Source organism: Colius striatus, chromosome 27 (assembly GCF_028858725.1).
Source record: "Colius striatus isolate bColStr4 chromosome 27, bColStr4.1.hap1, whole genome shotgun sequence".
Classification (NCBI taxonomy): Eukaryota; Metazoa; Chordata; class Aves; order Coliiformes; family Coliidae; genus Colius; species Colius striatus.
In genome coordinates, this window is record NC_084785.1 from 1 (window position 1) to 288,358 (window position 288,358).

General features: G+C 40.2%; 1 protein-coding gene across 1 annotated transcript; it reads right to left on the reverse strand.

Moving 5' to 3' along the window:
- Positions 1 to 11,587: 11,587 nt before the first annotated feature.
- LRRTM4 (leucine rich repeat transmembrane neuronal 4) lies at positions 11,588 to 189,558 on the reverse strand. Its single transcript, XM_010207281.2, has 3 exons — positions 189,534 to 189,558; positions 185,899 to 187,445; positions 11,588 to 11,809 (listed from the first exon to the last, which is right to left on the reverse strand). The coding sequence occupies exons 1-3, from the start codon at positions 189,556 to 189,558 to the stop codon at positions 11,588 to 11,590; spliced, it is 1,794 nt and encodes a 597-aa protein (XP_010205583.2).
- Positions 189,559 to 288,358: the final 98,800 nt, after the last annotated feature.

The following is a 288,358-nucleotide window of genomic DNA, read 5'->3' on the forward strand; positions in this document are numbered from 1 at the left end:
CATTGTAACCTGGTGTCAGAGAAAGAAATAGTCACATCTTCATATGCTCCATCACATTGCACCCTAAAATCCTACTGATTGTCTAATCAAGCTGATCTAGGTTTGTACAAACAAGTTGAAACCTATTACTTAACTTTTTGGCCACCTTTGGGTAGGCTGGCATGAAGTTAGAGAATCACAAGCTACACATATGACCTGCACTGTCCACACACACACAACATTGCCAAGGCAAAGTGTCTACTCTTAGCTCACTTCAGCAGTCAAAGGAAAGGAGCACTGGTGTTCTGCAATAGAAATCAGAAGCCAAATGGAGGAAATGCTGTATTAGCACTTCCATACATTCTTCCTAGGCACCAGGGCAGCACCTGGAACAAGCCCCTGGCACACACATTTATAGGAAACAAGGATCCCTTGTTCGAATAAACACAGTGTAAGGGAACAGTTGAGATTTTGCTCCCTGTTGCATCAAGAGGGCAGCACATCTCATCACCCATCACTTGGCTGCCACTTCTGAGAAATCTGAAGGATAACACATGGGAATTTAGGCTCCTCCAAGGAAGTTCAGCATAAAGCTTACCACAAAGTAAAAGCCAATACTGCAAAATCGTTTCAAGAGAGAGCCAAACCCATTTGATGGGCACAACAGAAATAACGCAGAAAATAAGCGTTGACATTTCCTTGGGATTCTTACAGAGCCAAACTTGCAACAGCTATTGATTTTTTTGTTTTCTTCACAAGTATATATACATTATTTAATCCAACTGAACAGTTTGTAAACCAGCTTTCTTCTGCTTTTGAAATATTGATGCCTTTCAGAAGGTTGAAACCTTCTACTGAAGACCTGAATTCCACCTACAGAGCCTCAAATACTTATTCCACACAAAAGCAACAACTAAATACGTTTCTTAATTGACAAGGTGCTCTTTATGGCTTTTAAAAGCTGATGTTCATTGTGCTGCCTTTCTCCCTACAAGCAAAACCAACCCAAACTACTTTTTCTTTTCCTTGTTTGGAAAGGACTCATTCTCTTGTCCAAAACGTCATTTCTTGCAAGTTGAAAACTTGTCACACGTAGCCAGCAGCCTTTTTAATTTAGAAACATCATTTCAACTATGGCCAAAAAAAGGAACTCAATTACTACAGAGAATTTTGTGTAAACAAGTTCCAAATAATCTTCACAGATAAGGAGTTGGTTTACCCTGTGCAGTCTAAAAGGCTTTTATAATATTTACATATGTTAACAGGAATAGAGATGTTTTTGTTGGGAAGAAGTCAGCTGCACTGTTATTTACACTGAAGTAACCACTAATATTTCAACATCAATATTCAAAGCCAGTGTGCCAGTCTCCCCAACCCTCCCAGCCACATATCAAATCATTATACCATTGAGATTCACAAGAGATAAGACAAATATAGATCAGAGAGCCAGGGTGAGGAGCTTCCAAGGTCTCCTGGGGGTTCCCTATGCCATCAAAGAAGCGTGGGACATCCCACACTCACTCGTGAGCCCAAACTACTCATGAGTTCCGTGACACTTGGGAGCCCCTGAACAGCAGGCTCAGGATATGAAATAACGTATTTGAATCTGAAGACAGTCTCCACCCACTGTTATTACCAATCAGCACTTCTTAAAGGCTGTAGTTCTGTTCAGTACTCAGAGGAAAAAGCAGTTACAAACTTGACGGATTCAGTCTGGAGAAGAGAAAGGGGGAGGATAAGATGAAACCGTTTACCTAAGAGCATGGATCACAATTGCTTTCTACCTTTTCACATTACATAATCCATCACATCTGTTAAGAAGAAAGTGTGTTTTATCCAGTGGTAAAGACTGATAGGATGAAGTTTCAAGACCCACTTGCTCACTGCCTTGTTACCTGTGGGATCATACACACCTGTGAAGGTTAATATGAAACCCCTGATCTCTGTTAGCAGGATTTTACCCACTTGGCAAGTAAAATAACTGCTGAAATTATGACTTTGCATTTAAACAGACATACTCCCACATACCTCCAAGGCCTGTTACTGCTCTGCCTTGCCTGCTACTGAGAATCAACTTTGTACATACAGGAGGGGCAGAAGCACCACATAATGTTCCCACTCGGGTGAAATTTCACATCCTTCAACTTCAGTCCCAAAGTATAACCTGTGTATAGGTCCCCTCAACATGGAGCCACTAGGAGGTTTGTTTTACAGCACTAGCAGAGCAGTGCTGTCAGCCTTCTCCCAGCTTTCATCTCCCTAACAGATGTAATGAGTTGAAGCACACCACATCTGTGGCCTGTGCATGTATTTTCATGTACTTATTAAGCTACATGGAGTGGACACAGATAGACATTGACTGTGTGTTGCAGATCTGAATGCAGGTCTGTAGAACTGCACACCTGAAACCTTAACAAGAAGTTCCCACAAGCTGCATTCTGCACAGCTTTAACAAGCATCCCTCCTTCTCATGTGCATTGGTTAATTTAACTCTGAACTTTCAGATGCCACAGCACAGACTTCTACTAGTTGATCTACATCTCTATCGACCTGTCTTAACCCTTTGGCATTTACATTATTTATCAAAGCCTGATAGCATGCACAGAACTCCACCAAAAATGTATACTAAAGCAGCCAGGTCTTGTCCAGACAAGCTTATCATCTGAAAGATACAAGACAAGACATGAGAGGAAAGCCAGGTGTGTCAAAAGAACGTTGCCAAAAGATACTCAACAAGACAAATTCACTGCCTTTCAATCAATAAGACTACATGTATCATACTAATAATCCTGAACTGAGGAGAGGGGCAGGATACTAACAAGGAAGGGATGGCTCCCTGCAGTGCTTCCTGAAGCTTTACCCTCTTACCACATCCAGATTTCAAACTCATTTTCCTTGCCTGAAATACCTGACATTTCCTGGGTGTGCTATCCAGGGCTATCACTCAACATTTTCTTTTGATGGCTATTGTCAGCAGGAGCCTGATAATACACACCCATCACACCAGTCTCACATCTTGCCATCCTCACTTCATTCAATTGCCTACAGGTTGTTCCTAGTAGTAATGTAGCTGAGGAAGTGCAAGCACAACAAGCCATAATGCATTTAGATAGCCCCATTTAGCTCAAACACAGTTTTACCTCTGCAGAGCCATTCTCTAGAAGTCTGTTTACAAAGGGAAAGGCAGAAAAAAACCCAGCTACACAAATGCTACCTAAAATTTCCCCAGAGACTGCAATTAGGCTGCTTTTACTCAAAGCCATGCCAGTGGGCTGCAATTATTCACCAAAAACTTTATGGAATGTGAATAAAACATCAATTAACTGCCATCAAGAGAAAAAGGTATCAGTGCTGAGGTGTGGAGCTGCATACTCCAGTATCTTCTTGTTGGCAGCTGTTAATATGTTCTATTCTATTTATCTCTCTTCACCAGGGCACTAAGACACCTGAGTATTTCCACCACCTCAGAGAGATCACCCAGCAACAAAAGGAAACTCCACACTTAGATAAGAATAACTTCTTATACCTTAGGAAGGCTGCTTTACCTATGTAAACAAGCACATAAGCAGACAGGGATGTACACTTTACAAACACTCTACAAACACAAGTTATTTTTCTTTCTGCAGTTCTAAAACCAACTCCATTTTCACCCTCAGTGAGTTTGAACAAAAAAATACTGGACTGGAATAATTTTCAAGCAGTAGTTCAATGTTAATTGCACAGGTGAACATAAACTAGCAAACATTTGTATCTCAACCAGTGACATTTCAGTTCCTTAAAGACTAATGTCTCCTTTTGGGCATATTTTAAGAATTAGGTGGTTTAGGTACTTCTAGGTGTGTGGAAGGAAGCTCCTTGCTGAAATCTGCTGTTACAAAGCTCCAGATACTAACTGAAAGAGAGCACGTTAATCAAAGCCCCCTGAGCAGAGCAAGGAACATCCATTTAAACATAAGGAAAAACTATGTCAGTGCTGAGGTGAGGGAGCCCTGGCCCAGGCTGCCCAGGGAGGATGTGGAGGCTCCTTCTCAGGAGGTTTCCAAACCCACTTGGACACATTCCTGTGTGACTTGATCCAAGTTGACCTGCTTAAGCAGGGGGGTGGGACTAGATGATTTCTAAAGATCCCTTCCAACCCCCACCATTCTGTGATTCTGTGACTACCTTCAGGTGAAGGTACTAAAATTAATCACTAAAATCAACCTATCCCTCCTCTAAGCTGTGTCTTACCTTCCAGCTGCTCTAAGTGTGGGGTTACTGCCCTTTGCTGTGGGTTCCCTGCTACGATGAGCTTTCAATGCAGATGTACAGAACTGGGACAGATTCAGTTCTAGACTCAACTATGAATGTGAGCAAGCAGCAGGTCTAGCACATAACCTGAGCCAGGCTGCAAGCTCTTTGTGACTTGGACTAGTGAGAAAGTGAACTGTAAATCATCCCCAAAGCGCTTGCAGATCGTCAGGAAACTAATTAGTATCAGAATTATTGATGCACAGCAAATATTTTGCAAAGAATTTATCTGATATTCTGTCACCACTTTATACTTCACAGTATTGATTCACAAATCATTGGACAAACAGTGGCATGTCCAATAAATACTTTATGAACATTTGCCAACAATTTATCTTACGTAACATGATATAAATACATTGCAAATAGTGCAATGTTTGTGCTGCTTCTAAATGACAACCTGTCTACCAACTACAGTTTGTAGAAACATTAATTCCTTTGCCCAATACAAGGACTTTTAAAAGGAATCTGTCCCTGTGCTTGGGGTGCAGCACTAGGAAAAACAAGCCTTGCCTCTGATTCTTCACAGATGTCAGTCTCTACCATACCTCTAATACTATCAGCCAAGTGTCTTCCATTGTGACATTCCTGAAGCTTTGGAGTTCTCCATAAACAAGTACTACCTATAGGCTTCTCCACCTGAGTTTAAGAGGTAAAATTGCTTAGAGTGCTTCAGGGTTGGCACTGTTTTCTTTATAACCAACTACTAACTACCAAACATTTCTATTTCCATCACTTCTTACAGCCAATACTTTGTTCATGTGCTCTTTTGTATGTCTGCATCCATCTGCTTTCCCTTGAATGGTCCTCAGACAAAAAGTCCTTTGGGTAAAGATTACCTATTTCTTGCATCCTCTATAGCAGTTGGGACTATGGACTCTGGATCCAGGACTGGGATCATGTGTGGGGTAAACACAAACAGTAACTCAAACAAAGCTTATTACATCTCTTAAACACCCAGTGCTCCAACTTGTCCAGTTTCAGAGAATACATGAGAAACATGCCTGCCATAACCTCAAAAATGTGCTACAGATACACATCTATCTAGGGGAAGTCACAAATAGTAAGGTTTAAGATCAGAAAAATGTGCTCAGCTTGTCGAAGCTCCTGCACAAGGCTGGAGAGCAAAGCTCACCCAACCCCTGATCCTGTGGTCACAGAAACCACAGGATTCCTCACACAAGGTGCCAGGCAGCCAGAAAAGGCAGTTTGTGAGCAACCTGACTTAACTCTGAAGTTAACTCAGTGTTCAGCAGGAAGCTGATGTAGGTGACCTCCAGAGGACCTTTCCAGACCTCGTTTTCCTACTATCCCATGATTTAATTCGGCCGCTCCTCCTGCCTTTAATGAATGAAATGTCCAAATGCAGTTCAGTTCAACCTTTCTCCAAACATTCAGTCTGAATAAACAAGCAAGTCACAAGGTGATATGATATCTGCTTTTGTGACCTCTTCAGCAGAACACTAACATCACTCTATATGCCAGCCTGCTCTTTTTCAACTCTAAATCCCAGGAGGACTTTGGAGGAAAAAGCTTTCTTTTTCCTCCTTCATCAGCCTATCAAGATCCCTGAATTCCTGCTGTTCTCAGAACACACTTTTAGCAAATAAGAGTGCTTCAGATCACTGGGGAGTCCAAAGCACTGATTGAAAGTCACGAGCTACCATAGTTTTTGCGTTATCAAATTGATTTTGCTTGCAATTTTAACACACAAAATATCACTGGGGGGTGACAGGGAAGATACAGAGGGCTTGTTTGACTTTATTATCCATTTCTGTTTCACTTGCACCAAAAGTTATCACTGAGGCCAAGGTTGCACTGATGCAAAATGCTGGGCATAAGCTCCAGGCTCTGTCCTGAAGAGCTCACAATTGAAGTGAGACACGCTGACAGCTTGGGAGGAATGTAAAAAGTCAAGTTGTATTCCCAAGGTCAGACAAAGAAAGGTCAGATAAAGCAACAGCAGCGTCAGAAACACCTGATTCCACACAGTTGAGACAGCAAGTCACTCTGGAGCTCCTGCAAACACTAATGAGATGTACTACCTGGCCAGGTGGCAGCTGATCATCTGCATCTCGCCTCTGTGAGAGGCAGTAACTCCTGAGTTACTCAAGTCTGCCTTGCAGATGCACAAGGTTTAAGCTGCTACTGGGTTTGGAATGACTTTCTTCTGTTTCTGCCCGATTCTGGGGACTTCCTGGAGGACAAAAAAAAGAGCAAACATTACTAAAAGAAACAGGAATGCATTCAGCAGCTTGTTTGTAGCTATTTAGAAAACTTGTCTTACCTGTAGTCCGATCATACAACAAAATTAAACAAGAAATGAGATATATCTATATATTTCTCACTTAATTTTTCAAGCCACTAAAATGATTGCCCAGGGTGATGCATCTTCAAGCCACTGAAGCTCATCATGTCTTTGCAGCTCGCAGATAATGTTCACATCCATCTCTGCAGTTCATTGAGGACCTCAGGAGTGCTGAGCTAGCGCTGGAGGGCTGCTTGGCAGCGACTTTGTGGGAGACAGCTCTGTGATCTGCCTGCCTCAAATGTGGTTTCATTTTTGCCATACTAGAATATATCTTAGCATGGGTGTAATGTATCCCTTGACTCCAGTAAGGACTGATATAATTCTCTTCTGCAGACTGTTTTACTTTTAACCTGCCAGCATGTTATTAAAATGCCAGTCACCAGGGCATGGAGGCAAATAATGGGCATTAAGTGCTGGTGAAATAACTGCACGAGGAACAAGGGCAAGAATATTTGGTATTGCTACTCAAAATTAGGACCCAAAACTGCCATGTATTTGGACCTTGTTCTGCATTTGACCTGCTTTTAACTCTTTTATCAGTATGGAGTTAGGTTGTCTGTGTTTCTAAGGGAAGGGCTGGTTTATCCTTATTTGTCACTGATAATTACACTTGCAAAAATCATCTCATCTTTGCAGTGATGAGCAGGACTCTGCAGCAAACAGGAATAACATTTTCTACTCTCTCAGGGCACTGGGGATCACATGTTGTGTAGCCCTGAAATCTGTCTTTCCCAGTTTCCTGGGGAGCAAGGACAGAACTTCATTTTTGCCATCTAACAAGCCCAAACTCAGCAAAGTCTGTCAGAGGCTTCTTTATTGCCCTTGATGTTATGAAGGCATTCCAATGCTTGAGCATGGCCAGCGATATCAGACTGGTTAACTTCCTTTTCTTAATTTAAGGCAAGGTTCCAGCTTTGTGGACTTAGAGCCTCAACAACTCTCCCTTCCTTTATATGTGTTTAAAAAGTGACTAGTGACATTTAAAGCAGCCAAATTGCAAGAGCCACCTAAAAATTAATAACCTTCAGTACATAGCACATTGGAGCCTTAAATCTTCACACAGCTTAAAAATATCTATGAAAGCATTAGATTTCTCATGCACAAGGTGCCAAATTCCTTCAGGGACTTTTTCCAATGGGGAGACAAGAAAAAGATCGTGTTTATCAATCTTCAGGACGCTTTCCATCCATTACAGAAAAGGGCAGCTTATTCCATAAGATTTCTAAATCTCAGAGCAAACTGCTGTCAGCCCTGGAAATAATTCCAAGCAGCAGAGTGCTTTTACACTTTTTCTTTGGTTGCAGATCCATCCCACAGCATTATCAGGACAGTATAATTTCAGTGCCCTATTGACATCTGCAAGACAATTATTATCTAGAGAGACAGGCAGCAGTCAATTTCTTTTCCCAAAGTCTTCCAGAACTTGTTATTTGGTCACATCACTTGTTGTCTTTTGCACAGCACAAAGTTCAACAGCTTCAGTCTGAAGGTCAGCCTGAGTTTTTCTTTCTTTCTTGTCTGGGTATCACACAAGTGTGAGCTCTCACAGCAAGGCAGCAGCTTTCCCTGGGAGCCCTGTGGCACCAGGGCGCTGTGCAATGACCATAAAGATGCCATCACAAGCAAACGTTCGGTAATGAGTTCTCTTCAGTAACGCCCTATTTGCTGTTTGCTAGGAGAGGAATCATTAGGGACACACTGCACTAAGTTTCTATTTCTTGGGCCTTACCTGGACATTTGGTTGAGTTACTCCATCCTCCCTTTCAGAGCAGTTACTTCCCTCACAAGAACCACATGAAGAGGAGCAGAAAGACTTTCCCTAAGAAGAGTTTGGATATATTTTTAAGCTGAAGTTGTAACAGAACCATGAGATCCCAGGAAGTGTCAACTTTAAAGACAAGACACAAATACAAAACTCACAACAAAAGGCTAGAGATAAAGGTCCTACAGTCTTCAGTTTTTGCACTACAGTTGAAGAGCAAGGTTTTAATCAAATTTCCTTAGCTTTAAACGCAGCCATGGTAGTTCCAGTTCCAATTTCTGTTGCATCTAGAGTCCCAGGTAGGATTGTAGAGAGCCCTTTCAGTATGATCACCACAACCACCTAATATTAGCTCAGGTAGCTCAGTACATGCTGCAATAACTTCTGCTTTGATCTAAAGCAATCTATGACACAATTATTGAGCTCTTTATGACCTTTTGCACTTAAGTAAGGTATAACTTCATGGCTTCAAAACACTCTTGGAACATTACCTCAAAAGTACAAAGAAATGCTACAGGGTTTTTGCCCAAACTGGCATCAGTGTATAAACAGCAGAAACTCAGCATCATTTCAGGCAGCAAAGCATGAATTCAGGCAGGATACTGTGCACACAGTAGTATATTTTGTTCTCCTTGGGCAGCACAGTTCCCAGTAACTGCAAAGAAAATCTGTAATCAGGGTCTAATGCCAACTCCAAACATCCCCCAAACCAATGCTAAAATTAAGTTATTTTGAAGTGAGGAAATGGAAAAAGGGAGCTTGTTCCATTTTACCTTCCCTGTCAGTAGTTACAAAATTGCTTTTCTCAGAATGTGTGGGGGGAAGTTGGATTAATAAAAATTAGAAATGGAATTCTCCAATAGTCACATGGTCCCAGCAGAAGTGGGGGTTAAAGAAAACAAACCTTATAAACCCACAATAAGTATCCCTGCTTGAGATTTCCTTCTCTGGTTTTGCTAGCATCAGGTTGGCAGAAACATTGCTCCTCCCTTAAAAAGTAACCTGTGATGTAACTGTCTTCAACGAACCTTGTATCAAAACCATCATCATTCTCATCCCTTAGGAGCATGGGAGATGCTATTAAAATGTATTCTGCTGCTGATCTGGAACCCGCAGGAATGAATGGAAGTTCTCCCATTTTCAGCTCTATAGGCTGTGGGTCAACGTTTTAAACCCAATTGGAAGGAAACTGGTGTTTCAGGCAGCTTTCTCCCTCTGTTGAGGCTGACAGATAGCAGAGCTGGTTGTAAACTCATTGCCCAGCCTTTTACTCCTTTTTGTTTTCATTCCCTGTCTAACCCTTAATTCTAAACACGTTACCTTCCATGCATCACATGTTGCCTTCGTACGCTCATGTTTCCCTGCAGGCTGCCTACCACACAGAGTGTGCACATCCACACATATTCCTCCTTTCCTTTCAGAGAAAAACATGTTTGTCAGGTAGGAAACACAGAAGACAACATCATACTGCACATGTGATACAAGACTCAGCCCTTCCAGAAATCCATTAAAGCCTTTAGCTTGTGGGCAAGTGTGTTTCTCACAAACATAGCCAATATAAATACTGGAAACAATTACAAAATTCATCAAGTTCCTTATGATTTGTCAATATTCCTTATGTTTTAATCTCAATTAGTTCAGCTTCAGCTCAGGGCTGGGCTTAGAATCATAGAATGGAAGGGTTGGAAGGGACCTTTAGAGATCATCTAGTCCAACCCCCCTGCAGAAGGAGGCTTCTGACAGAAGAAACAAAAACCCCCTATCTTTAGCAAAAAAAGGTGCTTTTCCCTCTTCCCCTCCCCCAGGCCCACACAGGTGTTATGATAAAATCACCTCTTAAACCTTTTCTTAGACAAGCCAAACAAGTTGATCTTCCACATGGCTTTTTTTTTTAACCTCAAAAACAATCCCTTGAGCTCCTCCTGAGAGGTGAGGTAGGGGTGAAAGAGGCCAAAGCGTTGTTCAGCGAGTCACCGTGTCACACGTCCAAGAGAAACCATTCAAACAGTAGTTTGGCTGTGGTGTCCCAACCACAAAATAATATGTTTATTTCTTTTTCCACCACTTTTGTTGTTGTTGTTGTTGTCATTTTATTGATAAAAACTACACAAAAACTAACTGATCATAATAATTAATTAAAAAAACAAAAAACCCAACGTTACACATTCTCCTGTGTTTTAGAAATTGTGTCAGCCAGTGAGTTTCACCAAATGCTCTTGCTTTAAAAGCTTTTCCTTCTGATCCATTTCAAGCACAAACACTTCCATTTTGGTTCCCAAACGTCCATGAATTGTTTTGCTTAACAAGCACCACTGGACTGTAAATATGAAGAGTCGTTACTCCGTTGCATGTTTTTCCCCCCTCCTTTTTTTTAGAGCCCCAAAAGTAATTATAGTGTCAACAATGAAGCACGATGAAGATAGTAAAAAATCAAAAGCACCCTCCATAGTGTACAGCCTGTGTCTTAAATGTACATGCACCCAAGTTTTCTTTGTTTCTGCTGCATCAATTGCCAATGTCCTTTTGGTTCAACATAAGCTTTAATGCCCATGTCTGAAGTTTGAAATAGTAGCGTTTGACCACTAAAAAAATAACCCAAACCAAACCCAAATGAAAACAAAACAACCAGAAAAAAAAAAAGAACCCTCAAAAGAAACAACAAAAAAAGAAGAAAATAGATCTCTTTTGTTTAAAAAGAAGAAAAACAATCTTAAAATCTTTGAAGAGTAATAAACACTCAATAAGGAAACATGGCTGACCCACCCCACCCAAACCCTCGCCCTCCCCATCCCCTTTGTTGTTTTACCTGTGGTTCTCCTTCCCTGGAACCGTGCAATGTAGAAAAATCAAATATACAAACAAAACTCTTAATCCATCCCTTTATGTAGCTAGAGTGAAATCTATTTTTTTCTTTTTTTTTTTAATAAGAACTCCACAATCTCTCTTTTGTTTTTAATATTTACATTGAGGAATTTGTTTGTTTGTTTTGTTTTTGTCTTTCTTTTGAAAGTTTTAAAGCAAAGAAAATCCTGAAGTTCTCAGTGTGTACTGCAGGGACAGCCTTTGCCACAGTCTGAGGAGTTTCATTGATCCCCTTTCCCTTGGTCTGTGTTGGAACGTTGTTGTGACTGGAATGGTAAGGTTATTTTTTTGTTTCCATTTCTTGCCCTGGTCTCTTCTGAAGATGAAAAGTCTCTCAAAAGAACTCCCCCCACTCTGCCCCCTGGAGAAGGTGTCTCCCATCGTTAGTTTGGTATTCTCTCAATGTAAATGGCTGGAGCAGCCGAGCGTGCGATTGTAGCTATGAAGCTGTGGTCTCGACTGAGTTCCAGGTTGGTTGTCTCAGCCTGCTCCCGGGACATGGTATCGTACCCCTTGTTTACGTGGAGAGGCTTATGAGCTTGGCAGTATCCGATCACCGGTTGGTCGTAACTGTAGTAGGGTAAAGTCTTCATGTGGTGAGGAACCTGCATCAAAGATCAAAAGGGAGACAGATGTAAATGGTGAGCTCAGTCACACGTTCCCACAGCACCTACTGCAAACCCACTGGCTGCTCGGCACATCTGTGTCATCGCACCAGAGACTCAGATGAACCTCTGAGGTTCTAGGTTGTCTGTAGCAGATCCCTCTTGTTCAGGATAGCCAGTAGGTCCCCACTTGCCTATGGAACCACATACAATCATTTAGGCTGGAATAGACCTTTAAGCTCATGGAGTGCAGCCTCTGTCCCAGCCCTATCACCCACCAGCCAATTTCCCTCAGTGCAACACCCACCAGCTCTGAAACCTCTCCAGGGACGGTGACTCCAACACCTCCCTGGGTAGCTGTTCCAATGCCTGACAGCCCTGGCAGCAAAGGCATAATGTCCCTCCTCACATCCAGCCTGAACCTCCCCTGGTGCAACTTGAGGCCGTTTCCTCTTGTTCTATTGCTTGTTACCAGGGAGAACAGACTGACACTCGCCTCACTACAGCTTCCTTTCAGGAAGACCTGTTCTTGCCCTCTGCAGCGTGCTGAAGTCAGGTTAGAGAAGGTTGCTCTCCATTTCGGTGACTATGGCTGTTGGCAAATTTTCAGTGGTCTTGCATGCCCAGTTCTCAGCTCTTTCAAACAATCTGGCTTTTCAGGGTAAACTGGAAGCTGCTGGTAACATGAACCTTCCAAAAACTGACCCTTCTTCCAGTGCATTGAACGGGGCTGAGAGTTTCTACAAAACTCAGACCAGCCTGAGCATGTCAAAGGACTGGAAAACCTGTCTGCCAGCATGTGTAGCTTTCAGCACAGCTGGAACACGTGCTTATTTCTTCTATGACAAAGCTGCTTGGCCAAGGTCAAGATTTCCTGGGTTCTTTACCTTACAGCCTCACTGAGAGAAACACAATCGAAGCGGCTCAACTGACGCCCGCTCGCGATGAGCAGATCCACACCTTGTAAAAATGGCCATTGATTTGATAAGCCTGCAGGATCTATCCTGAATTCCATCTCTCTTCTTTATGTAAATACTCAGAAACTGTCAGGCCCCCCCACCTTCTTTTTCCCATAAGTGTTCTATGCTTGCAAATGTTATATATACAACTAAATATGATTTATGGCACAACATCAGATACAAATCTTTACAGATAATTTTATCATCTGCAAGAGATGAGCTGATCAAGTAGAAAGAAATATGTTCCTAGGGAAGAAAACACACGCTGCAGGAGACACAGGCAAAGAGTTTATTCCAACACTGCTAGAAAACCTGAGCTCATTATAGCTGGAGATATCCCACACCTAATTCAATCTTGTAACAAACCCCTTTTTATTTTCCATGCCCAACTGTAACTGAGGACTACAGAGCTAATTTATCACAAATTTTCCTTGCATGCCGTGTCTCACTCAGGAAAGTACGAAAAAGCAAAAGCATTAAGACTAATTATAAGTTTTGCAGGGTTACAGTTCCTCTTGCATTTGGATCTCCTCAGCACTTACGATTCCTCCCCCTGCTTCCCTGCAGAATGCTGGAGAGATTCCAAAACTCTTCCACTAGATAGAATTCAGTTGAAAAAACGTCATTTTACGTGACAGCTGAATGGCAAGAATGCAGAAGACAAGCTGCTCGGTAGAATTTGATGGGACAACTGTGTTCACTTGTGGATCAAATTCAGGCACAGCGCAAGAAACTGTAACTCCCTTTGGATACAGTAATATCTGTGCCACTTCATATCAGGGCCTGAATTTGTCCTCAGCCTTTAAGGCAGCTCTTTATGATTCTATAAAAGCCAAGGACTGTTTGTGTTCTGGAGAGCTGAGAGATTGAGGTCCTGGCTTTACAGCAATAATCCACAGTACATTAACCACCTGAGTCCTGTGTGCAGCACTGCTGGCTTGTTTTCTCTCCTTCTCCAAACAGGAGTCAAAAGGATCAGGATCTCAACAACATTCCTCAACGGCAGATAAACACACTTCTTCTCCAACTAGTTCTCAGTGGTTGTAGAGACTCTCTCGCCTGTTTTCACTCACAAGTCAGGTTTGCACGTGTCTGAAGTCGTATGATTAAGGGTCGCTGTGCTATGTGTGTGGAGGGAAGGTGGATCTTTATCAGCACACAAAATACAATAAGATATGTGTGTCAGGCAACCCATGAGATTAAGGTGTTGCAGGTTAATTTGCTGGAAGCATTTCCAGGATAATGAAGCCCAACAATGGACTTGCACCCCCCTGTTCTCAAGTGTGGCCCTTGTACTACTACTTCTTCTCCCTCTTTTGGCTGCTAGATCCCAACATAGGAATAAAAACCAGATTAAAATATCATGTCAAATGACTGTAAGAAGCAGCATCCACGAGGTACTGCCACCGAGACTGAATGAAGAAATACCAACAGTCCTCTGTGTCTCTCTCCCCAAGTTAATTCCTGTGATGTCTCTGGAATCTAAACACAGGAACAATCCAAAAAAGAACCTTCCTGATCCAAGTGAAAACCTACAGAGGACTGTTTAGTCTCAAAATAAAAACAGATACTGTCTTATTTTCTGATTCAGAAATCAACAAAACATATTGAAGAACATGTATATTTTTTTAGATTAATGTTATTAGTATTTTTGCTCTGGGTCCTGAAGCAACTTCTTTTTTGTTTCATTACTGCTATAGAACTAATGCCTGAGATAGTGAGAGAGGTGACCTTGGACAAGTCATTTTATGAGCTGGAAAATGAGAAGATTAAGTCCTGCCCTTGCTTGCCCTTGGAGGCAGAGCTCTTCGAGGCAAGGGCTGTTTGTGCAGGGACTAAAACAACACAACTGTAACCTAAACTGGGGCTTTTCAGCTGCTGTGGCTTTAAAGAGACAAAAAAGCAGATGACTGGAGTGAAACAAATCCAAACGAGTCACTAAATATCTCAGCAAATAAATAGAGCCTCTGGGATTCTGTCATCTCTATCTCAAGGCCTTTTCCACACAAGACACCTTTTTTTACTATCTAGAAAGTGGGAGTAAGGCTGAGAATTTACCTGCCAGCAAATCAAAGACTGAGCCAAGAACTGAACTGGGATCCCTCTTGCACAGTGTCCTTTGCTGTCTCCTGCAATGCCACTCTGCTGCCACTAACCACGACCATTCCTGCTGCAGAACTCTTTACATCCAGTTTTGGAAGAAGCTCAATTGTAAATGGAGATAAAGAGTAGCTCACATGAAACACAACAGATACAAACCAAAACTCTTTTCTTTTGTATCATCTGTCATAACATCTGATGCTGTGCTTGGCTTCCTGTGCTCACTCTGGGTTGTGCTCCGTGGCAGCACGATCTGGTGCAGCTACTGGAGCTCAGAGGTGGGACACAGAATGGCAGCGTGTTTAACAGCAGATGATGCCTGTGTCTGTTCACAGCATTTTCTGAGTAATTCCAATTTTCATCTTTAAAAATGACACTGCTTAATACTTCCCTGATAGATTAAAACTGTTTGCAGCAGGAAAAACATAAACCAACAAGAGAAGGAACTGCAAGGTCAGTGATGTGCATGCGATGGACGTTTTGGTTTTAGCCCCTGTATGGCACCAAGTAGGATTGTCATGTGCTCTAATGTCCTACAATAAGTGACCACAGTGCCTGTCCTGTGTTGCAGATAATTAAGTCAACAACTGAATCTGTGCTCTGAAGAAATCCTTGACTCCATTATGCCATGAGCTTACTGCCTCAGAAGTACTTTAAGTGTTCAGTGAGGGTTTTGGGGCTAATGGGCTGGATTAGTTAGCTTGAGCTGACTTCCAAAGTCCACACCTCTGCACGTCTTAACTCTAAATGTAATAAACATTGCATCTTAACAGCCACACACTTCAAACAAAGGTTCTATTACAAGCAAAATTTACATAAATCCCCAGTTACAGGAAGAAGACAAAATATTTAGTTAGAATGCAAATCTCCCCTTTGCAGTCAAATTGACACTGGAGAGGTGAACAGCTCAACTGCCTTGCTGCAGAGTAACAACTCCCTTCAAAACAAGCTGGATTAACTGGAGTCTACCTGAAATGCAACAAAATTCTGGCCTGCATTAAAAGGTATTTCTCAACATGTCCTGTCCACTTTTTCCTTTGACATTCAACAGTGCTGTTCAGTTAAACCCTCAGTCATTCCAACAGGTAAATGAACTTATGTGCATTCTGATTGAGGCATTAGAGACTGCACTGAATTTTATCAGTAGTTTTACTTACTTATGTCAGAAATATTGGGAGGTAAATTAGCTAATTTATTGCACAGATTTCTGATGATAATTAAACATGAACGTTCTAAACCAATAAATGATAAGAATTCGGCTTGGACTTCTGCTTCTCACGGGTGCAGCCATGGAAACCTAGATTCTTACTAAAACATCCATAAACCCACTTATTCTGGAACTTGAGAAGTCTATCAGTAAAGATTAAATCTTACCATAGAGCCACTGAACCTGGTGAGATTTAAAGAACATTGGATTCAGGGGTAAGAGCATCTCAAGTGACCTTATTTCTGAAGCACGTTCTCTCCCTGCCGCTTCTCATGGTACGTTCAACACTCTCAGGCACTCCTAATTGTGCTGCCTCCTAACAGGACACTTCAGACGACTTGAAACTTGGTCCTGATATGAAGTCTAAAGGATGAGACCTCTATATCAAGTAATGCCAGGAGAGTTTAACACAATAACAGGTTCTTCAACTGATTGCAACTCCTGCTTTAGCATTTCCTTCTGTGCTCACAGCAACAGACTTCTTGCAAGGAAGACTAGTTCATCTCACTCATAATCACTTCAGCAAGATCTAATCACCAGCAGTCCCAGGTTGAAATGATTTCCTGGCAAACTGTTAAAGAGTTTTGTAACAGATCTAGTTCAGGTTGGAAATGTAATTATGAGTTTTTTCTTTATGCTCAAGTTTGAAGAAAGATCTCCCACCATTCATTATCATGCAGAGAAGGAAATTCCTTCTTGAGAAACACGAATGGCCAGGCAAATCTGCGTGACTCACTGCCAGAATTACTGACAAGTGGACAGAAATGTAATACAAGGAATGTCTAACAATCCCAGCCCAGTTTCTGGGAAGAAGTCCATGGTGGGATGGAGTGCACTTTGGGTTTTTTTTTTCCCTGAAAGGAGAATGGTCTAAAGGCACAAACTGCCACAGAATCCTCAGACAAGTAAATGCTTTGTCAACATCCTGGAAGTTGAAGCCTGGAAATAGAAGTGATGTACTTTCTGAGGACCAGACTTTCAGCTATTTCAGTCTGGGTACCTTGGCCTTTTCCTTTCACTGTTTAGACACTGCAGTTTATGTGTCTTCAATTTTGTCGCTTCTCTTTTCAAGGAAAAGGAAAACGAAAGACATGTTCCATTCATCCTGAGGGAAAATGCAACAGGACAACCACTGTCTTGCCATAGGCACACGTTCCTTCTAAAAGCCAAAATCGAAGCATGAATGTTCTCAGGCAGCTGAACATTATCTGGTTTCATATTTGCTGGTGCTTTATAATCCAGGTAAACTGATTTATGTGTAAATGCTTGCCAAGTTAATGATTACATGATTAAATTACATGCAACTTTAGAAGTTGTCCATATGTAGTGGAAACTCGGAGTTACAAAATATGGAAGCTATGTTTTCTCATTAGTGCTAATATTTAGTCTCCAAACAGCATGACTTCACTACTGAATTAGCATCAGAGCTGTTGATAAATCAAATTCAGAGCTCATTTTAAACCCTCTCATAATTTAGAGCAAAAATAAGCAAGATATACTCTCATAGCTTGACGATTAGTGAAGCACACGGCGTCACCTTAGAGATAGATTGATTAGGCACATTAGGCAGATATAGCTGGTAAAAACAATTTCAGTGGGTTTCATGCTGCTGAAAAAAAACCATCACAGTTAACAACCCTGGAACATCTCTTTGGAGTCAGTTCAGAAAAACATTCCTACTTGGGAAAATGCACAATCATATAGTTCCTATTAAACTCATTCAAAGGGAGAAACACAGACACTGAAGCTAGGTCTGAAATACAAATGGGTGCCTGTTTTGTTCTGTTTCCAGTTAGAACAAACACAAAAGTGCCTGGCTTGTGGCTTTTCTTTCCAAATAGGCCTTTTGTTCTGAAATGCACATTTCCTAAGGTAATTCTCATATTGACAAAACTTCAAAACCTCGTTTATTAAAACATTGAGGACTGGGATGTCTGAGTGCAGGTGGCACGAGGGTTTTACCAGTACTGTTTTCACTGAGGTTGCCTGTGTGACATCTCAGGATTTCAGGAAAGCTGTCAGCTTGGTTTTTATGTGAAGGCCTTCAAAACCTTTAATTAGCCCAGGTTTTCCAGAAGTTACAGATCCCACTAAGAGCTTTGCCTGTGGTTTTTATGCCTACAGAAGGCACGAAGCGTTGAGCGAGAGTCTTTCTGTAGCTTGAACTGTAGGTGCAATTCCCACAATCAATTTCCTGCAATTTCACGTTCAATTTCCATCCTCCTACAGACAGAAACCACTTCTTTCCCTCCTCTATCTGTTTCTTATGAAATCAGATTAATGGGCTCTGTGGGAACCCCTGGGAGATGAGAGACAAGAAGGAAGCTCAGTCTGTAGCTTAAGGTCCCATGCTACTGAGCCAACCACCCAAGGAATGGAGGACATACTGCTAACCACCCATGGAAGGCTGGTGTTCCATGGGGATTGGGAATACTGTCAACTTCTAATCTCTTGCACACACACACATATTCTTGCATATGGGGAGAATGGGATCCCAAAATTGATGCAGATTGTCAGAAGAGAGGTCTTAATATGAAAAAATGTTGACACACAGCAGAGAGGAGACACAGGGCAGAAGATCCTGCAGCCATCAGCTACTTTTGCATGCCCTCTTAAATATCTGTTTTCATAAAAAGTTAACTGACAATAACTCCAGGAGTTAAACATCATTCTATTATCTATTATTATAATCATATTCACCTAATAAATTATATGTCATGTTAATAAGCAGCCTATAGCTATACAGAGCTATAACACTACAAAGTTGGTTGGTTTCATATAAACCAAAGCTAATTAAAATGTATCTATTAATTTCTTATGTGGCATTAAAATATTCATCAACTTTTCAGACCACCCAAAGACAGAATTTTGTGATTGATTCAATTAACCTTGCAGAGGGGAGTTCATGTTTTAAACCCCTTTATAACATCACCCTCTCAGCTGCTCTGACACTGTGAACTGGATTTTAAGCTTTTCTTTCCTTCCCTGCAGATAACTTCCTAATCCTTCTATCCAATCAGACAAATGCCTTCCCCTTTAAACCCCAAACCTCTCCCTGGACTGTTGAACTAAGTGTGCTTTTCTAGAGATGAGGAGGAAAAAAAAAATCATGCACACCCCACTGCTCCCTCTATGGGCAGATTTGATCTTTCAATCAGTAAATGAAAAGGTCTCCCTAAAGGAAACTCCCAGGAAGAAGAAAGTCTTCTCTAAGCCTTGTTATTGTTCCTTGGGCAAAATATTTCTTTTAAATTGCTTTGTCTTTTTCTTTCTTTTCATTTTATGGAGTGTCTGGCTCCTGACAAAAAGGCCCACTGAAGAAAAACTGAAAGTGAGATTCACAATGCCCTTCGATTTTCCGCCGTGAAGGGCCGATAAAATAAACAAACTATCTGGATATTCTAATTGGAAAGCCATTAATATTGCTTTCAGTGCTATTAGGATAATTTCCTATAGAACTGAATAGGAACAGAAGCCTGATAGTTCACAAAAAAAGCTTTGGCATTGCTTAGGGACAGAAGATCAGTTTTTCCAAAGCGATGCGGTATGTTGGAGTCGGTACCCATCCAGATGTAAAAGAATCCCTTTGGGTCTCTCTAACTGTCATTAGGTGCTTGAATACACACACCTGCAGAAGTCTCTTTTAAGACATCTCAGCTTTCATGTAGATACTTAAAAAAGCTGTACTCCCACCAGAAATTTCTGCTCCCTGGGCATTGCATGAGAAGCTGCAAAGTGTAGATCATTTGTACTTAACCTATCAGGACAAGCCGAAGGTCTGTCTAGCCAAGACTCCATGGGATCAAGAAAAAATAGCAGAGCACAGGTCAAAAATCTGGTAATAACATCCCCAGAGCATTGTCCCGACCTCCAACACCTCCAGCTTCAGTTAGCTTCCTATGTTGCTGGCATTTCAGGCCTGAAATGCTACGGAGCTGGGTCTTCCAGTGTCTGTAAGAGCCTGGGTGCAGTACAGTGTTTGGGAAACAGAGCACATTGCTGTCTGTTGAAAAAGGATGATGACAATAAGGACAATCCATGCAATGATCATAAAGATGGCAACCTGCTCCATCCATTACTCACAATAAGTACAGTATATAAGATGAACATCTGATAATGTTGCTGCCACCGCGACAAATGAAAGCACCTGAGAATGAGTGAAATAAGTCTTTGTCTCATGTTAAAGCCTTTATGATTAGATCTGCCCAGAATCTAGTGTGCAAAACAGCTACCCAGAAACTGATGGCTTCCTAAAAGATCTTCACATACTATTTAGAGTGGTACATGGATTCCATACATCAAGAGACCAGGAATGTACTTCTCAAAGCTGGAGAAACAAGACTCCAAATTGCACTATATTTTGTCCTTAAGACACGAGCAGGTACAAACGAGGCAATGTGATGGCTTGTGACTAAAATCTTCAACAGGACTAGAAGAAAGGGGCAGCAGGTGCCTTATGGGAGTTTTTCCTTATCTGTTACTTAGTTCTACTATACCCAAAAGGTTTTGGCTGGAGTTGGATGACAATCTCAATCCATTTCTGATGAAAAAAAATCTGCTTACAGACACATTTAAAATGTGGCACTAATTCCAAGAGGGAAATGGGTGCCAAAGAAAACAATAACTGGCAGGAAAAAAAACCCATGAAGAAAAAAGATGCTGATGCTGCTGCTGTTTCACCTGATCTGGGGATTAGAAGGTTTACATCTGATCATCAACAATCAGAGCTGTTGATCAGGAACAGCTTAAACTGAAAGAAGGAAAGGAAGCAAAGCATCATGACTGTAAGCTGAGCACGAGTTCAAGGAATTATTAATTTCTCCTGAGAAAACAGTGAGATAAATTCACTCCAATGGGAGGGAAGAGAGAAACCACTGGCACTACAGACCTTCTCGGACACGGGAGGGAGCTCCTATTATACTGAATGTCTCAGCAGGATTCTATTCATGAGAAATTACAAGGTTTTAATTGCCTCCACTGTCTCCTAGCAGGGGAATCGGTACATACGGTGGCACAAACACACTGGCAAGAACATTAATCCAGTAGCAGAAGGGACAGCTTCTCCTCCTGATGTGTGTATGTCACTTCCATTAGCACTGATGGGAGCAGCGTGCCCACGCTGAGAGGAAACTGCAACCCCCCAGTTTCCAAAAGGTACTGATATATGACTCATATTGGGGTGAGGATTTATGTAACCACCATCTTTGCTGAAAGGTTAAGGAACAGTTTTTCTGCATCTTGCAGCACCATAAGTTAAGGTAGAGTAGAGCAGAGCTAGAGGAAATGACTATTTTAGGTTGAGGGAGAGAAAATTTAGGGATGAGGATGAAGAATTGGCAGGAGGGTGCCTTGGTGTGGGTTGGTGCAAAGGCTGGAGGACCTGTGTCAGGGCTTCTTGAAGGCACTGGCATTAAGTCAGTAGAGAAGGTGGAGGGGGTGGAGTGTGCCCTGACCCTGGGAGACAGCCTGGCTTAGCAGTGAAAGGGAAGAAACACTCGGCTCTTTTCCCAGTCCCTTCTGGCAAACCCACCAAACATGTGGTGTGACAGAAGAGCAAGGTCAATTCCTTAACTGGGGTGCTAAGGGGTGACGCTGTTGAGCCCATCAGCTCCAAGGAAAATCCATCTCCTTGAAGCTCAGTGGCTACCAGTCTGCCTAGCTATAAATATATCACTAGTAGGTGCAGTTATGGAGCTCACCCCCAACCCACCTGTGTCAACGCAAGACACTCCAAAATAACATGGAGACTTGAATTAAAGGTCATTAAAAGCCTTGAGATCCTTGGATATAAACTGCTAAAGCCACTCACTGCATCCCTAAAGCCTCTCTTTACTGTGCCAGGGCAAGCATGTTCTGCCATTGCTCATCTATGAGCGTGTGACAGGCAGAGGAGAGATGCAACAGCAGCATCGTTACTGCTTCCTGAACAGAGTCCTGACGTGGCCAACAGGAAGAAAAGAAAATGCAGAGTCGAGTCTCACACAGTACACAGCATGAGAAAATTAATAACAAGCATGGGTTCATGCTTCAGTCACGTTCTAAAGAATCTTTGTATATCAGAGATCAAGCAAGCAGAAAATTAATGCAAGACTGTCCAGCATTGCAGGCAAGGACATTGCACAATGATAGCATTATTTTTTAATACACTATAGAAAACAAATGACTTTTTCATTCCTCTGGGCAAGCTTTATAATATGCAGGGAAATCATGAGTAAAGACATACTCAGAATCCCAGAGAAAACTGAAAGGAAGATGGGTTAGAAAATATCCTTGGCTTAGCAATCCTTGCTGCTCCAAAACCAAGGGGATCAATTCAATTACTGCATGAAAGCAAAACCAATGCAAGTAATTATGGAGCAACAGTAGTTTAGTGACACTTTTAAAACAAAAAGGAATGTCTGGATCCCACTGAAGAAAAAAAATCACCCCACAAAGGAAAGAAACTCCATTCTAAATCCTCAAAATAGCAGCTGGATGAGAGGAGAGTGCAATAACTGTGGTGAAATAAACCCTGAAACACCAGGTTTGGAGGTCAAGTCACTGAGGACTGGGACAAACTACATGGTCAAGATGGTTAAGAAGCAGACAAAGGACAGATGCTTTGAGATATCTTTTCTCCTAGAGATGGAAATCAGCAAGTCTCCTCAGTTTTGTCCCATTTCTAAGTAGCAGCAGAGAGCTTCTCCAGACATAGGTTTAGGATGGCACAGCTTTGGGGCTGGTCTGTGGCAAAATCACCACTCTCCCCTTTAAAACAGCAGTCAGCTGGCAAGAGCCAAAGCTGTAATCACTGGCAAACAGCTCGTGATGTGTGAATCTGACCGTAAGCCCGAGACTAGCTCTGGAACAAGCAGAAAGTGCGCAGATACATTCGGGCAAACAGAAATGATGCGGCTCGTCCATACAGCCTCGCACTATCCCATCTAGCCAGGAGAGGGCTGTAGAGTACACAGACTTCGGTGCCCGATAGCTAGTTCCACCGTGCAGGCTCTGGCATTTCAGGAAAGCCAAACAAAGCTGTCTCGTTCCTATTCTGACGCAACGAACGTTAATAAGCAAAAAAACCAGTCGTTGCCCACTTGGAGCTTTTGCGTGTTTGAGCACAGCGGTGGCGAGGGGGTGTAAATGAGCAGAACTGGGTTCAAAGAATCAAATCTGCCCTGAGAGCTGGGTTCTGGAAACCAAAGGAGCTGCTGTTAGGAGTATCTGCAGCTCCACATCAACACGAAGCAGCGTGCTTTAACAGCCTCTCAGCCAGCCAAGCACGAGCCAAATGCTTTCCAGCTACTCTGATACTTTTTAAGCTTGTTCTGTTTGGGAAAGGTAACTCGAGTGTGTCAGAAAGGATCAGCAGAGAGGGAAGGAATTCAACTTTCTGGCAGTGCAGCATTACTTTGGTGCATTAGTGGCATGGTGGAACACTGGGCTGTAACTGTTAACAACCTTCTGCAGAGGATCTCATCCTTTGACAGGTCTATCCAGCTGCAGCCACCTAGAACAAATACCCGATGCCTAGTGCATCTGTAAAGACTCGGGTGATATCACGACCTGATCCCTAACTACACAAAGGTGAAACAGACTGGGAGAAGAAATATAGAGAGATAAATAAGCCTCTCATCATCCAAAAGCTGTTGTTTATTTGCAGTGCTTAGAGGCCTCGACAAAAAGTGAAACGGCAGTGCTCCTGTGTTTAGTAAGAGCCCTTGCCCTGCAGAGCTTGTGCTCCAGACAGGCATGACAGATGAAGGGTGGGAGAAAGTAAAATAGCAAACAAGAAGAAGATCTCTAAACTGATGCACAGATTGAGGGACAGATTTTTCCACGAGCTAAATACATGAATACAGATCTTTTATCCCTAAATGACTTCCCTCATCATGTGGCCACTCTGTGTATGTATTTGTAGCGACACAGCCCGGTATGAGCAGATCTGCAGAGCCCCAGAGTTGCTGTTGAGTACATGGTGTCCCCAACATACACATTTCAGAGGGTTTACACCAAACTAGCTCCAGTCTGGTCCTGTAAACTCCCAGAGTAGATCCAGTTTAGCTTGATCTCAAAACAATTTGGTCTCTGTTCTCCATGACTAGATCAGAGGTCCCTCCCAACACCTACAATTCTAAAGCTGCTCTGAGATGGTAACTGAAGCACATTGAGTGAACAATCTCAAACCTATGTCAAAAATGATCCTGATGTGAACTAAAATACCAAAGTAAATACATCCTTTAGAGGCTAGGGAAGTGATTCTGCTCTCTAGTGTCCCAAGACAATACAACAGAAGTAAAACCTCTTGGTCTAAAGGGGTTTTTGAAACTGTAGTTTGAAGTGATCCATACAAGAGATTTATCTACTGTTACTTTGGAGAGGCCTCTTTACTTTCACACAGTTACTTTAAGATCAACAAAGCCCTCACAGAACTAAGCACTTGCAAAGAAGGATGCTTAAGCATCCAGGTCATGCTGAGCTTCCTTCTAGAAGCAGCACACAGCGATCTCATTGCATCTCAAGAGCATGAGGAGACCAGATTTTTGCCAGAGCTCCTCTGAATTGGAGTTGCAGCCCAGAAAAACTGGCTAGGTCTGAAGATAATCTGTGCAAACCAGAGTCTTGCATGCATCTCCAGCAACCTTGAGGGCTGTTCAGACCCCTCTGCTCCTTTCCTATCTCTTTACTCCAAACTGAAAAGAGAACAATGGTGACACTGTGACTCCAGGCCACAGCCTGTGCACTTCTCTGGTAAAGAGACAGAAAGAGGAAGGCTGATAAAAATGATCCCACAGTAATTGCAGCGGGAAACAGATAAAAGAGTGTGGAAAAGCCATCAGATTTCTATTGCACTAAGGTTTCTCTCTCAAGAGCACAGAGCACACTCTCGAGAACACATTCTACATCAAGGGTTTTCACTGCCAACAGTGAGCAGTGTGAAAACCTTGAATAAGCAGAAGGGGTCAGATCAAATGTGTACTGCCCACAGGGTTTCTGGAAAGCAAAGCAGTTGAAAATGTCTCTGTGACTGTTTTGGTTCTCACCAGAGAGACTGGACAAGCTTCCTGAAATACAGAGTACACTTTATCTTTTGTCTGCCCCGAAACAAGGATGGAGCCGATGAGGGATCACGATAGGTGTATGAAGATGAATGTGGAATACAAGAAAGGCAATTGATCTCAATGCTCTAAGCTTTGCAAAAATAAGAGCACAAAGCAACGGTCATTTCTTCATATTTTTTAACATGATACATAATAGTGCTTTTCAGGCACTGACAGAATGGGTTCATCAGAGCATTGGGTATTTCAGGAGCCAAATGGTCACCCATCCTCTTCAGACCGGTGGCATGGTTTGTGTTTGATGATCAGAAATCATTCAGACTTGCATGATACAAGATCTGCTTCATACTTCTCTTCCAGCAGGTAAAATGTGGATCATAAAACAGCCAAACCACGATTCACAGCAAGTGTACTGCAGCCCTGCCAGTGCTCACCCATCGGGTCTCTGCAAAGTTTTGTGCATATCGTGTTTACAGCCCCCCACATTCAGAAGTCAAATGACAGCTGCAACAAGAGCAAACATCAGTTGTTTGCCCTTGTGCTGCACTTTTCATCCAAAGGCTCTGCAGTCATTATTCAGATAAGTCTGGTGATGCTGCTCTGAGATGAACGGATATCATTACCCTCACTTGATAGATAAATAAACAGAGGTCAAAGAACTCCCCCAAGGTAATTCAGAGAGTTAAATACCTTCATCAAAGGGTTTCACAAAGACTGATATCACTGTTCCTACCAAAAAGACAAGTAAACAGAGACAAGAGTTGAAGCTGTTAGCCCAACATCAGATAACTGGCTCTGGATCTTTGGTGTCTAAGATAACCCCACCTGAGAGCTGGCTCCCAATTTAACAACTAGTATCAGATCTAACTAGAAACAATGGTAATAACTAATCACACCTCCATGCACCCCTGTGCTTGCCTACTGCTGTATTCCCCAAACAAAGCAAGTGATGGGCTCTCCATGTTAAATAAATGCTTAGATGTGAGTTTCTGCTCATTGTTTCTCACTGTTTTCTGGCGCTGTTTGCCTGGTGCTTCACTGCTGCAGGTGTACTTCTACCAGCCTCTTTCTGCTGTGGTTCATTTTGCCTGAGAAGGGATGCCTTTGTGACAGTGTGACTTGTGTGACCCAAACTGTGGGTGAGCTTCGACCCCTGGCTGTTTTCTCAGCTGCTTTTGCCAGTTGACAGGACCTGGCAGCAGGAGGCCCAGCCTTGCTGCTCACCCAGCACATTTGATAGAGATGTTACAAAGTTCCTGAATAATTCTTTCATACATTTGGTATTTGTGTATTTCCCTAATCCTTCAGTTTTCTACTGGACATTTGGCCAGGGCTAAATGCTAATTGAATGCTTAGATAGGTGACTCTGCTGTGTGGTATGGCCCACATACAGTCAATGAGAAGGATCACATTGACAGGACTCTGATGGAGGCACACTAAAAGGGGCTTTAGGAGTCTCAGAATCTTAAAACCTTTCCCCAGTGTTGCAGATGGAGGACCATTAAATCAATTGGACATGGTCTTCCAATTCAGCAAAGTGAAACTGTGATACTGTTTCTGCACACCAATATACAGCCTTTTAATTCACCTCCATCAAATTCAGCTGGTTTTACCCTTTATCAAATCAATAGGACTTTCCTATAAGGCTTTAAATGTTCTGGTGATTGACTCTTCCTTAACTACAGGCACACACAGTGCCTAGCAGAGCAGGGCTGTGATCACAGTAAGGCTTACAGCATCTGCTATAATTCACTAATAATCACAATACTTAACAGAAGGGACACAAACAATGAGGTCCTTGGGAAAAATTGAGTCCTCTGGGTGCCACCTCAGCTTAAATAATAAATACAGTCTTTTCTTTGGCCTGTGTGTTCTCCCACTCATATAAACAAAAACAGGGGAAGCTTATTTAAGTACCCATTAGTTCCCCAGTAATTACGTTGTTCCCCTCCCAATTTGTTACTCTGGCATGGACTTGCATCAAAACACAACAGCAATCAGGAAGACCAACATATACAGCAATTATAACCAGCTATTCACTGACTTAACACAATACTCACTGCTCCAAGGAACAGCCTCAGAGCCCTTGTCTCCTTGTTATAAACAAGCTACCAAGGGAAGACGAGGAATGGTGAATGATAGTAGGGCAAGGTACTGGTTGCTGGCTGGACAATGGTTGACATGGTTACCCTTTTCCTTTTTGTACTACAGGTATGTAGTAAGTTCAGCTTCAAAACCTTACTACAATATAACACAATGCAATGCAGTCTCTTCTTATTACCATGGAAGAAAAGAATGTGCCATTGACAGACTTCTGTGCCCTTTTAAAGCAGAACAGCTCTGACATCAAAGCTCACAGCACACCTCTGCAATAGTTATTCACTGTGTCTTTGTGGTCAGGAACTAAAACATTTTTATGAAGTTCTAAGGGGAAAAAATTATCTCCTGAAAATGAGTCTCTTGTAGTAAGTGCTGCAAATAATGAACAGCTGCACTGTTTCCTTTGGAAGGTGAAACCAAGGAAATGCAGGCTTAATGTGCATTTAAAGCAGGAATGGGTCAGTCTCTGAGATGTTTATTGGGCATAATGGAAACATTCAGTTGTCAAAGGAAACATTAAAAAGAATTGACAGAGTTAGGTAGGGTGCATTATTTAAACACATATTTATCTATCTGAAAGAAAACAGCTGCAGATTAGAGGGGAGTGTGATCAACCATGGCTCAATTGTAGCCTCCACCATATGGTTTTTGTCTGACAAATCAGGGATTATCTTTTCCCCCCCTCCCTGCTATTGTAAGTGGGGCCTGGGTATAAATCAAACCAAAGGAAAACAATAAAGTACATGTAACTTCACAGAATGTCCTTTCATCGAGGGCTCTGCTGCCACTCGCTGACATGAAGGACAGTTGTCTCAGCATACCTGATGCAGTGTGAATCTGTACACTAATGCTGTGATGATAGTCCTTGTGCTCAGACTCTGCTGAAAGACTGACACTCAGTCCCTTCAGTCTTGTTATCCTTCAGTCTTCTTCTAGAGGGAGTGCTTTTCATCCTTCCCCTTCACTAATAAGCTAGTGGATATTTCATCCCAAACCCCTTGGTTTCCAGGTCATTTCTACAGACTTCTGCAATAGCACATTCCCACTGGCCTGCTCTCTCTATATCAACACTCCAACATTTTTTTTCTCTACATGTGTCACCCAAGAGAGTCTGGGAAAAACCCCAAACACTCAAACCCTACTGCAACCCAAAATAACTGTCTTTAAAAAATGTAATACGAATGATTTCTGTTCCCTTTGCGACACATGAAGTTGCTAAAACTGTCTGAATTTTAGGGAGAAAAGCTTACAACATGATAAAGTAATAAACCTTCCAAGGTTACAGAAGTTTAGGATAGCAGAGAAGTGATGGACCTGCACAAAAATAACTGGATTGGTCTTCTAAGCCTTCTCAGACACACTGTACTACAGCAGGCTAAATACTACCACAAACCTTCTAATATACAAGTGCATTAAGGAAAAACTACAGGAAGACAAATATAAGGGAAGGTGTGTTTGATTCTTTTTTTGGACAGTTAACCATTAGCCACTACTTACTCATGGTTATCTATGGAATTGCACTGTTTCCATCCTGCTGGATGATGGTGCCCACAGCACAGAGGCTGCTACACTGGAGTCCTGCTCCTGACTTGAGACCTTCAGGAGCTCAGGTAACACAAAACAATTAATTCTGGTCCTGTTGAAGTCTAATAGGACCTTTGCAATCGATGTGGCTGGCTGCAGAGGATGCCCTCTGAGGCAAGAAAGAAGAACAAATTACTTCCCCCTTTCTTTTCTTACAGAAATCAGACCTTTCAAGTAGTGGTAAACACAATTATCAAGCCACAGGGTCTTTTCTATTCTGACAAGTTGTACTATACCCAAGCCTGATGTTAGCAAGGTTTTGCAACACTGCAACCTTCATGTTTTCCTGAACATGAATATTCATTTGTTAAACAACCTTAATGATGGGACACAACAGAAACTCCTCTTCCCCCCACCCATGCACTTGCTCTCAGAAGCAAGTATTAGTTGTAAATACACTTTGTATAAAAACAACAGCCACAAAAAAACCTTCAGGGAAAACCTTGTCCCATTCCACGCTCACTGGGAAAACAAATCACTGCAAATCTCTCCTGTCCCTGACTCTCCCTTTGTATCTGTGTTTACCCAAGCCTGAGAGTGCAGATATGCTAATATAATTAGCACACTTATGGAATCATTATTCTGTTGTCTAGCAAACTAACTCCATGGCAATTTCAGCCTGTGCTGGATTATTTTGGCTAAATGCATCTCTAGCTCTAAGCTGTGTGTAGAGACCACAGCAAGACTATGAATCCATTTTCTTAAACCCTAAAGAAAACATTCTTCTGTCCCTAAAGAGCTGACATGCTAAAAAGGTACCAAAAGCTTCTTTTGATGTTTAGGGACCAATGGAACTGTAACCAGTTGAAACTATGGTATGTTGTTCACTTCCCATCTCTCTCTACATAAGCCTTTTCATACCTCTGATCTTCTTATTGCTTTTATCTCTTTGTTTTCCAGTTCTACTAAATCTTCTTCAAGATGGAGTGACCAGAATCAAATTCTCACATGCTGTGAGGACAGGATGGAATAGTGCTGTTTTCTGCTTTATTCTCAACACTTTACTGAGTATTTCTAACCACTGATTTGCTCTTGGGATCATCACTGAGCTGCTTTTCAGACAACCTGCACATTTCAACATCTCCTTGAGCAGCAGCTCTGACTTCTATGTAGTTTTTAAGAGTCATATTAAAAATTAATCAATCTTATAACTTTCATTATTCAGTGGATACAAACAACAAACACCTCCCAGCTGTTAGGTTACCAAGTTCATATTACAGCAGTCCTTAGAAGCCTGGGGTGAACACCATCTAGCTGCAGAAATTTGTTGCCTTTCACATTTTGGATGTGTTTTAAATCCCCTGTTACTGATGCACCAGCCCCCAGTGCAGAACAACTGAGATTTCATCCTGCAAAGTTCCTCGAGGCAATTGAGGATTCTGGCTGGCCCTTTCCATCAAACATCATGACTGATTTCCAGCTTGGACTGGATACAGTAATTCCTTTAGACATGTTTAATCCCACTTGAAGCCAGGTAATTTGTTTATCTTTATTTAAAGGGAAGTAACATCACTAAAGTAAATTGAGAATCACTTCTTGAAGCACACAGACCTATTTCCACACGTAAAATTAACATGTGTTACTAATTAACACAAAACAAGCTTTGACAGCACAACCTTTTGTGATGCTGACAAACTGTGGACATAATCCAATCCACATAAGAGCAGCAGCTTCTTGGCACAGGGTAAGGAAGGGCTTTGGTGTCCTAAACACTTGGCCTACTGAGATAAGGGAAATAAGAGCTTTTTGCACTCTGGGGTGAATTAATTCCCTTCCCTTGTTGTCACAGGGAAGCTGTGGCTAGTGCTAACTCCAAAGCTCAGAGCTGGTAAAAGAAGGTAAGAGCAGTTCCCAATTTAAAAAAGCCTTGTTGTTGTTTCATCTCAAACTGTTACTTATTTGTTCCCCTTGAGGAAAATCCATTACTTGAAATTCATCCCTCAAAGTAATACTGGCTTTACATTCTTTTGGGGCCAAAGGTAAATTTCTTTTTATTTCTTCTGTCTCACTTCCATATTCTCAAACCACACAGAAGGCTTGCAAAGCTCACACTTATTTTCACAGAGTCACAGAATCTTAAGGGTTGGAAGGGACCTCAAAGGATCATCCAGTCCAGCCTCCACGACCTGTCCTTTTATGTATTTCTTCAGGCCTTGGGAACTGTAAATGTCAGTATCAAGGTTCCTGCCCACCACTTGCATCAGGAAGAGAAATTCCATGTATGTTTGATAGAAAACTAAGAACAGTTTTAAACAAATAATGACAAAAGTTTTCATGACAGCACTTTTATGCAACACAGGGTTAGCCTGAGACAAGTGCCAGGTTACATGAACTTTCAGTCCTCTATAGAAGAGCAATCTTGGGTTTAGCCCATCCTGATAGATCTTCTAACACCCCACTTCTTTTGAAATTATTATCTTTTTCCCCTTTTAATTTAGTAGTTCAGTGTAAAGCAGTGATGAATTTTAGGAAGCTTTCTTCTTTGTTGATTATCTGGTTGGGTGGTTGGTTGGTTTTAAACTATTTATTTGTATCAAAGAACTTTCAAGGAATGAGAGAGTAAAAAGACCTCCTTGCATTTACAGGTTTGGGTCCCTTATATAAAATACTTCCAGTTCCAAGTTTTTCAAACTTACTGTTTCAGGTAGAAAACATTTGAAAAGGGCTTTACAGGTCTGCAGATGACAGACTCTACTGGCAAAAGCACTGCCAAGAAATAACATTGGGGTTATCTGCTACTTCAGGCTCTGGTTCCAGAGGCTGATTGTTTTTACTTTTACTGAACTTTTTAAAACTCACAAGTAAAACACAAAGAACCAAGTTATTGAGCTGTCTAAAGATGGACACTGATTCACCTGGTGATTTTCTGTCTGTTTCTGATATGAAAATTGTTGAGAATTAAGGAAGTTGGTGTTACCCTTTCTGAGAGACATAAGCCCCATAAATCACTTACCCAATGTCTTTAAGCTACCTGAAAGCCTTTGAAATGTTACATGTGCTTAAAGCAGGGAGGTTAATTTTTTAGCAACTTAGTGGAGATGAGGTTCTGCCTTGGTGTCCTTCAAATCTGTAGCACAGGGTCCACTGCAGAAGGTGAAGCTGGACCCCCTCTAGATTACCAAGATGTTTCTAGTGCTTCTGATAAAACCAGCTGAGAAACTCAACACAATGGGAAGAGGCTTCTTCACAAGAGAGGACACACCAACAACCACCTAGTGTAAATACCCTCAAACCAGGAAGGTGAGCCCTGCTTTTGTAGACAGAAACTCCATGACTGCAGCTGTATTCCAAGCCCTGCTCAAACATCAGTATGAAACTAACTACAACTCTTCGATGTTTCCCCAGAGGTGTTTTGCTTAACAGGAATTTCTTTGAAGGCAAAGCACCTTTAATGATTCTATCAAATCCATGTTAACAGCTTGGGGGTGTACAGCCATTTACTCCAGCATCACAAATACCTGGTTTAGAGCTTCAGCACAAACACGTCTGGTTTTTAAATTCTCAGGGAGTTTTCCTCAAACCCCTCTCTGAGCAAAGTCACTGGCTGGGATTAGATCATTTGTGATTGTGCTCTTGAAAAAAAGAGTGATGTGGAGTCTCCCCTCAATACCCTGCTACAAATACTCTGTAGTTCATAAACAGTTGGGTAGAGACAAACACTGTTCTCTTCAACTGTTCTGCACCTTTGCTTTTTTTTCATTAATGAGTCCTACTATGGACTCATCAGACTTCTGATGCCTGTTTAACAACTGTCGTACCAATGATGTTCCAAAGGCACTAAATGTACAAAATACCACTTCTCTCCAGCCCAGCTCCCAAGTAAAGTGTTTCTGCACTCAACTTTATGCTGATGGGAGCAAACAACACACTTACAGAGACGCAGCAAAGACTTGTACGGGAAGAACAAAACCCAAGTACAATTAAAGAAAGCAGCATGAGACCTGAGCTTATGGAAAGCATTGCTAAGTGAAACAGCAGCAGCCAGAGAGGAACACAGCACAGAGTACAGCAAGAAGTATCGGACAATCTGTTAGCAAGCTAATTTCATTCTGTTCACAGGAAGGCAAAATGACACCGAGCACACAAGACTCCTGCCCTGTGAGGCGTGTGCGGGTGCCTCCAGGGAGATATAAATCCATTCTACTCCCAGGCACTGTAGGAGCTAATGAAGTCAAATGGAGACCGTGGGGACAAGCTTTCTCTTGCTGTTGCAGGCTGCTGCCACTCTCTGCTCCACCAACGCAGTGCAATTGGCTCTGCAGTCTTCTGTTGGTAACGCTGCAGCGTGTGGAAGCAATAGGACTTTTCCCAGCGGACTTGAGCTCCATCTGTGTCAGTCCATCAGTGCTTGCTACTGCTGCATCAAACTAAATGGCACTTAAATGAACTAATCCACAGCTCTTTTATTATAAAGTGAACCCTCTTAAACTCATCTGCTCCCAGTTTTTTATCTCCAAGTGCTTTCACAAACTCAGCAAAAGATAGAGAAAATGAAAGAGCAATGGAGACAAAAACCAACATCCTCTATAGGGACTGTGGGTGTCCAACTTGAGACTTTCAAAAAGGGGACTAACTTCCAGACAATTAATATTCAGTCACGTTTCTGTTGTGTAGTTGGTAACTGAACACCTCAAATTCTCTACTCACAGCCAAAAAAGTTGAACTGATCAACTTATTTTCTACTGGTAAGGGAGTTTCTTAGCAGTGTAGCACAGACTGGGAAAGAAAATAATTTCTAGGATGAAAACAATCTAGACAGTTTAAAAAGGAGCACTGATCTTAAGAGTTTCTTATTTAAAAACCACTCTTTTCAAATATGGAATAATAAATAATAATAAGTACATTTTAAGGTTTCTATTTGCAATTCTCTGCCTTGAAGCAACAGTTTCTAATGGCACTTGCTAGAAATCATGACTGGGACACAGAAGATCTGCCTTGTTTCTCAGGCTTGTTCAGTATCTTTGGACAGATCAGTTCTTTCACTGCTTCTTCAGTTCTGAGATTTTCAAAACAGCACAAATTTTACTGAGTGTTTGGGATATGCTGGTGAAAAGAGCCAGATATTGTAACCATTCTCAGTCACTCTGAAAACAGCAACATCAAATACACTCATTGGTTATCTCTGTGCTGTTTCAGACACTCCACAGCTTTCTTCAGTTCGTATTTCAGATCTGCCAATATCAGCAGACACTGTCTAGGGCAGCCTGTTTGTGATTGTCTCAGTATCAGACCATGATCATCCTGGTATCAGAGAGAGTGGAGCCTCAAAGCAGCTAGTCTGGAATACAGGAGAGAAGTGCACATGAGAACCCTTGGAGAGGCAGGGACATCACTGAACTGGGGAGATCAGCTCCCTGTGTTGTGTGTCACACGTGCAGCTATGAAGTAACTCAGTTATATATTCCATGCTCCACTTCATTCCCTTTGTTTCATTGATTCCAACAGCAGCACTTAATAATGGTTTTATTTTTCAAATGAACAACAGGTATTGCTGAGCTCAAAGACACTGAAGCAGTGAACTGGACCCTCCCAAATCCATCACACTGGCCTGGGAAAACTACCACTTCTAAACCCAGTTATTTTCATTCTTCTTATTCCCTTCCTATTGGTGGGGTAGGGGAGAGGGATGGAGGGGACAGTGGGACATAAATACTTTATTCATATCATCATTCAGGTTTCTTCTGCAGTGCTAACAGGAGCATTGGCAATACACTGTATTTATATGCATTTACAGAACACCATTTCTCCTTTAAGAAGTACACTGGCTACTAAAGGAAGCAAGACTTTTGTTGCAGTGCCTATCTGTAACTCTAGGAATATCGTGGTCACTGGCATCACACTCTAGCTAACCATGAGGGCAAATCACAAATAAATGCTTTTGGAAGATGTGTAATCTAAGTGTGCACTGGTATGTATGAACTAGAACAACTAAACTGCTCCTGAAGAGTCTCAGCTAGCAGCAATGGCTTCCTGGAGACTGATATTCATGCAATGGGCATATCCTTCTCTACAACAATGGCTTTTCAATGAACAGTCTACCAACAACAACCACTTTGAGTATAATTAAGTAATTAATTATATTTTCTAATCTATTAAGCCTTGATTGCTTATCAAAGCATTCAGCTGGATCATTTTCCTCTTGTCATTTCCAATTAATTTAGTCTTTATTTTTTTTTTTAAGCAAAGGAAAAAGTCTCTCAAACTTCACAGGGAATCAGGGCTTCAGTGGAGCAGAAACATTGGTTGCTTTTTTTTTTGTGTGTGTGTGTGTGTGTTTTTAAAACCAAACTGTAGCTTCCCAACAGATGATGATCTATCCATGATTCCAGATAGGTAGAGTACCTGATTGCTAAAAAAGTATGAGGTGCTTATCTTTGGCATTAGTGAAAAACTCATAAAGCCAGTAATGCTTTTATGACTCTAATAATCCCTGAAGCTATGCAGTTGCATTCTCCACAGTGCGGGATTAAACACAGCAGCATGGGGTAATTAGTGCAATCAGGAATTAAACTCATCTGGCATCACATCTGCAAATCGATATAGACTGATATGCAATGTGCCCAAGTGCTAACTAACAAAAATAAAATGTACCAAGACATTCTCAGATGGCTGAAACTTGCCCAGCTCATGCACAGTTCATGGGGCTCCTCTGCTTCAGGTGAAAGGTTCCCATTACACAGGCGTCATTGTTAAAGATGGGTGTCTACAGCTCCATCGCAAAACAACCTTTCTTTCTTTGCCACTTATTTGTCCTGAGACCTTTAAGCAAGAACAGAAAACAACTGAATATCCAATAAAGGAAGAAAAACCTGGTTGTTTCAGATCCCTCTGGTATTAGGGAAGGAATTATTTGGGTGAAAACGCATATGAACCTGTGTGCCTCTGTTGGGAAAGTATTGCTTCAACTTCTAAACCCCTGTGTTAGTGTCATAGGGCATTTAATAAGATGGAGTTTATTTGGTCTAACAATACACCCTGCTCTGTTATATTTGATCTCACTGAGGGGGGAAAAGAATTAAAATCAATATCAACAGAGAGGTCACTGTTCTTCATGCTACAGGTAACTGAAACACCTCAAATTTCACAACCACAAAAACCAAGAGGAGGAAAGATTTTCCTGGGATAACTCCAGCTGCTCAAAAACATTACTGTGGATGCAGCAGCTTGGATCACAACACTGACCTTTCTGGACAAAACTGAGAGACCTGCTAAGGACTAGAACTTAACCTCTGGGAACAAGAAGTGGGTCTCTTGGGAATGGTCTCAAGCACAGCTTCAGATTCTTTTACATCCTCTCCATTTGCATTAGCAGCAAATTACAAGCCTCTTTGCACGAGTCATCTGTCAAACTAATAAAAGGTAAATAAACCAGCTTTTCTTCTCCTCGCTCTCTGTCCAGCTGGACCAGGAATGCTTTCACATGACAGACAATCCATGCAGGCAGATGATTGATTACAGTCCCTCACAGTCATATAATACAGAAGTAATGAATAGCATGGCCACAAATGAAGTGCTCTGGTTAACATAAGGTATACACAATGTACTAGATATAAACCTCATAGCACAGATGATACAGAAAGCACAATATAAAGAAGACATATAAACTCAGAGCGCAAGGAAGTGATGCCTATACAAGATAAACTGTAAAACAGAGCAATGAGAGGGGAAGTTCTCTCTGAAGAAAGAGGATAATCTCACATACACTGGTATGGATCCAAAGTTGCACTGCTGACTGTGCTGTGAAAGCAAAACATGTGGTTTGTCTGTTATTTTTTCCTCATGAGTGACGCCAGGATTTCTTGGGTGTGTGTAGGAGTAGGGATGATGCCACATTTCCCTCCAGCCATGAAGCTCTGACAGTTGGTTCTTTTTATGCAGTTTGTGGAATTCTATGTTCCCAGTTCAGCTCTGGGATTTTTTTTTTCCTCAGGACACTGCAATCTGGCACCCTTTCTTGCATTTATAAAGCCTCAGCAAATCTAACATGGTGTGTTAGAATTAGCACGTAAGAATTCTTTACTGGGCAACGTGTTTGAAGTGATCCTGAAGCTGCAAGAACAGGAGTGGAAAATTATCCAGCTGGGTATGGATAGATCCCACATAAAGTACAGTCAAATGGAATAAACCAGGCAAAATTAACTGTCTTCACTTCTGAGGATAATGACTGGAAAAGATGCTTCATAAAGTAAAATGTAATGCTAATTATGCTTTCAGAGAACATGACTATTTAGTCTTACCAGCTATGGGGAGTAGACCATCAAAGCTAATATTCATTGAAGGCACAAGCTGTATTCCAAACCAGTGCTTTTCAAACTGTTTCGGATTGGCTGCACCATGGTGCAATACTTACAACATCTCAGCTCAGTTTGTAAACTTTACCATCTATATGATTCCATCAATTGTTTAGAAGGACTGTCTTGGTAACTGCAAGTTTTCCATTCATTCAGACTGACCATTTTTTCTATATGGTCACAGATATAAAATGATAATACTTGTATACATTAATATTTATCACAGCACTGTAAGATCTAAACCCTTTCAATTAAGACTTAAGCCAAGTTGTACTCTCCCCACTCCACTGTGGGCCTGGAATGGACTAGGCAGGTGAAACATATGGATAAACTAACTCCAGGACACTGCTTTGCCAAGATATCTAATCACCTGCAAGAGAGAAAGGAAAGAAGGGGCTGACCCCAGTTTGCATGAGAGTATTTTCTCATTTCAAATCTCTGATAAGTCTAACAGATACAACTGCAGACACAATGGTGAAGCAGGATGAAAGTTGGGTCAGTGTGCCTGCAAGGAGAGCAGCACAGAACAAGCCTGTGCTGGTAAAGAGAAGGGCTCTCTACTCCCCTTACCTGGTCAGAAAGACATTTGCTAACTATCTGCCTCCTCCTTTCCTTTCCCACAAAACGGATTTCCTTTTAGGAGCCTCAGATCTTGCACATGGGAACAATCTTCCCCCTTAAGTGACAGTTATATTTTGGCTATTAATGACACAGAGAGTGGCCCCATGCCATTCTCATCCTAAGGAAAGAGGTATAGAATATATAATTCTTTTAAATTGCTTCTCCTAGGATCAACAGTGGAAACTTTACAATCACTACAGAAAAGTTCTATAAGAAAAATAATCAAATCTACGTCTGAGATTCAGCTTGGTGGAGAAATTCATTTCCCTGTCAATACCAGAACAAACAGGGTTTCTCATCCTGCTCCTCGGGTATTGAAAGTCACTCATTTAAAAATAGATATATAGATATATTGCCATTTTTGACTGCTGAAACAATGCACTAGAAAGACAGTTAACTGCCTCTGGATAGTAAATAAATTTTCTGCCTTATTGAGTGAAGGGAATACAAAGAGATGAAGCACTAAATCCTGCCCATGGCGGGCCATCTCTATCTTATGTTGTCATGCCAGCAAAAATTACATCTAAGTTGGTCCGAGTAAATTCTACCTCAGAAACATTCTTATTAAAATAGGCTGGGCAGACTCATCTGGCAGTTAAATCTGCAGACTCTTAAGCAGGGGTCTGTATCCAGAGTTTAAAACAGTGGCAACACTATTTTAGAGAGAAGAACTTATCTGATGTCCTGAGTAGCTTTCAACAAGCACTTTAGCATCGGAGAGGGAGAATCTGCATGAGCAATTTGTGCTACATGACTCAAACTCTCCTAGGTCACTCTACAACAGAAAGCAGTTTAAAAAGTGTGGTTTCAGTTTAAATAAACCATAAATAATAATACCTGGAATGTCTCTCTACAGATTCAGTCCACTAGTCCCTTCCATTCTCAACATCTACAATCCTAATGTGTTTACTGTAGCACTGGTGTGCTGCCAAGCACACCTCAGACTCACAGCTACCTTGGACTATACCTACAAAGTAAAGCCAGAAAACAGCAATAAACTGACAGAGCAGTTGTGGTGTTTTAGGCAGCTGCAAAACAGAACTGGTCCATATCCAAGCACATCTAATTGTTGTAACCAAACACTTTCCTTCCCTCCTCACCATAGCCTCTTCCCTGTACTGTTCCAGCACAGCATTAGAAGGTGCAACCTGACTTTTATGGTCTGGAGGGTTAAGAGGGTTTTTTTTGTTAGTTGTTTTTTACCAGACAGGCTACTAACTGTCTATATCTCATCTGAAAAGGGATCTTTCTATTCCTGAAATCTTGGAAATATTACATTAGAAGAGAACTTCTAACAGCTCAAGAGAAAAATGCAGGACATTCAAACAACTGCTTGCATTACACCTGAGGTTAACTGTTTTTCCTTAGGTGTTTCTGTAGTACCTGGCACAGCGAGTCCTGATGCTAATTGGGGTCTCTGGGTCTACCAGTGAGGACTCAATGGTTATGTGACCCATTCAGAATTGCAGTAAACCAGAGGCAGTTTCCTCAAACCTGCTTTCTCAACGTCCCGTCTTCTAACCGTCAGTTTGACAGTTGCCTCTGGCTGAATGACATTTTGGGTGTAGGGAGTTAAGACGAAGTTATCCACAGCCATCTAAAGCAGTGACTCACGGTAACAGCTATAAAAATAATACTTCCACTACTACAGGCTCACGTTGCTCCAAGTGAAAGCTTCTCCCTCCTCGCCTTCCCTGACACTGTGTTAGGTGGTTTGCAGCAGGGCAGCACATTGCCAGACTGCAAGGGGATGGAAACTTGTAGCAGCACCTGCTACAAGTTAATTAGTTCTTCCTGGCTCCAGAACAGCTGCCGATTTTGGTGTAGGTTTTATCTTCATTTCATTTTGTAACTGTGTGTTCAATGGAGCAGGAGACTGGGGAAGCCCTGAGCGCTTGGTGCCAGTTGCCAGGTCAGTTATTAAACCCTGTTCTCAGCTACAGAAAATGTTCCCAAGCAGGACCACGTGTGAGCAATAAACAATGAGAAGAGAAACAGTAAGCTCAGGCTGGTTACTATGGAGAAGATATAACCTGATTTTATACTGAGTGTGTCTGTAGTTCTCTGTTTTGTTTTGTTTGAGTGTTTCTGTAAAGCACTGATCCTTCTCTTCAACTCCCATCCAACCTCACCTTCATAAACCTGTTTGTCCAGACAAAGATGAAAGTCACTGTTGGTTGGGCTACACCTACAGAGCCTCCAACAGAGAAAAGGGGCGAGTTTATACAGACATCAGGTGAGTGCCTTTTTGCTTGAAGCTCCGTTGAGGCCAACAAATTGGATCACTAAATGGAAATAACACACGTGTACAGAGGACTGGACTCACACATCCATCCTCACACCTACCAAATGGAGCCTGACTCCAAAAAAAATTGGTATCAAATACTCAACTGGAAGAATTTTGAGTCAGATTGATAGCAGGCTCTGTCCAGGCCAGGTGAGCCCTTAATCTGTACAACTAGATCCTCCTATTAGGAGTATGGGTTGTCTCAGGTACCTGTAAGTTATCCCACACAGTTGACTACAATTGTCCAGTTACAAAATGAACTGTGACAGAGTCTTATGAACGAGCTCAGCACAACCATAGTTTCATCTGATCGAGTTCCTCTAATGCACTAAAATCAGTGCAAGCATCTGAAAGGAAATGCATGCTCAGAAGAGTGGCTGAATTCAAACAATCTGATGATTTTAGCTGTCTTGGCAACCTAATTATACATAGAGACTAATAGAGTCATGTGTTGTCTCCAAGATGAACTGAAAGATGAAACTGGTAATGAGTACATGACCATCTACAATTTAAAAAGAGGGAGCTTATGGAAACAGCAAACCAATCAGCAGATGGCAAACAGATGGAGACAAGATTCAGAGATGTGTACATACAAAACATAATTGAAATTAACATTATTATTCATTGCAATAAATTCAGCTTGGGTGGAGGAAAGGCAACATCCTTAAGTAAGTAAGGGGGGAAAATGGTTTTAAATAATTAAGGCTCTATTTATGAATGTCTCCTGAAGTATTCATGAGAATCTCTTCATAGGGATAATAAGGAATGTATTGCTTCCACATGACAAGTGAAGGTGTTCTCTGAGCTGTAACCCTCACAGGTGAAAGGAGTATGCTCCAGTTGTAAGGACAGGTAAGAATGTCCGGCTCATGCACTGGGGTAGCAAATTTGTACACCTTCATTTAAACCTTGATGTGGCTCAGGCAACCTACAGTTCAACCATCAAGGGTTAGAATCAAGATCTTTCACACTCCCTGTTCATTTGCTCTGCCATGCTTTTAAAAAAGGTTACATCATACATATTTCTAACTGTCATGCTAATAACTCTTTGCAAATGTTAATTAACAGTAAACAAAGAATTATTCCTTGCTTGTAAGAGAGTGCTGGTTCAGTTAATTGTAGCATTGCTCTACATTTTCTTTATCCAAGTACTGACAAGCCCAAAGAGCTCAAAACCTGCTCCCAGGAAGCCAATAGTGCTGCATCACACCTTGTAATGACACACAAACCACTGCCTGATAGGAGGATGAGCAAAATTTCCCGAATTCTTCTCTTATTCCAACAAAATCAGTGGGATTCTAGCAAATCACACAACACTCTCCAGCATTGGGATTACAGGCTTCAGAAGGTCTGCCTTCGAGGATCTTTAAGACCTGCAAACCCTGTGGGATTTCAGTGCAGCCTTCAGCTGCTTAGCCCTGAGGGACAGCCTGTCCTTGGGACAATCCCAGTGCAGCTGCAGAAGCAAGCAATGAAGCCTGGCAATGAACAGCAGAAAGAGCACGAAAAAGCATTCAAAATCCTGTCACTCGTATGTATTATAATATAGCAAGAAGACAGAAGGATTTATTGTATTTCCCTCTTTCCAGGGCAGCAGCATCAACAACCAACACGTTCTTCAGGGAGAGAGAGAAATGAACTATTCAGTTCAGTACCTTGACACAACCTCAGTGCAGTTCCTTCAAGTCAGCACACGGTATCTGATCAAGGGCTGATGATGGGATGCAATAGCAGGGGTAAACACCACCATGGTACAACAGGTAGCAAAGGTTTACCCTATTTGCAAGCTCTGCCACTCCTGTATAAGGTGTTTCTCCTGCTCTGCCAGCCTTTCTTTCCCCTGTGCAGAAAGGGCTGGATTTGCTGTTAGTTTGGTTCTGCTCTCAGTCTGAAAGGTGGTTTTCTTTTTGCAGAGAAGGGGAGCTAGCCCCTGCACATGTATCTGTCCCACCACAAAGCCCTCATCTCAGACAGACAACACTTTAACTCTGCCTCTAGCAACTGAAGCCACAAAATAAGATTTTCTTTTCCAATTGAAACTGCAAGCAGAGGAGAGGGAGTTGGAGTATTATTACCTGGGTTGGAATATGCCTAAAAGCAGTTCCCTCCCTTTTCTTTAAAGGAAGGAAAGACAAAACAAGAGCTCATTTCTGAGATGCATATAATGGAGCAGAACTAAATTAGAAAGAACTTGAATACAATGTTCATCTCCTGAATCTTTAGAAGGCTACAACAGGTCTCAAATTGCACACAGGCAGCTATATCCCCTACTGCAGGTGGCTGTTGTTGTTTAAATGAGGGAACTGCATTCAGTCTGCTTCCTAGATGCTGTCTAATTTTAATGAATTGATACCAAAAATTCATTTGCTTGAAGCACAATTCAGCTCTCAAATAAACAAGCCCAAGTTCAGGCTGGGAAAAAAGTTGCTGTTGTGTTAAGTCAAACCTAGAACCTCCAGAACTACCTGTGGAAGATGCTCCAGGACAGAGCAACACCACAGGGCCTGGAGACCTCAGGGAGAGGCCACGTCAGCCCCAAGCTCTCAACAGACACCCTTGCAGCCGCAGCTGGAACTGTGAGCTGACTTTGGCACTGCTACCATTTGGCCCACAGGCACAGAGCTACTGCAGACACCATCTGCCCTTCCCTAGTGGCACATTTTCTTGTGCTGCACCTGCTTCTGCTGGCAAACGGACTCTGAGCTTACGGTGAGATAAGTCAAGTCTTCCCTATAGATGAGGACTCCAGAGAGTGAGACACTGGCCTGGCTTGACATGCAAGAAATTTTAGGTTTTAATGGACCAATGACTTTCAGAAATGAGCAAATTCATTTGCAGAAACACACAGAGACAACATTTATTTGTTTAACTCCAGCACGCCCTGTCTAGCCCATGCTCTGCAGCGTGCACTCCCCAGGTAGCAGAGCTGCACACCGAATCCTTTCCCGTGTCACTGCTGCCGAACAAACAGTGCTCAGCCACTTGGGTAAACATCCTGCCACTCGTAGCCTGGCAGTTATGGCAGCTTTCTCTCTTTCTCTTCCTCTCTCTGTTTCTATAATTAAGAAAATGGACAACCTCCATGCAGGCTACTGAGCGTGCCTGCCATCCACAAACCCAATTTCACACAATGACAGCCTAATTAATCTTCTTCTTTTGTTTCACCAGCATACGGTCTCCGCTCAACTGTGGAATATGGTGGAATCTTGCTGAGAACACATCTGTCAGGACTGCAGTGTGAATAAAGGCATACAGCAGGCTTTGGCATGATTATATCTGTATTTATATTGCTATGTACCTATCCAGTGCTCCGTGCACACGTAGGATAGAACAATCTATATAGTAATGTCCTGAATTTCGAGAAACACCTGTGATCCCAGACACTTCCACATCAAAATGCAGCAGGAAAGCTGTCTTTTTGCCCAGGGAGACATCATTACTCCCACACACAGCACTCAGGTAAAGAAAGATTACATGACTTGTCCAAGGTCACACAGGGAAAAAAAAAGCTGTGACAGAGCTGGGAACAGAGCCAACGTCTCAGATCACGAACTTAACTCCTAAGACACCCTTCGCCCTTGTTTTCCAGTGACTGCCTTCCCTCTTTCCTTCCAGGGTTGTAATTATAACAGCTACTGGCCCATCATTATCATTTCTGTACAGTTGTGAAAATGGAAGCCCTTCTGAAAAACTCCTGCTGAGAGCAAAGAGGCAAATGAGGTAACTACTACACAACAAAGTTCCACTCACCTGCACAAAACCAAAACCAGTCTTTTTGTTTGGTCTTTGCTCATGCATTAAGAACCTCTTTGGCCTTTGGATGCCCAGGTCCTGTGTCAGCTGTGCACCTTTGAAGCAGCAGCACCTTGGGCTGTCTGTGACGTGAAAAAGTTGACACAAAGGTAACTAAAAACATCTGTAGTTGGTCATATCTGTGAGCAGTGACATCCCAACCTGTGTCAAGCCTTGGCCTGCTTGCAGTGCTGAAGATTCTTAGGGTTAGATTGCATCTCATAGCATCTGTTTATGTTCTTAATACCTCAGCTTCTGATACCGTGAAATTACGAGATTACCACAATTTTTGCTGGAAAAAAGGGTTTCGAGACCTTTCACCTAAAACATGACCATGAAGCAAACCCTCAAGAGCTCTAAAGAAATTAAGGACTCAAAAGAAATAGTGTGTCATGGTCTTTTGATTGGGGTTGGAGGCTGGTGTTTGAATGTCTAGGGCTGTCAGGGCTGTGTTTAAATTACTTCACCACAAAATAATGAAAGGTCACAGGATTTCAATCAAGATACTCAGCCAGTATAAATCTTGTCCCTCTGTGGAAGCACTTGGTGCTGTATAGACTTAGACCTGCTAAAGTCAGGCTCAATTTATAGTTTCAACATCAATCAATAAAATTTGGTGTCTTGGTTTTAAATATGAGAGCTAAATTTGTCTCTGCCTCAAGGTAATGCAGCTACATTGCATTCAGGGCAGTTTCTTACCTTTACACCAACAGAGAACCTGATCTGCACCTGTGAATTTTCTAAAGGCAAAAGCTCTGCACCACAGTGGTTTTTTTTCCCTAAATTGGCTGCCTAAATTTCTGATAATTGCTCAAGAAATTATTTGGCTAATAAGCAGTGATAGCAACCATTTTTATTGGGAGCTACAGTGATAATTAGGAAGACAAAGAAGGGGGAGGGGAGGAGGAAGAACCTTCAGGTTCTTTTGGATAATTATAATTTGTGTCAAATAAGACAAATATTTCAATTTTGGGCAACATGTACCTTCAGAATAAATGTGGGCTGTTTTAGTCACAACATGTCACGGGAAAGAGTCTGATCCAATATTTGCAGTCATACAATTAAACCTGGCATGTAATAATTAGGAAGGCAGGTGTACTTGATACATACTACAACGTTTCTTACTAGCTGTTGTCTTACATTAGCCCATCCTTGGTTAAGTGATCATGGAGATGGAATGTAACTGCTTACAAATACCCCAAAGGACACAAAGTAGAGGTTGGAGAAAAATTATTTATAGTGGGTATGATTAAGAGCAATATGAAGTGACTGAGAGGAAATGGAAATGAGTAAGGGAGGGAAATCTCCCTGCCAAAAGATTACAAGACAGTAGCACACTCTGCCTGTGGAGAAGAGCAGGAAAACTAACCCTTGTGAGACAGCTTCATGGGAGCTTATGGAGGAGCTTTCTGAAATGTAATATGGAATTATCCCATCCAAGGTAGTTTTCAATTTCAATTAAACACGCTGAAAGTGGTGAAGAATCTACAGAAAAGTTACTGATCCATGTGCTTTGTGTTCTAATTAATTTCCAAAATGTCACTGTGTCTCCCAGGTTTGTTTTGCAGAGGGGAAAGTTGAGGTTTTGTGAATCTTTCTGACTCTGGATAGAAAATCCCAAATACTAGGGCCACATCCACCACCACAGAAGTCTCCTGAAACCCTGATGCCCATCGATCCTTACAAAGACATCAGTCAAAGGACAGTTATTACTAGCAGTAATAAACATTCAGTGCTGCCATTTATTCCTTTGTTAAACAAGTCCCCTACCAGTGAAAGCTGCTGCTAATGAGAAGTGTAGTTCACATGTCAGCAAACAGTGAAACAATTAGGAGCTTTGTCCTACTTCATAAATACCCATATTGATGAAGTGGTAGAACCTAAAACACCATTAGACATTTTTATGGTTACTAAGAACTTCCTGAATTATATTAAGTGGGCTAAGGAGTTAAAAAGGAGTCTAAACTCCCAAGCTTCAAGCTGACAGTGAAGTGCTTAGAGTCAGGAAGGAAATGCCACCTCTGGAGCAGGTCATTATATAATTGTCTATAATAGGATTTTTTAAAATCATCTTATTCTAAAGTATCTAACACTAACAAAGCACATACACAATTCAACTAATTCTAAATGGTTATTTTTATGCCTCCCACTAAAAGAGCAGATTTTTCCAAGCTACCCAGGACATTTAGATGCTAAATTCTCATAAAAATTAATGGCAATTGAGCTTCCTAATTCCCTAAGCACCTCTGAAAAATCTCAGGCCAAATATACACAAGTTCCACTCATTCTGAAGGCTCCTAATGCACTTTATCAGCATTCCTGGTTCTATACAGAATACATCTCATTGAAATGTAGCTACCTCTGTGATGAGACATGGCACAGGAACACTACATAAAAGTTTAAAGACTGGAGGTGAAGAATACCCAGGGGTAACTGGGTGAAACTTAATGGTCTGTGATATACAGAAGTTCAGAGTAGATGATCTAATGGTCCCTTCTGGCCTCAGATGCTATGAAATAAAAGTGACAACACAGCCAATTGAAAGTTCGGGAAGACCTGGGAAGGTGAGGTAGGTGCTTGAAGGAGACAGACAGCTCCAATTTCAGTCTTTCACAGAAATACATGCAGGGAAGTGCTAGTGCAGCGAAGGAGGGTGCCAGCTGCCTCCACCTCCTCTTAGTAAATCTGACTTGGTACCAAGCTGGAACTGCCAGAACATCAGAATTAACTATATGGGTTCGTAAAAGTGCTTGAGTGATGTATAAAGGCTCCAGAGTGGTCTGGAGCTCAGCTTTTATATTTCATTTAACATAGTCCTTGACTGGGAGATTGACTGGTAACACTACAGGGCAGGTGGTGGCCTTAGGAATACACTTGTGCATGGTCTCCAGTGAAACAATTGCCCCAGTCACCACCTGCAACTCTGCAACTCTTAGCTGTGCTCATAAATCGAAGGATCTTTATGCATAATTGAAAAGCACATACAAAATCACAACATGCTTCAGGACAGCAAATGACTGTTTCCTCTGAACAGCAAGAAAACAAGTGTCCTCTTTACACCCATGTCATTTCTCCATGTTTCTCGTGCAAAGCTCTCGGTGCCTTTCACGAACAGGATCACTTGTTTGCTGCAGATACTGACACAAAGGGAAATACGTACTGCAGGGGAGAGTCTGAATATGTGCAGTCGTGGCTGAATATATTGCTTGGAGCTGACTTAAAGGGATTATCATTTCATGATATGGAAAATTAGAAGATCCCTACAGTTTTTTGTACTTACTTATTTTCACCCTATTGTGGATCTTTTTTGGAAGAGTAAAACTGGTGCTAGAAGCCTTGACAGCAAAGGACAAATGCCTTGACAGGACATAACACTTCTCTAAGAATAATTAAATCACAGTATGGTGTAAATCCCAAGTGTGCCTCTCCATTGGTAGTATTTCTATCAAGAATCTTCAAAACCTTAAATCCAATGTTTAAAATTTATGGGTTTCACCTATGGTTTGAAGGTGAGAGGAAGCTGCAGCAATGCTTTGGCCCTCCAGTCTATCTTGTCTTTTCTTTAGTTCAGCAAAGAGAAAGAGTAGAACAAACCTCTGACCTGCATGCTGTGGCACACATGATTCCTATCTGAATAACCACAGGTGGAAGAGGTGACAAATAAAGAAATCCCCATAATGCTGATGGATAAACTTAAATACAGTATGAACATAATTGTTTATAATGCAACCTAAATGTTTTATAAATAGGGGTCTCAGGCAGGGTCAGGAACATGAATTAGGTGCCGTCACAAACAGACAGGTAGAACAGAACTCTCATTATCACCTAAAAATAGGCAACTGATGCACAGAAAGGTTCAGTAAATTGTCTCAAATTACCCAAGTTTCTGTCAGAGAACTAGCAAGTACTGTGACTAAACACTCTCCATTCAAATTCAAATGAAATAGAATTGAGATGAATAAGAGACAAAGAGACAAACTTATTTATCCTCCCAGCTACATGACATGCTAGAAAAGGGCATTCCTATCTGCAGCAAAACCAGCTTGTTTTCATGGAGAATCTTATCAGATTCCTTCAGCCATCCTGATAGCCACTGTAGAACTCTTTATTCAACAAAGTAGGACTGTGGATGTGACAGTATTTGATCAGAAGAGTGTTTGGTTTATTCCAAAGTCCATCACAAAGATACCAATCTTCAAAACTCAGGTTCAAACCTGAAGTGTTGGGATGACATCAAGCATCTGGACACTTTGCCGGAGGTTTCTGAACCACTTTGGGTTCAGCTGTTAATAGCATTGAGAAGAAATCTTGTACAGGAGCTTTGGGTTAAAATGCTGAATCCAAGAAACATGAAGGATTGTTTTTCTTCACTCCCAGTCATTGCTAACAAAGGCATTACTCTATTAACCTCTCCCACTTGGATTTCCCTTAATCTGTACATGCAACTTGAAGCCCTTTAAAACGGTTCTCTGTCCCTCCTGTGGTTTTAAAAGCTCAAGTTGTACTATGATCTTTGCTTAAGAGAAGTTACTGAAGCGATGGATTCTAAATGTTATAATCCAAATGGTCATGGCTGGATGGAAATCCAGTTTATTCAGTAATGCTACCAGCCCTGCACGCAATCCTATTCATTTATGAAACCGTTGCTGCCTGATGGGTTGAATAATGAAACTGCAGTACTGCAGTAACATCAGCTTTAAAGATGAAGAACACTGGGGCACAAGTTTTGCTAGTTTTAGTAAAATAGCTGTAATATCATTTAGATAGAAAAACAGATCCTTTAAGGCAGGCCAGACCGACACACTGAACTTGATTTTGACCTTCAAAGATCAACCCCAGTAGTGTGCCAAGACAGTAATTGGTTTTAGGCCTTGTCTTTGTTGGGATTTTGTCTCCCAACTGATGGCCAGCTCCCAAAACAAAGCCCTAAGGCCAGCTGCTCAGCTGGCACGAGTGAACCGCTTCCACTTCAAGCGAGGAAGGCAGCTATGCCAGCTTACATTATCTGAGCATTCAGCCCCAGCTGTGGGCCAGGGAAGTAGCAACATGCAATACAGGTGACAGTTCTCTGGGTACCACTCAAAGCCCTGGTCCTCCAGGTAAAGATCCTTCCTATTTGCCTGTGTGCAAGAACATGGTCTGTAAACTGGAACAGTCTTTTTTGCTTGCTGGAGCAGTCCAGAGAGACTTGGAGAACTTCATTCTTTGGTGTGAGATGGCCACCTCATTCCAGTGAGCTTTTACTGGTAATCCAGGGCATCAAAACCAGCGAAGCCTAAGCTGAACCAGTGATCTATTATATCAGTTAGTCAGTATCCATAAGGAAAAGATTTGATTAGAAAGACAAGGTAACATTCTGATTTAATCTATACTGACACACGACATGAGCTCTCTGCCATTCTCCAGCTACCTAGGGATTGCAGCTGAGCTGAAAGACTATTATTTTAAACCTCACAGAAGTTGACAGAGAAAATGCAGGAGCAGAAATAAAGCAAATATCATAGGGAGGGGAAAAAAGTCTTACTCTTCTCCACAAAAGCTTCTAGACCAGCTTTGCTGGGGCTCTGTCCTTCCAGCCTTGTCGATGCAGAAGTACCTTGCAGTGCAAGCTCTGTGGGTGCTTTGCACTCAATGCAGAGTGCAGTACCGAGTATATGAGGCACTGCAGTCAGAAGCAAAGCACCTTGGTTGAAATACCCAGGGAAAGGTTGTATGTTAGCAACTGAAGTAAAGGAAATCCTAGGAAACGCTGAACAAGCCGAAAGTAATGAATGAGGTTTCATATTTGTAACTACTTAGCAGACATACTAAGACAATTATAGTGATGAAAACTACCCAGGCAGTGCTGTACATCAGACATATTTTGCAGAAGTCCATAAATAAGTAATTTGACTTGGTAAAGCACCCTGGGATAGCTTGTGGTTTGGAAAAAAAGAATCTACATGTATACACATCGCTTGTTATACTGCAGCACAAGCAATTTCATACCTTCTTCAATGTATTTGCATTGCAATGCACTAAGAAGGAGGCTATAAATGAATGGTTGATGCCCCCTACCACTTACTTCTTGAGTAGAGAATACTGCTACTGTCTAAGCAAAAAGATCTGTGTTCAGATGGAGCTGTGTTCACAGATACCCTGAGAGCTGCAGGCTTAGCTCTGAAACCACTTTAAAAGGTCGTGTGGAGGGAGAGAAGCCGACTGCCAGACAACATAATATATAACGCTTAGAATGCCAATTCTAGAGTAAACTTCCAAAAGTCTTTCCACAGGGGAAGATGAAGAAGGAAGATGAAAGGAGGAACTGACATGTAATGGAATAGAAAATCAGGTGCAAGTGATGTTAAAAGTATCTGCTTAAAAGATTACAAAAATACATTCAAATACTCATCATGTGAGAACTGAAGGGATCTGTAAAACATCTAAACAGCATCAGAAGAAGCTTATAAAAAAATTTTAAGGGACATGCAGTTTTTGAGAGTGTGTTAAGAAAGGATCTCTGCTATAAACTGGATGTATGGATAAAACATCAATCCAGCTCAAAAAACTGACTTGTAATTTCTTGAAAGCATCTAATGATCACTGACTAATCTTTTATAACCTATCAACAGATGACCTCTTAATAAGAGCATACAGTCCAAAAACCCAGGTAAGACATACCTTGAGGATGCTGATGCAACACTGTTTCACAGTTCTCTGCTGCTATTCATTTCCCACATCCAAAGTATTATACAAAAGTAGAGGTTTGATGTAGAGTTCACTGAGGAAATCAAGGGGTGGTTTTTTATTCTCTTTGGTGCCAAGAGGGTTGAAGGAAAGACTGATAGAGCACATTATCATGCTCAGAGATGAAAAAGACATTATACTCCTCAGATCTCTGTTTTTCAAGGACAGAGATAACCCTGTGATAAGGAACTTATCATATGTTCAACTGCTGCTGCACTTGAACAAAGTCAAAAGGCTAATATATGAAGGAGGATGTCTCAAGTGGGGCTATCCCCAGGTGACCTCATCAAGAGAGGCATAACAACACCATTTAGAGGGCTTTGACTGCATGCAACAGAATTGATAAACTATTCATACCAGAGCTAGAAGAACAGTTTTTAAAGACAGTGTACTCTCTCTTACCTATGCATTGCCTTGTACCCACTGTTACATCACCCCAGGGAGAGGAGATTGTAGGCAGAAACAGAGAAAAAAGCTGTCCTATCTGCCCCCTCTGACACACAAGTGATACCCCTGCCCTTCCATACCCCGGGATGCTCAAACACAACTCACCCTGTCAACAAGATCAGCTCCGACAGCCAAATGCCTGAGTTAACACTTTAACCTTCACTTGCTGTGCTGCACCACAGGCTCTCCTGCCCTGCCAAAGCACAACATAAAGAGGGACCCTTCCAAGACCCCACATATCCAAATGACCTACGACAAAGCTCTCAAGTACACCGGTGCTGTCCTGTTAACATTAGCGTGCAACAAACACTCTCCCCGAGACTCCAGCCCATATCTTCACTTCTTTGACAATTAGAATTTCATTTCTAGCTTTAGCCTAATTAATTTGTTATACATCATTAATTTTCCCTGTAAACTTTTTCATCACCCCCCTTCCCAAGATATTTTAAAGTCCAGCAATTAACTTCTCTCATCTCCCTTAGCATACTGCCAACTCTGCCATGTGCTCAGAGCTTTGTTATTTAGCTTTGTTAAATTGCATTCGTTAGTTACTGATGGGAAGTGTCACTGTGTGGATGATGGTCTCTCATTAATTAATATTTTTACACTATGAAAAAAAAGAATATGAGCATCTAGAGGGAAAACTAGGACTAAAAATACAGCTTTGACTGCCTAACTGTCAATGTATGGTATAATGATGTATTGCTTTTAGTAGACAGTTAATTGAAAGTGTGAGTTTAGAATGAAAGAAATTATCAGCTGCTTTGTACTGTCACAGAAATCAAACCCAAGTTGTCCTGTGTCATATATTCAGAGCATCATCGGTTCATGTAAGTATATACATTTATCTGTTCATGGCTGTACCTCACTGCAGTAGGAATGAGAGTCACAGAATCTTAAGGGTTGGAAGAGACCTTGAGAGATCATCTAGTCCAACCCCCCTGCCAGAGCAGGACCACCTAGAGTAGGTCATACAGGAACTCATCCAGAGGAAGCTGGGGGAAGGAAGAAGCTGAGAAAAACACTGGTTGCTCAGAAAACAGCTCACAGCAGCAGTAATATCAACAACCACAAACTGAATTCAGTTTTGAACAAGAAAATTCCAGGGCTGCTAAAAAACTGTCAGGGAATTGCCTGGTTCCTGCACTCAGTCTTGGTATTATTGAGACTAACAGAATACTGCACCCTGTTGATGAGGCTAAATGAGAAGACTAAGTGGTACCTCTGGCCTCAACATCTCTAAACCTATGACAATGAGACAGAGCCGTTTTCCTGTGATCCTGGCAGATAAAGAACATTATCATAAAACACCTTTATCAGTTTGCTTCAGTTTCATTTCGAAACAAAAGGAATTGTTACCAGGTACCAAGTACCAAACTGTCCACTAGAGGCTTGAGATAAACAAAGATATCAGTAGATTAAGTAATGTATGTGAAACCTCATCCACACAGAGATGTAATGAGCCTGTGGCTTGGGCAATGCAGCAATGCCTTGTTTCATGCAAGGACCTGGTTGCCCAGCCACACAGGAGATGAGGAGCAGCCCAGATTCTGTGTTGTGGGAGTCACGAAAGCAGCTCACATTTAGTGTGCTTCCTACCTCCAGCCAGGATTGCAGCTCTGCCTTTAAAAAAAGATGTTGTCACAATACTGAGGCTTTCTTAAGCAGCTGTAGTACAAACATTGTAACTGCATTTATACAAATTCATGGAGTTAGTGCTTAATGCACAGACCAAAGCTACCCAAACCTGCACTGACTTAACAGATGCTCACAGTTCCTTTGGAGGAACCATTGAGTCATCCAGTAATCCATGGATTAAGATTTACTAATGTTCCATTTTGGGAGCACAGACTATATCTAAAAGCATGACTCTACATATGTCAGTTAGAAAGCAAGTTCAAAGTTATGTTGGAGAAAAATTAATTAACAAAAGCTACATTGAGATAAAAATGAGATGCTGTATTTAACCACAGTTTACAAGGACATAAAATGATAAATTAACCAAGTTTGAAATGGAAATTGCACATAGTAATTACATGATTTATATTACATAAATAATGAATTAATATGAACTAATTCCAGAGATCTGGATCCTATTTTCAGTTAAGACAGCACAGTTCCTATGCAAAAAAAGACCTTCATGATTCCATACCAGTCTGTTACCAGAAAAGCACCTTTTCTTAGTACTCTTCTTGTCTTAACTATCCAGATTGCAAACTCTTAGGGACAAAGAATTTTTGTTGTTTTTTTTTTAAATGTAAATTCTCTAGAAAGAAGCTTGAGACAATCCCAACAGAGTAGCTGCTGCAATTATCCAAACTCAGGAGGTTTTCAAAACTGTACCATTACTATTCTTCTTTAAATAGAAAAACAAAAGCATTAAAGAGGGAAACAACCCACATAGGAACATTAGTCCAGTGCTTCCCACTGGATCTTATTATGTCCTTGATGGCTGTATCTTCCTGTGGATCCCTGTTAATGGGTTGCCCGTTTGATTAAGACAAGTGTGCAAGCAAATGGTCATGGATGTGACAGCACCGTCGTTTGATGTTCAATCAAGACTCCTATTCAGTATGACACTTCCCTGGGATTCTGACCCCAGTATGGCACTCTGAATGCCACATACCAGCACAACCAGCCAGGCAGAGCAAAAAGCATCTCACACAGCATGCTACAGACATTGCTTTCCTGGTTGCAGAAGAAGAGTAAATGCCTTAGTTCATCAACAAGCACATTTTGCTGCATAACGGTGCAGTCATTGATCCTGCAAGGTACAGGCTGAAATGCAGAGCACCCCATCATAAGGAAAATGTGAAAGATGTGATGTTTTCTTAGTTACCACTCTCTCTTTGCTAGAAAATTAAGTCTAGCCTAATATATTTGTATTAGTGGACAACACTTGCTCAGTGCACAGGGAAATATCATGCCACCACATCATGCTTAGTTTCAGCTGACTGGATATAAACCTGTAGGAGAAAGGTAATACCAGGTAGAAAAAGAAGAGAGAAGAACAGGTCAACAGAGAAACTTGTTCTATCAAATGCATGGTGCATCTGGGACCAGGTGACAGTGATTTATAAGGCAGTATTCAAGTGTCATAGTGTAACTGTCAGTGTTTTGTGAGCTAAACCACGTTAGCTGCAGACACAGCCCTGACTGCAGAACAGTGTGATGAAGAAATGTAATGGGATCTGACACTTTTTGTTCCTCTCCAAATTAGCACAACTCTGAAATGAAATTTTCCATGACACTGCCACTGTAGTTCTGATGAACATTTTGTCAGGAGTGTATGTAGAACAGTTGGGTTTCAAGCTTTACATAAGAAGTCAGTATGGAGAGGAGAATGGGGGTGAGGTACATGTAAAAGCCTCAGCAACACACTGGCTGTTTGCACAAAAAGAACTCCACCAGTCAGCCCAGTTTGCTTTCACAGTCACTACAGCAGGAACAAAATCAGAGAGTCTAGTGAATTTGTGTGGCCACCTCAATTGCTTCTTGGGAGTCTCTTCTTATGAGTCATGGTGGAAAACATCGAGGAGGAGTTTAATTGTGGCATCAGAGCTTCCATCACGCTGCATTACACTGCACTGACTGCCAAACTCCACTCATCCACTCAGCCACGTTGAACATGTTGGACTGCTACATGGTGTCTTTCTCCACCCCAGCTGGACCTGGGGCCAGAGAGGGCAAGCAATCGCCCTGCTTGCTCACCCATGAAATGATATATTGCAGCCTTGCTTCCAAAGCTCACCTTGACACTACTTTTTGTATGCAAAGAATTGATTACCTTGAGAGGAAATTTTAGGGCCAATGGTTTCAACAACTCCTAATGAATTTTGGACTGCATTTTTAGTCACAAAGATATGTTAGAAAATAACAACTTGGATTTAGGTTATTCTTCAAAGGCATGAATATAAGCACACTACACAAAGAACTATTCCAAATGTATAATCAACAAAGGATTAGACATCAGTTTTGCAAGTGAATACACAAGTGATTTACCTGAGATTAAACACCCAACAACAGTATGTTCCTCAACAGGTCTTGGGAGGTTCTGACTCCAATCCCCAGTTCTTGGGAAGCTCACACACAGAGTTTCTCTGTAGAGAATCTCCACATTAGAAGCCTAATGCCCACGTTTTCGAATGATTAGAGTATTTTAGTAAAGACTACAAAAGAATATTTGCATGTACTGTGGACCTCAAATTTATGGCACTTCAGCCGAGGAAGATTAGGCCCATTCCATTTCAAATGGTTAATAAAACAGATGAAAAACCCTTAAATGCAATAATCTTTGTGTCTGAGAAACTTTAAAAACCCAAAGTAACCACTGTAAAGTTAATTTTCTCATTAAAAAGCTATAATTTCAAGTGTCTTTTTCTCCACTGGTAGGATTTACATTGATATAGTTATGCAGTCCTGGATATCCAAGGGATGGCTTCAGTGGAAAAAAAGATCCTGTAACTCATGGGAGATTTATTTTGCTAAGGAAGAATGTAAAACTGGCAGGGAGATGCAGAAGCAGGATGATGTTGATAGCTGTCTTAAAAAAAATTACTGGTGGAAACTTAATGTCAGTGCTGGAAGCAGATAGCAGCAACGAGTCAAATAACTGCAAACACAACTTCCCATTAGAAATAGCTCCACGGGGTAGTTTTCAACCCAGCTGAGAGACACCTACATATGCATGCATACATTCAAGAAGCAAGTATGTTGAGACAAATAACAAGCAGGAAATGAAATCCAAACCTGTATTACATACACATCAGCACATATTAATAAACACACACCAGCTCGGTCAATATTTTGCTCCTTTTAAGGACTTCTGGGAAAGGTATTTTAGACATCTATTGTCATTGAAGGAAGGGAAAAGTTATTTTCTATCACATACTTAATTTTGTGAAGAACTATCTGTCCTTAAAAATCAAACATAGGTAGCTTTTCATGTGTCCTAATATCCCTGCCCATGTAAGACTGGTTGGGTTGGTTTAACTCTGATTTATGCAGTCATAAATGTACATCTGCTGACACCTTACTATTTTAAGTAAGACAACATTCAAATCATGTACCACAAGCCATGGCATCTCCAGTAACTTTCCAAAAAGAGAAATCCAGTGCATCTAGAGAGCAGGTTACAATGTTGAGCTGCAGGAAAATAGACCTATGGCAGACTTCTTTCAACCCAACAAAGTTTCATGGGCAATCAAGCCTCCTACAACATTTCTCTAATATTCATGTTATTTACCTCACTATATTAATTATGACATATGACTAAATGACACGAGACTAAGGCAAAAGAGAGAGAAGAATATTTTCTGAGCTCTTTACTAATACTTTGACTATCACTTTCTTTCTTCTTACAACTGTTTGGTCCACTCCACAACTTAACTCCCTCTAACCAACACATATATACACAGAAGGCACCTTTCTCTTCTGACCACAATGCTCCTCTGGGAAAGGGAAGAAAAAGATGTTTGTATTTTATGTTCTGAAGTTATTTAACAGATGGTTTTTTGAGTCAAGGTCTTATGCTTTTGTGAGTAAAGAGACAAAATTTAGATGTGGGGGTTTTTTTTCTCTATTGCTTCAAGTTTGAATGCCTTCATCTGATATTACAGAAAGCAAAGAAAGTAAATCCATCATTGAGAAGGGTAGCGTGAAGCAAGATATAATACATATGCCACACATGATTTAGAGGATTCTGGCATAAGGACTAAACAGTAAGGCTCTGCATGCAGATTCATCGATAACACAGTAAGTTATGTGACAATATTCAAGGGGAAAAAAAATCAAATAAAGGAGGAATACACAAATATAAATTTTCTTCAACACAGCCTAAATTTAATAAAGCAATCTAGCAACTGCCAGTGAGCACCAAAACTCCAGAGTGGTTAAAGAAGTAGAAGCGTAAATTATGCAACACAGTTAATCAATGTGCATGCAATTTGGAGGAGCTCTTCTGGCCAGCCATGCAATGTTCAAAAAGGAAAGCACCCTCTGCATTGGGAAGGCTCTACAGCACCCACTCAGCAGCATCCCATGTGCACACACACTGAGCATCCTTCCCTTGGGTCAGTGTTTCAATCTTATCTCGCAGGAGGGGTTTTTCCCTTTGCAATGCTATCCAAGGCTGGGGACAGGCTTGTGCAGTGGTGCTGCAGGGAGCAGCTGAGTGTAGCAGGATTTCTCTATTGCATTTATTTTAACATACAAAAAGGATTTCCTTCCCCCACAATCCTCCTCGTTTTGAAAGATTAAGGCTAATCTGAACAGTGCCCCAGTGGAAATCTAGGATTTATTTTCCATACTCACATTTTCCACTTAAAAGCACTAGCTTGAATTCCCAACACATTTGTCACTGTGTTTAGCATCACTGGCTAGCTCTATTAATAGCTTCCCCAATTTCTAATGTTAACATAAGTTTCTTCACATACATGCAGGCACACATTTTTTCCCTTTGCCTTTTTCAAGGTATAAATTTATGCTGGCAATTTCAAACGCATTTAAACGGTGTTAAAAAGGCATTTGAGTGAGACAAGTGGCTCAGTCATTCCTTCACCTACCTAAGATGCCAGAGAGCAAGGTTGGTTTCAGTGCCTGTCCAAAGCTTGGATTCAGAGAGCTCACACAGACCCTTATGTTCACAGGTATTTCCATGTTACTCCCTTGTCAAAGTGTCAAGACTTATATAACTCTAATCCTTCAAACATCTGAGCCCAGAACTTACTTTTCCTCTCTACCTTACTTCCATCTTCTTCAAAATTCACGTTAGCTAGTCCCAAATTCATCATGATAATGAGGGACGTGCATGCTAGAAATCACGAGGTGTGAGGATAATTTTAATCTAGCTGAGACTGACAACTGTCAGGCTCCTTTGAAAAACCACAGGTTTAAAAATAAAGTCTGTATTATTAACTATTCTGGGTGTAAAGGAATCAGAACATTGAAAACAAAGACTCGGTTATCTATGAATTGATTCTGTGCCAGTGCCATTCACATGAACAGGATTTCAATAGGTTTTATACAAAACTAGTAGAAATTTCTAAGTCCTCAATTCACAGATTATAGGAGTTGTTCTCCTTTTTTTAATTCAGCCCAAAATCTCTCTGCTGAAATGGTGAACTGTTCTCTACATCAAAATAGGAATTCAGTCTTCTGATCCATTTCAGCTCTCGGTCTCAGTGTGAGAGCTGCAGAGACAGGTTCATGTTAAATAAATGGCACCACTCCACAGATTGTCTTTCTTTCTTGCTACTGAGATGATGCCAAGACTTTCCACTTGAACAGACACACAAAAAAATATCTTTCCTTATTTCAATGAGATCAGAAAATGGATTTTCTTTGGTGGCTAGTTGGAGTAAAATACAATATATTTATGTCCTGAAAGGGCTGATACAGATTTCATTGCACAAAGAGTCGAGCCAGAAAGAAGACAGTGAACTGACAGGATTCAACTGGCAGCTGATACATGCACAAGGTGAAGGAATCAAGGTAACAACAGCACACCTTGAGATACAGATGCAGGTAGACCAAGTGCTTTAAAGCACTTAGCACTTGTAGACAGATATCAAAACCCCATGAGAAAAATATGACCGTTTCACACACATACACTTTACAGGCTAGACACAGATTTTAGATAGCTTATCTTCTCTCCTTTGATAAGCCAGAGGTTGCAACAGAGCCCAGTGAAACAGCCTACAGCTTTTGATATCACTGATCTTTATACCAAGCAGCAGGTCATGCTAAGCAGAAATCTGGACAAAAAGACCTGTAAAGCTGTACTTCACGAACTACTAACGGTGGTGGTTATAACACACGGTGCTTAACTAGAGCAAATGGTGAGAAGTTTCTTCTCATCTTCACTTTGTTTAGGCCCTCCAAAGAGATGCATTTTGCCAAACTCAATGCTCACCATTCAGCTAAGCTATGCCACCACTTCTCTTCTGGTTTACTTATTCATGAAGGTGAAAAGGTAAAGCCATGGTTTTCTTTCCTTATAGTTTCAGACAATTTATCGCTATCAAGTAACTGCAGTTAGTGATACCATTGTGCTACTGGGCATCTCATTAAGAATTGAGAGTCAGGCAGTATCCATCACTTTCATAAAGTTTAATCTAAAGAGAATGTGGAAAGAGAATAGAAGACTGAGTTGCTCTCTGGTGCTCTGAAGGTGAAAAGGGGATCTGGACACTGAACAACACTAGAAATCTATTAATTTTCTCTCTTCAGTTTGACAAACTTTGAAACAAGCCAAGATGTCCCTAATTTGAAGGTGACATTAGAGATGTCACTTTGCAGTTATCCATCTATTTTGCTTTTTGAAGTTGACTGAATTCACTGTGACAGCACATGCTCTGGAATGATACCCTTGCAGCTTTCTATCAAGTTGCAAGAACATCTGAAAACTATCTGAGAGGATTTTTTAAATTCATTTTCCTTATTTATCTGGCACAAATTTCTCTGTACAGTGACCTCACATGGAACACTGTTGCTCAAGATGCCTGAAGGCAATGCATGTCTGCCTTGGCTACTTAAAAGCCTCCTCTCATCTTTATTATTTCACCTGTAAAAGCTTAAAGTCTGACAATTTATTCTTCAACTTCTGCTGCATGATGAAAGCCTAGCTCAGCCTTGGGATAGGTTTGTGGAAGTCAAGAGTCTAAAATAACCTAAGACTGGTCCACAATAACATGTCTATTCATTTCTGCCACAGAAGCAATTCTAACATGAGGTACTGTTAGAAAATGTGGATTAAACTTAGCTTAAGACTCCTAGGATAAAGCTTGAAGTTCAACCCATTTAAAGGGTTCAGTTTAACCCTTTTTCTCTTTAGAAATTTTTGAAGTGACAGAAATAAGGGAGCTTAAAAATCCCAGACATTTGACAGCATGCAAGGAATTTGTAGCTTTCTGTCTCCTGCTTCAGTCTGTATCTGCAGTTCATGGAGGATAACATTTCTTCCTCTCATCCAGTTGCTACCTGCAGTATGCAGATCATAAGCTGTTTAACACAGGGATTTGTTTTCAAAGGGCCATATACAGTACCTCAGTACAACATACACATTTTGTGTGCTATTCTAATTGAAATGATTAATAATTTATCTTAAAACTAAATCAGCAACAACCAAACAACACCCCTTTGTCATTAGCTCAGTATTTTCCACAACTTTAGCAAAGAAACACCAGTGTATAAAGCCTGGGCTCCTCTTCTGCTAGTGGGGCAATTAAAGTGATACCAAAAAGGTGTGAAATGCAGACTTGATTTAGCACTGTTATATCAGAAATCATCTCATCTTTCTGTAGGTATTGGAAAAAGAGTCCCCTGCAGTTCTGGCTGAGCCCCTAGTTTAAGAATTTCCAGTCTTCCTGTTGTGACTTATTAATTATGCAGCATGCACAAACAAACAAACCTGGTTTACACACAGGATTGCTTTTTAAATAGTCACACATTACCTTCAAAAACAACCAGACACACACTGGAATTTATCTATGTGACCTTGAGCGATAATTAATCAGAACTGCTCTGAATCATGACTGATTTATTTCAGGTGACCTTCCAAGACTGTGCTAAGTTGTTTCACAGGCAAGTGATTAACAACAGGCCCAAAGCTTGAGAGATCTGACATATGCCTTGTAGTGGTGACTGACCCACTGCCTCTGTCCCAGTACCTCCCAGGAGTGGGCAGCTGATTTGTGGCTGCTCTTGGAGGACCTAGCTAAGGCAAGCAATGTGCCATCAACACATCCTTGCAGTGCAGAAGGCCAGCAGCACTCAGGGCTGCATTTAGCAGAGAGTTCTCCCTCTGGTGAGACTGTGTGGATCTGTATGAAATAGTCCTATGTCCAGCTTTTGCCTCTCTGGGACAGGACAGAAATGTACACACTGGAGTGAGTGCAGTGTACAGTCATAACGAGGATTAAAGGACTGGGGAGTCTGAGGTATCAGAGACTGATAGAGCTGGGACTGTTCAGCCTGGAGAAGAAATGTATACTTATCTCATGGGGTGGGAGATAAAGTCTAGAGCTAGACACTGTGGCATGCAGTGAAAGGACAAGAGGCAATGAGCATAAACTAAAACAGAGAAAATTTCACTTGAATGCCAGAAAAAGCTTCCTTACACTGAGGATGCTCAAGCACTGGTACAGGCTTCCCAGAGAGGCTTTTGAGTCTCTATCCTTGAAGATATTCAAAACTCAATCCTAGGTGACCCTGCTCTGAGCTGACTATCTCAACGGGTCTCTCCTAGCCTCAATGACCATGATTTTGCAAGGTTCTTTTAGAGATAACAGTAAACACTGTTCTGTGCAAAATGATGACTGCAGAGCATATAGCAGGACACAAACTGAGCTATAATTTACTGCTTACATAGATTTCTTACTGTAAGGCCTTCATCTGTTTCTCTGTGCTTGAACTTCGGAAGAGTTGAAGCCTCTCTTTTGCCTTTACCCTTCACTACTCAAATTCAGATCCATGTGATAATCATAGCTTTATTTCGTTCTATCACTCTTGCTCAGAGTCACAGAAAGATGTGTCTAACTCCTGCAGGCAATTTCTATACACTTCGCAAAGCAATCTTCCTAATCATGATCTGAAGCAAAATCCAATTACAGGCCCACTCTTCTGTCCATTAGATTACTATTAGCAAAGATAAAAGCTATTGCTTGTAGCACTGCCCTCCCTCTCAGCTATCCTAAAACCTCCCACTCAGACAGCTCTAGAAATAATAGCAACACACACTGCTATGGAAGGATCCATCAAGAGGAATATCTTCCTTTGCAGTTAGCAGAAATGAAGGGACCAGCTGCTTTTGTAACCAATGGCGTATGTGAATCATGCTCATTACAGTTCAGATTTGAGAAGAGCTCAATACCTGATCACTGCCTCCTTTAGGCACCTATGGGGGTAGTCAGCTTTTCAAAACTGCTCTGAACTCCACACTTCCCACAGGAGTCTTCTGGGGTTTTTGATGCTTGATACTGAGTGCTTTTGATTAAAAAAAAAACCCCAAATCCTGCCCACAACCACAGCTGTTAGAAACTCTGACCAAGCATTAACAAGTAGATACAAGAACACTTTTTCTTGCTGCACCTTGCTGACCTTGATTGCTGTAAGGAGTGGCTGCCATGGATTCACTGTGCAAAGACCAAAGGGACTGCGTGAAGAATAGCGAGGGAGCGCAGCTACACGTCTACATGAAGTAGCCAGCATAAATGTTAGAAAGGAAAGGCAAGGTGACAGCAGAGGGAAAGCAGATGCATAAAAGAGATAAATGTAGACAAACCAGTCCCTGGCAAGCAAGGGAGCACATTTACAGGTGTATTGTGGTGACTGCTCATGTGTCTCTTCTCCCTCCATAACCGTAAGTTAACTTTGCTCCCTGTCAGCCATGCTCCAGCACACAGGAACAGATATAAGCTTGCTGACAAGGGGACAGGCTAATTAAAATGCTAAACCTGAATTTGCCACTTGTTTCTTGTGAGATCTATCATTTTACTGGTCTGTACCATTCCCCTCTTTATCTGGCTCATCTGTTCAGAGCAGGGGCTGCTTAAGCACCTGTACATCACTAAGCACAACAGGGCCCTAATCTCAGCACACCTCATCATTCCTCTAATAGAAATAATAAGATCCTTAATTATATATGTTAATAGAGTAAAAAGAGCAGGTAAATAGATTTTACATAACCCTAGCAGTGAATCTGCTGTTCTGAGAGCTCAGTGCATAATTTGATCCTTTATAAACAAACTCCCTTTGAAGTTTTCTGATCCCTTCCCATTGATTCCTGTTCGTGACACTTGTTTCTGAATTACATCCCAGCACTAAGTGGAGCAGCACAAGTTGTTTCAGATAATTTTCCATCTATTTAATTGTAACCTCCACATCTCAGATATATCTCACCAGAAGGTCTTCTTATTTTTCACCCTTGTAAATACATATTACAAAGATAACTGTCGCCGTGTCCAAAGTACATCAGAGATCTCATTCCTGAGGAACAGTTACACTTGCTGAGATGATCCTTGCTTAAGGTTCTTAACCATCTTTCCTTGACAAAGATGTCTAAAGTGATATTCGTCCCCAATGGGCATGTGAGAAGTCCATTCCATAACAGAGAGGTTTGAAGTAGCCCGTTGTATTCCTTAGGATCACCCACACATTAAAACAGCTGCTTGTCGAGGTTGAAAAAGAAATGAAAGAAAAGGCAAGGGGGAAAAAAATTACAAAGGATTCACAAGGAAAGCTAGAGGCTTAATTTAACAGATCTGTTTCCTGTGTTTAATCAAGCTTTAGGTTTTTGTGTTTATCTTTGATGTTTCTCCAGAAACTTCAAACTACCAGAGGTACGAGTCCAATGAAATCCACAAGCAGTTATTGGATTTTAAAGTTGCTCACAGATATGCCATGCAAATACAGGCTCATTTGGGTTTAGATATTTATCATCTTTAGCACAATGAAATGTGACATTGCTTCTCGTTGCTAAGTCACAGTTGTTTTTTAAGCTTTGGAACTAAATGCTGGATCTTCAGCTTCTGGAAATCCCAATATCACTCTCTGGAGTTGTGCTCAATGGCTCTTGTTAGGAAATACTTGGCTAATTTCTTTCCATTTACCTACAGCACTTTTACTGTACCTAGTCCTAAGTATCCAAGGAAATTTGTACAGGGGTTGGATTGGAGAATTCCTTCCTGTACAGGCTCAGGCAAAAACCAGCTTCCAAATTGGCTCTTTTCATAGCACTCCAGTGTTTTGCATCGCTCCACAATTCTCCTTGTTGTATTCTCATGTAAATGTTCATATGCTTTGACAGAATGTGGACTGATAATCTTTTTCAGCAAAACAAATCTTTAATGAATATATCTGTATCTATATATAGTACTATTTAATACACATGGAAACTTTGTAATAGGGAGGAAATTGCAAAGAGTTTTCAGCATGCTGTAGGAATTATTCAGGGCTTTAGAATCCTGTCTTACAATAACTCAGCTGAGCAGCTCATTTCATTCAGTGGGGATGGTAGAGATATTTTCAGTTAAAAAGAAGGCTAATTTGTTCAAACAAACATTTCTTTACACAAAGAGAACACTTTAAGGATTTCTCATTTCAAAACAGTGTGCAAAGTTCAGACTAATAGGAATTCATTTCAAGGGTGGGATTAACTTCATCCAATTTTGTAACATATACATATGTAGATGCACATTTGCAGGTATGTTTGTCTAAGTGTCCAAAACCAGCCTTTGTAAATATTGACTACAATAGTTTTGCAAGACCAAATCAGAATTCTCTCACTGATGGACTGTGGGCTTTGCTTATCTTTTTCCCCTGCTTGCTAAATCCTCTGCCCAATAAATAATAACAGCAAGATTAAACTTTATGATCATCTTCTGACGTCCAGGAACGAGATATGAAAGTCAAGGGGGGCTGGGAGGTTTTTTTGTGTTTGTCTGGTTTTGACTTCTTTTTTTACTCTAAATGCATTCTAAACAGTAGGTTGCTCTTTTATGCTAACTATGTCTGAGAGAGAATGGAAATACTTGCTGAGAGAAAGGCATAAATAGCTTTGATATCAAAGGCATTGAAAAGCTTTATTTACATTCACTCTGTGTGAATACCAGCTTCCATATGGTCAAACCATGGATTACAGCTCTGTGGGGGAAGGTGAATAGGTTATCTAGAGCTTCTTGTATAAATTGTAGTCTTCCAGCAAATAACATAGTTCTCAGCTTCTTCTGTTTTAATAGGGCTATATGAACGACTTCATCATTAAAATCTGGTGCGAGCTGAAGTAATGTGGAGTTGCTCTAAACAAAGTGAATAAAATCAACAAAAAAAGAGAGCAGAAGAGATTGTGTTGCTCTTCAAGATCGTTGTTAACAAGTGTGTTTTCCCTCCAGTGGGCATTAATGGAGGGGACAATTAGAAACAGAAGCAACAAGTAGCAGAAAACCACTTCACAGTTCTCTCCCACAACCTTTTTCTCTGCTGCTGTAACAGAGTGAGATAGCTATGTGTGAGATAGCACAATGCTAAAGACTGAGAGCTATGAAGCAGAAACTTTTGCCACTGTTTCAGTTGAAGAACAGCTGCTTCAGCAGAGATACAACAACTTGTGTATGGTAAAACAGCTTTTTGGCTAGACTTTTAACAGTACTAAACACACTGAGAAAATCCCCTCATCTATGTATGACACAACACTCCAAAGATCTATCCTGGAGCAACAATGCTAAAGCAGATCTTTAAGCAAGCTGCTAATTAAAGGGAGGGGGGAACAGAGGATGATACAATAGAGAGATGATGAATTAATTTGCATCAAAATCTTCCAAATCTGGCCCAGACAGTACACTCAAAGTCATCAGGCAGAGCTGGACTTCTCTCATCCACTGAGTACATGGCAGCTGAGAAAAGACTATTTAGATGGGGGAGAGAGGCTCAATCCTCTAGTTACAGTAAAAGTTAACAGAAGATAGAGACAGACTTGTTTCAGGGATATACAATGAGAAGAAAAAGAAGTAATGGTCCCAAGTTGCCAGGAATGAAATTACTGATTGTAATGTATCTAAAAAATTACAGAGAGCTCCTTAAGACTGAAAAATGGCCCAGAAAAGTTGGCAACTCCTTGTAGACTTTCAGACCTGACTTAAACAAGGTCCTGCACAATCTGATCTAGCGTGAAATCAGCCCTGATGAACAAGAGAGTGGACTAGATCACCTCCAGAGGCCACTTCCAAAAGAAATCTTTCTTCAATTCTATGACTAAGTTCTTCCATCTTGTTAAATCCTAACGTTGCCATGAAAAAATGCCCCCAAAACGTCATGTCCTATGGCAATACAAACAGGTTAGCACAGTACTAAGCTAGGAGAATTAACAGGGTTTCAAACAATGAATGTCTACAGACTGTTAGTGCCTTCAGAAAAGCACAAAGCTGTCAATACACACTGGGAACATCTCTATAGCCTTAAGAAATCCCCTGCCTCTGCTATGGCAGTATCAAACATGAAAGCTTCTTTATTTTTCCCTAGATTCACATATATTTTTTTTAATTCATTGATCTTGCAGATATTAAAGTGAGCTAATGATAACCCTTCATGCTATTCTTCCATCAGAACCTTTAAAGTGTTATTTACAGACAGAAAGAGCTTTGCTTTGATTGCTGCCAATTTGAACCATTGGTTGATCAAGAAAAAAATCAAAACCAATTATTTCCGTGGCTGTAGGTTTTGCCTCATCTAATGCCTTTGAAAGGCTGAAGAAACAAACTGCACAGAAATTATGCTTTCCTTTGTTCAGCGAAACAATTAACGCTCTCAGCTGCTTAAAGACAAATACCACTAACTGTCATTCTGACAACTGTCTTGCTTGCTATGGATCATGGGTTGTGGAGTCTCCTTCCTGGGTTGTGGAGGCTCCTTCCTTTGAGGTCTTCAAGACCCACCTGGACATGTTCCTATGCAATCTGACCTAGTTGAACCTACTTCTGCAGTGGAGTTGGACTAAGTGATCTCTAAAGGTCCCTTCCAAGCCTACCATTATATGATTCTGTGATCTATGCAATAGAAGGTGTGTATTGGCAGCATGCTACTAATTAGCCTGAAGCCAATGGGACTAATACAACTTTTGATAGCAACTAAACAGAACTGGCAAAGGACATCAGTGCTCTGATGCCTACAGGAGTGGTTAGGCACAACCTCAGCATCACCGAAAGCAAAAGAGTCAACGCCAAGAGAGGCGGGTTAATAGCATGAAGGTCAACTGGAGTAGGAGTTGGATTTGCTTCACCTAACTCTCTGTTCATGGTTTAGGAGTTTAATTTCCTTATTCCTAAGGCATATACAGAGAGCAGACTGGTCAATTCACTGAAAATCTTTGAGGACTAAAGTGCCTATACTTCTAACTTGAAACCTTTTGTTAAGGAAGAATCCAGAATTTCATTAACTGTGTAACACTTTGCACACCCAGAAGCTCAAAGTAGTACTTTGCAACTCTGAGAGGAACAGAAAGCAGAAAAGAAATACACTGTATGCTGGATTTTTTTTAAACTTGCTATTTTTCAGTCAATCTAATAATAACTTATGATTATTACAGGCTTCAGATTGGCACCACTGGTAAAGGATGTTTTTCTGTGCTCTCCAACGTACTTTAATAGCAATTGTCTGTTAACCAAGGGACTTCTCCAGCAAGCCTGCATAGTGCTCGTGCCAAACAGCTGATTTCCATGCAGCTGCATGATTTCCCACAAAATTATTTGCAGCTTGGTAATGGAAAAGATAATAAACATATGGAATAAGATAGAGAGGGGCTGGAGAAAAAAAGAGCATAAGCAACAACTCAAAAAAATATGCCAGCTGGGAAAACATGAGGCAGAATAGGTATGAATATGAGAAAAATGGCATCAAGAGAGAAGACTGACAGTTTTCTGAAAAGAAATCCCTCCCTAATGAAGAAAATGAATGAAACAGCTACCAATTGCAGGCAGTACTAACATTTTCATATATTAATGGAAGTAAAGAGCTGAAGGTTCATTTTCATAGACTTTCCAGTTGTCAGTCTAGAAGATAAATCCCAGTAAAAGCATATATTATATGCCAAAGTTTCTTTCAAAATCAGTTTTCACCATCCTTTTACTTTGTTCTAGAAAAATGGATTTGGAAGTTGTGTCAAGAATTAAGTGAAATCATCTTGCATTGTAACATACCCCATGGTAGGAGAAGGAATCAGTGTGTCTGATGTCTACTGATCAGACAGATCAGTAGAAAATACATACAGAGAAAAAGCGAGCTACACACATATTACATCTACTCAACCATATGTAAGGTTCCTTTAGTTGCTTTAATAGCCAAAATTCACAGGGAAAAGAACAAAACACAGGCAATAAGGGTTGTTCTGTGGTCTAGTCAGGGAAAATGGCACCTTCTTACATACTTTTGCTTTTCATTTCCCGTAAAGCCTGATGAAAACATGCTGAGCTTTTAACTGCTAGAGGGCAAGAGAGGACAATATTGTATAGATGGACAAATTAACAGCAAAATGGATAATGGAGGAAATTACAAAGTCAGCTCAATTCTGTGGTTCTCAAGCAAGCCAGTCTCCTGCAGATGTGCCATTTGGACTATACCATTTATAGCAAAGTCAGGCTGGAAAAGAATATCACACCAACAGCATTCCAAAAAATTTGGCTCAGAGAAAGAGCCGACAATTACCTTGTTTTTCGAATGTCAGGATGGAGTAAGCAAAATATTGCTTCTCTCTTGACACCATGGGAGATATCCAGTTCCATTCATAACCACGCCATCTGGGCTGCCTGCCTTCTGTTGTACTAACTTCCCACTTCTGTAAACAGTTACTCTTGCTGGAGGCAGTTCTGTTTCCTAGAAATGCCAGTGTAACGTGGTCCTTGGCACAAGGAGACACCAATCTAAATGATGAATGCACACCCTGGAGTGTTTATTCCAGTGTACTGCATGCATGAAGAACACAGTTTGCATTCTACAAGTATTTACTTCATCTCTGCACAGGCCATACCAGGAAACTCAAAACTGCACTGATTTCCACTTGTATCAGCCTGAGTCAGCTTAAGACCACTCTAACCATTATGAAACAGACACATATCTCAGACTTCCACTTGAAAAATCTTGAAGATAATATGTTCCAATTAATTCAAAGCTGTTGTAGGCATTGAAACATTTGCTAAAGTGTCACTTTACCATTAAAGGTCCCAGTTCATGGGATTTTTAGCTGTCCCACTATTGGTAAGGCCAGTGCAGACATTCACATTGCTTTCTCTGGTATCCTCCAGCTCATCTTTGAGACAGTATATCTCAGACTTTCGTTTAGGACACAGGATTTCCTCCTGTTCCTCTCCCAAAACCACAGTACTGGAATCCCTTCTATTCTGAGCACAGTGACAGAGAAACAGGGGACTGGGCCCCAGGCCTTCAGCTGCACCAAGTTGTGGTTAGTATGATTTTTCTCTTTTATAAATAACTGTTAATACAGCAAAAATACTCTGGGATTCCTGCTGCCTGGCTCCTAGGCTAAACACATGCTATGTGCACCACAAGACTGCTCACCAAGTATCCCTCAATTCTGGTTTAAAACAACCTAATGAGGAGGAATTTGAGGGATGGAAGATCCCTCGTCATCAGGAACAGATCCCTCACCTGCTGCACACAGGACAGCTCACACACATCCCTACCCAAAAAGGACAATGGTATAATTAACATTTGTTTTCTGTAGGTGGATAAGCTGCTGTCATACAATATGTACTTTAATAGTGAATGAAATAACATCATTACAAATCAAAACCACGACATTTTACAGTATCAGACACTTTCTTCTCTTTGTCTGATAAGTTCATTTTCCTTCCCTTTATCTAATTTATTAAACTCCAAAGCAAACAGAGAATCTCCCTACCAATTTCAAAGGGTTTACAAAGCAGATCCTCAACGAAGCTGGATATACCTTAATTCATCTGTTAAGTTAAACTATTGATTTAATACACAGAAACGTTCCCTTCACCTTGTGGTTTCCCGCTGGATCAGGTTGGATCAGACTATTGAAGATGCTAAGGCCAAAGTGTCACTCAAAGGCAGAGAGAGATAAAAGATTAGCTGAACATTTTGACTGGGAAGTGGGTCATATTTTAACTTCTGTCAGCTCAAATGTCTGACAATTCATACTGGCACCTTGTGCTTTATCCTAACTACTGAAGCAAGGCAGATGGAGGAAGAAGTTCATGCTTGAGAATCCTCTTCTAATCGAGAGGCAAAAGGATAAGGCACACAATTTAAGTTTTGCAAGTTTCCCGGATGCAAAGTATTAATAAAACACTTCATCAGCCCAAGAACCCTTCTCCCTTTTTTACTTTCTGGTCTTTTCATAGATGATCAATGCAAGCAGAGAAAGGGAAAGTGGTTTGCCAACAGTACTTCAACTTGGCATCCGCCAACCCAGAGAAACACTGTAAATGCCTGCTTTGAGCCTTTCTCCTCTAGTTACAGGACTCCCAGCCTGCTATTGATTTGTCACATCCAGCACAGCAACAGAAATCCCAGACTGAGTTTCACAATTAAATTTAGTAATTCATTACTGCCATGGGCCAGTTGGTATTACAATAATATACCCATTAGCAATGTCAAAACAAAAAGAAAGTGTGAGAGAAATAAAGTTTCAGCAATGGCTTATTTGGAAGCTTCTTTAAATGAGAAATTTAGGGTGCATGAGGAGATTCTGAGCAAAGATTCTCCAAAAGTGCTTTTAAAATAGGAATTCAGTTTCATCATATATTAATTTAAAAACAGGCCTGTAGACAGATGTGCATAATGCATGCTGGAAAATGCTTTGGGGTATGAATGGTGCACATGTGCACAGTGAATTCAGGCAAATGCGTGTTTGCTTGCATGAATTAAGTGGAATAGTCTGGACTAAGAGTGTTGTTTTCCTTCATCAGCATTGGAAAGCTGTGCTCTGGTTTGTACAGTAGTATTTTGTAATAATATTTGTAAACTCCAGTATTTGTAAAGCATGATTTAAAGTATTATTTTTCTCTTACAGAACACGTCCTGGTGGAAAGGTTCTAACACAATTAACACCATCATGCCTTTCTGCTTTAGCTGCAATAGCAGCAAGAAATCCAGCTACCTGTAAGATGTGAGCCCCTCTCCCTGGAAATTCTGATTTCACTAATGACCATGGTGCATCTCACATTCACCTCAGTAACACTCAGATTCCATCCTTACGTGTCCATTTGCATGAATAACCCTCAGCTGAATGTCAAGCCTAAATCCTGGACTGAAATCATTAGTGTTATGCTCATTCCCGTTCTTCAAGCCTCAGTTCCCTTCACTAGAGGTCCACAACTACGTCCAATCATTTGCTATTGGAGACACCAAAGTCACAGGATCCTATTCAAGCAGATCTGGCTCATTTTTGCCACTCTCAAAATGAGTGATTTTCTTTTGTCTCTAAGGTTCAAAACACAACACTTAACACACAAAATAGGCACAGCCCTTTTCTCCCAGACAGGAGTATGGTCAACTACCATTATGAATTCTCCATTGTTGTTATGACTTCAAACTATTCTTTAAAGCCACTGTGATCTCTTTCAAGCAGTGGAGAAAAGGAACACTTTAATCACTAAAAGGGCATTAAAAATTCAACACTTGAATCCTGCCTAATAGATTGATATTTCCCATGAGCTGTCAGGGGAGGATTTAGCTATTAAAAATTCACTTGTCCATGTTAAATCTACCTGAAATTTGGCTCTGCTTGGGCTTTTTTGCTTGCTTGTATGTTTAAAGAGATGCTTAAATTCCAATCTAGACACTATAAAATAAATCACAGAAATGTATTTAGGTCTTTTACAATGTTTTAAGAGCAACTTCCATTCCAAGAGCCAGCAGGCACTATCCTACTCGTCCTTTCCAAAGTGTCAAGGCTGTCTCATTGTAGCAGACCCTAGATAAGGAGCATAGAGCAATTGTTATTGCACTGAGTTAGAATTTGAAGCCATGTGTCTTAAAACTCCTCAAATTCTGCTTTGTCTCCACAAACTTTTCCATTAGCTGTGACAAGGCTTAAATTAGAGAAGAGACACAAACATCTGCAGAGAATCAGGAAGCCCAGTTAAAGCTTAAATTAGCCTCTGAAAGTATATATCCCTCTCCACTAGGCAGGAATCTGTCCACAGTAAAAGAAACAAGCAGAACCAACATACTCTTTCCTCTGTTCTTCATTCCTCTCACTCACTCCTTCAGAGAGCTGCAAGAATCAAGTCTCTGTTGATGCTGACAAAGCATCATGACATCCAGCAACGGACAATACATTATCTTAAAAGATCAACCAAACAAAACCCCACAGCAGTCCTAGCTCCTAAAAGCCAGACTCTTGGTGGCACAGCTCAAAATGCTAGTTGCAGAATCCATGGGTTATTTTTTTCCCTAGGATGCATTACTAGCTTTCCCACCAGCAAAAGGAACCCTGTCACCAGCCAAGGTGCTCACACACTCCATGGCCACCCAAGTTGAAGTAGCCCCCTCCTCAGCAAGCTTACATGCAAGAAGGATTATCGATCAGCATGGCAAGCAGTCGTCGCAATGTCTCAGCAGACTCATTGCTACTGAGATTTTCTGCTTTGCCATTTCATCTATAAAAAGAGAAAGAACCCGAATGCTTTGAATCCTGGCACCGTTGGACATCTTGTAGCTTTCTGATCCTAAACAAGTAACACACAAAATTTAATTTAGAGGAAAATGTGAGCCGTGTTTGCCAGTTAAGTGAATCCTCCTATGACGAAGATTCTATAGATAGCTTTCTGTTTCATTTCATGGTATTTCTTCCACCGTGATGTTACAACCAGAAATCACACTGGGAACAATTTGGGATTGAATAGAAAATGATAGTGTCTAGACAGCAACTATGCCTGAAGTATTTTCGAGGAACATAAAAAACAAGCATTACCATCAGCTCTAATAGCTAGAAGTTAATAACGACAGCGTTAACTTTAATTTTCACTGATTCAAGGTAGGTATTTAAAAAACCAGCCACAAAACAAAATCAATGACCTGGAACAGGAATTCTCATTTTCAAAGCTGGACAATTATTAATCATTTATATTACTCAATTAATATTGACTTTTCTAATGAACAGTATGCTTTATGTTCCCATCTGGTATTCAAGCACATCATTCATTTTTATTCTTAAGAAATAAACAGAGCTGCAAAGCCTTTTGACTCACAACTAAAAGGAAGAGAGTGAAATCAGATTGCCTTTTGCATTTTAGAAAAAAAGCCTTCCCTTGAAAAGGTTTGTTCTCCAGGGATTTAGTATCTTGTATTCCATCTGTAGACCTTTTGAAAGGAGTCTGCCAAAATTTTTATTCACAGAACATTTTCCCTGTCATGGGTTAGGTTGAGACATTCAGAAAGAGGTCTTCATGCAAATATTTGCACACTGAGTGACCCAGAGAAAAAAAAACACCCTCAGATAGTCAAAAATATTCCTACAAAATCTCTTTTTGTCTGTCAAAACAGTTTGCTCTGACTCAGTAGGAATGCCTTAAAGGAACACAGCACACCAAACTATTCCAAGAGAATATCAAAGCATTTGGTTCTACTGAGATCAAATTTTGTCAAACTGGTAGTTTTTAGTAATTACCTCTGTTCCATAAAAAAAAAATTTCATGCTTTGATTTTTTTTTAAACAAATATAGAGTGAAGTTTAAGAATGTCATGGTTTTAATGGCAACCGTGTCTTGCCAGAACAAGAGCAAATAGCTCCGTCTCTCTGGATCCTGTGGGGTCAAGTATCTATCAGAATATGTTCCTGTACATCCAAAACAAAAGGAATGTTTTTTAAAAGAGCTCATCTAAGTTTTGCAGCTCTGTTTCAACAGCCAAAGCTGCAACTAGCTTCTTGACTTATGAAAAAGCAAGACCAAACTAGAAAAAGAAGAAAAGCATCAAAACACTTCACCCTGAAAGCAACAGAAACCTTCCCATTACTGAAACAGCTTCCAGCCTCCGTCCAGCGCTATCATTTCAAGGGAACAACACAAGTGGTCTTTAGGGTCTCTAAACCAAGTGGCTTCATCAAACTCTACCCTTTCTGTAATAATGCCATTATAGTCTATTGGTGGAGTCTCTGCACGACTGCACTGATAATGAAGTCCATAAAGGATGCAGTCTGCCTTCTGCAGAGAAACTGAAGCAGCCACTGCCTGGCAGGGAAGGAAATCAATGACTCCAATGCAAGCACCCTGTTGGCTACAGTGTGGAGTTATCAATTTTCTTCCCAGCTAGACAGCAGCTGCTTCAGTCACTCCATAGAAAAAGAGAAAAGGAAAAAGGAGAAAAAACAACACTCTAAAAAAAAAAGGCACAAGAAACATCCTCCATGCAGCAGTTGGCCATGACATCACAAATCAGGCCAGAAACGTTTGTGTGGAGGAAACTCATGTTCGTGTCAAGCTGAACATCTAGATTCTTTTGATAAGATTTGAATTTTTAACCAGTACCTTCCAGATCTTCATCCTCAAACACCAGGGCACATGTTCAGCTTTATACATGGACCTAACTCTGAAAGCAAATCACCTCAGCTGCTGTAGATAATTCAGTACAGATATGGAAGGCTCTCCCACTAGGTCAGAGCTTGGCCCACTGTCATCAATGAAATACTTTCAATTTAACACTGGTAAAATGAGTCATCTACTCACAGTCTGATTTTCACAGTGAAAAAAAAGAAACAGAAATTTGCTTATTGCCTGGTTACAGATAAAATAGAAAGTCCTAAACAAGTCTGAGCTTCTACCTCATATGTTAGATTCCAGCATTGAATCTATTCCAGGTCAGACTCTGACCTGGTTAGAACCATCACTGAAAAGGCTGGTACCATGTCACAATTTCAGCTGTGGTTGCTCCAAGGCCTCATTCTGTATAAATTCTTACAGTTCAGCTTAAAGAAGGACACATACACACACACGTAGATCAAGATTTTGTCTAAATAAATCAATTGTCCTAAGTATCCCAGAAGAGATAGACCAGGACAGCACTTTTCAGAACAAGCATGGTTTTAGAGGATGAAAATGTTCTTTAATGTGTTTTCCTTTGTAAAAAGGATGATAAAACTACATCAAATTAAAGCACCATTACACCGAGCAAAATCATCAAACAAACACAAACTCATTCCTTAAAACCTCACAGACAAGACCTACCTGGTTTCCCCACAGTTACTTTTTGTAAGGTAAACAAATGTAATTCATGAACCCCAATTAAGTTTTAAACTTCTTGTACCTAATGGTAACCACCCATGCATGTGCATTTATCTGACAGTAAATCAGTTTTAGATGATATCTTTCCCAAACAGGAAAGTAACATAATGTTTATTACAGATCAGGATGATGGTATGGACAAGACAGACAGCCTACAGTAAATATCCATCTTGGTTACCTTGTGGAGAGTGGCTTGCTTGCCTGCCCACATACTTGACTCACCATCCTGTCATGCTCATAACATGAACACTCTCAGGGCTCTTGAATTAAATTGTTTGTGCTTTGAATTTGTTAGACTTTTAAATTAATAAGACTGCTTTCTCCTTCAATGGCACACAATGGATAACGACAACAATCATCTTGAATCTCTAAAATATTCTAGGACACTCAAAAAACTTGATACAGTGCATGCAAGCCCATAATTTGCAGGGGGAAAGTAGCAGATATTTCATATTTAACCACTGCAACTGTCAAGTCTGTTTACATGCATCACTGAAAGACTAAGTCAAGAAGAAAAAACAAGAAACTACTAAATATATTTATTTCAAACAGAACACTAGGCATTCACACAGACAGCACTAGCTTAATGCAATATTTAATCTAAAGCTTGGGCTGCTATGTCAGCATTACCAAGGTTATTTTATACCACAGAATATGACTATATGGCTTTTATTTTAATACTCTGCCATTAAGCAATTGTCTGTGCCAGTTCTGAATAGGGCCAAGTGGAAACTTGAACCTAAACATTAAGACAGTCCATGCAAATTCTCGTCCTCTTTATCTTCTTCCTCCTAAGACATCTACCTTATTAAATGTGCCATTTTTACTTGCACTCAGGTAAAGATTTATATGGGCTTGTGACCTTCTGAGACTCTCTGCCTGCTCGCTTGCCCGTTGGGTAGCAAGAAACTTTCTGCAGGAGCTAACAGGGTTAAGAATTCTTCCATAAGAAGTTTTGACTTTCAAATGGAAGCCTTCAGGATCAAGACAAATCCATCATTCTAATGCTCAGAACTAAGCTGTTGAAACCAAAGGAAATGAATCCATACAGTGGATCATTAGCCATGCGTAGAGTGTTGCTCCCAGAATTAATAGATGCTATGTCACGCCTTGGGACTACTTTCAACCCGCTCCCAGTCAGCTGGAAAAGGACAGAGGGAAATTTCTGTTCTATTTTTTCTCTGCTCTCCTTTTCTTCTTTCCTTCCTCCTTTTAAACTCCACACTGTTGAGAACTTCTCCACAGAGTAATTCATAATCTAGCTCTATCAAAATAAGTGCTGCTGCTAAGGAGAAACTTAAAGATGAATTTGCAAAACAGTAGAATAATGCTAATAGTGAGGAGCTGCAAGCTCCTTCCAGGCATGAGACTGTCAGGAGCTGAATGTCTGTCTACCCCCAGCACTCCAAAGCATCACAGCATCTATGTGAGAAAACAACAACAACAAACCCTGCTTTTACTGGTCAAATGCTGTTGAACTCATGTGTGCCTCTTCTGGTTGCAGACTGACCATGAAAGCAAGGAGTGTTACTCCTGATTATACACAACAGTAACATCATCTCCATACAGGTATACATCCACTAATTACCAACTAATATATGCTTCCTTTTACCTAAAGGTATCATAGTACTTTCTGAGCATCAGGATACATCCAGGAACTCATCAAACAGCTCCTTCTGCACAGAGTCATGAAATGGACTACAAGCACAAGCCTGACTCCATGACCTTCCACTCTAGTCCCTGTTCACCAGTCTATACTGGTGCAGTCTTCCTTATAATTGTTTTATCCCACATACACATGACTTCAAAGACTGAGCAGCTTGTCTGGAGAAAAGGCTTAGAGCAGCCTTGCAGGCACTGTATGCTGGACATACACACAGGGATAGCAAGATGCCACCATCACCTAAACACAGGCTGTCTCATCTTTGCAGCTATGAAGTACAGATACAAATACCATTCTGATCTAAGGTGGATGTTTCCCCACTTATTATTCTATTCCTTTACATCTCTGTAGAAGCATTTCACTGCTAAAGACATTTCAATACTAGATTACACTGGCTATCTGTTAACGAGAGCAATTTTACAGGTAGCCAAGTAGGCACTTTCTATCCCAGATCATATTATTTCACTTGGTTCTCCAAATAAATCCAGTAAACACTAAAAGTACAGTTGTATATTCCAGGCTAATAACTCTTGGCACAGGAAAATATGTGAGCTGCCAAAAGATTTTCCAATTTGCTCGCTGCTATAACAAAAGCATTTTGCTGAACTGGAACTGAAATGGTGCAAGACCCTGTTTTGCTATAATTTGAAATGAAAAGAAGAACTCATCAACACGACTGCTCAAGAAACAGCATATCTTTGATCCCCATTGGTAACTTATGCAGATTTTACTCCTAAACTATGCAAACATTTATTTACAAGTATATTACCTTAGGTACTCAGATGCCAGCAATAGTCATAATGTCAGTACCACTAAAATTAAACTGAGCTGATTTTCAGAGATGCTGGGAATAAACATCTTTAAAAATAAAGAAATAAATAAAAAAAACCAAGCTGTTGGAAGGGGAACTGATGCAAATTCAAGATCTCCTGATTTTATTCCAAGCTTTTGCTAGTGACTTAATGAACAATCACAGACAAGCCACTTCATGTTGTTTCTCAATACATTAATTAGGAATAATGACACTCATCTCACATACAGTTCCACAGCTGAAAGGTGATATGTGGCAAAAAGTTTATTTTTAATGAGGTTAAAAAAAAACACCCCAAACCCACAAACCAAAGCACCATCACCATGACCTAAAGCATCACAAAGAATCCCCCAGAAACAGATCTGGCTGTAATACCAGAAAAGCTTGACTATCACTAAAAGACACACTGTATTGCAGGTGTGTAAAATTATATGGAAACATAAAAGCTAAAATGAATATATTATTAAAATGTCTCACAGACACAATGTAAAAAGTCATAGTTTAATCTTAAAGTCATCAACTTTGATCATTTCAAGAACTCTTTAACATACCTCTCTTGAAACAATGTAATTAAACATAATTACAGCTGCAATCTGGAATTTTTGGCAGAGAGCACTATCAACCTCTGGAATTCACTGCTGCAGTGAGTATCATGGTTTTCTGGATATTTGAATAAGTGAAGAAGAGTTACTAGACAGAAAGGAAATAAAAGTAATCTATTTGGTCCTAGATTTGATGACTAAAATGACCTGGGGTTTGGAGGTAATTCACAACTGTAGGAGATCTTTTGTTGTAGAAAGTAGAGTCTGTACTGGAGTCAACAGCTCATCTAGTGCCATCCAACTGTGCCAGACCATACCCATCTGTTGTGGTACAAGGTGCTTCTGAGGACTCATTTGTTAGTCCAAGCCTGATGTGTTCAGTCTTCCACACCGCAGTCGCTTACAGGTGTTCAGTCTTTACATTATACCATGAAACAATCCCACAGAAATCCCTTTATTTAGTGGGAATTATTCCAATTACCTCCTCTTTCTGATGCCAACAACTGTCACTAAACTAGAAAAAATAAAAGGTGTCAAAGAAAGAAAACTACCCAGTGAAGGAGCCTTTTCATTGCTTAAGCATAACTGGATCTGGTAAAAGAATCAAACCACAGGATCTGATCCTCTGACACAAGACAAGGAAAACCTGACATGGAAAAAGCCCCCCAAAACCCCAACCCAATATCCAACTCCTGTGACCCTGGAGCTCATTTAACAGATATAACAATGTGGGCCTTGCAGGAACAAAACTAATTGGAAGCAAATATTTGTAAGATGCATAGGGGCCAGTTAATGATCTTGTAATGGCTTGACATAAAAAGTGGCATCCGCCACATGCTGCCTCGGTGGCAGCGGGACGCTGGTTAATACCTGCTGTCCTGATGCTCCAGTGACACAGCTTTTCAGTATGCAGAGGCTGTAGCTCTCATTGGTTTTTGGTTCGTTGCTGTTGTCGCTTTCTTTAAGTGAGAGAAAGCAGAAATCTTTCCTCGGCCATATTTCTTAGCCTTAAATCTTTTCCTGAGTCAGAATGAGCTCCTCTCTTGATTAAACACAGGACTCTCTCCTACTCCATCATTTTCAGTATTATCACCAAGAAGAAACACATAAAAGCCTCACTGTAAATGAGCAAAGTTAATCAAAAAGAGCCACATGAGGCTTGTAAACCATCTCACTGTTTCTGATCCCACTATAACCTATAGCTCTCTCACGCCACCTCACTCAGAGGAAAAGTGCTGCCATGTAAAAGGATGTGTAAATTATCTGTGTCTAATGCAGGTAATTGGGAACGGTCAGGACGAAGAAAGCTGCTTAGCTGGAATGATCTCTAGGAAAAGTAGAAAAGGCATTGAGAGGAGGAAGTTAGGCCTGAAATTTAAATTTCCCAAGCTCAATTCTCACTGCAGCCTGGCCTGATATAAAGCTTACTGGCACCAGTAGATAAGAGATGGTCTGATTTCAGTGAGTTTTGAATCTGACTCCTACACCAAACCCCCATTTACCCAGGGTGCACTGGAAAGATCCAGGCTTTCTCATAACTGAATATTCATGAAAACAGCAAACAGACACAAAAAGAAGAATATAAGGAAACAGTACATGACTCAACAATAAATCATCATTGATTCCACTAAGCCCTCTTGAACCTGTTTACACGATGGAGAGCAAGCCTAAAAGGAAGCCATGCGCAGACTACAACACAGTATGCAAACTGCCACAAAAGGCTTGGCAAATCATGTGCAGTTACCTGCTGAAGCTAATTACTCTCCTCTTTCAGATTATTCAAGGTAGATTTATTAATTGCATGGGGGAAAAAAACCCTACTATGTCCTTCCATATTTCCTTGTATTGATTTTTAATTCATTCTCTCTTAATTCTTAGCTCCTACTCTGCAATGTCCTGGGTGAATGCTAATAATCAAACTCCATGTATTTGTTCTATAATTAAATCTAACCTCAGCTCTTGGAGGGGGGTGGGGTTGTTTATTTTTCTCTTTTGAATGAGGAAAATTGAGGAGTCCCATTTCTTTACAACATCAACAGAATAGCTGGTTCTTAACAAGATGAATATTATACCAAGTTAATTTGAAGGTAGTATACATAATGCAGCATATCAATTTTGTATGATATATGGGCTTGTGCCTGCATAATAACAATTGAAAAACAACACAGTGTTGCCAGGGACAATTACTATACTGTAAACCATTTCAGTGGGTCACACATTAATTTAATTCATTGCAGCAGGTAGGTTGGCACACACTGAGAAAAATCACTGCAAAGTGACGAATGCTTTACATCTTACAACATAAATGCTTCCTTCAGGACTACAACCCCCTGTCATGACACAAGCACCTTCTGGTGTTACTCCAATTTATTAAGTGAGCCCCACTGCAACAACAAAAGAAGTACCTGCACACATACATTACAATCCACGTCAGCTCCATTTTACACTGTCCCTGTATGGATGCAACAGCAGGGAAAGCATCCAGGAACTTTCATCTAAAAATCATGAGGAGTACTATGAAATATAAACCTAGAAGCACTTCTCTCCTTTTCCCTTACAGCCAAGAAGTTACCTGTAAACAAGCCCTGAAGATTCATGACTCAAGAAGCATTTCACATGATACTGTGGGCAGCACGCTCAGCTGGGGATCTTGAAAGAGTTGGATGTATTTTAGTTTGACAGATATATGCTTTAATCCCATCAGATGGTTGTGTCGATTCTCCCAGTGATGATAATATAATAATAGAGAATTCCATTCAATTTAGTGATGCTAAAGCCTGTACTGGAGGATAGATATATATATATGGATCTATAATACTGCTTGTTCCTCAAGGTTAGATCCTGCAAGACTGCCCAGACATCCACTCCTGATCTTGAAACCCACTGAGAATGCATATTCTCCTTCTCTGGAGACATTCCAAACCCACCTGGATGAGTTCCTGTGTCCTACTCTAGGTGATCCTGCTGTGGCAGGGGGGTTGAACTGGATGATCTTTCAAGGTCCCTTCCAACCCTTGAGATTCTGTGATTCATTTATATAGGGACTTTCAGGGGTCTGTAAGTACAGAATACAAATGTAGCATGACTACATCCTCCTGCACTAATCTAATCTAACTAGCAGGGATGAGTACAGACCAGCTGCAGTTCTGAAGACCAATATGCTGATATCACCAAGGTGTTCTCAAGAGTGGACACACAATTTACATTTCTGGTCTTGGCAGTGGAACACTGAGCTTGCTGAAGGTAACAGTGGCTTCAAGCTGCTTCAGAAGGGTAGGCAAGAAATCAAAATTTGACTCTGCTTTTAACAATTCTGCTCATAAACTCCCTTTCTTTTCCTTATCTCCATGTGAAATTGTCTTACACAGGAAGGGACTGTGTCATAGTCAAACTATTTTTCGAATGCACTGTGGAATCACTTCACAGTGTAAGGGCCCTTGATTAGTGTTTGAAAGCATCAGGATATCTGGAAAAAACCCAAGTCACAAGGTCTTAAAGGAGAAAAAGTCAGATTATCCAATGTTAAAAATCAGCTGTAAATGCAGAGAAACTTTCTCCATGCCCTATCCAAGCTGCCATCTTTCTCATCCTTTTTATCAACTATTTTAAGCCATTTGATCTGTGCTGGCATTGGTTGCTGCTAACCACAGGGAAATAAAAAGGCTTCATGAGATTATGTAAAACCAACCAAGAATAGAAATGAATATAAATATCAAGGAGTATATTGGCTGTTAATGTTCAAGACAAGATGTAATCTTTGGGAAGCACCAACGTTAAGATGTCATTGGTAGGAAGGAATTCAGGCAGTTTAAGAACTTCACCTTTGACCTGTTTAGACAGAGCTGGGGACAGGATTTCAAGAGAGGCTGGTGCAGCAGCAACACCTTTCTAAAGGATATGGTCAGCAGTTCTGCAATCAGGATTTAGCCTAATGGTAGAGACTGACATCTCTCATTTTGTCACTACAGCAAAACTGAGACCTGGTCTTTCTGTTTATATCTTAGGGGAGGAAAACTGAAGTTACTGAAGTGGCTTTCAGTTTTAGCAGTTACCATGCTTTTTAAAGATAGCACTTAGTCCTTTTGTTGCTTTTTCTGGGGGTGTGGGGGTCCTTTCTCTTTCTCTTCCCTCATCGTCACAATTTCTCTTTTTCATGGAATGAACAGCCTGAAGCAGAAAGTGGAGATGACTGTGATTCTGACCCTGAGCACACAGAACCCTGATTGCATGAAAAATGTGCAGAAATTCGCTAGAGCTTCCAGTTCTAATGAACCAAGTTAAACAGAGAAAGCATTTACATGCAAGAGAACGAAGCTTACTCCAATTATTGCCACTGTCTTAATGCAAGGTGCCCAGGGCTGTCAATTCTCTGTTGGTTGCAGTTCCCAGAGGTTTAATTTACATTTTCATCATACCTTTTCTCATAGCTGCTGCAGGATGTGATTAGTATCATGCAAAGAAAAATTAAGTGAAAGCAGATAGAAATTTTAGGTGATTTGGCTCTGAAATGCTTGGGAGCTCACAAATTTCACCTCAGCATTCTGGGTCAATCTAAAAGATTGAAAAGGGAAATTTCCACACTCCTCTGAAACTCCTCATCTTTCTGCTCATCTATTAGAATGTTTTGCAACTTTCCTGTAAGAAAAGTTTACATAAAAAGGATGCCACAGCTGACATACACAGCCACCACCCTCAAAAACTTCAAAAACAGAGCAATGAATAGTTTTCTGACAAATGGGTATTTGTCAGAGAACTCCTTTCCCTTTCAAGGGAAAGGAATGATTAACACTAACAACTAGATTAGGTGAACAAGGTACAAAGATGCCTTCATAGGACACATTATTATGAAACTTGCAATGAAATTGTTCACAGTCCTTGTTTTTTCTCTCTAAATCCTGCACAAGAGCTTCTCTGAAGCTTCCAAAATAACATTTCTTAGAATGCAGAGGTCATTCCACTCACTGTTCTCAGTGCATTGCTTTCTTCTGTGATGGCAGTTACAGAGCAAGGTATAAAACAGAACAGGGCAAAAGCAATGCAATAGATTAAGTCAAATACATACAAGTGCTTCTTTCAACAGAATCTGCCTAAGCACTTTCTCGAATGATGGCCTTAGCTCAAAATCTTGTTAAAACTGACAAAACTGCTAAAATAACTTATCTTGCTTTAACTCCTGAACATTTTAGGCACTTTGGAGCTCATGTCTTGTCAATTTATGTCTCTGAGTCATATCTGCAAGCTGACTGAACCTTGGCTCCCCTCTGTAGCAACAGGTTTGTGCCCTCACCAGAAATCTACCTGACCATGGTGTGTCTCTTCAGCCACCAATGTTCATGAACTGAAACAGTCAGGTACAACGTACTCATTTCCATCTACATTAATATGACACATCACAAACTGACAGCTGAGGAGCTGACATTCAGGCACTCCTTCCATTGGGAAGATAAGAGGGCAGCCTGGCTGCTGGGGATCACTTCTGCTACTGCAGATTGGAAACCAGAGCCTCTCAACTCAAGTCAGGCTTTTTAAAGGCATTAATGCTACTTGGAGCAATAGCAGTGGGATCAGCACTGTGCAGAGCCTGAGCCTCTTGGGTGTAGGGCTCTAACAATGTGGTCATATTGGTCCCAGACCCATGCTAGGTACCTTCCCTTGGTTCTGTGTTATGCTGCATGGCTGACCAACTGTTCAGATACATCTCAGGATGCACAATATGCTGGAAAAACACAAACACATCTGTGAGCAGTTAATCTACATTAGAAATGAGTTTTATACCTATCTTGTTCAACGCTAGACACTTAAGTATTTGCAAAGCTGGCTGTCACAACCAAAACATTAATGCTAACCTGGGAAGTAACACCTGTGTAGTGCTATTCTGACACTCAAACACAGAAGGGAATTAAGTTTAATATACATTTCAAGTCATCATGACTAGGAAAGTTGTGACAGTACCCTCTTTGAACACGAAAAGCCAAAGTAAAATGAGCTTCATTTTTAATTCATTCCACTAGTTACAAACAATATGGATGCTTCAGAACAGTAAAACAGATTCTCTCACCCTCTGAGCACAGCAGTAAGAATGAACAATGAGTTGTGACTATGATGGAAAACCAACCTTTACATCTAAATTACAAGCAAGTAGTCTTTTTGTGTCCCCTCCCTCACTTAACACCGTGCAAACTACAAGTGCTACAGTGCTATCTACAGTAATTAATCTTCTTACTTCTCTTGGTCTCCCATCTACCAAACTATTATGAAAAATTCTTGTGCATCCTGTTTCTGTAGTAACATACTACTCCTGAATTATCTGCACATTGAGCATTAATGATGAGTTGCCTTGTGCTTCTGTAGGATGATAAGATGTCTCCAAGTTTTAAGCTTATTTCCTTTGTGAAATAAATCTGTATACCTTATAGAAGCACTCCTCCATCCCTGACAGATCACATCTGTATCATCATGCACAACACAGATAACGCTCCTGTGTTTGCAGACAAGAGGACTTACACCCTTATGCTTTGTAGTCCTGTAGTCACACAACAGAGGGTCAAAAACTGCCAATAGCAGCAAGGCTTCACCCTTCCCATGTATAGTCCTACCTGCTGAAGCAGGTATAAACACTGTAAAGACTTATAAACACTGTAAAGATATTAAAGGCATTGCTTTTTTCCTGCTGCCAAAAAGCAACTGATCCAGCATTCAAGCTGAGGAAGCTAACACCACACAGAGTTACAGGTTCATGCTGCAGACTGAGGCAAGAAACACTCAGAGGAGAACTTGGCTTGTAAAGAAGCATTCCAAGAGAGCTCTCTCATCTTACCAAAAGCAGCACTAGATCCAGGAGCTGACCTATGCCACAGTATTAGCAATAAGCATGCGTTACTCGTCTTACCCATTGGCAAGAAGATATTCTTGGAGGCAGGCTGGATCCTTGGGAGCCATTATCTACCTCATGGAGCACCAATGCTCTTTGGCTGACTTGGTACCTCCTCTTCCTTCTTTCCTGGTTTTGATCCACAGCCAGGGATCAAGCCTTGCAAAAGAGAAACTTGGCTATTGTAGTTTCCAGTTACTCTCCCCTCCCCTTTTCATACTGTCTTAGCTAATTATTGTGAGTGGATAAAACAAACACACATGGCAATCAGCAACAGCGTGTCAAACAGATATATCTCAATTGAAAAGGAAAAAACCCAATCAAACAGTCCAATCCCAAAAAGCCCCAAACAAAAAGCATTGCCACTGTGATGAATATCTCTTTTACCATGTCTGGAGTTGATTCACTGTCCTTCAGTGATTTTAGCAGGAAACTGAAATTTGCATATGTCTGTATTGTACATTTAATCACTGGGACTTCCAAGTCTTTTATTAAGAAAGCACAGATAATGACTGAAAGAAAAATGCTAATTTTATTTGGTGGCTCTCCATTCAACTTCACTGATCAGCCAGACAAATTAAGAGAGATAGTGTGTTTACCCAGAAGCCATTTGTTAGACATCTTCAAAAATCGATGCTTGACACAATTGAATATCTTTTTGCAACAGAATTTTATTTGTCACGTTGAGCTGGAAGCATCACTTAATAATTCACTCCACAGTTCCATAAACCTCCATTGCTATCTTTCACACAACCTTGCAGCTTCACAGGCTGTTGTTAAGAGTAGCTTAAAATAGTCTGTTATCAGTCCTGACCCTCACTGTTATAACTCAAACAGATGCACTATTTGTGATCATTCTGACAAGGAAACAAAATAAACAACCCAGTAACTTTGAAAAGGACATATACACAGTGAATACATACACATACAAGGGCTACCCACTCTAGAGCTCACACTGTAAGCAATGGAAAGGTCAAATCAGCAATACACAACTGCTGTCCTAACCTTGTTATGATCTGGGAATGAGACAGACACTCAGTTCAGATTCAGTTTGGGATTTTCTGTTTTCACAGGTTCTTGGATGCATCTGATTTGAGTGACAGAGTTCAGAAGAGTCCAGCTTGCAGGTCAAGGTAGCTGGAACTAGTGTGGTTTGAGTACACAGGTACATGTCAAAGTAGCCAGGTTTAGTGATCTATGATGCTCCCCATAGAAGCCTCAAAAACACAGGATAAAAATATTAAGTAGGCAAATGTGGTCAGAAATGGCACCTCCTTTCAGTCAAACACACTGCCCTTAGTTCTGCAGTGTCAGCAGAATTCCAACCTTTAGTCACAAATACGTCTTATCTGAATTAATTCAGCCTACTATTTTCAAGCCCATGATAGAGTGTTCCAGGGCCTCACCACTTTCACAGGGAAGACTTTTTTCCTAATAACTGAACTAAATCTCTCCTCTTTCAGTTTGAAACCATCAGTCCTTGTCCTATCACTACAGGTCCTTGCAAGAAATCTCTCTCCAATGTAACATTGTCTAGCAATGGGCAAGCAATGGCAGAAACAGTTCCACTTCCTACTCCAGGAAATTATTGACACAAGGAATCAGAACAGAAATAACTGTTGGGCAGTGCACAGCAGTCACTTATAAATGCAGAGGGAAGGATGCTGCAAATGCAGTTTAACTCTCAATATAATAGGAGTTCCTCAAATATTTGCCTTTGATGGATTTGATACAAGCATGAGAATATGAATGTAGAATTGACTGTGTGGTGCCAGCGAGGAGGCTATTTTGGTGCTACATTGTTTATGGTCTAAAGAAACAAAACCTGGCAGAGAAGAAACACTGAGAAAACAGACAAGCTAACCCAAATTCATTATCTCACTATTGTACCCTTCCTTTAGAACGCACGATGCGCAGACAGATGGGAGTTAGGAGCAAAATCCATATGCTTTCTTTAAAAAGTCTCACAGACAACTCTCTGAACTGTATTTGTGAAATTAATCAGATGAGTGGCAAACATTACAGATTTGTAACGTGCATCAGCAGTGTTGCTATAGCTAACACCAAACTGTACCAATACAAACTCTGATGTTATGAATTTAATATTCCTAGCTGTGAAAAACACACTTTGGGCTGAATGCATTGAGAGGCACGCTGAGAAGCTATCTACCTACCTAGATTCCAACTTGGTGTCACTAACAAAGAATATATTTACTACTGTGCTAAAAATCGATGAGGCAAAACCAGGGGAAAATGTATTCCTGATCTATGAAAAAATTAAAGCAAACACCTATTCATTCCTGGGAGGTTTTAAGAGTATCATTAAAAATTCTAAACACTGTGAACAATCTGCAGGCAGCTCAAACAAGCCCGGACAAAGAGCTAATTGTAATCATCAGCAATACTTCAGAATACAATCTATCTCTGGTTTGAAAGGTGGTAAATAACCAGATATTCTCAAAGAAGGGAAATGTTAAAAGCATAACTCTGACAACTCGAGCAAAGAGATGTTATTAAGACAGAAATTTTAAGATAACAGGTGAGGAACTTTATTCTCTTTGTAACTGAGATGATGTTACTCAAGGGCATCTAAAAACTGTTCTCTGGTTCCAGTGTAAGCTCTTAGGGATAAATCAATGGCAGGTAAACAGAAGAAGGTGTCTGGTTCCACACTTAGAGATACAAATGCCTCCATACTCTGTACTTAAGCCCCAGGACAGGTATGGTTCCCCTGTTTTGTTTTTTTAAAGGGTAACTCCAGTACTTTATTTTTACATACATCTTTATCTGTTTTAAACTATCTACCTGGGTCTGGAATAACAGTATCACAGCAGTTGCTTGTTACTCTTGACTTATTTTCTCTTCCATTGCCTAAAGCAGGTTGCAACTAGAGGTGTTTCTGAAGTGGAAATAACACACTATTGCTGTGGTAAGGAAATTATGGGGAAATTAGCCCAATGAAAGGATGAAGGAAAATACTATCAATCTGTCAATCTGTATTTAATCTTCAGATTAGAAACTCCTGAGTTTAGAGAACACCTTTTTTCTTAGCAATCAACCATTTTTTGTATTGATCATTGCAGTGATTCATAAGTCAGCTCTACGATAGAAGAACAGTAGCTGCAATTGTATGGTGCTGCCTGTTGGAAGAGACTTCAGTGCAACTCTGATCTTCCACTGCAAACACAGCCCTGTTTATGGAACTTGTATGACAAACCAAACATTCTGCAAAGAATCTACAGAAAAGCTTTGTGTTAAACTCTCTCTCATTATATAAAAGCTTTTAATGCATTACCAGTTTTAAACAAATCTGCTGAGGGGATATTGTCTCTGCACAACAGTAGTGGATTTAGATTACACCATCATCAGGAATCTCTGTTCTTGTGATTGAGTACAGGCTAAAGGCTTAATGCCTGAAAACGGGGTTGGCCTCACCGATTTATGAGGCCTAAACATAATTAAGCATCCTCCCACTTGCACTGAAACTCATAACTTAAAATGCATGTAATACTTCTTTATATTATATACATACATATGTATATAACCCATCACATGTGTAAATGTACATTACATTGGAAACCTAAACTGAAAGGACAGCAATCAAGGATGTAATTGGTCATATCACACATCTGAGCACTTGAGCACAAGAGCACTCTCCATTTTCCTAGTTGTTAACCAACTTATCATAGACTCATGGAATGGTAGAATACTAGGGTTGGAAGGGACCTTTAGAGATCATCTAGTCCAACTCCCCTGCAGAAGCAGATTCACCTAATAGCATTTAAATAATATTACAGTAGTGTCCCTCAGATCTGCTGGGCTAAAAACATTCTCCACAGCACATACTGTGGGGTTATATAAAAGCATTTCAAATGTAATCAAAGAGCCTGATCTGATAAAGTTTCCCTCCCTTTACCAGGGAAAGAGTTTGTATCCATCTTTTCCTTCAAGCATCACCAGATTTAGCCTGAAAACTACAGTTTAGTAGGTTGTACCACAGCACATATTTTCATTTGTATTATCATATTTTTACAAGTAACAAGGTCAAAACAAGCAGAAGCCATTTTAATCTTCATCCCTTTTATGTTGGAATGGTTTGATCACCTTAAAGGGATTCAAAATAAAGGTCTGAAAGCCATATGGGAAAACACAAACATTAATCTAGTTTGCCTTCTATGCTCTCCCCAGTCCCTCCTCCCTCTGGCTGCACTTGATCTGTCATGTTCAAAGAGGACTCAGAGCTGAGGTCAAACAACGTGCAGGATGTAACTGTTTCACTTGCTTAACGTTCCCATGGATTACCCCAAATGGCGAGATTAGAGCAGTGTAGGCAGCTGGAAATTCCCCCCCTCCCTCCCCACCTCTCCCTCTGTTCCCATCCACTGTGTGGGTGGAGAGGAGGTAAATACAGAAATACTGGTACACATCAGCATGCTTTCTGAAGGTCCCAGTTTGACTGTGGTTAAACTTTAGCCTGCATTCTTGTTTCCTGAAGAGACAGCAAGTAACTGACTCAGGTGCAAGAAGACAGAATTGGCTGGTAAAAGATCTCTGGGCTCCACCTAGGGTTAACAAGTGAAATATTTCAGTTAGAGAAGATACTAAAATGGATTAGCTACAGGTTCCTTCTGGCTTCAAAACAAATCTGTGAGAGACAGCTGATTTTCTGGCTCAGTATCCTAAACCTGAACACTGCAGTACTGAAGAAATAATTTCCAAACACCAGCTTATGAGAGAAAAAAACCCCAAAACACAACAACAGCATGCAAAAGGTTTCTAATGATTTATTTTTACTTCTTCCAGACAAGCATAGCTGTACATTCCAGCTTGCTCTATATCCCACTACAGAAAAATCAAGTGCCACAGGTTCAGGTGAGTGCAGAATGCACCGTGCATCCAGCCTGGTGCAGTCTCTTTTAGTCTATGATTGGCACAATCAGATTCTACTGAATCTTAGCTATTTTTTCTTAAAAGAACAATAATCCCTAATGCATATCCATCTAGTATTTCAATTTTTTAGGAAGACAGAGTTTTGTTATTGCCCTCTGTTGTTTCTGTGCTGTGAGGAATGAGTACAAAACGATGGCAAACCCACAAAGCAGAGTGTGGTTTACATCCCTGCTGTACAGGGGCAGGCAGCTACACTGAGTACAAGAAAACTCTAGGATAACATGCAGGAAAACCCACTGCAGTCCCCAGCTCTCCACAGAAAACAGATGACAGTATACAGTGTCTTCTGTCTGGTACGATAAGGCACTGTGGCAACACTTATCTGACACAGATGCAAATACTTACAAGCAAGAATTCTAGCACAGAGGGAGAAAAGAGAGAGAGAAATTCCACTAGACAAAGATACAGACTTCCTTAAATTAAAATACAAAGCACCAGCAGCTTACAGAATTTCCTTATTAGCTTTGAAAAACTACTATGTATTAAAAACACCACGGAATGTATTTCATTTCTTCAGTCCAGCAGAGAAACCGACTGACACACCGTCGTTTGTTCATTTACAGCAAATATTAACAAGGAACACAATTTTCTGCATGACACAATCATTTTCATTTTTACCAAGATGAATGTTTCGAAAGGCAAAGAATAATTAAATCATTTTCTATTCCAAAAGGAGCCTCACGGTCTCATCGTGTTTTCACCATTTTGCAAATCATTTAATGATTTTCTGCTAGTTTAAATATTACCTCCCCATAAGAAACTGATTAGCTAACGTGAAATACACATGGCAGAGGGACTCGCAGGAGGCACCAAGTTCCTAAATCATCCAAAGATTTTCTGCTACTGTGAATGTTATTCGCCCTATGAGACAGGTCAGGCTAAAGCATAATCAGCATGACCAAATTCTTGTCTGTGATGTTTCTTGTTCATTTCAAAGTGAATAAATTTCTAAAAGAAGTGTTGCCTTGAATCAGGGCTTTAAATTAACTCTTCGTTCACCATAAAGAAAAACACTTCTCAGTTGGCTCAAGATACTCTCCTCTCTTCAAAACAACTGCTTCCAGTCAGCTATAATACGCATTTGATCAAGATATACAGAAAAGTCTATCTGTGGGCATAAGGAGCCATAAACAGTGAAGAGCTGTCATTCTCACGTTTTAAAATGGTTCAGGTGAGCAATGAGTACCTGTTTTCTTTGTTAAGGGTATGGTCTATCTTTCACTTCAAGTGCAATGTGTTTTACCTAAGCTGTTTGCAGATCAGGCCTGTTATTCCTTGTTTTGCTCAAAAATGGGGGAGTAATGGGCTCACTTCAAAGAACTTGATGCTCTGGGCACTGCATCCACCTGTAAAGAGTTGGATCCTTTCAAGGGATAGGGGTATCTACTACCATTGAAACCTTAAAAATGGTTAATGACAAAGCTGTCTTGAGCCTTTCCAATATTCACCTCCAAGCTCTGAGAGATTTTAAGTCACGTTGGGCCCATTTTCATTTAAAATAAGCTAAACTGTTCATCCCCAGGAAGATTAGAAAAATCTACTGATTTTTTCCCAGATTTAAAAATACTGCTCCTACAAAGTCATTCTGATCTCTTTCTCAGTTTCTTTGCAACTATGAAACACTAGCTAGATTTTTTTTCCTTGTTCTTACTGTTAGAGGACCAGGCAATCAGAAAGAATCCTTTTCATTCTACTGGATCCCAGAAGCAAGCGAAGCTGGGCTATTTCCCAGACATCTGTGCAGCAAACACATCCCAGATCAGGAAGCCTACATGCTGCTACTGTAGCTTTGGAGCAGTCTCAGACCATTAACAGAGAAAGGCTTATGGACAAAAGCAATAGCCTTTACTGGAAGCAACTCTGATTACAGCTCATGTAAAAATGCTCAGAGATGCAACTGAACAGCACAAGTTAGTGTATTATGATCACCATGATGATACCACCACCATCCATCAATAATGCATATTCCTTTCTGGCACTCTGACATTACTATTTTGAGACTCTGATTCTGCATCTTATTCTGTACAGACTGACCTCCCTGCCTTCACAAAGGGATAGTAAAGTTCATGGTTCTAAAGCTTTAGAGTAGAGTTTTGTGTGATAGCACACTAGAGGACATGAGTGTGATTCAGTAAAAAACAAAGCCCTCAAATTCATACAGAGCAGCTAACTTGGCATCCTAATGAAGTCCTGCTCTGCTTTGCAAATGCAAAACCCCGATAAACTGAATGAATTTCTCAAGGTCACAGAAGGAGTCAAAAGCAATTTCAAACAGAACCCAGCCGACTGACACCTTAACCACAGATTGACCATTAATTTGCACTTTGACTCACTCACAGCAGTGCGAAGGCAGACTGAGGCTTCAGACTCAAATGATTACATTTTTATTACACTTTGCATTGTTAGAAACAGGGACACAGGTATGGGACTAATCCACTCTCCAAAGAATAAACTCCATGGGAGCACAGCTGCTTCATAATGAGAACATAAATACCTTCTCCTTGAATCACAGATGCCTACATAGCTATCAGTTCTGCCAGGCTGCATCAGCTAAGAGAGAGTTAACCCTCTTCTGCACCACACATCCAGTGTTCAGATAACCACAGGGATGGGGGAAGTGGAAAACACAGTTATCACAGTGGAAGAAGGGGAGTGGAAATAGTACATTGATACTTTGAAGTCCAATATAAGCTAACTTCTATCAGAAACTGGAGAGCAGGACCAGAGATTCCTTTAATATCAATGTAATTAATTTCTTTTTCTTACCACAAGTAACCTGGAATTCAAGTTTGTTCAATGATCAAAATGTGAGTTTTAATATCACTGAGGCTAACACACAGACACTGAATTCTTAAACAGCTTTTTTGGGGGGAGAGGAGGGAGTATGACAAGTTAAAAACAGTTGGAAATTACAGTAAAGCCTTACCGAAAGAAACCAGAATATCTTCTCTATTTCGTACATTCAGGTGAGAAGTGTCGTGTAATAGGTCCTGAATTCAAACCCTATAAAATCATCTTCCTAGAGGAAATAACTGGAAGAGGATTTCACTGTCCTGAAGAAGGCTGAAGAAGACTTTGTAATGAGGTCCATTGTTTCAATGTTCATACCTATTTGAGATTCACTCCCAGAAAAGACAGCTATCATGGTAGTATTTGGATACAAGAGTGAGCAGAAGAGCTAGAGTCTATCTGGGGACAGGTTGAGCAAGCTTGCTTCCAATAAATCAATTAGCACAGACATAATTGGAAGCAGGTAGCTCTTACCTACGACCAAGATTGTAAATTGCCAGCTGTTAGAAACAATTCATGTTGCTATCATGAGAGGATGACAGTGCTCAGCACATTGCAGGAGGTATTCATTATCCAACTGCCCTGGACTTGAAGTGATTAAGATCATGTTATGTATTTTAGAAGTATTGTAGCAATTCACATTGCTCTGTCTTAGATAATTGTGTTTGTTTCTTTATGTTAAATTTACAAGCACTTTTATTCCTTCTCCCCCTGTGCTTGCAGATTTCCATGGTAATTTGCAAAATAACCCTGATTGCTCTTTCAAAACTCCTTTCCACATGCTGTCTGCAAAAAAGTCTAAAATGCCATTTGGGCAGTGCTTGGAGCTGACAGTTTATTGTGCAGACTGCTGCTGCTTCACCAATATTTGTGTGTTTTCTGTCTCCTTCAGTCTAATCATTGGTTCGTAAAAAATCTTTATTGGGAAAGTTCATTTGTGTCGGTGCATTACCAGAAGGTGCCTTGTTCAGCTTATAACTGCTGTTGCAATATCAAAAGTCACTTGCTAAAGGCTGCATATTTGTTCACATTTATTTGTAAATAATCCCCAAATTATCTGTCTTTTCTATTTCTGTGGGTTAAGTCAAGTGGCAGCTGCATGCACTCTTGCTGCTGTAACCATTATGGTTTTCTTGTCCATCCCGAGTGACAAAGAGAAAATGTTCTCTTCAGAATGCTACCAGTGTATTGTACAGTATGACAGTCCCTTTGGCCCTCTGAGTGATGAATGATTCTACTTAGACTGTATTGTGTTTGGTTTAATTTCAGTGGACACACATGATTCATTCTATTTTGTGCTACAGAGTCCCTGCAGCACATGAAGTATCAGAGAGTTTCATTTTGGCAAGTTAGTAATTGCCTGCCCTCAGTATGTTTATTGTAATATTGGTCCCTTTCAGTTTGTGGGGAGAGGGAAGGTTGGGGAGGAAACGATGAGTGTGACTGAAATGAAAATGTAGGATGCAAACCAAAATGGTTTCAAATATTCACATCTTTGTTGAGGCCAGAAAGGACCTCCAGAAATCCAGCATTGCAAGCTGTAGTGCTGGGTGCTGAATTCTTTTAGAAATCTAGACTCTAGTGCTTAGCTGGAGATATTTCGTTTGTGTGTTCAGGGGGGCTCTCTGGGTTGTGTATTTGTGTATATGTTGTAGGGGCATTTGTTGTTGTTGTTGTTGTTTTTAAACCAGGTTGGTTTTGGTGACCCAGAAATATTCCTTCCCCTGCTACCCTTCTGACCTCCCTTCTCCTGACAAAGCCCTCAATTTGTTTTACTTTTCTCTCTTTGCTGGCTGATAGGCTGACTCCAGATGCTCCAATTTGCTTCTGCTTGCTGATAGGGTAAACCCAAATATCTAGTAGTTTACATGTGTAAAACTAATATGGTGGCAAGAAATCAATCTTGATAATAAAATTAGCTGAGTCTTTTGCTTACTGTTTTGCACAACTGAAGACCATATCATCTGCAGTGTAAACCAGCATTAATCACATGGCAAGGGAGGAAGATAACAAGCATAGATCCTCTAAACCTCAAAAGGTTTTCTGTGCATCTAGCCACATGGAGATTATGAAACACTGAGAAATTGAAAGGAATGTTGTAATGAACTTGTCAGTCAGCTCTAAGAGCAATTACTTATTCTCTCCTTGCATTATTCAGTAAAAATATCATGAAGGAGAAGAGTTAAATGTCTGCAAACAATACACAGAAGAACTAGAAGAACTAGGTGCCTGGGGGATCTCTATTTTGAATATGTTACACGTTGCCTTTGGCTGTGTTATGAATTGGATGTCACTTGTCGACCAACATAAACTTTTAATAGTTAAATGCTGCCTTTGTCTGTAGGGACAAAAATGAACTCTTTAAATCAAGAGGGTAATTAATTTTCCTGACAAGCTTTCAAAATGCTCAATTGAGATTTTAGCCCTCACATACATGACTTGACAGTTTGCATTTGCCTTCTCCCACCCCCTCGTGAAAACCGCAGCCCTTGCTGAGTCCTGTTGTTAACATGCACAAATCCTCGTAACACCAAGAAGTGAGATTGTGATTTAATGTGCACTAAAAACTTTGGAAACTACTTCAAATACTTCCAGAGCTTGGAAGTGCATCTATATGCATCTGCTTTACACACAAAGTTTCAAAGTCTTACTGGAAAAGGTCATTTATTCTAAAACCTGTCATTAAGCTCTGAAGCCAAGGAGATTGCATAATGCTTTTGATGTAGTGGTGACAATGTTTGCAGTCAGAAGCAGTGGGAGAAGCAGAGCCCTTGTATGAGAACTACAGCGTTGGCCCTTTGTTCCTCCTAGCTGCTCACTGGGTGACTGGAGCATGATGTCTCTCCTCTTTCCTGTAATAACTCCCAAAACATGACATGATGGCTCCTTTGCAGTAGTCCTAGCCTTCGGGCAAGCTCCCCATCTCCACAAGCTGACCGTTCTCAAGCGTGGCTATGTGTTTGGGGGTTAACTTCCAAGCCACTAAAACTCTGCTACGGTGTACCGGCACAAAATCTGGCCCTGAGGATATTTTTTGGCTGAGTGCTTCTCTCTTGTTGTATATAATGCCCCTTGAGGAAAATTAGTTGTCTGACTAATAAATCTATACAAAAGTCGAGACCAAGAAATCTAAAAGCTTTGTTTCTAGTTGTGCCATTGCCCTCTGATGTTAACTTCTAGGAATTGACATACCTTCTGTGTGCAAAATAGACCCATTGAGGAAAGGTCAAAAGTAAGTGGTCAGTGGAATACCCTCTGGCTCAGTTTAGTTGTTATTTTTAAAGGTCTGGGATTGTTTAACTGGCCTTACTGGTTGAATATCAATGTCTGTTTCCATTCTTGCAACCTAACATAAAACTATTCTCAGGAGTATAATGGCATACTCAGGAGTCAGGAGTATAAGAGCATAATATGGGCTGAATGCAATAAAGATGGTATTGTTTTTTTTTAACTGGGTTCTGAATAGTTGGGAGCCAATTTACATTAGGTATAGTGTAAAATAGGCTAATAAAAATGACTTATTTAATGAGAGTAGGGAGTAATTATGTTGTTTAATTTAGGGAGGGAAATATCACCACAAAATGAATTGTTATTTTTACATTTCATTATTCATTAAGCATGCAACAACAGTTTTTCATTAAGATTAAAAAAACCTTGTCAAAACACACTGTGCAGGGGAAAAAGTGATGAGGATGTTACCAAAAAAGAGGGACTTCTGTGAAGTCAAAACTTTCTGAGTCCCATAGAAAATGTCAGGAGGAAGAGAGCTGCTTTCTACAGAAATCTAATGTCAGTGCTGCCTTCCCACAACACTCACAGTAACTCAAGCTTTAATTTTAGGAAAGTAGCATTTGAGTTCTGAATACAATCAGTTAAAGTGTATGTTACAGATATGAGATGAGACATGGGGACATCAGCTTTAGACGAGGCATCTGCTCCACAGTACTGCACAATGTAGTATTCTGCCTGCCTCAGTAAAGAGAGATTCAAGGGACAGTGTAGCAGCATGTTGTGGGTCATTGAAGTAGATAATCTTTTCAGCTGGAGGTATTTTTATAGCCTGTGCATCTTGAAAGATCGGTATAGAGATGGGATTTCTGTGTTGGACAGTGCAAGTACCCTCTGAATGGTGGCCACTGATTTTCTTTTGCACTGGAGGAATGACTAAGATTCATGGTAAGTGGCTTCAGGCAGGTGCCATCCTGCTTGTGAGACTGTATCAGTATCTGTAACAGCTCTTGCTGTAGTAAAACTACTGTAAAACAACAAGAGTCAATATTCTGTCACCTGTGCCAACAACTAAGGTTCATGTCTGACTATTTATAGAAATTGCATCACTGCACAGGTGGGCTTTTGTCAAGCAGAGTCTCTTGATGTGAGAGCATTGCTGAGGGAGCTAAAGCAGTCCAGTGACTGGAATTGTAAAACAGAATCATGGCTTTGATCGTTGACTTGCTGTGTAATTGTGTCACTTATCTCCCTTGTGCTAAAGGTGCCTGCTTTGAAACCCAGGAATTGGTATTCACAATTGCCAGGTGGAATTGTACATCTAAACAAAACTAAAAGTCACTAGAACATAACTGCTGCATTCTTCTGCACATTAAAAATGCAATTGAGTGCTGCAAGGAGAAGGTAATATGATTTATCTGCAGTCTCAAATGAAGACCTTGTATCCAAAGAGCTCTTAGCATAGCACTGGTTTGAATTCTTAAACCAAGCTTTCTTGTGCAGCAAACCTTTAACTCGTTGCTTAGCCTCCACTGTCCAGAGGACACTGTACAGCACTTAAAATGCACAGCTACCATCTGGTTAATTTAGTTGCTTTCTGCAGAGAGGCCCTGTTGCAATGTGTGGTGAAGTTTAGGGCAGCCTGGCATTGATGTCAGAATCACCACCAACGTTTAGTTTTGTTGTCTTGTATTTCCCAACAGCAGTAGGAACCTGTATAATTGCTGGAGATGGAATCCCTTGGTGAACTGATTCTTCTGTCACTTTTTGATTTGTGATAGAGCACTTGCACCAAGCACTATTCTCATCAACGTGGCTGGAGGTGCAGCTAATGGTGTGTTATGGCCAAACCGTGTATTGCCTCAGTGACCTTTTCTTAATAACTACTTGAAAGAAGTTGTGTTTTGAGGGAGGAGCTGATGGGCTGGCATGATGCAAATGAGGTTGAAATTAATTATCACCAAATGTTGTTATTGGTTGTATATTTGGTACCTGGGGACTCCTGCACAAAGGGCACCTGAGGGTCTGGCTTGGAATGGCTTCCTGTAATTTGCCAGGTGAGTCTTAATGGCCTTTTTAGCAGAGTGTCAGTAACATAGATCAAGACCATGATTATACTAAAGTAAATACGGAAGAGAAATGTGTGACTTCTCCCCTTAAGTTGCACTAGCTATTACCTCAGAATTATCTATGCCTTTATTGTCAGTTTTCATTACCTTTCCTCCCTCCCTCACACACTGGTAAGTAATGCTGTAGTCATTGTAATGAAATGACTCAGGTTAATTTCATATTAATATTACCAGTTTGTTGCCTAGGACATTTCACATCTGTAGACTATATCCTTTCCTTTTATTTATTCCTCTTCTGTCCATTTTCATTCTAAGCCTGAGGCTGTTGAATCTCTCAGATTTTTAAGGAAATAAATTGTATGTGACAGTCTGTGTGTACTGCATTTGGTAGCAAGGAGCTGCATTTTCAGGGAGGGACTCTAGAACTTGTTGTAAAACTAAGAGATAAAATAAGAGTATTTTGAAAGAGTAGTTGAGTCTTGATGCTCCTGGTGTGCATTGCTAAGAATGTCTTCAGAGTGGGCAGAATGACTCAATCTCATTGCTAAAAGGTATGGTATATTTAGGGGTCATGTGCCACCTTAGTAATGTGTGAGTCCTCATAGTTGAGCTGTTTTGGATCATGTGTATCTAATTAAAGGAAACTTAGCACCCATGTGACTATCAGAAACTGATTGTTTCAAAAGTGGTGTGACTGTAGCTTTTTTACTCTAGAATTTCCCTGCTGTTGCTGCTGTGAATGTTGCAGATAGCAGTAATACCATAGCCCTGTTGTTTGAAGGGTTGCTGGAATTGCAACAGAAGTAGATTTAGTCAATGATTAAGTCTCACTGATATTAACTGATAGATTTTCCACAGCAATGAAGCATTCTAGCATAGGGTATGGTCTCATACTGTTGTCTCCAGAGGTTTTATTTCAGTCACTCTGAGCAGACAGTGGTCAAAAATGGAGTCTGCCTGCTGGTAGCTAACCTAAAAGGTAGGAGCACTAGTTTTGATGTTGGAACACTAGTGAAAGAAGCACCAGGTTCCCAAGAGACTTACCTGGAATCTCGAATTTGAGGCTTTTTTTTCTTAGAATTCTCTCTGCTTCCCATTTTCATATGTTCAATTGAAATGATGCCTCTGACTGAATGGCCTCTCAACTCAACATAAGGAGCTGTGGGATTTCTTGACATGAGGTAGCAAGTTTCTTTAGATGATTAGTAATATATTGTCCAAATACAGAATCACAAAATAGTGGGGTTGGAAGGGACCTTTAGAGATCATCTAGTCCAACCCCTCTGCTAGAGCAGGTCACACAGGAACATATCCAAGACAGCTGTGATCCTCTCTCAGATCATCACATAAAGAACAAAGAACTCAAGTTGCTTCTTGGAATATCAGTGAATGAAATAAGTGTAGAGTTGCTTGTCCTGATGGTGAGTTCTTAACATGTACTGTGAAGCACATGATGCTTGTATTTTTCTGTGAAACCCAGGTCTGTCTTTACCTGTATCATAGTCTATAACTAACCATACAGTGTGGACACCTATTGGAATGTGAAGACCTTTAGGAGAAACAGAGCTTTGTTCACAGTTTACTTTGATGCAGGCTGCAGGTGAATCTGTACGAACTGCCTTGATTTACATCTGATTTGTGAAGATCAGGATGTTGTGTATATAATGCTGAAGCATTTGGTGATGTTCCTAGTTTTTGTGTTACCCATTCTAGAGACACAGAAAACCTTTTGTTGACAAGTGCTGAAACAAATTCAGATGTTTTTTTCCAAAAGTAGCAGGTGTTTTCTTGTTCCTCTGTGAGAGGAAAATTAAATTTGAAACAGCAGAATTTTCCTGGGAGGGAAATTCTGTCTTCTGGGGCAGCTCTCATACTGGCTGCTATGTGTTCTCATATATTCTCAGGGTCTGGTTATTTTTACCTCCTGACTTTTATCTTGTATCTTTGAATATAGCTCTTCTGGGTCAAGGAATCAGCTTTCTATCTGTTCCTATAATATCTACAGATACTGATGAAATGTAGCTGCTAAACAAGCAGTGCAGGTGTTATAAGTGCTGAGCTAGACTCACAAGAAATGACTGATGTAGACAAGTTTGACTAGCTTCTAACTGAAGAAAGACTTCCCTCTAAAATTTTTATTATTGAAAGTGGTCTGTTACACAGTGAGGCAAAACAGCAAGCAGGTTGTTCACAAGACAGATATTAAGTCTGTGGATGGAAACCAAATAAGTTCCTCATTTGTAGACTTGGGGTTCTTTACAAGGCAAATGGATTGAGTTTGGCAGAAAGATCAGTTGTCAAGATTTTGTAGGAATGGTCAGGCAGGGAGAAGAGGAATCTGGCAGTTTGGGAAAAAGCATTTAGAAATGAAGTGGTGAAATAATTAGGTAGGAAAGAAGAGATAGATGCTGATGCAAAGTTAAAGAAGTGGATGCATCAGCTGTTAAATTCTGAGTTATGCTCAATTCAACTCCCTTCTGTCAGCTCATGCTATTGTGATTAGGGAGCTGAAGGAAAATCCAGGTGTGGGACTGAGACTTTTGCCTTCTGTCCTGTTGGTCTGTTACTTCAGCTGCAGCCTCAACCACCATACTCTTTTCTTCAGTGTGAGCTCTGGAGCTTTTACATCAGACCTCTGCATAGCTTGAGTTTCCAACCTTCTTTTTGTCAAGTAACGAAGACCATGACTTTCCAGGAATCTGTATGACAAGCAAACTTAAACAGGGCAGCATTGCTAAACACATTGTTGCCTCCATGCCCCTTTAGAAGTCTCATTTTTCTGTATGCAGAGGCATACCTAGACCATGGCATGCAAATCTCTTCTAACCCGTTTTCTCAAGTGTGCATTTAGCAAATCAAGGCATGGATGAGCCCTGCTGTTCTCACATATTCTATTCCCCAGCCACCTCTAATGTTTTCCTCAGCATACAATAGCAGCAGTACCATCTTTCCTACCAATGTCTCCATTTCTTCTTGGTAAGTATCTTCCAAAAAGTATTCCCTCTTCTGTGGATTGTTACTATTCCCCAGTGGCAGTATCCCTCTGCACAGTTTTTAATGTAAAGAATCGGGTGATTAAATATTTGACAAGTGTATTCAGCACTGAAATACTAATAAATTGCATTATCTCTTGGGGCAGAGGGTTATTTTTTTGTCATTTTAACAGAAGAATAGAGTAATGATGCTTTTGGAGTTGTGTGGGCAGAAAAGGTTACAGTTTTGTTCCATATAAATGCAAGCAAAATCATCAGCAAAATCATCAGCATAACTGGTTTCATTAGTGCCTGATACCAAGCACACAGACCTTGGACAGATTCAGTAACCTTTTTCCTTCTCTTAATTATTGAAAGGACATTGCTTTATCTGGAACTGCTAAACTGAAGGTGGCAGTGGGGGGTTTACACCACGCACTTGAAAGAACAGTATTAAAAATGTCCCAATCCTGCCTCTCCACAGCCTTCACTACTCAGTGAGGATGAGCACACACATTTCAGGGGAATAGTTTTCTGTCAGAATGTACAATTTCATTAAAATTGAGAGCGTTTAATGGAAACACATCTGTACTGGCAAAGCAACTTCGAGAAGACAAAATGTTTTGTTCAAAGTTTCCCATTTCATTCTCAAACTATCTGGACATTTGGTTTGACTGAGATGAAATAATTTGGTTTTAGCATTTACAATGCTAACCTCAGCAAAAGTGGAAAAAGAAAAACCAGCAGCACAACCCTTAGGACAACCAGGCACTGCAGTCCCACATACTCTGATGGTGCAGAGATTTCCCTTGGTAAGCAACTGTTTAGAGGGTTAGATAATCCAAAAATGCCAGACATACCTACTGCTTTGTTACAGTTGCCTCAGATATGTGCCACTGCTAACCCTGAATGTCAAAATACTACTAATGAGTATGAAAGGACACAACTTCTTCAACTACAAGAGCCTTAAAGTCTGAGAAGCATTGTTTTGCAGTAAGACAGCAGTAACTGGATAATTAAGAGCTGTAAATATTTAGCCCACAGAATAGGAATGAATTACAAACAGCTAGCCACCAACACTGGGCACCCTTCAATTTGTGAGTTGCTTACCCAATTTTTAACAACAATTTTTTCATTACACTGTTTTCTCCTCTTCCCCCCCAACCCCTCGCAGAGATATTCGTGTTGGAAGATGTCATCAGTGCTGTTTCAGATCTGTCAGATATAATCTTCTAATCTGCCAACTTCTCACAAGGAAAAGATGAGCTCATGTACCGACTGACAAGATGTGCTGAAAAGTCTGGGCTTTCTCGAAGCCTGTTAAAAGTTTAAGTTCCCCCATTGTGTGAATACTGTCAAACTTGGCCCTGCAATTTTCATAATGACAGCTGCTGTCAGTTTAAAAGGGTAAATTATTCAGTTCAACTGGGAATGCTGACAGTAACTGTAAAAAGGGCCTTAGCAGTGGAGAAAAGAAAAAGGTTCCAGGTATCTAAGGAAAGATGTAGTAAATTCACTAAGCCACCTTAGAAATACTCGAGTTGAGTTATTTTCTAATCTCCTTCCAAAAACCTGGGAAGCTATTTACTTTGGCAAGAAGAAAATAAGATGAAATAAAATCACGTCAGTAATAAAGTTTGAGACCTACGGCCAAGTTTGCAGAGATATTTTGATGTCTGAAATTAAACATCTTTACACCATTTACAAGGACACCATGCCACTTAAATTGCCCAACTCCTCTGAGCTTTCATGGGTAGATCTGAAGTTATCTGATGTATTTTTTGAAGGCATTTAAAAAGCTCCATTAGGTGTCTATCTGCATTTTTTTAAACCTGTTTCCACTATTTCATGTTATGAAGGGGACTTACCATACATACTTTGCAATGTTTTCTTCTCTCCCCTACAGCACAGCTTGAGATCCACCTTTGCAGAACATATTTTGAGATGGGTTAATTTTGGAGAAGGACGGAGAAAACGAAATTGCAATTTCATCATTCTACTTGTTTGAATGAAAATGAGGAAAGCAAACAGAAAACCATGACTTCTCAGCACTGCAATGTGTGTCATTTGAGCCTGTGAATGCCTGCTATTCGCTTTCAACATTTTCCATCTGCTCTGTCAACAGATTGTGCAGGTATAAAGTACAACAAGCGGTAGCAAGAAGTGAAGAAGCTACTCTCCACCATCTACTGTCTCCAGGTTCCTTCTAGATTAGGTGAAACAGGTATCAACAACTACTTTCTGCTCTTACTGGGAGGCAAAACAGTACCCTAAGCCTGAAGCTTGCTAGGATGTTTCAAATGTGAGATGTCTGTTGTAATATATTCAGAGTATTTGCCAGTGCTGTTTATGTATTTTTGGTTCTTAGCAGTCTGAAGAGATACATAAACCAAGGGAGATATGGCTCTGAAAAATTGGGGTTTGTTTAAACTGAAAGGCATTAAGTCAGTCTGGAATAAGATAAAATAGTATCATTACTGTACACCAGTCTGAATAAAGCACTATCTAAATCCATCAGAAGTTGCACCCATCTATTCTCAGGTACAACAGATACTATGATACTTGCACATGAGCTATCAGAAACACTGAATTAACTAGGAAGTGATACAATCTCCCTCAGTAATCATAGTCACCACCTTTCTACTCTCTAAAGAAACAAGTCTTGCTGTCTGTAATTGCATGAAAGCTCAGAGCATCTCTGCTCACCTGTGTTCTTAATAACCTCATGCTGTTATCCATGTCTCAGGAGACTCATCTACCTACTCAGAAATAAGATTCAAGTCTCTATAAGAACATAAACTCTATGCTCTGCACATACTTCCAGAAGTAGCCAATCTTTACTGGTTTCCTAAGGCTATGAGAGGCTAATCAATGATCCAGTTCCTGGGGCTAAGGAGAGGTTGAACATTTATAGACTTATGTGGGTTCATCTTCATCTCTCCCTCACATAGACATATTTTAAAACTTCATTGCTGCAACTGTAGACAGACTCAGAGCTACATGGATATAACTCCAAAAGAAATGCATCACCTAGCCTATGAAAGCAAAACAGTTAATGAATACCCTAAAGTTGTCTGTAGTGTTTGTTCTACTGCCTAGGTCAAATGAGCGCTCACTCTGTGGAGAGATTTGTTACAAGCTGCTAGCCATTCCTTTAAGATATTTGCAGCACATTCACCTTCTGAAACTGGAACTCTCATAAATCCTCTAGAAATTATTCTGAGTTCAGAAAACTTTCAGAGCAGACTTGAAATTTCATTTTTGTTTCTCCCTATAGCTAGTGCTGAATAGGATCATAATTTACTGAGAATATCAGCCAGCACACTGTCCAGCACTGTCTGTAGCTCCATTGCCTCCTTCACGTTATCAAACCCAGAAAACAGTTCCTTGCAGTGTATAACAGTGCCATTAATGTTAAAGAGATGATGCTGGTGAGATTTTATGTGGCTCCCAGAGTCACTTCAAGATTGATGCTTATCAAGTTGTGATCACATAATTTTTAGCAAGTAAAACATACCTCCTCTTTATCTCTTCATAATGTGACTTCTTAATAGCTACTTGACAGTTACATTTAAACTTACCACAAACTCATGTATACAAACATGGCTTTCCCATGTGAGGCAACAAAGCCAAGCGAGTAGTCCCTAAACATCAAAGCAGAAAATAGTCATTATCCAGCTGTCTTAATGAAACTCAAAGGCTGCATCCCTGTTGCAAGAAAGAAGTGTGTGCAGCATACTTGAACTAAGGTAATAGTGCTGTGGAGAAACAAACAAGACAGTCTATACAAATTCATCAGGACTCAAGGGCCTTTAAGAAACTCTCTCAACGATGAAATCTGTGACACCGTGCCCTAACTATATAAGCTAGCTCAGGCAGGTCCACCTGGGATGCCACTAGGCTTCAGTAGAGCATAGCAACAGGTTTTCTACTTGAAACATCTCTAAGTGGTAGCCCAGAACAAATGCATCTCTGCTAAGGAGAAGGAAAAAAAGAAATTATAATGACAATTCAAAATTCATCATCAGTGAATCAATTAAAAATGTTGTAAGCACAAAACTCTCTTCCCAAATGTGGAAGAAGCCACTATCTGATCATAGACTAATAGCCTAAGTTTGTGAAAAACCACTCTATGAAATAAACCCAAAAAATCTCACATGATTTTTATCCCCCAAACAGTTTTCCAACTGTTGCACTTGCAATTAACACCATACAACTTTTTGACTTCGTTCTTTTCATTTCTACTTCTAGGGGAAGAAATAATAAAATAAGAGAAAAGGAGAAGGGGAAGCTTTTCCAGACACTTGAGGAAAGATAAAACAAACAAAATCCCTTCAAATTATTCCCAGTTCTTACCCTTGCCAGTGGTTTAGTGGCTATAAATGTTATTCAGATGATTAGTCAGTTTCCACTGTCAAAAAGATTAAGAGATTGATCTTTGACTAGGATTAGAATAAGGCTTTTACTATTTTTTTCTAAGCACAAGGCACATTTTTGGTGGAAAACTTTCTCTTCTGGATCCTGCTGTTGTATCATTAGGAACAATTCTGTTCCTTTTCTTTTTTTGCCAATCCTTCAATCACTCCTCTTAACAGATGATCAGACAGTGCTACATATACAGCAGTTGTGTAGTGATACTAAGACAGTATTTAGATAAAATAGCTCTGTGTATGTGGTATTGTTGCTGAAAATAAGAAGGAGCTGATCATACAGGAACAGGTAGCTCTCCATGAAAAGTCAGTACCTACAAATCCTAATTTAGCAAGCTCTTGTGTTGTGAAGAGTACAAAAAAAAAGGGTGATGCTCTTATTTTGTCCATACTGAGTGTGGTAACTTCGGGCCATAGCACAGCAGACTCTTCTATATTGCAGAAAGCTAATATCATCCATGATGGATGCATGCTAAGTAATGCCAGGCTTACAGGATCTTTCAAGGAAGCGTTTTTGCTACTAATCATTTTATAGCACCATTATACTTGAGAACAAGCGATTTAGGGCAGGGAAAACCAAATAAAAAGCCTTCTGTAACCATGCCAGCAATTCAGATGATTGAAAAACTGATGGAAGTTGAAAACCTCCCCACTGAGAAAACTAGAAGGAAAGACTACAAATGCCAGTTTTGCAACACAGTCCCACTTTCTCCCTTCACCCTGCTGCTAGCTGTGTTTTACAGGAGGTTTCAAGAGACCACTGCCCTTAGCCTCAGCCCTCTTCTTTGGATACTCCTAATGTACTGTGTTCATAACAAAAGGAGATCTGATCTCCATTCAGCATCTAACTCCCTTCTCATGCTCCATGAACAAAGCAACACAGACCTTTTGCAAGGACACAGATACTGTAGTAGGCATGGAGGGTCAACAATAAACATCACACCTTTTCATTCACAAGGCCTTCTTCCAATTTCCTCCAAACACAGATCTGGCTCCTCTACTAGATCTTTGTGTATTTATATCTGACTAAATAAGATCAGCTTGCTCTCAGTACTGCTGCTTCCGTTTTGCAACAGTCTCTCTACAATGAGGTCATCGAGACCATCAGGTTCCAAATATAGACTCCTGGAGCAGTCCTACACCCCAGGCTAGAGAACATTATCTACTCCAATGTAGATTTGATGCTTCTTCTCTTGATTTTATTTTGGTATAATTTCCTTTATTGCTTTTAAGTACCATAACAAAATATTTAGCATTTCATTCTGTGTTATTTCAGTATTTCATAGCAAATAACTTCATTTAAATGCAATTGTAGAAGTGTTTTCAGCATCATTTTAGTCATAATTCTATCCAATCAGAAGTACAAAACAAACAAGTCTTATTTTCATGTGATACCCAGTGCCTGATATACAGAAATGCCAAGCAGTAAAAACTCCAGGACAAGCATAGATGGCTCAGAATCTTGACAACAGTTTTACATCCTACCAGTTCCAAGTTTATTTTATTAGTGTGTAAGTAAATGTTGGCACTTATCTGAAAGCCATGGATGATGAGCAATGTAAAGCAGTTTACTATTGAATGCTTACAGCTGGAAAAGATGGTGGTGGCTGTTTCAAATCTTTAAAGTGAGTAGAAAATACCAGCAAACTGATTTTTTAAAGTTGCTGAATTTATACCAAATGCACAAGCCACAGATCACATTCCAACTTCTCTCTCAAGAAGCGTTTGACTAATATTGCATCTGGATAAGAGACAGGAAACTTTGGCTCTGCTACCACCAGTGACTCTAGCACCTGAGCACACAGTTTATTGCCAGATGTTTTGTTGTGTGCATGAAGATGCAGCATGGAGGAACATACCCAGACAGCTGCCACCCAACAGAATTCCATGGTGAGTCTTTCTTACTGGCTTCAACCTTACAGAGTAACATTGACTGTCATGTACAGGTCACTGCAAGATTACAACGCTTAAACATGCCTTATATGATGCTGAATTGTTTCTTTTTTCCCCAAATGGATTAAACCCAACTTTCCTAAGCACTTACTGTAATTAAAAACTCTGGTTAGGCCAGAAAGCTAGTTGATGTACTCTGCAGGTATCTCTATACAGAGATAGGAAAGGACACAGCAAGCCTCTCCCTATCCCTCACTGGTAAATATAATCACATTACAAAAAAAGAGTTCCATTTGGTTCCATCTAAAACATCCATTTACCTTTGTTGTAGCATCTACACGATGGGCAGTGATCCTCAAAATTTCATCTGCTGCTTCTTTAGACAGTTTAAAAGTACACATGCAAAATGCATTTAGGATATGCACACAGACACTAGAAGACTTGTTAGCATCCTCCTTTATTTGTTGAGAACAAAGCAAGGATGATTTAAGCTGCAACTTTAACAAAAAGCAAAAAAAAAGAGGAAATGTTATTACAGTTAGTGGGATAAAACCCTCTGCAAGGTCTTGTCAGCTGAGAGAAATAACATATGTTGGCTCAGAGTAATGGAAATAATTAAAGGGAGAAAACATTAGAAGGCAATACTACTGTAAGTAAAACTGAGTGGATGTGTCAGTAAGCTACTGTATATGTCAGAAAGCTCATCCAGGCCTAACTCAGAGCTCATGGAGGTGATATAATGAGCCAAGTCAAGTATATTCAAAGTAATTTGAGAATTGTTAGCATGGTGTAAAGGTCTGCACTACATTAAGTGTCATTATCAAGGCCAGCAGCCTGGGGAAAACAGACATACACAGTATGTGATTGATAATGAAAGCAACTGGTGTTATCAGTCAGCAAGGCCAGGCACACCTGTGAGGTCACAGAAAGGGATGAAGGAGCAAATGTCTCAGCTTGTGTTGCCACATTGTGTGATGAGGAGCCTAGACACATCGAGTAGCACTGAAAGTCAAGTAAAAGGATTGCAAAGAGGGAAATAAAAGGTAAAAGGTAAACAGAAAGATCTTCTTTTCCTTCCTCCTCTCCCATCTCTGCTGATCACTGAGATATTACAGAGAGACAGCGTTCCCAAACCAAGACACTGACAAACATGCAGAGGAAGGTGGTGTGAAATCACACTCTCCTCCTGAAGACAGGGAACAGCTGAATGTCTTCACTTGTATGCACACAGTCAGGTAGGTATACAGCCCCCAGCCACTCATGCTCAGTAGATAGTGAGAGTCTGCTGAGGTTATCATCATGTTACAGAGGAGTCTAGTTCTCTAAACTGGTATAACCTAATTCAATGAAGTGCAGGAACCTCCATTTGAACAACTATGAAATCACTCAAACTTTCTTTGAGTCTTAAAAAATAGAACAAAAAGACATGCTGGAAAAGCAGGAATTTTCATTTTGTGAAGACAGAATGATGAATCTGTTAAGGAAAAGGTATAAGTGCTATGTACTATACATGGAAAAGTAGGGGAGAGAAAGAAAAGGTTGTGAGGAAAACATTTACTCTGAATTCTGGTGGAAATTTACAGCCTCCTAAAGTCTCTTGCATGCAACAGAAAATCTGTCTCATCTTTAGAGTGGGAACTCAATGGGATTTAGTAAGATTCACTCTACTGGGCAAAGGAATTTTAAATAGCTGTATTTCTGTACACACTGCAACAGGTACACGCTGCAATGTCGACATGCACCAAGAAATGCTACAGTAAACAGCTGTCATTTGTCTCACTGAATATTTAACAGCTTCACTCAGAAAACTGAGCTATTTTACCTTTCCTATGTGCACAAGGTGTCAAGACACAATCACATATCAATCTGTTCAAATCAAACCTAAACCAGAGCCTCTTACATAAATACACAATGCAATTAGAACGAAATGGTCATCTCCATATTGGCACACTAATGAGAACTGCCTCCATGAAATGACTATATTCATTTAATTAAAAAGCCCATTATGGATCCCATTCAAAATGCTGTTCATTGAACTCTTTCATATAAATCTAATTTGCTTTTGCTGAACGTTAGGAGTATTATGTTTATTTGTACAGACAGGTTCTGAGGAACAGTCTTAGGAAAATAGAGCCAGTTCCTCATGAAAGAGTTTTAAAAGAGCTAGCTGTGAATATGGTCACTAAAGATGACTTTTAAAACACTTGTGACTCAGATCCATGAGTAGTATGGTTGTAGTAGTTCCCAACCAGTCTCTTTCCCAGAGTACCTGTTCCATTCCTGTGTCACAGGCAGCTCAACTGCATGTGCAGCAGTTGCTGCATCACCCCAAAAGTCAGCCAGACTGTTTTAGAAAGCAGCTGTGCCACCCTGCAGTGGAAGGATGAAATTCAGAGGGATTACCTGCAAATCACTACAGCAGTCCCTCAGCACAAGCCATCCCTGATCGTTGGTAAATTCATTAGGGTAAACAGCCATTTGTTGTAGAGTCACTCACACACAAAACAGAAATAATGAAAAATGCATCAGGACAGAATTAAGGATGGATACAACAGGAAATGACATTTTTTCAACAGTCCAATAAACTGCTTATGGCCTTAACTGAAAAAATAGCAGGAGCTGAAGCTGAAAGATGCTGAAGAATATGAACCATTGCTCTGTGAAAACTTGAAGGGAAAGCACTGTGATTTTTTTCGTAGTAAGTTAAAGAGCTAGTATCAGCAGATCCACCTCTTTTGCTTTGAAAAGCTCTGTTTTTTCTCTCAGAGGCATAAGTAACAGGGAATAAGACCACCTTCAATATGCAGAATTACTACTTTAACAGACAAACGAGTTCAGGAAAGGTAATTTCAGCACAGGTGTATCTACAAGATACTTGCCCCTGTTAAAGGAAAGGCTACTTCAGCTCAGCACCATTCCCAGCTGACCTAGCTTTAAGAAATGCACTGCAACACATAGTCTTACTTGAAGTCTCAAAGACTACAGCATAAGCCTTTCATATTACACTGTTTTGCTTAGTACAGGCACATCCCTGTGTCCTGAATGATAAATATCCCCGTTTCCTTCACTTACAAGGCCCACATACCAGCAGTTGACCAGGAATGGCAAAGCAGGGGGAGGGAAGACAATGTGGCATGCATATCTGATCTATTTAGCTTTTCAGGACTTGAGGAATCAAATATTACCTATGCAATATGTGTCTAAATATGCCACAACTGCAGTTTCAGATAATACCTCAAAGTTTGACAGGAACATAGAAAAGTTATGGCCTACATGTTAAAGAGGTGCTCAATTCCAGGCCTGAACTGTAGTTTCAAACATTAAACTTAGGTCCAGATATCACAACACTTGAATTATTTATGTGATTGCTAATGTCAAGACCCAGCATTTAAAACAAATGCCTTATGCCCTAGTCTTTGGCACACACATTTACTGCTAATGAAGGCATGTAATGCCAGTGACCTCCATTCCAGATTTCAGCTACACTTAAAATTTAGTACACTGGAGACTGAAAATCACGGGCTGCCTGTATTTACATCCCATGCAATCCTCTTGAAATAAATAGAGCTTTGTAGCATACATAGCAGGCAATTTGGCCCAGAGTATGCAGAAGGCACACTTTCAGCTTTTAGTGCAGATTACGGCACATTCTGTTAAGCTGTCAAGCATCTCTGGTAAAAGCAGACTGAAAGAGTGACAAGCCAGCAGTGCTGCCCTTTAGTACTTCACATTTTTGCAGTGTTATTAGTTTCCACAGCCCCTTAGAAAACAGGATTTTAGGAGAGCCTCATTAGTCATAATGTCTACATCTTGTCAATGCAATTATGTCCCACCAGATGTTGCTAAGTGTTTTGGATAGTCCTCTCTAACCTACAAGTCTGTATTGCTGGTCATCAACTCAGCAGCTCTGAATCTTCTTGTCTATCACACTGGTATCAGTGAGGTTAATATGAGGTCTCATGGATCTTTCTGGTTGGCATTGTTACTGAACAAATTTGGCACTTTTCAGAAAGTAAAAGAAAGAGATGCAGAGAATACAAAATAGTGGTATAAAGACTCATTCTGAATTGAAGCCTTTCTCAGAGAGAGAACCGTTTGACCATCACTAGCCAATACTGCCAGAGTCTAGATATCATGCTCCACTGACTGAATGAGACATGTTCAGTTCCTTCTGGAAGCTCATTTTCTGAAATCCTGAATAAGAATGTTTTGTTCTCTTTCATATGTCAAAAAGAAAAACCTAGGAACCGAAATACAATTGTTTTCTTCAAGAAATCAAGAGCTTCCTTTGAATCTCATGCAGCTTTTACATTACCAACATTATATGCTGAATATCTTGGCTACATGTCTGTGGTGCTAATTTAATCTAGACAAGCATGAGTGGGAAAGTCTCAGGCTACAACTCAGTAACTAGCACCAGGCTTTAGTTTTTCTCAAGTTGATCAAAAGATGCAAAAATCAGCTCCCCACTATGCCAGGAGAGATGGAAGAGGGTAGTATACTATATTTGACCTGCCTAACCGTTACTACTCTGTAAGGAAAGGAACACACTCATAAATGCAGCTTTTCTCCCTGCTTTGCTATGCAGCCAGAAAAGAAAACCTTCCTGTCTGAGGAAGAGAACATGAGTAAGAACGGAGCTACTGAGTCAAGCCAAAAGCCAATTCAGTCAATACCCTGTCTCTGTTAGAAGAACTACATGCTATCAAGGAGCACAAGAACACGGTAAGCATAAGCTGTCTGGCGGCAATGTGACTTTCCGATGCAGAGCTGTCACTGCTATGCTCAGTCAGAATCCAGTCGCACGTCAGAGACTTGTTACACAGGAAACCTTGCAATTCTACATAACAAGTGAGCAGCACCCATAGGCATCTTCCTGTAAGTTAGCAGAAGAGGCAGAGGAGAAAGAGGGGAAAAAAAAAAAAGACCTATTTTAAGCCACTGTTTAAAAGATTATGCTCTTACTGATAGCAAGCCCTGGCAGGCAGGGCTCTACAGGCCTCTTCCCATTCATTCCTTGTGTCTGGGTAACTGAGAGAAAAGTTTAACTGGGCAGCAAGTTACAAAAATGAAAGGACTCTTTTTGCACTTCAGGTTGTCACTAAAACTTGCCAATTCTTATAGCACCGAGAGCTCAATTTAAGTAGCCTCTATCTGTTATTGTGTAGTGGAGATTTGGGGAAGACAAAGCATTACATTTTGCCTCCATAATCTTTCTTTGTGGACCAGTTTGCACTAGGACAGAAACCAAGTAGTTTAAAATTGCATCAAGTGTTTTAAGCGAGCTATTCAGAGGCAAAGAGCTGCTGAATTCACAGCTGCACTCATGAGCTATTGGAATTTGATTCCAAAACCAACTTTCACTCAGTACCGACACAGAACGGCCTCTACGCTCCACTCGGTATGTCTTGAGCCTCAAGTGTTTCTGAAAGAGGTAAAGACTGAGAATTATTTAACAAAGCTAGTCAGCAGATAGCTTTGCACAATGCTATTTTGCCTAGAAATCACAATCCATCTGCCAGCAGTACACAAATAAAAACAGAAATGAAAGACAATACTGGCTCTAACAGTTTTTCTTCTTTCAGCTTTTGTAACAACAAGGCAATAGTCAAACCCAGATGACAAACAACCACCTTTTTGTCTGTCTGTAGGCTGATAACACCGATGGTGACTGCGTGCAAACAGTTCCAATTGAACTCAAAGCCTCAAGGTTGATGCTGAGCGACTTGTTCTGACTGATGGGGTTTTTTTCCAAGGAGGTTTAAAGCCTGGAATTCAAGAAGTCAATCAGGAATTTCAACATGATGCTAATTAGTCAAAATTAAGGCATGTCAATAGGTTTTGACAGAAAAGTTATTATCTGCATTATCTAAACCACATAATTTCATAGGACTATTCCTTAGCATAGCATTAAAATACATTGACATTTCAATTTAAACCACCTTGGATATTGCTGTGACTACCCTTTAAACTACTACTCATCTTAATAGGGAGGCATTCAGTTAAACAGAAGGCAACATGCTGCTAAAGAACTGTATCTGTCATATGCAATACCTTCCATCCAAGAATCACACAGCTCCTGGAAAATTCAGGGAGGAATTTGCTTCTGTAACAATGAAACATACTCCCACCATGGTCAGGGGATAGGAGGTGGCAGCAAGGAGAGACTTCCCAGTCAGAGTCCATTGCCTGGGATGAGGGAGGGCTGTGGCCGTGGATGCACCAGAAAGTGGTTGATGTGTGAAATGAACAGGAGAGAATTCCACCTCCAAAACAAAACCCCACAGCTCAAACTTGACACCGGCCCTTGGATTACATTAAAGCTCCTCCATTTCTGCAGAGAAAACTATATTGTCTGACCTCAAGCAGTGAAAGGCTCTGTGGCACTGCCAGAATCTCAGTAATTTGCAAACTTCATGTCTGCAGCTGGTAAATGTTGGTTATTCCTGCTCAGAACAGCTGAACAGCAGTGGCAATTACACTACAGGATCCATCACCTTCATCAAGCCAGAAACAGGACAATTTATTCTCAATGGAACATTAATTTCAGACAAGCTAAAGTGAAACCTTTTAGCAGCTTAATGCAAAAAGGGGAGGAAAAATGTGGATGTCCCACTAAACTCAAGCAGTTAGAGATAAAAGGTAAAATAATAGCTATCATGGGAAGCAGTGGAGATGAAATTCATCCCACCTGTAAGAGAATAATTGGTAAGATAAAGAATGCATCCCCAGGAAAATATTTTTTTATTGAGGTATCCTGGTTTGTTTTATACATGTAATTAAATTCAGGGTCTATAGACAATGGTCTGTGCTAGGGTTGAGTTTCTGTATATATAAATAGGCACTTCCACGTATAGATCTCAATTAAAAGTGAAGGTCAGAGATTTACAGAGGCAGAGAGAGGTATATGCATGACAGGAGCATTGTCATAGCTAGAATGGAGAAAGTGCTGCATGCATTTTAAGCCATTTTCTCTATTGTAAACATGCCCTGGCTATTATTATACAGAATACTCTTCTAGACAAGTTTTTCAGAGAATTTAAGCAGTTTCCTTGGACACTAAATAGGAGACAGGAATTATTCCTTCAGACTGTCTTGAAACTCTTACTCATAGATGTCTATTAAATGTCTTATGGATGCCTTTAACAAAATGCAGCTTACAAAGCGATCTATGGAAGAGGTTCTTCCATAAATGGTAGAGCAACTTCTAAGATACTCTCTTTACAGACTGCAATACAATTTTACATTCCTTAGTGCTCAGTGATCTTGTCTATACTGACTTGGAAAAGACAACTATCTGCTACTGATAGGAACCAGGCCACGCTTTGCCCCTGCAAAAAGAGAACTGAGATTTGTGCTGCAGGGAAGAAATATTTATCCTGTGGCTGAGATGGTACGCAGCCAGCACATGATGCTCTCCCTGAGTATCTGGAGGTGCTAGTTTGTCTTCAGGGGACAGGCAGACAAATTTAGAGCAACCCCTAAGCAGCCCTTGAAGCACAAAGCTAGCATGGAGGTTATTTCAAGCATTTCCTAAGAGCAGATCTTGCTTTCTGTTCTCTCCCTTACATACAAAAGACTAACAGAACAATATAATTATGCTTATGAATCAGAAACACTTAGTTCTTGAAAATATGATAGGCTAATGACAGCAGCTTCTTTCTCTGTAATTTCTATACTTAATGTAGGTTTACAGTTAACACTGAGAGACTAGAATTGATACTAAAGATTGCTGCTTTATCCTTCCACTCTACAGCCATTTCAGTATCCACCAGAAAACACAAAGAGCTTTCACTTAACAGGGAAAGGAGGAGGAATGATGAGGTTTGGCATTATATTAATACATGACGAGGAACACTATTATTTTGTTCAAATTTGCTTTTTGGAAAATTGTTATCAAACTCTAAAGATAATGCTTCAAACCCCATCATTCTCTGGACATAAGTAATAGCTGCCCAGAAGCCTCCTATGGACATCTGTCACAGAGTCCTCCTAGGCTGAAATGTTCTGTTATTTAACTCTTGCAATATTCCATGTTTACATAAGAAAATGTCTTGATTCTGTAACTTCCATGGATTTTATCAATTCTTTATTCTGTCAGTTCAGGGACTGACAGATAATGGTCTAAGGTGAGGACATGAAATGCAGACATGTAAGAAGTGGATGGCTGCAAAGAGCTTGAGCTTCCATGAGTGGTCCCACTGCAAACAGGAACATGGCCATGACCTGGGCATAGAAAAATTGTCAAGAATGCTCTGGGGCTGGAGAAACACAACTTTAACTTCTTATGCAACTGTAAACAGATGAAAGAAAGCTCTGTTTCTTTACATAAATAATGTGGTATCAGATTATAAAATCAGATTCACATCAGAATTTAAATAAGAGCTGCCATGCATACATTAGCAGCTCTGTTTGCTAATGCTGATTTTTAATTTGTCATTTCTGTGCTTCAATGAGGTTACTCCCCACCCCCCTGGAGCTTAGTGCCAAAAGTAACTGTTTCATTCACTTCGTCTGATGACATGTTTATTATAAACTGAAAGTAATCTTCAACAAGTAAAATCAGAAGCTAGTGAAGAGTTAAATCAAAAATCCCCATCTCCTGCTAAAAATACATACCATTTTTTCCTGAGCTTTCCCAAAAAGAAAGCAAAAGGCAAGATAAAAATATGTATCAAGTCTAAGTCTACATAAATCAAACTATTGTTAAGAAGATATATACAAGGTCTAAATGTACAGCCTGTTCATAAATCTATTCCTGACCATACAAAAAGTGTTGTTCAAAAATCTTTTATGATATTCCAGAACATAAATGTTTCTCTCTAACAACACATCAGCAGACTATACTCTCAACCCATGATCCTGACAATAAACATCTCATTATCAGCCTTTTCCTTATGGCTCATTAACTTTTTAAAGAGAGGGTTAAGAAACGGAGAAAACACTTAAGACACATCAGTGGGATCTGATGTATATTACAGCAAACAAGAGCTCCTTCTGTTCAGTGTCTCCAGTTTGTCCTTCATACTCCAACCTTTGCATTGTTCCTATCTTATGGTGAGGTTTCAGACTCATAAAACAAGACACAAGCAATAAAAGGTGAAATGATGAAACTCTTTCCTCTACTTTTGGTCAAAGTATCTCCTGAGCAGACAGTACATGATACATTAATGGACAACCAGTGAGATGTTCTCGTGCTACACGTATACAGAGTCTCCAATGTGATCTGAATGACTCCCTAAGTGTTTGAATTTATATGCAACTGGGGGACACTGGATGTTGTGTGTTGCTACACAGAGCTAAAACATTGCAATCTCTGTTTATAAATCTTTGAGAAAAATGCATTTTCCTGAGCTGCAGCTATGGCAACAGGGAACCCAATATTGAGCTGGGCTGCATAGTGTAATATACAAAGGATTTTTTGTTTTTGTTAACTTCTGAAATAATTTATTGGAAAATCTGGGCAAATCAGACTGCTGTCCATGTATTTATTCAATATGAATGGGTTTCATATTCTGCAAGGTTGTCTAGGAAAAACTGAAGATATTTTAACTTGGTTTCTCAGAGCTGTTTTGTTCTGTTTAAAAGCAAAATGAATGGGAAAAAAAAAAAAGCCCCAAGTGAGACAGCCCAAACTTCCAAATTCTGAACTTAAAAATTGGACCTAAAGGTTCCATCTCTTCCAGAAATGAGACACTTGGTTTCACAGTTGTTCTGAACTTTGGGGATATCTATTACCATTAGATTGTGTTTTGACAGTGGGACATTTCTGTGACATAGATGCAGCTGGTTTCGAATTACAGCAAAGATGGGGATTAAGATCTAGCCCTTATGTCCATTTTTCTAATAATACAGCTCTAAAATATGTCTAATTTTGTTGCTAAGTATTTGAAATACTCCAGGCACCGATGTTTCAATTGACACTGTCCTTGGTACCACCTGCTTACACATTCTTAGGATGTTGACATCTAAATGTATCACTTTACAGGGGAAAATAGTCATTATTGTGGCACTTTCAGGAGATGAATGAAAGGAAATTAGTAGCTACTTTGACCAAGGGAGTGACATTGTGCATTCGTAGGCAATATATGGTTAAAATCAGTCAACAAATGAACATATGCCTCTAACTCAATTTCCCTGTTTGTAAAATGAGGACTATAGCATTGGTCTCTTTTGTAAAATATCTTGAGATCTAACAAAAAAATGGTTTGGTATTATTGACAATATCTAGCTTGAACATGGAACCCCTAAATGTGTCTCCTGCAGTCCCAGGCAGTCATAAAATAATTGAGAAACCATCCGCATACAAATTATCAAATAATGGACTCCAAATGTTAGTGTTTGCTTGTGCTCACTTCTAACACTGCTGCAAAAAGAACAACCTTTCTTAACTGTTTCTGATGTCAAGTGCTTATGTTCGCCTTTACCCTGTGTTTATCCAGAATGTTATTTTCACAGCTGCTGAGAACATCATTACCAAAGAAACAGCCAGTCTAAATTATTAAGAAAACGGAACAATTGATGTTTCTATAATACACAGTATTCCCCATCTGAGCCTTGAAATCAATTATGGAAAACATTAGGCTCCTCTGTCTTCCCTTGGACCAATTTCAAGATTCCAGTATTTTATCATCATTTGTTCCAACATTATAATTGTCCATTGACTTTGATTAAGCTCTTTTTAGCCTAAGCTCTTGAGCTTTCTTGCCTCTGAACGCACAAAGCAGTTTGCTTTGTAGGGGTTCCACCCCCTTCCCCATACTCTTTACTTTTTTTCTTGGAGCTGAATTGGTTATTTTCAAAGCATCTTCTGCAAAATTCTCTCCCATAAACCCCCTTTTCCCTTTTATCCTCAGTCTTTTAGAAACAGAGGTAGATGCTATTCTTCCTTAGGTTTCTTTTGCTCAGCTACAAAGTCTCAGGTTTGGAACCACATAAAAACAAGAAGACAGTCAACTGCTGGACACCTGCTTTTTGAGTTTCAGGCAGGATTCTGCATTCCATGAACCAAATTGCCACAATTATTGAAATTCTCTGAATTATTGAAATCACTTCTCTGAAATCCTGAGGTGTCCAAAGCTCAGGGCAAATTCAGTATCTGACATCATACGGCACCAAGTGGGGCCTTTCCTGACCAACTTTGACGTTGATCCCTAATCAAAACACATCTATCCCTCTCCCCTGACATTATCTAACCATCATTTTCATTTCTCTTGCTGAAAATCTATAGATTAGAGCAATCAAAAGTAATGTCCTTTGTTCTAACAGAAAAGACCACAGATAATCTTCCTGAACCTTGCCAGCACCCACAGGATTTCACTGTTCCAATGCAGCCAGTTGTCCAGCAAAATGTTTCTTTTGGCCTCAGTGAATACAAAGACTCAAAAAGGTGTCTGCTCCCAGTGTTTGCCCCCAGTACCTGCTTGAACTATTGGCTCCATACAGCAAAGTATGCACCTTATTCCAAGCAAAACCTTTGGGGACTACTTGTGCATGCTAAATAACTTGGTGACCACTCTTAGAACAGTGTAATTCTCTGTTCCTAACAAATTAAGTCTGTAAAGCTTCAGTTGGACGAATAAATTTCACCACAGTGTGAGGAAGGAACAAAAGAGAAGGAAAGGGAAGGTTAAGAGGATTTGTCAGGTCTACAGGTCTCATGGGAAAGGTTTAGACTAGAAACCAAAACTGGACTCTAGCAAAAAACTGCTAGAGTTTTGAATGAGTATTGTTTAGCTTCCTTCAAAAAAAACAGTCCTTTTGCTGGCTGCTGCTGAGAATAAATTCTATCCACTTGGGTCAGGGCTGGTTTAAAATCATCAGCACTCAAGCAGAAAGTCCATTATCCATTCAGACATTTAGCCTTACTCTTTTTTTCCTTTCTTTTCTCTTTATACTACTGCACATCAGATGATTGTATTGACTCATCCTCTTACAAAAATAAACATTCTTGGATGTTGAGAGAACATTTGAAATCAGTGTCTTTCTTGACACACTGCTGCAAATATCCAGATTTTCGATCTTTTGGGGTCCTTAAGTAAACTCTTAATAGAGGTAAATTGGCTTGAATGCTTGTCCCACACACAAGAAACCAGTAGGATCCTGGAATATGTAGGAAAACTGTATACTAAATGAAGGAGAATTATATGGCAGTGATGTCCAGTTTTGTACTGCAATTTGCAGAGGATTTTGGAAAATTGGAGACAGACAAAAATGACTGGTAGGCTTGAGAAAATGTCCTTCAGCAAGAGACCTCAAGAGCTCAATCTATTCATCCTGTTAAGAAAGAAGAGGAACCAGCTTATCACGTATCCCTACCTTTTGAGAAAGCAAACAGAAAGTACCAAAGAGATATTTTTTTAAAGCCAGGTACAGAAAGATATCAAAAGAAACAGTAGCTAGGCATGAAATGCCAGGCTCACACAAACTAGAAGTCAGGATTTTTTTCTGTTCTGTTATTTATACAGTGCAGGTGGTTAACCACAAAAATAAACTGACAAGAGAAGTGGAGGCATCTCTGTCTTTTGGAGTGTTCAAATCAAGACTGAATGACTGCCTGGGCAGTGTGCATTAATCGAACATAAGTTATTGGGTTCAATAACCCCAGGTGAAATGTACAGCCTGCACATTCAGGGAAGCAGGACTAGATGTTCTAATGGTGCCTTCTGGCCTTAGAATGTATTAATTGAGTGCATAGTGTTAATCATTTGAACAATATCTTGTGCTTTTCTCTCCTTTTGGGCATTTTAATGAACAATTCCAACTTCAGTTTAGCTGTCCCAATCCAGGCTTCATAATGGAAAAAGCTCGATTATGCTACATTTGATGAAATACAGGCTTAAATCACTAATGTTATCTGTATATTGCAGTAAGAACTACTGCTAGCTATTGCAAGAATGGTTTCCCTCGGTAATTCTCAGGGTATCTTGACTCTGTGATGCATCTGGTGGCAGATGTTTTAAAACAGCAGTCTAGGGAAATTTTTGTATGTCTGGGATACAAATGCTTCTCACACAGACTAGAGGTATATACAATATTTGTATGTTTAGAATGTGCCTGTCTTTCCCACACAGCCAAGAACTGTGTTCTCTGCAACGATTCTTCAGTTATCTTGGATTATTTTACTGGATCCCAACCAGGAAGATTTTCCACTGTGAACTGAGATAGCTATCCTCCTTTCCCTGTACACAGATGTGCACAGCCAAACTAACTCTTCTAGGAAAGGTGTTCTGTTGTCCTGATTGGAATTAGCACATTCCTTTCCAAGGCTGCTAATGTGGAAAGCAACATTTTAAATACAGGTCATATTTAGGCAACTTTTTCCTTTGTTTTAAATGAGAATCTCTCTCATTTCTTAAAAAGAGTTTCATTGCAGATTTGTAGGGATGGTATTATCACTGTACTCTGTCCAGGTTTTAGCATATGATGTGCAGGCTTTTAAAGCTGAGACTCAGCTGAGCTGAGTTCCTGAGAAGAGAAAATAATGTCTTGGAGAAAATAGAAAGCAGATGTACAATATCTTTCACATCTTAAAGGTGGAAAAGGGCATCTACCTGCTCCTACATGGTGAAATAATAGCATTTAAAAGTATCAGTCAGTTTTCAAAGACAGCCAAATAAGAGTAGAAATGAGAATGGGAAAACACAAGTCTAAACTGAGGGTCATGCTAGTAAATGAGAATGTAAGCCTTTCTATTAAAAAATATATATTTCTAGATCATGTGGTGAAGCAAAAAATATACTCAAAAAACTTATTATCTTCCCAATCTCTTCATACCCATCTTATGATCCTTTCTTCAGTCATTGGATTTTTCTCCACTCGGACATGCTCTGTGTCACACAGCATCTCGCACAGGGGTCAGCAACAGACGCAGTAAATCCCGGTAACATAGAAGCTACAAGATATACTTTCTATTTACTAGAATGAGATTTGGAAGGCATTCAGTACTCTGTGAAAAGAATTCAGATCTCTTTAAGGGGATCTAATGAGCTGTGTATAATTTACAACATAGAATGTACTGCCACGTCAGCTTTCAGCAGGAACCATTGCAGTTACACTGGAGAATGAAAACAATTCGACCTAGCTGGCTTGCTGTCTCCAGATATCTCTATATAATTCTATTGGAGAGATACCTTGGAAGAGAAAAAAAGTCCTTTCTTGAACTTTTTCATCTGGGTATTGTACATGTTAAAAAACTGTTTCTAACTCCTGCTCAGAAGGTGGCAGGTAGGAATCAAGACTGGAAGAATTAGGTTGTTAATAGCTGCAACCCCCACCCCCCACCAAACCAGCACTGTTGGCAGAGTGATGGAAAGCTGACAATACCCTGCCAAGCAGGGTGAGGCTATCATAACCGAGCAGATGATTGGTTTCAAAACTTTTAATGGATCTCTGTCCACTGCAATCTGATGGAGTGAACAGTGCTGATACCCCAGGGGAATGTGAAACTATTTTATATCTCATTTACAGGAATGAACACCCAGGAGGTACTTTCTTTTGACAGAATACATAAGACCTACCTGAATGCATTGCATTAGCTTTCTGTGCTGCTCCATACAGCAGATGCTAATGTTTTTTTATCCTGGACTGGCCTCATTAAGCTGCCCAGCACAGGAGGGAAAAGTAAACCTAACAGAAATTTTTTGTTCTGTTTCGTGTACAAAATACATGGGCTGTGTAGGGGGGAAGCATTAACAAATAGCAGCAAATAATAAGCTGGGTTTAAGTCAAAGGGCAAAACAGGATTGCTAAAAATGAGCTTACCTAGAAATGTATCAGAAATGGAGAAGAGTGTAATCTCACTTAGTAATGACAGCATAAAAAAGCCTGTTTTGTCCCATTATAGGAAAGGGTTAATGGTTTTAGACACATAAGTTGCATAGTTTGTATGGAGTCATTTTCAGAGAAATGTAGCTTATTATTAGTTGCTTCCTGGATGGTGGCACCTCTTTAGCTCAAGTGCCAGGCAACAACATTATACCAACAGACAGGCCCTCCAGCTAAAAAAAATAAACCACTCAGAACACAAGATACCCACAACTGAGGAACTAGAGAGGGTACAAAGTGTGGGCTGAGCAGAGCCAAACTGCAAGTAATCAACCAGGTCAGACATAGTTGGAACATTGTCTTTTGTTACTCAGTTTCTTGTTCTCAGATCTAACTTAAAGAGTTGGTTCTTGTTTCTTTAGGACTCTTGTAGACTCTCCAAGAGTTAACACGTGACCTACCTCTAAGGCACTCAAGGAGGTGATCCAGGTCCCTAAATCAGTCACTTTTCTTCTAAAGTACAGCATCTGCATCTTCCTCTCACAGCACAGGCTGAATGTTAACACTGCACAGGGCACTAACAGTAAGCTAAGACTTATCTTCAGTGTCTAGGAATCATTTAACAATTGGCCATGTAGGCAGTGAACTGTTAATTTTGCCTTTTAGCCAAGCTCTGGTGGTTCTCTTCTGCTTGCAGCCATCTATCTAGTGAACAGACAGTTGGTTCTTTAGGGAAGTGCCTATATGTTCATTACAAAGCAAGGGCACACTGGGCTCAGGTTCTTGAGTGGGGCTGTAATGAAAATTTTATATTTGCCTTAACTCAAAATGAACCTGCTTTGCATAGCTAATGAGCTTGTCAATGCAATCACTTAGATTCCCTAACAACATGTTCCCACAAAGAAAGATCCTTCACTGTACAGTATCTTTAGAGTATTGCACATGAATATTTTAACAAACAAGATGAAAATTCCAGAATGCAATTTCTCAGCCCAAAGGTATAATCTTCACCTAGATAACAAAATCTATGAAAGCATTCAGAAATGTAAGTTTTATTGGCTTGCAAAGTGAGTGTTGAGTCACAATAATTCCAAGGAAAATGTAATATTGCAAAAATTACCCAAGCCATCCCTTTTATTAACATTACTTGATCAAAAGTGAGCAGGATCATGTTAAAACTATTACATTAATATTCCTCTGAGAGTTGTACTATAATTTTAGCTTCCCTTTCTCACTCTCACTCGTTTTGCCCTGTGAGTCAACATAGGAGGATGGTTGGCAATCAGCTCCTGCAATTATCTTTCTCCCTAGATTTGAATTGTTAACCGTAGCTTCCACTAATAGAACTGCAAATGAATAGTATCCTTTTCACTTGTATTTACTGGATGAACATTATGCTCAATGACTCTTGTGCTTGAGGCACGATGCTAAACAGAGGGCAAAAAGGACAAGTTTTATTTCTATTAGCTTGCCTAATGGCTGCAGTGGAAATAAAGACAGGAGTAAAGACAGGAGTAAAGACAGGAGTAAAGACCAAAGGGCCAGCCTAGTACATCCACAGTGACCAGATGGCTTTGAAAGACTACAAATGAATGACAGAGATTCCTCATTTGAGGAATTCTTGCACATACACAGGTTGACATTCTCTTCTTCTAATGGCTATGTATCCACGAAACTCCTAGTGAGTCTCTGGCTCCTCTGGGCCAGATTCAGCAGAGACTCCTGATTTCCCATTAATTTCATTTGCAAGTTACAAGCATAAAAAGGGCACACAAGTCCTTTTGGGAAATGGAATTTATACTCCAAATTTGATTTATACTCCAATTTTCACTTGATGAAAATTCTCCATGAACAGACATGGTAGCTCTCTGTTGGGAGGCCTCACAGAATGGTAAGGGTTGGTTCAATGAAATGATCTCGTGATCTTTATAATTTGCCTAAATGCTCACTTCAGAAGCAGAAAAGAATGGAAAGGACTATGAAAAAGCACCTCCATAGTCTTTCTTGGACACGCCAGGGGTCACATGAAGGCTGTTATGTGTATAAAGCAAAAGACATATTGACATAAAGCATGCATTAAATACCTTCTTTACCACTTTACTAATAGATGCTTTTAATAATTGGACCTGCCTTTTTATCTTAAGAAGCCTTTGACTTCAAACTGTGCCATGTACTATTCTGCCCTAGTGCATGAATTAATTTTTCTGGGTAGCAAAATGGGACATGTCTAAATCCTGAGAATGCCCTTGAGTATAAAAGCATGTAGGAAGACTAACCTGATAAACTTTAAGACAACACTTCACAACACTCAAGAAACAATGCAAACATTCTGCAAAGAATGAAAAAAGTCCACCAAAACAACTTGACAATAATGAGCTTTTTCTGCCTGCCAAGTACACAGCTGGTCTACTAGACTGCAAGCCACAAATCCATTGATTCAGCTGCCCTTGGAGCTGCTTACATGAATCCAGAAATTCCAGTCAGAAATGAACTCTTGATGGTTTATGCCCATATTTTGTTATATATGACAGCAGTAATTACATGATCATATGGTTGAAGGATGGTTCTGTTCACTGAATCATACAGGTAAATTCTTGTTAGCAATGCTCTTTGCTGGCATTTGGAATTTTTTCACAACCCAAGACAAACACTGCAGGGAAGCTATTCTAGGCTCACAAAAAAAGAACCTGGCTTTCAAAGTAGAAGTAGTTACAGTAAAAAGAATAAGGGGTAGGAGAACATCAGGATGTATTTGATGATGCCGCATTGCTTTCAGAACTCAGGTAATTACCAAGCTCTGGAAATTGTTTGCTGGAGACAGGGTTTAAGCCAATGATACTATAAATCTCTATGGATCTATAAATTGTGCAGCCTATGAAAGTTCTACACCACAGTCTAGTTTGCCCATCCCCTGTCACAGGCTGCTGGCAGACAGGCTGTGAGATGATGCAGGAATTAAAGAATATGTTAATACTGTTTTAAAGCTTGGCTCTCACTATTCACACTGACTTCTGAAGAAAAAATACACCAGAGACGTGTTACAGTATGTAACACACTCATCTTAAACCTAGAAACTTCAGGTGTTATGTATTTCAGCATTTTTCTAAATGAAGAGCACTGTTTGACAATGTCCTTGTGCAGCTATGTGTTGCTGCTTGGCTAAGGGACTCCAAGGCCAAACAACTGCACCCTGTTGTTATCTGATCACCCAGAGGGAGGGGGTGGAAAAAAACTACTCAATCTCATTAACTTTCTCTGCTTTTCAAAAAAAAAATGTACTCCTTCTAATGTCTGGTGCTTTTTATATTACTTGTACATCATTATTCCTCTTCCTAAAAAAAAACCCCATTCCTTCCTGTGTTTCCTAAATTTGAGCAAATCAAATCTGAAAGCAAAATGCTTTTCATTTTCATCAAAACTTTCAGCAGAGGAAAATAATTTCCTCTTTCCCACCTCCTTTCATAGACTCTAATCAACATCCCACATACTAAACTCTATTGAAAATCCAAAATGGAATTATATGATTCAAAATACTCAAGTCCCATTTGCTTTCAGTAGTCTTTATCCAGAAGATACTATCCTCTTTGGAAAATCTGGTGCATAATGTCTAAAAATTATCTTCACTTTCTGCTGTTTGGCTCTTTAATACTTGGGTCTTTCTATCTTTTCCCCTGCTCTCTTTTAAGACTCCACAAAATTACATCTATTTTAGATTGTTCTCTCCTAACTCTTTCAGTTCCCTACACCAGAACATGGACTTTTCCATTTATAAAAAGAACCAGTATTTCCCATTTCTGCTCATTACTCCTTAAAATAAACTACTTGTTCTTCTAACACTGAGTGCTAGCATCTCTGTAGCCCAGATTCAAGCCACAGGAGCCAAATACTGACCTTCTGAATCACTGCCAAAATCGGCACTGCCTTTGGCTGAAACAGAAACAAGACATCCCAGTTCACACTGGGAACTTCTGCCATGACTTGAACTAAAGATCTGTGCCTGTAACTATAACCTAAAAATCTACAGTGTAAAATCAAGAGGTCCATTATTATTATTTGTAATAAATTAGCCTCCTTCCAAAGGATGCACAGCAGAAATGATGATATCCTTTGATATTCGGCTAGTCATACTAGACATGTTTGTCAAATCACATATCAGAAAATTAGCTGATAAAATTCAGTCCAGAAACTATTATATGCACTGGGTCACATAATTCCTATCTATAAAGCATTATAAACAGTAGAATTCACTGCTTGTTCAACCAAAAAGCAATTATATAAGCAGAGCAATGGGGGAAGCATCTTCATAGTTTTAACAGGATGGAGAATCGGTCAAACCACGAGGAAAGGAGGTCAAGACTTTCATTTGGAGGTCGCTGAGTTTAACACTAGTTTTGTTATGGGGATTTTTGCTTTCTTTCAAACAGAAAGTCTGCAAAATCTGCAATATTCACCACCACCCAGAAGTCAGAAAATACATGGATGTGTTAGACCTAGGCTGAGAAAATATTAAATGAAATTAGCAAAAAGAAACATGATGTCTGCATGGTCTTAGAAACCTTTCCACTGAAGTACGTACTTGTAGTCTTTGGCATTTCCTTATGCAGAAGATGACAGGGTAATCACAGGAACGTGTGGCTCTCAGGAAGCAGCATATTAAGTTCAATAGTCACAAAAAGCATGGCAAAGCAGAACATGATCACAGCTAGAAATGTTTGGACATCAGATGCTGTACTGAAACTGAACTACTGCAATAATTTAGTCTTCCATGCCAGATCATACACTATGACCTTAAAGAATTACTTATTCTGCAAAGAAGCAGTGGCTTAGTTTACCAGCCTAATGATACTGACAAAACTGTTTTGGTAAGAAAGTTAACTCAGCATAAACTTCCTTTTCTAAAGGAAAACAAACTTCCTTTCTGTTTCAAAACACAAACAACCAGCAGAGCTTTAAAAATGGTCAGTTTCCACTTCCAAATATAACCAAAGTAATAAAATGTAGCCACAATGTTTATTTTTTCTACAAGTAGTTGAATCCTGAGTAGTTTTCAAATCCTGGTTGCTAATTTACAACTCTTATTTTCAGATTATCTGAATGCTCTCTGAAAACCTGACCATTGCTCCAACCTCTGGCTCAGCAGTTCACAGTAAAGCTCAGCTCTTGGAACTCCCTGTGCTTTTGAGTATTTCTCCCAACCTGCCTGCATGAAAGTTCCTGAGTTTGTTCTCAAAGTAAGATGGACTCAGTGTAAACAAACATAGAAATAATAATAGATGTAATAAAAGATATCATAACAGATACAAACAATGCAAATAATAGTCTCTTTTCTATACCTGTATATCCTTAATATGCTTTTGTCTGTTTAAAACCTGCTTCTAGAACTCTTCACGATTAAGAAACACCCAGAAACTCTGTTACTAAAAGCTCCATCTGCTGGTTAGGAGTCAGTATAAAACTCAGAAACAGCCATCTCCATCCCACCAGCTGTTCATAAATGATGTCAGAACATGATTTATTTTTTTGTTCCCTTACTTCAGATTATCCTCAGTGCATCCCCAGGCTTGTCCTGGTTTAGGTCTATCCAGGAACAACAGAGCACTATCAGGTCTAAGTACCAAAGGCATTTGGAACCCCCTAAGGATGGGGAGGGCTCACTCAACACTTACAAAACCAGACAAAAGACAAAACTACCCCATTTGGGGAAGAAAATGAAACTTAATCCACCAACAACCAAAATGGTAACAACACAAAGTGACACAATCAGCCCTTTTAGCCCACTTTGCCCCCCACTCCTCATCCCTTCCCACCCTCAGGGCGGGGAATGGCGGGTGCAGTCCATCCCTCAGGGATGGCTCCTGCTGCTTGTCTCCTCTCAGGGCAGGCAGACTCCTCGCCAGGGCCCTGCTCCAGTCCCTCACATGCTGGGCAGCTCTGCACAGGGTGCCTCTATGTGCCTTCATCCTGAGGGCTGCAGCTCCTCTCCACCTCTCTGGGTCTCTGTGGCCCACGGGCACTCCAGCAGGACTTGTACCATGGCCACCTCCCAACACATTTTTAAGACACTTAAGACTGCTCTCATAGCTGTTTCTCTGCTCTGTTTCAAATATGCACTAGATATAAACTTCTGATTAAATTCTAGTTCTCTTGTATTGCCTTGTAAACCATTTCTGTAGCCACTGAAAACTTTCCCAGCTAAATGGGTTTGGTTTAGGCCTAGAGAATACCTGAGCCACACAATTATGCCACAGAAGTCACCTACAGATCAATCACTACAGGCCTCAATCATTGTCTCTCCTAAGCCACCTTGGGAGGATACTTCAGAAATACTTTCAGCCTCTCACTGTGACTGATGGAACATCCTGGGTATTTTAGGTTTCTTCAGCATCCTTCTCTGCAACAGTACCAGGCATTTTACTAGCAGTAATTAAACTGTCACTCCCTTTCTGACTTCTATTTACACTTACTTTAAAGGTGCTGCTACTGAGACATGAACACACCAGATTATTTATTCAAGGTCACACAAGAAGCCAGAGACCAAGTAAAAACCTAAAAATCCTGCCTGATCAATCCACACACTTCTTATTACTTAATGTACACTGTTTTTCAACACCTTTGTGCTGACTTTCAAAGCTCCATTTACACGCCTCAACCATTTTTTTGCTTCTCAGTGAGTTACATGGGCTGTCACATATCCCCAGAATGATCAACACTGCTAGAACTTCAATGGAAAAAATCAGCAAAGGAATTTAATACCAGAAGCCAATGAGGCATCTTGGAAATCATCTGCATTTTAAGGAATAATTAATAAAGAAAGGCATTATTCATTTACAGTGTTGGGAAATCAAAGCTCTGCATGCAACTGCTGGAGAGAGCTGTTATTATGCAGAAGACATATAAATCAGATATTACTATTTACTTGTTCTTGAAACAGAAAGAGGAAAAGGAACATTCATTGAAACAAATGAAAATTGTAGAAAATATCATTTTCATTTATTATTTATAAATAATACTAATATCTAAAGATCAAAAGTCCATGTATCATGAATGTTACTGTGCACATTTTTAGCAAAGGAGAATGTTTTCCCCAGAGAGTTTGCAATCAAAAAGGAATCAGATGAACACCTTTGTGAAGGGTTTTTTTCCATGACAGTTCAGCAGCAGAGGTGGATACAAAACTCTCACTTTTCTTATATTATCCACAAGATTTCCTTAGTGCTTTTATTTTTTTATCTTTTTAAGTTCTGAAAGCACAGATATATTATTTGAGCAGCATAAACCAAACAGGTTTCCGAGATCTGTTTAGAATCACTGGATGCTGCTGCCATACAAATTACAAATAATAAGTAAATTAAAACTACATTTTGGAAGGCTGCACCTACAAGTTCTCAAGGTGCAGTGTGGATCAGCCTTTATTCTGAAAGAGATGAGGAAAATCGAAAGCAACAAGTGGTTAAGCTCAGTGATTGGTGGAAGCAAACCTAAACCACTACTGAACTCAGTTTTAAATGCACATTTAAGTTGTTTTGAGTGCTGATCTGAATGATCTTTTACAAGTCTGTAGCTCTTAGGAATTTGAATCAAAAAGAGAGAGGTCGTTTATAAGAAGTTGGTAACAGCTGCAAGACAGAAGTTCCAATCTCAATCTCCTGGATTCATTTTACCCTTCTAAAACTTCCATGCCTCAAACATCTCCCTCCCTTCCAGATGGCTGGAATCATGTCAGTTTTCTTCTAGGCAGCATGAATAGTCTTATAGGACCTGTAGGAGATAATCTGTGGTTTGGTTGAGAAACAGAAAGGGGCTGGCATTGAGGCCACAGTTCAATGGTACATGCAGCAAATCTACCTTTAGGGCTTCTACAGGCAGATGAAAACCACAGTGGCCACATGATGCAAAGCAATGATTTGGTAGGAACTCAGTCTTGTGAATATAATTCGATTACAAAAACCCTGATGTTTTAACCATACCAGTCTTTGTGTTTTATGCTAGATCAAATACTTTTTGTCTTTCCTATCCATGCTGGTCCAAACTGAGACCAGACAGGGTACTGCCTGTCCTTCCACAGCCAGCAGTGTACATCAAGGCTGGAATAAGTTATCTTTTTCTCTGGCTTGGACAAAATGTGATCCTCTCCCCCAGTCTGATTAAGATTAAATTAGTACTACTGGTAGTTCACAGATGAAGTATAAATAATAATAACTGTTAAAGAGACTGGGCTGGAAAACAGGAGGATGCTCTTGCCCTGAACCATCCATTTCAATTTCTCTGTCTTGACCTAAAAGCCAAACTAAATACAAATGTCAAGCCTAGCTCCAGCCCCACAACCCAAAAAGCATATTATGTAGTTTCTGTCCATCATGGGTAATCTAGCTCTATTATTCACTTAAAAACTAAACTCAACCAAAAAAGAATAAATACTCATATTTTTATAATTTAAAAAGCCTTTGATGCAGCAGTTCAGAAATGGATTCTTAGGAGATGCAAGAAGGTGAAATCCTACGTCTTCCACCAAATTCTTTCCTAGGTTAGGTCAGAGTTTGAAAGTCTGACTGGCTACATGGATTTTACAATTTCAAAGCTTTAAAAATATCCATATCTGAGAAACAAAGGAAAGAAAAAGAAACTCTTTCAGACACTAAAAATCACCTGCTGATCTATACAATTTAGAGCTTCCCACCAGCACCTGGCAATGCACTTGGCTAGCCATTCAGTGGTAAATTACCTCTTTCCAGGGTAATGAATATATCATACACACCAAGGAAGTGAAGAAAAGGTTTCCATTTCAATGTCAAAACTTATTAATCTAATTTGTATTTACCTTGCTCTTTTAGTAAGTAGAGGCAAATACTAAAGACCTTGTGATATTTACATCAGGAATTTGGTTAGAATTATAACCTCTGTAAGTCTGTAAGTGCTGGCAGGTGACTGAAGCACTAGCTCGTAACTCAGGATATAAACAGTAATAATGACATTTTTACCTTTCAAGCAGCCTGTCCCTCTCCAAGTGCTGTAAAAAAGGAACTCTATAACTTGATCCTCATTTACACATGAGGAAATTGAGACATTGCAATAAATTGATCGGGCTCACTCATATTCATGAGCTGAAGACACAAACGAAGTCTCATAAGTCTTAGTGTAGACCTCTGTTGTGTTCAATTCCTATGTCTGGTCAGACATATCCTCAGAGCAAATCAAATTACTTTCTCTGTAAAAATGGTACTAAAAAATGGTACCTTTCGTCTATAAGGAGTCTCCTTCCTTGGAGGTCTTCATGACCCACCTGGACATGTTCCTATGAGACCTGATCTAGGTGAACCTGCTTCTGCAGGGGAGGGGGTTGGACTAGATGATCTCTAAAGGTCCCTTCCAACCCTACCATTCTATGATTCCATGAAACACTACCATTTTGAATGTTAGATATCTGAATTTCATGCCAGTTCTGTCTGGCTGCTTTTTTTCCACAACTTGTGTAAATAATTTATGTATCTAGCATGAGAACATAAGTCAGAAAATAATGAAAATGACTTTCCAGCCTCCCTGAGCTGCAATATTCCAGTCAGGAGGTGATCTGAGTTGCCCAAGGAAGCCATATGCTACAAGTTATGAAAGTCCTACAAAATGCAAAAAGCCTTGCTACCTATTTAGCACTGTCTACTGCGATGTTACAGCCATGTCTGTAACCATCATCAGAGGTATGGCTTTAGAAAACTGTTATTTTCTGTTTTGCATCATGCTGCAGTCCCTACACCCAGCTTGACTTGCACCACTAGAATACTGTTCATAAAGTGACTGTTTATTTGAGTGTCATCATCCTTACTCAAGACAGATACTTAATTTTACTCACCAAATTAGTATTTCTATTTTCTATAAAAGCTTTTTCCCTTGAGCCATTTCTCTAGTAGCTCTGTATTGTGGTAAGGACACCTCTTCTAGCTCAAGAGTTAAAGAGAAATCCGGATCAAAGTGGACCTTCCTATCCAAATTCTTTCTCCAGTTTCATTTTGAAGTGTCCCATGCTGTTTATCTGCTCTGTTAAAGAGCTACAGCACCTTTCCAGAAGGAGGTACCGTTCAGTGTTGGCTATACAAATCTCTCCTGAAGCCTCATAATATGGTCCAATGATATTGTGTCCTCTTTTCCAGGTTGATGCAGACAGCAGTGGTTATTACATTAGCCACTGCTACACTCCACAGATCTGAAACATTAATTTCACCCTTGGTTTTCAGGATGACCATCCAAAAGAGGCTTCCCTGTATCATATTGTATTAAAATCCTATGACAGAGAAGCACTCAGTTACACACTTCAGCAAAAAGCCTGTTGACTTCTACTGGCCTTCAGCACATCCCTACAGTTTATATATCTTAAATACTGTTTTGACAAAGGTGACTTCCCTTAGCCTGTTCCCAAAAGAAATCTTTGTCTTTCACAAGACTTCACGAAACTTTTTGTGTGAAAAGCACTTTGAACTCCCTAGAAGAAAGGTCCTATGAGTATTATGATATTCATGTCACCTTGGAGAAGGTGATTATATGACACTAATACTTTACAAAGAATCTTCATTCCCCAAAACACCTTCTTCTCTCTGCTGGCAGCAACTGCAATCTTTAAGCATTTTATTTTTACACCAATAACATTTCTCTACTCTGCCCCTCCCCCCGAAAAAATCCCAATCTGTTTAGCACTTTCTGAATTTCAACCCTCTCATCATTCTTCCAGTACTAATTTGTGAAGAGGAAAAGAGAAAGATTACATAGAGTCACCTTGAGAACATATTTTCAATATATGAGAGTGCAAATTAAAATGACTGATGAGAAGTGAAGGTGCTCTGAATGTGTCATACTCTCAGTGATGTCCATCAAGTCAATCAGCAATCAAGGAAGATTCAATTATTGCTGAGTAAAATATCTTTGTTCTGTTTATCTTTCCAAGGATTGGACCTGGTGTGCTTTTGATACTGTACTTAACCTTCCCTTGAGATTTGTACCTGCTTGAAGCTATCTGTTTAGGCCTCAATCATAGAGTTTTGAATAATAATGAAGAGTTTCATGATGGAGAACCATGCTGTTGGCTGGATTTATAGCACACCAGATGGCTGAGGGATGCCAGATAGATTCCAATACTTGGCTGCAATGAAGAGTAAATTTAAGATTTCCCTCAATGACCTGACACAGAGGAGAGAGATTACTGTAGCAATTACTGTATGATCTCTGTCATCCCTACAACATTTTGTAAAACCACTGGAAATGCAATTAGTTTTCTGCGTGACCCATCTTATTTACAATGTGCACTGTTGTGTTAAATCATTTGGCAGAGGACAGTGATTTCCAAAGCAAAGGTAGATCCAGGTGTTTGCATTTAACACAGATATAACAAGATATGTGTGAGCACAGAGGACAGGTTATAACTTTAAAAGTCCACTTCTGACTTGGATGAGTGAGTTCTCCTTGTCTGCAGTCAAACCAGTGTCCCAAACAGTGTCTCCTTTCAAGGCTGACATTGCAACCTGAGCTCATAATCATATTACATTGAGTTGACATTATTGATGTTATTGCATTTATCAAACTTTGACTCTTATTAAAGCAATAAACTGTTTTAATAAGACCTATACCTATGGTTCAGGCTCCTAGGGAAGTGGCAGATGGTCCCGTGAATCATTCTGTTGTATGCTCATTTATGATTACGGGGGGTGGGGCTCTTAAGTCCCCACAGCTCCTTCCAGCTCTATGTTCCTGTGTTCACCAGCACATATCACCTGTTAAGCCAGACTTTTGGGGAAGCTCCTGTCAATAACAATATCATGATTGCAACAATATTAGAAAGGGAGAGAGAAAGAAAGGGAAAGCAGGCCCTCAGGTTGCCGATTCAGTGGTTTTCAGCCAGAATCAACAGCGTTCTCCTACAAGATAAGATATTCTCTCACTCTAAATTGTCTTCTCTTCCAGGACAATTTCTACTTCTATGAGAATTACAAAAAGGAAATCAAGAGGAACATGGGTCTCCACAGAAACACCTTTATATTGGAGGTAGAGAAAACATTTTTCCCAACACAGGCGCAGCCCCATTCACATGGTAATCTTTAAGCTGTCCCATGTGGGACAATATTAGCTGGAGTGATACAATCACAAACTGTGAACCAGAAAATAGCTTCTAATTTTGCATCTCAAATCAGCTCTTTGCTACTTGAGCTTTCTCATTTCACGAATCTATACAACGCAGATATCTTAATAGAAACCTATTTCATGGCTGTGGAGGTTGCTGTTCTGTTGCAACATCAGTGAACACGGTATTGCTTTTAGCAAAACACTAAGTCATAGGATCTTCATTAAAACAACTTCAAGATGAGAAAGTATTTTCATTATTAGGTATCAAGGTATCTTTTAAAGTAACAACAAAACTGGAACCGGCCCTTTAAAAGAGGCAAATTAACAAAGGGCTGTGAAAATTATCAAGTTGTTATGAAAGCAATGAGCACTGCAGGATGCATACAAAATACTCAGCCTTTCTGAAAATATTTGGTGGTACTTTCCTTTTCAAGGAGAGTTGGCTGATTTATAACACATTATGCCAACAGACAAAAATCTAAACAGTGTTGAGTTTTGTTTTTCATAGTTTAGCAAAGCAAAGAGCAAGTTGTTCTGGAATGCTTCCCCTGCCCTGACAGGTCCCAAAACTAAAGGAAGAACACATGGTTTTCCAAACCTAGAAAGCCTCAATGACTTTACAGACCATTCCACAAGCTACAGGGTCGATAGAGAAGACCAGTCCATGGTGATTTATTTCCCACAGTGAGAGCTATGGTAAGATCTGCCCCACCAGAGAAGGCTTAGCTCATTACTCACTGAGGCACCTTAAATTGGCTAAACAATATGATAATGAATCATACCAGAGGAACTGAATGACTTCTTGTTCCAAGTCTGCCATTCTCTATTTGGGTAAAAATCTTCCTGTTAAGGTTGTTATCCTTCACTGTGTCCTATGTGAATGTAATTATCTTCTGCACTACCTGCCCTGGAACACAGGGGGCACTGAGAACACAGTGGGCTCCCCCAGCTGTAACACCTCCTCCCCCTCCCTTGTGGAATCTGCTAGAAAAGCAAAGAGAAAATCCTCCACACTTTCTTTCCAAATATATCTTGGGTAGCCATTGGTTAATCCTTAGTTTGTTCCTCTGTAAATGTGCTTGTTCATACTCATACTGGATGGGTTTGGTAATCATATAGAATAATTTAAGTCAAGTAGGTGTTTGTGCAGAGATACACAAAGTACTTCCATTCTGAACTTTTTGAGCTAGGGACATCTCTTTGATCTCTCTTTGTACAGCCTCTACCGTGGTGGGCTTGTGATCAGATGCTACCTTTCAGTGCCACCGTAATAACAACAATAATAAAACATTAACAATACACCAAACAGTAAGCTGGGAGTCTCTGTACAAACACAGGGCTTTTGATCAGCAACAGCTTATTTCTTCCATGTTTTCAGTCTCCAATGGACCTTCCTAATTTACTTATATAGCCTCTATTACCATGGTAACGGAGTGCGTCACAGTCATCACCGTACTGATCCTCACAACACAACTGCAAAATATGGAAGCACAATAATTCTGTGAGTACAGTCCGATTACTGGTTTAGACTCCAAATCCCATCGCTTTCAACTCACTGCTATTGTCCCCCATGCTAACTAGATTAAAACCAGTGTGCATATGCCTCTTACAGATTTCTTCCCGTTTGCTCTGAAGTCAGTAAGTGGGATAAATACCCAGAGACCCCAGCAAGCTCATCCAACCTAGTCCAGCAGAGGAGAGTCCTCTCTTCAGACTGCAATCCAGAACTACCTAGGTGAAAGATGAATGTGTGTATGGCTACCTGCATTCCAGCCATCTACTCATTTGCTATGCAGAGATACCCACAGCAATGTGCAACGAGCTTTCATTCTCTCTTCCCAGCCAATACACCTGTCAGCCAATACACCTATCTGTCCTGTGTCACAACACATCCCAAGATGTTCTCTCAAGCACAATGGTATGCATTTATGCCAAGCCAGCCATTCTGAGCTGTGACAGGAATAGTAAATGACTAATGAACCCTTCTCCAAAACACTGTCTCATTAAGAATGTGTCCTCGTTAAAAGGGGCAAATTTACCATAAACAACTGCATCTCTTATGCACAGGCCTCAGCAGCAGCTGAGTATAATATACAACATTTACCCCCTGCTACCCAGTGGACAGTGGCACTGAACACTCTGGAATTTTCACTAAGCACACTATGTGGACAGTTCTCCAGCCAGTACAGACAAAGCTTCGGGGAAGGAGATCCAAATACCATGGGCTGTGTTTGTCTTTATTTGGTATGTGTAGTTTATCATCCCATACATCTACTCTGAGCTATAAAAACCCTTCTGCGTTACACAGATGGGACACTCAGGTATTTTCAGCAATTCCATCAGGCAGGTGATCTGAATATTTTGGAATGTTCAATACCATTGAGCTCCCAAGCTTCTAAATACATGTTAAAGGTAAATCTTGGCTCTGAAGTCCCCTGCATTGACCCACCAAAGTATCCTTTCGTCTTGTGTGTGAAGGCATGGCATGCTCCACAAAAGCAGTCTGACATGCAAGTCAATGCAACTGTGCTGAATAAAGATGATCAGAATGCCAGTGCTATGTTCAGAGGCAGTTGCCTTTTGGGAGAAATTGATTTATTGTAAATGAATATAACAAGGCTTTCAATTATATTCAATCTTTAAAGAGAAGTTAGACTTAAGAGTGAAGCTTATACAAATTACTGAAAGATGGACAAGTATATAAACTAGTTCCAGAACACCCTTAAATAGAGACTCTTATATTAATACTCTAGCTGCCTGATAGCTCTTTTACAAAGCACAGCAATAAAAAGGGGCTTTTCTATAAGAAAGAATTGGGTTCAAAGATTTTTCATCCCAGTTATAGGCATATTTGCAAATAACTCATTTGCTGGACAATGAGCATATAATGAGAACACTACAAACCAGATGATTGGAGAGAACCTTGATCTGCTGAAAAGCCAGAGAAGCTTCAAAAGCTAATCTACAGTGTAATGTTTTAAATCAAACAGTCAGCTCTGCATGGAAAATGTGTAGAGAAGACAACCTTATCATTATGAATTATAGAATTAACATGTTGCTTTTGTTTCTGTGGCTAAGAATCCAGCTGTTGTCCCTCTGGAGAGTGGACCTGATGATCTCACTCTCTTCCATCTCTAGATGCTTGTCTTCCAAATATCAGGTCTGTAGACACCATCTCCTGAAGATTTCCATATTTCTTTTGGCCATAATCTTAGTGACACTTGGTTATGCTCTGTTTCCATAACCTTTAACAGCAGCACAAACACTTGTTCATTTAATCTCCTAAGACTCCACACTGAGAATGTTTTGGGGGCACACAGTGCCTTTCATTTGGTCCTGCAGTTAAGTTTCCTTTTGCAGTCACCATGGGATATGGGGCAACTGAGAAACAGTGCCAGATATGTCTCTACATACAGACCCTGTGCTTTAAATGCATCTCCCCATTGCATCCCCATCAGAAATTGTAGTGACAGGGCCAGTGGGGGAGTCCTGGCATCAGTCCCAGCAGGGCTGGATGAAGACACCATTGCATGGTATTGTACTGAATGGGCCATCTCTGCTGACACTGGCAGCGTGGTTAAGCCTGGCTTTGGGAAAACAAGCAAGGTGGAACTGAGAAATACTTTTCTCCTACTAAAAAGCACACATCATTAAAAACCTCTCACATAGTGACAAAGTCCCGATGCCCTTGGGAGGCTGTGATGAAAGGTGGTGCTGATTATGCATATACATACATATATATCCTTTCACATACGTGCCTGTGAGCAGAGGAGTGAGGTATAGGAGTATGTGGAAAAGAGCACACAGACCTCAAAGTCAGTTTTGCATATTCTCTCCCAAATAATCGATGTCAGGTTGAGGAGTCACCCTGCTCACTGGTTTTGTTTGTTTGATTTGGTTTTCTACTTTCCAAGGTACCAAAAAAATATAATAATCAATTACATAAATCTTAAAAGCTTTTAATTAAAAGTCATAAATCACCCAACAATTTCACTCCAGTCGCCTGAACATACATCTCCCTCTCCCAATACACGTTTTGCTTCTTACACTTCTATTGACCTGGAAGGCATAGAAGATGCAAATCACATTCAGATCTTTTAATTGGTTCTGCTAAGCATCTCTTTATTGCTTTTACATTGCAAGCAGCAGCTCTTCCTTTGCAAACGTAACACTACCCTTCTGGCCAGATCCAGGATAAACTTCCAAGAGTTCTCATTCTCTGGTTGGAGACTTCAAGGGTCCAAGTAGTAACAACAACAATAGATGAATGAGAAAATTTAACACTCAAAGCAGCCTGAAATAATACAGCATCTGTTGAGGTGGATTAGAGCCATCATAACAGCTGCCAACAGGAAAGTAAAACTAAGAGACGTACTCAAGTATAATCCCAGTTTACTTGCAATAATCCATCCAGAAATGAAAAACATACTTTAAGGAAAAAACTATTTAACACAAGAAGAGTTTGCAGGAATCAGTTGTGTTTCCTGATGTGACATCTATTAGGAGACTCTTGGACAAGAAAGCTCTGTGGTCTTTTGATTTCCTCTCATAAGGTTTTACAAAAATAACTCCATTTATTCTTTTTCTTCCCTACTTTTACTTTAGATGTACATCTTCAGATGCTACACAGCTCAAAGCTGGTTCATTTCCAGCTTCCCCTGTACATACATTATCTGATTTCTTTTTCTGCAGTTGCCATAAAAAATATGACTCAGAAAAAATAAAAATGGATATACATTATATCACCCTACAGTACAACATAATTACAGCGTTCTCTACTGAGTGATGGGCTCTGACAAAAGCCTCACAGCCTGTATATTTAACCACACGTATTTCTATTAGCTTTCAAACAACAGGTGCTTCTGTGTCCAACTTCAGTGCTCCAAGTAACTCTGCCCATCCATTGCCTTGCCTTCTCATGGCCTAGAGGGATGCTGCTGATTTGTACCGTCAGAGGGGGATATAGGCATTAAAAGCTTAACAATGCAGCTCATTTAATTACTGAAGTCAACGAGGCTACTCACATGAGTAAATGCTCACCAGCACCAGTAAAATGTCTATAATATGGTCCCTAAATAGTTGTTACTTTAGATTTTCACACACAAACAGAAAGAAGCAGAAGCAGGCAAACAATTTGTGAGGGGACCTCTGCTCTTCAGTTTCCACTGTTCCATCACAAAAGATGACATGGTGTAAGCCAAGACTTAAGAGACTAGCAGCATCCCGAATTCCAGTAAAAGCTGATGGACCTGCAGCATCCTGGCAGACCCAGAAACCACACAAATCACAGATTTCCTTTGTCTGAGTCACCCGTTCTAGCTGATGAGCAAAATGAGCTTGTACAGGCCAAGCAGTCTTCAGTCTAATTTATCACAAGCCCTACTGCATAGCACTTTTTAAGAAGAGGAAAGATTCCAAGACTTTCATCCTCATTTGCTCCCTCGTATCATTCTTTATCACTCAACATAACAGCATCATGTTCCCCAGCAGGGGAGCAAACCAGTCTTGTGAGCCTTCAAGCAACATAGGTATGAGACACTTCAGCCACAGTACAGCTGTAAGCTCATGCAGAGGCTTTGGCACCAGGTAGACTTTGGTTTTTGGGCTGAAAAGGAAAACAGTTGGAACTTTAACCTCTTTGAAGCAGTCCAGCTTTTTTGGACCTTCTCCCACTTGTCATAATCGTATTCATTCTGCTTATGCCTGAGCGATGAATTTTCAGAGAGACGAATAAAACAGGTTTTTCTGCAAGTTTCATGCATCTCTGAATTTTCTCCCCCCAAAGCCTTCATTCTTCTTCTCCTGAAAGCTCTGCCAAACTTAGGTGCTATTTCTGGTTAGCAATTAGCAAAAGAATCAGTCCCAAAAATACTGCGGTTACCAAGCAGCAGGCTTTAGGAAAGTGGGGGAATAAAAAAGAGGAAAAAAACCCCAACAAAATGAACACATGCTATAGCCCAGTGCTATATGATATTCTTTCCATATATGAGCAGGATTTCACATCACATGCTGTGCTTTAATTTGAGAATCTACCTCTAATTGTGTGCTCTTTTTCCTCTGCACCACAATTACGTCTCGTCGTGTCCTCAGATCTGTCTGGTTTCCCCATCCCTGGCACACAGAGCTAATTGACCACCTGCATCTGCCGTCATCTGACATGTCGGGTGACGAAATGTCTCTCCTCTTAAAGTTCAGCTGCTGCTATGCTGGTGCTCTGCCTGCTGAAAAGTAACCCCCACGTTGCCCTTGATGAGATGGGTGGGGATTTTTTCGAGGCTCCAAGTCGTAAGGACAACACATCACTGTCAGACAGAGCCTGCACTAGCAGGTTTCAAGCACTTCATAGTGAAAAATCATTATTATTATCCCCACTTTACAAGTGGGGAAATGGATATCTGAAGAAATATAATTACTTTCTTAAGGTCAGTGGCAGAGACAGACATGAAGCCTAGGATTCTTGAATTCCAGTCATACGTTCATCACGGCTTCCTGATGATGTGACATCAAAAGAGACGATACACAGTGCACATCCTCAAGTCACTGTTGATTGCATTTACCACTGATTCCAGGAAACTTTGCATATATCATAACTGTCAATAAAGCTATACCCTGCTTCCTTGAAGAACCAGGCTTTGCCTCTGGGAGTTAGAGAAGAAAACAAAAAGGTAATCTGTGCTAGATGTGTTCTGTCAGAAACAACAGAGAAATTCAGAAGCACTTTCTCGCACTGACAACTTTGCCTAATTCCTCTTTGTTACCTTATACCAGAAGTAAATTGCTCTCCAGTCTAATTCTGGCAAACACAACTGGAAATGAAGCCTAGGAACTGGTCAGAGATAGATAGATGGCTTTGCCTACTTCTTCGCAGCACTTGTTAGCACAGAGAACAGGTATTCACCGGTCCATTTTTTCTACACACAGGGTACAAACTGAGGTGCATTTTACCTTGAGTTATTCAAGCTGCAAGCCATAGGAAGCATTCCATGTTGGGTGCAGTTCTGCTTTTTAGTCCACAGATTCATAGGGAAAAAAGCTTGCCTTTGTAAAGATTCTGCAGAACTGTAATGCATTTAAGTTCCATCCAGACTTATTTTCTTACTGGAAGAATGAGCACACGGGAAAGATTCAGGACATGGGAGAAAAGAAAAGTCCATCCATGAATGAATTCTAGAAAGAGCAGACTAAGAAACTCTTAACAAGGTTTAGCAAGGCTGCCTCTCCCCACAGACCAGAAGACAGGAGTCCTGATTTGCAGAGTGTGTTTTCTGTTGACAAGTAAGGCATGTAGTTGAACAGAGGGCTCCTGCCTCTATTTAGCAGTGGGCATAAACAGGCTGTTAGAAGGCTTGGTGATTAATGGGTCTTTCCTAGCCATTTCTGAGAGTGGGTAGCAGGACTCGTGGTTGGAGAACTGATCAATGTGAAAAGTATAGTCATGCTCCACTAACTAGCAGTCATGTAATTGACTAAGTTCTGTATGAGAGATTCAGCTACCAGCTGCAGCAAACTGAGTCTGATTGATTTTGATACTGAACAAAAGCAAACTGGCTTTACTTGAAGTCTCAGGTTTTTATCACTTGGCTGGTGTTTTGCTTCATAGAAAACTCATAGAGCCTTAAACCAATGCCTGCAGCAGCACAGGGAGATCCCAGTGGCAGTTAGGCAAATACCCCACTTCACCACGTTTGTAAAGGTTGTGGTGAGCCTGTTTGCTTCTTTTGACACCCAAAACCTGAGACCAAAGTCTTGCACAACGTTCCATGCTCATATAGAATTGAGACACACCTCAGGGAAATTGAAAGCAAGCACTGCCAGCCCCTCCAGAATGTCTCCCCACATGAGCATCTCCTGTTTCATGGGTGTTAACTATGGCATGTAAACAGTACTTGTTTAAATTATGTAGCTGAAAAAGGAAGATCAATAGATAAACAAAGGATATAAATCAGTTATCTCAAGAAAACACTTACAGTGACAGACATCACATGGTACCAGAGCAACTCCCTAAGAAAACCAGCACAGATGTCCTATTACACAGAGACACATGGAATCTGCTCACCAGGAGGTGAAAAAATAAGGGTGGAAGTAAGTCTGGGAAGTGAATCCTGCTTCAGACCATTGGTCTGAGCAGTAAATTGTGCTGTCAAAGGAAAAACATTCACTACCAATATTTGCAAAACTCTTAGTGAGCAACCATTCAGAACAATCTACACGTGGAAACTGGTACAAGCATCAACTGCACACTGTCAGGGATGTGATCTGGAAAAGGGCAATGATTAGCAGTTAGATGGATGTCTAAGGATTGTTTTCTGCAGGAATGAATTGTTTAAGAGTGGATATATGCAGGGATGTAAATAGTGAATTGAAATCTGTGGGGAGGGTGTGTCTGACATGGAGGATGGAACAGCAGGAGCAAGTTCATCAGAATTGTCGACTGCCAACTGAACATTCACAAAGAACAGGAGAGCTGAAGGAGATGTTGGCTTTTTAAAACTGTCTTGTGGGCACATGGAGATGCTGGTTACTTCTGAAAATGCAAATCAAGAGATGAATGCTTACTGACCTGAGCTTTTGATCATCAGATGTCTTTATGAGATCAGATCTGGGAATGCCCTAGTGATCTCACACAGCCATTCTCAGATAGATCTCAATGTCCAACAAGTCTTTCACTCAAATCTTTCTGCCACTTCCCTTGTTGACACCACCTACCTGTAATGTATGCTGCTTATCAAGGTCAATCAAATCAATCAAGGATGAAGGATGGAGAAACAGGATAATGGCAGTTAGCCAGGCAAGGTATTAACTGATCAATGATTAAATTCTGAAACAAAGAAATGATGGATAGTGGGGTGTTACTGAACCTGCAAAACCAATGATAAGGGAAAAACTAATATGGCATGATGGAATACAGTAAAGAATAAATTATCCTGCAAAGAACTGGGGAGATGAAGGTGTGTGTGTGGAGGCAACAAAAAGAATTTCTTCAAGGCATAAGTTTGCTTGGACAACTTCTAAAAGTGAGACTGATCTGAGCAGGAAACTAGTTCTAGACCATTATTACATGCAGAGATATGCTACAGACTACAGGAGCTTAGGTGATGTAAAAGTTGATGGATAACCAATACTCCACATGTTTGGTGACTATATGGATGCTTTTCAACAGCCAAGAATCCTGCTGTTGCTACACGGTGCGTTCGAGTGTCTCAAAGTATCTGGTTTATGTTGCAGCCACAGCTAGGAAAATATCGGACAAAAGATTTGTTATAGTTCCATATTTAAGCACAAAAGTGAGATGATATATCTAAGAAAAATGTTCCCAGGACAAATAGTGTCTCTTCTAAAGATACTTTTTCAGAAATGTCCGAGGTTAAGTACTTTGTTTTGCTGTTACCAGGTTGGGAGCATAAAGTGCTTTCAGCATACCAATTACTTCAGCAAAAATGAGACTGTCCCCTTATGTTTGCACAGTGCTCAAGAGGCTGAAGTGGTATCAGTTGGAAACTCAATGCCACTGTAATCTAAATTAATATTAAGAGCTATAGCAATTAATATTTCAGCTGCTGGAAACCATATGCTGCTAATCTTGTCCTGTTGCTTGTGTTCTTTAAGCTTCGTAGATTAGAATTTAACAGTAATTTGCATGACTAATAACTGATTTAGCATCCCATCAAATAACATCTTTCAACTTTAAGAAAGTCAGGATGGTTTCCTGAGAACTGCTTAAGCAAAGAATACTCATAGAAATCCCTTCAGATGTTGGCATGCAAAGATCTGCCCAGAGCTCCCTGCAGAGTCCACCTGCTTGTTGGAGCCAGCAGATGAGATCTCTGGCAGTTGTAGACTTCAGGTTCTTTTTTGGAGAAGTAAATCATTTCAGATCCTCCTCACGTCTTCAGCACTTTATTGAGAGGAATTCTTCTAAAACTTGAAAGTGCAGTATAAATGAGAGCTACAAAGTATTTTTCAACACCATTAACTAGAATTAGCCCAGTCAAGCCACTGCACATTGACTGCATATATTTTTCATACATAAAAAGCAGAGGGTGGATAGAAGCAGTGCTCGGGATATGCCATGCAGCATAATTTTAGTTGTTTTGATGTAGAAGGAAGAAAATAGAATTAATTCAAAGGATGATATTTTAGGCTGCGTTGCTGTGCATGAAGCCAAGTGCAGCAAGTTCCTCTAAAAATAAGTCTATGCAGAAGAAATTAAAAGAACAAAAAGGAAAGGTTGGAGGTGTGATGAAATGACTAATGGTTCTATAATAAGTGAGCAGCTTACTGCTCAGCTTCAGTGTACATTGGGCTGTTATTTTTATGAGCGGACTTTATGCAACCAGCATTGCAGTTGATAAGCCAATGCTGATTACTCATTGTGTCTCCAAAATCTTGCTTTGGTTTAGGTATTTTAATTACCAGAATTATGACAGGTACAAATTGTTGTTGGATTGCCACATATACATCAGTCTTGGATTAGTTGAAAAACAACAAATATGATCAACAACACTTGAATCTGAGGGTTGGAAAAACTCAAGGCACGTGCACTAGGAGTGTGTTACTCCAGGCTCTTGGTATCCAGAGACCAGCTCAGTAACTGCTAAAATCTGTGTTTCCACTAGATGTATGGGTGTGTCTCCTGATGATAAAGCGTATCATAGAGCAGTGGAACAGGCTGCCCAGAGGGGTTGCAGAGGCTCCTTCCTTGGAGGTCTTCAAGACCCTCCTGGACATGTTCCTATGTGACCTGATCTAGGTGAATCTGCTTCTGCATGGGGTTGGACTTGATGATCTCTAAAGGTCCCTTCCAAATCCTGCCATCCTATGATTCTATGATTTACAGAAGTGATGTCACTTTGGTGCCTAGCATTACCTGGAATGAATTCATGCCCAAACAAATCTAGGAGAGAATTGTCTTCAAGCTTTTGGACCGAGACATCAGGGTCTTGGATCAGATTTGTGAAAATGAGCACTGAATATGGTATGAATGGTACAGGTTGGAAGGGACTCCTAGAGATCATTTAGTATATTGCTCATCGTAGTAATATCTGAACATTTCCTGCAGATGCTATTTTCACAGTAGATAGGTATCTCTGTCTCCCTCTAATACCAGTAACATAAATGCTCTCACTTACATTCTTATTAGAATCTATCTATTGCCCTGGTAATGTATTTTGAAAGTTCTGAATGTGTAAGACACCTACTACAGTGCATAAAAGGAAGGGGGGGGGGGAAATAAATCAAAGAATGGTCTCTGCCATCTTGTCAGGAAAATGGTCTGATTTGTGACAGTCACTCATTTCCCCAGAGGAATTCATGTACAACACGGTGGAAATGGCCCTCAGAACACGTTTGCCTTAGTACTGATGAACTTTATACAGAAGTATTTTTAGAATTGAGAGAAAAGTCCCCAGTGCTTTGCAAGGATCAAGTCTTCACAGGCAATTAGTCTCAGTGCAAATTAATATGAATTTAGAGTACAGGCAAAGGCATTGTGTGACACAGTTTTGGCAGCCCTTAGGATTCAGTGGAATTGTACTGCCAGTATTTTTACTGGTTCACAGCAGAACTTAAAAAAACCCATATAAAATTAAAGAATCTGCTGCAAAGTTGGCACACACCACTTCCCCAGCAGAAATGAAACCATAGATCCAACTGACACGGGTCTTGCTGAAGAGTGACAGGTTATGTATAGAACCCACATTACAATTCACCTATTTCTGCAGAAGCAAGCAAAGTGAAATACAGAACAGAGGGAAGGCAAGGTACTTGTTATGTGTGTTATAGGAGTCTGTTGCAGGAGAAGTAAAAACACAGAGGGAGGGACAGCACAGCGCGAGATTGCTGGCTCTGGGAATTCAGAGTCGTTCCTCTGCCTGTGAACTAGAACAGAACAGAAATCTCTTGCCCTCCAAGCACCTGATTTGAGGTCAGTTTGGGAAGGAAATGGGACAAGGGCTATCTCACCCATTTTTACTAAATAAGTGGTCACCTCAGGATTGGTACTAATTGGCACTCTCAACAACGAGGCTGATAGCAGATAAAAGCTCTGCTTTCAAGGCTGAAACTACTTGGTCTGTAAGGCAGGACTGGCTACTGCTCCCAGGACTGTCAATCCAGCCTCCTGGCCAAGAACTAAGAGCATAAAACAGTATCACACATGAAACATTCAAACATCACAAAATAAGCCAGTGCTTGGGCATTTATCTTGGCTGTAAGTTTTCCATCACCTGGAGCCTCCTGTCTGCTCATATCGAATAAAAGGTAAATGCCAAAAACCAGTTTAAATACTGGCCCCTGTTCAAAATGACCTGGTGTGTCTTGAGTAGTGATCCAAAATCCAACCTTGTGATTTTGTCTAAGATACATTTGGGTTAAAATTTTAGTGAGAACCTTCCAGATAAGCAGTATGAAAGCACCAGCGGAGACATCATGGCAATTTGAACAAATTAAGGTTGTGTATTGAATGTCCAGCTAATAAGTGCCTTGTGTCACTCACTGACATTAAACACACCTGGGATTAAAAATTCTTTGACATCATCCCATTTACTCTTTCCTTTATCAATTCAGTCCTGAGCCACATCAACAGGAAAGGTGAAAAAGAGTGATGAGAATGAGGGCAGAAAGAGATCAGGTGGAAAACAGAAATGAAGCTTAGGCTGAGGTTGTACTTCTCCAAACTGCAGCTGACAAACTGGATCTAGCACAAAACACGTGTGGCCTATCATGAGTATGGAAACTGATAGGGGTTAAAATGTACAGGCTATTATTCTTTTAGCATACATCATGACCTTCCAGACTTCAGCCCCTGTGTTTTAGTTTATGTCCTTGAACATTAGACTTGGCCTTCCCACCAAAAATCATGGCTTCTTTGAGTAACACTTTTAATCCTGAATATCCTCGTTAATCACTTACATCTCTTCTGAAATTAGATTATTTTTACACCATGTTGCTCTCTCGATTTCAAAGCCATCTCACAGTCATGAGTTCCAAAGAATGACTTTATGTTACATAACATGAAAAAAAAACACACTGAAAAGCTTTTGTTTTAAATGTTTCTTGTCAGCTTTTCAAAAGGTTCCATTATTCTTTGGGCTTTTAAGTGAAATTCAAGTACTGCACAATGCTTTAACTGCCCTCCTTGATGAGCAGAGACTTGCCCTTAATTCAGAGCATCAAAAATTACATGTCAGTTCAAGAACTGATGTACATTTTGATGCAAGATCTACCACATTCTAATTTTTAAAGCAAATTGGATCATGCAAAACCTTTATATGGCCTACCTGCATTTTGTGCTTTCCATGTGTTATTTTATAGATGATTTATCACAATTAACATCTAGCATTTGCTACATATTGCACAGGCCCAAAGCAGCATCTCTCCTGTGCAGTAAGCTTAAGTGACAGATGAAGGTACAGCAAAACCCTCATATTTTATTTATTGCTGAATAGGAATGAATCTGTGTGCTGAACTGTAAAGGATCACATTAGGTAATTTCAAATACACCTCTGAACTCCAGTCACACAGAATAGCTTCCATCTTTTTTTTACCAGAAGCAGTGGCTGATCTTTACCTTTTCTACTTTTCTGTGTTTTCTATTCCTCACCTTCTGATTTCTATGTACAACATCCAACCCAGTAGTTCCACACAGATGATAACAGATCATGTACAGTCTTCCCTGAAGTGACTAATGGATTCAGACCATTCAGCACAGACAGAACTGAAAATAAACTGGACCAATGGAGTAGAAAGAATGGAGTTCTATAATCAGATTATTTGACCCCAGGCACAGCAGAGTCTACCTCTCCTTTAAACCAGACTAAACTTTGGTCACAAAGCATCCAAGAAGTGAACTGAGCAAAATGCTACAGAGAGTTCATTTAAAGAATTTAAAGGGGGGAAAAAAACATCTCTTTGATGAAGGATGTTTTAAGAAGTCAAGAAGATTTATACACTCTGATTCTAGAATCAATCACAGAGAATTACACCTGCCACTTCTTTAGCTGCCTCTGAAAAATTAGCACTACTGTAAGCAAACCCTCGATATCTCAGACTTTCACTGTGCCATACCACAAGAGCTAGAAAGATCCTTCATGTTTCAAGTTCTTGTCATACACAGCTCAGTCATCTGTTGAATGCACAGAAATCTGTGTAAAGGGCAAGTCCCTGCATAGGCACTCTAACAACTCCTATTTCTCCCAACAGAAAGTGGTGCTGGATGCCCAGCCTATATGTAAGTGTATTTTAGTAAGCCATCTCACACAACAATATTGTTCTTGCATGTCATTGCTGAATGCAAACAGTTGGTCCAGTGCATTCTGTCCTATGAGGGCAACCACCCCATGAGCCTCATGGAGTATTTTGCCTGGGAAAGACCTCTGGATACCATTGTTAGTGAACTCTAGGACAAAGTTTCTGTCACAAGAAATACCCTCAAACTCCTTTCACTTTAAGAGGCATTAGGTTGGTTTAGGTTCTCTTTCCCTCTCTTCAAACCCTGGAATATTTATATGGGGTTTCTCTAAAAATGGTTGTTTTGCCAAAGGCTAAATCACTCCAGCTGGAATTTGAAGCTAAAAAGATGAATATAACAGATGAAGGATTCTGAAGATAATTCTACTTGGGGTCAAAAGCAGGTGAGAGCAAAATTCCTATAAGAAAACCTTAAGGTTTTTCATCTTGGTGTGGTTGAACTGAAGAGAGCTTTAACTGTCAGTGGCTAGCATGAACTTGAGGCAACAAGACTACCAAGGGCTCACTTCAGAATCAGACATGCAATTCTGCATCTGGAACCTGATATTTCACGGCCAGTTGACATCAAGAACATACAGCACTTGAAGAGGAAAACTAAAGCAAACAAAGCCAGGGATCTCAGGCTGACAACACAGCAGTACTGGCATGAGCTGCTCCTATTCCCTGACTTCCTGGGCACACCTCTGTGTTGCCCATCCATCCCATCGTGCTGGCACAGATGATTGTGCAGCTGTGTGTGGAACTGGATCAGGGAACTGGCCCAAGTCAACCAATTTTCTACTTATTTTTCAGAAATGAGTACCATTGTGATGAAATGGGAAATCATGGGCTCATCAGGGACAGCTCAGAAGGGATGAAAACATTCTTTCTAAAGAAATATTTTCCCTTCAAGTAAGAGCAACTTATTTGCCCTTAAAAGATGTAACAGCTGACAGTGACAAATACTAACCCAGACATAGCCTGGGAAACAACCTTTTCTGTTGTATTATTTTATGCAGCAGTACTAGGATTACATCAGATCCAAGTAAGGACCAAACAGCAATTTGGACAAGAATGTCTTGCAGCATTTCCATAAATGCAAATTAGACAACATCTACCTCAAAGCATTTAAACTTTTTTTGTTTCCATAAGCTGTGTTTCCATACATGCATGACATTAGATTTCAGATAGAAAGGAAGAGAAGAGGTTTTCCCTTTTTTTTTTCCCATCTGCAGTTGAGCCAGAACTGACTTAATTCCAGTTAAACCTGCACAGTTTTGCTGTGCTTTTGGGGATTTCCTCCTTTTTTTAGCTAGAGTATTGCCCAGCAGAATGCCTTGTTCACCCTGCTGTGATGCTGGCAGTGTGGGCAGCTCATGGCTCTTTCTTGGAATGTATCAATCTGATCCGATTTACCAGTGAAGGTAACAAAGGGATTCTAATAAAAATGATCCATTTGAGGTCTGAAGCCAACAGATGAGACCTCAATGGATGATTTGCTACCACACACTGGCTTGGGATCCATCTGACTTCTGGAAAAGGTCTGGTGCTATTTAAACTGTCCCATTCAACTGACATCAACCCTGTCTTTCACTTCAACTCTGGTTTTTTTTCCTCCATATAAAAAGTAAATTGTATTAATTTGATTTCAATTAGTCTGAGGGTGATAAATCTAAGCTTTCAACTCTAACATCTGTGGAATCAGAGTGTTTATAACAGAGCTTTTAAATTCATTATGACTATGACATAAATCAAGTTTACACCTGCTATGTACTGAAACTCATCTCACTCCTGCTTAACCAGTTCAATTCAATAGTCATGGTGACAATATCACTCTCAAAGAAAACTGCAGCCTTTGGGGGTTTTTTTCTTTCTCAGTCTGGAATCTGCATGTTCAAAACATGCAATGAAATTGAAACAAATGAGTGCCCACATTCCATCTACTTTCTCTAAGTGAGGCATGTACAAAAGGTTAATGTTCCCTGAAAAAGGACCCCACATTCTAATTCCATCTCATAACATATTGTACTCTGGGTCTAACTTTTACAGATGTGAAGAAAATTCTGAGAATGAATGGTCCAAATGCTCAAAACATGAAAATGAACTGTGGCAATGTCAGATTCAGAGCTGCACATTTCTGAGTCCTGGCAGTTTAACCTGTCTTGGGGATTTTATGGAATAGTTTTAAATACATGAAGTCTGAATTTGGCAGTTAACCATACTTGTCTTCAGTCTTCTCCATGAGTGTCATGGATTACTCATACTATGCTCATACCTAGAGTTCAAACTGGCTCCAGATAAGAGACAGTGTTGGGTCTGCTGCTGCATTTCCCATTCATTTCACTTACTGTTCTGTATACATTGTAACTTAAAACATTCATCTCAAACACCATGTTCTTTAGAGAACACATCAGTGTTTGTAAAAGATGGGAGTCAAAATACTCCCTAGAGTAAATTAATGGATAACTTCTGGAACAGTTAAGTACTGTGCTTTTATTAAGCACCATCTCTAATCTGGAATGAACGTGCTGACTTAAACACACTTCTTGACAATGTGAAATTCCCTAGAACATGGAGATCTCATCCAAGGGTTGCTGTGAGTGGTAAAATTAGAACCAATCACTAGATTTACAGAAGCTTTGGAAAAGGGACATGTCATAGAAAAAATACTTTTAGATTGGGTAAAACAGATCCAAGTATTTCTGGGTGCTGGGAGCCCGACTTCTGCTGATATTTAGTGGCACTTAACCTTTGAAAACAATTGGGCTTTTTAAAGCATAACCCATTCCTGAAAAGATTTCTTGGACAAGTGCTAAACTCAGCTGAGCCCAGTGCCATTAGTTTCAGCTACATTCTACTTGGTGACTTCTATCCATGGTAGTTGGATGTGGCTGCCATAGTTCTAAGTCATTATCATCTGAAACACTCTGTAAATGCACATATGTGTCCTCACATGGCATCCAGGTCCTGTTCTCCTAAAGCTGGATTTGTCAGGATTGAGCTCAGGGGCTGAGAGGGGTGGGAAGAGCTGCCAGGCTGTGACTCCACTGCTCCTGAATCGTACCAGTGGGACACTGCCCTGGTGAGAATCTGAGATTATAGATATTAAAATCTCAGCTATTAAAAGAGGCAGCACACAACGTTTTTCACAAGAAAGACTCTTTTCAACCATGATTAATTTATAAAACAGCTGTGTTCTGCCTGTGCATTGTATCTGACCTAATTGTGGTAATGTGCACGGAACAGATCTGATCCAAGCATCACAAACCATGGCACTGTTAATCATGTACAGTAGTGTGAATAAACAAATGAACATGTTCTGGCTATGGGCCACCTGGTAGTAATGAAATATCTGTGCTCTAACCACACATCACCACTCACTGATGGACCTTTAATCAAAACATTTGACCCCCAAACCTCGGATCACTTAGAAAATGTCAAATAGGCTTTCCTTAAGGGGTTTTTGTTCCTGCAAGGATGATGAGAATGCAACACTCCCCTGTGGAGTCCAGTAACAGCAGGAACAAAAACCCTACACTGAATTGGACATTTGTCACCTCACCACTTTGGCAAGTGCAAAATTTACCTGTTAATTCTATGTTAATTGATGCTGTTATTCCCTGAGGGATGTTTAGATGAATTTTTCCATTAACATCTTCAGAAACAGTCATTAGAAAGAGGTCTTAAGAAACTGACCTGATCTTAAAATACTGTTTTAATAGCCACAAACACTATTACCCAGCAAGAAAATCTATCCCCTCATCCCACACTACTGTGAATGGGATGACAAATGTGTGGATACTAGAAAAAAAACGGGTCTAGATACAAAATTGAGCCTGAATTTCCCAATTCTAAGTAGAATTCTCTAGAAAATTGGAACAGTAGCCACTAGCTTTCATGATCTCCCTGATCCAAAGCATGCAGTAGCAGCCATGCCTCCAAGGATCTCTGCCACGCTCACAAACACTTCCAACCACGGTACCTGCTGTGTGCCAAAACTCTAGAGTGTCAGCATGGCTTATGGGCAAGTCATTAGCCAGACCCAGCTGCAAAAGTGTCATACAAAAAAACCTCCCCAAAAGCATTGGTCTTTTTGCTAATCAGTGATATGGCTTCACATTAATAAGCGATGCAAAAGTCCAAATCACTTTAATATTGTCAAGGCCACTAGGCTTCAAAATAGCTTTTTCTTGCCTTTTCACATACACATGTGAACTGTTAAAAACAAAACCACTCTTTCTTCCAATATCAAGACACTTCACATCAAGTTTCATCTCATTGCTAATGTTTCCTGCCTCGTTCCACTCCTGAATATAGGGTTGAGAACAGAATGACAACAGACTTGGTTACAGCAGCAGACTCCCCCATTTTAACGGGCCCTCTTCTTCCCTTCCCCTACAATACATCCCAGTAACACCTCAGTGAGATGGCATTATGCAAAAGAGCTGTCATTGCAAAGCATTTTATTATGCTTTGCCTGATTATGCTAATTCTAACTCTATGGAGCCACTTTGCTTTCTCTCTTTTCCCTCCCCCTAGCAAACAGTTTTTATGGAAATAGGGAACATGCAGGCGGTTCTGAAACAGAACAAATTAAACACAACAGTTGGGATCTCTTTTCTTTCACATGACATTGCATATGTTGCAGTAACAGGGCTGCAGGAAATGTCAGCTTTACCTTGTGCACTGCTTTTGTTCTGCAACTATGAAGGTGATAATGCAGAGAAACAGTGTGACTGCCCTGTTAAGGGGATAGGTTTTCTTATGGCCCATGGTGACAATTAAGCCATTCTTTTGTCCCTGCCCAATTCCCCTATTCAGTCTTGAAAACACGAGCTTCAGGCTTGTAGGGGTGGGAATAGGAGACATCCTTCACATCCAGAATACCCAGCAGCTAATGATCACCACCAAGAGTGCATCACCAGTGTAAGCTGATCTACAGTGAGCTCAGCAAAACTTTCATCAACCTTAAACTTTCTTAGGACTTTTGAAGCCAGTCTCCACATGCTGCTGTAATAGGAAGAACACGAGGTCACACACACAGCATCAGCAGTGCCTCTATACAGACAGCCCCCTCATGGCACTCCCAGCTTCTGCTAGTAAGTTTGCTTGTACTTTATTGCAGACCCACTAGATGTCCCTGAGTGCTGCCTCAGGGCTGGAAGACATTCTCTGAATCACCACATTTCATTTGGAATGCTCACTGACATTCCAAATATTCTTTACTAATTTGTTTCTCAACTGCTCTAGAAAGAGAACAAGTCTCTGTAAACCAGAACTCAAGCTGTGACACCACCTTTTTGTCTGTGGCTTTGGCTTAATCACTTCCTCTTGCTTACCTAGATCTCTCAGCCCATGTTTTATCTCCATCATTAATTAAGACGGCTTAAAATCTGCATCTATACTGTATGGCCAAGATTTCCTTCTACTTTGATGCATGTGGATAATATCTTTGATCTTCCAGTACATCAGCACCATGGGATACCAGTTTTGCAGGAACACGTCTGAACATCAGATCTTTTTCATCTTGTGAGACAGAAGTCAGCTATATGTTGCAATAGAAACCTGCTTTTCTGCCAGCCAGATTAATTTCTCTGGGAGTGAAGAGGAAAAGGTATTTCTGAAAGCTCATTTAATGCACTTAATGTTTGAAAAGTACCTAAAGACCCCATGGAAAAAAAATGGATTCCTTTGCAATCCCAGGAGCATTAAATACCATTACATAAATCACTTTCATAACAGCCTCCTCCTGAACATCCAGTGGCACAAAGAAGCAGCCTATTGCAAAAAAACCCCACCCCAAGTTATACTGAATCTTAAGAAGATTCAAGAACAATACCCTAAATTGCCAGTGTTTTGCCACAGTGTTTGTTATTCCTAATTAACTGTGATAAATCCCCTCTAACAGTCCCTTTTTGTTTCCAAAGCCTCCCTGAGTCACAACATCTGGAAAATCCAGCCCATGTCACTGGAGGATGGTACTTAACAGATTTTTCTTCCAAAACCCATCTGAGAGTCGTTTTTTCCTTTCCTATCACTGCTATCACAGAAAAGTAACTAGAAAAAACTAAAACACTGGTAATGATCACAGTGGCTCCAATGCCATCCTGAGGCATGAAGCAGTACATCTGCTTTCTTTGGAATGCATCTTGCCCATTATATCAGATTTGTAGAGAGTCCTGTGTCTTAAAGAGAAAAAAAACCCCTCCAAAGTGTTCTTTAAAGGAATTTACAATTCAGATGCTTTTAACAGCCATCCTCCCCCAGCCTGGGAAAAGTAACTAAAACCAAAAAGAGCCTGAATTTACACATGCAAGCTGTCCAACACCTTTCCCATCACTTCATTCCATTCTACTTGCCTGCTTGTAGAGACACTGTAATTGTATGGTTTCCCTCAATTAAGAGTCTTGCAATATTAATAGCACTTGGGTTGGGATTGTTATATATTATCTTTCTATTTTCAACACTGAGGCACAGAGTCTCTGTGCAGGGTTCTTGGATTCACAGATTTGAGTGAAAGCTGACCACCACTGCTTCTGCCTCTGGCTTACCTTAGGAATTATATGGTGGGGTTGGGGTTTGGTTTGGGTCTTTTTGCTTTGGTTGGTTGGGTTTTAAACGTGATTGGTATAATCCAAGTGCAGCCCAGAGCCAAATTACCTGTAACACTAAGTCAGTAACCAAAACAGCACACACAGAACTCCAAGATGGGAAAGAAATGCGACCACAAAGGACATAAAGGCACTCTAACCATACACAGCTGCATATATCCACCAAACAGGCACTCAAGCCTTCTTTTTAATTAGCAACTAAAAGAGTTAAAATACTTAAGACCTAAATCCTATAGTCTCACCTAATACTTGAGGATTTTGTCTTCTGTGCTTCACTGTAAGATAATGCATTAGCTGCAGTCACTTCTGCCATAGAACAGCAGCAGCTCAGATAGTATCTTGTTTATTTTATTCATGTTATTCATTGCCCTTAGACTTTGGGCTCCATTTTAGAGCAGTGAAAACAAGGTATTAATCATTATCTTTCTGACAGAACACAAATTTCACACCTTTTTTTTTGGTCCTGCATAAAGGACTTCACATCAAGCAAGGGAAAACAAAGAGTGTATGCTCTACCAGTTGAGTTTAAATGGCTTTGAATAAAAGGTGGCCCTCCAGCACAGAGCACATGGAGTCAATTCTTGCACCACAGCTGTGAGAGGGATGACAAATTCTGTCCAACGAGCAGCAGTAAAGGACAGGAGAAGGGAAAAAGCAGGAACTAGGCTCTTACTGCAACAAAATGTTTGCTCTGTAGCCCCACATCCTTGTTAAATCTAAATAAATCGCTTCAGACTAAGTTTGGAACTCTGTTCAGTTCTCAATGTGCATTAAAAAGAAACCTGAGTCAAGAGCTAGTCTTAATTATAATTAGAAGCTAACTGGTACATAGATAAATAATGAATCTACTGTGAAGGAGGAATATTGCTGTCTCACTGACTGCCTGGCTGCAGTTGCTGCTGAGAAGCAGAGCACTGAATTCTTTCAAGGACTGATTACCAGCTCCTCCAATTCCCATTCAAATAACTTGAAAAATCTTACCTGGGCACTCTCTGTCTGCTCAAGTTCTTTGCCATTGGTAAGCAACTTCAGAGTAATATTTATGTTCTGTGATTCAATGTGAGGTAAAAACCCAAAATCCTAATAATACAAGGAATGGTTTCACAACCCCTCCACACACACCCTTTCCTCCCCAGTCAATGATACCCAGCCCTGGGTTCAGTAAGATAAGTGTCTCTCATTTCTTTGTTGTTGTAATAAACATTATTCTCCTGTCTTCTACTTAAGCCAGATGCTTCTGTTTGGGTTTGCAGTCTGATTTGGAAAAACCTTCATCCTTTTAGTGATATTTTCCTGAAAGTGAAATGACAGAACAAAAAGGGATATACAATTAAGTTAATAGAATATGAGCTGTAAGAGATACAGGGAGGTACAGAAATGATGTTCTGACCAATACCTGCAGTCAGCAGTGAAGAATTACATCTCTAACGCCCTTTAGTTGGTAAAAACATCAACGTGCTTCTCCAGCTTCTGAAATGTAACTTGTGTATGGTTTGAAACAGCATAAGAGTTTTGTCATTCACACACCTGGGATGTTACACAGGAATAATTAGCTATATTCAACAAAGATGGGTTGCTCTAACACTGAAGTGTCAGTTTAAGGGCAGCTACTAGGGAAATGAAAGAAAGTTTTGCATCTCTTCATCAAATGAAGTAAATACAGCTAAAACCATCCAACAGGTATTGGCTCCAGCTTCAAAATGAGCGAGTGTTCTTTCCAAAGGACAGGCAGGTAATCGATTCCCTTCCATATCAATTCCTTTCATGCAATTCCCTACTGGACTGTTATTGTTCCTCTACTCACATCAAATGGAATATTGGTTCCATTAAAACTAACAACAAAACTTCTTGGACATATGATTTCATTTTGACTTGAGCTTCTGCATACCCAGGAAAACAAACCTAGGTGATAGTTTCAAAGAAAAAGAAGCTTCTCTTCAGTAGCCTGGCATAATAGTAGGGAGGAAGGATGATGAGGAAAGTAAACAACAGGCAGGAAAAAGCACTGAAAGGCAAAATCTCAGCTACAGTTTAATGAGAGTGGGTAAGGGAAAGTATCTAAGTTAGCACAACCTGATTGTCAGCTTAACCTGTGCAAGGGTCTAACCTTTGTGTGACAAGACTAGGATCACTGCAATCATCAAACTAGTCCAATGAGTTGCCTCATGTCAGCAAACATAAAGGCAAAAACAGCTGAGTGAATCAGCAGTCAAACACAAATGCATGTGTCCATACACATATCCAAAAGTGCTAAGATAACAGGATGAGTAACACTTCTTTCAATAGACTCTCAAAATAACATCCAGAGTGGAGGTGGCATCAGAGAGTCACAAAATCGTTTGGGTTGGAAGGGTCGTTCTCGAGATCACCTCGACCTGCTCAAACAGAGCCTGCCAGAGTAGCTACAAGGAAAATACCTGTCCCATTATATCCAGGAAATAATTATCCAGAATTAACACCATCAAAACCAATTTGAGTAACACAAGCATTTCACCTCGCTCCCAACCCTCTTCTTCCACAGTCACAATACACAGATCTTGCAGGATATTCTAACTCTTGGTAAGGTCACACTGCCTTAGATAAAACCAGAGTGGATTCTACCAATAACAGTGTCTCTGAGAGCATCTGCTCTGGCCAGCAGCTCCCTCCTGTTTACATCAAGAGGGTTCAAGCTTGAGTTCCTCTATTGATTTCAGCTGTGGGAGAGAGATGATTCCCTCAGGCAAATTTCAAGCCATTCAAGACTTCAGAGGTTAAAATCAACACCTGAAGTATAACTGGAAATAAGGAACTCGTTTCTGATCTCAGAATATCAGTGCTGTATGGCACTCATCATGTTACAGGCAGGACTATATGCTGGCTTCACTAGGTGAGACATTAGTGAATGGGGCCATCAGAGAAGTACAGAGAAGATCACAGCACCAAGAGCCTCGTAAAACCTCCAGGTCAAGCTCACCACCATGGCTCTTTGGTAAATCCAGCTGTGCAAAAACTATCCTAGAATGACAGAATCATTTAGGTTGGCAAGGACTTTGGAGTCCAACTGTTACCCAGCAGTGCCACAGCCGCCACTAAACCATGTCCTGTTCTGTGGCAATTATTGTCTTTTAGTGATGCAAAGTGATGTTAATATCTGTTCTGAATGTATCTCAGTGGTTTTAATGATATTTACAGGAAGGAAAAACAATATAAAACACAGTTACCAGGCTCTGAAATTCAAGAGGAAGCAATGTCACCAGATACAGTAGTGTTAATCCTCCACAGTTTTAAATAGAACCCCCTGCTTTGCTTCCCATCTCTCCCCATTACAGTATTCATCTTATATCAGTAAAAGTTCAAACTCTATCCCCTGGAGCACCAGCAAAAATTAAAATCTATTGTAATTATGGCTGATTGAAACACAGAATTTTTGCTGTGTAGATAATTCAAATTTCTTTTGCACTTGTTATTGATCCAAAGCACAGAAAAAACCACATTCAATAGAAGGAGAAGTTCAGCTAAAATCTATTGAAAATGCCAGAAGTATTTCAGCTCCAGTCAGGCCCTTACAAGGTCTGTAATTCAGGAAACCCTGCAGCTCCACTCTTTCTGATGGTCCCATTCTGCAGGTGGGACCATTCTTTAACCCAACCATGGATACAGTCACCCATCCACCCCTAGAAGTCCTGGTACATTGACAAATCCCACTCTTACCGAGGCAGCAGGTCTCAAGAACTTTGTGGCTCATTTTGAAAGGAAACATTTTATTCCTACTCCAGAACCCCTCAACTTTAATTTCCCTCAGAGGGGGAAAACAAAGAACGTGTTTTTATAAGGTGTTTTCCATCTGAACTGTTTTTATCAGTGCTTGTTCTTGTACTTTGTAAGAGGAATTCTCTTTTCTGTAATATTCAAGTGGGTCAGTAAGAATGTATATGCACATCTCTAGCTTGGAGTGCTTAGTAACCCTCAGAGTTTCCCATTTCAGTGTCCAGAGTGGGTTAGGGCTCCTGCACTGAGCTGCAACGAGTGGTTGCTCCTTCCAAGGCAGATTTTTTCACACCACCTTCTTGTACTTGCTTTTTCTTTCCTACTTGTCTCCGTATCCAAGCCCCTTTCAGAGGGAAACAGAACAAAAACAGCTTAAAAAGTGCTGTTTGTAGCATGGAAGGAGAATCTCCAGGAACTGACCTTTAATCTGGAGCTGAGATCCTGATTCAGCCATCCACTTGAACATAAGGCAGCAAGGTTACATGTTACATCTAATAAGGACATGGGAGCCTTGGTTTAATGATTAACTTCTGACTGCCTTATCTGCCAGTAAACTGCAGATAAACAAAATTAAAAAGTGCTAAAAATTCTTGATGATTATAATAAAAGGACTTGTACTCCAAAGCCCCATAAACTCCTCTGAAGATCTTATTGGAGCATCCTGAAAATGTGCCTACTCGCCCAATTAAGATTTCTTTATAAATACTCCTAAAGCCCAAAGGTGTCATCTCATTTACATATTTATGGGCCTAATAAGAAACCCAAAAAGACACAACTCTGATGCTTGTGTTTGCCTTTTCCTTGAACTGAATAAGCTTTCTCTGAGTACACAAGCTGGTAAGTTTTGCTACACTTGGCCACCAGAGAAAAAAAAAGCCAACAGCCATGGCTGTCTTGACCACTTTTGGCACAATTTGGTCAGTTCCCAGCTTCCAACATCCACTCTTAGCAACCCATTGATTGCAGCTGCTGTAAAAGCTGATTCTAGAAGTATCCTCCTCTCTAACTCTTGTGTCAATTCTATGGTCTGAAAGAGCTAGAGAGAAGAAAAAATCTCACAAGCCTATTTAAGGGCAGGAAGTTATAGACTAATTGGAAAACAGGACCCTGTATAGATTTCTCCCTAGCTGGACTTATTTTTCAGCATAAAAATAAAATATTAAATTAAAGCAGTGACAATGATTTTAAACTATTACAAAACAGGGTTATGAAAGTCAATTAAATTTGCAGTCTCAAAGCCTGAGTTCCAAGTGCTTGGCACCTAGTATATACATCAGCTCTCAGGGGTTTTTTTTGTGCTCAACACAAAATTTGTAAACCTGTCCTTAACAAAATCCCCCAACTACAATCTAGAGTAAGATAACAAAGCAAATAAAGGAATCTTCTTTTCACACCCTTCTGTTAACACCTTTCACAAATGGTACCAAAAAACCCAGAGCTACGCTTTAATTTGTTATGACAATGGCTCTATTAACTTGAAACGATTTAAGATCTCTTTGCTGAGTTCCATCCCTTAATTAATGTGACCTTTCAGTGCTGCTGTGCAGCTGCATTTCCACTTGGCCAACATAGACCACTTTTATGAACTCCTGATCCACTGAAGTCCTTAGGATAGTTAAAGAAACCAAAGCACATCAAACAAAAGTTTGAAGGCCAAAAGAAGAGAGATTTGATTAAATATACCCTTCAAAGCACAGAAGACCATTTAAGCTCTGTCTTGCTTTGCCTTATGCAGTAGGAATTACTTGCACATTCTTCAGCCTTCTTAATGAAATCTACTTGTTGACTTATGAAAGAAAACCAGGTGATTGTATTCTCTCCGCTACGCTGAATTTCGAGGCAGGTGTAAAGCAGCTCAGCCCAATATATGAGATTCAACAATAACATCAATAGCACTGGGCTCCTGGGAAAAAGAATACAATCTTTACTTGTGCCAAAGCATTCTGTCAGAAAAAAAGATGCTGTACCTGTTAAAAGGGAAGGTAACATTACAGATCTTCCTGCTTTTGGCTGCAGATTGCTTTGCCTTCAACTGTATTAAGGCTTTGCAAACTCTTTACTGCATGGATGCCTTGAAAAGAAGGATGGCTCACTCATTTAGGAACAAGCCAAAAGGTTCAAAGATTGCTGCTGAGTTCTGTGTTGTACCCCAGAACTGCTGCATCTTTGTGCAGATAACCTGCATTTACTTGGCTCTCATCATCCCATTGAAACGAATCAGAACTTGGATACTGAGTCAGATCCATTTTCCCTCTACTACAGTGGATCAGAGCCACACATCCAAACCAACAAATAAAAACCCAAAGGCAAAAAGCACAACAGGCAAAGATTACTCAAACACCATTTTAACTGAGGCAGATGTAAAGCACTGAGCTAGGTTAGGGTTCCCCTTTGTGCCAATCATGCACTAAGAACTTTCCTGTTAACAAAGAACTTATAAGATAAATAACCAAAAAAAGGCAGGGAAAAGAAACAAGGGGAGAGAAATTAGTCTGGATTTTGTTACTAATAGCTTTATGTTTTGAAATTAAGAGTTAAATAATTAGAAGAGAACTTGACTCAAAGGACTCCTTAAACCCAGAAATTACCAGCATCCTAAATTACAGTCTATTTTAAAGGTATTAACTCCAATATTAGAACAGGACAGGGTAGGGGGGAAAAAAAAAAGGCACAGATATTATTACCTTTGCCTCTCATTGCATGAAAATCATCATGTTTGGACAAATTTTCACCAAGAACACAAGTTTTTAAGTAGCCCTCATTAGTGTCCATGCCACGTGCAAATAACGGTGACTTTCCATATACACAAAAAGAAATAAACATGGCTACTCTTCAGCTCATAGCCAGAGAAATTAAAAAGCATCCATTGCCTTAATTTAGCTTTATTAGAATAAACCCTTTGTAATATTCCTGTGGTCATTTCAGGACTACTTCTTTAAGTGGCATACAAAGCATGCCAATGCACACTTGTGTGCATAAGACAACGTGGAGGTTTTTTTCTTGTTACTAATCAGAAGGCACTTGGATTTGATAGCTACAACAACCAGTGAGGAGTACAGAACTAAGATACAGCAAATTTAGATTTAGACAAGTGTAGATAGTCTATGCAAAAGCTAGGAGTGGATCTCTATTCAGATCTTCTCAAATATCCTATTCCCTGGGAAATTTGGCAACAGGCTATAAATTGTCCTTAATCCTAAAAATATTTATCAGTTGACCAATCATCTGTTACTCTTCAGTTGTCAAGGAAACAGGCATTTATGAACATCTTTTTCAGCCACATCAAGCCACAAAAACTGTAGCTGAAAAGCAGGGAAGCAGCCCACCAGCCCTTTTCTTCCTCAGCCTCGCTCCCACTTTGGGGCAGAGCAGTGACACGATGACTTCCACCACGACCCAGGGCAGCACCTCCCCAGGCACTACTCAGGGTTTTCAGGGAATCTCTCTACAGAGCCCACTCAATCTCACAAGGAGATAAACTGTTTTCAGACAAGGCTTCTAGTACACCAGCTCTTGCTCCCTCAGGGTGTGTGAGTTGATGCTTCTCATTCTTTGTAGCCAAATCCTACTCTTTGGCTACCAAACAGCACGATTTCCACCCGCAACCCTCAAAGAAATTGGTGATGTCCTAAAGATGCCCTGGCTTCTCATTATGTGATACCACACATCAATCCTCCAACTTGGGAAATGAAGCTACCTAAGCACAGAGACTCCTGACCCATCATCACTTAGCAGAGCAGTTTACTTCTTGACAAGTTTCATGTGCGAGAGCTACTTTGAGGATTAATTAATGCCTTTTACTTTGAAACCCTTTGAAGATCAGGCAGCTAACTACACCTGTGTGGAGTGAACATGAATTTTGCAATCAGATCAGACACATTCATCTCAGAGGCATGTGTGCCCTTCCTTTTATTTTCTCCATAAAATCTTTTTACACTTTTTTTCCCCTTCTTTTTTAATGGAACACCATTAAAATCAGTCAGTGTCAAACGACCACGAACAATTCTGGAAAGCATGTTCCAGGCAGATATTTATAAATTCACTGTGTTTGACAGGAAAGTGGCATTTTCTTGTAGTCACTGCAAAGAGCTCTAAAACCCCACCTAGTTGCTGTGGTTACCCTAACGATGCTTTGCCCACCATAATAATCCCCAGAGCTTTCAAAGACTGACGTTCTGCCTTTGGACCATATTTGTATTTTCACCTCCTCCTCTTTAAAAGGGAGTGGAAAAAAAAATAAGAGGAAGGAATGAGAGACTTCCTATTACCCTTTGCCTTCTGTTCCATCTGCATTCAACACAGAAAATTGAAGTGGTAATTTTTAGTGTATGGCTTTGAAGAGCAGACCAAAATCAGAGCAACTGTTAACAGAAAGTGTGAACATGGCAGACGGGAGAGGAGGTCCCATAATACAGACATACATAGTGGCATTTTCCATTCTGGGACAACCTCACTTGACACAAAAGAGCTATCGTGGTGTTTAAGAGCCTGAGCCTTTCAGTTCCATCATACAGTTGTAGGTAGATTAGCTGAGGTCATAAGAAACTCTACAGCAAGGTGATGGAAAATCATTTACTAAACAAGAAAGTCATCTTTTTCCTCATGATCTGAGATGGGATGAAATGGGAAGAATGAAATGTGATATCTGTGCATGTCTGTAATACATTACCTACAACACTTTCTTGTGCAGTCCTCTTTAAAGCAAGGAAATCTCACAACCTGTGAGCATCTCATTACAATGATTTCCACGGATTCCTTTTGTTCAGTGAAAAAATAGGTCTTTTTTCCTCCCTTTTTTAGGCTTCCTATATTTCATTTTCACTATCTTCTATTTTTTGACTAACGAGACAGAAGAGAAGCTCCAAATAACTATTCTCCAAATCAGTCATTATTGAGAAAACTTTAATCATGCTTCATCTTAGTCATCTCTTTTCTAAGATTAAACACTTCCAATCTCACTCCTGCTCTGGAAAAATGCTGGGAAAGCAGCAACAATTAAATAGCAAATATGAACACAGAGATATTAGCAGAAGTACTGACAGATTATACTTCAACCCTGCTGTGTGTGTGTATATATATATGTGTGTGTGTGTATTACTGCATACTGCTGAGTGGTAAGGCTTCTCAAGGAAGCACTTCAAAAACTGGTAAGCAGAACTGCTTTGGGACGTCCAGGCACGTTGCCACTTCGGCTATTTGCAAACAGCTTGTAAAACCAGAGGCAAGCCTTCTCAACACATAATAGCAACTTAGGGCCTGGAAAAAGCAGGGGCCCTATCTGAATAGTTCCCTCTGTTCACAAAGCAATGTGCCTTCAGCGTGAATGCCGCCATCTTCACGCCTCAGAACACCCCCATGTCCAGACAGTAAACATTGACCTATTTTAGAGGTAGGAGAACTGAAATTTTGGAGACTTAAGCAGCTACTGTGACAATGGGATAAGTTGTTATGACCTAATTAAGAGAAAAGGCATTGTCTCAGGGAATGGATTTCATGAAACCCGCTTTTAATTCCAATACAATCACGCAGAATGGATTTACTCGACACGCTCTGTGGTTGTGGGCCAATCATTCATTCCTTCCCTCTGTATCCATTTCCCTTCTCACCATTTCCCCTTCCCTTTCATAGCAATTCCCATGCAGGTCAGTGAGTATCAATATCCAGCACCTTGCACAATGAGATCTTAGACTCAACTGGGCCTGGAGGTGCTGCTACAAAAGTAAATAGTCACAAAACAGCATCAAATGACTGAAGGGATGGATTATAGAGAACACAAAGGATACCTTTCACTGCCATTGTGACCAAGGTGAGCTCATCCACAACTACTGGAATATTTTGCAAACAAATATTTTGCCTGGGAATATTTTGCAAACAAATTCACAACAGAAAAGGGAGGGAAAAAAGCAGCAAAATTTGCTGGATAATTTATTCAAAATGAATAATTCCTCCAGCTCTAATAGTAATACATAATTACATACCGTGATGGAATATTATGTATTAGTTGGGGGTACTAATTAGTTAATGTTTATACAGCTTCTTGAAGATGTAATGTGCTTAAGCATTATTATTAACCAAATGGAGCATTCTGGTTTCGATTATTTTTACCATAACTCGGAGTAATATCACCTACACTCTTTCCAAGAGCTGTGATCAGCTGAATGTGGTATCTGCTGATCCTTTGTCATGAAGGAAAATTCACAGCACAAATTAGGTACTGGGAGGAAGTATCAACAGCTCTCTTGTTGCTAAGCAGATTAAAAGTGAGATGATTTATTGCCGTTTTAAAGGATCCTTCTTTGAAATGGAGGTGGGACTTGATCTGGCCACGAGAACCCATCAGCTAAAGCTTATCAGGGAAGATCAGATGGACTCTTGCTTTAAAGGAATACTAGAAGCTTCCACAGGCCTCTGAGCGTTACAGTAGATGTTTGGTACCTCTGATAACCAGAGTACTACAACAATGAAGCCATGCAGCTGCTTTATATCGATATTGCTTTAGATTAGAAAAGTCAAAAGCCACTAGATATACCTGTACTTGCCCATGTCTGATCAATTCCCTGCTCGATTACTGCAGAAAGGAGGAAAAAACCCAAACTCAAACACCTGTATGACATTAAAAGCTTTAATATCTGCTTCTGGGACTCAGAAAGAAAGAACTCTGAGGCAGTGCAGCATTATCATTAAGAGAGGGGTTTTAATTTAATGAGATCTCCTCTATACACAAGACAAATGTAACTTACCCATAAATATCACCAGGTAGTAGTAAACAACCATGCCAGGTAGTGCACTGCTTTTGTTTTTCCACCAGTTACAAAGAGAAGCAGTGAAGCTAGTGGAAATTCTCAATGTCAGAGTAGCCCACTATCATTTGCAAGACAGTATATTGGTATTTATAGCTGCCAAACGTAGTCCAAAGGACACTAATGCAAGGAAACAAGCCTGCAGTTCTATGCTAAAGGAACAGAGGGTTATTTTTCAGGAGGATTTTGATCAAAAGTCATCTTTCTTTCTTCCAAAACCTTAAACATCTGCATTTTTAATGGTTCTAGGTAAATATCAATGAGAGACAACACAGTGCACGTCTATTTTATGCAAGAACCACAGATAATGCCTGACAGCTTTCAGACACAAAGGCCAAGCACTTTAGCCTTTGGCTCTGGGGCTTCTTCAGGAACATCCTACACAAAGAATCTCTAGCATTGGATCTCACAGGTGCTTTGCCAACATCCATGGCTCATGAAAATGTTCAATGCAATCAGTTGTTACATTTACCTTGATTGTTAAAACCATCTACACATGGTTTCGTAAAGGGTTTTGGCCTCTATTTATGAAGCCAGAGAGGGGATTCATTACACAACTTGCAATCACATTCAGTTCCTGACAGTCTATTTGTGTACATACATTGCTCTTGACAGATGTTAAAATGAATGTCTCCTAAATCAAGTGCAGTGTGAAAATGAAAATCAAATATTTTATGTTTAGATGACTCATTGCTATTAATCTCCTGTATCTGGATCCTTCTGGGAGTCCAACATCATAATCTTATCCCAGTTTACTCATTCTGATTTGTATGTGAAACTAACCCAAGTGAGTGGTGGGTTGTGCTTATCTCACATCTCCCTTTGTGCATCCCAGTTTACACAACAACATGCAAGCACACAGGAGTTTGGGAGTGGATGCATTAGCACTCTCAGTGCAGAGCTGTGCAGTTTAAACTGTGCAAACAATGAGTAATGGCTGAGGAGCTCGTGCTTGAGGAAAGAGATGAATTGGCACATTTTCAAGGCCAAATTAAGAAGTTAGAAAATTGCACTTGTATCTATTTGCAGCAAATGCATTCATTCCCCACCCCCCCCCACAGTTTTTTTCATCATTATAGCCATTGATGGAACTTCTGTTAATTCAACAGCATCACAGCCACTCCATGTTTAATTCAGCACCTTGGCAGAGCTCAAATTCATTGATTTAGCATAAAGCATCGTTTTAATGATTGAAATGACATCACATTATCACCGGGACATAATTATCAGCAAACTCTTGTGTCTCCAACTCAACAGCCTCTTCCATATATGACTTTGATTCTTTCCCAGCTCCTCAGTTCTGAGCCAGGGGAAGAAGCCACAAAACAAACAGCCACTGCAATGACCACTTTCAGACTGACACTCTAGGCTCCAGAGCTGGAGCTTTCACAAGAATGGGTAGCTGCAAAGTAGGGATGGGAAATCTGAGTCAGGTGAAGGATTTGTGCAGGTATCTGTGTGTGCCAGGAGCTTGAATCAATAGCTCTGTGCTCATATTCCCTTGTTCATTTTAGACATCAGCCCACAGGCCACCAGAATTAACAGTGGAGGCAAAATTATTCCCTTATCTTGAACAATTCCTTTACCCTACTTGGGTCCATTTATGAGCAGACTCCACTTCATAAAACTCAGGAAGGCAGACAGCACAGCCTGCATACAGATTCATGTAGAAATTCATACACACTTGGCCATATTGACATTACAATCCATTGCAATGTCTTTCAGGTTGCATCATTTAAAGGGACAGCACACAACCTTGCATTCCCCTATTCCAATGCTCCTCCCCAAATGTATTGTAATTCTTTACTTTTCAGTCCTATAAGAGCAGCTCATTTGAAAACTGAGAGGCTTTAACCCCTGCAAGAACACCCCAATTTCGAGGTTGCCCTGTACCACTTCCTTGCAGTGGTTTTATCCATCAAATTGGTTAAAAATAACACCCAGGTCACACAAATAACTGGTTAAACATCTACATGCAGCCAACACTCTCTTGATGATTCAGCTGACGTAAATAACTTACAGACTTTGCAGAAGACAGACCTAATTCTAGCACACAGAGTACAGTAAGGGCAATAAAACATAGACACATGGTTGTCTTGCAGCATTTTGCCTTCCTTTCTCTGGGAAATTTATCATTAAAGCTTTAATAGCACGGTCATCCTTGGAGAAAGAAGTGATTCTTTTTTTCAAGCTTTGGTTAAAAGTTGATGCCCTCTAGTCAAGAATCAAGTGCAGCACGTCACTTCTGATACTATCTATTAGTATTATGAATACTTTTGTGGTTTCCCACTTGCACTTGTTCACACTTGGCTAAATCAATAAGCAATTTCCCCATATATATGCAAGATACAGTAGCTGAGACAGGAAGCAGATGGCTTATTCCACCTGCAATTGAGTTGAGTATTTTACAAAAATGATAATGAGAAGGATAAACAGAATTAATTTGGTGTATAGACAAAAAAAATACACTTTGCTTCACTCCCCTTGTGCTACCTACTGCAGCAGAAATAAAACCAATAAGCAAGACCAGCACAAGGTAGCAGAGAATTAGAGACTTTGCAGACAACATCATGGCAAACAGCACAGAACAAGACCCACAGACACACAGTGCCTGTGCTGTAACAGCCAAACTTCAGAGACTGAGGCCTTGGTACTGGCCAGCCAGGGAAGTGTGGGGTCTAATTCTTAATATTCTCAAAGGAAAGAACTTGCTGCAAAGGCCAGAGCAAGGCCAGGCACGGCTGAAATCACAAATGGCTTCCCTTATGCTTCCCTCACACAAAAGGCAGCTTGCTCAACCCTCTGCCAACTGCAACTGACTCAGAATGGAATAGGGAGACATATATTGATTTAGTCTGGATACAGAACTCAAATAGCACATCCAAGGAGCAGGAACAACCTATTACACAAACTTAGGGCCTGAGTCCTGGGGGTTGTGGAGGCTCCTTCCTTGGAGATTTTCAAGACCTACCTGGACATGTTCCTGATCTAGGTGACCCTGCTTCTGCAGGAGGGTTGGACTAAATGATCTCTAAAGGTCCCTTCCAACCCCTACCATTCAATGATTCTATGATTCTATAAACCCAGTTCAACTTCCTACTAGGTATTCACTCAAACTCCTAAAACACTCCTGTTAATTATTCAAAATCCACATAAACACCAGTTTTATTTTTAGACCATCTTCAAACCTTTTTTCCTAAGCTTTAAAGAAATGGGATTTGTTCAATTACAGTATATTTGCCATTACTTCCAAGAAGAAAGGCCAAAGCCCATCACACAATTAAAAAACCCTACAAAAAAATCAGCTCAAGCCTATAAAACTCATGGGAGAAGAGGAAAAAAAGGGGCAGGAATATTGATAAGCAAGTCTTTTTAAGCATCTCTTCTTTCCTCCTTAATTTTCTTTTAAACAACTTTGATAGCCCCTTTGTTCAAGAGCTTGTTAGTTTGGTTTCCCTTGTGCCTTTTTCTAATCCTGTTCAGGCAGTCCCAGCATATGAGAGAGCTAAATAATTCCTGTTTCTTAGCTCTGTGATTCTAGAAAGCATCCCATGAAAGCACAGCGAGCACTGGGGAGGGAAGTGTTTGCAAATGACATTTTCATATGGTTATGTGCTGCCTGCTTTTCTAAATGGCACCAAAAGCTGAAGACTAATGTAAAAAGGGCAAATTTATTATTATTTTTATTGCAGTAGCCTTCAGAGGCCCCAGAGGAGACCCAGGCTCTCAGGTCTAGAACAGAAACTTCTGCACAGCCCTGTCCTGAAGTTCACTGGCCAAGCTGACAAAAGGAGAAAGGGGAGACTGAACCACCAGGAGAGAAGCAACTTGTTTAGGCATGAACAGAGGTGTGAGAGCTGAACCCAGAGCCCATGGCTCCCAATCTCATGGGTTTTGTCTTTAAGCACAAATGGAAAAACTGACAGTTCTTGCTGTTGGAGATAATCCAGAAAGCTCATGTGTTCTTGTAGGTTTGAAAGAAGAGGTGAGACCTCAGTGAGGAGAGCACAGGCAGACTTGGGGACATAATTCTCTCTCAACTTTCCTGATGACATGAGGGGTACTGAAGAGAAAACAGCTCTCAGCAGTTTATATATGCTGAGACAAACCTCACAAACCATCAACAGCTTGGGACAGGCTGTGTGATTTTTGTTTATTCATTTGCATGTTATTTAGTAGAGATTGAAATAAACTGCATCCACGGTTGGGATGTGCATTAGTGAAGCAGATGGATTCTTTGTGTGTGGGAACTGAGCCTTCCAGATTGTCAGCTCTAGAGACAGGAGCCCTCTCTGCAGCCACCACAGGTACAGCAGCTGTGCCATCCCCTCCACAGAGGGGTTCAAACCTGGGGTGGAAGAGATAATTGAGCCTCTAATTCCTGGTGTGTCTGTCAAAGCTGCCAAAGTGCTGCTTCTGCACCTATTTCTGCAAGGATGATCTGTTTTTGTTGTAGTGAGCTCGTGGGTCAGGAGCCCCATGTTCTGGGAGCAACACAGATGCAGGAAAATGTTGCCATTCATCCTTTAAGAAACTACCAGAGAATTAGCAAGTGCTTCCACACAGGCCAGAACACTGCAGAGCACTGACTCTTGTCATCTGTACTTAATGTAGCTGGATTTAACATGGCAAATTGGAGGTAAGATCTGATACAGACAGCCTAGTGGCAGAGGCTCCTGTCTTTCAGTTACACTCACAGAGATGTGTTCAGCACCTTCCCTTCCCTGCATGTTTACCTAGGCCAAGGTGATGTCACCCATGTCGAGCCACCCAAAGCAACCAGGGTGCTGGTGTGGTAGGGATGCTCCATCTGGGCTACATGGTTCTGTAGACCTGGGGTTGTGTAGCTTGGAGAGGACAGAGAGACGACCCTATCAACACTTACAAATGCCTAAAAGGTGGGTGTTGAGAGGATGGGGCCAGTCTTTGTTCTGTGGTGCCTAGTGATAGGACAAGGGGTAATGGGTCCAGGCTGGAACAACAAAAGAGTCACTTAAACACAAGGAAAAACTTGCAGGTATTCTGCAGACCTGTCTGGCCATGAGGCAAAAATCATCTCTGACTGCACAGTGGATGCAGGGGGACAAACCCACCTAATCCCAAAACAACATTTTGTATGTGGTGTACCAGTTGAGCAGGAACTTGAACAGTGAAAAGCAGGAGATAGAAAAATAGCAGTGAGAATGAACAGTCCTTTTCACTGCATTCTGGTGATGCAGGAAGGCACCTGAGCCCAGAGCACACTGTTCCTGAGCTCTGGTACAAGGTCATACTAACATAGCAATATTTTTAATTGGTCTAAAACTGCCTCATGTCATGGTAGCTGGGAGCACACGGAGTGAGCTCAGCTTTGTCTCCACTTGCCTGTATAGACCTGCACTTCATAAAATTGAGGGACAATATGATTACAATTGTAAGTACTTTTACAGGCTGCTCAGAGAGTCAATTCAGTGCAGCAGAGACAGCCTACAAGTATATGCAGCATCTGGAATAGGGTGAAACTCAGCAGAGCCTCTATGATGCCAAACTACAACAAATATAAATTATTGCTATGAAAAGCAAAAAATGGGAGGAAAACTGTGATCAAACTTTTCATGGATAAAGTGATTTTTTGCTGGAAAATTTAAGATAGCCTTGTAAAAGATGAAGGAGGGGGGATATCTCTTCAAACTGCCTTTAAAAAGGAGAAAAATGGTCTGCAATAGAGCAGCAGCAGTCTTTTCTAAGGATGCTCACTGTAAAGAAACCTGGCAAGTTCAAGGACCTTCCTTGAAGAAATCAGCTGAGGCTCAGGGGTAGGTAAAAAGACAGGCCAAATGAAAAAGGGAGGGGGGGAAAGGGAGGAATGAAATGCTTCAGTTGATAGAACATCAAATGGATGAAGAAGTTGAAATAGCATTTGAAAAAAATCAGAACTGACTCATTGGAAGGGAGACAGGTGGCAAGCAAAGCTCCTAACAGCTCTCTGTTTGATATTCATGCTGTTGTCTGATTCAAAGATGATGATGAAATAGTCCCAAGCAAATGCTTTTAAAAGGAAACAAAGCAAACCTTGCATCCACATAATTAGCAATCAACATGAGGAGAGATGAAAAATATTTAAGTGCCTACCCAAAAGAAAAGGAATGTTGCAGGGTTCTGAAACAAAGCCACAGCCTGATGCACAGGGAAAACTAGCCATAAACACCAGCTTTCAATGAGGTCACAACACATAAATATTGACTCAGTAAACATAACCAGAGAGAAAAGCTGATTTTTTTCCCCCTCTCCTGTTTTTGAAAGGTCTGTAATGACTCTGGGATTCCAAGAACAAATTGTGCATGTTATCTGTAAGTGCCATACCCATACAGAACTGACACATACACCACCACGCACTTTGCTCTTCTATAAGCACAGCTCCTCACAAGTGGGGCATTTCTGGCAATAGCTACTTACTTGAATCACTTATGCAACAGGAGAAAACACCTCTTAGGGTTTCTTCTGTTTGGGAGAGGAATGATGGTCTTGCAGGTGCACTGGTTCTGTGCTTCCAAGTCCCAACGCTTCCAGGGCTTTCCTAATTGTAGGGAAATCAAGTCTTACAAGACTTACAACTCTCAGCTTGCTCTATACAGTGGATGGGATCCTCCATCATGGGTTTAAGCAGAGTGTAGTATGGAAGCATGTAGGCCAATGTTTCCAAGATCACCTCCATCTTCCATCTGCTTCAGTACTCTTTGCATTAGTATAAGTCTGTGGACAGCCTGAGTTCTCCTTCCCATCTGTCTCATCCTCAATGACTTGGAACCTTCACTGTGAACGAAGTCTCCTTGGTGCTGAAGTGCCCCAAAGCAACATAACCTCATGAGCTAGAGCAAGACGTTGCTGTTTCCATGCTAAAGGGTGAGGATGTGAGCTTGACTACCACAAGCTAATCCAAACCACACAGCTGCTGTGTTTAGAAAGCCCTGAATGACGTAGAATATCTAAAATGACACCTCTAGGAAAGAGCCAGCTTTTGTAAATGCCACTTTCCAGGCTGGTAAGTGCAAAACTGATGGGTCCCCGAGACTTTTGAATCTCCACTTTTAATCCTAACATCAAATAAACAGAAATAAACTGTGTTTTGTTCACTGAATGTTTCAATCTAGCTTCCCTGAATCACTGAGTGGCTCCTTCTGTGAAGCAGACATGAGTTTTCTGTGGGTTTTATTTGCTTTCTGACTACAGCTCATTTGAGTGTGTTTCAGATCTGCTGTGCATTTGTAAATAACTTATTGAGAATTAGTAAATAATTAATACACGCTGTAAGAAATTATCAGAAATCACATGTGACCTCTCATTTATGTGCTTATCCCATTTTAAAGTTCATCAATGATTAACTAGTGCTTTTTAAAGCTCTTGCAAAACCTACACACAGCAATTGCTGTGTGAAGTTGGAAGCATGGCTAACCCACACCTTACTTATTTGCCCACCCAGTGGAGATGTACAGAATCACTGAGTCCTTTTGGTAGGAAGAGACCTTTAAGATCAAATCCAAAGACCAACCTCACACTGCCAAGCTCACTGCTGAGCCATGGCCTCAGCACCTCATCTATATACCTTTTAAACATGCAAACTAATAACCAAAAGATGTGAAACCAGTAAAAACCAGATCACAAGGGAAAGAGTTAATGGTCTGGGGGGATTTTTCAGTTGAAACATGTTTTCCTTTGGTTTTATTCTCTTTTTTTTCAGAGTATTTGTTGGCAAAGAGGCCTTGATGTAACTGAACAGGAATTTAGCAGCGTCATTTCAAGTATATCAGTGAAAGGACATATTCATGTGCTAATTTAACTTCACGTCCTTGATAAAAGCACTCAACAAAACTTAAACATTACGGCTATTATGCTACTAAGAAACATGGTTTAGAGGCTGGAGAAGTAGGCAGGAAACCCACTGATTTCAGTTCTTAAATGGAACGTGCTTTAAAACTTGTCCTCATGTCACTCATTCCCTCTGTTCCTCAGTGCTCTGCAATGGGGAGAAATCAGTTGTGCACATCACATTAAAGGTTTGTTCAAATACCACCAAAATCGTTTCCTACAACAACATTCTACAAGAGCTTTGACTTTGGAAAGAAAAGCTGGTAAGAGGACAAAAATCCTTTTGAAAAACATTTTTGTTTGTTCTGAACATATGAAGCTGCCCCAGATCTGCATTTACACCCTCACAAATCATAGAATCGATTCAGTTGGCAAAGCCCTGGAAGCTGCTGGAGTCCCAGCCCTCCAGTCACCCTGTCAAGCCCACCACTGACCCCTGGCCCTCAGGATCCCTCCAGGGCTGGGGACTCCCCCACCTCCCTGGGCAGCTTGGGACAGGGGCTGACAACCCTCTCAGAGAGGGTAGCTCTTCACAGGTAGAGGAATAGTTAACAAAGGAATGAACCCCAAATCCTATGCAGATTATAGCAACTGTAATCAACAAAATTGATTAAGACACCTAAGTAAGCTGAGTGCCAAATCTGACTTTGCAAATCAATACAGAATGACACCATTGAGAAGTATCACCCAGTAGCTAAGATATAGTTTAGACAACGCTGAGATGGTTGCTTTATAGAGGGAATGTGATGAATTCAGACAGGGAGAAAGATCTGGCAACAGAAGGAGCTCAGAAGTACCACAAGATGGTTTTAAATGGAGCTTGATCCTGTATGGCATTTCAGTTATTCTTGACTGAGGAAGTAATCGAGAGCTGTGCTAGCTACAATTAGTGTTCTGTAAATTACCACGCTCTTCTGACATCAACTTTGAATCCTTCTTCAGCAGTTTATCCTGACAAATTAACGGAAGAAATAAAGCTGGTACAATTCCTGAACTCATCAATGCTTTTTAATTAATTACCTATAACTGGAACATTTGTTAATTCTGCAGAACAAGACAGACTTGGGATCTTTGACAAATGCCTTCATTTTTTTTTAAACTCAGCTCAATTACCAAAATGCTGTATTTACAGAAGCTCTTGAGTCTAGAATAACACCTGCTCAAGAGCCTGTTTTCTATGGGTACTTAGCTAGGTGAACAGAGCACCAACCACATCCCACTGTAGGAGTCCACTATTAACAAAACCATGTCCATACAACCCACCACATTTGGAGGGGGTGCAAGAGCCTTTTCTCCAGACTCTTTTAAAACAAGCAAGTTAAAAAGGCCCTGAAGAGTTGGACAGCAGATGTATAAAAACTTGTTAAACTGCAGTGGATTAAGGAAGAACAACTTTCTTAATTCACAGCACTGATACAATACAGTAATGTAATATTGACCTTCTTTTTTCCCACAAACAGTGACTTTTGCACATAAAAGTCCTTTGGTGACTTGCAAATTAATACCAACTTACATTACAGTGTTCTAGCAACGTGTCTTAACTCTTATTTCTCAACATGATAAACCACCAGCACTTCTAATGCCATTACCTTGAGATCAATGTTCTACTGAAAGAAATGTGGTACTGGTCACAGGCCTCAATCTATCTCTTGAGACATCTTTGTTGTTCTCCTCCAAGTCTGGGCATGTAGGAACTGTGAAGTCCCTGCATGAAAGGCCTGTGGAGAACTTCAACCCAGAGCAAGGCAGAACCATGAGTTAGCTGGAAACCCAGGCACAAGTAGGATGATGGAAACAGGAGGAGGAGAGATGAGCTGAAAACTGCCCACTTCAGCAGTTTGGATAAATATATATTTTCCTGTAATGACTCAATTAAAATGTCATTTCCTTGAAAGCTGAGAGTGGGGCTATTGCAGTGTGCAAGCCTCAACATGATTTGCTGGGATTTTGTTTGTAACTGCTTTGAATAACATCCACAGATATCCTCAGCCACACGTTAAACAGCAGCCACGTCGTCCCCTCAGATTAGCTTAATGTCATTGTGGAGAAAGGAATGATTTTAACAGCTGGATGAGCTATTTCTCACTGTGAAGGTTATTAACCTTTGGAACAAATTATCAGAGAAGTGGAGTTTTCTCTCTTAGTCCTCAGGCGACTCTCTGGAGGCACCTTCTAGTCAAAATAAACTATTGGCTTTACAACCAGTGTAGCTTGGTGAAGTCGTGCAGCCCCTGATGTACAAGGTGGTAAAGCAAAGGGTTGACTCCTCTCCACTTCAACATTTCACATACATCAGGGTAAAACATTCCCCTCCAGTCTTCACCAGACATTAGAGGTAGTGAAATATGAAATGCTACACCCACCGTTTCCTTCCAACCTATGTGGACAACCTCACTGAAGCAATGTTAATTCTAGACCTTTGTCTATTACAGGAAAGCAAAGGAGTCTAGACCTTGTTGTCAAAAGCTAATAGAATAAATTGGGGGAGCTAATCATAAATAGAAGAAGGTTAATAAATTCCTCAGATTGCCGAAGCTTTGTGCACACTGGGACTCTTAATATATTCAATCAAGAAAAAACAGTAAAGAAAATACCCATAGCTTTTGTTTTCAAATAGAAGTTCCTGATAATTCAGAATGGCCAGTGGGTTGTTTCCTTTTTTGATTTGTACAATTTGTGTTTCCAACTGCAAAAAAAGCACAAGCTGCCTTCATTTCCCCATTTCACTTTGCCAGTGACATTGATGTGGTTTTTTAACCAGAAGCCTAACATGTGATTTAGAGGTTCTGGGAAAGAAAATTATAATGCTGGGGAAAGAAATGGATCAGAAATTTACATTAAAATCATGCAATTTCACTGTGCTGTAGAAAACTACAGGGACAAGGGAGCACCTGAGTAGCTGTAAGTAAGTCTCTGTTGCATCTGAATATAGTATATACAGTTTAAAAGAACAAAATAGGCATGTGCTAATGCCACACCAAGACAAAGCAGACCACTTCAAACTGGCTTTTATGCTAGGAACAAAACAGACTCAGTAGGAGTCCCTTAAGGCTCCATACAATACCTTTTTCTTTCAAGCTAAAGTAGTAGCTAAAGCCCAACCCTATTCTGTTAGCCACCATGTAGGAAGCGAGTGAAAGGCAATCCCCCCCAGCTGCCCCTGGTGTAAGTAGATGGGAGGGCAAAGACTACAAGAAGACAGGAGAAATTTTCAAAGATTTAAGGGTTGGTTTCAATGCTGAAATTCTAATGAAAGTCAGCGTGACCTTGCTTTCCTTTTCCCCCTTTTGAAGTGTGACAGTTTGCAATGAAACAATCTCTCCCAGCTCGCACAATAAATCAACAGCAGAGTTCCGAACGGTTCCTGCATCTGATGTGGCCTGCAGCCACAGCTGACTGGTGAATCATCTTGCTTTCCAAATCACAAGGAGGAAGGGCATCCTCCCATCTCTCCCCTATATATTCTTGAATCTTTTTAGCTGAGTGATGCCAGTCAGCATGAGGCATCTCTGCATTCAAGAGTTCACGTGAAGCGGTACGTTTTCCTTGTATGGCTGCAAGAGTAAGAAGGATCCAGAGTAACAGACTAAGAGCTGGCCTTAAGGTTCTTCCAAAAATTAGAGCTGTAAACAGGGTGCAGACCCACATTAAAGGGGAGCAATGCATAATTGCCTGATGAGATTATGCATCATGCAAGCCTGAGGATGTTCACACTAACATCATCTCTGCCTCTTCTCACACACGGGGGACTGAGCTGCTTTGAAGCTAGGGAAGACCAAGAGTCCAGTAGAGAGGTTTGTGCAAATTCTTGGCCAACTTGAGTGTTTGTAACCTTTTTTCCTTCTCATTATTAAGAATGAGAAGAACTGTAACCAGAGTTTGTTTCCAAACAATGTGCAATCTTATTATGTGCTTCTGCCTCTTGCCAATTACAGTACAGCAATTACACACCCTCCCAGGTGAAGGCCTACCACATAGGAGCAGCAGAGGAAAACTGTGTTAAGAACATTGAGCCTTCTATTTTGACAAAATCTTAGATGACACATGACATTACAGATGGAACTAAAACTATTGCTAATATTTATTAGTCTTAGGACTTCTTCTGTGTGCTCTGACGTGTGTTTGTGTTGGCGTGTGTAAACACAGACACTGAACATCTGCCCTGACCTTCAGTCTTCCTCGATACACACTCTGTTAAATTAAATGGATCATGATGTCCCAGAAAAATAATTTCACATCATGTGAGAAGTGCATGGTAATTAACTAGCCTTTAAGAGTGACACTGTCGATTATTTCGGGACAATCAAATCATAGCAGAGAAAGAGAGTCTGAATGGGAACGATGGTGTCAGATGTACAGTTTAAACAATAGCTGTTTTGCCTGTCATTCATACCAAATTACTGCAGGAGGGGGAAAGAAAAACTATTTATAACCTGTCAGTCTCAAGAAACCACAATTATGATGATTTAATTAACACATGGATAAGCTTCAGGCAATCACATCGTTCTAAATTTAAGAAGTAGCACATTTCAGGCCCAAGATGATTTAGGACATTAACAAATGCTAGTTGAGCCAGGGCAAGAATTTGATGGCCTTGTTGGTTCCCTTTAAAGCATCCATCATGGCACAAAGATAATCCAAATGGATGTGTTGGTGAAAGATGAGAGCAGTGAAGAATCATCTGGGGTTTCAGAGGCCATCGCACAGGAGGGGAAGCTGATTTTTAATGAGAACTGAGTTTGAAAATGAGGAAAAGCACACAACTCAAGTCAAAGACAATCTATGCATTGAAAAAGTCAGGGAAAAGATTGAATTGGGGTGTATGAGAGTTCAGGGCACTAAGAGTGAGACTGGCTTTCCCTGGGAGCTTGTGTTCAGTGTCAAATAGGTCTTTCTTTAGCCTGACATCAGGAGTGAGTTTTAACCTGTCGACAGTGCCATCCCAGAACATGGGATGGCCTTTTCTCCCTGCACAAGATTGATTAGATTAAAATGCAAGTAACATACAGGAAAAGCTCAAAGAAAGAGAAAGTCTTGATCAGACTTTATACAGAAAAAAAACATAATGAACCTCCTGCTTTAAAACTGGTTCTTTCATTGTCTGTCAAAAAAAAAAGGATGCTGAGATTGCTTTTAGTACAATGTGTACTTACATCAGTATGCAGTTGGAACCACTGTGCACACACCCAACGCTGAGTGTATCAAAAGATCTTTGCACACTCCATAATTACTGAGCTCTGCCTGTTGTGATGAAGGACGTGCCACGTTCCCACAATACATTCGGTACAAAGTGACTTAACCGTCTCATTTTGCTCCTGATGCGACACTTGTGCAGTGCAGTTGAAATGTTCAGACAGGGAGAAAAATGACATACTTTTAGATGACAAAAGAACTTAGAAAATTCAATCTCAAATCAAGACTAAGGTTGGCCTTCCTCATTTAGGTCTTCACATAAAGAAAATAACTGCACAAGCAGACAAATGTAGCCCACCTTTGATCATAAACCAACCCATGACGCCAGCTTTCCTCATAGGTTACAATCAGAAGCATCACTTCTCTTTTTTTTGTGTGTATCAGGGGAAATGGAATCATGTGGTGACAGGGAAAGAGCAAGGGAAAAATGGAACCTTCATAGCAAAGAGCTGTTGCATAAGATCGTGATGTACAGGGCAGAGGAAGTAAAAATCAGGATAATGTTACTATTTGATGACTTTTGAGAACTTCAGATAAGAAAACACTATGCAAAAATGTCCTTGCTCTCTTTTTTTGCCACTCAAAGGATAGAAAACAAAGAAGAGAAGTTCAAGCATCCCCACAAAGTCCTGTCACCTTCTGTAGGAAGTTATCTGCTGACAGAGACGTAGCCTTGGACCACAAAGCTTCAGGAAAGACTCTCTGGCTTGTTGGCATCCATGAACTTCTCATATTCTAACCAGTTATATTGAAATGAATCTAAAGAACCACAAAAATAATCATGCAAAGAATGTCTTGCATGTATCAATCTATCATTGAACTAAGAAAGAACAACAGGGATTTTGTTGGAGCTGGAATACACCTCAGTTGGTGAGAGATTATAGAGAAGCAGCATTTTTCTGGCCATTCTTGCCTTCCCCATTCTTGCAAAGTGGAACAATTCCCACTCGAGTGCCCATGACAACAGCATGACTGATAAATCTACCAGGAAGAGGTTTTTCCTTGACTTAAAAAGGCAAAGAGAAAACAAATTCACTTGGCCAAGAAGCCAATAGTCACCCAAAGTAACACCCCCTCACACTGTTCTTCTGCCACATACTCTGGCTTCTTACAAAGCTGGAATTTTACAGCTAGGAACAGAGACAACTCCTCCCAGGAAACCCCCTCAGCATTGATCCAGCCATCTTTTTTGTGTAGATGGAGAGATCTACAGCCAATCTAAGCTTATTTGGCTGCACAACAGGCAGATGTGATAAAAGCTGATTAGTGTCAAAAATGTTTACTGCTGCAGCCCATCTGTGTTTAGTCCTAAAATACCTGGCTTGAAATGACCAGATACCAGCATGTTAGTAGTGCTATGAACACAAATCACAGGGATTTTTCAGGTCAAAATGTTTACACCATGGATGGCCTTGAGAGAGGGTTGCACACGTCTGTGATCCATGCAGCTCACACAGGAATAATGTGTGAACTCCTGAGTGCAGCAGGTTGAGCATCTCAGTGGAAATAAGGCACCCACCCAGTTGAGACCTGAACTGTCGTCCCAAAGGCTTCAAAATGTTTAGGTCTCTTGAACCAGAGGCAGATGGTCTGCCAAAAGAAGTGTGTGCTTGGGAGCATCACTGTCAAGAGGCAGAGTAAACCAGCACGTACACAGCTCTGGCTATTTCCAGCACCCAGCCCAGCTCACATAGCTCTGTGCCTGTGTAGTTTAGGTAACAGGCTTAACAGTAAGAATCAGGTCACCTTTATTATTATGGAGTTTGAGGAATATTTCTGGCAGCAGGATACTAATAAAATTGTTTGTCCCTGTCAGAGTGTGGGGTGGTTTTGGTTTGTTTGGCTTTGGTGGGTTTGGGTATTTTTCATGTGTTTGTAAAAGAAAAAAACCCAACAAATTAATAAAATCAACAGATTTCTTCCTATTTCTATTAGTGTCTCCCTCCTAGCACGAGCTACATAATGGACTAAGATCGATCTTTTTCTCCTTAAAATACTGGCAGCATATCACAGAGTTTGAGCAAAAGCAGAGGAAGGGATGAGAGAAAAGAAAGGGAGATGGAGAGGGCAAACTGCATCTGTGTCACAATTCCAGCGACGCAGGAAACCTTCACAGGGCCTGAGCAAGGATTAGAATAAGAATACAAGTATTTTCTCCTCTTGTACAAAGCTTTCACAATGCAGCATCCTCTCCTTTTTGAACAGTCCTCGCTGTGCACAGCTCAAACCATGAGGCATCTAGAAACTGGCAAAACGAGGGGCAGCAAATATAGAGGTGATGAGAAGGCAGCGAGGGTGATGGTCCATCCATTACCCTTCCTTCAAGACCATGAGTCCTCAAGTGCCATTTCAGAGTGCTGTCAATTAACTGTCATCCTCTGGATGAGACTTACAGTAGAGCAAATGGAATGTCTAAAATATGGTTAGGAAAGTTCCAAGCCTGAGTAAAAACCTGGGAGATGTGGGTTCAGCTTCTTTCTTTGCCTCTGATTAATCTTCGGTATCTCAGAGCACATTGCTTTCAGGGTCTCAGCAGCACCTGTACTGCCAGACCACATTTCAGACAAGTTAGTCTCTCACCCAGGCACCTGAATCAGGATGGAGTAAGACTTTCAGAAGTGCTCATCATCCTCCTGCAACTCCCTTTTCAAGTTTACAAGCAGTGTCTCAATTGCTGCTGATGCGCAGCTGGCTGAGTCCTGCTGGAAATACAGCCGCTCATTTGGGTGATATCTTTGGGAAGTCTCACACTTTACAAGAGCTGAGCCCAGGAAAATTTGCCCCTGTGCATCACTTTTACTTCCATTGCACAACTTTCTGTACACTGACATTATACTTGCAGTAACAAAGCTCTGAATGGTAACAAACAAGCAATTCTACCTTTAGTCCTAATCCTGAAGGCATTTCTAAAATTTACCTTCTCCTCAACCCTTTCACTGGCCCAATGCCTGAAAGATTTCACCTCTGAGCCACTTCTGACATATTTCTTTCAGATATACTTGCAGTGAGGAAAAGCACTATCAGCTTAGCCTTTGCTTACTCTCCCAACACAAACACAGAGCTTAGGACGGAGTTTCATTAGGTTGATTCATCCTTGATTCACAACTCAAGCAGGAGTTTAAGGTCCATCTATAATAACAGAGAGGCAGAGAAAGTGCCATAGCACAGGAGCATATGGGAAAGCTAAATTAACAAGGCCCATCCTACCAGGTGCCAAAATAGTCAACAGAAAGACAACCACACTGCTTTGGCCCTGAGATGATGACAGCAGGGTATTTGATTATCAATCACTGCATCCACCACTCCTCACTCACTACCTCCCTCATTCTTCTCTCTGTAATGCACTACCTGTGGTATCACTTTTTGCATTCCCCTGAGCTCCAATGAACCCACATCTCTGCCATGAAGTCCTTGTTGAGTGCTCTTTCTAAAAACAGAAGGCTGACAACCAAACCAAACACAATCACCGTTCCTACAAAAATATAGACATCTGCCAAATCATGGAGTGGTTTCTCTCACGAGGTCTCAATATGCCACAAGCTCACATTTAACCCCTGGGCAGCCCTTCCAAAAATGAGTTACAGAACCATGAAAGCCCCTGCAGAACTGGAACCTGGGACTAAACAGTGTCTGGGATGTTTTTGCTGCTTTGCATCTCGTTCAAAACAACACAGTGAGGGTGTTTAATAAATAAATAATAAACCACAGAGATGTGTCAACATTTCCTTTTAAATTAGGCTCAAAAGGAGAAGGTCAACAGCAGCCCACCAAGTCTGCATATGTTGCATTCCTTTATCAATCTATTTCTTCCCACTGGCAAGAGAGGAGGACGCAGGATTCAAAGTGAACATAATTTCATGTGACTGATTTAGCATGTATGAATACAAGTGACAACTGCCCTGGTTTTCACTCCAATGGAAAACACAGGAGCATCACAGCAGAGAAGATGTCCTTACAGGTGAAGAGGTGGGATTGATGTCAAGCACTGGGGTATGGTTAGATATTGAGAAGAGAAAGTGTAAAAAGTAACCTCACAATGTCTATGTCAATTGTCTCTCAAAGGGCTACACATCAACTGTGCTCAGCTAACACAGGAAAGATGTTCACTTGTTTGGTTGGTGGCTGTTTGTTTTGTCACTGCCAGTGTGAGGCATGGGAGATGAACAACCTTCCAGTAGAGAGAAGGCAACATTTCTGTAGCAATGTTCCTTCTCCCCATATACATTCATAGTGTGCTATTTACTGATATTTTGTGTGTGATACATATGAAATACATAATATTACAGCTTGGTTTATGAAATTGCTTTTTATGGCTCCCAGATCTTCAGCAAATGTACAAATAAATATGAAAGAGAGAGGGAATAAGATGCACATGCACAAAGCAAAGCAAATACCAAAATGAGATAGCAGCAGTCTGCTAACTGGATGGTGAGAGCCAAAATCATAAGCATCCAGTTATTTTAGAAACCCTTGCCAATAGACTAAATAGAATGCCATAGGCCAGGTGTCAGTGATTATAAGCCCAGTGATGCCAAGAGAGTTGCTCCCACTTACAGCTGCCTAACTTTGCCTCTTTCGCTGTAGTGTAGGAAATAACTCATAAAGCAGTGAGAAAGCAGCCCTACAAACTGTACCTGCAGCTCTCCTACTCCCAGTGTGAGGACAAGGCAGTGTTCATACACCCAATGTTGCCTTGTTGTGGGCTTAGAAATCCCACTGAGCTTAAAACAACAACCAACACGGGTCTTGCTCACGTGTGCAGCCATTGTGAAAAAGAACCTGCATAAACACCACAGTGTGTTATTCTGAGCCCAGTTCTCCCATGGAAACAAGTGGTTTATGGGTGAGATGAGCTGGATGCTTCTAAAAACAAAATCATCAGTGTGAATACAGTAGGTAGGCTCACGTGGCCTCAGAAACCATTCATCATCACCCAATCAACTAGAGAGAGAGTGCTCAGGCATCTTTCTCAGGTTAAAATGGAACTAAGCCATTTTTCCTTTCCTGAAGGACATTTGATGTTTGGGCACCTCAGCTGCATGCAGGTGGTGGCAGACGTGAAAAACATCACTAAAACAAGTAAAAGCATAAAGTCAAACCTCATAAGCAATGAATTCTGAAAGCCTGTCTGTCTTCATTTTGATAACCAGACTCTCTTCTCCTCTCTAAGCTGTCCTTTTGTGGGGAGAAACCTCAGCCTGAGCACAGTGAGTGAAGAAGTTGGACTGACAGGACAGGCCTGAGTTATGTGTCTGTTGTACAAAACAACTGTTCTCCCACAAGTATTTACACCTGGGTAAATGAGTAAACAATGAGATGTTCCATTTTTCTTGGCTTTTCCCACAAACAGAAAACCTTTTCCACTGCTGGAGACACTACAAGGGGTTTTTTCCTTACCATTTTTAAGTACTGTACAGTGCCTGTCTATCCTTTTACAAGCGGAACCTTGTAGCTATGGAGACGAAGAATGTTAAATCCAAGCTGAAGATAGTATTTCAGTGGGGGCTTATGGTTGCTACATGTGCCTTCAGTGATCTGCTGTTTTCTGCCTCCTCAAGTCTCCTGTACTAATAGCCAAAGCACACTAAATCACTATGCTGATACAGAGTGTACTTGCTACCAGTCACAGCCTGGGACTCTGTTACCACATTCAGTACAGTCTTACTGATTTATACCACAGTCAAGAATCCCATGGACAACACCACGAAGAGCTTCAGCTCTGCAAAGTTGTGCATCAGTTTAAACGAACCTGAATAGAGAAGCAGGATAAAAGCTGTTCTGCTACTGCAATAGCACCTGGAAAGCAGGTGAGCTGGAGTCCCCTTGTGTTTAATCCTCTGTGTAACCACTGGCACCAACACGAAGAAATTCTTTCCCATCGACCTTTTGTTACTAGACCTGGTGGGACTCTTCAGCTTCTTATTTATCTGCCATAACCCAAATGATGTGAATTCCATTCTCTCAAACAACATCACATACTCCCTACATCCTGCACACTACGACCACGATCCAAATTCTGTTACAGATTATGGTTTCATGACATGGACTTTCAGTTGCGGTGTGGAGATTCATTTTGGTGTAAATTAAACAGCATTTTATCCAAGCTAATGAAGCTTCAGCGGTGTTAAACTCGAGTATGAAGAAGAGATGGCCTTTTGGGTCAGATTAATGTTCCTTGCAACAGCCAGTGAAATAACTTTGTTAGCATCACTTGCTTTCTACTTGTGCTGCTGAAAAGAAAAAGCCCCACAGCTTCATTCACCTGATACTGGTAGAAATGACAAGGGTATGACAGGTGATTTTCCTTTTTTGTTTTTTTGAAGACAACACTGATGCAAAGAAAGCAGCCCCCAAAATGTGCACTTCTTTTATTCTTCCTCTTAGCTTCATGGCTCAAAATCAGCTAGGGATTTCAGGTGCCAAATACCAAGCGTCTTACAGATGCCTTGTTGTCAGAAAGAGAAAACATCCTCTTAAAAAATCAGCATCCTAGAACTGCAGCCTGCTCAACGCTGCTCATCTTTAGCAGACCTTTCATACTACCTGGCTGTCAAAGACATTGGTCAAAATCTGCCATTGTCAAACCCAATTTGGATAAATGGCTATGCATAAATGTTGACAGCCACATTAAGCACTCTCAGGTGGGATGTCCACAGCCAAGGAAGCAAAATCAACCACGGTCCCCTAATACCACATCATGTGCAGGATTAAATAACAAGTACTGAAATGTAATTGCTCCAATCCTCCTTACCAGGTAAATAAGCAACAGCATTCATGAGAGAAAAATTACTTGCATACATATTAATAGAGTCATTGACAATATATCCATAAAAAAATAGGGTGTTTTCTTGCCAAAGCTGGACAACAGACAAAAGAAGCACCGAGAGCTTTTCCTGTTTGTATTTCCCGTGTTGCTGAGTCAAAATCGTAACACAGCCCTGAGCACATGAAACTGTTAACTCCAGCAGAGCTGTGGTCTCAAGCTAAGCCTTCAATGATCAGTGCAATGAAATCAAAACAAAGCCAAGAATGCCCCTCTACCAACTACTGTTCCATCATGGGCCTTGGCAAGGCTCAAGTTCAGAAAAGCTGGTCAGGCAGCTCGTATGTTCCTGCTTCTCCAGGAAAACAAGTGTGTGTCTGACTCTAAGGTTGTGCTGCAGTCCTGTTGTCCCCTGGTTTACTCCTGGGCCAAACGGAGAATACAGAAAATCTTGGGCAATATCTTTAAACAGGCCATAAACCCTTCAAGACTTGACTTGGGGTCTGGAGTAAAGATGCTTCTATATTTATTTTCCTAACTGGAAAGGTTCTTAAATTCCCATTTCAACTAATACGTTACAAATGGGACTCTCTTGTAGCCACTGCTGATAAAATGGGTGCAAACAGGAGGAGAATAACACTCTAGATGCCTTTATCATAGCTATTTACTTCAGTTTAATCTATTCTGTTTTTCCCTAAGTCTGAATTATTCAAAACAATCACCATCACTTCCCTGGCTGTTGTTATTTAATGAGGTAACCTTTCATACCGAGCAAAGCCAAAAGCAAAAAACAACCCAGCTCATTCATCTTTCCAGCGTTTAGAGACACCTCAAGAGCTTCAAACATTTACCTCTCCTTCCCAGCAGCTGAAATGGTTTTAGGAGGATCATGGTTCATACCTCACATTCCCTGGAGCCAGAGATGGTATAGGTGCAGGGCCCAGATCCATTAACCGATACATCCATGGTCTCAGAGTTTGTTGGCTTGTAGTCCACGTAATACTCCTGTAACGGGGAGTTCATTTGCCTTTCAGACTCTCGGGCCTTTTTCCTGCGCCTCTTCATGAGCGAGTGCTGCTGGAGCTGTTTCATGCTGGCTGGGTAACGCTTCCACGACACGTAGATAACCAACAAAATCATGGCCACGGACAGAAAGAGAGCCACGCTCCCGGCGATGATCTTGTGAAAGGAAACGTGCTCGTACTCCGGTTCCACTCCAGGTGTTGGCAGGTCTGCCGAAGGACTAGGAGTAACAGATGTCGGCTGATTGCTTTCAAGTTTGGAAACGGTAGGTTTAGGAATGATGACAGGTCTCTGGGGGGTTTTGGGTGCCTGGTATGATCTTTCAGTAACCACCACGGGGATTTCGGCACAGATATTATATGTTTCCACGGCATCGCTCACTTTTTCACCCTGGATGTGTTTAGGGCCTGCACATATCATAGTGCTTTCTTTATTTCCCTTGAAATTCTTAAGCCAAGTAAACAGAGGGCAAATGCTTCGTGTACATTCCCACATGTTTCCAGACAGAGTGATGGAGATGAGCGAGATCCATGTATTGATGGTCTCCTGAGAGATGTTGGTGAGTTTGTTGGAATCCAGGTTGAGCTTTTGCAGGTTGGGGAGGCACTGGAACGTCCCAGGCTCTATCCCTGTAATGTCATTTCCTGATAAATCCAAGTTGTGCAAAGAACTCCAAGTCCACGTTAACCCTTGGCTAATAGACCGGATCCTATTCCACTGCAAGTAAATCGAGCGAAGGTTGAAGAGGCGTGGAAAGTGGGCAAAATTGATCTTAGAAAACTGGTTGTGCTCCAAGTGAAGCTCTGTCAACTTCAAAAGGCCAGCGAAGGCATTACGGGATAAGCTCCGCAGGCGGTTGTAGCCCAAATCCAGGAAGTCGAGGTTCCTGCAGTCTTGGAACACTCGGATGGGCACCGTTTTCAGCGAGTTCGACCTCAAATGTAAGATCAAGAGTTTACGGAGGCCCTTGAACTGCTCAGACTGCAACACCTGCAACTTGTTGTAAGACAGGTCCAGGTTGCGGAGGTTGGGGACGGGGTGAAACGTTTTGTTGTGCAGATGAGTGATTTTGTTGGAGCTTAGAATTAATTCCTTCAGCCTGCGGATGCCCTGAAACGCATCCTCATCCACGGAGCTGATGTAATTGTGGTCAAGATAAAGCCATATGAGCTGATTCAGGCCCGCAAACTGATTTGATTTCAGCTTCTGAATGCTGTTGTACCGTAAAGATAAGCCTTGAGACCCGCCAGAAATGTTCTGAGGGATGTCTCTGAACGCGTGAGACTCGCAGTACACGATCTTGCCATCGCATCTGCAGTTCTTGGGGCAAGCTCGCTGAGCCCCCGTAAGCGTCACAAGCAGCACCATAGGAAGCAGCACTAACACCACACTCATGCCTCTCAGCTGCTTAATTACATGGAAACCTACAGGATTGAAAAGAAAACAAACGTGCATTGTAAAGCCGTTAAAACGAATCGCCGTCAGATTACTGAGGTCAAGGAGATTTCTAACAAAGCATCAGCGGAGCAGCGGGTTTTAGGCAACCTGTTTGCCTCCTGTCTTGCACTTCTTGCTGGGTAAATGCCTGTTCCTTCCAGTTTCTGGCTTGCCATCTCTCCTACCTGCACCATCACCAGTACTACTCTCGTTATTCAATTACTTTTGTGTGATTTATGATCCTCGAGAAGGACCAAGAGCCTGTTCTCTATTCGCTTTTCTCCTGAACATCATCTCTCAATGTAGCTGGTATATCCTTATCGCTGGATGCTGAGCTTTTAACAATAAACATATTTGTCAAGTCACTGTGCTGAATGCTCCATAGTGCTGGAGAGGAAATGAGCCAAAGCTTCTGGTATTTACGTGCTGCTAAACGTGTTCCTCCATAAAAGCAACTGCAAGTCCAATTCCTCCAAAAAATACACCCAAAAGTGAGGAATCTACTTGTCATAAAGTTTGAGCTATCTTTAAAACGCGATTCTCTTGCAAAATTAGAAAGTAAAAGCTTTACTTTTTGCACTAAGCAATTTGGTTTTAGGAGTGGGTTTACTCGTTATTTTTACTTACTTCAGATCTAGGAAGAGATGCATAGAAAGTTCAACCAAATAGAGAAGTAGATAGAGAAGTGTACCCTGTAATGCCAGGATGGGACCCCAGCATCAAGATAATGGCAGAAGATGTATTTCTTTAAAATGAATGCTAGTCTTTACACAGATTAAAGTTATCTAGGTGCAGCTGTGAATCCCTAAGCACTTATTCCACTCCATATGCATTATATACTCTGTGTAAATACACAAACACATACAAATGCTGCCTTAGGAGCAGCAAAACACAAAGTTTAAAGGGGTATTTTTCTGTTTCAACTCCCCTCTCTCTATTGATTCGAAGATTTTTGCATTTGAGATGTCAAATTTATCCGATGGCAGCAAGGCTGTGATGGGAGGACAGTCCCATTTTCCTCTGAATAATTATGACAGGGAGTGGAGGGATTGTCAGAGCATCCAACATACACAGGCACCCTTTCCTTAGCCTGTCATCATTTTAGGATTGGTACCTCTGTCCAGACTTGCAGTCTTGCTAAGAATTAAAGTGCATCCTTCCAACAGGAAACATTTTAAGGGCCTGTATCTCCTTGATAAAGAATTACTTTCTTATTTGTCACACACACACAAAACCCAACCCTGTGCAGCAGTTACTTAATCCAATTTTAAACCTAAGGGTAAGCTACAAAATAATTCCTAATCTGAAATGCCCCTGCCTGTGTGTCTCTGCCTTTCACTTTAAGGGTTAGATTTTTAATTGAAATCCTCATCTTTTGCTGGTGCCTGTCTACCAGCAGCAGCCAGCTAGAAATACGTCCTGGCTGTTACAGACTTGGGGGTTGGGGTTGGTGGTGGGGGGGGGGGGAGGGAAAAGAAGGAGGAAAATAAACCTGTCACACTTGAAAAAATAAGACTGGCAAATGACTGCTGGAAATCTAGCAGCAATATTTAGGGCTATCTTTTCAAATCCCAAACAAGTCTTTCCAAAACCACCTATACATGAAAATCACTCCCTCCCCTTTGCTTCCTACATACTGCAAAGTGTTAACGGTGCTCTCCGACAGCCTGAATAAATAACAGCACCACAGGCTCATCAAATATGAATATAAATCCAGGAGAAATTTGGTGTGAGGGTGTCTCATGCAGCCAGGGACTTAGTGATCCGTGTGCAGGTGTGTGGGTGGGTTGTAGAGACAGCAAACGGACTCTCTACAGCCCTTCGCTCCGTGCATGCATCTACAGATTAATTACATGTAACACCACTGCAGGAGGAAAGGTGTGTGTGGGGTGGGGGGGGGGAAGGAATACATGATCTAAAAATACAATAGCAAGTACAGTGAGTCACCTGGCAAAGGAATGCACTGCTGCTGCTCACACTGCTTCCCCCCCTTCTTGAACAGCTAATAATCCAACTGAAAAATATACCATACAGCTGCAGCTGTGCTAGCAAACAAACAAGAAAAGTTCACTTACCCATCCTTTTGTCATCAACAAACATCCTCTTTTTCCCTTCTCCAGCTGTTTTCTTCTTTCTCTTCCCCCTTTTTTTTTCCTCTTTCCTTTTTGCCCCTCTCTCTCTCTCTCCCTCTCTTTTAAAAACTGGTCTCTGTTCTTTCAACCATCAGAATCTTCATGCCACAGCACGGTTGCCACTCACATCACCTCCATCCAGCGTGCATGCCAGTAACCCACACAAAGTTCCCTAGAGAGGACAAGCAAGAATTTTGGGGATGAGGAAGGGAAAGGATAGGGAAAGGGCTGGGGGTGGGGAAGACAGGACGAAGGATGGGGGGGAGCGTGGGGAGGGGGGGTAGGGAGGGGACTTTAAGCTCTGAGAGCCATTGTGTAAGTCATCAGAGAATCATCAGCAGTAAGTGGCAATCTGCAAGTCAAAGCTATCGCAGGCGATGAAGGCAAAGCAACTTCTCAGGGAGAAATACAGAAATCTTTCCCGGTCCCTAGCATTTCTCATTCTGCTGCCTTTTGCCATTGCCAGCCACAGCAATCCATCCTCCAGCTGTCCCCAGCTCCCGAAGCAGACAGGCCTCCTGTGCTCTGCGAGACACCCAGTTTAAAAGCTACGCAGGATAGGTTTATCCATTTAGCTGGTCGGGTTGAAAGTGTTTTGTAGCTGTGCTGAGAGGCAGCTCTTGTCTAATTCAGAAGGCTTTCCAGAGAGTGATGATGCTTTGGAGCTTGTTGGTGCTAATGTTCTAGTTTGTGATACACTGAGTGCCCTCCACTGGAGAAAACAGATCACACATTAAAGGCATGAACAAGTGATCCTGTCATTGCTATGCAGACTTTCTTCCTTCAGAAAAGAGAATTAAAGACACAGTATTGCCGTGCCCATCATCATCCTTTCCCACACCCCTTTGCCTTCCCCAGATGATTAACCATTTCTGCTGTGGATTTTCTGGCAGACAGCGTAAGCATCAAACAAAACACCTCTTCTGGGACATTTGGCCATCTCATCTTTTTTCTGATCCACCTGACCTGTCTATTTTTCTCGAGCAAATTCTGAACTGGTTTTGTTTCCCTGTACTGGCAGGGTGGGGAGAGGAAAAGGAATGTTTGCTGATGAAAAGTGACAATTGTGTTTAAGGTTCTAGGAGGGGGCAGGAAAGGTACAAACTGATCATCCATGCAGAAGGCATTTAATTGCATGCTTCAAATCCAAGTGTAAACATACTGGAGACAGCTTGGCTTTTCTTTTTTCATCTAAGTGTCTTTTTGTCAGAAAAATACTGGGTTTGACAAACAATGCAGGAGTGAAGCTGCAGAGTCAGTGACACCTTTGGTTTTCCCTCCTTAACTCTTCTTCTCCCCTGTTCAGCAGCGGTGACTTCTCACAGCCAAGAGCCCTGGTCTGGATTTCAGCAGACTTCAGTCCCAGACTCTGCACTGGGATGCAGGGGATGCCACTTCACAGCGTCTGGCCTCTTGCTACTTGTCTGGCTACCTTACCAGGGCTCCAATTAATTCTCACCTGGTTCAATAGAAAGATGTCAAAGGGATCTGGAGCAAGTGCAGCACGACGCAGAGCTCCTTTGAGGTAGTTCTGGCCAGCCCTATTAACCAGAAGCCTCAGAGAAGCCCCACACACATCAGCACAATTTTTTGGTTTCAAAGCAAGCTCAGGCTCCTCAGAGGGCAGCACTGTACTGTTCCCTGACATTTGTAACCCAGGTTCCTAAAGCCTGTGTTTTGGTGCTGTCTATCTAGTTGTTCTCTCCTCTCCACGTGCCACACAGACAATAGGTATTTGGAAAACAATCTTTGAGTTCAGATGTCAAAATGGTGGAAACACTTTTTATAAAGCCTGCCTTGACCTCACTGAGGGTTATTTATTTCTTAAAGTACTTCAAAACTGTTTCCCATGATGACTAAAGAGCACCCTGCTCAGCATTTCACAGCCCACCTCTCTCCAGGTGTCTGTGTGCTACTCCTCATCATCCCAACCCTACAACAAAAATTAACGTTGCATGACACTCAAGGTCACATTGAGCTCTTTTATTTTAGTTCCTTATTCCTGGCTCTGAAGAGACCACTGCTTGTCCCTGCAATCCATCCCAAACAAAGCCATCTCTGCCCAGCCCCAGTACCTGCTCCTCTGGAGGATCTCCACAAAGATTGGGACACAGAATGGGGAAAGGAGCCAATTAAAAAACCCCAAAACTTCAATCCACAAAACAACCCATGAAGCCATCTTCTCATCCCCTATATCTGCATCCAGATTGCAACATCTCAAAACTGAATAATAACAAAAAAGACTATGTCCTGTTAGGATAATTCATCACTATCTATGGATTAGAGATTGATTTCCATAGTTACAATATCATAATTGATCACTGGTTTTATTCTAAACTGGCCATCAATACACACATCCCCCACCAACAAGATTCAGAACCTCATCATCATAAATGATGTTGAAGGCATTTTTTCCCATCTCTCTATTAACTCCATCAGTATCACTCTAGCTGGAATTCATATTTATTCATGGTACCATTTCCTAATAAAGGTAAAAGCTAAAGTGTGCAGTTATTACACCTTGTACTGATAATTCTCCAGGAAAAGTCCATTTGAAACTCTGCCAGATCTGAGAGTGAACTGAGGAGAGTGATTTTTTTTCAGGGGATGTCTTTTCCTGGATCCTTTGATCCCGTGAGAGCTGAAGCAGCATTGTCATAAGCTGCCCTACTGCCATATACTTATTGAGACTCAAAATCTTCACATGCCCACAAAAAGTTTTAAATCATTTTGTTTTCATCAAAATCCTGTGCTACTGGAATGGAAAATGTCACAGATTCCAAAGCAGAAGATTTCAGTACCTGAGTTCAAACCAAATGAGTTTTCACTCAGTGACTCAAATCCCACTCCCACTCTATTTGTTTTACATTTCCTATAAGACAGAAAACAAACCCATTTTACCCTTTGCCAAAAAAGAAGAAATAGGAAAGTTTCAGTCTGATGAAGTGACTCTAAAAGGTAATGGAAGAAAGGAGGATGAAAATGCCTGTGAATAAAACCCACAGGTTTTGTTCCATTTCTTTAGTGACATGAGGTACAAGATCCCTGTGCACAGCTCAGAGAAACCTGGAATGTTCTAAGTGCTCAGCTGATCCTCATCCAAGTGGCAAAGCCTCCTGCCACCTGACCAAGAGTTACCTAGGTAAATTATCCCTACTTGTAAGTTTGTGTGTTGTGGTATCTGTAACCTCTCTTCCAGGACAATGGCTCTGTACATGTCAGATTAAATTTCTGATCAATACTAATAGTTGTGATTACTTTATATATATGCTTATGTCAAGTGTATATTATATACACACACACACACTAGAAGTTTAGCCTTGAGCCTTTCAGCCTACCAGTTTGTTCCCATTCACAAATGCTTAAACATTGACATTAATAACTAAACAATAACAGAACTAATGATGACATTTTCATGGTACACCCACTTTGCAAAATGCACCAACACCCCTCACAACCTGCCCAAAAGGAAGAGAAGAACTATCTCTACTTTCCTGTGGTATCAGATGTTCAGTTAGTGGAGATTTCCTGGCCTGGGTAATTTCTAGTAGCATCAGTGGTAGGACTACTGCTGGAAAGCCATGAGGTGATGCTCATTGGCCAATTTCTTACCTTCTGCCTACAGAGACCTCTAAGCCTGTTCAAAATACACCTTAGTGAGAAAGACATGGGAAAAGTCAGCACACCTAATAGGTGCTTAGGCCTGTCCAAGGTATTGCCAGATCCAAGTTTACAAAGCTCATGACTCAGGCAGTAAAAAGCACTTTCTATTTCCCCTTGATCTACTCAGCCATTAGGTTGCATTTGAGTTGCACTTTCAAGGCTTTACAGAATCTTTCAGACTTCTTGGATAGATTTAGAAGTTTCAGGCACAAGAAGAACAATTACAGGCATCCAGACAGAATATAAAACAAGAATCCTCCTCAAACTATTTCCACAACAGATCCATAATTTCTGTGCTGATGTCCATTTCATAAAGATGAGTGGCCTTTGTTTGAAATTCACAGACAGAAGAGCCACCCAATTCCTCTGCAAGTTGCTGCTGTGTGTAACAACTGGCACTACTGAAGAGTTTTCAGAGTCAGAGCTTTTGGGAAGAGTCTGGATTAGCACCAGCTCTCCTTCAGTGGCTTTGTGTTGCTAACTTCAATCTTACATCAGTTACAACATTCACAGATAAGTTTTGGTCCCAACATCTCTGTTTTTAACAGGTGCTTAAGTAACAGCAGCTCCTCCAATGGTCAGCCAAAGACACAACCCTGATACAGCTTCTTACTGTGAGGATTTTTGATTTTAGTGTAACTACAAAGGTTGATATGGCTCAGAGGGTAGAATTAGATTGTCTCTGCTGAGGTGATCCCAGCTTCAGACTCTGCATCTCACCCAAGATGGCAGAAAACACTCCAGATGCTGCCCAGCTCCTTTCAAACCCTTCTTTTCACAGCATATCATCTTCCCCAAGGTGCCTGTCCTCTCCTCCTTAATTAAGGTTTCATTTAGATTCTTCTCAGACATCTAACAACTATTTTTATTTATACATTTATTTGCTTAGTGACAAGTGTCTATTCTCAGATCTAATTGCCTTTAAAGCATCTGACAGCCTTAGCAAACTCAATCTAAAAATAACTAGGCAGCCCTACAATACAGATATTGCATAGGCTAAGATTAACTGGAACATGACGCCTCCTCAAATGCAAGCCCTGCTTTTCTAGCCATATATCAACTCCTTGGTTGATACCTCTAATGAATAGTTTGGAGGGAGAAAACAAGGCTGAAGGGAGACTTTTTCCTGACAGGAGGTTGTGGTGAGGTGGGGGTTGGTCTCTTCTCCCAAGTTACAAGGGACAGGACAAGAGGAAACAGACTCAGGGTGTGCCAGGAGAGGTTGAGATTGGCTATCTGGAAAAATTTCTTCACTGAAAGGGTTGTCAAGCTCTGGAACTGGCTGCCCAGGGAAGAGGTGGTTTTCTCCATCCCTGGAGATATTTAAGAGACAAGTAAATGTGGCTCTCAGGGACATGGTTGAATGGTGAACATGGCAGTGGTGGGTTAACAGTTGGACCTGATGATTTTAAAGGTCTTTTCCAAGCTGGACAATCCTATGGTTCATCAGAATTTACTCAAGATGTTTACTCCTGTCAACATTTGAGAGACTGAAATGACAAAAGTGGCTGAAACCACAAGAGTTCAACCACCCTCCATGTTAGTTGGGTGCATGGCACACGGTCCAAAGTGGAAAACAAAACTGCTGATAACGTTCTTCTGGAATAGGAGAAACTCATCTGTAACCCCCCAAGTGCTACTGAGTCAGAGAGATTGATTTATTAGGTAAAAGAACAAGCAGTAAAAGATGATTCCAGCTGGACAATGATTCAACACAGCCATGACTATGCACTTCATGAACAGACAGAGGCACAAGCCATGTCCATGTTATTGGGAAGTGCACCTTCAAGCAAATCTATTACTCAGGGTGAGCAGGTGCCCATTATCAGGCAGGGGTTGTTACAACTGCCTGTTCATTAAAGTGAATCTCACTGCACCCTCTGAGCCCAAGGAGACTGTGGAATAGAGGATCTTCTCATGGGTACATCATTGCTTCCAAACATGCAAAGTATTTCACAAGCTAAATTGTTTGTATTTGCCAGCATTGAGGGTGGAGGGAAGACTTTGTTGATGCTCTCAGTACACAACACCACTGCACACAGCCCCTTCACATCAGGTCTTGCACAGGCATTTGGGATTTTGTTCTCTTACAACATCACATTTTGCCCTGTTTGGCCTCAGCTCTGTGTCCCTCCCACAGTCACTCTTTCCAACTACTTAGCATTATCGTCAGTGGAAGTTATTGACACTTCCAATTAACCTGTTTATCTTTCAAGTCAAGATCTTCAAAGTCACTGTGTTCAGAATGAGCTTGCAAATTCCATAGGCTAAAAAAACATGGATCAGTTCTCCCAGCTAATCTGGCACATTTTGAATGAAGCAGATGTGCCAGTATTCGATGTGTACTGGAAAATGTACATACACAGATAAACAGGAGGCTTTAGGTATGTAAATGGATGGATGTATTTCATGAGCTAGCTTGCACATCAAGTTTTGCTTAACGTGCACTTTGCACAATGCTGCTGAAACGAGGAGGACTGCAGACATCTGTGTGAAGTTAATTGGCAAGCCTTTCAAAACATGACTTTCTTCAATGCATTTTACAGGCAAAACAATAATTAGGGGGGGGGCACAACTTTGTGATTATTAAGGTGTCTGTATTGAGTTTTGAAATGTAGCTGCAAATGAGTGCCAGTTAAGGAAAAAATGAGAACTGAGACCTTGCCTACCTAAATTGTTTTAGGAGTCTTCCCTGGAAACCCAGGCACTGGGGGTTGGCCCAGGTGCAGGAGGACAGGGACAGAGGGAGGTGTGTGTGTGCATGGGTTTCAGTTCTCCAAAGTAATCAGCTCTTTCACACTTGAGTGACAGCAGGAGCAAAATCCATCCAAGATCTGTTTCTGCAGTTTCTGACCCACAAAGACTCCTAAATCTTCTGGAGTTTTCTGCTGTGAAGGGTTGTCACCATCGTGTAAAGATGACCCTTGGCCTCTTTGATGACAGAGCCATCCCTGTAAGAGGTGTCCTAGCACAGCAAAACTGATTTATAAACTATGTCCCTTGCCCATGTTTCCTGACTAGTAAAACTTTCCCATCATACACTGGTTAATACAAGCACACAAGAATTGACCACACCTTGCTCCTCTGCTTATATAACAGTCAGCATAACAGGTCAGTACTTGGGCATATCTTTCATGAATGCATTTTAACTCACAGTGAACATTTTGGTCAGGATAACAGTCTTCAGCACAGAGATACGTGAGCCAGTCATCAATAACAATCCCAATCGCAGGATTAAAGGCTACAAAGTCAGGGTGGGTTTTTAGGGAAATGAGAACATGTTTCTCCATATCATCTTGAACACATGATTGCCTCACTTTTGTTAACATTCAGCTCCAGTGGAACGATTTGGAGATAAGGTCTGCTTTGAGTCAATTTATCTGGGCTGTATTCACTTGCTTCCTTTTAATCTGGTCTCTTTCACCAAGGCAGAAACAGATACACAACTCACAAATCAAATGCTGCAAAGAAAGCTAGCATGCATCTTTGTTTCAAGGGCTACTGAACTCAGACCTCGTGTTTGCCTTCCCTCCACTGATAGCAAGCTATGAATAAATTAGCAATTGGAGTGTAATGGCTGGAGCATCTTCATTAATATACTGTCACCCTGTGCAGAGCTACATCTTCTGACATTGAGGCTCTAATGTCCTGTGAACTATTGATGGAGGTGTATGTGTTCAAGTTCTTATCTTCAACTCTTCACATAGTAAGTGTTTAATTGTCAACAATTCATGACCACTGCCATTTTACTGGTACATTAAAAACCAGCATATGATAAAACCCTGTCTGGATTCCTGAATGTGTTGCTACACTATTAAGGTATTGTCAATTTTAGCACAGTGTAGACAAGCAGCTGTACTCATGGTTACACAGTTAACAGAGAACTTAGCAGCTATGCCAAGATCCAGAGGGAACATGACTTCCTCCCCATTTGACAGACTGAAGAACTGAAGCTTCAAAGGATTCACATGCCCAAAGTCTCAGAAGATAACTGTACTTTAAACTGAACTGGCACCTTTTCAGATGCCATCCATGGCTTATCCATGACTACCCTCCTTGCAGTCCAAACTCTCACACTGTGACCAAACCAAAGACATCTCTGAAGGATATAGTCAAGTTCCCTAATCCTGGACTACATTAAGTACTACAGGTTAAAAGCCACATTAACCATGAGCCACAGAAAAAAAAGGAGGTGCACAACAACAGAACAAGAGGCAACAAACACAAGTCACAGCAGAGGAAATGGCAACGAGGTGGAAGCAAAGAGGTTTTCCTCATGGGTCACATATTAGAATGAGTTACTCAGAGATGATGTGGAATCTCAACCCTTGGAAATATTCAAAATCAGACTGGACACAGGCTGAAGTAACATGATCTAGTTGATTTAGAACAGGAGCTGCTGGACTACAGATGTCCAGAAGACCCTTCCAGCATTCCTCTACAAAAGGAAACTAAGCACCTGGAACTCTCAGGGTGAATTAGGTGCATATCTTGGTGGTTTTGTATAATTCTATCAGGTATCAGCCAGTGTGTTCAGCAAGTAAACAGCTCTGGAAATCAAGACTGAAGTTCCTCATACAATTCTCTCACATGAAAAGAGGAGTTTTCAAAGGTGAAGCACCCATGACTGGAACCTGAAATGGAAAAGGAAAAAGCTCAGCAGTCAGTAGCACACATAAATAATTACAATTATTAGAATGATAATAGAACTAAAACAGAGTTAAATGTTTAATTAATATAATTAAAATATTTAACTATTTCTACATTTCCAGGAGGACCAAAAAGAAAGAGTTTCAGGTGGAAAAAAAGGTGACCATTCTTACAACAAGTAACACATCAAATCCTGTTTCAAATAAGGGATTCACCTGGGAAAATAACATTCTGCATGCTTTGGAAATGTAAGTTTCGTGTTCTTCCCTATTTAATACAACTAACCAGTGAAATTTATGGCCACGGGAACCCATTGTGAATCACTTTCTAGTGATTAGCAATGCCTTCAAATAAATAAGGAGTAAAACAATCCAAGTATTTTGAAAGGGAGCTAAACTTTTTTACACCTTTCAGAGGTGTACATCAGCCCCTCATTAATGGGTGCTGGAAGGAATGTTTCCCACCGAATTAGCTTAGTGAAAATTATCCTTATCTATTAAATTGTGTCTTGAGGAGTTACTACCACTGGCTGCTGAAAAAAGAGGAAACAGAAATGATTTGATCATTTGTGTTAGGCATTGGGAGGATACAATTTGGAACCCTCTTGGAGCACATCATGTTACAGAGGCTGTAATTTCCAGCTTCAATATTCTTCCAATAAGACTCCTACCATAAGATCTATAAATTAACAAGCTCAATCTACAGAGCTCTGAAATTTCCTTATGAAAAACTGATTTTTATTGGACACTGAAGTCATTATGAACAAGGACATGAAAAGAAAAGCTGAGAAAGTTCCTACAGGAGGGATGAAATGGGGAAGAAATCCCAAGTTTTTGCCTTGCCACTCCTCATTATTACAGCTATTATCAGTGAGGTTAAAGCCTTGGCCAGAGTGCATACTCCAGAGGCTGAGCATCCTTAAAACAGATTGACATCAAGGGCACTCAGCACCTCACAAAAATCAAGCCTTACTTCCTCAGAGTAGTTACCAAAGAAGCCTCTTGTGCAAGGATGGATTACACTTGAAATAAACAACTGAACACATTGTATAGGAGAGATACTTAAAGATAATTTACAATGCTACAGCAATACAGGGAACCTTACTGCAAAGTCCTCTCAGTGTTTCCAGAAAAAGAATCAAAATAAACCCCCAAGGTCGATTCACAGAACCATTAATCTGCCTTTCTGAACGCTGCCATCACGTATGACACGCACTTGAAGACAACTCAGGCCAAACTCTGACTTGAGTTATCTAGGAGTAAATCCAGAGTGGCTCATGACAAACCCTGTCTCTCCATGTCTTAAAAAAAAGCAGTGGAAAGCCTCCCTCTGTTCAGCAATAGCTCCCTCTGTTTCGGCACAGGCTTTCCTGCATTCCTCACTCTCACTGCTAAGGGCACTGGCATGAATAAGCTCATCTGCTCCTGCTGCTTATTCCCCACCTGGAGCTACAGATTCTGTGGGTGTGCCATTATAACCATTGCCCCCATGGCAGCAAGTGCTTTCTGGTAAAGCCTTCTTAGAGATCTATAACTGCACAAAACAAGCATTTATCTGGAGCTCGCAGCAAGACTGCCGATTGATTTGACCCTGCCAATTTTTCCTGTGTTAGGCAAGTTAGGGCTGGGACAGCTGCCTGGACCCAGGACCCATTTAAAACATCAACAGCTGCTGGCAGGCTTCACTAGGTGTTTGATTTTTACTCCAAATGCTCTTTCGTTCAAAGGCCCATGAACAACAAAACCTTCATCAAACCCCTCTGGGACAGATGCTGCAGCAACTCTTTCTGAGGGCAGATCCTGCATCCTTCTCCACTACTGCAGGCTTTATCATTACTTAGGATAACACACTGGGGGTTTATCCCTCCCTTCCTCAAGAATGAGCCTTGTAATTCCTGCAAAAGAACTAGCTACAGATCAGGCAATTTGGTTTGAGGCTGAATATGTTCCATATGACTCGAGGAATTCATATAAAATGGGCATGCATAGATATACATTATAGGACACCTGATCTAGGTGACCCTGCTTCTGCAGGGGGGTTGGACTGGGTGATCTCTAAAGATCCCTTCCAAACCCTACCATTGTATGATCCCATGACAGAAGAGTAAAGAGCATCTGCCAAATCACTATAGAGTAGAAATCCAAACCATATAAAATGCTAAAAAGTGCAGAAGACAGAGAGGAGGCCATTTAAAAAGGAAAACATATTAGCCAGAAAAGGGAGTCAAAGTACCAGCAATGCTCACCACAGTTATCTACATGGTTGTCAGAGGAAATGCTCTGTTATTCAAAAATGCTGGGTAATTGCCTGTACAATTTCATCCTCCAGGACTCAGACTGCACTAACCCAACAAAGCCTTGATTGTAAAGAAACGTATTGTAGTTGAGAAATACTGTCCCCTTTAGTATTCTGCTGTGTATACTCATTTTGAGTAAAAGCAAGCAATCACACAGTCTAAGAGGCTGTCACTGATGAACTCTGAAATAGCCATTTAGCAGAAACCACAAGCAGAAGCAAAAATAAAGGACATTCATTTAATTTTGAGGTTTACCTCACTCCTTGCATTGTAGTAAATAACCTACAGGGTGACAATTAATTGAAGTGGATGCACATTCTGCCAGCTAGGAGAAAACCCCTCACCTTTTATTTGTCTCTAACCTTTCTTATTTTCATGACAATGTCTGCATTTTCTCACTTTAAAACACAAACAAGTCAATGGAAGCCTGGCTGGAAGGCTAAGATGATTATGGGATAATTTGTGTTTGCAAGAGCAAACAAAATCAATTGCAATTGTTTAGGAACCAAGCACATTAAATCGTGGTGAAAAGATATTTGCTGGACTTCCACAACATGGCTTTTTAAAATCCCAACGATGATAAGGGATAGACTGACAAAATCCCTTAGGAACTGCTTCAGAAATGAACATTCTATCCTATCCACAGCAGTTTTGGAGGGAATTGTCTGCAGATGAAACAAAAGCAGGTTTGAACCATACTTAAAACCCAACAACAAAGACTCAATCCCTCCTGAAAAAACAACAAGAGAGAGAAATTGATTGGTTCAGGAAGTCAATTGAATTCTCTGTTATCACAGATTAAATACAGAATTACTCAATTAACTTCAGATTAATTATGCCTTTCAGGTAAACATGATGACTGTCATCTCAGCTAACATAAAGCATTGAATCATGAGGTATTGAATCAACCGCTTCTCACCCTGGCAACAAGACCTCATTAGTGATCTAAAGAGCCCATCTCATTTCCCATGCCATATCTACCACACATCCTCTGATGACTGGACACACACAATTCCCAGTTCCTCTTCTGTCCTGTAGATCTCACTGATTTCTTTGTCTAAGAGCTGCTCATTTTTAGAGGGTGGTGAGGTGATAAACCATTGGTCAGGTCTGAGTTACGTACCATGTCAAATTTCCAGGGACAACTGTTCTGTGAGTCTCCCAAGATGAAAATGCAGCTCTGGTGTTGGTCATCCTCCTGTAATACACACATATGTATACATTATGTCCACATTACATTATCTACATAGATTATATAGATAATGAAGGAATTTCATTATCCCCGAGGAAGGAGAAAACAAAACAAATCTCAAGTGTCTTGGTTTAATTATTTATGGTGATGCTCAATGGTCTCATTACTGGGTCATGCATGACCTCTGGGTAGTGTCTTCATCCTTCCAGATTAATCAGTTATTATGACACAAATAATTTTGGCAATTGCTGCTGCTTTGGTTCCACAGAAATGTGTATTTTTTTGCTGAGGGAAATGGTTGATTTTAACACGAGCAATTGTCCTTTAGAAGCAGACACTATCATTATACTCAAGAGGCCAATTATTCATTCCTTATTCATTTTTTTTATGCTAGTTACAGCTTTGTAAGACTAGGGCAAGTTGTGAAGGGTTATCTTTACTGAGGTTCTTTAGAAAGCCTGCACAAACCGCCTGAGAGTGTTTTAACACGTAAAAAATGTGTCAGATTGTCTTAAAACATGGGCATTGTCAGAAATCACCCATTTTTAAGGAACTGATTCAGATTCTAACTAAATAAATTAGTATCTTTTCTTATTTATCTTCAGAACTCCTCCATAATAGAGAAGTACTTGCTATTTAAGGATTACAGAACATCAGTTTCCTGGAAATTACACTCTCGTGGGAGGAAAGAAAAAACAACTCAACCAAAAATTCAAACTGAGAAAAGTCAGTGTCACATAGATCAAACTCTGCATTGTTTCAGCACAGAAACACTCAACTGCAGTACACACTTGGGTAAATACCATAGGAACGAAACACTTATCAAGTTGGACTTGAACCTGAAAGGACAAATTGGAGCAGAGTCTATTTTTTTTTTCCCCCTCATCTGTATTTTTCACCTGAAAACTTTTCCCCCAGCAATTTTCAGCTCACACAACACTGCCCCTACGTCTCACTTCAGCAAAGGATGTGATATTCTTGGCTACATCCTCCCAGTAGTAGACACGTCTCCCAAGGGTGCCACATCACTTTAGTACTGGGCATGCTCATCAGAGAGCTGACCAAGAGGGACACTCTCTGAATTATTTTCAAAGATGACTTTCAGCTTCTGCTCATCCCATTTTGTATCTTGGATTCTTCAGTCTCAGAAGCAAATCTCATTTGGTGGGTTTCATGTGCAACAGGGATAAGTTCTCTCAGCCTTTGAATGTGTCACTGCAGGGCTGTCTTGCCTGTTCTCTTCAGGGCTGAACTTCTAGATGATTTTGTCAGGCATGGCAAATACCTGATGCATGAAGCAGCAATGCTCAAGATCATCCCAAGAGTGAAGGGGGCTAGCTGCCTGCTGTGGCAGCTGGCAAAGCTCCTGTTAGATATTTAAAGGACGCTGCTAAAAATGAGAGGCAGGGAAATATCTTTGTAGCTGGCTGTGTCCAAGGAGGTACCTTTCTGTAGTTAAGACTACCTACATCTCCAGCTAGCACTGGTGCCTCTAAAACAATCCCACTCATCGCTTTCAACGCTAGTTCCCATCCTTGCAGCTGTTTGTCAGCTTCCAGAACCCCTCATTTGGGGTTAAATTCTCACATAGTATGAGACTGATTCATGACTGGGCTTTGCAAAAAATGCCTTGATAGGAAAAAAAAGGAAGACTTCACTATAGGAAATCACATGGTCCATAACTGTTTGAGTCAATATTCAATAGTGATCATGAATGCCCTAAAAAGGCTGCCCTACATTAATCTGAGTAAAAAAGCCATCCCACAGACCCAATCCAGGAAATAAAGGACAGGAGAACACACCACAACACTCCATCATTCAGCAGACAACGTGGGATGAACCTGGAAATTTGGTTTCTATTTCTGGCTACATCTTGACAAGTTACCTACCTGTCTGTTCTCACCTTTCCTCCTCCTAGGACAGAGTTTTTCTCTCCCAACTAGTTAGGTATGACTTATGCTGTGCTGGCATCGAAGAAAGTAAACCCCAAATTGTACACAGAGAACCTGAAGAGATGTTCCCTACTCAAAAGAAAGTGGCACGCAACACCTGGGATCTTGGCTGGTCTCTGTAATGCTGGCTTATCAATAAAGTCCTTGAATTTAAGCAGAGCAAACATGGTATCATGCTGAGAAATACTTAACACAACTCTTCTCCAGTAAGTGTGTGTTCATCTGATACAGCATCACATAAGAATCAAGCAAAGTTCTTCCACAATGAGCAAAATCTGATAAGTAAATAATGTCTTCTCATGTTTATAACGTTTTCTATTTATCAAGAGTGAAATACTTGCAAAAAGGCTGCTTTAGGCTATTATTTAAACATAGATTGCAGCTGACAAAAACCCTGCAGTGCATAAGAAAGTATCTGCTGTTCACACGTTTACCTGAGAGGCTGGAAGTGCCCCTCACAACTGTGCTGGGTTTTACAGGTTTTTAATGAAATCCAAGATAGAACACCCTGTCTTTTTACCCATCATCTAGGCAACACGCTCAAAGAGCCTCTCAGGAGCTGCTTCTCTCTGTGTCCTATCCACAGTGCTATGCATTCAGTAGAAATTGTTCCAGGGACCCACTTTTTTCTCGCCTTGAGGGGTGGGGTGGGGGTGAGCATTGCAGTGTTTACACAGCAGGCCAAAACTCAGGGACTAAAATAAACCAGTTGTCAAAATTAATTGTTGTCTTGAAAAAGACTAAAATGCAAGGAAACATCTTAAAAGGAAAAAGAAAAAAGACCAACAGCAAAGCTCTTTCCCTCCCCAGTAATAAACCAGACACACAATACTCATGTTCAGGCCCCTCATCTGCCTGACTTTCACAAGGCAAATGTGATGGCAGGGATGGACTTCAAAGCACCAGCTATTTCCAGGGTTTCCTGGCTCCTGAACATTTAAAAGTGACAGTATACATCTTGGATTGCTGAAGATCCAGGAGCAAAGGGAGGAATAACCAGGTGGATGAGACAGGAACCCCTGTGGCTTGGAGCTTTGGAGAATCAGAATATCCTCTGTGATGTGGTCCATGTTATCTCCAAACTGTACCACAACTGGTTTGGCAAAATTTGCTTCAGCTTTTTTACTTTCTAAAAGATGAAGAATCTCTTTTGAACTTTCAAATTTGGTCTCCAATCAATCCCCTAAAACTCCAAGGCTATGCCTGGCATCTCTTCACATAACCATTCTGCTCAAGTGCAGCGTTTCCTGGAGGGTTAGTAACAAGTAGAGCTCATGGAACAGACAGATCATCCTAATAGCTAGAAGAGAGAGATCTGAAGTAAGTGGGTATCTGGATTCCAGCTTCATCAAAGATTAGGAACACTTGTCAAATAGAGTCCTTGTTTATTTCTGGCTTAACTATACTAGAGACGGATGTATTTCAAACGTGCTTTTTATTTGAAAGGACACTGATAAAATCATCCCCAAGTCCATCTCCTTGCTGCAGCCACTAGCACAAAACTTAGTTGAAAGTGACATCCTGCACAGGCACCTTTGAGGCATCTCACAGTGAAGTAAATACATTACAATAATCAGATCATGCTGTAATTTACTCCACACACATCATCTGCCTCCCTGTAGGTTTCAAACCTGTAATAACAGACCGCTTGAGTTCAGAGAAATCAGCTGTTTGTCAAAAGGTTCTGCACATTGCTTTAATTTAGGCCTCAATTCAGTAAAGCATCCAGAATCTGCTTACCTTTAACATATGGTTAAACCCCACTGAAGCCATTCAGGCAGCTTAAGTGCTGTGCTGAAGAGGCCTGGAAGTGAGAGCGTTTGAGAGGGGAAATGCTTGCTATGCTAAGTCTAGCTTTCTGCAAGGCAGAGTTGTTCAGTCTCCAGTTATTATAACCACAGACAATTCCTTCTTGCACTATTACATTGAGGAAATCGGATTTCTGTGGAAAATTATTTACTTTCTAGAGCTCTGGGAAACCTCTGTTTGTTGGTAAAACATAAATACATTACAAGAGACAACACACGGCTGAAGGTCAACATTCTCCTCCCGTCCTATGCAACTGCATCTGTTTTCTTAGGGCATGGCTGAGCCATGCACAAAATCACCAGAGCACAGATACTTGAGCCACATCAGCCACAAACCAGTTTCTGTTGGAACTCAAAGCAATGTCAGCACAAGATTGTGTCTAGATTAATTAGCTCTGCTGAGAGGCAGGGGCTAATTAGCCCATGCACTGCCCTACTACCACTATACTGCTTTTAGACAAACCAACCAGCCCTAACCTGCTTTACACAATGTGCACACAACATAGAAGACGTGGTCCTCAGCAGAGATTGAAGCTAACATGGTAAGAAAACTGTCTGAGGGGGTTCACACAGTGTCCTTTTTAGTGCTAACAGGACAATGATTGCTACATCCCAATCAGTAGGACAAACAGGAAAGAAATGTCCTTGCAGTAATTAATGCAGTGGATAATAACAGCGTTGATTTGAGCAGGAAATATTAATCCAGGCCATTGGAATTCCAGCCATTTGTAGCATCCCCTCCTCTCTCACCCTCACCTCTGCCATCTCCCCAAATGCTTGTGCAACTTAGAGGGGGTGTTCTTTGCAAGTCTCAGAGCTGCTTTGCTGGACAGATGAAAGGTTCATTTACATGCCTGTAGCAGCTGTAGTGGAATTAATATTGGTCTCATTATCTTAGCTTAGGATGTACAAGCCACTGCTTTTGCAATGCATACTGATGCAATAAAGAGAGGGGAAGAAGGAAAAGCAAGCTGGCTGTTTTCAGCATGAGTGATATGGCAAAAGAGTGGAGGAAAGCCTAGAAAGGAGAGAGTTAACCTGGAGTAATACCCTGAAAACTAATAGCACCTAATGCAATTTATTAGAAGAAATCTGTTGAAGTACGCAGTCTATGCCACAGTAGTTTTAATTAAAAGGTGGAAGAGAAGTGAAATCATTTATCCAAATCACCTTCCTTACAGTCAGGGCCCAGTTTTGAAATATCCATTTCCATACATCTGCAGCAGGGGCATTACCAACTCCAAGATTTAAAAATTCAAGAGACTATTAAGGAAAAGATTGATTGGGTCCTGCTGTTTAATGAGCCAGCAGGATTCATTTAGGTCAGCTCTTTCAAACTTTTGTCCTACAATTACACAGGGGTGGAAAAAAAAAGACCAGTGTCTTGGGGTGGGGGGGATGTTAATATACATCAAGTAAATGGAACATTAAAAAAACCTCTAGGGAATATCTTGGAACTCCCAAAGGAGGAGGAAGGGAATGGGAAGTTTCAATGGGCTTCAGTAGTAAGACCATGATGGTGTTACTCCTTCATAAACCATCTACTGTGTGTGCACAGACACCCTCAAACACAGAGACCTGCAATCAGGGCTGAAATAATACTTCTGTTTCATTGCTGTTTATGCTTTGTGCAGAGGGACACCTCAAAAAAAACCACCTCCAAGTGAGACATCACTAACTTAGAATGAATCTGGGCTTTCTCTGTTCAGTATTTATCATGCTACCTCTTGAGATCATCTGGCATAAAAATGCAAGGCCTGATTCACAGCCTGTTCATGTCAGTCCATCTCCTCATCGATTTCATCGAATCCAGACCAATCCCATCAGTATGCTGCGAAACATCTAACAAAATAGGATTTAAAGCTGACTACACAATGAAGAAATGTACCAATTGTTTAATGATTGAGGAGGGGAATGTCAGATGAATTATTTGCCAAATGATGCTGGTCCATCTGCTACAGAGTTTGGAGTGTAAAGACAGAAAGGAATTAATTCTATTAAGCTCATATGCAGAGACATTCTAAGTTGTGGATCTCAGCTCTTTTCATAAATAAGTCCAGCATCATTCTCTCCATTATCCAAGTATAAAAACTGAAGCATTAATGGGAGGGTAGTCACAAGCCCTAACTTTAGAGACATAAGGTGCTTAAATTAAGAAGCAAGTCTAACACAGTGCAGCCAGTGAAAGGAATGACAGGCTGCTCCAGAAGCAATTCAAAATTCATGCCTTTCACAGAGGCTGTGACTTGCAGGAAAGGTTCCTGTCTCCAGGTGAGAGTGCTTGAAACACAAGTGTTCCTCCACCCCCCTTTCCCCAATTACTTTCAAGTCACCTGGCAGGACACTGGTAGAACCATCAAAATTCAAGCCTGTTGAGTCCCAGACATCTGTCCCCCCACAGAGCTGAACTGGGTGTTCACCAGACTCTGATTTTTCATGCAACTTCAGTTACCTTAAATCCTAGTTCCACTGGTGTGATAGATCAAAGTGTGTTTGAATTTAATACCACTCAGATTTATTAACATTGGAATTGCACCACTTATTACTTTTTTTTTCCTCAATATACTTTTTGCCTCTGAGTGGTTTGTTCCTCCTCCAATCTGATTTTAAAGAATAACAAGCACACATCTTTTTCACTATGTTGTCACACCAGTTTCTCCAAATCTTTGACTCATCATATATATCTTCCAATCCTTTAATCTATTTGGATTTCTCCAAGTGAGAAAATTACTTCCAGTGAAGCAATTCAGTCCCCAAGACACTATGTTTGGAGGGGTTCAGAGTGATGCATCCCTCTGAATGAAACTGAGAATTTTCTAACATTGGGGAGAAAAATAATGGACATATTGAAAGTAAGTGAAAGGGAAAGTATAAACATGTAACCTTCTTCTTAGTTTGGGAATGACAATTTTATCTAAAGCAACATTCTGCCCTGATTTGCTATTACTTCAGTGAAAATAACGTTTTACCTCAGGCATTTTATACAGGCAGAGATCTCACCATCTCTCTGCAAAACCAGCGTTTAGAGAGCTTTAGATTCAGGGAGGGGTTTCTACAGCCAAATATTCTTTGTTGTATTTCATAAGCATCAACGGTTCTATATAAAAACAAAGGATCCAAAGCAGTAACTCAGCCTGTTATAACCTATCTACGCTTGCTGCTCATTTTTTCCCTTCCACTCCAGAGACAATCCTTCTTTACAGCCAATGAAAAATTCACGAGATGTACAAAGAAGAGACTGAAAGCCACCCAGTAAAGAATGATTAGGAAACCCCAGGATTTAGTCTAGGATTGAGTAGGTCACTGGGTAGGTCTCCTGCCAAGTCAGGGAAGTATAAATCACTCTAAAGTGATTTCAAATAGCAGATTTTCAGGTCGTAGGAGAGAGTTAGGGCAGCTTAAGTTCCATTTGTAGGGGAAACTTTGCTGATAGGAATTGCTGAGATGGATGCATTGAAAGACAACAAATCAACTTGATCATCTCTCTTTCAATGCTGCTGTTGTCTTTTTTGTGGACATTCTCTCTGAAGCCTGTAGCAAAGAAATGCACCGGGTATCCAACTCAGCAAAGACTGCAGAGCTGGTTTCTGTGAGGCACCAGTTCTCTGTGAATGAACCCTAAATTACATATATAGGGAAAAATTTCAAAGGTCAAGCAAGGGATCATCATGTCATTAAATCCAAAAGGATTTAGGACAGCATTTCTCTACCAGCAGGCAGTTTCCATAGCAATTTTGTAACATATACATTTTTCCCCAGCAAATCCTGTATCTGTGTGTTTTCTGTTAGTGGTCAGCAGATTCAACAGTGCACTTAACGTGCTGCTTAGCTGCAAGTAAGCTGGATTCTCTAAGCTTGCTCATTTGCCTAATGCTAAGAATGCTTTGGGTTTTGGTTAAGTCCATCCCAAGCATCTTTTCAAAAACTGATGCAACTAATGAGCATTAAAAATGATAAAATTGCTTCTAATTGTACAGCTACAGCCAGAAGGCTCCAAGTTTGTTTTGAATGCAAAAGTGACAACTGTTATCAGAAGAAATAAATTCCACTTGTTGAACTATGTCAGGAAAATGCTGATTCCAGAATGTACAGATTTAATCAAATGGCATGAAGGAGACTGAAAAGATTCCCACTGCTGTCACTTGCCATTGCATTTAATCATAAACAAGGATGAACTCTTAAGTACTCAAGCTAAATATCAGAGGTCCTCAAGTTTCTTCTGCTGGTGATACTGTAGTCCCATATCTGTCAGTACATCTTTTTAATGCACACACAAACATTAATGTACTACCAGTGCTGCTCAAAGGAGAAAACCACACCCAGGATGTGTCAGTAAATATCTGTGGACACCATCTGCCACCGAGCTCTTCTCATATATCCATCTGCTGATAAATTTTCTTCTTCTCTGGAACTGTCCATCCAAGTCAGATACACTGAGAATCCAAAGGCTGAAAAGGTTGTGGGTCAGCATTTGCTTTCTTTTAGTGAGGTGTTCATCTCTTTTGGAAGGCAAAGATCACCAGTTCTAAAAAATCTGTATCATATGTTGAAGCAGACCAGCTGCATAAAATGAGAACATGTTTCTGGGCCCTTTATACACAGTTGAAATTAAGTATCTACAGTGAGTTGGATGGAACTGCCAGTGTTATTGCATTGAGAAAGATTTGGTTTTGCTTTCTCTGTTCTTTGAACACAGAAGACAATGAGGAAGAACATGAAGTAAAGAAAGGAAGAGCAGCAAGGAAGGAGGTAAAGGAGAAAAAGAAAATATATGCTGTCTGATCCTGAAATATTGAATCCAAGAGATGTAGCACCACTGACAAAATATTGCTTTTGTCAACTCAGCTCACATCATCTAAGGAACTCGTGTAGCAATGCCAACAGAAAAAGTTTTGTTGGCATATGCTGCAGTTCTACAGGGAGAATCTGCCAACAGAGTTTTGCAAAAATAATTATAAAAGCAAAGATGTGTTTTTGCTACCCTTCAGCTCCTGAATCTCAGAGCTCACTCAGGCTATCCCTACTCCTTTCTCTGTTACCTCCAAACATAATCCTGGAACAAGGAAAGAGAACTCTGACATTAAAGTTTAGTGTTCTCTTCTGATCACTGAGATTTAGCAACAATGCCCAGGAACTACATGGGGATAAGATACATCTCAAGCACCTCCCAGTCTCCAGTAATAATTCAGCATCATTAAAGCCATTTACAGATGAGTAACCTGAAGCACAAAGAAGTCAAGTTCCTTTCCAACAACATTTGTCCACAATGGATTCTGTAGGCAATGGCATACAGAAAAACACCACCTTCACTTCAACATGACAGCCAATGCATAATTAATATTGTTCCTTGTTACTGTTTACTTCCCACCCCCAGGTGTATTTAAATAGATTCAAGACAGAGGCTGTAAGAGAGAAACAGCAGTTGTGAAATGCTCCTGCATCATTTAGTGAGGTGGGACATACCCTTCTGATTAAAAAGCTTGCTCACTTCAAGCCATCAACAAAACTTCTGCAACCCAGCATCCACCACACCAGGCAGTGTTCGTGTTGGAGGAATCCTGCAGCATCCCCAAAGGTGGGAAGAAGAGAGTCCCTGTTGTACAGCACCTTAGTGTCCGAGTCTCACTGTCACAGCAAAGAATCCCTGAGGAAATGCATGAGTTCTGCACTGTTTGTTTGAATCAGACAGCTATGATCTACTTCAGCAAGACTGACTGTGGAAGTTGGCTGTTTGCACAGAGGCTTCTAAAAAACCCCAGGTTACATGTGAGAGGAGAACTGCAAATTAAGGTAACCTGGCCTGATTTTAATTGTGTGATTAAATTACTCACAAAGAACAAAGTGCATTTAGAAACAAATCCTGGTACTCCATTTAACAAGGTGTAGTCCTCAAAACCTAACCACAGACAATGATTCCCACAGTTTTATTTAGGCTTTACATATCAGTACAGTGAATTTCAGCAGCTGCAAGCTTTGGATGTGGTGCTAATTGTAGGTGTAGAAAGCTGGTGTACTGCATGTAAACCCTGTTCAGTTTTCATAGTAGAGCATATAGAACAGACTAGTAGAGCTCTTTTGTTTCTGAGCTAATCCCTGTTGGTGGTAATAGGATTAGCATCAAGACCAGATGAGTTGTAATTCCTGGTGCATTTCTTCCAGATACAAAACTATGGAGAATAGTGGCTGGAACAATAACAGGGAAGGTGAATTAATGCCTATAGTTACGAAATGATGCAACCTTCCAGTATGCATTCTAGTCCTAGCACCTTTAGAGGAGACAGAATATAGGGATGAAGTAGATGCTGTCATTGTCATACTGCGAGGGCAGATGCAGACTGAAGTGCTCCCTAAGAAAAGCCTATATTTTTAAACAAGAAAAAAGTACTTTGCTAATGTATTTTTGGACTGTCATGCTGCAGATAATGATATCTTTGCTGGTGACTGTCTTCAGGCTGCTAAAAAACCACCACATCTTGAAATGGCATTTCCATTTCAGTATGTATAATACTTATGTCACTTTTGCTCGCAGCACTCTCTCTCAAATTCTGCTGTCCTGTTGAAAAGTTGTTGACCAGGAGACTTGACTGATGTATTTCCAAGAAACTAAAACCACAAAGGACAGAAATGACAATTTTCAGATACTTGTTTTTGCCTAGAGAACTTTAGGTTTGGTGGTTTGTTTTTTTTACAAAACCCACATTTCTCCTGTGGGCTTTGTTATTGATTTTATTGTCATTCAATTATTTTCACACGGTGAACGTGACTGACTGCAGAAAACTGACACCGGGTTTTAATTATGAAGTATGGCAGGACCAAAGCACAAAGTGTTTTCAGACTGATTGCAAAGGCACAGTGAGCTTCTCCTCAGCTTCACAGGTACCCAGCAGTCTTGACACCACTTTCATGACACACAGCCAAGAGCAACAATAGCAAGATGTTCCTGAAGCCCAGATATGCAGCAATGTGAAGCTGGATGGGTATTTTACTAGAAAGGTCAGACTCCATTTCTCCTCTTCTGTATCATAACAGGAATCCACGGGCCCAATTCCCTATTCAATGAGCTTGGAATGGCTTCACTTAGTAAACCAGATTTATAGATTTCCACTAGTGGAGAAATTCTACCTAATATACTCCTAAGTGTAGAGGTGATCCTGTAATTACCTTTATGTGTAGTAAATAAGGAAGTAAAGCTGAGCAGTGCCAGGCTTATGTCTGCTGTATGAGATCCTAATGCATCCTGTCTGGTTTGGATTCTGGAGTTCTTGATGAAAAACCACAATTATAAATTCAGAGACATAAAAGTTGAACTCAATGTGCTACCTTTGTACTAGCACAAATTAAAGGGAGAAGGAGGATGGAGCTGGAAGGGATATTTCGTTTGGATCATCCACAATTTAACATAAAATACCCTTTTGGTTTTGTTACAAACAAGGTACAGGGTACAGAAAGAAGCAATCATTTTGATTCTTTCTTTAATTTAATCTCTCATTTCACACCACAATGCCTTAGGAGGGTGAGCCAGCCAGACACGCTGTCAATAAATGGAAATTGAGGTCAAGCTATCTCTTAGAGAATTTGAGTTCATATACAAATCCTGTAAATTGGAACAACAATCTCAAGTTATTACCCACATTTTCACTAAAGAAGTAATAAATAATACTTGGTGTTTCCAGCATGTTCCTCACTGAATGAGTTCCATGATACATTAAATGAGTTTTAATTAATTAAGCCTTCCATGGGCAGAATATTACATATATTTTATGACTTAAATCAGATTGAGCATTGCTAATTACATTAAAGAACCTCATAGAGTATCTGTTTGAAATCCAAGTCCATGGTGCTAAGGACTGGGTGTGTAGTGATAGCTGACAGACAGCTAAAGAGGCAGAAACTTAAATGTAGATGGTTAGACAGAAAAAAGATAACACGTTGCTCTGATTTGCAGATGGAGAATCAAGATGCCACAGAGGGCAAAAAAAAAAGAACAATAAAATGGGAATATTTTAACACAATAAGTGTAAACCTGAATTTCTAACCCAGCCTTTAGGGTTGCAGTAACTTCCATTCTCAAAAGTGCTGAGGAAACACCCAGTTCAATAAATGCTAAGTGCTTGCCAATCCAAAAAATGAGGCCATGTATTTCAGGCTTCCTGTGTAAGCTTCTATTTCTCCATCTTCTCCACGCAAGTGCCACGTCAGGAGCAAGGCAGCCTGTCTATCAGGAAGTTTTCTTGAGTGACTTTCCCACATCACCTGCCATTACAGACCACAGCTCTTAGTTTCAGGCCTTTCAATGGCGTGAAACAATTCACAGGTGGCAGCTGCAAGTAAGGGATGACCCACTTCAAATGTACTGACCACACAAAAGGAATCAGAATCATTTAGGTTAGAAAAAGAGAAACAGCCAACACATAATAGAGTGGTTTAATTTACACAAACATTGTTGAAGCCTGGTCATTCATCTCCTATGTATTCCTTTCTACAAATGCTACTAATTCTGTTTAAAAGCACAAGCTCTGTGAGAAGTTGGCTTCTCATGCACTGAGACTTTTTGATGCAAAGATGTATTTTATTCTCTGGAGGGATGCCACACGTGTTCATTTTTCAGTTATTAATTTTTGCTAACAGTTCAATCTCTACAAGATCAAAGGTAGTTTTGCTATTTAGGTCAGACATATTTTTTCCTAAAATGAACCAAATGAAAGTTTATGCAGAGTGCTATTTAAAAATAATAACTAAAAAAAAAAGTCTTTCAAGACACTTCTATGCTCTGTAAGAAAAAAAAGTGGCAAAGGAGCTGTTTTAAGGTTTATTGCAATAAGAACCATCCCGATAAGGCATAACCCAAAAGCAATATAGACACAGCTCCATGGATTTTAGGTTGAATCTGCTCTATTAATACAATCAAGTGTCAGTCTACACTTGCTGATTTATTGAGAAGGAAATACTATTTGATAAACATTGGCTTAGTTCCCCTTCACACTTCTAGACACACATAGAATCACAGAGTCTTAAGGGTTGGAAGGGACCTTGAAAGATCATCTAGTGCAACCTCCCTGCCAAAGCAGGATCACCTAGAGTAGGTCACACAGGAACTCATCCAGGTGGGGATTCTCTCCCTGAATCATTCCAGTGAACAACAAATCCTTTGTCTTCCTGCCCCAGCAGGTACCACAGCTCCAATTCCATCTGATAGTATCAATATCATCCAGAAAGTGAGAGAGGTTTTAAGTGTTTCTCTTTTCTAACAGAGAGTTGTTCACAGAGCCATCCTCACTTCACTGTTAGAAGTGCAAATGCAGGAACTCTGTTTTGCCCTTAGTTTTGACCCTTCCAAGCACATGAAGCTGAACAGCCTGGCCTTTGCTGTTCCTTGGGCTCAGATCACCAATGGTGCTGGGAGCCTGATATAAGTGCAGGGATTAAGTCCCAATAAACTCAGTTTAATTTTGCCAATCAAACAGCTTGTGGGATCTACAAAGTGGAATGTTGCACAACAAAGCCTGTGGGTGATGAAGCTTCATAAACCCACCAATATCTTTCCACTTCTCTTCTGTACCATCCACCCAGAGCACTCATTCAACCTTTTGCATACAAGGGAAGCCTGAAAAAGTAGAGTACAGTAGATGTCTTGTACAAGCACATGTTTTCCAATTTGAAACACAGTCCCTGTCGATAGGCAGTTGACTTTTAACCATGTTTTTTCTTCAGTATTTACAAGCAGTAGATTTACTAATTATTCTCACAGAAGCTAGGCTAGGTGGTCTTTCTGATGCTGTAATGCTGTCAATTTGTTATGTTGTAAGACTAATTAAGGGGAGCTCAATGTTCCAGACTTTAAGGCAAAAAACGAGCACGTATTTTTTTCCAATAATTCTATATTTTACAGACACATCACCAAAAAGAAAAGAGGAAAACAGAAACATTATTAAATCCCATACTTCATAATAGTAGAGAATACACTGGTCTCATTTTGGGGGTGTAGAGTCACCTAAAATTTGCTAGGCACACTTTGGCAACGTAAACCTTCAAAAGAGCAGCAGAAGTGAGAGTTGGCATAGCACAGAAAGCAATTTAGTAGATTATCATAGCACTAAATTGTACCTCCAGAAAAGCATATGTGGACGTTCCAAAAATAATCTGACAGTTTATCAAAAGTGGCAGGCACTGCCCTGGGTCATCAGCATAATGGCTGGGAAGATATAAACCATATATCACTGATAGAAGTGGATGGCCGCATCGGAAAGCAAAGGGGAAGGGAAGAGATGGGGGCGGAGGGGGAAGGAAGAGAAAGAGGGACAGCACTAATTAGCATGCCACACTGATGAGGACTGGGGTGATGTTGGTATAGAATACTAATGCAGCTAAGATCCAGGAAGGATCGATTTGAAGTGTCCTTCCCCTTAAAGCCTTCCCAAACAGCGAGACTGCTGTCAACATGCCTGGTACCAAAGATTACATTCTAGCATATAGAAGCATGTACAGAAAGATCAGGCCCTTTCCCCCCTTCTATTTATTCTCCTGCTTCCCAGCCATCTAACCCTCGTCTGATTTTTCTTCTTTGCTGAGCAACAAGCACAACAAATTTCCCTGCTTTGCATTATTTTAATTAAATGCAATTCTCCCTATTGTCACTGCAGAAGGAAAATGATAATGTGAGTTAACAGCACTAGAAAAGGAAGATCTTCATTTTTGGGGGGATAAACATCAACAGCCAAGTGATTGTGCTCAGTAAACAGTAATACAGAAATGCTCTTAGGAGCAGAAAAGGATCCAGATGTAATGAAAATATTTAATCTCCAAGCCCAGATGATAGCATCACAGTCATTACTTACACTAAGCTTAAGACAAAGAAAAGTGCTCTAAATATCACAGGTTCATGTTCCAACACAGAGAGCTCAGAAGTTTTTTCTCTCCCTTGCAGTGGAGTTGTACTTCGTTTGCTGGCTGAGGAGAATTCTGGGAGGGATGGTGAAAATCTGTGCCTGGCCTGCTGTTCATCAGGAAAATCTAGAGCCTCTAACAGGTATTATGAAAGCTGCTTTGTGTTTGTTACATGTGTGTGCATATATATATATATAACTGCACAAACAACCATTGACTTGCCCAAGGCCACAAATTCTGCAAGAAAGCCAGAAATTGCTGCCAACCCTCCAGTGTCTTTTGCCATTGCCACAAGGCCCCTCTCCTTCCAAAGCCAAATTCAGTTAATTAAAGAGAAAGAGAGGAGTCTTTCCTTTAAGGAGAATGGCAAGACAGATGACAATGTTGTGATGCAGAAGGATCTTTCCATGGATGCTGGCAATCAGGTTGGTTTCCTGTAAGGAGACAACAGCTCATTTTTGGCTTCAATTTTAGTTTGAGCCTATTTCTGTTTATCTTTTTGAACAGCAAAAGGTAGCTCCTTTCAGTAGCAAAGGGTATTAACATTGATTTAGGCACTCCTTTAACTACCTGGGGTGAGTAAGGGTGCATTGCAAAAGATGAGAGAGAACAAGTGGGCAGTTGGCACCAGCAGGAACAGAATCCACCAGACCTGACCTAAACCTGTGCTCCTTGTCCTGGCTGGAGCATCCAGCTGATACCCATGAGGCAGTGTGAAGGGATCCATGGTAATATGTGAGGTGTTTTAAAGAACTGGATTGACTTTGTTGCTGGACTCTGAGGAGATTTGAAAGGAGTTTAATTTAGTCACTAAATTCCTGCATAGATAATTGTTGAACAACTGACTATTATTATCATGTTCTAACAATGTACTTGCATCATGCAAAGCAAAACCTCTTAGGATGAATAAGCCCAGAGCCTTCAAGTTGTAAATGAATCCCAGTAAACAACTGCTTTTGTACCACCATCTCACCTGCTTATTCATTATAACATCCCAGCCCAACCGGTGCAATATCACCTAATCCAGTACTAGGTGTACAAAGAGCTGATCAGATGAGACCCTCTTCATTTCATTCTCTCTCACAGAATCACAGATGGTCAAAAGTGCTATGGGAGAACAAAAAAAAAGCCATGGTGAAGTTGAGCACTGGCTGGAGGCAGAGCTCTTACAGCTCAGGGCTCACCAGTGGCTACTGTGGCTTTAAGATGTTTGGCACAGGGACAGGGTGCAGTCTGCTGAGCCAAATCTCACACAAGCTCCTTTTATTTAGTTTGCTACTTGCTGAGGGGGGGAAGCAGAGCAACTGTGGCAGAAACAACGTGTGACATGAACACAAAACAAATGCCTGCATTTCAACTAAATTCCCTAAATTCACAGAACTTCATTGCAGAATATAGAAAGACTGAAAGCAAAGGACAAGAAGGGTTTGTGTCCTCTGCAGATAGGGTAAGAGAAACTAATAGATCAGCTCCAGCATTTTCAGCAGCAATTTTTGTACTGAATCCAGTCCAGAGTTCACTTCCATAAACGTGTATCCAGAGTAAATCTATTGGCAGGGCAATTGTGGGTGTCAAACCAGTAGCAGACCCAAAGAAACAAACAGCCAAGTCTGCATTAGTGAACATCACACACACTGACAAAACAGGAACAAATAATGCAAACCCTTATTTTACCTCCTAAAAGGTCTAAAGATTATCTCATTCTGGAAGTGTTTCTAGAATTTACATGCCTAATGTGTTTGAAAATTCCAAGCAGGTTGCTACAGAAGCTTTTGGCACACACTGTGGTGTAAAACACCACTTAGAGACAAGTATTACTGTTACTGAAAACTTGAGAAGTTATTTACAGTATGGAAGTGCTTCAGGTTGTGAACAGTTCAGAAAACAAAACTCAGTGCAGCAAAGTGATATTTTCCAGTGCTTCTCAACAATTGATGAAGAACTTCATTTTCAAGTTTGGATGCAGTAATGCATCCCCTGTCTGCTCTTTTATCAAGGAAAGGAAGCTTTGATTTACACAGAGCCACTCACAGCACTGAACATGAAAAGGAAGTTGGAGGAGCTTGGGATTTTCAGAGCCAGATGACCTGAGTTTGGGAAGCTGCCTTAATTGAGACACTTCAATAGATCACTTCCTCAGTACAATATGATGAAGTTGAAGGTCGCTCAACTTCAGCGGGAGATGAATTCTCTGCAGTGCCCTGGCAGTGTTGGGTATCAGTGCATCAGAGAAAAGCTATCAGAACTGCACTTATCATATCCAACCACCATAACAAGATTCATCTCAACTAGTAAACATGCTTGGTGTGCCAGCTACAAAGGGCAGAGTTGTTTCTGAGCAGCTAATTTTCACCGTGACTGTTCTTGTCCATCACAGATTCTAATCAGCTATTAACCAGAGTTAGGCAACACCCACTACCATCCTAATGGAAGTGAGGCTCAAGGATGCTCTCCCTTTGCAGAAGGAACAGAAACAGAAGGTAAGGAATGCACTCAAGGTCATCTAACGATTCAGTGACAGCCAGGAATGACACAGGGGTTTTCTGCTGGTAGCATTGTACTATACTGCTACAAGTTTCTCAGCAGTTTGAACACCTTAAACCTAAGGAGGTTATTCTCCTGGTAGAGGTTTTCTTGCATCAGTCTCTAGCTGATTTCATCTCAGTATCCCTAAAACAAAAGAAATCCTGTAGAACAGCTGATGTACAAAACATTGCTTCATCTTTGTGCTGTTCCTCGTGTGTGCAAGTACTCATTTCTAAACCACACTCCTGTCTCAGAGGAAAACAAGTGTCTGGTGGCACTTGCTTCCATTCTGTTAAAGAGAAAACATTCTTCGACAACTTCACCTTTCGTGCCGTTGCATGTCTTCAGAAGACAGATAAGCATTTTAGTGCATGCTCAGTTCATGAAAGAAGTTTCCATACTGGCTCCAGCAGAGCATTGTGTTAGATTCCTTTTTGCAATGTTCCCAGTCTCTCCTATTCTTACTGCCCTCTGTACTTGCTGCAAAACGTTTTCACTACGGCTGTTTCCCAGTAAAAGTGAATCCTGTGATTTTCCTGCCACCCAAAAAAATAGGTATATGATGACCTTGAACATCAAAATGTTTAAGAAGATAATAAATGCTGGCTTCCTTCTGCTTACTTTAGGGAATTTTAAGGGATTGCCTTCCTCAAGAACAAGGAACCTATTTTTAAAAGGCTAAATCTCGTATGATAACATGATGCCTGCAGACAGTAGTTTAGGAACCCACACACACACTTTGTTAGGATATCTGAGAGGATCCAGCCCTATGAATCAGCTGCTTAAGAAATCATAAAAGCTGTAATTCTGGCTTCCCCAGTCTTCTCACATTTGACCAGGAACTGATCAATTGCTACACCCTCTTACAAGCTGCCCTGACATGGCAAGAGAGTTCATCACCAGTTTCTCTCCTTCCATTCTTCATTCATCAAAAACAAAAACCAAAGAAGAAGTATCTTCCTGAAGTTGGAGCTGCCTAGTTTTTGTAGATCACACTGGCTTGACTGCATGCACGTTCAGAGTAAGCTTATGTGTCACATGAATCTCTTGCATGACATTATGTTTCAAGCAGAACCTGTAGCCAGGAACTGTGAAGCTTTGATATTTCCGTGTCGTATCAGCTTCAAGATTCGTGCTGAGCCTATCAAAGGTATGCATCCCTTCAGAATCCTTTTGTAGATACTGCCATTTTAAAATGAAGGGTAGAAAGCTATGATTCTGGAAAGATGAGCTGGGCAATTCACAGAGATTCCAAGCTTTCAGCTCTCTCTACAGCTTTGACACAGTAGATGGAAGGATTGCCTCGGAAAGGATTGATCGTGTTTGGAAACAGCCTTGGGTAAAGGGCACGGATGTTACAAGAAGTTGCAGCTCCTGCATGCACTGCCTCTTCATTCAAGGTTTCAATCTTCCTGTTATACTAAGCATAAGAAATTAAAATGGCTTTAGTGATCTAGAAGAAAGTCACCTCTGACACTGGCTTAAGGAAAGCGGTCAGGCAAGCATTTAACAACACTTCCATGTTACACGCAGCCTGAAGAGGTCAGTGCTCAGCACTAATCTGAGCAATAGATTTCAACCTAAACAACCTCTGACAGATTTTTCCTTTTCCCCTCAGTGATTAATTGCTTTTTATCTTATGTAGAAGTTTGATATTCACACTATCCCACGGCAGAGACATTCAGTGTTAAATTATGTGAAGAAAAACACACCCTTTCAATTGTTCTGAGCTTTCCCCATGCCTCTCTCATTTAAGGGCTCTTATTTCCTATACTGTAAGATAGACTGAACTTTTGTTCTCTATTCAGTTTCTCCACAGTTATTCATGATTTTACAGATCTTGGTCATACCCTGTAAGTCATCTCTTTCTCAGATGAAGAGTCCTTGTCTGTTTAACATCACCTGAATAGAAACCATTCCATGTCTTTCTCGACCCCAGCGCCTTTTCTCAGTCTGCAGTTTATTACACGGTATAGATTTGGCTGTGACCAAGTCACAACAAGCTCCACATGCATCCTCATTGTAAAAATGGGATTTTTTTTCTTACCTTTCAAGAACATTGCAAAAATTCTGGCAAGGCAATGATACTGCAATAATCCATCTGACAACTTAAAGGGTAATTGACGCTGTGCACTGCCTGACCACTGAAAATCAAACTCACAGGCTATCGTGAGTGGAGCACAAGGTCCTTCCCTCACCTGCTTGGATTTTATAAGACTATTTTATGCTGCTATTTCATCAAACACAAAAGAACTTAGAATAGAGGCAGAAGTGACACTGTTTCAATGGCAGCTCTAGTTTTTCCCCTTACATAACTTTCTCAAAGATTTTAAGACTTAAAAACTATCCAAGCTGTTCAAAACTGCAGGAGAGCAAAAGGTATTGATGTAATGTCAGAGAAGTGAAAAGTACATTCCTCTAATCTCCAAAAATGGTGATCCTTACAAACTTGTCACCTTATTACAAAACCAAATCAATGATGCTATATTTTTTTGGCTTTTACAGCATAATCTGTGCTGAAGAAGAATTACACTGATTGCTTTGCCAATGCTTAAAAATCCCAATACAGAGTTGGACAGGGCTCTTCATGTGAAGGAACTCCCCTGCCTCCTCTCCAAAGTCTTTAAGGCACACAAATCTGGTAGTTAAATTCTTTGACAAGAATTGGCAAGGACAAGATTAAAGAGCAACTCTGAAACAAAAGAGTCCTTTCAGGGCTTGATATAAAGCAAACAGGAATCTTTCCAGTGATTTCCATGAAAATCTGTTTATTTTCAGCTTTCAGATATTAGCTCTGTTGTGCTCATTTCTATGATCTGCATGAGCTGAGCAGAAAAGTGTCTCAAGTACTAAGCCTGAAAAATCATTTTGCCACTGTAGAAATGTCCTTCACTATAGATCTATTGCAGTTAATACCAACAAGACTTCTCTGAAACTTCAGGGCAATGTAGCATGTTCAAACAATTCTACCAATTACAAGCAGCAAACCCCACAAAATGCACAACCAGAACCAATGCTCTGATACCAAGACTTGCTCTGAATACATATGACCTGAATCCAAAGTTAGAGCTTAGTTTCTGCTTATCAGCAATCACACTTGCTAAAAAAACTGTGCAGAAAACTCACATAGAAATATCTCCTGGCCATATCATAGAGAACAAACAACATAATGTCATTGCAAGATGTGAACATGGATTTAAAAGATTAGGTCTTCCCTCAGGTGATATTCTAGCCCATCATCTTTGTTTTAAACCTGTGAAGATCCATAGGAACAAGTGTCCTCTTCAAGTGACAGAGGATCATTTCTCATGGGCAGTTTTGAGTTTATTGACTCCATTTCCAATTTCTAATTGGAAAATGAAAAGTGTTTATCAAGAATCTCCCCTTTCTGGGTTCTACAGGTCAGATCCCACACTTAAAAACCCCAACAGCTGTACAGCAAAGATGACAAAACTCTGGTGTCATGTTCTGGTGTTGGGAAGAAACACCACTAACGCTCTGCAACAGTTCCCATCACAGCACATCATCCTTCAGGTATATACTGAGATCCCTGGGGTTGATATCAATAACACCAGGCAGAAAGTATCACAATTATTGCTGTAATTTAATGATTTTAATAAGCTGCAAAAATGAAAGGTAGGTTAACTATTCATATGTATCTGACAGATTTCATTAAAACCACCCAGCACCTCGGTGCTGAAAAGGTCTAATTTGGCACCTTTTATCTCCAGGTCAAAACGCAGCACTTCAATCTTTTCCAAATGCAATCATGTTGCAGCTACAGTATCTGTTCTCTCCATAACAAAGAAAGATTTTAAGAGGATAACAAAGGAGAAAATACTGTCTGACAAATTAGGTTTAAAAGTCATTATTATCTCTATCATTGCTTACGGTGTTTCTGCCTCTGCTGCTATCACTTTGTCATCAAGCATGTGCAATGCAGCCCCCATGCTGTGCTGGGTACTGTGCAGTAAACAAAGAAAATTAACCAAAAAATCAACTATTACCCTCTTTATCGGTAAAAAAAAAGAGTGTAGAGTGATTGAAACAAGATGAAATGAATTATCAAAGAACAGTGAAGAAGAAGAACAAGTTACTTTAAAAGAACTGAGGCAAAATCCCCAGAATGTCTGAAGAGACAGGATTTTACAGAAGTTCTGCAGCTCTCTTTTGCATTGTGGACATTGAGGAGCCACAGACACACACTTGGATGTGAGGTGCCTGATACCTTTCCAGTATGAGGAAAGAGTAATGCAGAAGATCATCCTGCATTCCAGGGCATTGTTTTACTTGTCTACTCTGTGTTCTCCTTTTCTCCTTCACTCATTCAATATGCAAGAAGTTTGCTGGCAAAGCTGCTCGTAAGTATTCTCTGAGACAACATAACTCGGCTTTAACATGAAAGTACAAGATGAATTTCAGAAAGGGAAACACAGTAAATGCTCCTAACACATGCCATTAACATCAAAAGGTTTTACTGGGAGACATTCTTCTTCTCAGCCCTACCAGCAATTCCTTTTCCTTCCACTGACAGTGACACAGACCAGGCAGGATTTTTCCTACAGGCTACTCCAGAAAGATTTCAAGCTACTCACTGAACATTAGGATAGTAGAAGAATACCATAAGGGAAATTAGCAGCCAAATAAAGATAATGGCAAGAAATTAGTACCATGAAAGAGGATTAGCAATACTGAGCTTAATAGGATCACATATCACCTAAGCCAGAAAACGTCAGCAAACACGGTCAGCAAACAACACTCTCCCTTCCTCCCTTCCCCAAGGCAGATGTCATAGCTCCATTCAGCCATACCCTTGGCATCTCTTTAGAATAAATGTGGCCATTTGAGGCTTCTAGGAAGTAATGATTTACGCTAATTACTCTAATGAGGATTCTGCTTTGCTCTCCCTTGACTTCCCTCTTGCTAGATTTCTTTTTAATACAAAAATACAATGTTGGAAGACCAAAGTCTAATGAGTTTCATAGTGTCAGTCCAGCTTCTCTTGGAGCAACCTCCATAACCAACAAACCCAAGCACTAATTAGGCCTCTTGTTACAACTGTCTGCAGTAAAGCCAAGGACAGAAGGGATATTAACCTGCCTCCTTTAGTAGTGTAATCTTAAAGTGATCCCTGCAGATTTAAACTGAATTACGGCTGCAAAGGGTTGGGAAGGGGGTAAAAAAAGATATTCAGAGTCCTTCTTTCAGGTTGAGGACACATAAAACCTTCTGAGGTTTGACACATCCCTGACCAGTGCAATTACAGCTTCAGTGAAGGTCATGCTATTGTTTTGACACAGGTGAGAATAAGAGAAGACATTCCCCACCCCTGCATTAATGAGGCTTTGTAGTAGAAATAGGAAATAGCCCACAAGCAATGTAGGAGGAAACCTTACTGGCCTCAAGAAAGGATTTTACTAAGTTTCTGTTATCTCCAAGAATGTTTCCCATCCTAAAGTTTCAGCAGAGGAATGGTGCAGGTAGGGTAAGGGATAAATCAGCTTGGCAGAAGTCGTCAGAGTCTGTGAACCTGAGGATGCTGAAGACATTCTTACTTGTATTTGGCTGTTTTCTCATGCTGGGTCCCTGAAACAAGATCCAAAATCTCCAGCAGGAGTTGTACAGAGAGATCAGAGCCAGTTGCTCAGCTATCCTCTAGCTTTTTCACTCTAGGAATACAGAGTGAGCATGAATTGAAGTGCAACAGAATTCAGGCCAAAGGGCAGAAAAGAGCAACTGATGTCTTCTCTGATACAAAGCCCCCTGAAGTCAATAAGGATTTTGTAACAAAACTGAAGGTGTAATAGAGCAGTAAATGCCAGGAAGAAAATAGTAGTAAGCAGCTGATACAAGAGCAGCTGTAGATGTTAGTTCATGGCAGTATCAAGAAGAAAAAAATATCCTGCTCCAGAGAGACTGCATTTTGAATCTTCCTTTGAAGAGGCAGATTAAGCTCAGGGCATTTCTATCTATCGTGCCATAGGGTGGAAAGACTTGGAATGTGAACATCCACCTTGTTTTCTTCTCTTACGGCTCTGCACTGTTTAAAACCTACCAGTTCATAATCTCCTTTCAGAAGATTTAGCTGGATTTGTATGGCTGAATGAAGAATAGGGTGCAATGAGTACAGGAAGAGCAGGGAGGAAAGCAAAATCTTTAAATTGCCAGCTATCATCAGAGTAACCAAACCCTAAGGCTGATGGGGACTTGAGGTCAGGATTTGTTTCAAATCTGTGTTGGGAGCAACTGCACACTTGTGGGGATTGGCAGTGAGAGAAAGAGCCTTTTACCCTTTAGGAGACCAGTTCAAATCCAGGTCATTAGTGGCTTTAAACAATAACAGAGACAGACTGGAAACAGATTTTCCCTCCTAATCTAAAAGCAAAGTGGAGTTCTGTGCGGTGAGACCCCAGCTCCCCTCCTCCAATGCTGCACTGAGAGCTCCCTCTCCTGTTATGCTTCAACTCCTGGTTCCAAACTGCTGCAAGCAACTGGGGCTCATATGCCATGCAAACTGGCTCTGGCTAGCACTGCATGGTTAGCAGCAATCAGAGTTTCCTTGGGCTGGTTAGTTAGCCACCTGGGGAAGCTCTAACAGCTGCTTGTACATCTCCAGACAGGTACAATCATAACACTTTTCTTCCTATTTATTTTAAACAGAAGGCAGTCTACACAGCCACATTATCAATGCTGGCAGTCAGCTGCACCTTCCTATTGCTCAGAATTCCCTGTTCAAATACAGGCTTGAGAAACAAAAGCCCTGGCTGGATATTTGCAGAGGCACAAAGGAGATGCACTGTACTCACTGGGAAAGAACCTGTTCACATACTGAAATACTGCTTAATCAGTTCTTTTTCAGTATTTCCATTGACACAAAAAATTCAATTGCACCAGAATCTGCCATGTAATGCCAAAAAAAGGGAACAAATTAAGGCTTTTTATGACAATGCACCAACTTTTCCATCAGTTCAATGAGTGGCTGAGCAAAGTTTTTAACATTACTGAAACTGTCATGGTAATTTCAGTGACTTAACAGACACACACACACCCCCCACCACTCCTTTACAGAGAATTCTGATTATTCACTGCCATTTGGGTCAAGAAAATACCAGTTTCCAATGGAGCAGACATCCTAAGCTTCACTTCATGATCAATATAGAGGAAAGACAGAGATAAACAAAGGAGCAGAACAACAAGAGAAGCAAGAAATAGAGCTTAGGGACATTTATTCTACCTGTATTCCAACCTATCCCATGTATCTTACCCATATTCCAGGTATTTACTGCCACAGCTTAGATCCTTAAAAGGTTTCTCTCAGTTGCAGAATATCTCTTCCAATTCCTAGATAGCAGTGATTCCTTTTGTTCCTTAACAGTAACTTTTTCTGTGTTCATCCTTCAGGTTAAGAAAAGTTTCCCTTAAGTTCCCCCCTCCCCTTCCAACTGATTTGTTCTTCCAATTGTCCATAGTAAAAACCTCATAAGAGTCAGCTCTGAAGTCTCTAAACCTGTGTCCCTCTTGTATGGCTTCTGTGAAAGCTACACAAGCCCATGCCTGCTGTATGAAATAAAAAGAACCTAACAGGGTCTTTCCATTCCCACATTGCCCTTGAGTTTGTTGCTGCAGAGCACTGAGCAGTCTGTCGTGTGTCCAGCTTTCTGCATGTGAAGACTGCTCTCAAAGTCATGTACAATCCTTACATGATTTGATTAACTGGAGATTTAATCTGCAGTCTGTAGCCCCTCCCCAAATCAGGCATATTTAAAGCAAAAATGAGATGTTATATTAGCTTTTCAAAGGATCAAACAATTGTAGTTCTGTAAATTAAGGCAGCCCAAAGCTGACATTTGCACAGTCTCTTTTGTCAGTAGTAACACAAGTACAGGCTACTCATGATGATCAAATTTGAGTTGGATTTCAAGGTTAATGCAAAGAGAATTCAGACATGTCAGCTCTTTGGATTTTCTTTGCAAGTGGTTCCTAGAATTTGACATCAGTGTCTAGTAGGGATCCCTGTGTACTGAGAATTAGATGTTCCAAATAACACCCCAACTTGGGCTAGTTTGGCATTTCACACACTCCATCCTCCAGTAAAGGTCAGTGTTAGTCGTTCTCCTGGTACAAAGTCAGTTATCACCACTCTTAGGCCAGTCTGAGTTTGCTCATACTGATCTGAAGGGGTGGGTTTTGCCCTCAATCTAGTTTAGGAGCCCAAATCATCCTTGTCTAAGCAGCACATTAGGCTCATAAAACTGAAACACAGACTCTCATTGCAGTAAACGAAATCATTTCCATAGGGTTGAGAGGAATTTTAGTGCACCTCATTTGAGACACCAACTGCAAGATGTACACTCATTCCAGCAGCCTGGAACAAACCCATCTTTGCTGAGGACAAGTCCAACCTCACCACTATCTGAACTCAACCAGTGATGAGGTCAAATACAAAGAAATGATATAAGGGGGAATGGAGCACAAAATCTTCTCAGAGCCCAATCAGAGATATTTTTCAAGGACTGTGATTTCTAAGCAGGTGCCCAGAACTTCTCAAAGCTCTGCTCCAGCAGGTGCCATTAGTTGGGCACCCAGCAGTGGAAGGGGAGATTTTTTGATGACATGCCTGACAAGTCACAAGTAACTAGCTTTTTTAATGTGATTTAATTCCCTAAACATACTTCCTGCTAGGTGTTAGCAGAGACAATAAAATGGATATTGCTTTGTTTTGACAAGTGTTGAGTAAAGCCTGCCGTGCTTCATTTGGTAGCATTTTATATAACATATAGGTTAACCAAAAAACACACACTCAAGACAGTTGAAACCCTAAAGAGTCCCCCCAGAAAGCACATACTCCCTCTGTTTTGTACACTGGTTAAACATTGCCTACCAGTAAAATTGGACACAGTAACTACACTGAAATGATTCTACACAAAGGCTGAAAGTAGAAAATATTCATTATGTTTTTGCATTTCATTGTGAATTTGCCAATCTATTTGCCTCACCATTTAAATGTCAATCAAATGCACCCAAAATAAGGGACAAAAGCACAAAGGTTCTACTGAATGCTCCCCAGAAGCAAGAAAATATAACCTGCAATAAATTCACCCAATAGCCCACTTTGCCATTCATCAATTCCTGGGTGGATGGATTCTGTTAGCCCTTTTCTCTTAAACTGTAAGCAACTTGCTCAGAAAATAATGGAAAATTGAATAATTCCTACCACAGCAGGTGATAAATATGATAAATCCAACAGTAATGAAATGGCATGGGATTTTTCTTAATGAGAAACACAAATTACCTGCACTGAGTGACTTATATAAGTGAGGTTGTGGGGCTGGAGTTCTAAAGGAAGAGCACATCCTATTCATTTGAGAAATCCAATCAGTATGAGTGGCAGCTGCAGGAGGTTGCCTTAACAATGTTGGCTAGATGTAGGACTTCTTTTTTTAGGCATTTCTATGCTGGAAAAATTCCTTGCAGAAATGCAATTATATCAGCAAAACATGTTTTCACTGGTCTACTTTATGTTACTTCTTCCCTGAACTCCCTTGCTAGTGTGTGTTCTGTCTGCAGCAGAAGGGTTTCCAACACAGTATTTTTTCTAGGGTATGTTACACGTTATTAAAAAGAGGAGGCATTACTAAGCATCCACTAGGAAACAGCCCCTGGAGACTATTCTGGGCAGGTTCTCATTAGAGCTGGCTTAAACTTTTATTTTCATTTGTGGTTGAAAACAATTCTTAAGTTTAAAAACACCTCTGTAATATATCAAATGGATCTTTGGAAACCTTCAGAGCATTCTATTTTTCCAGGCACCTACACAAAAAGAGACACAACCTACACAGTGACCACAGGAGATAAGGAAGATATGACAAAGAAAGGAGAAGCTACACAAGCAGGACCCAGGATTAAGGAAGATGTAATCAAGTGAAAGGCCCTAGAATTAGATTTATTCACAGAAAAACAGGATCTTCATCCCTTTAGCCAGAAGAAAACAGGACCATGGGAGGGGGGGACCAATGCAAGTGTTTGTTTAGAGCCAGCATAACAAAAAGCATTTCTCTGCTATTCATTTTTAAGACATACCACCTGCACAACTGAAGTTTCTAAGTATAAGGTGCTTGTAGAGACTTCAGTTAGGTATTCCCATAACACCATCACACCTGCAGACAGCTCTCAGAGATAACAATCACAGCACTTTTTAATCTCATTTTTCAGCCACTAAACTCTTTATGGGGAAAGACACCAGGAGCTGGAAAGTATTTAGTCTAACCTATGGCTGGGTGGGTAGGTGAGAAATTCAGACCTCAGTTCTTCACAAGCAGAATAATGCAACAGTCTGCAACTTGTGCCTGCAGTCTGATTACATGACTACTGATGCCACACTATCTGTAGTATCACTTCCTTATCTCTGTATACAGTTGTATGTCTGCTATTTTTCATGGGGAGAGCAATACTGTAGGGATATGTGAAACATATTATGACCACAGCTGCTCATTTGCTTCCCTTGGGGATGACACACGAGGTAACACTCAGCCTCACCAACCCTTAATGGGAACAGCTCACCTTGACCTCTCTAATATCAGTGGATTAGGACAAAATCATCCTAAGCACAATTAAGTATAGTTAAGTTATATCTCTGTCACTTGCTATCTGTTGGACAGATGCATGGAGATAATGACTACAGAGGTAACCTAAAGAAATGGGTCCCCAGTGTAAGTCTCCAATAATGGCAGGCTTTCACAAGGAGCCACTTGAGGACTGAACACCTGGACATCCAAAATTCTTGACTTGAGGTCACACAGGAAGATTGCAGGGTACCTACAGAGCAATCCACACCCCATGCTTGCTACAGAACCTGACTACTGAACCACTTTTCTATCACAAAGCCTTCCAATGGCTTCTGAAACATCAGCTACTTGAATGTTGTGGATCCTTTTCGGAACCTGTGCATTAATTCCCATGCTATTTGCACTGTTGCATATGAGAGAGAATACCTAATGATAGGCAAAGTTTTGTTGAAGCCAGTAGTTAATTTAGCTCTGCCTTTCCTTAACAAACCAAGAGTCTTCATCTGTCCTTTTAAGTTATCCTCAAACGACTTTATTTCAACACTGCAGATGAAGACACAGTCTTTTTAAGTAACCGTTTTATCCTCTTTGGGAGGCAATTAAAGAGTGCAAGAAATTACCACCTTCTGTTTCTATTCTTGTCATGGACGGATAATTGGTTTGTTTTAAGTGAGGGAAAACTAGTCAGACATTGCCAGTTTCAACATTTCTAACTGCTTAAAGATTATCAGTGCAAAAGCAGCTCTGTCAAAGCAAAGGACATTGCTAATAGGTCTCCTGGACATATATGAAGCAGATGCACTCTGCAGCAACCACTGTCAGCTACAGGAATATTCAGGTCATCAGAAATGCATGCAATTATTTCAGCAGATGCCTTTATCAACCCAGATCCTGCCATCATCTGGCTGAGATCTTGACATCAAAAGAGACACACGAGTAAGTCTTTGCAAGATCGAGACCCAAGGGTGCTTGTGCCATGCCTTTCCTTCCCTTCCCCTCACTGCAACGGTGCCGTGTTGTTTTACCTGAAAAACCAGCTGTATGTTACATCAGAAGACTGAAAAATGAAACACAAAACTATAAACCTCAAATTGACAAATGAATTTGGTCCTGTTGATTGGGTTTAAATTTCCTGAGCTTCAGTAAATATGCCCAGATTAGGACAAGGCTATAAAGAAAATGATGAATTACAAATTCAAGAACATGGTTGTTACCCTACCCAGGCTGTGCAGGAAGGAGGAAACGATGTTCTGTTTGCCTTCCAAGGCAGTTGTGTTCTGCAGGCACTGTCAGCATCAATTAGAAGCATGACCTATGATAGCTTTTTATCAATACCATAACCAGTTTAGAGATTGCTCTTTAACTACAGTCTGCGAATCAACTTTTGGAAAGATAAATCTATGCAATCACTAAAATTGATAAAGGGTGGACAAAGGAATTGCAGAAAGTTTCTGAATTGGATGTATCCACAGTGTACACCCCTAAAACTTGAAGGCTCTGAAATTCAATTACTGAAACTAAAATAAATGACCATAATGTTTTCTATTATCAGATACATAGAAATCATTTTCCCTTCCTTCCCCTGCTCCAATAAAACAAACTTCAATTACTTTGTAATCAACAAACTTGACCTTCTACCAGAGTCCTTTAATAGTGTACAGCTCTCAAATAACATAACTGTAGAACAACATAGCAGAGCATTTTCAGTTTTGAAGTATAGCTTTCTAGTTTAAAGAGCAAATGTTAGGTGCTTATGATGCATCTGGATTAACTAGATAAAAAGCTGAACATGACACACACTTGAGCATCCTACGTAACACCTGATGCTTGGAAAATGAATGTGCACCTAATTAATTCCTCATGTTCATCCAATCTTTGTATGAGACATGCATTGTGTGAGTCCTGTTCAACTTAGAGTGCTCCAGAAGAGTGCTCAAAAGAAACCTCCCAACTTTGGAAGTTATACAGGTTAGGTTAAAAATACATGGATGTTATCTCCCCTCAGACTCTACACTGCCACCTGCTAAGAGGCCAAAACATTTCTCTTCTGTTGAATCATTTTCCATAAACAAATAGGGTGGCTAAAAAACAAAGCTAAAAGCATGACCTTAATGAATATACTTGGTAGAAGCACTTAGTGTAGACACAGGAGCTTGTATTTGGCTAGAACACAGTATTAAGGCCAGGTTTATGCTAATCTGAGAGAAATGTACTGTAATCAGCAAGGGCTGTGACCTGCAGCCAGCACAGTGATGCTACCAGAAGTCCTTAGGATGTATATGAGATACCAGTAGAAGTAGTTTATCTGACATAGGAACTGTCAGATGACAGCTTTGTTTCTGAGGCGGCTTTTGAGATTTCAAGCCTTTCATGTCTTTTGAAGAAGAGAACTGACACTTGAACTTCTCACTTCAAGGATGAGTTGGGAAGACTTTGTAGTCCAGTTTTGAGACAACGAGCTTTAGCCCAAGAGCCACCACACGAAAGGCCTCAGCTTCACCTGGTTTGTCAGTCACTTCACTTTCCAGGTGGCTTTTGATGGAAAAACACTCTGATAGCCAACATCAGTGTCCCAGCTGATCAAGCTTTTTAGCACAACAGTTCATTTCAATAGCATTTCAGATGGAATTAAAAAATCCCCAACAAGATACATTGACAAAATAACCCCGTTTAAAGCATTACAATCACATCCAAGCTGTCTCAGCTCTTCCTGAGCTTTCCTTTATAGGTATATAAAATCAGCATTAGAAAAGCATTCTCAGCCTTTTCCTCCCAGTCCTCCCTCTTCCAGGTCCTTTACATGATGTGGTTTGGACTCCAGTATAATCTTTTCAGAACAAAAAAAAAAAAAGAGAGAGAAAAGGAAAAAAAAATGGCATTTTCAGTTGTCACAGGAGCAGGGGAGAAAGAGAAAACAAATACAGAGTTGCCAAGGTTACTGGCAATCCTTGCTGAAGCAATGAATGAAATTGATAGGGAGGAGACAGGTATAAAATGATACTCAATTTTAACAGTCCTCCTATCTCAGATGTGACTAGCCTTGGACATATTTTTTTCCCCTTCTGGGAAATTTAAATCAATTTGTATTCAACAGAATTCTTCATATGCTGCCTTGCAAATGTAAGACTCAAACATTATACATGAAATTGCCCTAGCCTTTAATAGTGTTGATCTGTTAAGGCTCCTATAAACTACTTTATAGTCAAATGATAGAGGTACATTTATAGTGTCTCGAAAGTCTGCAGCCAGAAATAGTAAAGCTAAAAATAAGGCTTTTTTCTCTTCTGCCACAAGAAAGAAGAATGAAGAAGATGCCATTTGCCCAACCACATTGCAATTAATTGGCTGTTGTACCTGAACCTTAAGATGGTAATTTCTTAACTGTGCCTCATAAACCCTTTATTGCAAACAAATTATTTCCACTTGTCTCAGAGACAGAGAACAGCTCTTTTAAACCATGGAGAAAGTTTCCCTACCATGGAATTCTTTGCAGCTCTGATAGAAATCGAATATCCAGTCAAAACTGGAAACAGCTTTCTGATACAGGGGTATATTTAATGAAATTATGTTTCTAACAGCCAGTCTACCTCAGCACTGAAATTCCTGATTGGTTTCTAGCACAGCAGATTATTAGGAGAAACTCAGCTAGGTTTGCTTTTGCTTTACACATGATGCAGGTTGTGTCTTTACAACCTCACAGTATCACAGTTCTATTAAATCAATATTTTTAATATAGTGATGGGTTGTTCATTTCTTTATTCTCTTTCATGGACAGAAACATTTGGAGTTAAAACTCAAGATGACATTAGTAGCATATAGCAGAGCAAGTAAGGAGTCAGGTTGGGTTTGTGACAGGAGCAAGGCAGCCCTTTGACTTCAGCGTGACACCAGAGAGCACACTGCTCACTAGTGGAGTTAAGGTGAGTGAAAAACTGAAGCCCTTGGAAATCCAGACCTCAACAGAGCAAGCATCTGACCCACAACCCATCAATCCCAGTCCACAGTGTAAATTATCCTTCATCATGGAAGACTGGTCAAGAGAGGAAGCAGAGACAGCAATGGTCATTACATTGTACACTGGCATTGACCTCAGCGGACAGCAAAGGCTGTCCAACCTGTCAGCATACAGGGCAGAGAATTCTGAGCCATCCTTTTCATTCAAGGACCTCTTTATTTGTCCATGTTCTCAATTCAGTGGTCCCTGCAATGACAGGAAGCCGTTATTACACCTGGTACCCCAGAGAATGGAGGGTATCTTAAATCATTGCTACTGAAGTTAATTACTAACTTCAGGAACAATCATAGAATCGTTTAGGTTAGAAAAGCCCTGTAACATCATCAAGTCCCACTATTAACTCAGCACTGCCCAGTCCACCACTAAACCATGTGCTTAAGTGCCACATCTACACAGCTTTCAAATAGCTGCAGGGATGGGGACTCAACAGTCACCTCTCAATGAATAAAGATTTGAAAATCAATTGCTTCACTGTCATACCAACCTATCTTCAGAGGAGTGGACACATTCTTTTCCCCTCAGTCTATAGAAGTGCTCTACATTTTCTGGTTTTATACAGTATAGTCTTCTAGCAAGCTGGCTAACTTAAATGGAAAGCCCCCCAGGAGGACAGTGAAGGAATCACTTCAGATTCATCGCCACTGATGGCACTGTGCGTGTGTAGTTTTACACTGCTGATTTTCAAACAGATGGTGTGGACTGCTGGCAAACTGTGTTTGCTACTAGTAAGTTTGTTTTTCTTAGTTACCTTTCACAGAATACTCAACACAAGCTTAAGATCCCCTTCTGAAAACCACTATGCTATGTGATCAAAATAGCTTTACTAAAGCACTCCAGCACCAATGATCTCAAGTGCTAGAAAGTAGGTACTTGATTTCCAATCATTAAGTTGTTGTTGTTGTTATATTTTTCAGGCTATTATATTCCAGACTCTCCTTTGGTATTGAAGGCTTATTACCCTCATAACCAACCAAGCCTTGTCATTCCTATGGAGGTTTGAGATCCAAAGATGTAAAACTTTGGACCAGAAAAGCGAGTAGGAGCTACCTGAGGACTGTACATTTGAACACGATGCAAGACAGGCTCCCAGCATTGTAGTTAACTTGGAACTTTTGCCAATTAGTCACCTACTGTCAGGCATTTAAACTGGAATCACTCTGTGTACTGAACAGAGATGTGACTGGGGAGAGGGTCTGGCTGGTGGAAACAAGTCAGCTCTAAAACCAGCCAAATTCAACTTGCCAAACGCATCGAGGATTCACCAGGTTCAGAAACTGTCGCAGTCCCAAAGCTCTCCATCAGGCCTTGCCAAGCTCTCAAATCCCACAGATCATTTATTTGTATAACATATTGCATGAGACAAGGACTGAGTTTGTGTGTCTGTGTGTTATGAATACCAAGTACCAGCCTATGGCTGACTTTTCTCCATCACAGTCCTCAGAAGTCGTTTCCTATTTCAGGTTTATTTTGCAGAAGCCTGATGCAAAATGCACATTAAAAATCTGCAGCCAGCTTGGTACAGACCTTACAATGAGTTTTTATTGTTGGCTGCTGTCAAAGTGAAGACAAATCATCTATGTCTTTGGAGTCCTGCTGCTAAATAAAGAAGGAGCCTCTCTGAGAAGAAGTGTACTTTGGGATGGAAAACAAAGCGTTTTTGAGGACTTCTAAACTTCATTACTAATTTAATAAATCCCAACTCCTGGGAAATAATTACATTTTGCAGCAACAGGAAGTTCATTCAAGGGAATAACCTGGTAAACTAAAGAAATATGAACACTGCAGTTCTTCAAGCTTCTGAAGCAAACTGGACTGGTCCATAAAAATGAAGAATAGAACTGTCCTTCAGAGAAAGGTCCTTCGGAGGAAAGAATTGTTGTACTTGATTTACTTCCTGAGACTTAATCCCACATAGATTCTGTGAACAATAGTGAGATTCCTACCTGTCAGACCTTTCTCCTGGTATTTTTAAGTGTTGATAGAAGCAAGCACTACCAGCAAACCTACAGTTCAAAAACCAGGGATTCATTGGATTTAGATCTTAAAAGGGTATGATTCAGGTTCAAAGTCAGTCCCCTAAACTGTGTTTTATAAGTAAAGGTGAAACTGTTGAAGCATCACTTCTACTTAAGGTACAATCAGCAGGGAGAATCAAGGTTTGAGCAGTATGGACAACAGTCTGTGTTTATAATCAAGTTGGCAGATATGAGAAACCTCATTTCAATAAAATTCTGTTATATGATCCAGACAAGTTTTACACAGGAGAAGAAAAACTGTAATAAATTAGAACTAACAAGCGTTGCTTAACACTGAGTGATCAGCTAAGACAATGATCTTTAAACTCACACGGAGACAAAAAGAAGTTGGCAATCATCATTGGTCACCATGAAAAGAATTATCAAATAAGCTTGCTGAGAATCACTGTGCCACCAGCCCTTGAAATGCACATGATTGGAAAAGTTGTATCACCACAGGATTTAATCATTTCTCCAAAGTCTCTACCTCATCTCACGTTCTCTATTTTAAGCCAATTTATGGGTAGTGGAGTTTGAACAATATTTTGGCAAAGGAAAAGCTGGTTCTTTAGTCAATGTATTAATCATAATGTTGTGATCTTACTGGATTAGAAAGTTGATACCATTGCAAAACCATTTCTGATGTCAGAAGCAACGAACTGATGCAGAAAAATAATCACAGGTTCTTGAGTCTTTGGTGACACATACAGTCTTATCATTTGCATCATATTATCCAAGTCAAAGTCTTAGATTTATTTGATGTCCAAGTACTGCAACAGTAGGACTGACAACAGATAGTCTAAGAACCATCTTCAGAAAGCTTATGTTTGCTGGGGATGTGTCTAAATGTAGCAAGTTGAAGAAAGATCAGATGGGCAATGATGAAATTTGATGTGTTTATCACTATGGAGCTTGAGGTTCTTTTACAGCAGCCTGGTACAAAGAGAGTACACAGAATAATCAAACGTTCATAGAAGACTATCAATGACTTTCTAGGAAGAAAATACAGTTTAAAATTCCTTTCCAAAAATCAAGTTGTGATCTTTACTGGAAAACATTCCATTCTAGAGCTGCAGAAAACTTTCGCTTTTCTCAACTGAAGAGAAGAATCAGACTTTAGTACTAAGTTATTAATATACTGAAAGTCACACTTTGACACATCCATATGCTACATGCTCTACTGGATACCCAGCAAACAGATTAAGCACGTGTTTCAGAGTGTAAAAATGCATTTGACTGAAATAAAGGGAAGACATTGCATGTCCATGTGCATGGACATGACAAATTAGATTTGACAGCTTTTAGCAAAACCCTTCTTAAACTATCGTTCAAATAACCAAGACCCAGTTACATAATGAAAGTGCTTTTGTGATAAAAAATTAAGCCCTGTTCAGTTTTTCAGGCTGCCCCGAGGATGTGTCTTAGAGGAAATCTTCTAATAAACATGTGTTCTTTCATATCATATCCAATGCTTACATCTATTTTTCTACTTTTGTCTAATTTTTACTTTTCACCTCAATGTCACTTCATTAAATGAAGCCTTTCTGGGCTGGAACTGTGAAGACAAGCATTAGCCACACAGTCATACCTCAGGTAAAATTGGCTCACGCTATTCAAACTCGTATTGTATGTGACCTTTTCCATCTTTCCAGTCTGATTTATTTTTGGACACTTTCAGATCATGTCAGGATTTGCAAGCATTAGAGGGTGAAGGGTCAGAATAAATGCTGATTACGGAGAAGAAAAGATTCCTACTTCTAAAGACAGCAAATATGAATGTCATAATGGAAATAAACGTGAAGAATCTGAAACAGCTAAAGCAAACCAAAAGCACCTACTCTCCATTCCGTGTATAATTTCTCTTATGGTCACTACAATGTGTTCTCAAGGTTTTGGACTGTTTGCTTTCTTGAGTCAGAATATTTTTAAAGGTAGTATTAGGCCCTTTGATATCAAAGAGGAAATGACACAAGCATCTGGTAAGACTGAGGTTTGCCATCTTGACAGACAACATTTCTTATTGAGATTAAGAAATAGTGTTGACTAACAGAAGCCAATCTCTTTCAAATAAAGGAAACAAGTACAATTTAGTGCCTAGCAGAGAAAAAAACACCCTGTGTGACTCCATCTATCTGAAATTCACCATCTTCAACACATGATTCAGCATTCAGCTTGTAGATTAATCTGACTCAGCTGCCTGGAAGCAGGAACACTCGAAATTTTATGCTGGTATAATGCCAAATGTCACTGTAAGAGACTATTGTCCAAGAGTTGCAGACAGAAAGATTAAACATCAACATTTTCTTCTCCATTCCTAGCAAACTCTCCTAGTCACATTCCTGTAATACCTCTATCACTGTAATATTGAATGGCAAAGCATTGCAAAGATCTGGATCTGTCTGTTGAGCTTTAGGCAACTCTTAATTTCTCTCTGCTAATGTGTGCTCATTTCTGGAAAAGCTAATTTTTTTGCCTGTTTAACTTGCATTTTAATCTCCACTGAACTATACAAAATTAATTTCAATCTTCACATAAAAAGAAAAAAAAGAGGATGTTTTTAGATTCACACCCATCTTGATCCTCATCAATCAACCTCTTCTGCTTAAGTACTGCTTCATCAAAAAACATCCCAGGTGGTTCCAAGATTTATCATGGCATCACTGAAATAGAAAACACCTTGCCTCAGCTCTCACATATAGTTGCTCATGAGACCCACTTAACTACCAAACACATGTATAAAAGCAAAAGAAAACCCCACCAAACCAAACCCAAACTCCAAATCCATGCTTACTTGTACCTTAGGGGAACATTCAAGTCCTGTCCTTCATGCTTCTGTGTAAAGAACTGTTCATCTCACTGAGTTCAGCTGTGTCCTCAGGGGAAGACTGTCCCAGCTCCCCTTCTAGGGCCAAGAGGTGTTCCTCATCCACCTCTGAGACTCATTCAGAATGTCTGTCCCTCAACAGACATTCCCACAGTCACACTTCAGATGAAGCCATGGTTTCAAGCAGTGTGATGCAGCACTATCACATACATTTCTTTCTCATGATGCTGTTAAAGGAAGCAAAGGAGACTGCAATGGGCTTGGCTTCAGGAGGTACTGGTGGCCAAAGGCAAGGCATCTTTTGCCACATTCCCTGTCTCACTACAAAGCATAGAAGTCAAATAAGTTGCTTGTCTGTCTAAGAAGAAAATAAAGGTGAAGAGGAAAACTATGCATAGAATTAATTGTATTGAAGAATTCATGTGTAAACCCATGTCATATTAAACACTAATGACAAAGAGCAACAGTGCAATTTTCAGCAATGCACTGAAGTCTTAAGATCCACCAACATTACAAAAGGATAATGATCAAAGCCATAGAGCCGTGGCTACTCTGCACTGAGATAATTACAGAGTTAATCTCACACAGAAAGGGAAACAAAATCTATTTGCATAAAGTACAAGTTCAACACCACCAAGTGTTACAGGCCATGCTAAATTATATTGAGTATTAATATGCTGTAATGGGTGCCAGACACGTAGCCAGTGTGATTGTGGTCCCAGTTAAAAAAGGGCACGAATGTTGCTGTAACAATTTAAGATAGTGCCAATTCAAGGCCTTTTCCAAAGCTCGGTGGAGTCCTTGAACACATTTGTTCTCAGAGTCCATGGGGCTGAGTCATTACAAGTCATTAGAATTTTGAACTGCCAGTTTTAATGGTGCCCAGGAGACCTGGGCACTCAGCTTCCATTCAGTGTCAATTTAACTTAGTTATCTCAGATCCCCCTGACTGCTTGAGGATACCAGCATAAACAAGATCCAGGGTAAGCTGCAGTACAGCAGAAAACCTGAACACAGTATAAAGTGTCTCAGTGTTTCTTCCTCATAATTTAGAAGTGGTTTGTCAAACTCCAGGAGAGTTGTAACTATTATAAAATCAACCATAAACTCCCCAATGTACACGTTTTAGCTAGGAGAGAGTTAACTTTCTACTGCCTAGTGGGGTTAAACCATGACACTCAAAATTATCCAGGAGTTGTTTTCTCCTAAGAATCCTATGAAGTATATATTCTTCAGCCTTCTATTCATGATATCAGAACAACTCAGATCACTTGCTTTCCTCTCTCACTGCCTGGAGAATGCATTGATGAGCCAGGAGAATGTGTCTCTATTCAGTAACAATGAGCCTACAGGAAAGGGTTTTTTGAAAGGTTCTTTTGTTAATATTTTGCTTCAAGTTTACTACAGAGAATTTCAATTTAAAAAAGAAAACTATATAAAGTTGAAAATGTAAGGCTGGAAGAACCAGAATGAAAGAAATAATAGTGCTGCTACAAATGCTGTATAACAAGTAAACGCTGTTCCATATGCCACAAGATTACTCACATGTCAAGAGATTTTGTGCAGAGGTTATAGATGGAACAGATCTATTGCTCAAGAAAAACATGTCTTGGGACTCATTGATTTTCATATTAGAACTGGCTGAAGATTCAAAAGGACCATCAAGTACACACAGATGCACACACACACACACAAATGCTTCTCCTGAGGCCAACACCAAAAAGGATAATGCAGCAGCAGAAATTCTGCCTCTCTGAGTGTTACCTACAGAGAGAAAGAGCTGGTGAGACTTCTTAAATACATTGTGGAGGATTCAGGTGCTGTGTTGCACTCTTTAGAGAAAGTATAAATTAATGTTAACACTCACTACAGGTAAAGAAACAGTTTATCATCTGTAACACTTAATCTCTAAACCCAACCTTCCCATTTGAGATGCCTTTGGTGACTTTTGTTGGAGGAGGAAGCAAGGCACACCCAAACTGATTTGCCTGAGGTTAAACCACTTCTCACAAGCTTCTTTATTCCCCTTCAAGAAAACAACACATGTTGCTTTATTGCTAGACTTATTAAGGAAACATTACAAGAAAGGTGGACAGCAATACCTGACTCTGCAATTCTGTTAATCTGAATGAAATACTGAAGATATGTCTACAGAAAGGGAATCTTTCACAAAGGTTACATATATTCTTTACCCAGCCACAAAGATGGGACTTTCTTGGTAGATAACAATTCCAAAGGACTGACCTCTCAGTAATTTTTTGCCCAGCTAACTCTAAAATAACTTTTTGTTAACTCCTGAAAAGGAGAGTTATTAAACTTGGTAAGAGAAGAGCTACTCCATCCCACTGCCTCCATCAGTTTCCCCACTCTGTCTCTAACAGCAAGCAAAACCCCAAGTAATTGGGAGAATATGAGAACAGGGCACACAGAAAACCTACTTTTCCTGCTACAGTCTGATGATTTCAACTAATTACTGGTTGAAGGACCTCCTGAGCCTAGGTGCTCAGTCACTAGACCATTGCATTAAGTAACCAGTGAGAGCATCTGCATGTTTGTGTGTGATGTGAACTGCCTGAGGCTGCTGAACCAACTCACACTCAACCTGGACAGCCTCAACCTTTTAGGCACTGAAGAGTCAAAGAAATGCAAAACACCACAAACTCCAGGGTTCTTAAGATGATCTCAGTTCTGACCATTTTGACTTCAATCTTTATGTCAGAGTCCATTACTTCTGCCACTAGCATACAGAATCACTATTAATGCCATATATTCTTTACTATCACACAAAGGAAGTGGATCCCTCCTTCACTTCGAGGTATTTTCTACCTTGATTTCTTCCACATTACTACCCAGAAGTTGATCTATCTTAAACTACACAGCACTGTCAAAAAAGAGAAATACCACTTCTCACTTTATCATTACAGAGCTCCTTGTTTCTCAGATTTATCTGCTTAAAACTCTCTTTGTCTTAATTAGTACTATGGGATGATTAATGAAATTTCATGACAATAATAGCTGCTCCAGATTATTTTTTTCTGTTTAAGAGTCCTTCAGATAATTTGTATCAGCTGTGCATCGCTTCTAAAGACTTATATCAATCGAAAGCATTAACCTCCAACAAAAATTCACTTCAAGACTGCTTGCCACTATTTATTACATTGAGTTAATCATTCATCATGACTGTTAATTTGAGGCTCAGCTCACACACCCCTCAAATCCCTGTCTGAAAGGATTTTTTGCATGTGTTTCTTTCAGAGAATTTCATAGCTCTTTTACTAGAGGACTGTAAACCACAGGATCAAAATGATCTCTTCTGATTTTGTGATCCCTGAACACACAGGACAGCAAAATTAACCCACATGCAGGGGAGAGACTCGTGAGTCAGAGTCACAGATATTCTTTTGTGCTTCAGTATTTGGGGTGAAAAGTCCTCAGTTCAATCTGAGAGTTTGGAATAAACTTGATGATCTTTACCTGAATTATTAAAGCAATAACAATTTGCTTATAAGCCTTTCCAGGCAGAAGGTGCATGTGGTCTTTAGAATGTCTCCAACTGTGGCTGAGGGACACAAACAAATACCAGAAGCAGGAATGAAGCTTGAGTTTGAAATTATTACTCGAGTCCTTGACAACAGCTCCATCTCTATCATTTCCAAAGAGATTTAGCTCCTATTTTCTGAAGGGCTTGTCCACATACAGGAGGTATCTGTGTTATCTGTTCTACTAATGTGCAAATTGCTGTAAGGCATCCAAAAGTCAGCGTGTGAGATCAGCCTGTGCATTTAGAATGCTTTTCATATAATTACAGCCAGTAATCTTTCCATTTGCAGCAGGGGTGAAAAGGTTAATTATTACCAAGAGATGACCACTAGTGGCTTAAGTGGAAGAAAAAGAAGTAGTAGTTAAACATGTAATTGCCAGCCTGCCTTTCTGACTAATAAACCTAAGGAAGCCTTTTCTTCTCTAATGACTCTTCCACGTGTCATCTCCCACCTTCTGAAACTTATGCATATTTTTATAGAAGAAAAGGGCAGAATGATCCAGAGTTATTACTTGTGAACTGAAAATAAATGCAGTGAATACCATAAGAAACACCTGTGAGGAACACAGACAAGGGTATGTTGCTTATTTAGTACTGTGATAGTGAATTTACTGATACTATTCTGTTTTCTCCTGACTTTTATTGCTAGTCCTTCTGATCCCAGCTCTGTACACACTTCCCTTGCTACTCACACTCCCTTCCAAGACACATTTCTCCCCAGAGACACATTTCTCCCTGCTGCCACTCCCTGCTGTTCCAGTTTTACAGCATATTACCCCAGCTATCAGGCAATCTCTTTCCCTAGCAGATAGAGCACAGAAGCCAACTGCCCTTTCTATGTTCACCATGCAGTCCTTTCCTGCATAGGATCACCTCAAAACACACTTGACCATCAGCTTCTGAAGAGGAAGTGCTCTTCCACAAGGAAGAGACGACAATTCATTGCAATGACAACATCTTGCTGAAATTTCACTCAACTTCAGGGTAAAATTACTTACTTAGAATCAAAGATGGGGCAGTTCCAACTCAATAGAGAGGGATTGGAAGCAGCCTTTAGAAAATCCAACTTGAAATCTACTATTGAAACAAGGCAGAGTGAGAATTTAAGCTTTGCACAACTCTGAAATATCGTGGAGTAAATCTACAGTGAAATTCTCTCTTCTCTCCCCAGAGAGGGACTCCAGTGGCAGCAGCCAAAAAAATCTGCAGCTTTGTTTCTATGCTTCTTGTCCTGAGACTTGTGTGTCCCAGAAAGTCATCACTGATTTACATCTGCCCAGATCAGCTCTAGAAAGACCATCTCATTAAACAACATGAAATACAGTATTCCATTTTCAGTAAAGTGATGCAGTAACAGAAGTGTAACAAATAACAGAAGATGCAGAGGAAAACCATGAATATGTTTAGAACCCTGGCAACAAGGAAATCCTGAAATTATGGGTAGTGGTCGATTTAGGGGGAAAATGACTGAAGTGAGACTTAATAATCACCTTTAAATACAAATACCTGCAAGGAGAAAAAGAATCTATTCTTGATATCCATGGTGGAGCAGCAGTGGTAGTAATGGGCTTATATTAAAGTAAAGAAGATGTAAATTAGGTATTGGGACAAGCTTCTCATTGCTGTGACACTTGCACTGAAATAACACCTGAATTAAACAGTAGGAAGATGAGATCCCATCATCAGAGATTTACAGAAAAGAACTGTTAGGAGTAGCACATCCATATTGCTCTTGCCTCAGGGCAAGGAGGTTTGAATGATCCAGTCCTTTCTGTTTTCCTGTGTTTTGCAGTAATGCAATCTTCAAAATTTCCCTCAAGATGTGTATCAATGGTTAATAGAGATTGTGAATGGAAATGGTAAATAACCTATCACCTTCTCTCTAAAGTGATTGAAGCCTATCTCCAAGGCAAGCAGGGAAACTTGCATCAGCATTGTCTATTCCACAGCTCAGATGAAGGTTTTGTTGGGAGAAGGATCAGGCTCCTTCTGCAACTTGGCACCCTTTCTTAAGCTCCATTAATAATTTGAACTATGCCAGCCAACTCTGAATTTCCCCTCATCATAGTATATACTCCATTGAGTATGTAATGGTGCTACTACACAGTGATGCATTTTAAAAATGACAATAGAAGAAAGTTTGAGATGCCTCTGTGACACTTCCCCATTTCCTAAATGTTGTGCCATAATGGTTCATTAAAGTGCTGACATTTGCACTTGCTTTAACACAGGCAACTCCCACTGCTTTGGGAAGTGCTGAAGACCTGTGCACAGTACCAATACATCTTAATCTTAGACAATAAAACCTACAGATGCTTCAGAGTTTACTCCAGCTACCATGGACAATATTTCACACACTGTCTTTCATTTGACTGTGAGGAACTTCCTTCCAGTTTAGAAAATGCTGATAACATTATGCACATTACTAACAACCACTGCCAAGACCTTGAGTTAAGCAATGCTCCCCAAATAGATGATTAAAATGGCAATATGTTCACACAGTTGTAAATTGTAAACTCTCTCTTACAAAAGAACACATCTGGGCATCACGTATCAGGTAAATGTGATACCAGGATGCACAAATGTATGCAATAACCTTTTCAAGGCAATGCATGGGGAGATGTGTGTGTCTGTGTTTATATGCAAGACTACCTGCTGGCTTCCTTTAAATAAGAGCTTACAAGGCAGAGTTGGAAGAAGATTTTTATTGATTTAACTCTTCACTGTGACCAGGCAGATTGAACATGAGCAATGACTTACATTTGCAACACTAGCTGAATGAGTCATGTGCTCAAAAAGCACAATATCTTATGCACATGCAGAGGAATAACAAGGATGTGCATGGAGAACGTGGTTTCCCCCCCAGCATCAGTCCTTTGCTATGCTAGGGTCAGACCTGTGCTCAAACAATGAATTCTTCACCACCTTCTATGGAGGTTGCTAGCTGCAGTTACACTTAAGCTGTGTTTATTCAGTATACAGCAAAACAAACACTCTGGAAGCAGAGAAGATAAAGAATAGGAACTAAATTGTTGCTACATTATTTAGTAGGTGACACAGCCAGTAGCTAAGGGAGTAGAAAATACCATAGAAAAACTAACCCTGGAATGTTCTTCCTCCAACTGAACTCTCCCTTGACATGGTACATTGCAGCCAAGAAGTTTTCTCTGACAGAATTAAACAAACATTGAGGGAAGAGGGGTGTATGTGACAGGATTTAGAAGTCTGGGAAGTATACAGCTCTCCTGAGCCAGAGTCATCCATAGAGGTCAGCCTCACAAACTATTTAGGACTTTCTTTTGAACCTTAGTGAGTTTTTAAGCCTTATCTGATGAGCATAATGATATTAAACTGTTTTTCATTATCCATAACAAATGAACAAAAAGGATAAGGCTGCTAGCATCTCAGGCTATTTGAAAGGAATCAATAGTCTGAATCCCTTAGTATATCCTACTCACAGAAAACCCATTTTCTTTCAACTAAAAGGAATTATTTGGACATGAGAAACTAGTTTCAGACAAAGCACCTTTGCAAAAAGAAGATATCCTAGGAAGATTTAAGAAACAAATGTAAAACATACTCTTCTAGACATAGTTGTAGGTATATACACACCTATATATATGTTTGTAGATGTACATTCATACATATGTGGAACACAAGAAAGAACCAAATTCACCAGTCTGAAGAAAGTTTCAAATCAAACACTAGTATAGGTCATAACTTGAGGACATAGGATGGAGTTTAAAGAGGGTAGAATAAGGTAAAACTTGAGACATCAGGCAAAACAAAAAGACTTTTCTGTACCTGGACACCTCATCCTTAACATTTTGCTGCACTGTGTCAGGCAGACATGCAAACCTATAACAAGATACCTTGGTTAGCAATTAAGACCCAGAAGCAGAGCTAACTGTGAACTTTCCCCTGCAGTTGTTTGAGGGGTTTTTCCTGTCAAAGAAATATTGATTTCTTGAAGCTGCAACTTTTTTCCCAGGAACATACTCATTTCAACACTCACCACGAAGCTTTATTCACACCTGACAATCTCTGGTCAAAATGAGAGAGAGAATGTTTGTAGCAACAATAGCCTACTTTATCTCTATAAAGAAAACAGGCTCAATGCTGTGCTCAATGTGTCTATTTTACGTATTATTTGTCTAACTTCAAGCTTCAAGTTCCAGCTTGGCCTGATTTATAGAAGGGGTTAGATGTTCTTGGAACCTGCTGGGCAAAGCACTGAGTTGGCTGGCTGGGATCTCTGCTTTTCTCAAATAGATGTTTCTCTTACTGCAGAACTTGAGAACATTAATTGGATTCTGATTCAGCATGGAGAAGAAACAGCTTACTGAGGAAAGCAAGCAATTGTTTCTCAACAGCAATCAGAGGTGTCAGCCTTATTCTGACATGGACCATGCCATGTCTTCATCTGCTTTGTGTGGAGAATGGGTGCAGATGAAGACACAGTTCAGAAATCAACTTTAAACCAAGAGGAACCTTTTTGATTCAGAAATGGGTTAACTGTTCTATCTATCACTTTAAAACTATTTAATATCTGCTCTTTGAAACACATCCTGTTATATGCTGAATGATTAAAATCCTTCTTTTAATAAAGAATTTGTACATGTTAATTTAAGATATTCAAATCTAAACCATCTTAAAATAGAGAGGCTTAATCCTCCCATGGTGTAAGTAAGGCTGATTCCTTTAAAGTCAACGAAGCTAAGCCAATTTAGAGCAACTAAGGATCAGTCCCACATGCCTCCAAGGCTTAATTAACTCTGTGTACCTTTTCTATCACATAATGCTCTCAAATGAATTAATATTTAAGCTGTTATCACCTGTGAGATGAGGAGCATGTACTACTGAGAGCTGCATGAACAGGATATTATTCTATTTATAGTCTTGTGCTGGCCTCTCAGACATTGGGTGAGCTTCTCTTCTGAGGAGCAGCAACACTTACTGTATTTACAAACTCAGTTTAATAAACAACAGCAGCAACTACTGAGGAGAAAGCCTGTCCATCCATAGCCCTTACAACAGAAGCACTTCTTCTGAAAAGGATTCTCTTCCCAAACACACACATGAATACACACAGCTAGCTGCCTCCATCAGACAGACATACGGTATTCATTGGCATATAAAGCAAATAGCAGTTTGCAAACAGCTCAAAAATGGAAAGAAGAGATACCTCACCCCAAATCTCTTCTCTATTGGAAATATCAAAGATAAACAACTTTGCAGCAGGGGGAGTGGGGGCAAAACCAACAGTACATGCAACTATAGTGCCATTTTTATCCATTATTAAGGGATGAGGATGAAGAACAAGGAGACAGGAGTAAACGCTGCTACAGCTTACTGAGAAGTTCATCAAGGTAGGTATCCAAAACCTGGTTGTCACCACTTTCTTGTTATGGCTGTGAAATTAACTCTGGAACAATTGTACTATTTTTAAAGGTTTTTAATCTTTATTGTTTCCATCTTTGGTTTGCTCTAGTATATTGTCTCGCAGCAAAGTGAAAAAGCACCACGTCGTTCTGAGGTTGGCATATTAAATTTTCATCTGCAGCTAGTGGAGACAGATTTATAAACTAATTAAGTATAACAATCTCATAAGCACTGCTTATATCTGAAGAGCCTCATATCAACTAGCTGAGTTATTCCAACTGATAAAAAACCTCTCACACTTATTCAATAGGAAGGTTTGCAGAACGAGGCCAAGATTATTTCCTTTCTAATGTAAATCAGCCCTTGTGTAAACACCTTGTGCAAACATCTCCCCAAGTTATTGAATTACTTGATTGTTGAAAAAAAAAAGGCTCTGAATCTTTGATACATTCTTTTTCATTTTCCTCCTCCTTTCTTGTATGTGTTAACCAGTTTTTCTGCTTCTAATTCAACTAAGTTGCTTAAGACAGCAAGAACTGCTGCCTTTCCTCCTTAATGAACTGTAATATTCTGCTAGACTGGTGATGAGTTTTGTACAAAGAGCAGTTAAAGTTATTTTTATCCCCATATTTTATTCCAATACAAACAACACACAATTCAGTTTGAATGTCTTGCCTTTCCACATTATTTCAGCCTAACTCAAGGGCCACTGGGTAGATATTTCTTTAAAAGTCTTGGATCCAAAAGACAGAGAGACCTGCAAGAAAGGAAACCCAAACTGTGGCTCATTACTCAACCACAGGCAGCACAAGGTCCTCTGCTTGCAAAGACCCTGGGAGAGAGCCAACCACTTCCATCTTGCAACTTTCCATGGCATTTTCCCTGTCAGATGACCACTTCTGCCTGGCTCAGTCATCAAATGCAGGCACTATCATCTCAGAACCTGTCTCCAAACACAAGTTTGCCAGACATTTAGGATGTGCAACATTGGTAATCTTTAGATACCTTGTGATTTGATCAAAGCTTTTTTTTGTATGAAGACATCTGTGTGCACATGCATGGATTTAAACACAGGCTATACTTGCAGTTTCTCTTGAATTTGAACAGCTGAAGATATATTTTCTGCTATAAAATTCTTCTAAAAATCTAACTGGGCTATAACAATCCAGTCAAAGGCTTCCTAGTACACACTTTCACTGTTAATAAAACTCAAATTAAGACCACAGCATGCATTCTTGAGTAACAACCTGACTGGAGAAAGAACCAGAACACATCTACAGACCTTTAGCACACATGAATCAGTGAAATATTGGTAAGTAGAATCACACTGGAATAAATCCATTTATGACCTATTCCTGCTGACAAAGGTATAGATTTAGCTAAGCAACTGCTTGACTTAGAGCTGCTTTCCTGGGTCTGCTTCACTTAGCATACATCAAAAAAAGCCTTAGAGCCTATCCAATGATTGATGGGCTTCTATTACTGTTACAGAGTCAGTAATATATAACCTATTGTTTGGATGATAACTTATATGTTTTCTTACTTTACAAGACTGTGCAGTATGGAGTTTGATATATGAGATGTTTTATGCACATCTACACAAAATACAGGTAATTCATTTTCATTAAGGAAAGATACTTGTAAGATACTTTCAGAACAGATTCTGACATCTTTATTCTTTTAAATAAATACCTAATTCTGTAGCTCCTCCCACTGCAGTGAGGGGAATATTCACAAGGTAAAAGGCTTTCTCTTTTCTTTTTTCCTCCCTTTTTAAGTAGTATTTCAGGACATGGGTCTCTTGGGAGGCTCCAAGCACCTACCTCATCCACCCATTACATTTATTTATGAAGCCACCTTGAAACTGGTTATATTTTTCCTTTGACAGTTTCATAACCTATTTACATGTACATGTTGGTGTTTCACTGGCTTTTCAGAAGTCTCACCCAATTTAGATACTTGAACTGTTCACTGAACACCAAAGATAGTTGCTCCTACCCTGAGGAAAAGGGAAAGGAGACACTGAGAATTAAACAGAAAAAGCCTTTTCGAGCATACATCAAGTTTCCAAAACCTGCTAAATACAAGGAGGGTATTTCATGTATTACATGTACAATATTTTCTGTATAGTCCATGTGCATATAGATCATATATTTATATGTTATATGTATTTAGACAGCAATAATAATCATTCCTGTGGAAATTTAGAAGAGATTCTGAGATTTCTGAAAGATAAAAACTCTTAAGTCCCTGGGAGCCATACCCAGGGAATGTCACATGAAATCCAAAGTGTTTTGGGTATGCTGCTGCAAATCCAGGAAAGGATGGGCAGAGTCTCACACAAGAATCCATCAGCTCAGATCCTACAAAACAGTGGCTATGCCACGTGAAACAAATTTACATCTGGTTTGGTACAACAGCTCCACTTAGTTCTCACTAACCATCACCTACAGAAGAGCAGAATATATTTAGAAACAGGTTTTCAGTATATTTCAGGTTTGTGTATGTATGATACAAATAGAATACTGGCTGTGCTCATCTACTCTACAGTGATTTGCATTTCAGGGACTTTCTGAACAGGTATTATCTTTGAGTTGTATTTTTCTTCTGAAAAATGCTTCCCTTTCCTTTATTTTGGCATCTCCTGGTGACACTGTTTGTTTCCAACTACTCACTTCTCAGTTTTCCTTTGGCAATCTGTAGGTCACGGGTGACTGTGAAGAGTCACTCCCTATTACGATATGATAGATACATCAACTAGGTGCCCACTGAAAAGATTCTCCTTTCAAGGCTGAATAAGCTTTGACTGGTCTATTTGCAGAGCTTTTGTAAATCACCATGGGTATTATATGTTATAAATTCAACTAATTCAATTGAAATTACATTTAAGACTGGCTTAAGTTGCAAATCAAGTGACTGTAGTGGTCCCAGGGGAGCTCAGATCCATGTCAATATTTGCCAACAGCACAGAAAATCACCCCCCACCCATTCTTTTAATCATCAGTTGTTGCTCAATAGAGGCTCCCATGCAGCATGACTGTGTTGGTTCAGTTCATCTCACCTACTACAGCCCACCTCTCTCTTGAAAAATATGGTGAGAAGTTGATACTAAAAAGCAAGTATTTTAGGGTAATGAGTATGTGTGCACAAGGACTTGCTTATGGAGCCTACATCACTGTAGGAATAATTGAAAGACAGAACAATTTTCTTCAAGGAAAAGGCCTTTTCAGGTAAACCATTTACAACACAGACAGAACAAGGACAAAAGCGGTTCAAATTTTACTCTCCCATCAGAAGGGAACAGATTGATTGACTCTGCTATGTTTAGAGAGGTTTTTCTAGATTTATATTGATAGAAAAGAATTTATCCCAAAGTATCACAGACACAAACAATTGAGATGATGATAGAACATCTGTCCTGTCTTCCAAAACTCTCATTTTGTTATTTAAAGTTATTATTACATGCACAATCGTAACTTGTTGAGCACTTGGTTGTTGTAAATCTGTTGTGATAATAATTTCTTGTTCCTCTAGGTGATACAATCTTTTTAGTGGAGCTTCTAAGTTCAAATTCATTCTCAGGGTATTCAGTTCTGCTCTGGTGACCTCTATCAAGGTCATATTCCATTCCTGATAAAGAACGTGGCCACAGATCAGATGTTTGGCAAAAGAACATCTACTTTGCGAGAGAGGAGGTTGGCTCTAAACAGGTATTTCTCAGTACTCTTGAGAAACATGGGGATTTGATAGCAGATGGGCAAACAAATCCATGTTGACCTTCAGAAAGCCATTTTGAGTGAAGTTGAAGTATTTAAAACAAAGCAATTTATGTGTTTCCAAAACACAATTTCATCTCACCAACTGCTAAAAGAAGCTACACGCATTTCTAAGTGATCTTATTAAGAAAGAGTCTTAAAGGCTTTGGGTTGGGGTTTTTTTTAATTTGCTTCTTATTCTTTTGGGGGCTATGGGGAAGAAACGAGTTTAATTTTTCTCCTACATCATTTTTTCTAATTCACATCAAAAATATATAGTATTAGAAGACACGTGGAATTGCTCACAGAGCACTCACTCCTTACTCGAGTGGGAAAGCCCTTCTTTTAATGCTCCCTGCTAATCTGCAGTTTAAAAAAAGCCTTTTAACATTTCTGGGTTTTTTGACAGCAGAATGAATCCCTTAAAGATGGAGAACAGAGCAGAAAAAGCCAGAATTTGCTCATCTGTGTGGTTTTCCTCCTGTTTACCTACTGTCCATTTCTACCACTAATTTAATCAACTTCTAACACAACTGGAGTATTTATCATAAGCTCATCTACTTTAAGCTAAAGACTCTAAAAAAGACACAAACCCATGGCATTACATTGATCAGAAATAAAGCTTATTTAAGCCCAGATACTTATGAAGTGATTTAAATCCTAAAGAGGCTGACAGTTACAGAGTGGCAGAAGGAGAACAGGGGTATTGAAAATACTAGTGCCCTCACCGTATTGCAAGTCCTTTAAGTGGACTGTAATCAGCTACTAAAGAGGATCTTCACTTCTGTGTAACTATCAATGTCCCTCAGAAGAGAACCTAACATCAAAATTCAGCTTGCTTCTGGTACGAACAGACAACTCTGCTTGGGAAATGGCATCTTAATTAGATGTGAATGATATGATATCTTTTTGGGTAGCTAAAATCAAGACCTGTAATTTTTAGCTCATTTCACTCTCATTTCCTTGCTTGGGTGAATTTTCAGACTGTCACCCCTCCAATGCTAATGGAAGGTACTGTGAATATGGAATAAAGGGATGGAGGATCTATTATCATGTCCCCTCCTCACACTTGACTACCAAAAGAACAGAAGAGTATTACAGTCTCATAGCAAATGAAAGAGATCACGTTTAGATTCACAGTAGACTCAAGACTTCAGCAGGAAATTGCAAGTTCAGTACTGAGTCTGATGCCTGCTTTTTGTAGGCTTGGGAGTGTGAGATCACAAAGCCTAGACCAGTGCAGAAAGGCATCTCTTCCTCATTTATATCAGGCTGACACAATGACTAAGTAGAACACTACTAATGATGCTATCTTTTACTAAAGACACATGCTGTAAGCAATGTGAATTTCCAGGGGAAACAACAAACCTGACTGCTACACTACTGCACAAATTCATACCATGAATTAACCACATTATTAAGCACTATCAGTAGCTAATTGAGCCTGATTTTCTTTTTCACAGACAAGATTTAATATTCTCCAACAGCAAGGGGATGAATTCTACAAACTAAAAGCTGTGGACATTTTTCAGGCTACTTGGCAAATCAATAAAGAAACCTCCAAGTCTTTACTGACCCTATCATTGGTTTTTGATACTTAAACTTGCTGTTTGAATACACTTCTTTTTAGTGTTGGTTTTAATTTGAGAAGGTCTAAAGGGTCTGAATTGGAAATGGAAACTGAACTACACTGGGTACTGTATGCCTAGGAATAACAGACCATACCCTAAAGCACTTAGAATGCCAGTGTCAATTGGTGCAAGAAATATGTACAATAAAATGAGCAGAAAGGTTAAAGAGAGATCTTTGGAAGAATAGTGAATGTTGTAAAAAAAGAAGAGTATTTGGCAAATTCTTCTTTGCAAACAAAATCTCTTATTTAGAGTAAAAATGCACGATGGGAAATGTGAGGGGAAAATGATACTGTTTTCCCTATTTTATCATTACATCTGTTTTTCCTTTTACAACCCTCCCTCTTCATTTTACTCCCCATTTTAAAAAGTTACACATTCTGACTATCAAAAGTCAGTACATTTGCATTCTTTTTTGTTTGAAGCTCTTCAGCAAGCATGCCTGAAAATGATGAATATTTTTGTTCCTCTAAAACTGTATTTTAGGGAATAATTTAACCAAAAAAAAAAATTAACTCAAACTACAGCTGAACAAAAACAAGCTTCAAAAGACAATGAAGGTACAGACATTTTATAGAGCAAAATTTTCCAAGGCTTAAAAAGCTGACACTTGAAATTCCATCCAATTTTACAGCATTGGCTTAGAAAATTATGATATGCAGACGTAACTTTGCTTTCTGAAAAGCCTCAGTCTGTGACCAGCCCAATACAGGTACCAGATGATGGGCAGTTAGCACTACTGGTAATAATTTGAGCTGGTAAACAAGTAGGATCTATAAGCTGTTGCTAACTTCAAAGAGAAGTGTTTGGGCTGATGTGACCGTAGCAGGGAATAACAACTACATCAGATTTTCAGAATTTGAAAGAATGTTTTAAACTAAGAGTTCCAATCCTTTCATCTTCTCCCTGACCTTCTACTTCAATTTTCTGAAGCATCTACCCTTTCACTCACCTTTGCACTGTCCTTTTAACACTGCTATTAAATATTTATATTACAGTGGAGCCCAAGGCTTAAATCAAAAGCCAAGCTCTGTGGCAGAAAGCACTGTGAATTCACATAAAAGCAGAGCTCTTCCACAGAATAGCCTTTAAGTGAAGCAGTAATGACAATGTTGTAATATAGTAAGATGAAAAGTACTGGTATAATAAGCAAAATATGTTTAATCCAAAACTAATTATGGCACAGCTAGAGGAAGATTCCAACCCTGTACAGCCAGAAGTCTTGGCCTAACCCCAGGTGCACCTTGAGCAGAGCTGCAAGTAACTTTTCATCTTTGTAGCTGTATGGTTGCAAGTCTAAAATACACAAGTAGACAGATGATTTTTCAGCCTAACTGGCAATACATCAAAGCTTCATTTCCCCAGTAATCCTTTCAGGCTATCAAAATACAGGATTGACAGAACATAACATATGTCAATTGGCATATGTGATACCTCTGAGTAAAATATACACATTTAAACATACACTGTCACCGACTCCTGGTACAGTAACACATTGTTATCAGTAAAAGGTATAATCTTATCTGAAAAATACACAGCTTCAGCAATGAAATGTGAAAGCATTGAGAAAATAAAATTAAGCAGAAGAGTCAGCTAAACACACAGGCACAAGTGCTAAAATCACCTTACTGCATTCAGAAAAGAGTTGGTTCAAAGGTTTCCTAAGAGTTGGTTCAAAGGTTTCCTATGTGTCCTGTAGTTATGATGACTTGCATAATTAATCTCCAAGGCCAGAACAGAATCATCATTGCTTTATAAATCTGCAAACTTATTTTATTTAATCTTCCTTGTACATTTTATTGAATCAAACTTCCTCGCTGTCCTGAGGAATGCATAATCTCCCTCCTCAGTGCTGGTAAAGCTTAAGGGGGATAGAAATCAGTTATAAGGACTGTCAATTCAGTGAAATTTGCTCTTGGGTTAGGCAAAGACTTCAGCTTTTTAAAAAAGCAATGCTAGACATTAAGATTCAATTCCTCCTGAAGAAGTTACTGCTTTGCATTTAAATATTCTCATCTTCTAGATCCCTTTTTTCTGTCCTGTCCATTCACATCATCCATCTCATTATACAGATGAAATTCAAATGATGTTAAAATCAATATAGCAAGTTCTCTTCTGCTTCCCATTTGTTTTCATCTGCACTGTCTCAATCCAAATTTTCATGTCTTTCTCAGGTAACTCACCTTCATTTTCCTATCACAGATTCAGTTGAGTAATAACAAGAAAAAGAACAACAGCCTGCATTTCAGAAGCACACCTAAATGCATTTATGCTCTTGAAAAGAAAAGTCAGTCCCTATATACTTTAAATCTCATTCTTCCCTTTATGGTAAGTTCCTAACTTTGAACACACTGGGGAGAAGCAAAAGTTCTATTTGATGCTTTATTAATGTACCTGAAATTCACAGGAATTATACTGTATGGCAAGAATTTGTGCTAGTGACAGACAGGAGACAAAGTTCAAGGCACACTAGTGGGAAGAGAGTCCATTATCATTTTGTAAAACAACTTAATTGCTCTTAAAATGCAGGATTCAATATCATAGCCCACCTCAGAACTACTCCAAAGCTCACTAATCCCAGTTGCTGCTGTAGCAATGCTCAAGCAGAAAACAGTAGAGCAATTTGAAGAGAAAAAAAAGAGTCTTCATAACAAACTTCTTGTTATCTGTTTTGTACCTAGCATAAAATTCTCATCTCTCTCAAGGCTCCACATGATCCAACACAAGACTACTAAGTGTTTCTGTGTCTGCCCAGGTTCTAACCAGTCTACCCACCTCCACCAAGTACTTTTCCTTTCACACTTGCTCAGTGTCATGGTTATTGGAGCTGGCTGAGCATTAAGCTTTTCATCCAGAGATCTTAGTGCCTCGTGAAGAATCAGAAATCCATTGCTTTTTAAACTTTAAAAATAAGCTAAAAAACATCTGTTGCCATGGTAAATGGTTTGTCTTGAAAAATCCAGGTTTTAGCAGGGAGAAAAGCCTTTCACTACATGGAAATAAAACTGTGATCTGAAAATACAGCATGAAATGTCATAAAGACATTCCTCAAATAAGCAACACATGCAAGCAGGACCAGGCTGAACAGAAAATGTAGAGGAACTGTGATAATACTTTGTAGCCATGAGAGACACAGGCAAAACGTTGAGATTTCTGGATGTACTCATTGATTTGCAAATGTGGCTGTCTTGTTCTTAATTGAAGTTGTGAACATTTCTTATTAATCTTTAGCTAACATTTCCTCTCTTCTCCAGTTTGTTTAATAGGCTAAAAACACACTTATTCAAGAACATGCTTTGGGAGGTACTAACCTATACCTAAAAAAATAGATGAGAAATACCCCCCCTTCCCAAACTCCAGCATATTAATGTAGCATTTTCCATTTCATCATTAATGTCATCAGCTCCCCTGAGGAATTCTCCTTCACATATTGTTTCATCATAGATGTTTCCAACGTGACCTTTTCATGCAGCTGTGTTGCAGTAAGAAGGTATTACATGAAGATAGTTGGAAGTAATGGTCAAATCTGATTCTCATTTAAAGTCGTGTCAAAATACATTTTCATCCTGATCAGGGCAAAAGTTTCACATTTGAAGGAAATGTTGGACAAACAGTTGAAGGTTTTCAACTCACAAAAAAAACCTGTGGAAACATTTCAGTTTCTTTACACTGATAAATGCTGATGTATTGAAGTATGGCACAGTATTTCATATTTGAAATAGAAGATTTTTTGCATCAAAAAATTAACACTCATGTATCATGGGGTAGTTGGTATCAAGAATTGTTGCCCTCTAAAACCATCCCACCAAAAACAGAAACCCAAAGTACTGACTAGAAGAACAGTAACCTGTGCATTTTTAGCTGTTTTCTTAGATTAAAGAAGCAGTTTTCTATTTTAGCTGCTTTTCTATGACCTGTGCTGGGCTTCTGAAGGCCAGGGTCTCCCAGATGCTCACCTGACAGTGGATGTCTGTTTTCCCCTTCGCAGCTCCTGGGTACAATGTTCTTCCACGAGTTTGCCCTGCCCAGTGTGGTATTTCACGGTGTGCTGTGACCTCAATCACATCCCCTTGTGAGACTTCTTTTTCTCCATTTCACAAAATCTCAAGGGTTGGAAGGGACCTTGAAAGATCACCTAGCATGGAAGTTTTTTCACCAAGACTACTTTAAAGTCCCTTCCTGCTCAAATTGTGCCTCCTTCCACTTCTTTTTAGGTGAATGGAAAAGCTTTGATCAACGTTTTGGGAGGCTTAATATAAAGTCCAGAAGAAGTCTGTATGAACACCACAACATTGGCATATTTAAACTTCCACCCCTTCTTCAGACTAGTAGAGAAAAGAGAAGGGGAAAATAGACTTTTCACCTAACCCAAGGTCAGCATTTAATACTCTCTTTAATGCTAGCCCATCTATGTTGGAGGCCTATAATTCCCTTTAAACTGTCAGTTAACAAGTATAATCCTTGTAAATAACCAAACCCTCTGTGAACAGGCTCTTTTGATACTTAAGAACGAGGCTAAACAGGAAATGAGAAACATCTGAAGTCTGATGTGTTAATCAAAGCCTGTCTTCTGCTGGCAGCTAAGAACAGCCTCAATGCACCTCCCAAACAGCCTCTGCTCTTGAATGCTTTATTAAAACACAACATTGTGTTTAAACCTGGGGGATCAAGTTTTAGAGTTCATATCCAAAGTCTTTATCTACCCCTCTTCACAAAGGAATACATTCACATTTCCTCTTGAGTTTTGGAGAGCTCTCTCCTTAGTCTACCTGCTTTTTACTCAGATTACAAGAACTAGAATCAATCTACTGAGGTTTAATTATTACTTCACAGCCTATCACTGACAAGCTGAGACGTCACTATCACAGAATCCCTGGATGGTGGGAGTTGGAAGGGTCCTCTAGAGATTATGTATCAGCCACTGCTCTCAGTTTTGTGCCATCACTAGCTAAAGATTGTGATTTTGGTACTCTGATCTCATGGATTTAGCTAAGTGCTTACTTTGCTTTACAGCTCTTAACGCCTGCTGCACATTAGATTTTGGTTATGTGAACTTTCAGCAGCAGCTGTTTATTCTTGACATGCAGCATAACACACTTGTCACACAACACACAGAAAATAAACCATCCAACTCCATTTGTATACAAACCCTCATAACTATCCCTACCAAAACCCACCCTGGACCGTGACCTGGGCTATCAGTAACAACCTTATCTGGACTTTCACACAAAATGACTGATACACACAGATTCTATGACACTCAACAGAGGTACATCTAGCTTTATAGGCATATAAAGAGCTAACAAATATGATGCCAGTAAACCTGTTCTCCAAAATGATACTCCACAGTTGGTAGGTTTTGTACAATCACTAAAACCTGTGGACTCACACTGTAAACCACTTCCCTCCAAAGACAGCTTTAACACATCCTATCCCATTTTCCTTAAAATTATACAGCCTCTGTGTTGGGGTTGATGGGTTGTTGTCCAGCTGTAATGTAGTGCTGCAAATGCATTTAAAGTAAAACAACAAAATCACAACTGGTCCAGACTATCTTGTTTTGCTTTGAGTTTTGCAGGCAGAGTACTAAGTCTTTACCCACACTTATTATGAGAGGAGCCTTCTGCAATACTCGGGAAGTGGAAATGTAAACTGACCCCTCCAAATCCAGCCATTAGTCTCTTAATGATTCTGAACCACTAAATATGCTAAAATAGCATCTCATTCTACTCATTCTGCCTGTGCTGGAGTCATAAGTGCTCATCAGACTCATGCTTTCTTTGGCCTTTCATTAAGCTGAACTCTGGATGGCTGTGAGTAAAGGTAAGGGATTACAGGGGTTTATTCAGTGCTGTCAGAAAAAGCAAATCCCTGTCTCGCTGCCAGATGCATTAAACTGCTGCTCTCACAATTGCATAAAATTATCAGTGGCATTAAATCTATGTTAATTCAACTCAGAGCAAGAAAAGATGATTGAACCCAGGACTCTTTTCTAATGTCCTTCAAAAACCTTAATTAGAAAAGTGCTCCTGTTCTCCCCTCACATTCTATTATTACAGGTATTATTTAAAATGTATTACTCATATTCATTAAGCAGAGTGAGAATAAGGAGGAGACAGTTATCATATAGTTGAGAAGTGCTGTTTAGGCATACTTGGTCAGTTTTCTTTTCTTACAGAAGCATTAAACTCATTCCATAGGTTGTTGCTCAGTGTTACTCATGGAAAATGCTCAAAAGCACGTTGTAAAACGAACACTGACTGCTACATAATTTCAACCAACTGAAGAGCAAAACCTTTTTCTTCTTCCCTTTGTACCACTCCCTCCTAAACTTTCAGGCAATAAGAACTTCCAAGAATGAATCAATGTTTGTCCAGTTGTCTGTGCAAACTGGAGAAACTTCACAGAAGCACAGAGGATCTGAGCTGTGCTGAGAATGTCACTCTGTCTTTAAAAGCATTACTGGAAGTTCCATGACATGTTTCATGTGTGAGTCTCAGACCATTTTACAGAAAGATAATCCATATCATCTGCCTAATTGTATGAAATAAATGACGTAGAAGAAGGATGAAAACTTTTGCCCATGCTGTGCCTGAAACAGTGACTGAACGAAAGACAGACTGTGCTCCACGTCACACTCCTTGCAGCTACTACAATCACACAAGGCACAGAAGAGAACCACAAGCAAAACCATACATTTTAGACAAAAGGACATGAACTGGAATGCTTTGGAGCTCAGAGAAACATTGAATTAATGGTGATTAGGACTGGCTTTTGTACTGGGGAGATGTTTGTAGAGCGATCCTCTCCACTCTCTTTCCTTTTCCACTCTCCTTCTTTAATGCCCTTGGCATACATTCCTCTTAAGACAGACTATCAGGCTAGACAGATCATCAGTCTGATGTAACATAGCAATTTCTATGTTCTTAGGGGAAAAAGAAGCAGTGCAATAACACACCCCAGGGACAAAAATCTAGAAAAACCTACAAAATTAAAAGAAAACTAAAATTGCAGTAAATTCATTTTCCCCTCCCGTGTTGCAATATGATTTTATGGGCAACATTAAAACCACAACATGAGTTATCCTCTCCAGGCTTACTTGAAAGTGACTGTGACTAGAGACGGGCAACTGAAATACACCAACCCTGGTGAGGGAATCGAGTTTATATCCATTCTAATTACATTCATAATACAGTCGTTTGAACCGTGGGTGTTATTTAGATGGATGCTATACATTCTGTCTAAAATAAATTGAAATAAAAATATAATGCAGAGCTGAAAAAATATACTCTGTACAATGTACTGTATCTCACTGACAAGTACTTTAAAAAAGGCTAAAAGTAATAAAAATTACTGCTAGAAAAATCGAAGTGTTCCATTCCTAGATTTTATGGGGGCCATAAAAGATGAAAAAGCAGCTCTAGTTAAGCTAGACTGATGAAGTGATATACTGCCAGAAAGGCATTCAAGGTTGTGTTGAAACAGATTTAAAATTGATATATATCAAATACAATAATTCTGGTGCATATTAAATAGAGTCTAGATAGGATGCTAGTGCAGACTTTCACCAGATGATTGTAAATTGAAGGAAAAAATAAAGTCTGAGCTGGGCAAAATTTGCCATATGAAGGAGCTTGGATAAAGTTGTTAATAGCAGTTTAAACCTTTTAAATACGGTGCATTTGAGCAACACTGAAAACTTCATTTTGTTTGCAGGAGTTTCAGGATTGACCTACAACTTCTGCTATTCAAACCCCTTCAATTTCTCTAATTGTACCAAAGAAAGGTTTCTAAGTGATGTGCAGAAGCACACAGAGCAGTTTTGCCTTTTGTCAGACTAACTCTTGAAAAGCAGCTGTGTGTTACAAGTGATTTCCAAGGCTGCTTTCTACAGGCACAGCTCCAGAGAAACACAGCCTTTCCCAGGCAGTGGTGAGCTTAGACACCTCTGAGTGCCCAACATGAAATGTCTGAGTTTATCCCCTTTATCCACATCTATGACTCAGTGGTGGGTAGAGCAGAAGGCCAGTTAAGAAGGTTAGTGCTGGGAGCCAGATTTAATAGCATTAGATTTCATTTTTCTCATAAAGCCAGTGAAAGCTGGGAGCTAATAAGTTCTTCATGTTCATATCACACAAGTGAAAAACAATGCTGGATCATTAACATTCTGGTCACAGTCTGTATGGGTCCAGGTTATGACACCTCATTTATTCTTTTAAGCAAGATGCTTTAACAGAAGTTCACTGGGAAGAATAAACTGATCTTTTCAACACTACCCAATATTCATCTTTCTCCTACTGGAATTAGATAAACTACAGAACACACTTCAAAAATATTCCTGATGTGCCTGTCCAAAATAATCATGGGAAAGGGTTGAATTTCAGAGCTTTCCAACACACAGACATGATTTGCACTTACAGATTCTGAAACTCACCCTCAGCAAGGGAGCAGCACAGCAGCCACACAATACTCTGGTAATAAAGGAACTAGATTTTGATAAAACAAAAATCGTGTTTGGAAGAAAACAGGCTTTGGACTCTCCCTCCAGAAAGGGGAGGATTTCCATTTCATCTCATTTTGATGAGAATTAGCTCAGTGCTCTGGTGAGGATGATGAGGAGCTGTCGTTAATGGCAGGAACAGAGGTCCCCAGAGCAAATGCAACAATATCAACATCATCCCACTTCTTGGGAGATGAGGCTTGCCTGTGGGTGTACTCTGCACTATCAGCTTCATTCCTTGCAAAGACAGTGATTCTGATACATGAATAACTCAATTAGAGAAGTTAAGGATCCCATACCATCACCACAGTAACTAAAGAAGAACAATTTCCCCCTGTAGTTGCATTTGGTGATGCTCACACCTCTGCCATTATCTAGATACATATCAGCACTATGGAATGGATGAACTGTTAGCAACAGCTTTCCACCTGCATCCCAAATCGATGAGATAGCCTGAAAACCATGGCATCAAAAGGGACTAGACACAACAGCATTCTAAGTTGCTCTGTCAGTTCCAAATGGAGAGTATCCAGGCCTTGCATACACTAGGAAATACTGAATTATTAGCAACCAAGTGTTATAACTTGCTTGCTTGGCTACTCATCTTGTAGAGATAAAATCTTCTCCTTCCCTTTATAGGCTACACACTGTTTTTTGCCTAAAATCATACAAGAAAAAAAGCATTAGTGTGTATACCAGAGCATGCTGCAGCCAGTGTGGAACCCAGCTAGAGGCATGCAGCTGCTTCTGACCTCTGCATTGAGCCTCTCTCGAGGTAGTTCAGACCCAGTACTTCTGGTCTGATTTCTTACAAGCCTGGAAAACAGACTGTTCCCTCCCTTACTGCAGAAGCCTTTTGCTTTTTTGAAGACCTAAATAAGGTACCCTCAATTCCCCATGCCAAGTCAGCCAGGCTGCTTTACTCCAATAAAGATCTGGTTTACAATACAAATATTTACCATGGATTTATAATAGAAAGTGTGAGATTTAGCTACCACAAGTAAGAGAGGCATTCTATCAGCCCTTTTAAGAATATGGCAGGCATTTTTGGTGCTGTGATTTATGATAACTATATAGGAATGCTATAAGGGTATTCTTCCCTTCTTTTGTTTCTTCAGTGTAACCAAATCTCTTCAGATTCCACTGCCATGTGACTTAATGTATGATTAAATCCCAAGCTCCAGAGTTCTTTGAATAGGAGGTAAACAGGACATTGTAAAAATATAGAGACTTGAATCACAAACCTCCAAAGACCATAAAAAGCAGATAATCACCATGATCTTTAAAATAACCTTGCAAATATTTGAGCCATGCAGAGAAATTACCAAACAGCCATTTTAAAGCAAACAGAAGACAGTATAGGATTTAAAAAGTGATTGGACAAACTCCTAAAGGACAGATTCACTCACAGCATTCACAGCCAGGTAATAAAAACACTATTGTCTAGATGCCACCTTCACCTCCAGAAGTTTCTGAACTGCTGTTTCCAAGAAGCTGGGGGAAAGTTTAAGAAAAGGATCATTCATGGCTTTGGATTTGCCCTAGTCTCACATTATTTTTCCTTGGCATCAAGTGTTAGACACTGCCAAAAGTGGGACTGCTGACAAAGGTGGCCCTTGATTTATGATCTCATCTGATCAGTTGTGTTCTTCAAGTTGTAGATGCAAGGTACAGTAGTTGGAATTTTATTTTCTATCAGAAATCTTGCAGACAAATCCATTATATTAGGGAATTTACCCCAAAATTTGCTCTTTAAGGAAAAGGTACAAATCAAACCTTGCTCAGCTCAAGTAAAGTGCTTAAGTGGATAGTACACTACTCATACAGAACTTCTACAAATCAGCATCATACAAACACTTTCCTATTAAAAAGAAAACTATTAGTAAGACAGTCTGTCATATTTACCAGGCAGTAATTGAGAAGATCAGACCCAGAGGAAAATATCTTGTGTAAATGATACAAGTCACCACTTCTTCAGGCATTTTGGCACTAGGAGATAGTTTGGTACAATTTTGCTGTGTGCTGTAAACTAAATGTACAACTGCAGAGTGCTGCACTCAAAAAGCAGGTATCTTAGAAAGAAATCAGATGAAAGCATGAGTCGAAAGTGAACTGACATGCCTCTGCTCATGTTACTCAGTGTCAGATGTAAATCCTGGATGCCAAATAACAAGTTCATACTGACTACCTGCAACACACCATTAACATGGCAGTTGCTAATTTCAAAGCAGCATCAAAAGACATCATCAGTACACACATGTCCCTGTATAAGCTTCTGGCCTAGAAGATGTCTTTAAGATCATAGATCAAGGCAGTTCCTAGGTATAAAATAAATATCACAATAAGGAAGATTCAGATAGAAAATACGAAGGCTTGAAAATCACAATGGAATAAAGCACTGTGTGAATAAGAGTTCACTGCTTTAAAGTAAACCAAAGGGATTAAATCAAACTCTGAAAGAAGACAAGTAAATGATAAATGACACAAGACTGTAACGAAACTAAATCTTTGGTGTCTAAGTGAAATATAGAGGGCTGAGGAGATTATGCAAATTGAAATGAATCAGACTGAATCAAGACTTACAGCTGACCTGAAGTGTGAGGGAACATGCTGCATTCTGAAGCCACAGCAATTACTTATTCTGGGATTGAATAGCTGACCAGAGGATAAAGGATGGAAATGGTATTTGGCCTCCAGAGTTCTCCAAGACCAATAGTTTGAGTGAAGGGGCACCCACCTCTATAGCTGCCATGCAAGGTTTTGGAAAGAAAAAAAACCCATACAAAAGATGCCATATTGCTTGCTTACCTAAAGACAAATACACTTGCAATTCTTAGCAAGACAACTGAGATCTCAATGATATAGAGAGCAAAAATCTAGTAAGATTCTCTGCCTATGATACTTTTGAAATGGAATTGCAGGTGCTTTGCCCTGAAATTCACTTGTGACCTTAGGTGATGTTTCCATACTACCTCAAAAATTGTTCCAAGAGAGATTGTTCTGCATCTTTGGGTCTGATCACTACATTTGGAACCCAAAACTTCTCAGAAGAATTTTGGAAGAGTTCAGGTCTCTACTAGGGGTTGATTTCTCCTCTTTCAACCACTTGGCTAAGTGTGTACTAATAGTCACACAATAGGGTAGCTTAACACAGAAGTTAAGCAATGAGTTAAATGATCCAAAATGATGCTGTATTTATTTTATTCACTATTACTAGCAATTACAAATCATAATACAAGAGTCTTTTGACCTTTACAATAACTGACGCAGTCTTTTGCAAGCTGAGCAAACCAGCCCTCCCCAAGAACACAGAGGAGGGAAGGACGAAAGTCAAGTGCTGTAATTAGCTGCATAATTATTTTCCAAAATAAAATGTGCAATCTTCACCTCTTTGGCACTGAATGGCGTCATTGGGGCTGCTATCATTAAGCTGCCATCACTGCACTATCATTATGGGGCTGATAAGGGAAGACAAACACTTTGAGATCCACTAGAGGATGCCTTTATTTCCCAACTTCCCTCAACTAACGTGTTTATGTACTTCTTTTTGTGGATGATGGGATATTTGAGGACAGGGAGGAAGGTCACTGACATTGGAACCAGCAGGGAAAAGAAGTGTTTTTCTCAACAGGAAGCGAGTCTGATGCTCTAATAATCATTATACATTAAATCCTATCTGTTGGGGTTTTTCAGCCAATGACAGAACTCTCATTGACTCGAACAGGGTCAAGATTTTACTCCAAGCTTGCAGCCAGTTACAACAAGAATAAAGTCAATACAAGAACTAGAGCAGGAAGAGGGAATCCAAGTTTTAAAGAAACATTGCTTGAGTGAAGCTCCTCAATCTACAGGAAACAACTGTAAATCAAAAGGGTTCAAGTCACCCAATGCATCTGAAAAAATAAGCTGGGTAATATTGTTTGCATAACAAAACAAGAATGACTGAAGTTTGTTTAACAACAAAAAGTTGTCCCAGAAGTATGTCATTTTGCAGTGTCTGTTCACCTCTGAGTATTTCTGATGTTGGATGGCATCTGAACTAAGACTCAGTGACAACATGTGCTACATAGTTGTCATGCATTGAATTCTATTTGCATGTGTGGGTTATTTCAGCAGTTTTCCTTCATTCCTTGCTATTTCCCATGATCCTGTTTACTGCTAATAAATTAAGGTTTATATTTGTCATTTCTTTTGTTTTAAGTCCAGAAAAACAGCAGCAGACAAAAAGGGCAGGCTCATACAGAGCTAAATACTACAAACACATTATCTGTGTTTACAAACTCATGACAAAGTGTTTAGTAGCCCACTGTAGTATAAACAGACAAGGACAAATAGAGTCAGTTTCAAGTCATCCCATGCATATTAAAAGAAGATCCCTAATTACTTTTGAACGAATGATTTAGTGTCATGACCTGTTGAGAGTAAGGTGCAAGTGGACATTTTTTTGAAGACAGAGTCTGTCATAGCTCCCAGGCACAGAATTGAGGCTAGAGGTTTGCCTCTTAAGGAATTGAGTGACCATCTAACACACAGTGAGAAAGCATTGCAGGTTGTTAGCTTCAACTAAGTCCATGACTTCCAAGCATCCTGATAAGGAGCAGAAGCCTTGAACAAGGTGGGAATACATCACTTCCTCTTCAGCATCTGGAAGTGGAAGGAAAATACTGAACTGAGTCACACATTGAATATTGAACTGATCACATTGGTCAAAATGCCCAAGGATCTTAGAAACTTAATATATGGTTATTTACTATGTCTTAAGCATCGGGGTTTTATTCTGAAGGGACCAGAAATATAACGACTTTATTCAACACTTGTAACAGAAGACACAAGGCAAAACCAAAAGATAATGTAACTGATGCAAGGTATAAAGTAATTGCAACACTAGACCAAAATTGCATCTGTCTGCTGCACAGCAAAGCACTTGGTTCTTTGAGTAGACTTGGGATCCTGGACAAAATCAGTAGGAATCATCCAGAGGCACATGGAAGAATGCTCACAGGTCTGCTGGCAAGACCAAACTTCTATTTAGATTTTCTAAAAGCCAAATAATTACACCTGACAGGTGGGTTTGATTCTTTGTCAGCCCCTTAAAGAGTATGCAGGATCCAAATAACTTCAAATGCAACTGCTAATTATTCTTCTCACAGAACAGTAGGTAGTAAGCAAGGACTAAAGCCTAACACTAAAGCAAGAGCACTCCTGTCTCACCAGATTGAAGTGTGAAATACCTGTAGGAGAAGGACCACTGGGGGATATGAGATCTAAAAACTTCAGTAAGGTAGTCAAGGAATGTTTTTTCTTGAGGCCATATAAGACAAACAGAAGCTCCAAGGACAGGCAACTGCCAAGGGATGTAACAGTGAAGGACATTCACAGGTTTTGAGAGGTTTGAGTTTTTAATGAAGACAGAAAGAATTACTGAAAGAAACAACAACAAAAAAGAACGAAAGGAGTCTGTCAAAGTGACTGAGAGAAATTTACAGTTGTTCTGAAATATTTAATAGAGAATGCTGAATATTGTATGTGAGAAATATCTGTGCTTACAACAAAGCCTTATGTTAATCTAAAGAAATTAATACAAACATCAAACCTACGCTTTCAAGCTCCCATAGAGGTAGAATCATAGAATCTGCAGAAGCAGGGTCACCTAGATCAGGCCACACAGGAACGTGTCCAAGTGGGTCTTGAAGACCTCCAAGGAAGGAGATTCCACACCCACCCTGGGTATTCCTTTGAATTTCATCGTCCTCATCACTCCACTCCTGAAAGGCCAGAAAAAGAGGTAAAGATGAACTCCAGGCTTCTGATTCTGTGTTTTAAATTCACTTGGGCTAATAGACCATTTAAAAAATAACCAGGTTTTTAAATAATCATTGCAGCATTTCATTGCTTTCCTAAGATTTTCTCTTTTGCTCTGTGATCTGTACAAATTCCTGGCATAAACTTAAGTGTAGCGACTTATTAGGAGGAAATGAATACTGTTAAGTAGATCAAGGTGAATCTACTGCTGTCATTGGTGAAAAACAAACTGTTTCCGTGTCTTTCTGCCTCTCCCTAGAGAGCTGGTCATGTCTACAGGGCACAAGTATAACAACAGCATTTACGTTAATATATTTAACCAGGGCTGCAAAATAAATATCTCTGATTTATAAACAGAACCCTCACCCCAAGGCAGGGAATTTGTTATACTTGACAATATCATTAGGCAAGTACAGTTCTCCCATCTTGGAAAGAGAGAGTTCCAGCATCCTTCCACACCGAAACCATTTGAAGCTGCAAAAAGCAAACTAGGTTATGGAATAAGAATACAATAGTCCTAGTGAGGAGCTACCCTCCATGATACACAAAACTATTTCATTTTGAAGCAGACTGCTGTGTCAGAAGGATTGTGGGCATCATATGTAAAGGGTCTGAGAAACACGATCCCAGCAGGCGAAGCTCTGGAATAGAAATGCCTAAACAAGTGTCTGAGTTCTCTTTGAGCATATTATCTTTGCAGTCATGGCCAAATTTTGTCCCAGGCCAAGACTCAGCTTTCTGTATTGCTGTTTCACTAACACCACTGGACACACTGCCTGGGTTTGTTTTGGAAAGTACCACTAGAGAGACCTGGTGAAGGGGAAAAATAGCAAGTCTGACAGCACAGGGATGATCTGAGACACAGAGCAGCTATCTGACAAATGTTTTGGAGAGGGTGAGGATTACATCCTGTTATTACAAGAGGAGACAGAGGAGGTTTCTCCAGATGTCAGGTGGGCTGTTGAAACGATGAGTGCTGTCAGGGCACTGTGTTATCATGATGTTGTGGCATCAAGAGATTGTCTGCATCACACAATGGCTTCATAACCTAAAAGAAAGTACCAGGACCAATTAGCTCAAGTGAACCATTAACAGCTACACTATTTCTGGCACTGAAGCTAGCACCCTGGCATACACAGAACTCTGCTGTGAAGGCATACAAGCTCGTTCATCACTACCTCAGGTATCTCTGGAGCCTTGAATAAAGGTCTTATTATTAAAATTTCAGTGCTTGATCTTGACTGAAAGGCCAGGTTGGCAATCACAGTATTTATGGTCGTGGTCTTGTGTCAAAGTGAAACAAAGCTGATAATTACAAGGCACTCCCAAGTCTTCCTCTTGTACTAAATTTTACCTTGAATTCAAAAATTAGAATTGCTTCTCCTGATCCTGTCATTTGCTATGGAATTATTACATCTGTGAGCTCGTTTTGCCCCATCCTTCATTAAATTCTTCTCTCCTTTTCCCCTCCCTTACTCACTGAAATTAAACATCTTGAGAACAGATCTTATGCATTGGCAATACATTAACACAACTTCATCCTCTTCTCAAAATCTGCTACAGTGCTTCCTCTCTAACAAGCAATATTTCTCCTTGCCTGTGAATTTGTCTTTAAAAGTACATCACTTAGAAAGAAGAGAGAGATGTTTTCTTCAGCATTTTTAGAGCATATATGCAACAATCCCTCTCACCTCAGTAAAATAAAAATGGGTAATTGCCAGCCTTAAAGCCATAATTTGCATTAATAATGTGTAGTAAACCTCTTCTGCATGCAGGGCCATAATGGTGGCCTCAGCAGTTGTGTCTCCTTCTAGGTGGGCAGGGAAAAATATTGCACATGCATCACTGCTGACCATCTCTGAACAGAACTTCTCTGATTAGATTTGGGAGCTGGTGAGGAATTGACTTTATCTATGAACTCCATTTCCTGGATAATGTTATTAATTTATTCATTAAAATGTTATCAAATTATTGGAAAGAAATCTTCCTCCTCAGTGTTAGATAACAGCAGCTCTGCTCCCCATCTCAATGGTACATTCACCTTAACAGGACTTTTAACTAGCAATATTGTTTAGTGATTTTATTATTACCATTATTCAATTCAGCCAAGCTTTTTTTTTCAGTTCTTCTCCTTTGCACTCTGTTTACACTTTTTAATGAGGTTTTAATCTTCCCTGACGTGTTTATTCAGGTTATTTGTTCTACAAAAGGCAAGGGCCTTAAGTATAACTGAGGAAATCGATGCTTTTTTCAACCTGGGTTCAAATCTCTTTCTAATTCTCTTTATCAAATATTCCGTAGCATGAGGGGAGCTGGGGAGGGTGAGGGTTGCACATAGGGCTTTGGTAAATGCATGCAAGAAAGAGTTTTTTAGATTAATTCAGATCAATTCTTATGGAAGAGCTGTGAATTCTGCAAATCCCCACAAGAATAACAGATTGCAAAATTAACTGGAGCCTTCAGAGATTCAAAGATGAAGGTAAAAATCATTTTGAAATGAAATACATTAAGTAGCAAAGCAAACCTGGAGCTGACAACGCTCACAGCAAATCAGCTTTCCTTTAAAATCAAACAAATGAGTGTTTTCTTTTCCATGGTTTTCCTACAGTGTCTCCATATCTTGTTCAAGCTTGGTTTTAAAGGGTTGGGTGTATGTTGGATGGACAGCATTAAAAATAATCCAAATGCAAGAGCAACCACTGTGAGCAGTTGGATTCCAGGTGAAATAACCTAGTATGTGCTGGGGATTACTAGCTCTCAAAGAATTTAGCTCTTTGGTTAAAGTTTGTTGTATAGAAAAGAAATATACATTGATGTAAAGTCATCAGACCACTGAAAATGAGGCACATGTACTTCAGCCTGATGTTACGAGTCAATTTTATCCTTACAGACTATAACAGCAAAAAGCCTGAAAAAGTCAGTTTTCTGGAGGACTGATGACAATATTTGCTGAATAAAGTCCCCTAGGACAAGTTCTTGCTTCTGCCCTTAATTTGTGAGCACTTTCCACACTTTTTAAACAGAGAAGGACCAGTAAATTCCTTCCATTGGGGCTGAGAAAGTGCTGTGAATTGGTTAAATACTCTCAACTCAAAAGATGCCAAGATGATGCCTATTACCCAATTACCTGGATTAAAAAGCCTGAGATCCTTACAGAAGCTTCTGAAGGCTGGAAGGTCCATCTATACTGTCTTTCACTAGCATTTTAATGTTAAATATATTTACATTCTGTGCTCCAGACCTGCCATAGGACCTTGGTAAGACAAGAGTGCTGAAAATTAAGAATTTAAGTATCCTCCTTACCCTGACACCTATGAGGGACTTCTGTCCTGTCATACTTGAAGCTGAATACACACATTACCACCTTATATGTAAGATAGCTAATAAGATGTTTCCCATTTAATTTCCTGAGCAGCAGAAGTATTTAAAGAACATTAATGTAGTCAGATTTAATTTGCTTTTTTTTCCCTATGACTTGCAATCATTTTTCACCATCCTCATGCTAGTTAGCTATTATTTTGTAAATGAATTCCTTCCTTTAATTTAGTTTCAGATTTAATTGTTCCTTATTGGAAATGTCAGCTTTCACAGTTCATTAATAAGGGCACTGGTGGAAAGAAGGCAAGGAAATAAGTGGGGACAGGGAGAAATAAACTTATCTTGCAAGTAATGAAGAGCTTTAGTTAATGTTATGTCCATATATTTGTTTTAAGTTCCTCTTGAACTCTGGGTCTCTGGATTAACATTACCAAGGATATTTGCTGGAATTCAACAGACTGGCTTCTCTGACAGATGCTGCTTGCTGACAATGCAATACAATATAATCCTTGAACCATTAAGGCTCTCCTCCCAAGTTAGTTGGCAGAAAAATACTGAGGTGGCAATCAGCCATGTTCTGTGACAGTGGTTTAAATATTCAGATGTAAAAATGGCTCCTCCAGAACATACAAAACAGGGATTTCTTGGGAGAAATGCCTTTGGAATACCTTTGGGCAATCTGTGCAATGTTTCTAGTTCTGGTCAAGAAACAGGATTCTCACTGCATTAGACAATTCAAAGATGCCTTGCTGGAGCTGATGCCCTGGGCCAGTGGCTATGTAGTGCTGCATGGTAATCACCTTTAAATAGCACTTTTTATCATCACTGTACCTTGGGCTGTCATGAAAATGTGAACAAAAGCCACTCCCTCTTTTTCCAGGTGTAGCAATAACAAGACCATGAACCCAAGGTATTTAATGCTTCTGTGCTGAATTAATTCCTGTAGGTGGGCCAACATTATCTTTTGGGGGTTATTTAAATACATTTACTCAATGTGCTTGTGAAAATAAATCACAAAAACACAGTATTTCTATGTTTGCTAACTAGAATGAAATGTTTGCTTTAACAGGTTTGTATTTAGTGGTCAGATCAGGTTGTTTTCTAAGTTTGGAAGAGCCAAAGTGTTAAGTTTTTGTCTCCTGATAATGATGAAGATGTAATGTCTTATCCATCCAGTAACTGGAATATACTAAAAGTTTGAGTTTACTCACAATTTGTCACTCTCAACCACCAGTTAAAGAAGTAGAGAACAAAAAACCTCAATCTATGGAACCTTTATGATATAATCAAGACTAGTAGTTAAAACTGGTATATAAATCCAGCAACAAACCACTACAGTAATATATTACTAAGAGAATGTATCTTGCAATCCCATCCTGTGTTTTGGAGACTCTGTAAAATGCTTTCTAAGCTCATTTAGATCAATTAGCATTTCTGAAACACTTTCTATGAAATGACTTTGTGTTATTGGCCTGCCTTATGCTGCTTGCACATGTTTAAATGAAAGGTTCCCCACAGCTTTTTGGGAAAGGAAAAAATAAAGCAATTTTACTTTAACAAGTAAATAGTGCACAGAGAATTGCATAAGAAATAAAAGCTTTTGTCTGTTTATGCAGAGCCTCCAAAAAGACAATAGCTGAAAGAAAACAAAGCTTCTGTATGAGGAACTTATTACACATCAAAAGGGGCGAAATTAGCTCTATTTACCGTGTATGGAAAGGAAAGAAAGTTATGCTGAGTTGCATAGAGTGAATGATGTGAAGAGCTTGACAGAAAAAAATGTACTTTTTAGAAGTTGTGTTGGATCAGACCCTAAAACTGAGAGCTGCACAGCTGTGTTCATCCCTAGTTTTGCCTCAGACTTGTCCTCCAGTTCAACAAAACATTGAACCTGCCCTCTGCAATCAACAAATCCCTTCCGAAAGGGCTTCCTTTTCAGCAAATGAAAAGCCCCTTTTGAGGGAAAAGTTTTTGTATTTGAGAGCCTGGCTGAGCTGAACCACTACATTTATCTCTGTAATGGCACCTCATTTCCAGAGATGCAAACTCCTTACTGTTGTGATTTGCTTTGAAGAGGATAAAAATCAAACCAAACCAAGAAACTGAATGGGTCCAGGGGGTTATTGCCTCAGTTTCCCCAAGTATACAGCAGTGGACTAATTTTATATAATAGGGATATTTATAGGTTTAAAGTAGTTTTAAAACCACAATCAGATTTGAAGGGAGCTACAATATAAATGCAAAATATTTGTATAATAAACACTCAGTCGTACAGACTACCATAATCTTCATTTTCTCCTTCCCAAACAGCACAGGGAAATATAATAGACATACTTACTAAGGTGAAATTACCCCATCTTGGAGAGAGTATGAATGGAAAAGTCTAACATAATATTTTCTTGGATGAAAGCTCCCGTGCAAGTGTAAATTATTATCATTAAAATAATGAATTCTTTGCCTGGTTTAAGCTTTGCAGCTCACTCTTGAAATGAAAAGTGTTCTTTGCTCAGTGAAACTCAGGGGGTGTAATGTAAATTTTCCACAGCATTTGGTTTTCAACTGATTTCTACAGACACACCATCAGGAGACAAAACCCCATTAAAAACAAAGGCTTGTGAATGAGCATCCAGAGTAGTTGTGTCTCGATTGTAATTCCTGGATAATGTGGAGGTTGGTGTTTTAAATACCAGCTCACCAGTTCAACTCAGGTGGGAAGTTAAAAAGAAGAGAGCTCTCACATGTCCTGCATCACACACGTTCATTTTGGGCAATTTCCCAGTTGACATCCCAATATATATATAAAAAAGCACCAGAACATCTCTTCAGTTTAGGAAACTCTTGTCATTCTCAGCAAAGGCACCCAGGACTAAAGAAAGCACTGAGCCACAACTGACCTCTCAGCTCCCTCAGATGCCCAAGGCTGAAACAGGTTGTCCAGCACTGCCTTCACATGCACATTTGACCCTTGTCAGTACCACAAATGCTAAGAAATATATAAGAGAACAGTTTAAGTTCATTTTCACAGGCTGCCTCTAGGCAGAGCAGAAGAGGTTTTTAACCTTTCGATAGAACTGTCCAAGAATCAAGTTCAAAACTTTCATCCTAATCACTATGTTTCAAGATTAGATTCTAAACCACAGCAACATGCTGGGGAATCCTCTGGAGACTTCTGAGCTAACAACTGGACTTTGCAGCACGCTGGAGAAAGCCTAGGGGCAGAGCAAAAAGGACAATGTCAGACAGATGCCCTTGGGAACAAGAGGAGTTGTGGATTAACATGGGTTTCCAACCTCCCTCCTGCCTCAACAGAGCTGTAATAAGAAACCTGACTGCAGGCAGAAAGCACTCTTGGAGGCTGCCTGCTCTCCATGCTTTGCTTTCCTTAGTTGCATTCATTTGTGCAGCAGCAGCAGCTTCTCTGCCATTGGAAAAAAAAAACCCATCCTGACTCAATGTTCCTATATTCTGGAGACTTAGTAAGAGAATATCCCTTTGGCATTCAAAAAATGGCAGGCAGAACTAATGTGAAAGCCAAGTAAAGAAACAGGACAGGTGAAAGTCATTCCAGGAAGTCTGAAATGTGTTTTCCAATGATTAGGGGAAAAAATAAATTGATTGCTAGCCTGCAGATGTTCCTGAGCAGTTCAGAAATAGGAAGAGCAAGTCTTTTGTGGGTACTATTTGAATTGCAGTATCTGGCATTCAGCAAGTTAGGTGCTTCCATCCGTAATCACGGTTATTTTGCTTTCTAAATGTTAACCAGATGGTCATTTTTTTGTGTGGCAGCAGCGTGTGTGTGAGGTGGGGGAGTGTATAAGGGAGAGAGATTGTAATAACAAGAATGTGTGAAACTCCAGAGCTACCACTGCAATAAAATGACTGGAGTAACATCAAATTTAGATTCTACACACACGTATTTCATATGCACACAACATCAGAGCTGCCTGCAAGGAAAAGTCAGTGGTTTCCTAAATCCTTTTTCCTTATCGGTTATAAAATGTCACAAATGAAACAAAAAATATAATCTGAGGGGTGAATTGAAGTCCCAAAAGGTGCTTGCCAAGGAGAAAAATAATTGCTAGCCAGAGCTGATTAAACAGCAATATTTTCACAGAGACTGAAATGATGGCTGAGAAATCATCCAGGGGATGTTAGCCTCAGTATTCTCAACTTGTCATGAATGGCTAATTTGCTCAGAAATACATTCTAAAGAAGCTGAAGCCACATATTCCCCCCCAGCCATACTAATTGTTTATTAGCATACAAAAGAACCAATGACCTTTCAAATTGCATGCTTATTGTCCCTTGTAGGCAGAAGAAATGAGCCTTGGCACAGCAAACGTTGCTTGGTTGCCTTTTATTTTTAGGAATGTAACCTTTTAAGCAATGAACTCTTAATCAATAGTATTTCAGTCTATATTTAATAACCATGGAACTAAGCAGAAATGTGTTGCTTCGTCTGGGATTCAAAATTTAACATGAGGAATTAAGGCTGGTTTTAAGTGTTAAGTAATAGTTGTAGAAATTAAAGAGTTTCAGGGATTTAAAAGCATACAGGGAAAGGTTTGAAGTGTTCCATAGCAAGCACCAGAACCATACATTTATGTGTAAGTTTTTTGGAGGGTGCACAGAACTTGAACACAATTTTTTTCAGTATTCCATTACTCCTACACTCAACCTTGTAACTGATTGAGGAGCTTGACTCTCATTTTCAAAAGCCATTAAAAAGTCTAGGGCACTTATCTTCACTGCCTTTCAGTATGGATTAGATTCTTAAATCTCAGAGTCACAGAATAGTTGTGGTTTGGAAGCGACCTCTGGAAATCACCCAGCCCAAACTCCTGCTCAAAGCAGGATGAGGTAAGAGCAGGCTGCCCACAAGCATGTCCAGTGAGGTTTTGAACATCTGCAGACTCCACAGCCTCTTTAGGAAATATGTTCTAGTCTTTGGCTACTTTCACAATAAAAAGGTTTTTTCTTATGTTTAAATGGTATTTCCTGTATTGCAGTTTTCACCCAGTACCTCTTGTCCTGTCACTGGATTGTCTGCCTCCATCATTTTTACTCCCTCTCCCATGTACTGTGCTGATAAGACACCCCCCTTAAGCTCCCTCTTCTCAAGGCTAAAGAGTCTCAGCTGCCTTCAGAGATCTCATCTGCTTCACTTCCCATAGCAGAAGGAGTCAAAATCCCAAAGTAGATATTTGAAAGAAGTTTAGCTGGCCATGGGCATTGTACAACTTGGGAACAGAGAAATTGATTCCATCCAGACTATCCTAGAAATGCCATGAGGCTCACTGTAGGTGTGCTAACACAGAGCAAGCCTCGTTTTGGGGGTGAAACATCGTGCAGGAGATACTTTTCATACCAGTTTGACATCTGAGTGCCTTTGCAACCAAAACTGAAATCTAAAAGATCCAACTTATAATAACAGTATAGTCCAGAAAATTTTCTAAGGCTCCCAGATGAGATGCTTTGTATCCTAACACAAAAACTCCCCCCAAATCCCCATAAAATCATGCTCCAATCTGCATTTTTCTCTTACCAAACATCTCTGGAAAGCTGTTCAAAAATATAGACCTCAGAAAGACCCTGAATTGTGCTGGTCACAAGCATGAGAGGACCAAACTTGATGCAGAAACTACTTAATGCATCTATTAGCTAAGTAAAAGTAACAAAAATGATGCAGTGACTTTATTTCATTTATTCCATAACAAGAGTACATTGAGGCTTTGTTAAAGATACCCACAAGAGACACAATTTTCAAGACCTAGTAGACACCAGGCAATCTGTTAGATGTGAGAGTCTTAGTCCATTAAGTTACTGAGCCAATTCATGATAATGTTATTTAGTGTAAATTTCCATTTGGATGAATAGTAAAGAGCTTGATCTATAACATTTGTAATTGAATTAGCAACCTCTTTGTTTCCCTATTCTCTTTATGGCCAGGCCATGTATGCATTTTGTGAGCATTCTGAATTACAGCAGTCAAGCCATTAGTTGGGAAAAGTGCCACATAATGCCCTTTTGGAAGTGGATTTTTACTCCATTTAACTTTTTTTTTCCCCCTCCTTCCTGGAAAAGTGATGTTTTGCCATTTGCTGCTGGTATAAAGTAGCTTCTATTTAAATATCTGCTTTGTTTCCCCTAAATGTGATTAGATTCCATAGATCTGCTTTGCATGGCTGATGTAGTTTGACCCTTACAAGCCTGAAGCTAGGGTTTCAGGATTCATTTGTTTTCCCATTATTTTTCTGGACAGGAATAGTAATGGTAGATTAGGAAAGAAAAATATAAGAGACTAATTTAACAAGGGATTTAAACACCTGCTTAATTACATCTCTGCTGAGGGCAGCACTGATTCAAGTGCTTAATTGGGTGTTGTTATTTGAAAATATAGAAGAACTGCATGAAAAGAGGTTTGTAAAAGTACCTGAATGGATAATAATATTCACCATCTACCCCAATGCTCAGTATTAAAACAGACCTACATTTTGAATCTATCTGGTGAATCCTCATGCTGGGCTAAGACACGCCGAAGCAAATGGATGAATATACAGATGGAGGATTTTCTGCTTTTGACTAAGTACAAGATGTTTATCTGAAGCCACATTTCGATTTCCAAGCTTGAGCAGTAAGAAAACTGATTTCTCTTGAGGTTCCAAGAAGCTGTAACCCATTCTTATCCACAGTCTGCATGCCCCTTCGTGTGGATCAACCCCTGCTGTGCAGGAGAAGGACTCAATTACTACGACCTCTCATTAGTAAAATGATTACTGTCATCTTACAAATGGGGAAACTGAGCTCCAGAGTTAGCAGAGTTTAAGTACAAGGGACAGAATACAAACATTATCACTCCTAAATCAAGTGTTATACATTGCCTCTGAAGGCAGTGAGTTGTTTCTTCAGTTGTTCTCTACTACTTTGACTTCCATATGGACTATGCAGCTCCTCTGGTCTGCTCCTGAGCATCAATGTCACATTCACAAATGAGACCTATACTTCTACATTATTAAGTACTTGTGAATGATTTCCCTGTATTCCAGCTGAGCTTTACATCAACAATGCCTCAGGAAAACCAAAAACCCCAACTCCTGCTTACACAGACACATTATTATACACACTACTAGAGCAAAATAGCTTGTCTAAAGTGTTTAAAGCCTAATAAGAGTGACATGTAGCCAGTGCTGGACAGGGTGAAGGATAAAAACCTGCCAGTGATTTCCCTTCCCAAGAGTAAAATGGAATTTACTAAAATGTTTGGAGTTTTTTCCCTTGTGGACATTTCCTCTGGATCACACTAACTTGACTCATCAACTTAGAGCATTCTTTCCCCCATCTCCTTTGAGGTGTCAATCCTTAGGGCTCCTGCCAAAATGTATTGCTGGGAGGCAGCTATAAGAAACAGAGCCAACATACACACACTACAGTCAAGAGAACAACTGAGCAGCCAATTCCTTCAGGGCCCAATTATTTGCCACAAAATTGAAGGACAGAGATACATTTCTGACTTCAGACACTTCCTAGCCCACTTTATCTTTTTTTCTGCTCAACTTCAAATAGTAAAAAATGAAGAAAAAAACCAGTTTACTAATAATGCAATGGAAGCTCCTTTGCTAAAGATGAGGCTATTCAATATTCAAACAGAAAACATTGGATATTCATGTAATCATCCTGATTATCCTGAATATGATGTTGCTTAAAGCTAATCTGTGTTGGCTAGAATTGTTAAAAATAACACTAATGTCTTTGCAAACCACAAGTATTTTTTTACAACTAGTAACCATTTGAGTGCCTGAAGTTAGGAGTGCTGTGAGAAGGTCATTTAAAAGAAAGCCTGGGCTTTGGATTTATTTGTAGGGGGTGGGAGGGATGTGACTTCTGAATTGTTTCAAATGCCAAAAGAAGCTGGACTAATTCCCCAGAAAATGGTGAACTCAAGGATCAGCTTTTTATTAAACTGCTCAACTGGAACCTCAATGAGCACATATTAAATACTTCTTCAATATCAGCAGAAAAGATATTTAAGCACCTTTGGATACACCAGTTGCCATAGTTTGGCTGATAACTGAAGTGACTTCCAATGTTTGTTGTAGCATGGGTTCAACTTATTTACTGCTTTGTATTAAGAAAGGGAACTTTAGGAAAGAGAAATTTGACATGATCTCAAAGGAAAACACTGATTTGCATACTATGACAGAAAACTATAGGGAATGTTAGTGATTCCAATCTAACAGCTCATCCAGCAGTGAAAGAAAAAAGGAAGATACAAGCTTTTGATATGCATTGTCTGAAATACATTTGGAAAGAAGTTCATTCAATCACAAGCTTGCTAAATAAATGGAAAAAACCCACCAGCTGGTGTGACAGACAGTAGGTGTGAGATTAAAAAGATCAAGGAAGTCAGTAGCTACCTGAGGAGCCTCTTGACTGCATCTACGGAAGGGTAACTGTGGGAATATGGGAATGGGGGCTTGTTGAGGTAATGGGAGGAGCAGAAAGCTGTTCAACAGACAAGGAGAGAAAGTCAGAGGAGGAGGAATAGGATGGGAGAGATGCCTCTAATGGCTCAAATACAAATGAAGGACTGTGTTTGTGCCTGACTTTCTTGAAGGCTTCTCACTGTCCATTGTTTTGCCATCTAGACACAGTATTTGACCTAGGACAGCCCACTCAGTTTCTCCTTGGTGCACTCTGTACATTTTAACCAAGACAAGCTTAAAAGGGTTACTGCAAAAACTAAGCAAAAAGTCACATTGTCATCTTCACATAAGAGGTATCATGTATTTATGAACTAATCAACAGGTGTATGTTTGACTAAATGAAAATCCCAAGACACACGTGCCACAGTCAACTAAAGAGCAAAGGAATCTATAACACAAGTTAAAATAATCAGAATTACCAGAACTGATCAGCATTGATTTTTAATTTCCTTACTAAGTTTTTGATTTTTAGATATTAAAAAGCAAGTAGAATGGGCCTGGTTTCTAACAGCTGAAATGTCTAGCTAGTGTCATTTTCACTTGCAAAACAATAAGAAAGAAAAAAAAGAGATATTCAGCATCTCAAGATGTTATCAGCTGGAATCAGAACCCATAAAGACATGAACCTAACCAAGTAACTGGAATACTTGCTGCCAAACCTTAATATAGTAAAAAAAAGTGGAATGAAAGGAAACACTGTATATATTATATGTATATATAAATATATAAAATGGGATAAGTATATATATATATATAAGATGGGAGGAACTTAGGGTGTGGAAGTAGGTAACTCACAATAGTGAGTTATATCAAAGCTGGACTTCAGAAAAATTTGGATGATATATTAAGAAACCCAGAAGCTTGCCAGCAATGCCATGTATGAAAAGCTGGCTGCTACCATAATTACAGGTTTAATATCTTGCCACATCACTTTAGTGACTTTGGTTCCAATCAGTTTGTGGTGTAATGCATCAGCAGAGGGCTTGCCCTGTCTCATTAAATAAATGACCTAACACGTCAACAAGCAAATTATTCCACAATGGAGAAGAATGTAAGTAAAGATTTATGCTTTGTGGTGTGAAGTCGTGACCTTAAGAGCTACACAGAAGAGCTGAAACAAGGAATTTTCAAAGCACAGGAATGGATGTGTTCTGTTGTCGAACATTTTATCCCAACTTCCAGAGTATCAAACAACTTCAGTGATGGCCAAGAGCAGAGAGAGCGACTGCATTCTGCACACTTCAGAATGAAGTGCCAGATGTAGTCAAGATGAGCAAGAACAAACTTTGGGCAAAAAGAATAGCAAATATAAACATGCCCACTTAAATAAACCCTTCCCATATATACAAAAGCAGTGCTTTTTCAGTTGTTTATGCCACGTTGCAGTGTTTACCTCTCATTCATTAGAAAGAATGGTAATTGAAGCAAAGGATAAAGTGTGCCACAATCCTTGGCCTCTTCCAAGTACTACCCATCAAGAAATGTTCCTTAGTTTTGCTCTACCATGTTATAAGCAGCCCACTGAGCTTATTCAACATAGAATTAAGGCCAGGACACACACACACACACACACAAACAGATGGAGCTTAACGATATATGGACAGGTCTGATTTTGTCTGATCACATTTGGAAAAACACACGAAAAACAAACCAATGGGATAAGCAATGAGCAGCCCCTGGAAATCAGGGATGTTCATAACCACATATTCAGGGTTGATATAGATACTGTTGGGAAGAAAAGAGGCATGAAGGTTAAAAGCAATTGTTCATTCGTTGTTATATCTTCACTGTGTATTAAATGTTATCTTAATGAAGCTGTACAATTCAGGGTCAGCTCTGCAAATGCCAAGCATGCTAAACCAAAAAAAGATTTGCACACAGTGAAGCAAAAGTTGCCAGGATGAGAAAGTAAAATAGTTCTCAAATGAGGTGGCCAGACTCTTAGCTGTGCATAGAACTTCATGGAACAGATCTCAGACAAATTCAGGGAGAATACTGCAGTTTACTTGGAAAAAATACATACGTTCTCTCCTTTGCTGTGACCTTTTTCACACACCCATACAAATCCAACCTAAGAACATTTTGGTGTTCATATTCAGTTACAAATTTCAGAGCTGTTCCAGCAACAAATTAACTTGTCTCCTAAATTTCAGCCTTCTGCATGGAGTGAATCTCTATATTATGACCATTAGGAATTATAGCAGTACTGTGTGCTCCTTGGTACAGGAACTAAGCAAAATATACATCTTGGTAGCAAGCCCTCTTCCAAAAGCCTTGCAGAAATCACTGATATGCTTTCCTTAGCAGTCCAACTCTGTTCAACAGTCTGAGAAAATGCATACTCCTCACTATACTTTTTCTGGGGGAAATTGCCCTAAGGCTTCCACATTTATTTTTCTGCATAACAGATTTTTATTATGATCTACTGAGGTTATGGCAGCTTCTCAGTTTGTAATTTATATACAAACATTTATATTGTCTCACATTTTGATGATAGAGGGGAAAAGAGGACTGAAAGAAAAATAAGACTGTGCCGAGTATGAAGCAGCTGTTTTGCACAAGTCTGATACCTACTTACATGAAAAGAGTACTATGGATTTTACTGTTATGTTTGGGCTCTTTCACACTCCTGTGGAAGGAAAGGGGGTCAAACAGCTAGTTGTAGGTACAGGTAAGTACCTACAACGAGGACCAGAGACTCTATATGCCACCTTTCCCTGATACCCTGAAAGCCACTATCCTGCCTCTGTGCCTTCATTGTTCTTGTCCATTTTGCTTGTTGACACTTGTGTGGAAGGAGACCCTTCAGCAATGTGCACAAGGTGACTGTAGTGAAAGCACTGCAGGAGCCATCTCTCTGGAGGTACAATGGGCCTGTGTGACAATGGAAACAGTGCCCAGTTTGCCAGAGCTTATGTAAGGTCCTGAGAAATACCTCGAAAAGTCACGTATCAACTTCTGTCATGTCTGAACATGACCTGTAGAAGATGATTTTTAAAAAGAGCCCTAACTTGGAAAAGCAAGTTGATGCTGCAGGTGACTTTTGGCTGCAACGCTGCTGTTGTGAAGACATGGGAGACAGTTTAATTTACAATGGAAATGACTGATGATAATATCAGCGGATTCATCTGTCACATCTATCAGACCACCAGCTGTATGCATTGCCCAAGGCTACGATGGCATTACTGGTTTGATTTGTTGTTGTTGATTGCTTGCTTCATGTTAATTCATTCTACTGTACTAGAATGTTTCAGGGGCTCATCTGTTATTATTAATATTAATAATCCAAAGCACTTTCATCCAAAGAACTCAAGGCATTTTACAAACATTAATTAAGCTTCACAACACCCCTAGGGGTAAGTAAACTTTTCAGATCTCTTGAAAAGGTCAGAGAGGGCTTGGTATAAAGCAGAAGCTTTGGATAAATTCAAAGGACTAAAGAATAGGAGACAGGAGTTCAAGTGCCGTTTTTGTCACAGATGCTCCTCTAAGACAAGCAACTCAGTATCTCCCTGCCCCAGTCTTCCAATGGAAAAGAACAGATCTTAGGCCAAAGGTTTGGCTTACAGGACCTGGGGAAAGGACAAGCTCACAAATTACCAGAAGAAGCGCACAGCTACTGGAAATATTGGGCTCACAGGGAAAAGATTGATAGATGTCTTCAAGGCAGTATCTAGCACTTCTTTTTTAAACCATGAGCTTGAAGTGCTCCATAAATTCCCCAAGAGCTTATAGTTCCTCAGGTTTAAGAGAACGTGATCTAAAGGCAATAACAACAGAGTTCTTTAAAACCTCAAAGTCTTCACACAGACAGTCCAAGTGTGAGTCCTGCTTCCAGTGACCTAGAGAACGCTCACTTTCTGCTGCAGCAGGAGCCCCTCCCAGAAGCCTGGCATCCTACAGAAATGACAATAAAGTTCCCTCAACAAGAGAGAGGAACTTCTGCAGGACCTGCATCACTCCAATGGCAATTACATCACACCAAATGGAAAAATAGGCTCCCCTCTAAAAATCTGTGACGCTAGAATATGAGCAAATAAAAAAGGCTTTATCTCTTTCAGATCTAAGATGCAAACCCCACTCTTCTAGACTTGGTTTACGAGCACTAATTCTCCCTAAATGCAACTGCTTCTCTTCATTAAGCTCTGCCTTCTTGGATTTCTTTTTATTGGTTTTCTGAAGCAAACAACCTGTCCTTTCTCATCATGAGTATTTCAGGGAAAGAGATTTTGCTTTTGATGGGAAGAGCTCAGATACCAGGGTGATGGGCAGCGAGATAAAAACTGAGGTAAGTGCATGCTAAGTGCCACAGAATCCATTAGAGGAGGAAACACTGAATGACTGAAAATAACTTTTAATATTTCCTTATTCCAGGAAAAATCTCTGCTGTCTAGAATGTGAGAGATCATGTGGGCCAGTTAATTAAGAGACAAATCTGGGAAAGCTGCAGCAGTGAACTATAGATTTCTGAAACCTGACCTTAGCTGAACAAATAAAAACCCTAAACGAAACTTTTTCAATGATTCAACTGGAATGTGCCTTGGAAAATCGAGCTTCAATGTGTTCAGTCAAATTCCTACTTGACATTTATGAGAACCCTGTTTCTGACCACCTGTAGTGTTTTATATTTATGGGATTGTTTTCTGAACAGTCTAAGGGCTGGGCATTTGCTGTTATACTAGGAAGAACTCTTAAAGAACTTTTTGAGCTTGCAAGACATTTTTCCTAATGTTAGGGAAGGGTATTTTTTTAGTAATGTTCATACAAAGAACAGAAGCCAAGTTCCTGTACAACCTGATCTAGGTGAACCAGCTTCTGCAGGGGGGGTTGGACTAAATGATCTCTAAAGGTCACTTCCAACCCCCACCATTCTTTGATTCTATGATTCTATCATTCTCAAAGAGATGAGCAACACTTAAAGTGTCCTGCAAGTCCCCAAGATGGGGATCTAACGCTTCTGATGACATTACAAACACATTGCTGCAATGTTCTATTCTTTTGAAAATCATGTCCCTTCAAATATATTGCAAAACTGGTCACACAGCAGTGGTTAGTCTCTCTTGTGATAGTGACCTGTTTTATGTTTTTGAACTCCAATACTTTAACACAAGCACAGTAACAGCTATTCACTAAGAAACCTCGTAATTAAAACCAAAGCACGGTACTGAATTAACATGCAAGATATCTGCAACAGTTTGAGACTTGTCCTGGAAGTTTTACAGTCACAGAATGCTCACTGAAACCAGCAACAGCCCTATAAATCAAAAGCTCTCACAGGATCAAACATTTATAGCAAGACTCAAGGAGAGTATTTCCACTGATTTCAAATGGGAGACCTCGGGTCAGACCTTAAACAACTAATTACCAATGAGACAGGTAGAGACTGCAACGACAAAAGCTTCACAGCAGAAGTGCAGATACTGACCACATGCTTAGTAACTGTAATTACCCTCTTGACATGTGTGTTTTGTTTTTTCACTGCACAACTCCACTGTCTCTGGCACTGAGATAAACACCATGATGAAGACCAAAAAAAGAAACCCAAAACAACTTACCAATACCTGTAATTTCATTTGAAATGACCACTTTTTGGTCCTTATTTTGCATCCAAAATACTAAATGACTTGACAGGTCAATAGTCACTGTGTACTTTCTGTTGCTCTGAGAGTTTTCAACAGACAGACTCTGAGACAGCAACCTACAGACCATCCTAACACTTCATAAGGTACAAAAAAATGCCTTCTAAGAAACATCCTCTAAAAAGACTGTCACCATGTTCATATTGTTATTACTAGTAGCAGTTAAGAAACCTAGATCCTTCCAGTCATTAGTGTGCAGGACACAAACTGATGATTCCTTCTCACTTAGCAAAGTGCTTTGTCAATGCTAACAACTACTATGCAAGAAACATCTGCAGGTCTCATTAGAATTCCTCCTTGAAGGGCTCGTGGATCACTGGCTGCAGTCTCAGCTCTGGGACAGGAATCACACCTTGCTGTTTGTTACTTTTGGGATATGGAAAAGGAGAATTAAATTAAGCTGCTCTTATGTTGAAGAGCTGTGTACAATGAGAGGTTCTAAAAGGGAAAAAGCTTTGTGAATATACATGATCTATGCTTTGATCCATCTGCATGCTGAGGAAGAGCATATCTTCAGCATACATCTGCTAAAGAGCAAAGCCTCATCCCCCGACTGCCAATACATTCCATTCCTTCTTCTGGACCTGTAAAATCCTTAATTGGTCTTGGTAGTCCTTTGCTCACCCTACTAGTTTTACTTCCCTCCCCTCTTAACTTGTCTGTCAATTTTCTAGTCATTGTATTTAGAGGCTTGAGATAGGGTAGGGCTCTGATCAGTGCTTCTAGGACTGATGTGTATATTTCTCACTTCAAAAGACACTCTGGGAAATGAAGAAAAAATGTAAGCTATTTTCTTAACCTCACAGCTCCCAGAAGGCATGAATAAAAGTCCCATATTTTTGTCATCAAGATGATAGCAGCAATCTTCAGACTTGTGTGAGTCCACAAACATTTACCTGGCAGAATCCCTATAAGTCACAATAAAAAGATAAGCCCAGAGCAAATTCCATTTCCCTGGTAGTGTTTCTATTTAGAGCCACTTCTGAGAAAACAAACAGGAGTTGACTATTTAAATCCCTCTCAGTAAGTGGTAAATTCTGACTCTTTGTTGTGTTTTTCTTGGAAGCAACAGCAGAGGGGTAAGTACAGTCAAGTTTATAGGAGCTTTCCTTTGCTGATACCTCTCCAAAGGGTAAATTCTCTTGGGTTTTCAGCAAAAACATGTAGGGTTTGAGTTGAAAGAATGGGTATTTTGGGTGACTTTCACATTTCCTTGCTACCTATGAAGCAAACATTGAACCTGCATATTGCACAGACATCTTTACTTGACAACTAGGGGTGCTACCTCTGTTGTTCACTGCCAGTGCATTTCCAGGCAAGCCACATCACTGCTTTGTGCCTTTTTACATCTCTGCAAAACGGGACATGATACAATTTCCCTAAATGCTTTGTCAATGACCAAAGACCATAAGGAGGCATCTTTCACTACCACTGAAGGGGTCTAGATAAGCACCTGAAAAAAGCTGCGGAAAATCTTTACATCCTGCTCCTCACATAAAGTGGACTCCACAGGCAGGACATGTCAGCTTAGCACAGTTTCAAGCATGCAGGATCTGTGCATTTTAATTGTGTTTCTCACCTATATTGTGTTCTGCCTCTTCTCATCACTGTGAAAGGAGAGGTCATTTTAAAACCTCATAAAAAGCTCTTAGCATTGTAAAGATATGTTTAGCAAATGTATAAAACAGTGAAATCCGTGACACAGAGAGATCTTAATAAAGAGTTAACACTGAAACAAAGCAAAAAGCATCAACCCATCCTAAGACCTAACTGCAAATGACAGAAAGTATTGCCTCTGATGTCTAAAACTGCTTTCGGGGTATCTGCATCTTGTAAAGCAATGTAATTCTATTTTCATTTTCATTTACTTCTTTCAATAGCTTTCCTATTTCCTCCCTTCGAGCTCTGCATTATTTACCGATTGCAGAAATACCCCTTGTTCCATTATCCCTCGTTCACGACTAAGAAGCAAAAAGTTTCTCACTAAAGAAGAAGAAAGTAGGAAAGAAAACCCAAACCAAACAAGAGCTGAGTGTCTGGACAAATAGTTTCCTTTGAAAAATAATTAGGAGCCTGAAGATGATGCCTACCTACTACACCAAAACATGGTTCTTTAGAGACAGAATATTTAACTTAGACTTTATCAGACAAACAGTTGTTTGGGACAAGCAGCAGGAAGGAAGATGATGAGATGGTAGATTCCACCCCTGGAAAATGCCGTCCCCTAAATGCCATATCAACACATGAAGGAAAAGAAGGTTATCAGAGGGAGTCAACATGAATTCAACCAGAGGAAATCACACTCAGAGCAGCACACTGTGCCTCCAGACTTCATGACCTTGTGGGCAACACAAGCAGGTGCATTGAAGCTGTATTGCATCATCCTCAGCCCTCTACTGCTTAAAACCACAATACAGAGCTTCATGCATTGGTTCCCAGGTTTATACAATGGCAATACTGGCTGCAGGTATGTGAAGCAGGTACACAACCCATAGGAAATTATATATATGTGTGTATATATATACATATATATATATATATAATTCCAGATGGAGATACAGAGGTGTAGAAAAGCCTATTGTGAATGCTGCTTGAATAAATTGTAACCTTGCTTCCTTGTTAACATATTACAAGTCATTGAATATTCAGGTGGAAAAATGGATTGTTAAAATTTAGCAGATTATCTCTGGCCAGGATAAAATATGCTAATGGATATGGAACAATAATATTTTTTCTTTTTTAAGCTACTTTTAATTATCCACAGAAGGTTTTCTCCCTGCAGCCCTTTAAAGGTAGTGTTTTATATGCATGACCCACAAACTCTCCCTACATGGGACATATTTTCCTCTATTACAGTTCCAGGTTACAAAAACCAGCTAAGAGAAGAAATTAAATAGACAAGAAAAAAAGTCAATATCATCTGAGTTAGACACTCATGGATAAAAACAACCAAGTATAGATTATATTCATATTTAGACTTGCTTTGGGGATGAAAGGGAGTGAAAAGGAAAAAGCCAAAGAGATGTCAAACAACTGGTTTTAATTATTATTAATAAAACTATTGTGTGTTTTGCATTTTTCTGACGAAGCCCTGACACTATGACAGTATAGACAGCAACAGGATTTACTCCTTGTGATAATCCTGAACTCCTTTTCTTCTTTCTTCTCTTCTTTGAAAGAAATAATGAGTCAGATGATCAATTTTGTAATTTGCAGTTGCCAAGCAGCTTTGAAGCAATTTAGTGATTTGGATACTTATTTCCTCTCTGTACTGATGGCAGGAGATGATATAAGGATACTGAGTCTTAATAATCTATTCATTCCCCTGATCAAACTAAGGGAATCAGAAGTATCTTTTTATGTTGATTTTGGTTTTATAAGAGCCTGTTTTTCTGTTGTGCATTGTCTTTGCATTCATTGAAGAAAGCTCTGGAAAACAAAGGCCAAATTTGAAGAACTATCCAGACACCTCTCCATAGAGATCTTGTACTCACATACACATGGACATTAAGGAAACTTAAGATGCATTAATTAAAATTGTCAAGTTAATGAACATAAAAGAAATGTGAGCATTGTCATTCAGAAGCAAAGTATCTTCTGTTAATCCTCCTTCAAGGATTAATGTCAATAATAGAATTTAAGTTGGCTAAACACCTTAGTAGATTGGCATCTACTCAGCTATTAAATATTTATCATAACACCAAAAGCATGTATCTTCCTCAAATCACAGAATCATAGAATGGTAGGGGTTGGAAGGGACCTTTAGAGATCATCTAGTCCAATTCCCCTGCAGAAACAGGTTCACCTAGATCAGGTCACACAGGAACGTGTCCAGGCAGGTCTTGAAGACCTCCAAGGAAGGAGAATCCACAACCCCCCTGGGTATTTAATTCTTTTCATCCACAGACCTCAAATTATTTTTTAAGAGATCTACACATAATTCCCTTTGTGACATGATGCCAAGGAAGGGTCCTTGAGCATATAAAAGAAGTTACTCAGACGTGAGAGTCGATAGTAAAGGCTACTCTCTCACAGCCTACTCCAACTGTTTATTTACTGGGGTAAAGCATCCTTGAAGACATTATCCACTCAGATAGATGTTTGCTTAAAGATGAACTCCTTATTTTGTGTCAACCAAAATAAATCATGTCCTTTCCCCTAACCTCAACATGGGTTCCTTTTCAAGCAGCAGCACATGCCATTTCCCCCCCACAACAGATTTTGCTTGCATTGCACTTTTGAAAGGCCAGACATAGTTTTTCACAGAAAAGCCACAAAAAAGAAGAAAAACAGATTTAAAACAGAAATTTGGAGAAAACCAGACTGG

What these genes read in the sequence shown, in the direction of transcription:
- LRRTM4 (XM_010207281.2), bottom strand. Translation starts at nt 189,558, where the DNA reads ATGTTTGTTGATGACAAAAGGATGG. An exon ending in TGTTGATGACAAAAGGATGG is followed by an intron (nt 187,446 to 189,533) that starts GTAAGTGAACTT and finishes TCAATCCTGTAG; the next exon opens with GTTTCCATGTAATTAAGCAG. An exon ending in CTGGCTCCAGGGAATGTGAG is followed by an intron (nt 11,810 to 185,898) that starts GTATGAACCATG and finishes TCTTTGATGCAG; the next exon opens with GTTCCTCACCACATGAAGAC.